This window comes from Chionomys nivalis, chromosome 3, assembly GCF_950005125.1.
Source record: "Chionomys nivalis chromosome 3, mChiNiv1.1, whole genome shotgun sequence".
NCBI classification, from domain to species: Eukaryota; Metazoa; Chordata; class Mammalia; order Rodentia; family Cricetidae; genus Chionomys; species Chionomys nivalis.
In genome coordinates, this window is record NC_080088.1 from 98,541,275 (window position 1) to 98,826,849 (window position 285,575).

General features: G+C 48.0%; 6 protein-coding genes across 10 annotated transcripts; 4 read left to right on the forward strand and 2 right to left on the reverse strand.

Moving 5' to 3' along the window:
* Positions 1 to 8,849: 8,849 nt before the first annotated feature.
* Positions 8,850 to 11,914, forward strand: Ccl26 (C-C motif chemokine ligand 26). The gene is made up of 3 exons (XM_057766188.1): positions 8,850 to 8,922; positions 9,012 to 9,126; positions 11,818 to 11,914. Exons 1-3 carry the CDS (start codon positions 8,850 to 8,852, stop codon positions 11,912 to 11,914), a joined length of 285 nt encoding a protein of 94 aa, XP_057622171.1.
* An 18,087-nt stretch (positions 11,915 to 30,001) lies between these two features.
* On the forward strand, positions 30,002 to 148,332 carry Hip1 (huntingtin interacting protein 1). 4 transcript variants are annotated; one of them, XM_057764122.1, is made up of 32 exons: positions 30,002 to 30,164; positions 98,854 to 98,917; positions 100,903 to 101,045; positions 102,119 to 102,175; positions 104,723 to 104,803; positions 107,109 to 107,185; positions 108,024 to 108,085; positions 111,727 to 111,867; positions 116,660 to 116,717; positions 120,575 to 120,650; positions 120,735 to 120,875; positions 121,724 to 121,821; positions 124,386 to 124,458; positions 125,168 to 125,351; positions 126,593 to 126,681; positions 127,542 to 127,658; positions 128,449 to 128,550; positions 128,738 to 128,881; positions 129,773 to 129,908; positions 130,061 to 130,147; positions 130,467 to 130,574; positions 130,651 to 130,787; positions 132,415 to 132,525; positions 134,490 to 134,548; positions 134,777 to 134,870; positions 136,433 to 136,533; positions 137,364 to 137,469; positions 138,947 to 139,070; positions 141,274 to 141,335; positions 142,522 to 142,630; positions 143,147 to 143,228; positions 143,565 to 148,332. In XM_057764122.1, exons 1-31 carry the CDS (start codon positions 30,045 to 30,047, stop codon positions 143,197 to 143,199), a joined length of 3,114 nt encoding a protein of 1,037 aa, XP_057620105.1. In that variant the 5' UTR covers positions 30,002 to 30,044; the 3' UTR covers positions 143,200 to 143,228; positions 143,565 to 148,332. The 4 variants fall into 4 exon arrangements, with proteins under 4 accessions (XP_057620105.1, XP_057620107.1, XP_057620106.1 ...); XM_057764124.1 differs by lacking the exon at positions 30,002 to 30,164 and adding an exon at positions 78,996 to 79,160; XM_057764123.1 differs by lacking the exon at positions 30,002 to 30,164 and adding an exon at positions 94,683 to 94,753.
* Positions 148,333 to 160,614: 12,282 nt separating this feature from the next.
* On the forward strand, positions 160,615 to 177,836 carry Pom121c (POM121 transmembrane nucleoporin C). Of its 2 annotated transcripts, XM_057763988.1 has the most exons (13): positions 160,615 to 161,197; positions 162,323 to 162,538; positions 163,063 to 163,221; positions 164,449 to 164,529; positions 166,431 to 166,602; positions 167,980 to 168,074; positions 168,763 to 168,836; positions 169,178 to 169,302; positions 169,610 to 169,712; positions 170,282 to 170,455; positions 171,135 to 172,751; positions 175,343 to 175,465; positions 175,844 to 177,836. In XM_057763988.1, the coding sequence occupies exons 1-13, from the start codon at positions 160,629 to 160,631 to the stop codon at positions 175,939 to 175,941; spliced, it is 3,606 nt and encodes a 1,201-aa protein (XP_057619971.1). In that variant the 5' UTR covers positions 160,615 to 160,628; the 3' UTR covers positions 175,942 to 177,836. The 2 variants fall into 2 exon arrangements, with proteins under 2 accessions (XP_057619971.1, XP_057619972.1); XM_057763989.1 differs by lacking the exon at positions 162,323 to 162,538.
* On the reverse strand, positions 177,791 to 183,596 carry Nsun5 (NOP2/Sun RNA methyltransferase 5). Its single transcript, XM_057763990.1, has 10 exons — positions 183,492 to 183,596; positions 183,260 to 183,382; positions 182,261 to 182,435; positions 182,076 to 182,184; positions 180,375 to 180,513; positions 180,167 to 180,282; positions 179,164 to 179,342; positions 178,783 to 178,993; positions 178,273 to 178,416; positions 177,791 to 178,108 (listed from the first exon to the last, which is right to left on the reverse strand). The coding sequence occupies exons 1-10, from the start codon at positions 183,582 to 183,584 to the stop codon at positions 178,000 to 178,002; spliced, it is 1,398 nt and encodes a 465-aa protein (XP_057619973.1). The 5' UTR covers positions 183,585 to 183,596; the 3' UTR covers positions 177,791 to 177,999.
* Positions 183,597 to 188,812: 5,216 nt separating this feature from the next.
* On the reverse strand, positions 188,813 to 201,135 carry LOC130871942 (E3 ubiquitin-protein ligase TRIM50-like). Its single transcript, XM_057765663.1, has 4 exons — positions 200,737 to 201,135; positions 194,994 to 195,089; positions 188,932 to 189,162; positions 188,813 to 188,839 (listed from the first exon to the last, which is right to left on the reverse strand). The coding sequence occupies exons 1-4, from the start codon at positions 201,133 to 201,135 to the stop codon at positions 188,813 to 188,815; spliced, it is 753 nt and encodes a 250-aa protein (XP_057621646.1).
* Positions 201,136 to 204,280: 3,145 nt separating this feature from the next.
* On the forward strand, positions 204,281 to 218,191 carry Fkbp6 (FKBP prolyl isomerase family member 6 (inactive)). Its single transcript, XM_057765803.1, is given in 9 exon segments — positions 204,281 to 204,344; positions 204,543 to 204,660; positions 207,217 to 207,306; positions 209,507 to 209,709; positions 210,832 to 210,951; positions 215,543 to 215,737; positions 216,107 to 216,216; positions 218,102 to 218,163; positions 218,166 to 218,191. Coding segments are annotated over 9 exon segments (981 nt in total). The 5' UTR covers positions 204,281 to 204,287.
* Positions 218,192 to 285,575: the final 67,384 nt, after the last annotated feature.

The following is a 285,575-nucleotide window of genomic DNA, read 5'->3' on the forward strand; positions in this document are numbered from 1 at the left end:
AGGGCTGGCTCAGAGGTCGGCAGCTCTTCCTGCTCTTCCAGAGGACCCGAGCTCTGTTCCCAGTGCCCACGCCAGGCAGCCCTCAGCCTTCTGTCCTCCCAGTTCCGGGCTATCTGATGTCCTCTTCTGGCTTCCACAGGCACACACGTGGTACACAGACATATATGCAGCCAAACACCCATGCACATAAAGTAGTAAAATAAAACTTTAAAAATCACTTAAATATACATTTATATAGAGAGGGTTTCGTTCAGCTTGACTGACATGTGGAGGTCAGAAGACAGCTTGCAGAAGTTGGTTCTCTCCTAATGTGTAGGTCTCAGGGATCAAACTCAGGTCGTCAGGCCTGACAGCAAGTCCCTTTACTTTCTGAGCCATCTCGCTAGCCCCTCAACTATAAAGAATGAAATGATGTCATTTTGGGAAAAATGAATTATCTTAGTTAGGGTGACTATTGCTGGGATGAAACACCATAACCAAAGACCATTGGGGAGGAAAAGGGTCTGCTAGGCTTAAGCTTCATCATCAAAGGAAGTCAGGGCAGGTACTCAAGGCAGGAACCTGGAAGCGGGAGCTGATACAGAGGCCGTGGAGGGGTGCTATTTACTGGCTTGCTCGTCATGGCTTGCTCAGCCTTCTTACTTATAGAAGAACTCAAGACCACCAGCTCAGGGACGGCACAACCCACCATGGACTGGGCCCTCCCCATTGATTAAGAAAATGCCTTACAGGCCAGCAGTGATTGTGCATGCCTTTAATCCCAGCACTCGGGAGGCAGAGGCAGGGTTAGCTCTAAATTCAAGGCCAACCTGGTCTAGAGTGAGTTCCAGGACAGCTAGGACTACACAAAGAGACACGGTCTTTAAAAAAAAAATTTAAAAAAAAGAAAAAAAATGGAAGGGAGGGAGGGAGGGAATGAGGAAGAGAGGGACAGAGGCAGGGAGGAAGGAAGGAAGGAAGGAAGGAAGGAAGGAAGGAAGGAAGGAAGGAAGGAAGGAAGGAAGGAAGGAAGGAAGGAAATGTCCTATGTCTGTATCACATGGAGGCATTTTCTCAGCTGAGGCTCTTTCCTCTCTGATGACTTTAGCTCTGTCAAGTTGACATAAAACTAGCCAGTACATGGTTGGAATTGAAGATCATGAAAAACAAAACCAGGGGGACTCAGATGAAAAGTTTACATGTTTTCTTTTATTCAAAGAAACCTATTTTTAAACATCCATATGCGTATGTTTTAGTTAGGGTTTCTATTGCTGCAACAAAACACCATGAGCAAAAAGTGAGGGGGGAGGAAAGGGCTTATTAGGCTCACACTTCAGCACTGCTGCTCATCCCTGAAGGAAGTCAGGACAGGAACTCAGACAGGGCAGGATCCCGGAGGCAGAGGCCATGGAGGAGGGGGGCTGCTTACTGGCTTGTTTCCCATGGCTTACTCAGCCTGCTTTCTTATAGAAGCCAGGACCAGTAGCCCAGGGATGGCCCCACCTGGGCCCTCCCCCATTGATCACTAAATGAGAAAGCGCCTTACAGCTGGATTTCATGGAGGCATTTCCACAATGTGGTTCCTTCCTCTGGTGACTCTAGCTTGTGTAAATCTGACACACAAAACCAGCCAGCACATACATGTCATGGAAGTACATACACGTATGTCATGGAAATATTTAGGGCTATTTAAGGCGGGGAAGGGGATCAGGATGAGGTAAGAAAGGGTATCGGGGTGAATGTGAGTAAGGTCTCTGACATTCATGTATGAAAATGTCATAAGAAACCCAGCATTTTGAACGCCAATTACAAATAAAATTAGTGCCTATCAAAATCCCAGCAAAATTCTTCAAAGACCTTGAAAGAACAGTACTCAACTTCATCTGGAAAAGCAAAAAACCCAGGATAGCCAAAACAATCCTGGACAATAAAATAACTTCTGGAGGCATCACAATCCCTGACTTCAAACTCTACTACAGAGCTACAGTACTGAAAACAGCCTGGTACTGGCATAAGAACAGACAGGAGGACCAATGGAACCAAAAAAAGACCCAGATATCAATCCACACATCTTCGAATACCTGATATTTGATAAAGAAGCAAAAATATCAAATGGAAAAAAGAAAGCATATTTAACAAGTGGTGCTAACATAACTGAATATCAACATGTAGAAGAATGAAAATAGACCCATAGCTATCACCATGCACAAAACTCAAGTCCAAATAGATCAAAGACCTCAACACAAAGCCAGCCACACTGAACCTTATAGAAGAGAAAGTGGGAAGTACACTTGAATGCATTGGCACAGGGAACCACTTCCTAAATAGAACACCAGCAGCACAGACACTGAGAGAAACAATTAATAAATGGGACCTCCTGAAACTGAAAAGCTTCTGTAAAGCAAAGGACACAGTCAACAAGACAAAACAACAGCCTACAGAATGGGAAAAGATCTTCACTAACCCCACATCAGACAGAGGTCTGGTCTCCAAAATATACAAAGAACTCAAGAAATTGGTCACCAAAAGAACACATAATCCAATAAAAAAAAATGGAGTACAGACCTAAACAGAGAACTCTCAACAGAGGAATCTAAAATGGCTGAAAGACACTTAAGAAAATGTTCAACATCCTTAGTCATCAGAGAAATGCAAATCAAAACAACTCTGAGATTCCATCTTACACCTGTAAGAACGGCCAAGATCAAAAACACTGATGACAACTTATGCTGGAGAGGTTGTGGGGAAAAGGGAACACTCCTGCATTGCTGGTGGGAATGCAAGCTGATACAACCACTTTGGATGTCAGTGTGGCGATTTCTCAGAAAATTAGTAAACAACCTTCCTCAAGACCCAGTAATACTACTTTTGGGTATATATCCAAAGGATGCTCAATCATGCCACAAAGACATGTGCTCAACAATGTTCATAACAGCTTTGTTTGTCATAACTAGAACCTGGAATCAACCTAAATGCCCCTCGATCAAAGAATGGATAAGGAAAATGTGGTACATTTACACAATGGAGTACTACACAGCAGACAAAAATAACGACAGCGTGAATTTGTCAGGAAAATGGATGGAACTAGAAAACATTATTTTGAGTGAGGTAACCCAGACCCAGAAAGATAATTATCACATGTACTCACTCATAGGTGGTTTTTAAACATAAAGCAAAGAAAGCCAGCCTACAAACCACAATCCCGACCCGCCCAGCAGGTCCTAAGTTATTCCAGGGTCTTGAAGAGGCACTATCTGAAAGACATGGAGGGGGGGAGAAACGGACGCCAAGCAGTATTCCTTGTCAAGGTATCCCGTTTACTGAAGCAAGTTTGATGTCTTATATACTCCTCAGTGAGGAGCTCGGGCAGGGGGGAACTGAGGAAGGGGGAAGGGGGGAAGGAAAGGAGTGGCTCGGTAGCTAGGCAGCTAAGCTGGGGCAGTTGCAAGGGCAGTGGCTAGCGCACCTGCTGTTAGTGATAAGCAGCAAACAAAGAAGACACTCCGAGGAGCCCTCTGGAGCTTCAATCTCTAAGGTCAGTATACAGTGTCTCAGTTAACTTTAAGTTTTTCTGTCTCAAGATTTCCACCTCAAGGCCCTGAGAGACATGAGAAAGGAGAAGCCTGAAATGGCTCCTGACACAATCCCAGAGAATTTAGAGAACAATGAGGACACTGAGAGAGACTCACATAGATCTAATCTACATGAGAAGTAGAAAGTAGAAAAAGACAAGATCTCCTGAGTAAATTGGGAGCATGGGGACCTTGTGGGAGGATTGAAATGGGGAGGGGAGAGGCTGGGAGGGAAGCAGAGAAAAATGTAGAGCTCAATAAATATCAATAAAATATATATTAAAAATTAATTTAAAAAATAAAATGAGGTGGGACTGGAGAGATGATGGCTCAGTGATTAAGAGCTCATGGCACTCTTGCAGAGGACCTGAGTTCAGTTCCCAGCATCCACCTCAGGTGGCTCTGTCTTCACCTCCAGCTCCAGGGCATCAGTTGCCTCCTGCTGGCCTCTGTGTGTACTCACACAAATGGGTGCACACACATAAGCAGACACACATACACACTCACACAAATGGGTACACACACATATGCAGACACACATACACACTCACACAAATGGGTGCACACACATGCAGACACACATACACACTCACACAAATGGGTGCACACACATATGCAGACACACATACACACTCACACAAATGGGTGCACACACATATGCAGACACACATACACACTCACACAAATGGGTGCACACACATATGCAGACACACATACACACTCACACAAATGGGTGCACACACATATGCAGACACACATACAGGTAAACAAAATAAGTAATAAATGCTAAAAAATAAATAAGTAAAATTAGGGTTGTCATATTCCACTGTGGGTGGGGTCATTCCTGGGCTGGTAGTCCTAGGTTTTATAAGAAAGCAGGCTGAGGAGGGCTGGAGAGATGGTTCAGTGGTTAAGAGCACTGGTTACTCCTGTACTCTTGCAAAGGACCCAGGTTCAATTCCCAGAATACACATGGCTGCTCACAACTGTCTATAACTCCAGTTTCTAGGGACCCAACACCCTCTCACAGACATACATGCAGACAAAACAATTTACAGAAAAAAATAAGTAATTTTTTCCCTGAGATAAGTTTCTCTGTGTAACAGTCCTGGTTGTCCTGGAACTCACTGTGTAGACCAGGGTGGCCTTGAGAGAACCACCTGCCTCTGCTTCCCAAGTTCTGGGATTAAAGGCATGTGCTACCATGCCCAGCTAATAATCATTTTTTTTTTTTTTAAAGAAAGAAAGCAGTCTGAGTGAGTCACAGTGAGCAAGCCAGTAAGCAGCACTCTCCGTGACCTCTGCATCAGCTCCTGCCTCCAGGTTCCGGCCCTTTCTTCCTTTGATGACGAATATGGAAGTGTAAGCCAAATACCCTTTCCTCCCCAGCTTGCTTTTGGCTACAGTGTTTCACCACAGCAATAGAAACCCTCACTAAGACGCTAGGCAAACACTTTACCAACCGAACCGCATCCTCAGTCCTAACTCCTAAGTAATTTCAAGGCCAGTGGAACACACTCACATACTCAGGAAGCCATGGGAATTGCCAGGCTGCCATATTTGCCTGGGAAATTGTGTCTCAGAACAGGAGTGATCTAATGAAAACAGTTGCATGTCTCCTAGGCAACTGGCAGTGTCCTTTTATGCTGTGGGCGTTGTAATCTCTGGACTTGTGTTTCCCCTTTTGGGCTCCTGAAGGTTTGGACATGGTTTTCTGGTCTTCCACTGTGGCTCGCCTTATTTACTCAGCTGTGATTTGTCCATTGCTCCAGTGTCCTCACTCAGCCACAGAGCCATCGTGGACACAGCCTGGGGGAAACCTACTCAGAAAGCCAGCCTGTGAACTGACCTGCCTTTTCCTCTGCTGTGCTTTGGAAATAAGATGTTCTCCCCCTTCCCCGCACCCTCCCCACCCAGGCGCAAGTGTTTGAATATAGAGTATCTGGCTGATGGTGGTTTGGGGAGATCTGAGAAGCCTTTGGAAGGGAGGGAAAGCCTAACTGGAGGAAGAGGGTTAATGGAGAGTGGAGCCTTCCAGATCACAGTGGGGATCCATTTCCTCTCCTTGATATTCCAAGATATGGTCAAGAACCTATTGTTCAGCCCGGCGGTGGTGGCGCACGCCTTTAATCCCAGCACTCGGGAGGCAGAGGCAGGTGGATCTCTGTGAGTTCGAGACCAGCCTGGTCTACAAGAGCTAGTTCCAGGACAGGCTCCAAAACCACAGAGAAACCCTGTCTCGAAAAAGCAAAAAAAAAAAAAAGAACCTATTGTTCTTCCAGAAGACCCAAGTTCAGCTCCCAGAACCCATCTTACAACTTTCCATAACTCCAGCTCCGGAGGACCTGACTCTCTCTTCTGGCCATAACAGGCAACTACACTCATATGCACACACACAAAGATGTACACATACACATAATTTAAAATAATAAAAATAAAAGTAGCCAGGCATGGTGGGGCACACCTTTAATCCCAGTACTCGGGAGGCAGAGGAGGTGGATAGATCTCTGTGAGTTTGATGCCAACTCGGTCTATGTAGTAAGTTCTAGGCTAGACAGGGCTATATAGTGAGCCCCTCCCTGTCTTAAAGTTCTTATTTCCAAACATAGATACACTGAGGGGTTATTGCTTCAATATTTGAATTTGGGGGATGGAAACACACCAGTCTATGATCCAAGGGACATAAGGAAGGAAGCCTGGACAAGTGAGCCAGTCTGTTCCATCCCTGTGACCATGACAACAGAAGAATTTTAGAAGGGTATCCATGGCAGCAGAAGTTCAAATGGCTGACCAGACCTTCGGGAACATCCCAGATGGAGGGCTCCGGGACATCCATATAAATGTAGCCAGATCCCAGCCAGCAACCTGGAGGGTATGGAGCAGGGAATTTAACCGTAGGGGAGGGGCAACTGGGAATGGAACAGGACCCAGGGAGCTGACGCGATGGATATGCTCAGGCTTGGGGCTGGATCTCCTGGACCAAAACTTAGAATAATGAAAGAGATAAGGACAGCCTCAAAGCCCTGGTCATAGCATTGTGCACAGGGCTGAGAAGATAGATTCCTGCAGAAACCCTTTGATGGACTCGCCCACTACTTGGAGGGATTCTGACTCATAAAAGTAACACAATGATCACTAACCATAGGACAGCCATAGACAGAACCTATACATTAATCAGATTTTTAGAGGTCTTATTTTTTTATGTGCATTGCTATTTTGGCTGTGTGTATATCTGTTTGAGGGTGTCGGATCCCCTGGAACTGGAGTTACAGACAGTTGTGAGATGCCATGTGGTTGCTGGAAATTGAAGCTGGGTCTGCTGCAAGAGCAGTCAGTGCTCTTAACCACTGAGCCATCTCTCCAGCTCCTGGAAGATTATTTTTTTTTTTTAAAGAAGTGTGCCACCATGCCAGGCGTCTATCGGTTTATTTATTTATTATGTATACAATATTCTGTCTGTGTGTATGCCTGCAGGCCAGAAGAGGGCACCAGACCTCATTACAGATGGTTGTGAGCCACCATGTGGTTGCTGGGAATTGAACTCAGGACCTCCTGAAGAGCAGGCAATGCTCTTAACCTCTGAGCCATCTCTCCAGCCCTGGAAGATTATTATTATTTTTTTTTTGGAAGATTATTTTTTAAAGAGCAGACTGGGCTCGGACTCTGAGATCTGCCTACCTCTGCCTCCAGAGTGCTGAGATTAGAGGGGTTTGCCTGAACCTAGCTGAGTTTTTAGAAGAATTTAAGAATATGGTTATGGGGGCTGGAGAGATGGCTCAGCAGTTAAGAGCACTGCCTGCTCTTCCAAAGGTCCTGAGTTCAATTCCCAGCAACCACATGGTGGCTCGCAACCATCTGTAATGAGATCTGGTGCCCTCTTCTGGCCTGCAGGCATACATGCAGACAGAATACTGAGAATGTTGTATACATAATAAATAAATAAATCTTAAAAAAAAATATGGTTACATGTATAGCTATCCGGAGCTGGGTATGGATCAGGTTAATGAGCTCCCTGTTATTGGAAGTCATCAAAATCACCCAGATTACTACAAGGGTTGAATCTGGTTTGAAAAGGGTTGAATCTGGGCATGGAAAGATGGCTCACTGATTTGTTGAAGGAGCTGCGGGCTGCGTTCCTGCCACCCAGCTCCCGGCCGCCTGTCTAGCTTATGTCCCAAAATAACAACACACAAACTGTATTCTTTTAAACACTGCTTGGCCCATTAGCTCTAGCCCTTACTGGCTAATTCTCATATCCCGATCAACCCATCTCTAATAATCTGTGTAGCACCAGTCTTACCAGGAAAGATTCAGCATGTCTGACCTAGCAGCTTGCTTCATCGCATCTGCCCTGGGGAGCAGCTGCATGGCGTCTCAGCTCACTTCCCTTCTTCCCAGCATTCTGTTCTATTTACTCCACCCACCTATGTTCTAACTAACCTACCAGGGCCAAGTAGTTTCTTTATTAATTAACCAATGACTTTCCTCCATCACTGATTAATAGCAAGAACTGCTCTTGCAGAGGACCCAAGTTCAGTTCCCAGCACCCACTTTTGGTGGCTCAGGACTTCAGGAGACCCAGACTTTCTTCTAGTCTCCACAGGCGCCTATGCTCCCAAGCACATACCACCTCTCCACAAATATGTACATAATTACAAGTTTAAAATAAGCCCTTTATTTATTTAAAGAGTTGAATGGTATATAATATCCTTTCCCAAAATATATTTGGTAATGAACACCTGAAGCCCCTCAGGACGCTAAGGCAGGAGGATCACAAATTTGGGCTATATAAATAGACTTTATCTTTAAAAATAAAATACAATAAAGTAAAAACTGGGTGGTAATGGCCTACACCTTTATTTCCAGCACTCGGGAGGCAGAGGTGGATCTCTGTGAGTTTTTGGCTAGCCTGGTCTACAAAGTGGATTCCAGAACATCTAGGGTGTTTACACACAGAAACTCTGTCTCAAAAAACCAAAAAACAACAACAATAACAACAACAAAAAAAAACCAAAAAAGAAACCAGAAAACTAAGATGAGGGGTCAGAAAGATGGGTCAGCAGTTAGGAGCACTTACTCTCTCAGAGGATCCGAATTTGTGTTGCAGGAGCCACGTTGGTGGCTTACAACCATCCGTAATTCTAAGTACTGGGGATCCAATGCCTCTTCTGGCCTCCCTTTCTTTCTGTTTCCAATCATAAAATTCCCTGGAATGTTCTTCAGGTACTACACAGCCTCACAGAAGACAAGACAAGAGGAACTCAGGAGACGTCTATGAAGAGCCCAGGTCAATGGACCATGAAGACCTTCTCTTTGAGCTCCATTGTTCTCCTGGCCTTCTTCCTCAGTGTCCACCTTGGAGCTGCCAGTGGTACGTTGCTGGTACCCCTCCCCCTTTTGTCCCTGGAAGCTCCTCCTGCGAAGGACAGCCTCAAGGTCATCTCTCCTTGTGTCGCTTAGGTGGGAGTGGCTCATCCACGCCCTGCTGCCTTGATTTCAACCACAAGATGCTCCCGTGGAACTGGGTGTACTCTTATGAGCTCGTCAAAGACAGCTGTCTCCAAAAGGTCGTGATGTGAGTGTTAGGCGCTGTTGCATCAGCCGTCAGTGGGCAGGGACTGGGTGGACGTCCACAGTGACAGGCTGGACACCAGGCTGGAGACCTGGACACAAGTATCTCAGTTTTGTTTCTTGTGTCTGGGATAAAATAGCTGGATGAAAGCAACTTAAGGGAGAAATTCCAGGTAAAAGTCTGTTCTAGCTGGCTTTCTGTGGCTATGATAAATACCATGACCAAAAGTAAATACCATGACCAAAAGTAACTTGGGACCAGGAGGTGATGGTGCATGCCTTTGGCAGAAGCAGGGGGACCTCTGTGAGTTCAAGGCCAGCCTGGTGTACAAGGGCTAGTTCCAGGACAGGCTCCAAAGCTACAGAGAAATACTGTCTCAACAACAACAACAACAACAACAACAAAAAAGCAACTTGGGTAGAAGAGGGTTTATTTCGAATCACACCCCATCACAGAGGGAAGTCAGATCTTGAGGCAGAATATGAAAGAACACTGTTTGCTGGGTTTGTTCTGTGGTCATGGTCTCTGCTAGCTTTCTAATAATAGTCCAGGCCCACCTGCCTAATGAAGCTGCTGCCTAGGGAATGACACCACCTATAGTTGGCTGGGTTCTCCCACATCAATCATTAATGAAGACAATTGTTTACAGATGTGGCCATAGACCGATCTTATTGAGATAATTCTTTAGTTGAGGTTTTTCAGATGATCCCAGGCTAGAACAACATTGACAGCTCAGGCTAAGAAACAATGCATCACTGCTGGAAAGACAAGGTAGCGAAATCTTGCAGCAGCGAGTCAGCTAGTCATCATTATATTCACAGTCAAGAGCAGAGAACAGATGCTTGCACGACAGAGCTCAGCTTGATTTCTCCTCTCTTACACAGTTCAGAGTCCTCTGTCTAAAGAATGGTGCCTCCCACAGTGGGCAAGTCTTCCCACTTCAATGGATATACTCAAGATAGCACCAACCCAGACATGTCCACAGGCCAACTTAATCTAGACAATATTTCATTGAGACTCCTTCCTAGATGAGTTTAGATTTTAAGTTTAAAATAAAAACTAACCACCAAGATAGGTTAGAGCCCTCTCTCTGCAGAAACACACGTGTCTCTGAGAGAGTTAGATCCTGACTTCCAGACCATAGAGCAGGCCATGCTTTGAGAGCTGGGTATAAAAGCACAAGGAGAATACGGTGGTGTAATTTTTAGTGCCAGCGCTCAGGAGTCTGGGGTGGAAGGATCGTGAATTTGAAGCCTTTTGGGGCTACATAGTAAGACCTTTTTTTTTTAAAAAAAAAAAAAAAGGAATCATGAATTGGTGGCAACCAAACCTAATCATTTGAGTTTGCTCTCCTAGCTCTCTGTGATGGAGAGAGAAAGCCAACTCCCTGCAAACAGTCCCCTGATGTCCATATATGCACTGTAGTAAATGTGTTTCCCCCTCCACAACAAATAAGTAACATTTCATTTAAAAGTACATATAAAAGAGGAATGAAGTGGCATGCTCATATGGGGTTCCTTTCTGCCCTCTAAAATTCATCAGGCCGGGCTGTAGTGTAACTCAGTGGTAGAGCGTTTATTTCATATTATGAAGCTCTGGATCATACTTCTACACACACACACGAAAGATTAAAACTGTTTGGGCTATAGTTCTCTAGTCTAGGAATATGCTGAAGTCTATTAACCAACAAGTACTCACATTTTAACTTTATTTATTTATTTACCTTACTGGGAATTGAAGTTAGGGCTTTCTATATGGTAGGCAAATATACTACCACTGAGCCACCCTCCACCCAAGCCCCTCACTGGGGGATTCTAAGCAGGAACTCTACCACTGAGCTACACCCCAGCCCCTCACTGGGGGATTCTAGGCAGGGGCTCTACCACTGAGCCACACCCCAGCCCCTCACTGGGGGATTTTAGGCAGGAGCTCTACAGCTAAGCTATATTATCATCATCCCTAATCATACCAAATGTGTGCTTCATAGAGTATGTGAACTATGTCTCAATAAAGTTGTTATGTTTAAAGGAAAGCTAGGGTCACATTATAGATTACTGTCTGGCAACTAGAGTTTCTGAAACATGATTCCTGGGGTCTGCAGGCCTGAGAGCATGTAGATTCCATGGGAAATGGAAAGAGAAGCAGAATCAGCAGAAAATGGGACAGGAACGGAGTGTCGCAGTTGTATTGAGCAGGGGAGACCACTTAGTTATACTAACTCACCCTCCTCTTTCATAACTTCATAAGCCAAGGATGTTGACAATCACTTCTTTTTTTTTTTTTTTTAAAGATTTATTTATTTATTATGCACACAGTGTTCAGCCTCCATGTATGCCTGCAGGCAAGAAGAGGCACCAGATCTCATTACAGATGGTTGTGAGCCATCATGTGGTTGCTGGGAATTGAACTCAGGACCTCCGGAAGAGCAGTCAGTGTTCTTAACCTTTGAGCCATCTCTCCAGCCCTCACTTCTTTTTTTAAAAAAATATTTATTTATTTATTATGTATACAATATTCTGTCTGTGTGTATACCTGCAGGTCAGAAGAGGGCACCAGACTTCCTTACAGATGGTTGTGAGCCACCATGTGGTTGCTGGGAATTGAACTCAGGACTTTTGGAACAGCAGGCAATGCTCTTAACCTCTGAGCCGTCTCTCCAGCCCCTGACAATCACTTCTTATCTCTTTCCTACAGATTCACTACAAAACGAGGTCAGAAAGTCTGTGTCCAACCACAGGCCAAGTGGGTGCAGAGATACATTTCTCTGTTGAAAGCTCAGAAGCATCTGTGACTCTACTGGACTTTTAGCCGAAAGACCCTTGAACACAGCTCTTGGCGCCTTTGCCCTCATGGAACCTGATGAATTCATGTATAGTGTTCGTAGTCCTGGTGGAGGAGGACATGGTTTTTATTGAAGGTTTTTAAAATAAAGATTTGATTTTACTAGGACTGGCAAGGTGGCTCAGTGAGTAAAGACACTTATCACCAAGACTGATGACCTGAGTTCAATCCCTGGGACCCATGTGATGGAAAAAGGGAACCAACTATTGAAAGTTGCCCTCTGACCTCTGTGTGTGCATCATGGTACAGGGAGAGAGAGAGAGAGAGAGAGAGAGAGAGAGAGAGAGAGAGAGAGAGAGAGAGAGAATAAATATAAATTTTTAAAAAAATTGACTGTCAAGGAATAGTAGCATACACCTTTAATGCTGGCACCCAGAAGACAGAGACAGACAGATCTCTTTGAATTTGAGACCAATCTGGTTTATGTAATGAGTTCCAGACCTTCCAGGACTACAAAATAAGACCCTGTCTCAAGATGATGATGATGATGGTGGTTTAGAGAATGAAATAGGAAGATAAATTTTTCTCCTCCAGATGTGCACACACGGGCACAAATACCTGCACACATAGATGCATACAACACAGAGTCTCGCAGTCAAACCTAGAGCTTACCAATAGGGCTTGCTCTGGGGAGCCCCTGTATTCACTTTCTATGCCTGGAATCCTAGGCAGGCCACCGTGCCCACCTGGAATTATGTGAACACAACAACGAACACAGCAATAAAAATGAACCAGCAGCAAACAACATGCGAACACTTAAAAAATACTCTCAGTTCTTTGAATCAGGATCATGCGACAGCTTTCCTTTCGCTTGTGTTTTGTTCAGGGTCCTTTACTACCAGTGAATAATGGCCATTCTCACTAGTCTTTAAGGGAGTACTTACTGGTCAAGATCCCAGTTCTTACCTGACGTATCTGAGTTTCAGGGAAACGGGTATTGAGATAAGAATTTACATATAATATGTTCTGGAATTGATTCAGAAGAAATCAGGATTAGGAGCAAAAGACAAGAAAGGAAAAGTAATAAATGTGTGTGAACAAGCAAGTTATGGGAGGTGGAGGCAGAAGGATCAAAGGTTTAAGGCTATACTACCAATTCAAAGCCAGTCTGGACCACACTAGACCCAGTGTCAAAAACCCAAACCCAAATCAAACCAAAACTTATGCCTGAGTATGGGCTTTACTGGTACAGTGCTTGGCCAGCATGCAGGAAGCCCCGTTCTGTCTCCCAAATCGGATACAATGGATATGGTGACTGGTGCACCTAGGGAGGTAGAGGCAGGAGGATCAAGAGTTCAAGGTCATGGGGGCTGGAGAGGTGGCTTAGTAATTATGAGTGCTTGCTCTTGTTTGGTTTAATCTTAAGAAAAGCCACTCCGCTGATGCAAAAAACTCCAATTAAACCAAATTAAAATGTCCATGTTTAATAAATGCAGCACTCTCAGGTAACAAGACAGCACGACATGGGGAGCCCACACAAACCCTGGAGACCACATGTTCCTAAATAGTCTGTGGGATTGGTCCTGACCCTCCCCAGGGAGGGGTCAGGACTTGGCAAGCTGGGAGTTGCAATCATTCATCCCAGACTCCTTGGATATAGGGGTGTTAGAGGGCTGGGGTCTCACTTTCAATCAAACAGCTCTTGCAGAGGACCCTCTCAGTCCCCTCATGGTGGCTCCCAATCATCTGTAACTCCAGTTCCAGGAGATCTGATGACCTCTGCTGGTACCAGGCATGCATGTGGTGAACGTGCATAGAACACACAAGCAAAACAATCATATACATAATCAAAACAAACTCAAGTGGCAAAAAAGTTCAGCTATGTGGAGAATCTGAGGCCATCCAGAACAATAGGACACCTTGAAAACTTGAATAACTGGAAAACAAACCAGAGGGCCCAGAGATGTGGCTCATCAGTTAAGAGCATGCACTACTCTTCCAGAGGACCTGAGCTCAGATTCCAGAACCCACCAGCAGTGGAGGTGGTGAATGCAGAAATTCACGGCTGGTCAGAGTGCAGAGAATAAACACCAGTGAAGTGACGGGTCACGAATGCACCCTCTGTAATGGTCTGTTCTGTCTCTTTAAGAGACAAGCCACGCCCACACCTCACCCCCCCCCCCATCTGCTGAGACAGGCTGATCTTCAGCTTCCAGCCTGAGTTCTCTCTCTTTTCTGGCTCCCTCTCAGAGAGGCAGCTTTGCTCTTTCTCTCTTTCCCTCTCCCTCTCCCTCTCCCTCTCCCTCTCCCTCTTTCTCTCCCTCTCCCTCTCCCTCTCTCTCCCTCTCCCTCTCTCCCATCTTTACTGAAGTATACCCTGCCTTATCCCCTGGTTTACTTATGTTTTTTTTCTTTCACTAAATTCCTCTTGTTGACTCTGTTGCATGTGTGTTTTGTGCAGTGGCATGCCTTTGGTAGGGCCCACCAAGAGCATCTACTTTTCCCAGTTCCTGTCCACTCTCTATGTGTTCATACAGGTAACTTAAATGCACCTATGCTTATTGCTTATTACATCTCATTTCAGACTACAAAAACAATAAGTCTCATGTTTCAAACTGGTATGTACTCTTAAGTCTCTTACAAAAATACTTTATATTTAATCCAACCCTCATTTAAAATATATTAAGCTGTTCTCTACTATTGTCAGTTCTGCTGTTAACCTTCTATTGCAAGCAGTTTTTTCTTCTTTCTCTTTCTCTCTTTTTTTTGTTTTTTTTTTTTTTGTTTTTTTTTTTTTTGTTTTTGTTTTTGTTTTTTGAGACAGGGTTTCTCTGTAGCTTTGGTACCCGTCCCGGAACTAGCTCTTGTAGACCAGGCTGGCCTCGAACTCCCAGAGATCCGCCTGCCTCTGCCTCCCGAGTGCCTGGATTAAAGGCATGTGCCACCACCGCTCGGATTCTTTCTCTCTTTTTACGAGTGTAAATCTTACCTGTTAAGAGTCAGTACAGTCAAGCTCAGACCCAGCCTTCCAGGCAGATTCTATACTGTAGTTTTACATGATAAACAGCCCTCAACTGCTCAGAGATCTGGGGAATATGGCATTTAAATATTTAAATATTAAAAAAACTTCATAACAAAAAGAGACAGGTTGGCTCCTGCAGCAGCACTCTATTTCCTCCAAAGAAGACAGAAGACAAATGGGCACAGAACAACGTCCTTCGGCAATTCGCTGCAACTGCTAAGTGCTGACCACTGGGAAAAACTGCCTTTCATATAAACTGAAGATCTCCAGACGTGGACAGAATCACTGGAATCGACAGCCTAGCTGCTCAGGTCAAGGTAGGCTTGTCTTCCTACAGATTTCTTAGCCCACAGGATCTTCTGGAGCCTGGCAGGCCCTGCGCTAAACAGCAAAAGTCAAATGAGCCCCTCCGCGACCGTGGAGGACCCCGAAGAATAGCTCTGGGTGCCAACCAAGTAAGTTCTCTGTCATTCTTTAATCAGTAACTCAAGTAAAATTTTATCCTTCTCAAAGATCTTTAATGAAGTTTGACAGCTGAGAGGTTTTGTCAGTTTAAAAGGACAACCTCACCAAACAAATTTCAGTAAAATACAAATACAAGACCTGCAAGTTATAAAGGTGTGAGAACAAATGCAAGTTATCAAATTTCTCTCTCATGGTGCCTTTCATAGTCTTAAAAATACTTTTCATTGTACAAAAATATGTCACAGTCATTCTGACATAAATGTGCTACTGTTTATACAATGTATATGTCTAAAACTTCTGTTTTTACAAACCCAAAGAATTCTTGTGAGTTCCAGGGAGTTGAATTGAAGGATACACCTTAAACAGGTCAGATATACCCCCCTCAATTCCCTGGTCCTAAATTTTTTTTCCCTTAATTTAACTTTGTCCTCTGTTCTGCCAACACCTTAAACAGGTGTAAGAGACACCAGACATTTCCATACCACAAACACCAGAACAGGAGCAAAGAGACCAACTATGCCAAGATGTGGCCAGCACCCAGCCTTCTCAGGTTCCCCCGAAAGACGACACCCACAAATAAGCAGGAAGAAGTCTTGAGAATCCGCTGCCCCAATTCCCTTAACCTGTGGTGCCTAACCTCCCACCTTTTTATTATAAAAAAGAGATGGAAATGTAATGGTCTGTTCTGTCTCTAAGAGACAAGCCACGCCCACTCCCTCCCCTGTCTGCTGAGACAGGCTGATCTTCAGCTTCCAGTCTGATTTCTCTCTCTTTTCTGTCTTCCTCTCAGAGAGGCAGCTTCGGTCTCTCCCTTCTCTCCTCTCTCTCTCTCTCTCTCTCTCTCTCTCTCTCTCTCTCTCTCTCTCTCCCCCCCTCCCTCCATTTCTCCCTCCCTCCCTCTCTGTTCTTCTCCTCTTCTCCCTTCCCTTCTATAACCACTTAATAAATATCCAGCCTCACTCTGCATGGTGTGCCTATCCATCTGTCTCTCACCCGCCCACCACATGGCTCAAAGGTGGGGACCAGCCACCTTCAGAGACCTGCCGCATGGTCTCGTGCACCATCCCTGGGACTGGCTGCTCTCGGAACCCCCTGCCCACTGCCTGCCACCGCTGCCGGGGATCCCGCAGCAACCTACTCGGGGATCCGCAACAATTTTTAATAATACGTTACACCCTCTATAGTATAACCCTGCTCCAAAGGTCAGAGACCATTGTGGGAGAGGAAGCAGAAAGATTCTAAGAGCCAGAGACAGGAAGGTCTGGATTGAAAACAGCATTTTCTAGATAATGGCAGAACCAACGCACACAGGAGCTCACGTCACCATGGCTGCAGTTGGTGGCACCCTGGGAGGACCATTTTATCACAAAGAGGGAAGAGGTCAAAAACCTCCGACCCATAACTGAGGACCTATGAAGAGTTGATGGCTACTTTGGGTCATAATCAGTATTAGTTCTCAAAGAAACCTGGGACAAGTGTCCCTCAGTACCTGTGGCTCCTTCCCAGCACTTCCCACTCCCTCCCCCCATCCTAAACCTCTCCCTTCCCCGGGCTGGGCTTCACTTTCCTATATAAACTCAGCCACTTTGGCTATGTAGTCTCTTGACCTCTTGGTCCCTGTCTGGCTCTGCTGCTGGATCTCTCTTGGTCTGCTTCCCCTCCCCCAGCTCTCCTCTCCTGCTTTCCCCTCTACTCTCTCTCTCTTTCCTCTCATGGCCATGTTCAGTCTGGACTCTTCCAGATGCCTCTGGCTGTTTTCTCCCTCACACCAACAAGAAATTACCTCTTCCACCATACTTTGGAGCCATCAGTCGGGACTGGTGAGTGTATCACATGTGGAATTACAATTCAAAGCTGATGTTGCTGGCACACCCATCAACCCACGTTATAGGATTAATCTGAAATGCCCCCCCCCCCCCCGTGGGCTGTGTGACCAGCAGCCTCACACTCTTACAGTCATGCCTTCCTTGCCATGATGGACTGTCTTGCCTCTGTTGTGGCTGGTTTTTCTTTGTCATGAGCCCAAACCATCCCTCCCCACTCCCTCCAATTCTCCCTCCTCCCCCTTCCTCCCTCCCTTCCTCACTCCTTCCCTTCCGTGGCTTTTGTCAGCTGTTTTGTCAAAGCAAGAAGACAAGTAACTAAGAAGCCTCTCAATGAAATGAGCAAAAGCCAGGCAATGAGGTACCCAGTCAGATGGATGGGCTCAGGCCTCAGTAGACACGCCGATGTCCAGAATACGAAATAGTTGGGGATTTACGAGCCAAGGGTTGGTGCTAGACATACGGGGGGCACCCTTGTCATCCCAGCCTAGGGTGGTGGAAGCAGAGGATCAGAAGCCCAAGGAAATTCTCTGCTCCCTGGTGAACTTGAGACCCTGGCCCCGACCCAAACCCAAGAGTGGGTTGAATGTGGCTAGTTCCCTAGAGAACCGATAGGTCTTTCTTTCTGCCTTCCACCCCCTGCTCCATTTGGTAACGACATTGTCTCCTCCATTAGGAATCCATTAGTTCAGTGGCAGTTGGGCTGAGGACTCCATTAAGGCTCCCTTGGGTGTAGCCAGGCATTTATACAGTGCATTAGAGTGGAGACAGGGCTGGAGGGGAAGCCCTTTGGGCTGGCTTGGCAGCTGCCTTCCCAGGATGCACTGTGTTACTGTCTCTTTCATTTCAACCAGCAGAGCCAGAAGGCTTGAATGGGGGAGTCCCTACATACGCATGCCCCCTTTCTCCTGCCAGTATACTACAAAACAATTGCTTATCTCGTGGATAAGCAGTTTCCTATGACTCTCTTTGGGTTTTGTGTTTTTTATTTTTTGAAGCAACTTCTCACTTTTTAGCTCTGGCTGGCTTAGAATCCACTATACAGAACAGATAGACTAGGCTGGACTCTAACTACCTCCCCAGTCCTGGGATGACAGGTGTATACCACCACACCTATTTTATGTGGTCCTGGAAGTGGAACCCTTTGAGGATGCTAAGCAACCATTGTATCACTGATGCCTCCAGCCGGTTTTTGTTTCTTTTTGGCGTGTATCTGTGTGCTCATGCATGCACACACAAGTAGAGGCCACAGAGGGATGTTGGGTACCCTGCTCCATCACTCTCCTCACTCTCCGTCTTAGTCTTTTGAGGCAGGGTCTCTCATCGACCTTGGAGATCGACTGGCAGCCAGCAAGTCCTAGTGACCTTCCTGCCTTTATCTTCCACAATGCTGGGATTACAGGGGTCCCCAGCACACACATGAAGAAGCTGGGGCAGCCGTGCATGTCTGTAATCATTACCCAGAGGCGGTGGAACCCGGGGTCCTTAAGACTTCCTGGTGAGATAGTCTGGCCCACTCAGCAAGCTCTGTGTTGTGTGGAGATCCGGTCTCAAATAAAAGTAAGGTGGAGATCGACCGAGGAAGAAGTTCCTACATGAACACACACATGTGTGCGTGCACACACACACACACACCCCTCTTAGCATAGTCCCTGAACTATAGTGATTAGCTCAGCATGGAACTACACACCTGTAAGCCGAGGTAGGGTAGTGGGTCCAAGGCCATCTTGGGCTATATAGTAAGACACTTTCTTTAAAAACAAAAATCACCGGGCAGTAGTGGCACACACCTTTAATCCCAGCACTCAGGAGGCAGAGGCAGGCGGATCTCTGTGAGTTCAAGGCCAGCCTGGTCTAAAAGAGCTAATTCCAGGACAGACTCCAAAGTTACAGAGAAACCCTATCTCTAAAACAAAATAATAATAATAAATATATAAAAATAAAAACAAAAACAAAGCTAGGCATGGTGGTGCACACCTTTAATCTCAGCACTTAGGAGGCAGAAGCTGGTAGATCTGTTAGTTAAGGCTGGCCTTGTCTACAGGGTGAGTTCTGGGCCAGATAGAGCTACATAGTGAATCCCCCACTCTGTCTCTGTCTCTCTCTATCACACAACAACAACAACGACAACAATCTAGGTCTGCCCAAGACTGGGCTTGTCAATAGTCATGGGTGGGGAGAGCTTATTGTGGGGGGAGGCTATCCCTCCATGCTAAACTATTGGTTACTGATAAAATCTGGGGAGGTTTAAACAAGATGGCAAGACTCACCCTGAGTGAGCAGCACTATTCTATGGGCTGGGATTCGGGAAAGAATAAAAAGGAGGAAGGAGCAGAGGTGGTGGTGCGCACCTTGAATCCCAGCAGAAGCAGGGATCTTCTTCTACACAAGTTCCAGGCCAGCCAGGGGCCACACATTGAGAGCCTGTTTCCAGATGGGGGAGGGGCTGGATATGATATCTTGTGTCTAAAATGCCAGCACTTGGGAAGTGGAGGCAGAGGACAGGAAGGAATTCAAGATCATTCTTGGCTAGCCTGTTTGAGGCCAGCCTAGGCTACGTGAGACCTACCTCCAAGTATTAAATAAATAAATAAATAAATAAATAAATAAATAAATAAATAAATAAATAAATGAATAAATGAGAAGAGAAAGCGAAGTGAACACTGGCGTTCATCTCTCTCTGCTCCCTGACTTCAGGGTTAATGCCACCGGATGCCTCACGCTCCTGCAGCCACCCCCACCCATGACAGCCTTAGCCCTTCACACTGTGAGCCAAATAAACCTTTCTTCCTTCCTGTGGTGGCTACTCTAGGTTGTCCACCTGACTACATCTGGAATTAATTGAAAACCTGCGTCACTGGGCACACCTGTGAGGGAAGTAGAAAGACCCTCCTGAGATCCAGGTCATTGGAGGTCAGAAGACCAGCCCTAAAGCTGGGTACACCTCCTCGAGGCAGCCTACCTGAAGGACAAGGAAGAACCCCTGGCTATTTGCCTGCTTCTCCTCGGCTCTTGACTCACAGACATCAGAACCTACTGCTTCAGAATTCCAGTGGACACTGAAGACGGGCTGAGAGCCAGCCTCGTGAACTGAGCAACTACTGGATCCCTGGCTTTCCGCCGTGAGACAGCCATTGTTGGATTAGCTGGACCACAGCCTGCAAGCCATGCTAATAAAACATGTGTGTGTGTGCATGTTTGTATGTGCATATGTACATGATGTTATATGTACATGCGTATACATTCTTTCTATCAGTTCGGCTCCTCCAGAGAACCCTGATTAATACACTTCTTTAATTTGCCTTCTGCCTTTGTCAGGTCTTCTGCTACAGCAAGATAAAAAGTTACAAATTCAGGAAGCAATTGAGGGTAGATGAGGTCATAGGGCTGGACTTCACGTCCGGATATGAGTGGTTTTCCAAGAAAAGAGTTTGGTTTGAGTTTGCATGCTGACCCTCAGTGTGGTGCCATGTGCCATCTTGAAATGGATCAAGATGACCCTCATCAGAGCCTGTCCTTTACAGTGGGCTTCTCAGGCTCTGGACCTGGGAGAAATAAACTTTGCTTTCTCTATTTCAGAGCCTCTGGTATTCTGTTCTATAAGCAGAAAACCCACTAAGATAGCTCCATTACGATATCATTTCTTTTTTTTTTAGATTATGTACAGTGTTCTACCTTCATGTATGCCTGTAGGTCAGAAGAGGACACCAGATCTCATCACAGATGGTTGTCAGTCACCATGTGGGTGCTGAGCATTGAACTCAGGTCCTCTGGAAGAGCAGCCAGTGCGCTTCACCTCTGAGCCATCTCTCCAGCCCCACAACATCATTTCTTTTAATCCGCTAGGTGACTGAGGTGGCGAGGGCTTACATACCCATTTTACAGGTGAGAATGTTGAGGGTCAGAGATGCTAAGTACACAGACATGACTCTAAGACTGGGCCTCAGGTTAGCCCATTCCAAAGTCTGTGCTGTCACCACTTGGGCAGCGTCACTCATCTGAGGAACACATGGCCAGCTGCTCTGTGGGCACTCAGCTCTGGGAAGGTTCCAGACGTGATGTCTTCCTCGCCTGCTACCAAGCCCTCGACAGCTGAGTGTATTGAGCTATAAGAGCAGAGGTCCGGCCGGCGCCACCTCGCGTTCCTCAAATGAGTTTCCGAGGCATGGCCCAGCAGATCGATCATGGGAAGCTTGGCTGCACAGCTCTCACCGGGCACGTGGGGAAACTCCACGTCAGTGTGGTCGTCCTTCCGGCACATCCATTGTCTGCCCATTCCGGAATGCAGACCCGGGTCTCCAAGTACTGGACTGTGACCTCTCCAGAGCTTTCCAGACTTCATCTCCACTTTACCTGTTGGTAGAAAGTCCCACAGATCCACCCCTCTCATCCTGCGCTGATTTCAGCCAAGGGCACCCATGTGCTCCTCAGCGGGAAAAAAACGAAAACAAAAGTTGCAAATTCTCCACTAACAAAACGAATGGTACCGTTAAGCATTAAACAGTTTGGTGATGCTATCCATCTATCTCCACACACTAGAACGGGTCTCACTCATACTGAGCAATGCTTTAATTAACTAAAGACAGCATCATACTCATTATGTAACCGAGTCCTTTGAATCCCTGGTCCTCTTGCCTCTTCTTCCCAAGAGTTAGAATTATAGGCATGGACCACTATGCTTGCCTTTTTCGTTTAATGCATGCATTTGTGTGTACCCTGTGTATGTGTGTGGGTGTGTTCATGCTGCACCTGTGGAGGTCAGAAAGCAAATAGGAATCTGTATTCTACCGCACGGGACCCAGGGATCTGACTAGGATGGTCAGGCTTAATAGCAATTTACCCACTGAACGAAACCAATCAAGCAAGGTGGGGCACATTCATTCACATTCCCAGTAATTGGGAAGCTGAGGCCGGAGAGCTGTGAGTTCAAAGACAACTTGGACTAAGAATGAAACCCTGTAGACGCAGAGAAAAAGGCCAGAGGCAGCTAACCACTGCCACCTACTGGCCACTTTTTGTAAGAACACTTGTTAAAATCTGTGTGTGGTGCGGTTGCTTTTGACAGCAATCCCAGCATTGACGAGGCTGAGGCAGGACGATTACCGCCCGGCACTTTTTTTTGTTTTGTTTTGTTTTGTTTGTTTGTTTGTTTTTTCGAGACAGGGTTTCTCTGTGGTTTTGGAGCCTGTCCTGGAACTAGCTCTTGTAGACCAGGCTGATCTCGAACTCACAGAGATCCACCTGCCTCTGCCTCCCAAGTGCTGGGATTAAAGGCGTGCGCCACCACCGCCCGGCCCACCAGACACTTTTATGAACATATTCTCTAGCCCAGTTTTGTGACTCTGCACTCCCCCACCTCAGCTGTACGCGTACTTGTCGTGATGTACCTGGACCACTAAAACCTACTTCCTGAATTTTTTTTTCCTTTTTTAAAATTACACTTATTGGCCAGATATCGGTGCTTATCTTAACTCCCAGCACTAGAAAGGCAGAGGCAGGTGGATCTCTGTGAGTTGGAGGCCAGCCTGGTCTAAACAGCGAGTTCCAGGACATCGAGGGCTACATAGAGTAAACCTACCTCCAGTCCCAGGCACTGGTTAAAAAAACAGAGGATGTCCAAAAATGCCCAGAGATCTGCAGGTGCAGAAGCTGGCGGGGGTGGGGGATGCGGGAGGAAGCTATATAAACAACCCACAAAGAGTTGGCCTCTTTGGGAATGCTTGTGGGGGGGTCCATATAAATATTCATTCACCGGGATGCTGGACCTGTTTCTGTGTGGCACAGTCTGGCTTGTTCCTGGAGACAGAGGCTGGGGAGATGCTCTAGGTTAGCCAATGTTGTTTTAATATTGTTGACAATCTGGTAAAGTTCCTTTTTATGATGATTTCTGTTTAAGCGATTCCACCTTTCGTTTTGAAATTCTTCCCTTTTATGAAGAAAACGTGACGTTGTGAAAATGAGTGTAAGAAAACCCCATCTCTCCTCTTCCCTTCCTTTAAATGACCAATCTAGGTGACTAGGGTTGCACATTTTTATTTTCGCTTTGTTTTTAATGAACGTTTGTCTTTCAGAATATGATTGTGTGATCATGTTTAAATGAAAAAACCCCATGATTTTGTGCAATTAACAAAGCTACTGCAAGAAAAAAGAAAATACGTCTTTTATTGGTAAGGAGGAAGAAAGAAAGAAAGAAAGAAAGAAAGAAAGAAAGAAAGAAAGAAAGAAAGAAAAGAGTTGGCTTCTCATGACCTAGTGCCATTTGACTACTGCCTTCCCCAGCTTTCTGCCTCACTACCATTCTCATGGGTGCCTTTCTTTTTTTGGGGGGGGTGGTGGTGGGTGGGTTTCGGGACAGGGTTTCTCTGTAGCTTTGGAGCCTGTCCTGAAACTCTCTTTGTAGACCAGGCTGGCTTGGAACTCAGAGACCCACCTGTCTCTGCCTCCTGAGTATTGAGATTAAAGGTGTGCACCACCACTGCCGGGTGTGTCTTTCTTTCTTAATAAATGGTCTCTCTTTCTACTGCTCTCCATGTGACCCTGGCTAAATTATTTGTTCTGCCATCAAAGAACCTGGCTATCCCAACAGGTGCTCTGTAGACCCAAATCCACACCTGCAAACACTTGAGCATCCTCAAACCAGATGCTAAATAGATCCAAACTAGTTTGGGACACACTTTGTGCACGAGGTGTGTACACCGGTGCCCTGGGCGGACAGAAAAGGACATAGGATGCCTGGAGCTGGCGTTAATGATGGTTGCAAGCTGCGTGATGTGAGTACTGGGAACCTAACTCGGAACTTCGGAAAGGGCAATAATTGAATTCCCTCTCTAGACTTGTATAATTTTTTTATTGTGTGTGTGTGTGTACCTATGTGGAGGTCAGACGACAGTTTGTAGGAGTCAGTTCTTGCCGTCTCCCACACGGATCCAGGGATTAAACTCACATTGCCAACTGGGTGGCAGGTGCCTTTCCCTGCTGGGCTATCTTACTACCCGTCTTACTTTTGACTGGTCTCATGTAGCTGAGGCTGGAACTTCCTATGTAGCCAAGGATGACATTGAATTTTTGAGCCTCTTGCCTCTGCCTTCGGAGTGCTGGGATTATGGGCACATGCCATCAAGTTGCCCCAGGTTTATGCGGTACTGGGGATGGAAGCCAGGGCTCCCTGCATGCTTAGACAAGCACCATGAGAAATGAGCCGCACCCCCAGCCCTGGTTCCTTCTTTTCAACTTGCTGAGTTTCACAGGAAAACTATCTCACTTGAATTTCCCCCTACCCGGTGCCTCCAAACCACAAATTCCTCATTCCCACTCTGGTTTACTCTAATAAGAAGTAGGCTGATCCCTTAATCCCTGTTTAAAAGGCCGGTGTTTATTGATGCTGTAAAATCCGAAGGGATCCTAAATCTGTCTTTAGCCGAGCCCATGCATAAGACAAGTGTGGAACTCGGAATGGGGACAGCAGGGTCACAGTGTTTGGAGCATTCGCTGTCTGTCTGTCCCCCTGGTGTTTTCCACTGAAATCGTTCCCTTGAATACTGGGGATGGTAGCTCATTTGGTAAAGTACTTGAGTTACAAGCACAAGGATCTAAGTTGATTCCTTGAATCCACATGAAACACACACATACCACCACCACCACCACCACCAACAACAACAACAACAACAAGACAAAACAGATGTTGTGGTTCCTGCTTGTGATCCATGCAGCAGAAGTGGGGGGCATCCCTAGGGGTTTCTGGCATTTGTAATGAGCTCAGGACCAAAGAGAGACCCTGTCTCAAAAAACATAAGGTAGGGGTCGAGGACTGGAGAGATGGCTCAGCAGTTACCAGGGGACCCAAATTTGGTGGTTCCCATGTGGGGTGACTCACAGCCATCTCTAGCTCCAGGGGATCTGACATGTCTTCTGGCTTCTTCAGGCACTTCTCTCTCTCCCTCCCTTCTTCTTCTCTCTCTCTCTCTCTCTTTCGGGTGCACGCATGTGCGCGTGCGCACACACACACACACACACTCATACACACATTTTTTAAGGCAGAACAACAACAAAGATCAAACAAAGAAAACACAAGGCAGAAGCCAGGGATGATGGCCATATCATTAATCCCAGCACTTGGGCGACAGAGGGAAAGGCAGCAGATCTCTGTGAGTTGTAGGCCTTGGAAGAAGGAGTAGGGCCCTGTTTCCCCCACCCTTTACATCTAGCTGAGTTTGGCTGATCAGAGCAAGAAGTTAGAAGGGTGAAGGGTTGGAGTCCCATCCCCAAGCTCCCTTCCCTGACAGCCTGTTGTTCCTGCAGTGACTGACTTTCACCTCAGCTCGGCGGCGAGTGGCAGGTCATGCCTCTTCCCAGACTCAAGTCCTGGCTGGTTCTAGGGCAACCTCCTCCCCTCCCTTGTCTCTTTGGGTCAAAAGATAGAAACAGAAGCCTGGATAAACGGCTCAGTGGTTTGGACCACGGTGTTGTTCATGCAGAGAATCTGGGTTCAATACTCAGCACCCACATGGCAGCTCACAACCATCTGCAACTAATTCCATGGGATCCAATGCCCTCTTCTGGCCTCTGTGGGAACACACATACATTCAAGCAAAACACTCACCCATTTAAAATACTCTAAAGCGAATTTTTACAAAGAGCTAGGACTAGCTTTCGCTACTCCCTGGTTCGTGTGTGTGCGTGTGTGTGTGTGTGTATACGTGGGTGAAGAGCAGAGGACAATCTCAGTGTCCTTCCTCAGGCACAGTCCACATTTTGAGACAGGGCCTTTCATTGGCCTGGAACTCACTAAGCAACTGGGCTAGCTGGCAGACTACCCTGATCCACCTGCCTCTGCATCCTCCAGGCTGGATGACAGCTGCGTTCCACCCCACCTGGGTTTTTACGTGGGTTCAAGGGATTGAACTCTGCTTCTCATGCTTGCGAGGCAAGTCTCCTACCAACTGAGGCCTTTCCCCGGCCCCAGTTTCTTTCCTTCTATGACTCGGACAGATACTTCCCAACACATGGTGCCCGGACACACCTATGCATTCTTTCCCACCAGAGTGCAATTGATAGGCCACCTCCTTCTTATACAAATACAGTCTCAGGCTAATCCTTCCATCTCTCTACTGACATTCCTGCCCCATCACTGCCCTCTTCCCACATTCCCTTGGCACAAGCTTACCCGCAAGACTCTCTAAGAGGTAGAACTTTCTCCTCTTCTAGTCTAGATCCTCGTCAGCCATCCTGCCTTGTTTTATACCAACCTGGCATGGTATAGAGTCATTTGAAACGAGGGAACCGCAACTGAGAAAATGCCCCCATAAGATCCAAGTGTAGGACATTACTTAATTAGCAGTTGATGAGGGAGGACCCAGCTCACCGCGGGTGTTTCCATCCCTGGGTGTTCCCATCCTGGTTTCTATTAGAAAGCAGGCTGAGCAAGCTATGCGGAGCAAGCCAGTAAGCATCATTCCTCCATGGCCTCTGCATCAGCACCTGCCTCCAGGTTCCTGTCTCGGCTTCTTTCAGTGATGGGTTATGGTGTGGAAGTGTGGGCCAAATAAACCCCTTCCTCTCCAGCTTGTTTTTGGACTTGGTGTTTGATCACAGCAGTAGAAACCCTGACTAAGACGTTGGCCTACTGGTGGCATTGCTCCCTTCGTCCTTTCCCTTTCGTCTAGGCTGGGTAACTGGGCGCCCTCAATGCCAGTGTGGCACAGCAGAAGACCTCAGTGGCTCCCTGGCGCTGGTAAACTCTCACTCCCTCTTTTATGCCTCGAATGAATTTGAAAATTTACCCTAATTTTCTAATTTCAAAGAGATCGTTGGCAGTTTCAAATTACTCCTCTTTCAGTGAGGGCACAGTGGCCAAAGCAATTGCTGATCAAGTGTGCGCGTCACCAGAATTGGGATCCTATGCTAGGTAGTGTGGTGGCCTGCCCGCATATCCAGAGCAAACTGGCTAGTGCCCTAGTGTCTCAGGTAGGGTCTCAATTGCTGTGAAGAGACACCGTGACCACAGCAGCTCTTGTAAAGGAAAACATTTATTCATTTATTTAATGTTTTTTGAGACAAGGTTTCTCTGTAGCTTTGGAGACTGTCCTGGATCTAGCCCTTGTAGACCAGGCTGGCTTTGAACTCACAAAGATCCGCCTGCCTCTGCCTCCCGAGTGCTGGGATTAAAGGCATGCACCACCACCACCTAGAAAAGAAAACATTTTAATTGGGGTGGCTCACTTACAGTTCAGAGGTTTAGTCCATTATCATCATGTCAGGAAGCAGGGCAGCCTGCAGGCAGACATGGTGCTGGAGGAGGAGCTGAGAATTCTTACATCTTGACTCACAGACAACAGGAGTGGTCTGAGACACTGGGCCGTATCTTGAGCATATATGAGACCTCAAAGCCCACTTCCACAGTGACACACTTGCTCCAACAAGACCACACCTACTCCAACAAGGCCACACCTCCTAATAGTGCCACCACCGCACATAGCCATAAGCTCTGGGTTTCAGGAGACCCTACCTTGATGGATAAGATGCAAGATCGATAAGAGAATGATTACTGACATGAGGTTCAGGTCTCCATGTGCATGGGTGCACTCATGCACACAAACATACACATGGCCACTTTGGGAGGCTGGGGGATCCGTGGGTCGTGGACCTCAGATCTCCATGTGCACAGGTGCATGCACGTGTACACACACACACATGCACACACATACTGTCATACACACACAGTCTCACACACACACACAGCCACATACCTGCAAACAAACTTCTTTTCACTGTGGGAGGCTGGGGTTCTGTGGGTCATGGGCATACAGGTGTGTATGCTCGTAATCTTTTAATAGGCTGAGACAGGATCGCTGGGAGTTCAAGGCTAGCCTAGACTCTTAGTGAAACTCTGTTTTTGTTTGTTTAAGAATCCGGGCGGTGGTGGCGCATGCCTTTAATCCCAGCACTCGGGAGGCAGAGGCAGGCGGATCTCTGTGAGTTCGAGACCAGCCTGGTCTACAAGAGCTAGTTCCAGGACAGGCTCCAAAACCACAGAGAAACCCTGTCTCAAAAAAAAAAAAAAAAAAAGAATCCCACTGGTAGCCAAGCGGTGGTGGCGCACGCCTTTAATCCCAGCACTCAGGAGGCAGAGGCAGGCGGATCTCTGTGAGCTCGAGGCCAACCTGGTCTACAAGAGCTAGTTCCAGGACAGGTTCTAAAACTACAGTGAAACCCTGTCACAAAATAAATAAATAAATAAAATAAAGAAAGAAAAAAAGAAGTCGGGCGGTGGTGGCGCACGCCTTTAATCCCAGCACTTGGGAGGCAGAGGCAGGCGGATCTCTGTGAGTTCGAGACCAGCCTGGTCTACAAGAGCTAGTTCCAGGACAGGCTCCAAAGCCACAGAGAAACCCTGTCTCGAAAAACCAAAAAAAAAAAAAAAAAAAAGAATCCCACTGGTGAGATAGTTCAGTGGGTAAATTGCTACTAAGCCTGACCACCCTAGTCAGATCCCTGGGTCCCGTGCGGTAGAACACAGATTCCTATTTGCTTTCTGACCTCCACAGGTGCAGCATGAACACACCCACACACATACACAGGGTACACACAAATGCATGCATTAAACAAAAAAGGCAAGCATAGTGGTCCATGCCTATAATTCTAACTCTTGGGAAGAAGAGGCAAGAGGACCAGGGATTCAAAGGACTCGGTTACATAATGAGTATGATGCTGTCTTTAGTTAATTAAAGCATTGCTCAGTATGAGTGAGACCCGTTCTAGTGTGTGGAGATAGATGGATAGCATCACCAAACTGTTTAATGCTTAACGGTACCATTCGTTTTGTTAGTGGAGAACGTGCAACTCTTGTTTTCGTTTTTTTCGCTGAGGAGCACATGTGGGTGCCCTTGGCTGAAATCAGCGCAGGATGAGAGGGGTGGATCTGTGGGACTTTCTACCAACAGGTAAAGTGGAGATGAAGTCTGGAAAGCTCTGGAGAGGTCACAGTCCAGTACTTGGAGACCCGGGTCTGCATTCCGGAATGGGCAGACAATGGATGTGCCGGAAGGACGACCACACTGACGTGGAGTTTCCCCACGTGCCCGGTGAGAGCTGTGCAGCCAAGCTTCCCATGATCGATCTTGCTGGTCCATGCCTCGGAAACTCATTTGAGGAACGCGAGGTGGCGCCGGCCGGACCTCTGCTCTTAAAGCTCAAATACACCCAGCTGTCGAGGGTCCGGGAGGCGGTGCTTCGAAGTAGGGTGGAGTCTGCGAGGGCTGGTCCGGGCAGCCAGGTCCCGCCCCATGAAGATAACGAACAAGCCTTAAAACCAATCACGATGCTTTTGTGGTGCTGAAGAGGATGAGAAGGTGGAGCGACGGATGTAGGGTGGAACTAGAGAGGGAAGATTCGGGCTTGCCAGGTCCAGCCCCGCTGCGATGACAGACAATTCTGCAGACCAATCACAGTGTATCTACAGCTTTCAGGGGCCCGGGAGGTGATGCACCAGGTAGGGGGCGGAGCCTTGGAGGGCAGGTTGGGACAGCCGCCCATCAGGTCCCGCCCACTAATAATAATGGACAAACTTTTAAACCAATCATAACGTGCTAACCGCCCTGAGGCGGGCCAGCCGGGAGAAGTGAGCGGAGCACCTCCCAAGTGGGAGGAGGCGTGTGGGGGAAAGCCTCTTGGAGAGATGGGGTGGGTCCTGAGGGAGATGGACAGCTCTACCAACCAATGGAAGATGAAATCTGTCCCCGTTAGCGCCGGATCCCCGCGGGTAGGGCGGGGCGGGAGGCGCCGCGGGGATCCCGGGGCTGCCGAGGGCCCCTGAGTCTGTTCACCCTGGGAACATGGACCGAATGGCCAGCTCCATGAAGCAGGTACCCAACCCGCTGCCCAAAGTATTGAGCCGGCGTGGGATTGGTGCTGGGATGGAGGCTGCGGAGCGCGAGAGCTTCGAACGGACTCAGGTGAGGCTCGAGAACCCTGGGGCATACCTGGGGCACCCGGAGTGGTGCAGAGTGCTGGAGAAGCTTAGAAGGGAGTGAGGGTCTTGCAGGCCCGGGAGGGGATTAGGTAAGGTGGCCGCAGTCAGAATCTTCTTGGGGTGCAGAACTAGGCGGGTCCCAGGGAGGTCTGGGACCTGGGGCATCCCTACTGGCCTGGGGACCAGGGTGCACTCCGCGGATCTGCAGATCCCTGAGGCTGAGCGGACGGGACTCGGTGAGCATCATCAGGGGTCACAAGGGAGGCCAAAGGGAGACGCGTGGAAAGGGGACGGATGAAAGGAGTGCCCCTGGGTAAGGGTCTTGGCAGACACTTGGAATTTGCAACTGTGGGGACGCCGGTCTGGGGGTGTGAAAGGTACTCTTGATCGCTTCATGTTCCTATGGACTTCTCCCTCCACTCCTCAGCATCCCGTTCAACGGTGCCTCAAACTTGGCTCTGAGCAGCCCCAGCTGTTGGCCTCAGAGGCCGGGCCGAAGGGGTCTGATGAGATGGAATGTAGGAAATTGACCCGGGGGACTGGAGGAATGGGGCGGCGTGCAGTCTGGGACAGGAATTGAGGCGCTTGAACTGTCAGACCCTGGCGTGTCGGGGATAAGCTGTCCAGTGAGACCCAGAATCCTGATTTGAGGTTTTGTTTTCGCCCTCCAAAATATGCCTGACTGCTAATAAGCAGACCGCCTTATTTGTCTGGTTTGACCAGGGCAGATGGCCAAAATTCCACCGTGGTTATCAACAAAACCACTAGACGCTTTTACCTCGAGCTTTTATGCTTGCTGTATTGATTGGACTGAATCAAGCTGGGAGGCACGAAGTGTAGCCGGTTCATCTGTATGTAAAATCCATTTCTGAGAATACAACCCTTAGGATCCCGCTGCCGAAGTTGTGCGGGTAGACAGATTCCCTTGTTCTTCTCTGGCTCTTGGAGTTCTATTTTAAAGGTCCAGATGACTTCTGGCAAAGGCTGGTCCCCTGTCGTGTTCTGCAAGTAGGAAAGATCGAAGAGATAGGGAGGGCCTGTGTGTGCTATAAATGGATTGTGCAAGAAAGAAAGCCAGTTTAGCCCAGGGGACTTCAATCCACCTCCTGTTTCTGAGACCCTTGGATCCACTACGTGTGTCTGAGGGAAGGAAAGTAGGGTAGTTGAGGGGAAAGAGAAGCGGCCATTCACTTGCCTCTCAGGGTTCAACGGGGTTTGGAGTTTTTCCCTCAGATCTTCTGAACTGACCCCTTTTTTTAAAAAAAAGGAAAAGGAAAGAAAAAAATTTGTTTTTAGCCTTGGGTGTTCTTGCAAAAAAAAAAAGTTTTCATATTTTCTCCCTCACCTCCTTTTTTTTTTTTTTAATGAAAGAAGAAAAGAGAGTGGAGCTATTTTATACCATCCGTTCCTTTGAGAACCTCAGATAACTCAAAACTGGAGCGATAAGTAGACTTAGGTTTTCAGCTTAGGACTTGGGGAGCTGGCTCTGTGGGGGTAAAGGCTCCTGCTGACTAGTCTAGCCACCTGAGTTTCATCCCAGGAAGAGAACCAACCTCACACACACACACACACACACATCTAAAATTCATTCGAATTCTTTAAAAAGTTTGAACTTAACATGATAGAAATGTCAGCCTTTGAATGTTTCCAGCCACGACTAACATTTTCCCTAGCTCTCCAGGGAACACCCAACCTGGGGAGTGGGGAGTGGTAGGCCAGCGTCTCATTTTGCCTTCTGCAGAACACTTGTAGTTAGCCAGATTTTATGTGTGTTTGTGTGTGCCCATGGCGGGTCACGCGAGCGTGTGTGTGTTGAGGCAGACTACAGCAAGAGTTGTTGAAACTTTTTTTTTTTTTGAATCAGGATCTTACTATGTAGCTCTGACTGTCCTACAACTCACTAAGCGCTAGGTAGACCAGGCTGGCCTTGAACTTTCGTCAGCCTCCCTGCCTTTGCTTCCTTAGTGCTGGGATTACCGGAGTGAGCTCCCACAATCCAACTCAGTTGTTGAAACTCTTCTGAGCTGGCAGACAGGGTGAGACACTCAGGAGGCAGAAGCAAGAGGATCCTTGCAAGGCTGAACCAGTGTGGTCTAAATAGCAGCTTCCAGACTAACTGTGGCTATATATAGTGAGACCCTATCTCAAAAAGAATTTCAATAACGCAAAACCAAAAACATTGATTGGTATCTTAAGGGACCAAAGACCAAGAAAATCGGCAAAGGTATTATAATAATAATTGTAGCTAATTATTATGTTTGGAGGGCCTCTAAATACAGTACTTTATTTGCTATCTTTAATCTTCACAAGGACTGCTGGCGTGGTTAGCAGCCCCATTTGCTCAGAGGAAATTGAAGCCTGCTGAGGTTAAATAGCTTGCTGGGTACCACAGGTGGAAGTGGTCCCAACTTTTAACCACTGCCTTGCGCGCGCTCTCAGTCCTAGGCAGATTCGGAAGACATCTGAGTTCTGTTCATTTCTTTTTGTTTTGAGACAGGGTTCAGCTAGTCTCAGGCTAGCGATGAGGAATTCCTGATCTTCCTGCCTCCACCTCCGAGTGCTGGCGTTGCAGGAGTGCCCCACCATGGCTGGTTTTATACAGTGCCAGGGATGGAACCCAGAGCTTCAGGCATGCTAGGCAAGCTCTTTCTACCTACTGAGCCACATCCCTGGCCCTAGGAGACGGTTCAGTTTTGTGGCCAAGCATAGGGTGATTTGATGTATGGGACTGTGCGCCCTCAGGTAAGCAGTCTAATTTTCCTAATCCTCAATTCTCTACCTGGAAAATAAAGATAATGCAGGGCTGGGGAGAGGGCTCAGGGAATATGATGCTTGGTGTACAAGCATGAGGACCTGAGTTCACATCCTCGGAACCCACATCCAAACAAAGCAAAACAGGGCAGTGCCCGTTTTAGCCAAGTTAGTGAGATTCAAGTTCAGTGAACTGTCTCAAAAATAAATAAATAAATAAATAAATAAATAAATAAATAAGGTAGCAGGCAATAAATGAAAACACCCAATGTAGACCTCTGACCTCTACATGTGTGCACATACAGGAACATGCATCTGCACACGTAAGTATGCAATACACATATACAAAATAAACATAAGCTTTAACTTTGCAGGTTTATGGTGTGGGATGCATTAAATAATAAGCGTGAAGGTATTTTGTAAATTATGGGGCACTGTCCCAGGAGCAGCCACTTCCAGGAAGTCTGTCCTCCGTAACTGTCAGCACTGTTTCAAAATGTCACACGGCCACTGTCCCTTCCAGTGGCCCAGCCAGTGCTGTACCCCATTGTCACCAACTGTCCATTCAGCTCAGCACAAGTGTCAGTCAGATGTTAGGGACAAGAATAGTAGTTTATTTTTTGACTTTTTAAATTTTAACTTAATTTTTACTTACTGAGTCAATTCTGTATTTACTAGGACTCCATGTGCAAGAGGGAGGAAGCCTGGGAATGTGGCTCCATGGTATCTACACAAGTGTGAGGACCCAAGTTCAGATCCCCAGAACCCATGTAAAGCTGGGCACGCTAACACACATCTGTAGTCCCAGTGACTTTACAGCAATATGGGGGTGGGATCAGGAGACTCCCTGGACACTCACAGGCCAAGTAGTTTGGAGTATGTCGTGACACACAACGAGAAATTATGTCTCAAGTATGCTGGAAATTGACTGGCACCTGAGGTCATTTTTATGGCCTCCACATGTGTAGCATGGCACACACACGCATGCACACACACACACACTTGTAGAGCCAGGCTGGCCTCAGGTTTGTAGTTTTTCTACGTCAGCCTCCCAAGTAACTGGGTTAATGGGCTTCACACCCTGATACTCTAGTATTGTTTTTTCTTCCTTCCTTCTTTCCTTTCTTTCTTTTTGAGGAAGGGTCTTATATAGCCCAGGACAGCCTCGCTTGTGCCCAAGGATGACCTTAGACTCCTGATCCTCCTGCCTCCACCTCCTGTGCTAGCCTCTAGGTGTGCTCTAGTCCACTTAGCTTTAGTGTTACTTTTGTGAACGAGAATGCAAACTATATATAATTATCATGAAATACGTAATTAAAAATTTTTAATTAAAATTATTTGTTTGTGTGTGCGCGCGGGCATACATCCTCTCACGCTCTCCATGCATGCACATGAGGAGAGAGGAGGACGTCGGGCGGTCTCTCACAGAACCCGGAGCCATGCTGCAAGCTCTAGCCTCCTGTCTGTCAACCACCTCCAGCACTGGGCTTACAGTGGGTGTGGCCATACCCAACTTTGTTTTAAACGTGGGTGCTTTGGGATTTGAACTCAGCTCCTTCTACTTGTGCAGGAAGTGTTCTTACCCACTGAGCTGTCTCCCCAGACCTGTGCTTTTTAGAAGAAATTATTCTACGTAGGATCCGAAAAGCAGTTCTTCCCTTCCCAAAAGCTACCATGGCACCGAGGAGGATTCAGCTCCCTAGAAAGCTACAAGTGCAAGGACATGGTTTGGTCCGTGACACTGAGAAGGGGGCAGGACTGCAGTGATGATACCTAGTTTGGGGAGCACTTTACAGTTTATAATGAGTGATAATGAATGACTTCAGCCTTCGGAGAGCGTGTCAGCTTGTTTTGCTCAGCCAGTGCTGATGTGTGAATGAAAGATCGAGCCCGGACTTCAGGCTCCCTGCGTCAGGCCCAGCACACCGCGATGCCCTCCACGCGGATGTTTCTGGAAGGAGTCGGGGGTTACCAGCCGAGTGAAGGAAATAGCTTTACCTGCATTTTTATTTGCCTTTATTTATTCATTCTGTGTGTCTGTGTATGTATAGGTGTGGGGGACGTTGCCCGTGGAGGTCAGAGGACAACTGGCAGGAGTTGTTTCTGGCCTCCCACCGTGGGTCCTGGGGTTCGAACTCAGGTTGTCAAGTTCATCAGCAGGTGCTCCCCAGGTCTAGTTCATGAGACAGGGTCGTCCTATATAGATCTCTTTGAATATGCGATCCTCCAGCCTCAGCCACTGGAGGGATTAAAGCATACCCACCCTGTTTGGCCCCTGCCTGTATTTACTGATCCCAAGCAGGCTTTTCTCTGTGGGCTGTTTATTCTTTTACCATTACTTTGGGGAGCACATACCATGATGTGGACACAGAGACAAGTAAGATCTAGATGGGCCCCGGAGGAGCTCTGAGTCAGCTGGGAGGCAGGGCTCTGTTGTGGTCAGAGGACCAAAGCGGCAGACCTTCAAGGGTGTTAAAACCAAAGGCAGGAAAGCTGAAGGTGTAGCTCAGTCATAGAGTGCTTGCTCAGAATAACCCTGTGAGGGGCTGGGGCGTGGCTCACGGTATCAGGAGGAACGTGGTCCGTCGTGGCAGGGAAGGCGCGGAGCAGGAGGCAATGTGACACCCACAGTCAGGAAGCAGCGAGAGATGGATGCTGGTGCTCAGTTGGATTTCTCTTTTTTATTAAGGACCCCAGTCCATAGGATGGTAATGCCCATATTTAGGGTGGATCTGCCCACTGCCCACTCCCACCTAGACACTCCCTTGTGTGTGTGCTCAGATTTGTCTCCTAGGTGACAGTAGACCCTCTCTGTTAACCATCCTCGTCCCAGCCTGCTTGCTGTCTTCCTCCCCCTAATCTTTGGGGGATGCTGTCCTCACCCCACTTCTCTTTTATAACTGTCTACTTCCTCTCTGGAATCTCTCACCTCCACCTGACAGTTTCTGTCCTCACCACGATATCACCTCTCTACATCTCCTTCCTGACTTCCTGTTCTGTGGGAACGTCTCTCTCGAGTCATCTATACCCATCTCCATGCCCTGTGTCCCGGCCATTGGTCCCTTGTGCCCCTGGCCCAACCTCTTTCCTCCCTCTTGCCTACGCTGAGTGTGTCCTGTTGTCTCTACTCTGTTATGTTTCAGTTCCTGGAGTGCCCGCCCTCCATACCTTTACATTTCTTTCTTTTTCTCCCTTCCCCTCCTCTCTCCCTTTTCTTTCTTTACTGGTCATTTTTCTCAGGAGCCTTTGCTAGGGCCTGAGCTATAGCTTAGTTGATATACTGCTTGCCTAGCGCAAAGCCCTGGATTTCATAGACCAGGCTGTGAGTGTGTGTCTTTAATCCTAGCACTCGGGAAGTGAAGGCAGAAGGATCAGGAGTTCAAGGCTGGGGCTGGAGAGTGGCTAAGAGTGCATGCCGCTCTCGCAGAGGCTCCAAGTTCAGTTCCCGGCACCCCCATTAAACTCCAGCTCCAGAGGACTGGACAACCTCTGAAGTCCTCCACGGGCATCTTCACACACATGCACACACATGCACACACATAATCAAAGTTAGTAAAGCAGGCTGGATGGCTCAGTGATGAAGTGTGCGTGAAGCTACCGAAGAGGGCCCAGGCACACATCCCATCAGTCGCATTTGGTGCCTACAGGCACCTGTAACTCCCAATTTCAGGGAATCCAACACACTCTCTGACTCCCAAAGGCACCTGCATGCACATGGTGGTGCACATATATACGCTCAGAAATGAATCTTTAAAAGAAAAAATTCCAGGGGCTGGAGAGATGGCTCAGTGGTTAAGAGCACTGGCTGCTCTTCCAGACGACCAGGGTTCAATTCCCAGCACCCACAGTCTGGCAGTTCACAACTGTCTGTAACTCCAGTACCAGGGGATCCAACACCCTCATATAGATATACATGTGGGCAAAACAGCAATGCACAAAAAAATACAAATAAATAAATTATAAAAAATTAAAAAAATTTAAAAAGCCAGGTGTGGTGATGTACACCTTTAATCTCATCACTGAGGAAGCAAAGGCAGGTGGATCTCTATGAATTTGACATCAGCCTGGTCTACATATGGAGTTCCAGGCCAGCCGAGGCTACATAGTGAGACTGGGTTTCAAAAAACAAACTAAAAGTTTCATCCCCAGATTCTGTGTGGTATGATACCACCAGGGTATTTGGCCTTGTGTAACTCAAACATACCGGGCTTCTCTTGTGGTCTGGTTGTACATGGGTCATATATTCCGGGGAATCTGGGATGCTGTAGTGAGTAATCACATTTATACAAGTTCACATCCTGGCTTCCTGTGTCCATAGCTCCCTCTTGGACATGGTTGTGAGTCTCATTGTCCATCGGGCGACCCTTGGTGCTGGGTGCCCGTTGGCCAGACGTAAACAAAGAGCCGGAGAAACGAGAAGTGGTGGTCTGTATCTGTACTCCCAGGTACTTAGGAAGTTGAAGCGGGAGGATTGAATGAAGCCAGGAGCTGAGGGCCAACATGGGCAACGTTCTGAGACCCTACCTAAAAACAAAAATGCTAAAACAAAACCAAGTATGATGTTCTCATTGCTGCAATCAAATACTTGAACAAAGCAACTGAAGGGAGGAAGAGCTTGTTTCGGCCCATAGTTCATCATGGTGGGAAGTCATGGCAGCAGAGGCATGGGGCGGCTGGTCACACGGCACCCACCGTCAGGAAGCAGAGAGACGTGGACGCCGGTGCTCAGCTCACTTTCTCATTTTGTATTCAGTCCGGGACCCCAGCCTAGGGAATAGTATTGCCCACATTCAGGCTGGGTCTCTCTTCTGCTCAGATAAACTCTCTGGAAATACAGAGGGGCTGGAGGGATGGCTCAGTGGTTAGGAGCACTGGCTGCTCTTCTAGAGGACCCAATGTAGTTCCCAGCACCCATATGGCAGCTCACAGCTGTCTGTAACTCCAGTTCCAGGGGCGTCTGATACCTTCATGCTCATAAAATAAGATTAGATAAATAAATAAATACATAAAACCCACTCACATAAACACACCCACAGGCATGTCCTGGCTTGTTCTAAAACCTTAAGCTCTACTGACTGAGCCACTTTGCCTAGATGGTTATAAATACCAAGGCGACAGAGATTGCTTTTACGGAGGACCGCAGTTTGGTCACTAGCGCACACAGCCTTCTGTGACTCCAGCTCCAGGGATCTAATGACCTCTCCTGATGTCTTCGGACATTGTACTTACATCTCGCATACAGAGATGCACAAACATACACATACTAAAAGTCTCATATCTCGCACACAGATGCGCACAAGTATACACATACTAAAACTCAAAATCTTAAAAAAAGATTCACTGTTAGACCCGGTGTCATAGCGTAGACTTACGATCCCAGCTGCTCAGGAGACTGAGTTTTGGACTTAAGAGATACAGGCATATATGGTGCTGATCTTATTCATATAGTGTGTGTGTGTGTGTGTGTGTGTGTGTGTGTGTGTGTGTGTGTCAGAGGACAGCTTATGGGAACCAGTTCTTTCCTCCCACCACAGGTGTCCTGAGGGCTGAACTCGGGTTGTCAGGTACGTTCTCCTGATGAGCCGTCTTGCTGGCCCTCCACACTGATACATTTCTAGCAATCTTTAAATTGCTCTGTTGGATGCTTCTCTGGGGAATAGGGAGCAGCGATTAGAGGCGTGGGGCTCTCAGAACCTTGGGATCGCATTTAGGAAACAATGGGAACAATTTTGCAGATTCCCTGGTCCTCTTAGACACCCCCAAAGGTTCCTTACTTGGCCCATCTTCAAGGCAGTGAGTGATCAGGGCTGCATTGTGTACCTGGGTCGTTGGCTTGCATATTCTACTCCCTTAGGTGCAGTGTGGAGGAGATGCGGGTGTGGCAAAGCCAGCCCGGTGCAGTGGGCCCGTGGCCAGTCCCTCTGCCGCTGCTTCCAGAAGCTCTGAGGGCCTGGACTGTTGCCCACCTAGCAAAGGGAATTTGTCAGTCCCACCTCCCGACGGGGTGGAGGCTGCTTCCTGTTTTCCTGCCCGGGAGGCAGGGAGGAACCCTATTCCAAGCCCTGGGCAGTGCAGTCTGATACTGATGCAGGGAGACGGAGGCGGTGCGGTTAAGACGGCTGGAGAGAGAGGCCTGTAGTTCTTGGATGAACTCACAACCGCTACCACAGTTAATGCGATGGTGAGACAGTTCAGGAAGCCAGTGTGCTCCGTTCAGGTTGCCAGCACCGCCTGTGAGCCAATGACGGCTCATTGCATCCCAGGCCGCTTTTACGTAGACCCTCTTTTGGTGCCCCCACGCTCACTAAGGTCGCATCGCATCCTCCATGGTTGTGACCATTTTCCCAGTACAGACACTGAGACTCAGAGAGGTTAAGTGATTTTCCTGAGAGTGTACAGGAAAGCTTCGAGCTTGGCACAGGTCTGATCACAGATGTCTGACACCTCACGCTGCCCAGGTGTGTGTGTGGGGGGGGTGGATATTAACATGGTCAACACCATACCTGTCTTTACTTTTTCCAAAATAATTAATTTACACATTTGAATATGTACATGTGTGTGTTCCTACCTCCTAACAAAGGTTTCAGGATCTAACTGGGGTCATTAGGTGTGCCAGCAATCGCCTTCCACTGAGCCATCTCCCTGCCCCACTCCTAACCCCTTTTAAAATCTCCTTTTAAAGCTGAAGTCTTGTCTGTGGCTAGTAACCAAAAAAAAAAAAAAAAGAAGATACACAGATTAGATTTTCCCAATATTTTCCAAATGACATACTTGGATGTCTTAAATTCCTTCCAGGAAAAAAAGAAGGCACACATGCACCCTCCTAGGATATAAATTCATCTAGAGACCATGGCGTTAACTGTCAAATTGACAGCCTCTAGACACACCTAGGAGAGGGGCCTCCGGGCGTGCCTGTGAGAGAGGAGAGAGAGTATCCAGATTATGGGCAGCCTCTGAGAAGGATTTAATCGCATCAGTGGATCTAGGAAGACCCGTAGTAAGGGAGTCTGGCCGTGTAAAATGGAGACGGTGAACTGAGCGCCAGCATTCGTGCGTGCGTTAGCTCTCTGCCCTTGAGTGGGGTTTAAGTTCTCTCTCCACTGTGCCATCCCTCCCCGATGGCGCTGAGGGCCACAATGAGCCTTCTTCCCTCAGGTCGCTTGGTCAGAGTGTTTTATCCGCGTGGTGTGCGCCTGAGTTCCAGCCACTCAGGACGTGGAGTGGAGGCAGGAAGATGACGGTTCAGACCCCTGCGCTCAAGGCGCTCAAGGCCAACGTCGTCGTGAGGAGGGGAGGGGGCAGAGAGACACTAAGCATGCCAGTGTCAGGGAGGCTAAAACAGGGCGGTGTGAGACGAGGGGTCACAGACCAGCCAGAGCAGCACAGCAGGGTTGCCACATTAATTAAAAAAAGTCAGACACAAGTTAGTATATTTTTATTATCTTATTGTTTTGAGACAGGCATTGCCTCAAACTTGTAATCCTTCCTCTGCCTCCTAATGACTGGGGTTCCAGGCAAAACAAAATCCACTGCTCAGGCGGTCAGCACGCAGGAAATCAGGAAGTGATCACAGCTAAGGGACAGCCGCCCTGTGGGGCAGGTGAGTGAGTGGGAACTCCAGCCAGTGGCCTGTGGTGGCCGTAGTGTTCCACGGAGTCTTCTGTATCTGTACCATTCTGCGTTTCTTTTTTTTTTTTTTTTTTTTTTTTTTTGGTTTTTCGAGACAGGGTTTCTCTGTGGTTTTGGAGCCTGTCCTGGAACTAGCTCTGTAGACCAGGCTGGTCTCGAATTCACAGAGATCTGCCTGCCTCTGCTTCCCGAGTGCTGGGATTAAGGCGTGCACCACCACTGCCCGGCCCATTCTGCATTTCTTTCTTTGTTTTGAGATGCAGACTGTTCTTGAGTTCCTTTTACCTTTTATCTTATGTGTGTGTTTGTGTGTGTGTGTACACGCACGTGTGCAAGTACAGCTGCCTAAATTGTCCAGAAGAGGGTACTGGATCACCCAGAGCTGCAGTTGCAGGCAGATGTGAGACAACCAAAGTGGCCGCTGGGAACTGGATTCAGGTCCTCTGAAAGACTGTTTTCTGCTCTTAACCACTGAGCCATCTCTCCAGCCCCATCTCTTCTTTGTCCATGTATGCACATGCTCCTGTGTATATGGGCATGGTGCTTATAAAAGTTGGACAGCCTTGAGCGTTCTTCCTCAGGCACCATCCGCCTTGTTGATTACATCGTGTGTGTGTGTGTGTGTGTGTGTGTACCATATATATATGTCGTGGCAAGTGTGAAGACGCAGAGGAAAACTTATGGGAGTTGGTTCTCTTTTTTTTCCCCAGATAGGTCCCAGGGACTGACCCTTCTATCATCAGGCTTGGCAGCAAGCACCTTTGCCTCCTGAGCCACTTTGCCTGCCCCTCCCCACCTTGCTTTTGGAGACAGGGTCTCTGACCAGGCCAGTGAGCCCCCGTAAGAGCCCCTCTGCCGGTCTCTGCCTCCCCAGCACTGGGATTACAAGCGTGTGCCACCACTCTTGGCCCTCTGTAACATGGACTCCAAGGGCTGAATTTGAGTCCTCATGCTTGCAAGACAAGCACTTGACTCGTTGAGCTATCTTCCTAACCCCGCCCTTGAATTCTCTGTTAGCCCAGGCTACCCTCAGACACGCTGTGTCCCCATGAACATAGGTCCTTCTTCAGCTGACTCTGACGTGCTGGAATTAAAGGTGTGTGTACCGCCACACACAGCTGTGTTTATGTTATTTTTCAATGTGCAAAAGATTTAAAAAAAGACAACTAAAAAGACAGTTCTTCAGGGAGCAGGCAGCTGTGTGCAGGGACTTGCCTTTTGTCTGTCCACACTTGCTCTACGTTCTGTCTCAAACCCAGCCTCCCCAAAGGCAATTCTCAAAGACAGCCATCCGGGAACAGAGCTGGTGACCTATGAGTCATCTACCTGTCTGCAGCTTCCTGGTACTGCAGTAGCTGGTAGCCAGGAAGTGGAGCCCCTCATTAACTCGCACTTTGCATGTGGTCCTGGGCTTCTGTTCATTCACGTCTTCTGTCTGCCTCCTATCGACATCTTGACGCTGGATGTTTCTCCTTTATCTTTTCAGTGTGGTGGCCCTGAGCTCTTAGCAGAGGGCTTTCACCACTTCAGCGACAGCATCGGGAAACGCGGATCGATCAGGTGGCAGCGTTTTCCAAAGGGGACGAGGGGAACCCAGAAGTGTCTAGAACAGTGGTTCTCGGCCTTCCCCATGCCGTGACCCTTTAATACAGTTCCCCATGTTGTGGTGACCCCCCCAACCATAAAACTATTTTCATTGCTACTTCGTAACTGTAATGTTGCTACTGTTACGAATTGTAATGTGAATACCTGTGTCTTCTAATAGTCTTGGTAGATGCTAGCGGAAGAGTCATTGGACCCCAGGGGTTGTGAGCCCCAGGTTGATAACCGCTGGTCTAAAGACCATGCAAGGCCTGGGGATGGGTTCATTAGCACAGATCTCAGGCGTGGCTCGTGTTCCAAAGAGGAGTACAGGTGGTAAGGACAGAGCTGTGGGTTAACCGTGGGTGAGCTGCTGGGAGCACCTGGGAGATGTCACCTGGGAATGCGCACACAGAATGACCTTGCTATGGGGTGCTTCAGTTTCTGGCTGGGCACCTTCCAGATAAACCCATCGTGGATCTTTCTGTCATTTTCATTATTGCATTTATTTACTTACCCATTTTTTTAAGTTTTATGTTTAGTTTTTAAGTGTGTGTGGGTGTGTGTACGTGCACATGCATGCACGCGTCCATGTACATATCACGCAGGTGCCCAAGGAGTCCAGAAGACGGCAGATTTCCTGGCTAGAGCTGGAGTTACAGGCAGTTTGTGAGTCACTAGATGTGGGAGACCGAGCACACTGTTTTTCCGAGACAGGGTTTCTCTGTGTAGCCCTGGCTGGCCTAGAACTCAGAGATTGGCCTGCCTCTGCCTCCCAGGTGCTGGGATTCTAGGCGTGGCCACCACCACTTTCTTAGCGGTGAGAGAGCTACGGTGCATGTGTAGCCTTCAGGAGACAAGCTTTAGGAGTCGGTGCTCGCCTTTCACCCTGCGGGCCCCACGGACCAAGCTCAGCTCACCATGCTTGGAAGCAAGCACCTTTACCCACTGAGCCATCTTGCCAGCCCACACAGTGTACATTTCTTAGGTGCACTGGCTTGGGCGTGAGCCGTGGTCCAGCTCCACAGTCACGTCTGGCTGAATTTGTGTGCTGTATACATCTGGTATTCTCTGGCTGTGTCATAACTGGGGCCATATTCCTTTTTTCCTTTGACTTTATCTGTTATTGTGCATGTGGGGGCAGGGTATGGTCACGTACATGCCATGGTACACGTGGCGTCTGAGGGCTGTTTTTAGGAACTGGTTCTCCCCTTCTATGGTGGGTCCTGAGGGTTGACTCAGCTTGTCAGGGTTTCACCCTCCAAGTCACCTTGCCAGCCCTGGGGCCGTATTCTTTTTGTCTCTCATCCAGTACCCAATGATGTTTGCATATCAGACAAGTGTTCTACTCTGAGCCATTCTCACTTTCTCAAAACCAAAAGTAAAAAGAGCCCTGAGGGTGTGGCTTGTTGGTAGAGCCCTAGCCCAGAGTCTCCCAGTGATGGGCTTAGGCCCTGAGTTAGTGGCAGAGGCCTTGCCACCTTACCTGGTAAGGAGCTTGTTGTAGAGCCCCTGCTTAGAATCCCCCAGTGAGGGGCTGGGGTGTGGCTCAGTGGTAGAGCCCCTGCCCAGAATCCCCCAGTGAGGGGCTGGGGTGTGGCTCAGTGGTAGAGCCCCTGCCTAGAATCCCCCAGTGAGGGGCTGGGGTGTGGCTCAGTGGTAGAGACCCTGCCTAGAATCCCCCAGTGAGGGGCTGGGGTGTGGCTCAGTGGTAGAGCACCTGTCTAGAATCCCCCAGTGAGGGGCTGGGGTGTGGCTCAGTGGTAGAGCACCTGCCTAGAATCCCCCAGTGAGGGGCTGGGGTATGGCTCAGAGGTAGAGGGTTTTCCTAACATGCATGCTATCCTGGGTCCTGTAACCACCAGCACCACACACACACATACACACACACACACACACACACACACACAGAGAGAGAGAGAGAGAGAGAGAGAGAGAGAGAGAGAGAGAGAGAGAAATATGAATAGTGTCTTATTTTTTTCCCAGTGAACCCAGTGTAACCACCCATCACAGGCAAAGAACCTTTCCTGAGCTTGTTTTGTTGTTGTTTGTTTGTTTTTAATTTGGGTTTTTCAAGACAGGCTTTCTCTGTGTAGCCCTCTCTGTCCAGGAACTCACTCTGTAGAGCAGGCTAGCCTTGAACTCACAGAGATTTGCCCCTTTCTCTGTGCCCTGAGTGCTGGGATTACAACCGCCCAGCCATAGATTCGTACAAGGACTGTAAAAAGGAAAGGAGGAAATGTAACTACATGATGGTTTTGTATACTGTCGAGCCTGTAACCACTTGTTAGTGACGGAAAATGAACAAGGCTGGGCCAGCAAGATGGTGTGAGTTCAGTCCCTGGGGCCCGCATGGTAGAAGGAGGGAACTGACTCCGAATGTTGTCCTCTGACGGCCACATCTGGCTCCACCCATACACAAATAAACGTGCTCTCAGGCAGGCCTCCCACTGACCCCTACCCCAACTTCACAGACAAACCACCTTGCTGGACCCCAGGGGACCCATGCTGTTTGATGTGTGCTTATTGTGGCCATAGATCAGACACTGGAATTCCAGTGCTGGCACCCGTCCCCAGAAGTTTATCCCGAAAGGACATGTTCTTCCCGCTGGCCACCGAGTTCTTTGATACAATTCCAGGTTGGAGGCTCGCAGATCTAATTTGCTTAGCATTTAAAGGGGGAAAAATATCTTTTAATGAAGCTGTGCTATTTTTAGAAAAGCGGGCGGGAAACCCCAGCGTCATGATAGAAATGGGATGGAATGTCTACAGAGAAGAAAGCCGGCGTGGAGACAGGAAGCAGATGAGGCATCAGAGAGAGAGAGAGACACCCCCCCCCCCGCCCAGGCATGTTCTGTTGTGTCCCTACATTTACCCAGGCTTGCTGGGGAGATCTGGAATGTTCTGGTGTTCCCGGGCTTAGCTACAGGGGAAGCAGGCTCTTTCAGAGTACTGAGTGAAGACTCAGGAAGCTGGAACCAGGGAGATGGCTCAGTGTGGTCAGGCACTCAGCTCCAAACCTCCACCTGGTCACCCAGAACCCATGTGGAGAAAAGAGAGTATCATACTCTAGAAGTTGTCCTCCGGCTTACATACATACATACATACATACATACATACATACATACACACATACATACACACATCATACACACACATAACACACAAACATATCATACACACTGCACACACACACATCACACATACACAAACACATACACCACACTCATATACCACACACACAGACATACAAATACCTCCCCACAAAGACATACAGCTACACACACACACCACACATACACACATACACCACACACATATACCACACACACAGACATACAGCCACACACACCACACATACACAAATACATACATCACATATACCACACACATAGAGACAGACAAACACACACAAACATACAGGCATACACACACACACAAACACATGTGCATGCGCCCGTAGAAAACTCCTGACCAGGACTCTTCAGAAGTGCTGAGGTCCTGAAAGACCGAGAGAGGCTAAAGAACTGTCAGGTGGGAGGACACTAATACACGGTGCTACCCGGTTAGCATCCTGGAACAGAAAGAGCACAGTAATGGACAGATGGCTGAATCGAAAGCAGTCAGTGTGCAGCTCACAGCTCAAAGGGCAGCTCGAAGGGCAGGCGCGGTCGGGCTGACTGATTGATCAGCAGTTACATAGGCGAGCTGGGGAGAGGGCGTGCAGGGACTCTTCTGAAGATCTACAGGGGTCTCGAACCCAAGTTTTCAGTGGAATAAACTGAATGGCATGATACTTTACCCAGTCCTCAGCACGGGCTGAGTGGACATGTGGTCCCTTCCCGCCGTGGACAGCGGAGACCCACATGATTAGAGGTGCCAGACAGGGTGGCATCTTCTCTGTCCTCTTCTCTTTTTCCCTGATCCTGCCTTCAGCAATGTTTCGCACTAGTTCACGATGTCTTGGAACTCCTGACCCTTCTGCCTCTCCTTCCCAGATGCTGGGATTAGGATAGAGTACCACTCCATCCATATCACGTGATGCTGAGCGTCAAACCCGAGGCTTTGTGTGCTCTACGGGTGGAGCCACAACCCCAGGCCCTTGCTGTTCTTAACTTCTTTCTTTCTTCTTCTTGAGACAGAGTGTCATTATATATAGTCTAGGTTGGCGCAAACTCAGAGAGTCTCCTGCCTCGGGAGAAGACAAGCAAGCATTACCATGCCCAGCTTACAGGTTTCCTGTCGGCCCCCACAGTGTTTGCTGACGTGTAGGCTCACTGAATGGACCGAATAATGCGAGTAGCCACAGCAAAGCCCGTGCTGACCGTTGTCCCCTGTCCCCAGGTGCTGAAGCCTTCCCGCGCGTCCCCAGTAGAAGTGCCCCCATATCCCATGCCTCCACCTCCTGCCTCTCCCAGGGGCTATGGGCTCCATTAGGTAACAGAGTTGTGCACATAGGACCGCTGAAGAGATGTGTCTTGTCAAGGGCGCAGTGATTGAATGGTGAGAGCTTAGAGTTGGTGAACAGGTGCGTGAAGGATTGAATGGCTGAAGAGATGGGTGAGTGACTCAGTGATGGGGTGAGGCAGGCGCGTCGCTGGGAGTTCAAGGCCAGCCTGGTCTACAGAGCGAGTTCCAGGACAGACAGGGCTACACAGAGAAACCCTGTCTGGGGGCGGGGCGGGAGTAAGTGGGCGAATAAGTGAGTGAGAATGACTGAGTGCATACGTGGCTGACCAAGTAAACTGAAGTGAATGAGTGAATGAGCGGATGAATTAATGAATGAGCAGTGATTGAATGAATAAATGTTAGCACATAAATGAGTGAATGACCAATGAATTAGTGATTGCTGGGATGAATGAATGAATGAATGAATCCATGATGAATGAATGACTAGTGTGTAAATGAGCAAGCGATCTCACGGATGAGCGGTTGTGAGAATGAGCTATCAGGTGAATGAATAGTCAAGAAATGCACAGTTGGCTGAATGACGGAGGGAATGAATGAATGAATGAGTATGTCCACGTCCTCCTCGCCTGCGAGAGGGATGTCTGCCACATGGCTTCTCACCCATGTGGCCCCCCCTGCAGCAAGCTGTTCTCCCGCGCAACTCTGAACATGCTCAGGAGCCCTGCGTCCTTTTCTCCGCGGTCTTGGACAGCAGTCACCTATCTAAGGGTCAGTTACCCTTGTTGGTGTGCCATTCCTGCCTGCCAGGAGTCCTGGCCTCTCTCCTGTCGCTGAGAACTTCTTGCCACAGGAAATCGGGCTTATTTTGAGGGCCAAATAGTCTCTAAATATAGCCTCCCTGCACAGATATTTAAAGAGCGGTGCCGGCAGTGTTATGTCTGCACAGAGAGGGGGAAAGACAGTTTTACAGCCCCTGTGATGGAGAGCGGAGTCCTACCAGGTTTTCTTGGGAGCAGAGCCAGGGCCAGGTGTCAAAGTTTTAATTACAGCACTCCCAGGTGCTCCTCAAAGGCCTGTCACCAGCCCGGGGCTTGAAGTTTAGCTTTCTGTTTCCAGGCAGTCATTTCTTGATTACTCCTACTTGTCTCTGTTTAAAAATACCCCAAGAGCTGGCCACGGGTGTGGACGCGTGCCTGCTGTCCCAGCACTCCAGAGCTTGAGAACTGACTGAGGCAGGAGGATCACAACTTCAAGGCCGATCTGGCCTATATAGCTTACTCCATCTCGAAGCGAAGCCCTAACAGAGCAGAAACTCCCTCCTTTCCTGGAACACGACACAGGCATCCTTCCTGTCACCCTCTTAGGAGGGCTCGCAGGCAGGGGGGAGCCTCCCTTGAACAAGGCCGGTGCCAATCTATCTTCCCTCTTCCCTCCTCCTTCCCCTCTCTCAAGTACTGGTTGACAGCAGCAAGTGATGAGAGACGGGAGCCCTGGAATCTTTCTGGGCCAAAAGCAAACCATCAACTGCAGAAAGCAGGGAACAAACAGCTCATGCCTCAGAGAGAGAGGTCAGCCCTGAAATTCCACTCATGCATGGTATCCAGGGCCGCCTCCCAGCACATGGCCCCCACCTGCTCCTTCTCCTCCAGGCTCCATCTTGGGCTGTTGGGTGGACAGAATGACCTTAAGAAAGTCCGACCCAGCACTCGGGAGGTAGAGGCAGGCGGATCTCTGTGAGTTTGAGACCAGCCTGGTCTACAAGAGCTAGTTCCAGGACAGGCTCCAAAACCACGAGAAACCCTGTCTCGAAAAACCAAAAAAAAAAAAAAAAAAAAAAAGAAAGTCCGACCCTTTTGAGCTAATGTTTTTGTATCTCAAGTGTTTTCTAAGCCAAAAATAGGACTATTGAGAGGGTAGGGTTAAACTTCTTTGGGGGCTGAGTTTATGTCTCTTTTTGGGAAAAAAATAAAAAACAAGTACCTTTTCCTGTACTGAGTGCTAGCTAGCATAGGAACATTCTAGTCTTTTCGTGTTTGTAGCTTACACTGCACCATTTTCCCTCTGTGGTAATCACGAGACTGACAGATGCTACCCTTCCCACTGCTGTGATAGAAATGCCTGGCAAGAGCATTTCCTTAAGAAAGGAAGGGTTTGCTGGATGTGGTGGCGCACGCCTTTAATCCAGTACTCGGGAGGCAGAGACAGGAGGATCTCTGTGAGTTTAGGGCCAACCTGGTCTTCAGAGTAAGTTTTAGCACTGCCAGAGTTACATAATAGAGAAACCCTGTTTTTTTGTTGTTGTTGTTTGTTTGTTTTTGTTTAAAAAAAAAAGACAGAAAGGGAGGGAGGGAGGGAGGGTTTATGTGGCTCACAGTTTGAGGGTACACAGTCCATCATGGTGGGGCAGCATGAGGCAGCTGGTCATATGGCATCCACAGTCAGGAAGCAGAGAGAGTTGGGTGCTGGTGCTCAGCTTTCTTTCTCCTTTCTCATGCAGTCTGGAAACCCAGCCTAGGGAACCAGACGGGTAGGTGCTGCCCACGTTTAGGTGTGTCTTCTCACCTCACTTAACACAGCTAAAGATTTCCTTACAGATGTGCTTCAAGGTTTGCCTCAGGTAGTTCTGGAGCTTGTCAAGTTGATGAGACAAACCATCACAGCACACTAAAGGGAATAGTTTTTCCTTTTCTGTTTCCTTTTCGAGATAAGTTCTCACACTATTAACACACCTTGGCCTGAAACTCGCTGCTGTAACCCAGGCTGACTTCACATTCACAGTGATCCTCCTGCCTCAGCCTCCTGAGTACTAGGATTATAAGTATGTACCACCATACTTGGCTCCAAAAATAATCAAAATAAGTTAATGATAATGAGTTTTTATTTGTTTGTTTGCTGTTGTTTTAATTTTTCAAGACAGGGTTTTTCTGTGTAGCCTTGGCTGTACTGGAACTTACTCTGTAGACCAGGCTGGCCTCAAACTCACAGAGATTTTCCTGCCTCTGCCTCCTCAGTAGTGGATTAAAGGCGCCACTACAACTGCCTGGCGATAGTTGGTATTTTAAAAATATATTAAAGAAAAACCCCAGACATATCAATAATAACAACAAAAACCCATGCTGGGGGCAGCAAGATGGGCACAGTAGAGCACCTGCCTAAAATCCCCCAGTGAGGGGCTAGGGGCGTGGCTCAACAGTGCAGCACTTGCAGGACACATGTGATGCCTTTGGTTTCATCCCCAGCACTGGAAATCAAACTGAAATAGCAGTGTTCTCATTCCCTGGGAAAGGTACAGCGATTGTTCCTTAGGCCTGGAGCATTCATGTCCCCAGTGAGGGATTTCTAGGGCTCTCTTTCCCAGGATACCTGTAGTCCCAGGAGCCCTTCTTGCTGGTTTTCCTGTTGTCTCTCCTCTGTGGCTATGTTCTTGGTGCCCGGATGCTAATCTCCATGTCAGTCAACCAGATAGCGTTTTTTCAGGGTTTGCTGCGCCAGGTGTGCAATGAGAGGCTCCTGTCCCCAGGCTCTGTTTGGTCCCTTGAGCGCAGGGACCTATCATCTTGTCATCTTCTTTGTTTGTTCTACTGAGGTCCACTGGGGTTGGGATGAATGAGTTCTTTGGAATGTCAACACGCCCTCCCTAGCGCCCACCATTCAGCCAGATATGTCTGTGGAGCCAGGGGCTAGGAGTCAAGGATGAATCAGACTTGATTGTGGAGTTCAAGTAGCTTCCAGAACTGAAGGGGGGGTGGCTAAGTGGTCACTGCTCAGCCTTCTGTAACCACAGCAGCAAAGGATGCCAAAAATGGTGGAAAGAGTCTGGGGAGGCAAGATTAATCACCTCCAGCTACTCGTGAGAGTGCTTTGGGCTGTAGAGTGTCTTTTGGGTTAGAGAGGCCACAGGAAGCCAGCAGCAGGGCCAGGTGGGATTGGAGGAGGGTTTGGGAGGACCAGGCTGGAGCCAAGGGGAAGCTAGGGGAAACAGAGACCGTGCCACTGCAGAAGTCCCAGACTGGCGTCCCTGAGGCTGGAATCTTTTGTGGGTTTGTTTTGTTTGGCTCACACAGTGTTTTGGTTTTTTGAGTTTTTTTTTTTTAATTTGTTTTTAAACTAGGACTTAAATGACTTTATATGGAGAACTCAACTATGTCCCTTACCCTAGTTCTTACTCCTCCCATGTGACCCCGGAGTCACAGAGTTCAGTGAAACCCCAGGAGACACAGGAAAAGTCTGCGACTTAGTAAATAAGGTAAGGAATACAAGTGATGGTAACTAGGTGTATAAGGGTCAGTAGAATACAAATGTGGACAGAAAGAGCAGAGCTTGGTGTGATGCTATGCAACTGTGATCCCAGAACTCAAGACCCTGACAGCCTGTGTTCAATCTCCAGACTCCACAGAGCGGAGGGAAAGAACCAATTCCTGGCATATGTATACATACATACATACATACATACATACATACATACATACATACACATGTGTGTATATATGTTTATTTGCTGAAAATTATAAGCCCCCCTTTTTAAGGTACAGGGTCTCATGTAACTCAGGTTAGCCTTGAACTCATGATGTAGCTGAAGCTAACTTGGACCTCCTGATTCTCTACTTCAACCCCGCCCCCGAGCATATTTTAATGATGAAAGCATTGGCTTAATTCATGGCATAAAAATAAACAAACCAACTGACCTCGGTGGCACTGACACACACATACACAATGTAAATACAGAGAACTGAGTTCATTTTTGTGGTTTGTGTGTAAATGGTTTCAAGGCTGACCATTCTGTATTGGACAACCAATGAGGGGCTCATACCTGGGAGGGGCTAATTCTTCTCCCAGCAGTTCTTAGTTGCCTGTAGTTCTTTGTGTGTGTGTGTTGTGTGTGTGTGTGTGTGTAAGAGAGGGGGAGAGAGAGACAGACAGACACACAGAGAGAGACAGACTCTTATTATGTAGCCCAGGCTGGCCTGCTTCAGTTTCCCAGAGTGATATAGGGACTATATTTCAATATTTAACATTTTTTTTCTTTGGTGATGCTGGAGATTGAACCTAGGGCTTCTCAAATGCTGAGCAAGTGTTCTACCACTGAGCTACATCCCCAGCCCTGACATCTATGTTCCGTCTTTTTTTTTTTAATATTTATTTATTTATTACGTATACAATATATTGTGTCTGTATATGCCTGCAGGCCAGAAGAGGGCACCAGATCTCATTACAGATGGTTGTGAGCCACCATGTGGTTGCTGGGAATTGAACTCAGGACCTTTGGAAGAGCAGGCAATGCTCTTAACCACTAAGCCATCTCTCCAGCCCCTATGTTCCGTCTTTTGAAGTGTGACAGAGGACTTCGGGAAGATGGAGTGCACTGGCCACACACATGCCTTTTCCACAATGTGCTTTACCCATGATAGCAAAGGCATGGGAAAGGGGCCACTGAGAGGGCTCAATAGGAAAAGGAGCTTGCTGCACAAGCCTGACAACCTGAGTTCAATCCCTGGAACCCACATGGTAGAAGGAAAGAACTGACTCCACAGAGTTGTCCTCTGACCTCCACACGAGGACCATGGCATGCATACCCCCTTCATAAGTTAGTAAGTAAATTAAAATAAATAAATAAATGAGAATAATAAAGACCTACAAGGACAATGAAAGTGGAAAAAGAGATCCTCACCCAATAAGATATCAACAGGTTCTGGGAAGACAGAGTGGGGGTCCAGGGAGAAGGTATTGGGAGCTTGTCCTATTGGAAGGGACACAGGGCTGAAGTCACGAGAGAGGACAAACGCGTGTCCTCCCTGTTGGTAGCACATACATCTAATCCCTACACTGGGGAGGCTGAGACAGGAGGATTGCAAGTTCCAGGCCAGCCTAAACAACATGGTGAAACTTTTGTCTCAGAACAGAGGGCCAGGGAAATGGCTCAATTAGAAGACCCGAGTTTGATCCCCAGAGCCCACATTGAAACAAACAATTGGGCATGCTGGCCCACATCTTCAATCCTAGCATTTAGAAGACAGAGAGGTTGCCTGTGTGAGGTTGAGCCTTGGTTCTCATAGAGAGTTTCAACGCCAGCTAAGGCTACATAGTGAGACCCCATCTCAAAACAAAATAAAAACCAAGCAGACAAACAGAAGCATACAGGCACAGAGGCGCATACTCATAATCCCCGCACTGGGGAGGCAGAGCCAAGTGGAGGGTCAGCAAATCACAGGTCCCAGTGAGAGGCCCTGTTCCGAAAAGCAAGGTGAATGTCACCTAAGGAATGACAGCTAAGGCCTACACACACACACACACACACACACACACACACGGACACCCGCACACACACAACTCACATAAACACATACCCCCTATACACAAAACAACCACATCCAACCCCAGGCACACTGGCATATCCTGCCCCAGCTGAACGTCAACAGGCAGGCATTTCTTCTGCAGCTGTGGTCTTGGCGGGAGAAACTGACCAGTGCTTGTTCCTAGTCAACCTTGAAGCTCTGTGTAGGCAGAGGGCAGAACACAGCAGGTGCTGAAAACAAGGGATTAACTGGAAGTCTGGAACTTTCTCTCCATCCAGAGGAACCATCTGCCTTCCATCTGCCTCGCAGGCAGATGTTTTTGGGAAAACCGAGTAGGGAGCCTCGGTGGAGAGGGCCAGCTCACTGCCCACTTCCTCGAAAATTAATTTGTCCATAAGCGAGCCCCACCACTGTGCATTCATCTCTAACGAGGTTTTATGTGGATGCGGTTGTCCACGTGGGCGCCATTCTGTAACATGAGGGCTGGCTTGTTGGGGTTTATGATTGGCCAAACAGGAAGTAAAGGTGGGGCAATGAGAACAGACGATCGAAGAAGCAGGATGTGATCTACCCCGCTTAGAAAGGTACCAAGCCATGTGGCTAACATAGATAAGGATAATGGGTTAATATAAGTGATAAGAGCTAATAAGAAGCCTGAGCTAATGGGCCAATCAGTTTATATCTAATGTAGACTTCTGTGTGATTCTCTGGGGCTAAACAGCTGTGGGAACTGGGCAGGAAAGAAACCCCAACGAGCAGGACCTCATGTTACAGCAGCCCTCGCAAACGTCATCATCTCTGTAATGGTGGCACATCCCTTGATGGGGACATTAAGCCTCCTAGCTCCCGTTTTCTTCAAACCTCACAGTGTATTTCTTCCACACTTGCTCATCTCCATTGTAGATGTGTACAAGAACCAGTGCTACTCAGTACTAAGTGTCACAGTGTCTTCAAATTTCCTCTGCCAAAGAAATTAGTGCATTCCTTTTTTTTTTTTTTTTTTTTTTTTGAGGCAGCATCTCACTGTATAGTTCTGACTGGCCTTGAACTCACAGAGATCCACCTGCTTCTGCTTTCCAAGTACTGACATTAGATTCATGTGCCGCCATGCCTGATGAGTTCATTACTTTGAAGTTTAGCCTCAGGCAAGCTCTTAGGACACCCGTAGAAGGAATGGCCTCTAGCCCGGTTGCCAGTATTGCTCCCCTGTAAAACCTCTCGAGCTGCGTGTCCACAGTCCACATGACTCTCATTCCTGCTACCTTCCGGGTTCCTACTAGAATGGCCCATTGGGCTCTACTGACAGCATCCAACCACTTTTCTATTGCAGATTTCCAAAATCTTCCCCATTCCTTTGGGGAAAAAAAAAAAGGCATGGTCATGTTCTTCCCAGCAACACCCCTCTCCACTACCTTGATTTGATCTCTCTTGATGTCATAAAGCATTGACCAGAAACAACTTGGGGGAAGAAGAAGGTTTTTTTGTTTTTGTTTTTTTGTTTGTTTGTTTTTGGCTTACAGATTACAGCCCATCACTGGAGGAATCTAAGACAGGAATTCAAGGCAAGAATTTAGAGGCAGGAGCTGAGGCAGAGGCCATGGAGGAATTCTGCTTTCTGACTTGCATCCCTGCTTTCTCAGCTACCTTTCTCTCACTCTTCTTCCCCTTCTTCATAAGGTTTACTCTTATTATTTTTAGCTATATATGTAGTTTTGTGTGTCTACATGTGCACATGAGTGTTGGTAGCCTTGGAGACCTTGAATCCCTGGAGCTGGAGTTAAGAATGGTGGTGAACCACCTTGTGGGTGCTGGGCATGAAACCCAGGTCCTCTGGAAGAGCATCAAGTGGTCTTAACCACTGAACCATCTCTCCAGACTGCTTAGCTACCTTTTTTATATAGCCCAGGCTCACCTGCACAGGGATGACAGCACCCATAGTGGGCTGGGCCCGCACACATCAATCAGCAGGCAAGAACATATCATACAGACGTGCCCATGGGCCAGTCTGATGAAGGTAGTTCTTCGCCTGGTATGTCTAAGGTGTATTCCTAGATATGTCTAAGCTGTCAAGTTGACAGAATCTACGAGAGTTAACCTTAGATACCTTCCTCTGTCAATCCCCACCCCACCCCCTTTTCTTTGAGATAGGATCTCACTGTGTCTCCCTGGCTGTCCAGAAAATCACTGTGTAAATCAGGCTGGCCTTAAACTCACAGAGATCCTCCTACCTTTTAACAAAATGTTAATCCCAAGTGCTGGCCTTAAAAATGTGTGCCACCATGTGTGGCCTTCCATCCAACTTTTCTGTAACGGGGTCTCTCACTGAACCTGGAGCTCACCGATATAGCTAGGCTGGCTGACCAGCGAGCCACAGGCATCCTCCTGTCTCTGCCTCCCCAGTGCTGGGATTACAGGTGTGCTGCCGTTTCTGGATGTTTCTATCGGTGCTAGGAATACAAATTCCGATCCTCCTGTTTGCGTAGCCACTATTTTACCTGCTGAGCCCTTTTTTTTTTTTTTAATATAAAAGTTGATCATTGTCAGGTGGTGGTGCACCCCTTAATCCTGGCCCTTGGGAGGCAGAAGCAGGCAGATCTCTGAGTTCGAGGCCAGCCTGGTCTAAAGAGCAAATTTCAGGACACCCAGGACCGCACAGAGAGACCCTGTCTTGAAAAAAAAAACCAAAACCAACCAAACAAAAAAAGTTGATCATTAACTATTTTTCAAGGGTGATATTTCTGTACTCTAGCCCAGTCTGGCCCGGAAGTCACCATGTACTCCAAGGTGGCCTCAGACTCAAAACCACTCTTGTATTTTTAGCCTTCCAAGTGCTGGAATGCCACAGGTAGGAGCTGTCACACACACCTGTTTCAGGCATGTGTTGCAGTAGCACCCCTCAGCTCTATTCTCGTGGTTTCTTTGTAGAGTCACGGAGGTATACACTCACTGTGCTCCATGGAAACCAGCTACCCCAGAAGGCCAAGACACCCCAAAATTCCATTTGTGCTATCTATGTATATATAAATGTATATGGTGATTTCTACGAGTGCATAAATACACATGTGATTGTGTGTGTGTTGATGTTGCTTTTACAGTGAGACGAAAGTGTGAATCTGTCTGCATCACTCTTCTGTGTCTGTTTCCCCATCGTCCTACGGAGTCATCTGTAGGCTGCACACAAGAAAGGTGGGGGTTCCCCAGCATGGCACCTACAGGAAAATAAGCCAGGGGACCTCAGGGAGAACAAAAGGAGCCTTGAGGAGAGCCCCGGGGAGTCAGCTGGCGGGCAGGCAGCACCTGTCCTCTGCTTACCATCAGGTACCTCAAGTACCGTGAGGCTGCCCTGCCCTGCCGGTCCCGGACGCACCTGTGATCTGGAGCTTGCTGTTGAGATGGGAGGTGGGGTATGTGGCGATGGATTCTTACCCATTTGAGGACTCGGTGCAGCTGTCCCCGGCTGAGGACCAGAGGCCTCTGAGGGAGGCAGCTGTTGTTGAGGCACAAGGCCAGACTCACGACAGCAGGGTTGATGTCTGTTTGCATGGCAGTTCTGACAGGTGGGGATTTGTGTTCTGGGTCCCCTCTCCAGAGTGGCATCTGCGAGCGGATCTGTCCTAAATTTGGCTTCCTGTTGTCCAGGCTGCCTTTGCCCACCCTCCAGGGACTCAACCCTGCAGAAGCTGAACCTAGGGCGCCCTTCCAGTTCTTAGGCTGTGCATGCAGCTCTGAGGACCCCAAATGAAATCTGCTTGTTGTGGGTAGATTCTGGGGACCAAGGGCTTTCAGGCTGTACAGTACGAGCAGGGTCTCCGTCTCTTTCCACTGTAAGCTCTGCCTTGCCTAAGGATGGCCCCAGAAATGCAGTTTCTGAGTTGTACAAGCCACGGGGCACTTGTGATGTGGGTTCAGAAATTGATAGCGAGTCCAGTCTTTGCTCACTGTTTAGTAGGGAGAGATTCAGGAACAATTAGAGTGGTCCTGTGGAAGTGTGGAGGGGACACAATGGGACCTTAACTGTGTGTGTGTGTGTGTGTGTGTGTGTGAGAGAGAGAGAGAGATTGTGTGTGTGTGTGTGTGTGTGAGAGAGAGAGAGAGAGTATGTGTGTGTGTGAGAGAGAGAGATTGTGTATGTGTGTGTGTGAGAGAGAGAGAGATTGAGAGAGAGAGATTGTGTGTGTGTGTGTGTGTGTGTGTGTGTGTGTGAGAGAGAGAGAGAGAGAGAGAGAGAGAGTATGTGTGTGTGTGAGAGAGATTGTGTGTGTGTGTGTGTGAGAGAGAGAGAGAGTATGTGTGTGTGTGTGTGAGAGAGAGAGATTGTGTATGTGTGTGTGTGTGTGTGTGTGAGAGAGAGAGAGAGAGAGAGAGAGAGAGAGAGAGAGAGAGAGAGAGAGAAATTGTGTATATGCGTGTGTGTCTTGTGTGGAGGTCAGGCCCTAGGATATGAGGACTCCTCATTGAGGAAAATAAGCCCTGGTATCAAAGGATTTTCACAGCCCAGTGCCGAAGAGAGAAGACTGTGAGGCCAACAGCCCCTGCAAAGGCTCAGAGCACAGTGAGAGCGAGGGAATCAAGGTGGAGCTATAGGTAACTGGGCCCTGAAGGAGGGTGCAGGGCCAGACAGAGATTGTTGATTGGTTGGTTGGTTGGTTGTTTGGTTCGTGGGGTCTCACTATGTAGCCTTGCCCTGGAACTCTATGTAGGCCAGACATCCACTTGCCTTTGCTTGCTGAGAGCTGGGATTAACGGTGTGCACCCTAACGCCCAGAGATTTTTTTTTTTTAATAAGATTTATTTATTACGTATACAACATTCTTTCCATGTATGCTTGCAGGCCAGAAGAGGGCACCAGATCTCATTACAGATGGTTGTGAGCCACCATGTGGTTGCTGGGAATTGAACTCAGGACCTCTGGAAGAGCAGTCAGTGCTCTTAACCTCTGAGCCATCTCTCCAGCCCAAACGCCCAGAGATTTTATGGTATGTGGAGAGCCTGGAAATGTCAGCTTTGTGTTTAGGAAACTAAATCTGCTTCCCTACCTCGAGCAGGATAAAGAAGAGGGAGCTAGAGAGATGGCTCAGTGGTTAAAAGTGCTCGCTACTCCTACAGAGGACCTTGGCTTGATTTCCTGTACCATATAGCAACTCGCAACTGTCTGTAACTCCAGTTTGAAAGGATCCTATACCTTCTTCTGACTTCCAAGAGTACTATGTTAATTTGGTGCAGACAAATACTCATACACATAAAAATAAATATATGATATGTTTTTAAACAATAAAGAGATGTGGGCAAGAGAGTTCAAAGAAGTCCATTTGGATATTATTAGTCTGATTATTGTTTTACAAGGCAGGGTTTCTCTGTTTAGTTCTGACCATCCCAGAACTAGTTCTACATGTAGACCAGACTGGCCTAAACCCAGCTCCATTTGGATGTTATTAAAAGTGTGGGACTTGCCAGGTAGTGGTGGTGCACACCTTTAATCCTGGCACTCGGGAGGCAGAGACAGGTGGATCTCTGTGAGTTTGAGGCCAGCCTGGTCTACAGAGTAAAAATGGCTTGATAAATTGGCATAGCAAAAAAATGAAATGGTGGTTTGGATTCTGTCAAGGTGGACGGTTCTGAAGAACCCTGAATGTTCAGTATTCACAGAAAGCAGACAGGGCTGGAGAGATGGCTCAGCGTGTACTGCTTCACCAGAGTTCCAGAATTCAGTACCTGCGGTTGGAGGATCATGAGTTTAGGCCAGTTAGAGCTTCAGATTGAGACCTTGTCTCAAAACACAAAAAGAAACAACAATGAAAATCTCATGTTTCATTGGGGGGGGGTGTTGATGTAACAGCAAGGAATCAGAGGGGACCCACAGATCACTCAGCACTACCAAATGAGACACAGGATGTTAAATCTGGTTTGTTTTTAGATTTTGTTTTATTTTAAATTATGATGCCAGACGGTGGTGGTACACGCCTTTAATCCCAGTACTCAGGAGACAGAGGCAGGCGGATCTCTGTGAGTTTGAGGCCAGCCTGGTCTACAAGAGCTAGTTCCAGGACAGGCTCCAAAAGCCACAGAGAAACCCTGTCTCGAAAAACCAAAAAAAAAAAAAAAAAAAAATTTATGTGACTGTGTTTCTCTGTGTATGCGCACATGAGTGCAGGTACCCATGGAGACCTGAAGAGGGAGCTGGATACCCTGGAGCTGGGGTTACAGGCGGTTGTGAGCTACCTGATAGGGTGTAGGGACCTGAACTCTCTAAACCTCTGAGCCATCTCTCCAGTTCTAGAATATTAAGATTTGATGATACTACCTTGGATTAGAAATATAACTAGCATGCATGAAGCCCAGGATTTTGCCCCAACACCACATAACCACATATGATTAAAGATGTACACCAAGACACCTGGCCGAGACTATCTTAGAAAAAAGTAATAATGAAGGAATCAGAGTAGCTGGAGTGGAGGAGCAGCATGCAGGAAAACTGGAGGATGAAGTTGCAGGGTCTGGGATCTGTAAAAACATTATCATATTTTTATTTAATTTGTGGGGTTTGTGAATGTGGGAGCTCACACATGCCCCTTGTCCCCACCCCACCCCTGCCCACCAGCACTTGGGGGGCAGAGGCAGGTGGCTCTCCAAGTTCAAGACCACCCTGGTCTACAAAACGAATTCCAGGAGAGCCACATCTACACAGAGAAACCCTGGCTGGTGTGTGTGTGTGTGTGTGGGTGGGTGCTCTGACACATGCCAGGTGTAGTGCAGAGGCAGGAGGATCTTTTGAGTTTGAGGCCATCCTGGTCTACATTAGCAAGTTGCAGGATAGCCAGAATTACACAGTAAGACCCAGTCTCAAAACAAAACCGAAAAGACTAAAAAGAAAACACATTCGTGGAATTCAGAGGGCGATGTGTGTGCATGTGCACAATCAGACAATCGCAGGAGTGTGTCTTTCTGGTGTGTGGCACTTGCCTGGGAAAGTCTTGAGGAGGTCTTAGCTCTCAGCTGATTTCCCTCAGAGTCGGCAAACAGCACCCTGCCGGCCGCATGCTGAAGGTTTCTGCCCAACGCACTTGCTGAGCTTCTCTGCAAAGAGCAGGCTGTCTCTAGTTCTAGAAAATTCAGGAAATCCCATTTTAATCATCAGCTGGCTGCTAGGTTAATGGAGCAAAGACTTCAGTAGCTACACGTGCCCTGGAATGCAGGCTTTGCTTAATTACTGGGGAAGTCATTAAGTAAATAGCAGCTGACATGTGAAGAACGTTCCAGAAGGCAGAGCTCGGATTCTGGGGTTGCTAATAAAATGCCCGGTTCTCTCCTCTCCTCTCCTCTCCTCTCCTCTCCTCTCCTCTCCTCTCCTCTCCTCTCCTCTCCTCTCCTCTCCTCTCCCCTCCCCTCCCCTCCCCTCCCCTCCCCTCCCCTGCCTTCCCTTTCCTTCCTTCCCCTCCCCCTCGCTTTCCCTCTCCCTTTTTGTAGCTTTGGAGCCTGTCTTGGAACTAGCTCTATAGACCAGGCTGGACTCGAACTCACAGAGATCCTCCTGCCTCTGCCTCCCAAGTGCTGAGATTAAAGGCGTATGCCACCACCGCCCAGCTGAAATGCCCGGTTTTCAACAAAAAGTATGAACCATGCAGAGAAACCACAGGGAAAGGGATGGAAACTGTCAGGTTGTTGGGATGGCTTGGCAGGTAAAGCAAATGCTTGCTTCGTGGCACGATTCCATCCAAGGAACCCATGTAAAGGTCTGAGTGAGAACTGAGTCCTGAAAGTTGTCCTCTGGCCTCCACGTGTGTACCGTGGCACACACGTGCGTTCACAAGCGCTCTCCATTGCGTACAAAAACACACGAAATTTTTTAAAAAGACGCTGTCCCCGTTGAAGCCTAAAAGTTAGAGTTATTAGACAAATACTTTAAATTAGCTGTTTAACTGATGGATTGATTGGTTTTGAGACGATGTCTCACATAGCCCAGGCTGGCCTTGAGCACGCTGGGTAGCTAAAGATGACTTTGAGCTCCTTCACCTCGCTGCTGGGAATACAGGTGTGTACCATTCCCAGTCTCTGCAGTGCGGGGACAGAGCCCAGGGCATCAGGCATGCTAGGCAAGCACGCTACCTACTGAGTTAGGTCCTCAACCCCCAAGCTGGCATTTGTTTGTTTGTACAGGGTCTCAGTATGTAGCACTGGCAGCCTGGAACTTGCTGTGTAGACCAGGCTGGCCCAGAACTCACAGAAATCTGCCCTCCTCTACTTCCTGAGTGCTGGAGTTAAAAGGCAAGAGTGCTGGGCAGTCGGGGGTACATGGTCTACAGAGTGAGTTCCAGGACAGTCAGGGCCACCCAGAGAATCCCTGTCTTGAAAAACCTAAAAAAAAAGTCAAGGGTGTGCCACTACATCTGATCCCAAATTGGCTATTTTAGATATTTTAAATAGCTAATTTGGGATTTGGCATCTCATGAAATCATGACTGAATAGTCTAGAATTGGCATCGTATTTTATGACCCTGATTTAACTGTGCTTGGGTCAGTGCCAAGGTATTTACCACGTGTAAGACAGACTCAATGCGGTCTAAATGAATCTTAGAGTCTTTGCATTTGTGATCTTACTTGGTCTCTCTGACAATCTTGTAAAGTGAATTTTGTTGTTTTCTTTCTTTAAAAAACTATATGTGTGTAGCCGGGCGGTGGTGGTGCACGCCCCAGAGGCAGGCGGATCTCTGTGAGTTCAAGGCCAGCCTGATCTGCAGAGTGAGTTCCAGGACAAGCATCAAAGCTACATAGAGAAAGCCTGTCTCGAAAAACCAAAAAAAAAGTATATGCATGTGTGTGTGTACTTTTTATGTGTGTATGTATCTATATATATGCCATAATGCTTACGTGGAGGTCAGAGGGCAACTTGTAGGAGTCACTCACTTCTCTTTTTCCACCATGTGGGTGCAGAGGATTGAACCCAGGTCCTTGGGCTTGGTGGCAAGCACTTTTATTGCCTGCTGTCTGGATGGCTCAAATTGTATTGTTTGATTATTTTCATACTGGGGTTTATGCAAGGAGCTGGAGGCGTTTAACCTGCAGGGAGCCCAGGTCTTGGAGATCTCATGTTCCTCCCATCGCTATCTGTGAATTAAGTGGAAAACTTTGGATGTCTCCCAGCCCTCAGAGTAGGTTGGCAAGGCACCATTATTTCCAGAACGTCTATTTTATAGCCTGCCTTTGATACTTGCCCATTCCTGTGCCTATTTAAATAACATTTCCCCATTAACCATATTAATTTTAGAAAAGCTATTTTAAAAACAGTTTCAGGAATTGCCACAGTTACCAGTTTAAAGTCTTTCTTGCCAGTGTCTGCCTATAAATACCCTGCCTATAAATACGTATGCACTTATGCATATGCACGGACATATGTATTTATACCGTCTTATGAGATTGTCCTCACGCTCTATAAATGGGTTCCTATTCAGCTTTCTCACCCCTTGTGGTATTGTGCTGCTCAGAATAGCATTATGGTGAAGGTTAATTGGGCCTTGGAGCCCCAGTGCAACACCCTGTTCCCCTTGCACCTTTAGGAATTATTTAACCCTTTTGTGGCTGGATTTTTTTTCTGATCCTAGCCAATCTCTGCTGTCCGTTTTTCTTTCTTTCTTTTCCTGGCCCGTTTTCCCCCACCTCTGTGTGCGTGGAGCAGAGGTGGGGGTACATGTGCACCACAGCTTGGGTGTAGAATCCGAGGACATCTTTGGGACTGCTGTCTCCCGCCTTCCACCATTTGTTGGTTCCACGTACACAACTTGGGTCCTCAGACTGACTGGCAGGCACTCCTGCTCCCTGCCCCGTCTCACCGGTCCTGTGCCTCTTTCTCCTTCCAGCCAATGGGTCTTTGTTTTCCAACTATCTTTCCTTCCCTTCTTCTCCTTCTTCTCCTTCTTTATAGTAGTTGAGACCACGCCCAAAGTGGGCCGGTATCTTAAAGGCTATTGGCTGAAGGAGTACCCACAACACCCCCCTTTTATCTAAGTAAGAGAGTTCTAAGTCTAATATAAAACTATATACAGTAAGAACAAATATCAAGTATTGTCCAGGGAAAAGAAGAGGCAAAAACATATATAAAAATTAGAAATACAACCAGCATGAACAACATCAAACAAGAAATATATGCTGAATGTTTCAATAGTTATCCTATCCTAAGGCATCTCAGTCTTATATTAAAAATGGCTCGCCGGGCGGTGGTGGCGCATGCCTTTAATCCCAGCACTCAGGAGGCAGAGGCAGGCAGATCTCTGGAAGTTCGAGGCCAGCCTGGTCTACAAGAGCTAGTTCTGGGACGGGCACCAAAGCTACAGAGAAACCCTGTCTGGAAAAACAAAAAAACAAAACAAAAAAAACAAAACAAAAAAAAATGGCTTGGCTAAGTCATGAGAGGAAAGTATCTATGACTATCTAGTCTTCAACCCCATCACAGACCTGAGAAGGGAAATAATATTACCTTAGTAAATAGGAAGTACAATCAAGCAACTTCCAAAAGGTACAAGAAATGACAGCAACAACCAGCTACCTGGGCAATCACCCAAAATCTCATTTGCAACGTTGGGGCAACCAACTTTGGCTAAGGCCTAGAGTAACTGACAGACCATTTTCAGAGGCAGGAACATTTTAAAAACCATCTTACCCTGTTTTGGGCCTCTTGGCTGTTGGATTGGGTTCCAGTTCCCAGCGCACGTAGAGGATTGCATTTATAGTACATGAGACCACACCCAATGTGGGCCGGTTTCTTAAAGGTTATTGACTGAAGGAGTTCCCACAACACCTCCCCTTCTTCTTCAACAGAATCTCACTCTATAGCCCTGCCTGTCACTATGTTAGACCCCGTCTCCAAATAATGATGATGATGATGATCCATCATATGGGGGACTATCAAGATGACTCAGGTAAAATCACTGGCCATCATGAAGGAAGGAGAGAGCCAACTCCACAGATCTGTCCTCTGAGCTTCACTGGAGTGTTGTGGCACATAAGTGTACACACACACACACACCATAAATAAATAAGTATAAGAAATCTTTTTCAAAACCTACCATGCAGCTGAGTGGTGGTGGCACACTAGGGAAGCAGATGCAGTCGGATCTCTGAGTTCAAGGCCAGCCTGGTCTACAGAGTGCATTTCCGGGACAGCCAGGGCTACACAGAGAAACCCTGTCTGTAAAAAACTAGCCAAATAAATACCATACAAGAGCAGGACTAGTGAAGGGTAAGGCAACCTCTGTCCTCAAACTCCTAACTTTGGTACGAAGAATGAACCACACCAGTAGCTTAGGTCCATCTCGTTTTTGTCTTTATACGGTAGAAGTCATTGAATGCCAGTAGACACAAGGGACGTGTGTCTCATCGTCTTCATTTCTCAGGGTTCCACTGGAGTCATGGGGTGCCTCAGTCCATTTCCTCCACGTTTGTCACTTGTTTGTGTCACAGTCCTGGAGACTGAACCCCGAGCTCCGGACCAGCCTATCAACACACCGTGTGCCTCTAATCTGTCCTGAGTCTTTGACTGCTCTTTCCTACCCTGCCCCTTCCTTGGGGCCCCTCCCTCTGTCCTTCTCTTTTGAGATCTTGTTGGACTAGCCTGTGCTCATCCCTCCCCCCATCCCCCATCACTACCTGGCAGTGGGAACTGTGACTCCAGGCTGTGGGCCATGCAGCCTGAGTCCTGTCTGAGATAGCTACTCCTCTGCAGCCAGGGTCTGCAGCTTTATCGCAACGAGTTTCAGTGCCAGCTACAGCAGTGGTTCTCAACCTGAGGGTCTCGACCCCTCCCACAGGTGTCAGCTAAGAGAGATTTACATTACAGTTAAAGACAGGAGCAAAAATGCAGTTTTGGAGTAGAAATTAAAATAATTTTAAGGTTGGAGGTCACTACACTACAAGGAACTATATTAAAGGGTTGCAGCATTAGGAAGGTTGAGAATCTCTCTAATCTATAGGAAACAAAGTCAGGGTTTAAAGAATCAAGAATGGGGCTGGAGGCATGGCTCAGTGTTTAAGAACACACACTGCTTTTGTAGAGGACCAGAGTTCAGTTCCCTGTGCCCCCATGGGGCAACTCACAGCACCGCCACTCAGCACCAGGATATCTGGCACCTTCTTCTGGCCCCCACAGGCACTTGCACTCATGTGAACAACCGTCCTCTGGTACATAAACACATATAATAAGAATATATAAGCCAGACAAGGGTGGCCACATCTTTAATCCCAATACTTGGGAAGCTGAGGTAGATGGAGCTCCAGGTTTGAGGCCAGTGAGTTTCAGGATGAGTTTCACTCATAGTGAGTTTCAGGACAGCCAAGGATACAAAGAGAAACCTTGTCTCAAAATAATAAAAAAAAGTAGTGGGAGCTGCGGGCTGTGTTCCTGCCGCCCCAGCTCCTGGTTGCCTGGCTAGCTTATGCCCTGAAATAACAATACACAAACTGTATTCTTTTAAACACTGCTTGGCCCATTATATCTAGCCTCTTCTCGGCTAACTCTCGTACCTGGACTAGCCCATTTCTAATAATGTGTGTAGCACCCCAAGGTGCGCTTACCGGGAAGATTCTAGCCTATGTCCATCCTGGGTCAGAGCTTCATCGCATCTGCCCTGTAGAGCAGAAGCATGGCGTCTGTCTCTCAGAGGAGCTGCCCTGCGTCTGAGCTCACTTCCTCTTCCTCCCAGCATTCTGTTCTGTTTACTCCACTCACCTATGTTCTAACCTATGAGGGCCAAGCAGTTTCTTTTTTAATTAACCAATGACCTTCCTCCATCAAAAAAATAAATCTTTTTTAAAAAAAAGATGAGGGGGCTGGAGAGATGGCTCAGAGGTTAAGAGCATTGCCTGCTCTTCCAAAGGTTCTGAGTTCAATTCCTGGCAACCACATGGTGGCTCATAACCATCTGTAATGAGGTCTGGTGCCCTCTTCTGGCCTGCAGACATACATGCAGACAGAATACTGTATACATAATAAGCAAATATATATATTATTTTATATATATATAAAAAAAAGATTATGAGTTCAAGGCCAACTTAAGCTATGTGGCAAGACCCTACCTCAGGGTCAAAAAAACCCTTGCATTTCTAGGCGAAAGTGAAGATGCTATCCTTTTTTTCTATATTACATTTATGAGCATGCGTGTGTCAGGATGTGTGCGTGTGCATATGCATGTGTGTGTGCGCGTGTGTGTGTTCTGCCACGTGGGTCCACCATGAATTAATTTGGGTGGTTTGTTTGTTTTTGCAGTACTTGGGGTGGGACTCAGGCCCTACCACATTGATGTCCTACCATAATGAAAGATGGTGACTGGCCCAGCCTGGAGTCATGAAGCCTTTTCCCTCTATGGCAGGGGTTCTCAACCTGTGAGTCTCCACCCCTTTGGGCATTGAATGACCCTTTCACAGGGGTTGCCTCGGACCATTGGAAAACACAGATGTTTGTTTTTATTACGATTCGTAACAGTAGTGAAACTACAGTTATGAAATCACAACAAAATGTTATGGTTGGGGATCACCACAGCACGAGGAACTGTATGAAAGGGTCATAGTATTGGGAGGGTTGAGAGCCCCTGATCTATGGCAACAGAGCTTACCTGTCCTCCTCCATCCATTTACTCCTGACTGTCGGTGATGATTAGTGTTGCTGAATTGGTAGGGCCTGATCTCAGCTGCTACGTGGGTCTCTGAGCATGCCTGCTGATAGCACAGATTGAGCTAGGAAGATAGGCCTACTCGGGGCGTTGCCGTTCCCTACCAGGGGTCCTTGATGGTGTGAACAGAGAAAAGGGGCTGAGGAACGAACGGCCTGCGTTCACCATTCTCTGCTTCCTGGGTGTGGATGGGGTGTGAGCAGCTGCTTCAAGCCCTACCGCCTTCGCTCCGTTCCCACCGTGGGCTGTGCGCTGTAAATCAGAAGAGACCCTTTCTCCCTTATGTTGTGTCTGTCACAGTGTTTTAGCACAGCCACGGGAACAGGAAGTAGGGCACCATCTTAAGGAATCTCTCCCACCTTAGCTTCCTGGGTGCCCTTTTCTCTTAGGTCTCCCTTCCTTCTTCACCCTATCTCCTGCCTCTCTGGAGACATAGAAAGAGGAGACCCTCCATGGACCATGGGCAAACATCCCTGCCATTCCTAGAGTCTCCAAGGACTCATCTGCCAGCTGCCCCGAATATGAATTAGACGTGAAAGAAGAGAGAAGATAGTTGGGGCTGGAGGGATGGCTCAGTGGTTAAGAGCATTGCCTGATCTTCCAAAGGTCCTGAGTTCAATTCCCAGCAACCACATGGTGGCTCACAACCATCTGTAAAGAGGTCTGGCGCCCTCTTCTAGCCGTCAGGCATACAGACAGAATATTGTATACATAATAATAAATAAATATTAAAAAAAAAAAGAAGATAGTCAGTGTGCTCTGGAATGAGGAGTAGCTAGAAGGGGCTGCTGGCCGGCGAGCTCCAGAGATCTGCCTTTCTCCACCCACCCTGCTCAGAGTGCAGGCCTGTGCAGCTTTTATCTGTGTGGTGGTGATCTGACCACAGGTCCTCCTGCCTTCAAAACAAACACTTGGCTGACTGAGCCACCTCTTCAGTCCCAAGCAAGAGCAACTCCTGAGCTCCTGTCGTAATGCATGGCTCCATGACATTATTGCCCCGTCTGCTCCTCATCGCCTCTCCCCGACGCCTGGTTCACTCCCTCACCCTCTCAGGCCCCTTCTCCCTTCAGTACCCTCTTCCTGTCATTCATCCCCACCCCAGTGTCCACTCCTACTTCCTCCACCCACTCCTACCTGCAAATCTTCCCGCCTTTCGATGCCCCACTGCCTTCTGGAATTTTCCAGCTCCTAAGGAGCTTCCTGTGGTTCTCCACCCATCTCCTCCAGCAGTTGTCCAGGGGAGGGGAACAAAACTAGCAGTGTTTTTCCGCCTTCCCTCCCTGACTTCTCATCCTTAGGGGCATGAGTAACGCCTCCTCACCTTAGGGCTGTCTGTTCCTTAAATGCCTTAAATACGTCAGACTCTAGAAGTTGGAACCAAGAACAGCTACCGAGTTGTATTGAACCGGACTTCCTTCTTGCCCCAGGCAGATCGACACTGGTATTTGCCGAGACCCCCACACCCTACCACAAGCTAGAATCCTAACCTTCCCCTCCCTCTGCAATCTACCTTATCCTCTCCTCCATGCCCACACCTTACCTCCCCTGCCTGCCCCACCCTGTATCCACCCCACCCCATATCCTCCTATCCCTTCTCCCAATGCCTAAAGGAGCAAAAGTCATCTGCAAGCCTGTGTACCACGGGATCCCCTGTAAGAATCCAGCATCCCATTCATAAAACTCTCCTGTGTGGGGTTGGAAATAGAAAAGAATCCTCCAGGGAGGGGCTCAGGATGTGACTCAGTGGGGCTGCCATCTTGCCTAGCCTGGGAGAGGCTCTTGATTCTATTCCTAGTACCCTAAATAAATAAAATGCAATAAAAAAATCCTGGGGCAATGAATTGAGCCTAAGGGAGGGCTCTCCCTATGGTGTGGCCACAGGTAAGGTCCAGTGTTCCTGCAGATTCCTGAATTAAAGTCTCGTAGGAGATAGAAGAGGGACTGGTTGAGAAGAGGAAGGGATCAGCGTGAGAGGGGCAGAGAGGGTGCTGGGAATGAATGGTATCCAAATACATCATACAGATATGAGAAAATACAATGACAACTATTATTGCAGGACGTGGTGGTTCACTGGGAGGTGGATCTCTCTGGGTCTGAGGCCAGCCTGGTCTACATGGGGAGTTCCAGGCTAGCCAAGGCTACAAAGTGACACCCTGTCTCATACAAACAAATGAACAGAGCTGGAAAGATGTCTCAGTGGTTAAGAACACTGGCTTCTCCTCTAGAGGACCCAGGTTCCATTCCCAGGACCCACATGGTAGCTCACAACCACCTGTCATCCTAATCTCAAGGGATCCGACGTCCTCTTCTGGCCTCTGAGGGCATGAGGCACAAAGATGGTATACAAACTTGCACACAAAAACTCATATATTATATATATATATATATATATATATATATATATAATGACTGGGCAGTGGTAATCAGAGAAAGAGAGAATAGCAAATAGCAAACAAAATAAACTCCTTATTACATATATATAATATGTGCTAATAAAGAAACCTTAAGAGAAAGAGGCTGAAGATTAGCCATTTTCAGTGAGCAGAAGATACATCGGACATTCAGACCTAAGAGGAAGCCCCCCCGCCCCCCGACTCATCCTTGCTGATTCTAGCTCATTTCATGCGACTTTTACTTTCATTTTGTACCCAACTCCACCGTGCTGTTTACTTATTCACTTCTTTATTGACTTAGATGGAAGTCATGCTATGTAGCCCAGGCTGGCCCAGATTCCTCTGTTGAGGGATCCTCCTGCTTCAGCTTCCCAAGTACTAGGGACTGAAAGATGTGCCGGCTCTGCCTGCTCTATGCACTATTTTCTTTTTTTTTTTTTGGTTTTTCGAGACAGGGTTTCTCTGTGGCTTTGGAGCCTGTCCTGGAACTAGCTCTTGTAGACCAGGCTGGTCTCGAACTCACAGAGATTCACCTGCCTCTGCCTCCCAAGTGCTGGGATTAAAGGCGTGCGCCACCACCGCCCGGCTTATGCACTATTTTCTTTCTTTCTTTCTTTCTTTCTTTCTTTCTTTCTTTCTTTCTTTCTTTCTTTCTTTCTTTCTTGTCTTTCGTTCTCCCTCTCTCTCTCTCTCTCTCTCTCTCTCTCTCTCTCTCTCTCTCTCTCTGACCTGAACCCAGGACCTCATGTGTGCAAGACAAGCACCCTGCCAAGTACGCCATCTGCTGTGGCGTGCACCACCACACCAGACTTTTCTTTTTGCAGCAAGGTCTTACTGTATATAGCCCAGGCTTGGCTCAAACTCAGCCATCCCCCTGCCACAGCCTCTTGAGTGCTAGAATTACAGTCCTGCACCATTGCATGCTGCTGCCTTCCTCCTTTTCCTTCAGGCCTGTGCTTGAAAGCACTCTCTCCGAGGGCTACCTGCAGGAACAGCTGCACCCTGCTACGTGGCTTTTGTGCAAAGTCTGCTCTGCGTTGTGATTCTTAAAAAAGGAAGCCCAGGGATGAACAGAAAGCTAAAAATAACCCCGGATCAATTTAGGGAGGGGGCTTGTCTTCCCCTCTGTTTGCTCTCCCCCCAGGGCCTGTAAACTGCTGCTGTTCAACAGCTGGGCTGGGCTGGCTTCTTGTGAAGCTCTAATAATGTGGAATTACCTTGGCTGCTCGCCTCCCCAGGGCAAGGAAGCCATCTCTGAGCCAGCATTCTTGTCCTCTGCGTGGTCCACTGGGGCCACACTTGTATGCACACATCTCTACCTCAGATGTATCTGAGGCTGGTGTTACGGTGCACGCTTGTTTGCCTAGCATGCGTGAGTCTTAGGCAGGAGGATCGCCAGTTCTAGGCCAGCCTGGGCTAAATACTCAGACCCCATAGCAGATGAGGTAACTCGACAGAGGTATAATTCAGGACTTTGCCTCTTAGGGAAGAGCCCTGGAAATTTCCTTGGCCTCTTAGAGGATGAAGCTAATTGTTTCTGGGCTGGGAAACCAAGGAGCTTCAAAATTGCTGCCTGCCTGGAGGACCCCGCCCAGGCTGATGAGCAGGCATGGCCCAGGAGCGCGCGCAAGCTGGTGCTGACTCAGGGGTTTGGTTGAGCGGCTCCCAGCTGCCTCTGTGAATTGAGTATGGCCCCTCACCACTGCTGGCCACCCACGTCCCACTTTTGGTATCCTGGAACCTGACAGTGTTAGGTAGGATCTGAAGATCCGGCCTCGGTATTCTTCCCTGTGGGGTCACTCTTGCAGAGCTCTTCCGGGATGGAGGGGGCGGTTCTTTCCCAATACCTCAGCTGTTTGGAAATTGTGAGCAAAGGCCTGGGTCACCTATGTTTGAGTGGCATTATAAAGGGAGAAAGAGGTCTCCAAGGGACAAAGGGCTTGGAGATCCCCGCTTATAGCTTACATAGATAGTCTGTGGCTAAGGGATGGAAAGTTCCAGGTAGAAGTTTGGAAATTCCCTGTATAGACCGGAAGGGAAGTCCCACCTTCTTCCTCTCCTGCACCCACCCTATGTTGGCATCAGACAAGACCAGGGTAGGGTTCTTCAGTCCTGACTGTGGTTAGGCATGTTTCTAGTCTTGGCTATAAGGACTGAAGTGTGGCTCAGTGGTAGAGCGCCTGCCTAGAATCCCCCAGTGAGGGGCTGGGGTGTGGCTCAGTGGTAGAGCCCTTGACTTGAATCAACCTAGTGTAGGGCTGGATTTTTAGTCCTAGCACTGGGAGAAAAAAAAATTCCAGAAGGCTTCCTTCCAGCATTAACTGTATGTCACAACGTCCTGGGGTAGCTTTAAAATATTGATGCCTAGTCTGTCTGGAAATAGGTGACATCAGACACCCTAGAATAGGACCAGTGTCTCAGATGATTGCAATGCAGAGGCCAGTACTTATCAGGCCTGGGATCCAGAGTTAACCTGCATGTCCTGTCCCTATGAGCTTTGGAATTGCCTGAGACCTGGAAGCCTATACATCACCATGCCTAAAATATTATTTTAATTTTTTAGAAGTTTATCACTTTCATTAATATTTTTAAAAGTGCATTGGTGTTTGCCATGGGTGTGGGGTCCCCTGTAACTGAGATTACAGACAGTTGTGAGCTGCCATGTGGGTGCTGGGAATTGATCCCATGGTCCTCTGGAAGAGCAGTCAGTTCTCTTAACCACTGAGCCATCTCTCCAGCCCCTAAAATGTTTATTTTAAGAAAACTAGGCACAGTGACACAGGCTTTATGGTCCAAGCACCAGGAGACAAATGGATGCCTGGAAATTATTGGCCAGGCAGACTAGCCTCCAGTGAGCCCCAAGCCAATGAAAAACTACCTAAAATACCAAGGCAGGGGCCTGGCATGGTAGCTCACCCACTTAGATCCCGCACTCAGGAGGCAGAGCAGGCAGGTCTCTGAGTTTCAGGCCAGTTAAGGATATGTAGTGAGACCTGGTCCCTAAATAAATACATACAACATAAACCTTAGTGTTTCTGTTACTGTGATGAAACACCATGAAAGCAACTTGGGGAAGAAAGGGTTATTTGGCTTATACTTACACATCATAGTTCATCATCAAAGAAAGTCAGGACAGGAACTCAAATAGGGCAGGAACCTGGAGACAGGAGCCGATGCAGCGGCCATGGGTGACTGCTGCCTACTGGCTTGCTCGTCGTGGCTTGCTTAACCTACCTTCCTTCTTTCCTTCCTTCCTTCCTTCCTTCCTTCCTTCCTTCCTTCCTTCCTTCCTTCCTTCCTTCCTTCCTTGTTTTGTTTTTTGAGACAGGGTTTCTCTGTATAACAGCCCTGGCTGTCCTGGAACTCACTCTGTAGACCAGGCTGTCCTCGAACTCACAGAGATCCACCTGCCTCTGCCTCCTGAGTGCTGGGATTAAATGTGTGCGCCACCACCGCCCAACTTCAACCTACTTTCTTATAGAACTCAGGATCACCAGTTCAGGGATGGCACCACCCACAACAGGCGGGGCTCTCCCCCATTGATCACTAATTAAGAAAATGCCTTACAGCCAGATCATATAGAGGCATTTTCTCAATTGAGATACCCTCCTCTCTGATGACTCTATCTTGTGTCAAGTTGGCATAAAACCAGCCAGTACGACAATGCTTGATGAACAATACCCAAGGTTCACTTCTGCCCCCGCCCCCCAGACATACATATAGACGAAAAAAAATATCAAGGCTGAGTTCTCTGGGTTTATATCCTTGAGTGGGTACCATGAGATAAGACACTTGGAACTCCTCAGCGGTCCCCCCTAGGAGCCAGCCAGCCCTTAGCGAGACCAGGAGGCCACACTTCCAGACACCTTTTGTCAATGACTGTGCTGCTAAGCTCGTGGGGGTGGTGCCCCAGACTGACCTTGGCTGGGATGACCACAGAGCACTTGACCTTTGCTGGCTCTGAGTGGCACTTCCATCCTCTTCTCATTACTCATTGATGCCAAAGCTCTCAGCCTTCCCCCAGGGACAGCTCTGGCATCCCCAGCTGGTACCCAGAGTGTCCGGGGGCAGATCTCTTCTAAAGGACAGACAGACTGCCAGTGGAAAGTGATTGGAGCCTTTGCTGAGCTGAGCTGACCCAAGTCGAAGTAGACAGTGGCTATAGGAGGAAGCAGACGTTACTACTTGCGGTGGCTTGGGTACCATCTTCAGAGTGGCTCAGCATCCAGGCTATGTGATAGATAGGGCTGCGCAGACACAGCCTGGTGTGCCGCCGGTGAGCGAGCATCCATCCCGCGGCAAAGCGTAGCTACACACCGTTTATTAGGTCGAATGCAGGCCCAGGCAGCAGTAACTAGGCTTCTTTGTTTTATTGTTGTTCTGTGTGTGCACACACAGATGCCATACAGGTGTCTAGAGGTGAGAGGTCAGTGCCAGGCTGTTAATCCCAGCACTCAGGAGGCAGAGGCGGGCAGCACATCTCTGAATTCAAGGCCAGTCTGGGCTTATATTGAGTTCCAGGACAATCAACGCTACATAGTGAGCAAAAATATTTTTTAATAACATTTTTTTAGTGTGTGTGTGCACCTGCGTGTGTGCACACTCGCATGCACCATGTGGGATCTGGGGATCAAATTCAGGTCATCAGGCTTGGCAGATGCCTTTACTCACTTAGCTGTCTCTTGCTTTTCGAGGCAAGGTCTCTCATTGAACCTGGACCTTACTGAGTAGGCTGGACTGACAGCCCATCGAGCCCCAGGCATCCTCCTGTCTCCTCCTTCCCCAGCTCCTGGGATTCCAAGCATGTGCAGCAGTAGTTAGCCTGGCCATTGGCCTCTGAGGATTAAATGGGTCCTCACATTTATGAAGCAAGGACTTTGCCGAGGGAGCCATCTCTTCACCCTGTTGGTGCTGTTTGACACAGGGTCTCATGTAGCCCAGGCTGTTCTCTAACTCATCCAGCTAAGGATGCCTTTGAATTTTTCATCTTCCTGCCTCCAAATCTTGAGTGTTCGGGCAGCAGGTGTATACCACCATGCCCTGTTTATGTGGTGCGAGGGATGGGCCCAGAGCTTCATGTGAGCTAGGCAAGCCCTCTACCCACTGAGCTACGTCCTCAGCCCTGTAACTGGGTCTTTATCCAGTTGCCCTTGCCAGGTTTGGGTGCTGCCACTCCAATGCTCTTGAGGGAGATTTGGGGAGCTTGCAGTCCACCCTCCTGTTTGCTCCATTAGGCAAACACAACACATACGGGGTTATCCTTCCCGCAGATGACTGTCTATGGCAGGTCACCAGGGGACCTGAGGCCCCAGCACCTGCTGTGGGGTTAGCTCAGGACTCTGGCCAGAGCTACTGACATTCAGCTTTTTCAGGACCACAGCAGGTGACAAGACTGGGAACAGCTCTGGGCATTCAGAACGCTAGACTTATCTCTCTGAGGATGAGTCTAAGACATCCAGGGCCATCCAGGACATCCTCCTGGGGACCAGCTGGCCTAAGAGGGTTGCTCAGCTCCACCCTGTTGCTCCTATGTGTAGTGATTAATCTTGATTGTCTACCTGATGAACTTTAGATGAGTCCTGGGTCACCATTCCTTATAACTCCATCAGGAGACCTGGAGGGACGGCTCAGCCGTTAAAGGCTAGGCTAACAATCAAAACTATAACTCCATCAGGAAGTATCCATGTAGTCATGACAGTACATTCTGCCCCAGCCTACCTGGTGGCTCATAGGGACTGAATGAGGTAATAAATCAAAAGGCATTTTGTAAACACCACTGCCCTGCAGAGAGCTTTACAATAGCACAACTAAGACCTCAAAGGCCCTTTGACAAGGACGATTGATTACTAATAAATAGCCTTATTACTTGGGATTACTGAAATTTAACACCTCTACAGCACAATACCCTGTAACAAGGTCCTGCCCTGGCTTGACACTCAAGGCCATTGGTGTGGTGTGTGTACAAATCTGGTCACCAGTAGGTGTCAGCCTCCTCCAGAACACATCCACCAGCCTCTGTTAAGGTTTGTCAAGGACTGGCAGCCTTCTCACGTCCTTTCCCTCAAACCTTCTTTGTGATACTGAGGATTCCATACCTGCTGGGACAGCACTCTTGTCACTGAGCCACACCCCAGCCCCTCACCGGGGGATTCTAGGCAGGGGCTCTACCACTGAGCCACACCCCAGCCCCTCACTGGGGGATTCTAGGCAGGTGCTCTACCACTGAGCCACACCCCAGCCCTCTTTAGGCTTTTTATTTTGAAACAGGGTCTCACTAAATTGTTAGAGATGAGCAGCCTGAGGAAGAAGGAGGGGTGGAAAGCTAGGAGAAGGCAGACTGTAAGGGAGGGAGAGGAGGCTATAGCATTAAGGATCTTGGTACAAAATAAACCAAAATAAGATTTACTTGTTATTTAAGGTATGCTATAATTTATTGTTAATTATTATTATTAATTGTAGCTAATTTACTGTAAGAAGAATGAGAGAAGAGACTGAAGGCATGTGAATCAGTTCAGAGGATGTTTTTGCTTTAAATTTTTATTATATTTATTTACATATGAGGGGATCACACATGTGCCATGGTCCTTATTTGGAGATCAGATGACAATTTATAGGAGCAGGTTAACTCCTTTCATCATGTGGATCCCAGGGTTTGAACTCAGATCCTTAGGTTTGTCAGCAAGCATCTTTACCTGCTGGGCCAGCTTGCCAGTCCCCAGAGGCTGGTTTTTTTAAAGGCACTTTTGCACTGGTCTCACCTGCCCCTGTAAATGGAGGAAGTCATAGCCCTGCCCCTGGTTAGCCTGTCTTTCTTTGTCACAGCTTCAAGGTGAGTTAGCCTTCAAAAAGCATCACAGCCTCTGGGCTGGGCGGCTGAGTGCCAAAGCCGGAGCACCAGCACTTGCTGACCTTTGACCTGTGTGCATCTCCTGTAAATGCTGTAACAAAGCTGACCACAAGCCCAGTAATTAAAACATCAGAATCCTGGGGCCAGCATCATGGCTCGATGGTTCCGGTGCTTGCCACCAAGCCCATCAACCCGAGGACCTGAGTTTGCTGCTCAGGACTCACATGGTGGAGTTGTTCTATGATCTACACACACACACACACACACACACACACACACACACACCAAATAAATGTAATTTAAAAACAGAAACAGAATCCTGTCTTCTCACAGCCATGGAGGCCAGAAGCTAGAAATTTATGTTACTAGGTCACAATCTAAGGGTTAAGACAAGGGTTAAGGACATGTCTCAGTAGATTAAGAGTATGTGTTCCAGCCAGGAGGTGGTAGCACACGCCTTTAATCCCAGCACTCGGGAGGCAGAGGCAGAAGGATCTCTGTGAGTTCAAAGCCAACCTGGTTCACAAAGTGAGTACTAGAACAGCCAGGGCTACACTGAGGAACCATCTCAGGACAAAAACAAAAATAAATAAATAAATAAATAGATAGATAAATAGATAAATAAATAAATAAATAAATAAATAGAAGCCAGTAACACCAGAAGCCCACACTCAAATAAAAAGCATCTGTTGGGACTCCTTGATCTGCCAACCAGTTCCAAGCTTGATGGTTCACAGACTTTTTGACTATTTTTGAGGCAGCATCTTTTTATTGTAGGTCCTGGCTGTGTAGCCCAGGCTACTCAGGAAACCCTATCCCCCGCCTTAGTGCTGGGATTGCCACCACGCCTAGCTCCTGCACACAGTTCTCTGTAGATCACTCCAATTGATTGTCTGCTCACACACACCCACCAGTTCTTATCAATGAAGTCCCACTTTCATTGATAAGAACTCGAATTGCAGCCGGGCGGTGGTGGCGCACGCCTTTAATCCCAGCACTCGGGAGGCAGAGACAGGCGGATCTATGTGAGTTCGAGACCAGCCTGGTCTACAAGAGCTAGTTCCAGGACAGACTCCAAAACCACAGAGAAACCCTGTCTCAAAAAAACCAAAAAAAAAAAAAAAAAAAAAAAAAAAGAACTCGAATTGCAAAGGGAGGGGGCTGCTAGGTTTACTTCCTGGTAGTGGGTGGGACCTATCCCTTCTTCCTTTGAAAGTCTTTATCAAGCTCATCCTCAGCCTGAGCTTTGTGGGACCCTGTCTCAAAAAAGAAAGCCTGTGAAGCCTACTGCAGGCCTTGAGTCCCAGCACTAGGGAGGTAGAGGCAAGCAGATATCTGTGGGTGAGGGGCCAGCCTGGTTTATATAGAGAATTCCAAGTCAGCTATAGGGCTACGCAGTGAGACCATCTTAAACAAAACCAGGGTCCAGAGAGATGGCTCTGAGACTAAGAACACTGGCTGCTCTTGGAGAGAACGTAGGTTCAGTGCCCAGAACCCACATTGTGGTTCACAACCATCTGCAGCTCTAATTCGAGGGAATCCAGTGCCCTCTTCTGACCCCTTACAGGCCCTGAGTGCCATGCACATGGTACACAGACATACATGCTGGCAACACACACACATAAAGTAACACACATAATCCACTTAAAAGGGAGGAGACTCAGGCTTGGTAAGGAGCTTGCCACGGAAGCAAGAGCCCTTGAATTCAGATCCCCAGAACCTGTGTGAAAAGCTAGGCACACTGTCTGTCATCCCAGTGTGGCGAAGGGAAGACTGGTAAATCCCTGGACCTCACTGTCCAATCATCAGCCCAGCCAAATCGGTGAGAGACCCTGTCTCAAAAGATGCGGTGGAGGCCTGGCAAAGGCGCTTGCTGCCGAGCCCCATCACCCAGTTGTTATTCAGGACCCTGCTTGATGGAGAGAATGGACTCTTGAAAGTTGACCACTGACTGCCACACTCGCACAGTGTGACACCTGTGTGTGCTTATGCACAAGCGATCGCTGAAGACCTGTGCCCTCCAGCCTCCATTCCGCCTCCCTCCTCCTATGCACTGCACACATGCAAAATGCAAAGCTTTTTAAAGCTGTGTGCTCCAGCTGGAGGGCATCTCTGGGAGCCCTTTGCGGCTTGGGGGCTACTGTCTGCATTGAGGTTTATTACTAGGTGCCAATTCACTCTCCTCTGGGCCTCAGTTTCCTCCCTGTGTAATGAAGAGTTGGCCTAGTGGACTGTCGGATCCCTGGCGTCTTAACTACACCACGAACCAGATTGCCTCTGATTTAGGAGGAGGAAGACTTGTCTCCTGGGAAACCTTACACCAAAGGAGCCTCTGCTTGGAGTCCTGCTCTAGACACCAGCACACTCCCAAAGCAGAGAGCCGGCCAAGGGATTCTCCAAGAATGGGAAGTTGGCGGGGAAGCAGGGTTGGGCTGTGAAGGTAGGGGTTCTGAGAGGGCGTAGACACTCAATTTAGAAGCCAGGCAGCCAGTCTCTCCTCCAGAAAGGGACAGGCTTGCTGCTACTTGGGAGCGAGGGCCTGCCCCTTGAAGGCTGGAGAGGAAGGATACCTAGCACCGTCATTTCCATTCGCCCATTTGTTGGGAGCCCCCAGCCTCGCATGGGAGGCCCCCGGGGATTAGCTTCAGGAGGCCAACCGCAGCCTCTCAATTACCTCTTTGTCCATGGGGGGAAAGCCAAGTGGAGAAGGGACAAGGGGCTGGACCCCTGCCCTCGCTGGAATGTGCACATTCGTGGTTGAGGGGGTATCTCTCCCGCCCCTTCTGCCACCTCCCCCGCGCACTTCCTGAGTCTCACGGAGCCCTCCACGGAAACACACGCGGCGTACATACACATACATTCACACATGCTTGCATGCATGTATGGGCGCGCGCGCGAGAGCGCACAACACACACACACACACACACACACACTTCCTGGTGGCCCCCAGCTCCTGGCTCGTCGATGATCCCATCCCATCCGCCTGGGCAGCTGCCGAAAGAGACCTTTTGTTATTCAAATCACACCCTCTTCTCTGTGTTCCCCGGGACCTCAGGGTCCCGGAATCCATCGCGCGGTGTCCTCACTTCTTGAGGCGGATCTTGGGGTTCCCCGGGCCCCTCCCCTCAAGAGCACGTTCTCCAGCTACACCGAAGAACCGCGCCTCCCCCGCTGGCGCCCTTCCCCTCCCGTCCCCTCCCCTTCCATCCTCTACCCTCCCCGCCCCGCCCCCGCCGTCCTCCGTCCAGCAGCGGTGCCGCCGGCCACCACCAGGGCCCCCGCTGGCCGCCGTTGCCAGCAAGCAGCATGGCACCCCCGGGGCTGCAGTAGCCGCCACCAGTCTTCAGTGGGGGGTACCCGGGAATCTCCCTGGGTGTGGGGAGGACACCCTACCGCTTCGGTCATGGATGTGAACAAGATGGTAAGTGAGAGCTCCGAGGCTCTGTCCCCGAGCTCCCCACCCCCACCCGCCTCGCATCCCATCTCCCCCTCCCCCTAGTTTGCAGCGTGATCCATTGAAAGTTTTCTGGATTGTTGATTCTCCTGCCTGTTGGCCCCGCTCCGCAGAGCGCTGGGAGAAAGGGAGAACCCGGCCAAGGATCTGGAGGCGGCTGGCCCGCAGGGCTGGGGCTCCCGGTTTCCCGCCTCTCCAGCTGCCAGGGCTGCCCTGAGCCGGGCTCCCTTTCCTAAATTAGTCAACCTGCGAGGCGGAGGAGGGAGGGCAGCGCTGCAGGAAGGGGGCTTCTGCTATCCCTTCGGAGCCCCCTGCTCGCGCAGGGCTGGGGATCTACTTGGAAGGTTTGTGGGCTGGGAGGTACAGGTGTTCTCTGGAGGGCGAATGAGGAGAAATCCTGGCTTTGGCCAAAGTGAGGGGGCGGGAACGAGACCACCCCCACCCCGCGAGCGCGCGCGCCCTCGGAGGGGCTATGTTATAGACTGGTCACTTGTAAACCTCAGCTTCGGTGAGCCTGGGAACAGCGACCCCTTTCTTGGCCCGTTAAAATATCTAATCTCTTTTGGTTCCTTTAGAATGGAGGGGTCCGTTCCCTGCCTCAGAGCAGCCCCACCCCCATTCCAAATACTGCAGGAGATGCCAAAATTGTTGCTCATTGATTGAGACCAAGAATGACTCTCAGTGTATCAGGATGTCATTTGGAGGCTCCTGGAGGGATGGAGGTGGTATCTCAGGAGGGCACTGCAGGTTTTTCCAGGGAAACCAGTGCCACTCTGGCTGCCTTTCCACCTGGGTTCCCCATCTTTGCCTCAGATTGGAGAGGCGCGCTCCCCCAAAGGGTGGGCTATGACTCTTTGAGAGTCCCAGGGAGGCAGGGGAAAGCAAATAGACTTGGGGTCTGACTGTGTGTGTGGCTGTAGGCGACTCGGGGACCTGTGGCTTATAGAGAAGGCTTGTGATCAATTTTCTGCGGAGGGTGCGTTTTCAGGGCGCAAACCTACCCTAGAGAAGGCAAGTTCATGGTCCCCGCAAAACCTCAGGTCCTAGTTCTTGGTTCTGGACCAAAGCGTTGAGACAGGTGTGAATTTTCTTCCCCTGGCAGGAACCTTTTCCAAGAGGCTAAGCCTCAGCACCTGTGGTAAGGGCTGGGTTGGGGAGGGTCCCCTGAGCTCTTGTCTTTCTGTGGTGGGATGGTACCAAACGGCTAGACCCTGCCCCCATCCCCTGTGTTTGTACTCTAGACAACTTGAAACCCTCAAAAAAAAAAAAAGCCCCCCTGAGGGTTGGAGAGATAACGGGGCCGTAAAGTGCAAGTATGAAACCAGAAATTGAGTCCCAGGGCCCTGTGAAAATAGACCAGGTGCACACACTTGCAATCCCAGCTCTGGGAAGGTGGAGATAGGAGGATGTCTCCCGTGCTCGCTGGCCCACCCATTCCAGCTTCATTTGCAAGTTAGTCTTGTGGGTAGCACCTGAGCAGGCAGGAACACCTGAGATTTATATCTGCCCCCCCCCATGTACATGTGCTCACTTGAACCTGCATGCACAAAAGGAAGGGGGGAGGAGCTGATGAGATGGCTCAAAAAGCACTTGCCATGTAAGTCTGATAACCTGAGTTCAAGTCCCATAACCTCTGTGAAGGTGGAAGAGAAAGCCAACTCCATTAAATTGTCCTCTGACCTCTACACACCATTCACATATCACACACTAATAATAATAATAATAATAGTAATAATAATAGCAACTTATATGAAGATGGTTCAGTGGGAAGAGGCATTTGCTGCTGAGCCTAGTGGCTTGAGTTTGATTCCTGGGACCTACATGGTGGAAGGGGAAACCCAACTTCATCAAGTTGTTCTCTCTACAGCATGGAGGGAAACTTGACTGGCTGGTCCTTTTCTGAAGTTGTCATAGCAACATTAAAGGCTTACCTGTCTGAACCGTAGTTTAGGGTCCCATGGCTGCTACTCCAGATGCCCCTTGAGCTTCCATCTGCTTTCATTCAAGTTCCTTCCAACTGCCAGGGTCAGGGACTTCTACCTTTAAAGTCTTTAAAAAATTTTTTAGCTGGTTGGTGGTGCTGCACACTTTAATCTCAGTACTCAGGAGGCAGAGGCAGATTGATTTCTGAGTGTAGGCCATCCTAGCCTACACAAGCTAGTCCAGGACAGCCAGGGCTAAAAAGAAAACAACCTCCCGTTTATGAGTGTGTGTGTGTGTGTGTGTGTGTGTACGTGTACACACATGCATGTATATACCATAGAGCATGTTGGGCAGTTGGAGGACAATTTACGGGAGTTGGTTCTCACCTTCTATCATGTAGAACTCAGGTCTTTAGGCTTGGCAGCAGGCACCTGTATCCAATGAGCCATCTTGCTACCTGGCCTATCCCTGACTTTAGGCACATTACTTCTGGTACTTTCTGATACTTCTACTTCTTCCTATCCCTCCTGAATTCCATGGTATTTCCTATCATTGATGTACCAAGTGCTTGGATGAAGGGCACAAAGAAATAAATCCCCAAGGCCTCCTGCTCCCTGGGACAAATGGGCCAGACAGCAGGCAGCTGTCTGTACAGGCTCTGAGCAGGTTTATGAAGGGCACAAAGAAATAAATCCCCAAGGCCTCCTGCTCCCTGGGACAAATGGGCCAGACAGCAGGCAGCTGTCTGTACAGGCTCTGAGCAGGTTTAGAGGGCCATGGGACTCAAAAGTGGAGTTCAGATGCTGTATGAGAAACAGACGTGGGGGGAAAGTTGGGTGGTGAACAGTTGTCATCCAAGCACTGGGAAGGTGGGGACAAGCAGATCACTGGGGCTTCCTGGCCAGCCTAGCTGAATCAGGGAGCTCCGGACCAGCAAGAGATCCTGTCTCAAGAATGAGTCAGGCTGGGCAGTGGTGGCATATGCCTTTAGTCCCAGTACTCAGAAGGCAGAGGCAGGCGGATCTCTGTGAGTTTGAGGCCAGCCTGGTCTACAGAGCTAGTTCCAGGATAGCCAGGGCTGTTACACAGAGAAACCCTGTCTTGGAAAGAAAAAAAAAAGTTGGAAGCTTGGGTAGCAGCTCAGTGTGTAAAGCTCTAAACTAGCTGGACTCAGGCTTCGATCCCCAGCACTCATGTAAAAGCTACGCAAGGGGGTTTATGTCTATGACCCTTGTGCTCAAGGCGGATAGATTCTAGGAGTTTGCTGGCAGCCAGTCTACTCAATCAATGAGAGATCATGTTTCAAAATATAATGTAGAGCTATGTGTGGTGGTGCACGCCTTTAATCCCAGCCCTGGGGAGGCAGAGGCAGGCGGAGCTCAGTGAGTTCGAGACCAACCAGGGCTACATCGTGAGAGCTTGCTTAAGAAACAAAAAGTGGAAAAGTGATTGAGGAAGATGTCCTGATGTCAATCTCTGACCTCTGCAATGGCTATATGGGTGAGCCACGTATACAAGTGCACACGTGTGTACAACATACACATACCCATACACAAGCAGACTGAATGGCTCCTGAGGACCAGCATCCAAGGTGGCCTTTACACACACACAGAGTGCACATGCATATGCATCCAGTAGTAAAATAAATGACCTGGCTGGCTCTGGAGGACTGGGTGGAGTTGGTTCTGCTTGAACAGCGAAGGGCATTGCTCGTTGGCAGAGGAATGGGCACAGCCCATTGGGTGAGACTGGGCACAGAGATTGGAGATCAGGAAATAGCTGGCTGGTTAGTTGTGACTGGTCCAGGAAGGCCTTAAATGCCAACCCCAGTGCTTAGCCTGTAGGGACTGGCGAAACTCTTGGGATCTGTGAGCACAGAGGCTGCGCATTGATGGCTTCTCTCCCCTTTTAGCTTGGAGTCTAAACAAAAGTGATATTTGATTCTCATTAATCATTGAGCAGCCCAGCGCCCAACCCAGAAGCCATTGTCCCCGGTTCTTTGTGAAGAACACAGACCCTGGGCTGTGTTGCCGAGAGAACCTTCCCAGCCCTGGCCCTCCACGCCTGCTTCTCATTCCCATGGGAGGTCCGGGTTGCTTTCTGCTCTGACCCTTCCTCCCCGGCCATGTTTGGTTTGAAGCCTCACTCTGGTAGCCTAGAGCTTCAGAGTTGACCCCAAGCCCACATTAATCCAGCCACATCGCTATATAGTGAGTTCTAGGATAGCCAGAGTTACATAGCAAGACCCTGTCTCAAACAAAACAAAACAAATAAGAAAAACAAAAATAAAATAAACAGCTAGCTGCCATTGGAAATTGATCTATTGATTTCCTTTTTGAAATGCTAGGGATGGAACCCAGAACCTTGCAAATGTTAAACAAATGTAGCATGGAGCCATGTTCCACGCCCCTCACTGGGGGATTCTAGGCTTGTCTTCTACTGAGTCAGGTCCCTAGCCCTAATTGGGACATTCTAGACAAGAGCCACATCTTCAGTCCCTCATTGGGGGGATTCTAGGCTTGCGTTCTACCACTGAGTCAGGTCCCTAGCACCTCATTAGGGGATTTGGGTGCTCTACTGCTGAGCTACATTTTTTTTTTCTCTCTTTCTTTTAATTCAGATCAATTATCACCTTATAATTGAGACTAACTTGGAGCTCCCAGTTTTCCTTCCTTGGCCTCCCAAGTGCTGGGATTATGGGCAGGTGCCACCATGCCCAGCTACACCTGTAGGAGAAAACATTTTACATAATGGTTATTGTGACAATATGATACCCAAAGCCTCCCTGGATGTTAAGGTGACTGATTCTTCCCATAACCCTTTAGTTCCTTGATTGGCCTGCAGAGCAGAGCCTCACCTGGGTTTCAGCGGACAGCTCTGGGAACAATTTTCCTAGCTCTCATTATTTCTGAACGAGGGTACAAATGACTGGGGACAGTAGATCCACCAGCTGATGCCACTTGTGAATATTTGATGGCATCCGATGTCTGCCCAAGGGGGAGCCATCGAATGCTGAACTTGGGGGTGAAGTACAGATGCCGTTCAGGGGTGGATAGTGCCGCCTGTCTTGATCACGCCCAGAGCAAGCTTCTGGCGTTTGGGGAGCAGGCAACAGTATCCATTCTGGCAGGAGCATGGATGTGTAGAACAGTTTGTGTTTGCACAGTGCCCAACAGGGCATGAAGCATTTTCATACCTACCTTCCCCTCTCCTTCCTTGTACCTCTGCTTTTCTCCCCCACATCTCTCCCTCTTTAGACAGAGTCTCACTCACAGAGATCCACCTACTTCTGCCTCCTAAGTGCAAGGATTAAAGGCGTGCGCCACCATAGCAGGCACACACTTTAAAAACAAAACAAAACAAAAACCAACAAATAAACCTTACTTATTCTTATTGTGATGTTTGTGTGGAGGGTGCTCTTGCCTAGGTGTGCATGTGGAGGTCAGAGGGCAGCTCTGTGGAGTTGGCTCTCTCCCCTTCCACCTTTCTCGTAGGTTCTAGGGATCAACTCAAGTCAGCAGGCTGCACAGCAAACACCTTTGCCTGCTGAGCCATCTTGCTGGCCCTCATTTGATAGTTTGAATATTTGTTTGTTCTTGAGAAAGGGTCTGTTGGGGAACCTCAGGCTGGCCTCCAGCTTACTATGTAGCCAAGGATGACTGTGAACTCTTGATCTCCCACCTGGACTTCTCCAGTGCGGGGCCTTCCCTGCTGTGGTTCTAGAACCTTCCACCGGGGCTGATGAGTGCACCACCGGAGTCTGTAAAGCCATTGAGAGGATTGCCTGACACAAAGCAGGTACTTGGTCAGAAGTCAGCGCCTGCTGTAGAATATCCAGTGGAGCTGATATGATGACATCTTTCTACCCTGAGTCGTCTGTGAACACGTCTCGCCATTGCTCTGAGATCTTCGCGTATATCAAAGACATCATATCCATTTACTGCTTCTCAAGACACGGTTTCACTGGATAGCTCAGGCTAGCATCAAACCGGAGCTCCTCCTGCCTCGGCCTGCTGAGTATTGGATCACGGGTCTGTGCCATCATGCATGGCTAAAATTCATTTCTTCATATTTTAAGGACTCAGGCCATAATAGTGTGCGTGCATGTATGTGTGTGTTTGTGACTGTGATGTGCATTTAGGCCATAATGGTGTGCGTGTGTGTGTTTGTGTGTCTTTGTGCGTGTGCATTCCACTGTGGAGCAGAGACCTCAGAGGTCATCGATTGTTCTGTTCCTTTCTGGTGTGTTACTTAAGACAGGGTCTCTCATTGAATCTGGAGCTCACCTGATCCAGCCAGCAAGCCCCAAACAATCCTCCTGCCTCTGTAACCCATCCTCTCTTCCCATCCCCACCCCTGCCCTGGAGTCGCAGATGGGTGCACAGCTGCACCTGCCTTTCTCTTTTGCTATTTAGGGGCTGGAGAGCTCGGGTCCTCGAGCTTGCACAGCAGGCGGTCTTAGCCACTGAGCCGCCTTCCCAGTGCCTGGTTTCAGCTTCTCAGAATTCTTTTAACTGGGAGCTGGAGAGATGGTGGCTCAACAGCAAACAGCAAATAGCACTGGCTGCTCTTGTTCTTGCAGAGGACCCAGGTTTGATTTCCAGCACCCGCATGGCAACTCACAACCATCTGTAACTTCAGTTCCCTGGGATTCAGTGCCCTTGTCTGGCCTCACATGTAGACATGCTAGCACACACACATGCATACATACATAGGAAGTAAAATAAATACATCTTTTAAAGGGAGTGGGAGGCAGGTATGGTAGTGAGAGCCTGTCTCAAAAAGAAAAAAAAAATTCTTTTCAATGGGCTAGGGAGATGGCTCAGTGGGCAAGACATTTGTCATCAAGCCTGACCACATGAGTTTCATTCTGGGAACCCACATGGTGGAAGGAGAGAACTGACTTCCTTAAGTTGTCCTCTGGCCTCCATAGGTATATTTTTGGCATATGCACACATGCAAACTAAAGGAAGAATTATTTTTATTCATCTCTCTTGAGCTGGGTAGCGAAGGCACAAGATTAGTCTCCTGTGCTTTGCCCTGTAACCTGATAACTTCAGTTTTGTTGTTAGTCTTAGTCCGTTCCTGCTGCCATGACTAAACGCTCAAGATGGGTTGCCTTGTAAGTCACAGAACTTTATCTTTCAAGCCAGCTGGTGGTGGCGCACACCTTTAATCCCAGTACTCAGGAGGCAGAGGCAGGTGGATCTCTTAAGTTCAAGCCTAGCCTGGTCTACAGAGCAAGTTCTGGGATAGCCAGGGCTACACAGAGAAACCCCGTGTCGAACTCCACCCACCCCCTCCTCCACAGAAAAAAAGTTTATCTTCCATGGTTCTGGAGGCTAGTTAAGTCCAGTATCACAGAGGCAGCGTAGAGGGTATCTAGCAGGGGCCTGTTCTATATATGGTTTTTCCTCATGGCATCCTTAACACTGGAAAGGAAAGAAGTGTCTGAAGGGATAGAAGGACCAGGCTGCCCTCTAAGCCTCTTTCATGAGGGCAGAGCTCACATGATTTCATTACTTTCTGGAAGATCTTAACTCTTATTCCTACCACATAGTGAGCTCAAGGCTAGCCTGGGCTACATGAGATGATGTAAAGTAAAGATTTGCAAAAAGTTAAGGAGAGCTGGGTATTCATGGCTCAGTGGTACAGTGCCAATACTGAAAAAGAAATAGTTTCATAGGCTGGGGACCAAACCTTCAATAAGGGCCTGTGAGGGACTCTTACCCGAGCCGTAGCATGGGCCACCGTTGGAAGAGTGCTTCACTTTCTGTAAATTATGCCTTTATTTATGCTGTGCACATGTATGTGGGTGTGCCCAGAGGTTGGAGGAGGACAGCTTGGGGAAGTTGGTTCTCTCCTTCCATCATGTAGGTCCCAGGGATCAAACTCACATCATCAAAACTTGGCAGCAAGCCCCTTCCCCGTTGAGCCCTGGTTCTGAGCTGGACGTGTAGCTCAGGCAGTAGATGGCTTGCTTGGTCAGCACGCATGAAGACATGGACTCAGTCTCTAGCACAGCATGAACTGGGCAATGCTGGTGCATACCTGTATCCGGCACTCACTTGGAGGGTGTTTGGTGAATTCAAGGCCAGCCTGAGCTGTGTGAGAACATCTGTTAGAAATGGAGGTGGGGGATCTGTCTGATGGTATTGGCACCCTGGACTGATAACCAGCAGACCCCCAAGCCTGGAGGTCCAGGTGGGGGTTGCCCTGTCCAGGGGCACTTTGGAAAGTTTCCGCCTGCCTCACCCCTACGCTTTCCCAGGCTCTTCCTCTTACCTCCTCTAGGGAAGAGTTCCCCTTGGTCCTGGAGACACAGAAGTGAGAGTTCTTGGTGGCTTTGCTTTCTGAGGAAGTCAAGCCTCAACCTTGCAGCTGATAATGAGTTGTACCTCCAAATTTAGCAACCCCCCCCCCCAGAAAATTGTAGAACATCCTTCTCAGCTTGCACTAACTCTGTGGTCAGAACAGGGAGGACCCCCTGCCCCTGACTTGGTGTGACATTCCATGGCTGCTGAGGGGAACCATGCTCTTTTCTACTGGTTCACTTTTTCTCTTCTGTGTACACAAGCATGTATGGTGTGTGTGTGTACACAAGAATGTATGTCTGCAGATACACTGGCATGCGTGTGTGTAGCATGCATGCGCATGTGTGTGGCGTGCGTGCGTGTGTGTGTGCGCGTGTGTGCGTGTGTGTGTGTGTGTGTGTGTGTGTACAGCCTCAGGTGACATTCCTCAGGCACTGTCTATCCTGCTTCTTTGAGACATGGTATTTCACTAGGTTCGAGCTCTCCAATTAGTCTACGCTACCTGGCCAGGGAGTCCCAGGGATCCGCCTCCACCGTGTGTCCTCGGTGCTCGGATTACAAATGTCAGCCACACTTCATTTCACGCCACTCTTTTTCTTTTTAATGGGTTCTGAGGATCAAACTTGGGTCCTCATGCTGCACCAACTGAACTATCTTCCCAGCCTTTTTTTTTTCCTATTTTTTCTATTACCCCTATACTCATCCCTCTCTCCCCCCTCCTCTCTCTCTCTCTTTCTCTCTCTCTCTCTCTCTCTCTCTCTCTCTCTCTCTCTCTCTCTCTCTCTCTCTCTCTCAGTTTTTTGAAACAGGGTTTCTCTGTGTAACAGCTCTAGCTGTTCTGTAACTAGCTCTTATAGACCAGGCTGGCCTCGAACTCACAGATTCCGCCTGCCTCTCCCTTCCGAGTGCTGGGATTAAAGGCGTACCATCTCTTGAGATAGGCTTTGAACTCACTGGATAACTGAGGGTAGCCTTGGATTCCCGGTCCCTCTGCAGCCACTTCCCAAGGACTGGGATGACAGGCATGTGTGCTAGTACACCCAGTTACACTTTAGTTTCAGTGAGGCTTGCATTTTTGTTGCCTTGTTATGCTGGTCCCCAAACTGGGGGCTTGGCATCAGGCAGTGTGTTCTCATCTGTGGAAATGACTGCACTGTCCTTCCCAGGTATACTAGTATCTTCTAGGTTATAGTCCATCATAGAGGGAAGCTAAGACTGGAACTTGGAGGCAGGAACTGAAGCAGAGGCCACGGAGGATCACTGCTTACTGCCTTGTTCTCATGGATTTCTTCCTTCCTCCCTCCCTCCCTCCCTCCCTCCCTCCCTCCCTCCCTCCCTTCCTTCCTTCTTTCCTCTTCCCCTCCCTTCCTCCCTCCCTCCCTCCTTTCTTCCTTCCTTCCTTCCCTCTTCTAATTTAATGTCATCTGTGTGGTGTTTTGCCTACATTCATGTATGTGTCCCACATGTCTGCCTGCTGCTCAGAGGGGGCCAAAAGAGCACTAGATTCCTGGGAACTTGAGTTATATACAGTTGTAAATCATTATATGGGTACTGGAATTTGAACTCAGGTCCGCTGGAGAAATCAACCAGTGCTGTTACCCGCTGAGCCATCTCTCCAGCCCCAGCTCCTCTCCAGTTTGCTTTCTTATAAACCCAGGCCCACCTGCCTAGGGGTGACACTCCCAGCAGTGGGCTGGGCCCTCCCGGGCTGGGCCCTCCCACATCCATCATCCATCCAGAAAATGCCCACAGACATGCCCATAGGCCAGTTTGCTGGAGGCAATTTCTTAACTGATGTTCCTCTTTCCAGAATAATTTTGGTTGTGTTAAACTAACAAAGCCAAGTAGCCCACCAGGCCAGGAAGAACGTAACTACAATGGATAGATCTGGCACTCCATAGAGATCTGGGTTCAAATTCTGAGTCTTCTGTTTACAGGCTGGGTCATCAAGGGAGGTATATTGATTACCTTTTCTCGATGCTGTGACAAAAGACCTGACAAAGGAACTTAGAAACGGGTGGTTTATTGGACCTCCCAGTCCATCATGGCGGGGGAGTCATGATTGCGCGATCATGAGTTGGCTGGTCACACTGCATCCTTGATCAGGAGGTGGAGAGAGATGAACGCTGGTGCTCAGTCCACTTTCTCCTTTATGCAGTTGGGAGCCCAGCCCATGGGATGCAGCCAGTCATGTCCAGGGAGGCTCCTACCTTCCTACCTCAAGTTAACCCAATCTAGATATCCCCCACAGACATGCCCAGAGGTGTGTGTCCTAGCGATTTAAAATCCATTCAAGTTGACAGTGACAATCAATCCTCATGCCAGGCATGTTGACCAGCCAGATAGGTTACTGAACCATTCTAAGCCTCAGTTTCCCCATCTGTCCAGCAGAGTTAGACCCAGTGTTGCTATAAAAGAAAAACAAACTAATGTATAAGCTTGAATCTTTTTTTAAAAAATATTTATTTATTATGTATACAATATTCTGTCTGTGTGTGTTTGCAGACCAGAAGAGGGCAGCAGACCTAGTTACAGATGGTTGTGAGCCACCATGTGGTTGCTGGGAATTGAACTCATGATCTTTGGAAGAGCAGGCAATGCTCTTAACCTCTGAGCCATCTCTCCAGCCCCTAAGCTTGAATCTTGAACCCAGGATCTATTACAGGCTAGGAAGAGTTAAGGGATGTGGCTCGGTTAGAGTGTTTGCCTAGCATAGGAAAAGCTCTGGATTCGTTCCTAGCACTGCATAAAGCCAGGTATAGTGATCCCTGCCAGTAATACCAGTCCTCTGGAGGTGGAAGCAGGAAGCTCAGGAATTCAAGGTCACCCTGAACTACTGAACTACATCCTGAATTCAAGGCCAGCCTGGACTAAGTGAGGTCACATCTCAAACAAAACAAAAATTAAAGGAAAGCAAGTCCCAACTGTGTTACCCCTGTGCTCAAAACCTTTGAATAGTCAGGCATGGTGACACATGCCTGTCATTCCAATACTCAGGAGACTGAAGCAGGAGGAACCATCCTTATTTTAGGACTAGCCTGGGCTACATAGTAAGTTCAAGCCAGAGTGTTCTATGTTTCATGATTGTAACTCAAAAAAGCAAAACTCAGCACATGCTAAAGAATTGTGTGGGGTGACAGAGGCAAGTGGGTCTCTGAGTTCAAGGCCAGCCTAGCCTAGACCCAGTTCCAGGACAGCTGAGGCTACAGAGAGTGGCCCTTAAGGACTTAACTAAGGTTGGGGTTAATCTTAGTGTTGGGTGAGGGTGGGGCTGAGTAGCTTCAGGAAGGCAGGTGACTGTCTGCTGGGTTGGCTCTATAGTTAGAGGCTCCATGGGAGAGGAGCTCTTTTTCTGAGCTTTATGTAACAGATGTGGTTTCGTGTAAATCACACTTCTGTAAACGCAGCCCTATTTTAAATGTACTAACGGGGATTGCTATTTAAAGGCCTGTGATGCCAGTCTCTTTTGTAAAGTGAATAATTAATCTCTTAATTTGCGCTCAGTGTCAATTCCTGCTTTCTATGAAGAAAAGTTGTGCTGATTGAAAAAAAAAATTCAAGATATGCTCGTCGGTGCGTCGGTGTCGGGGGAATCTCTGTTCTCCACGTGGCTCTTGTCTTTATGTTTCTCTCTCTTTGCCCAAACTCTTCCTTCTTGCTTCCTGCCATTTTTTTGCCGAGTTCTTTCCTTATGTATGGATTGTTCTCCTGTGGATCCAGTGTGGTGATACATGCCTGTAACCCCAACTAGTCTAGGGGTCTGAGGCAGGAGAATCAAGAATTCCAGAACAGCCTGGTAGTGGTAGCGCACGCCTTTAATCCCAGCACTCGGGAGGCAGAGGCAGGAGAATCTCTCTGAGTTCGAGGCCAGCCTGATCTACAGAGAAAGTTCCAGGACAGTCAGGACTGTTATATAGAGAAACTTTGGCAGGGGTGGGAGTGGAGGAGGTCCAGATCATGGGGCTAGGGGTGTGGTTCAGTTGATAGAGCACTTACCCAGCATGCATAGCTCTTGGCTTGATCTGAAGAGTGCATTAAACCAAGCATGGTGGTACATTTATAATCCCAGTACTCGGGAGGTGGAGACATTTGGAGGATCAAAAGTTTAAGGTCCCTCTTGGTGATGTACCAGGTTATAGGCTAGCCTGGACTACATAGCAAGACTCTGTGTCAAGACGAAGATAAAAGTAAAAGAATGTATGACATGTACAGTGTCCCCTCCTTGGACCAGATGAGGGAGGAGGGGAGCAGAGTTAAGTTCCAGGGGATATTGAGAGCTGACTCTATGGGGCAGAGGTAGAGTTCAGGTCCTACAGTAATACGGTCGTGAGGTAAGGGTGCCTCTTAGGGAATTAGAATAAGAGTTAGGAAGGCATAGGATGTTTGGGAGGGAGAAGCAGTGGGCATTGGCGTTGCTGGGCTTGCAGCAAGTACTTCCTGCCTCAGTCATGGGACAGACGGGTCACTGATGAATCAGCCCCATGGGCGATACAGCTGGATCCCGAGAGCTTCCTGTGCCGCACATCTCAACCCTCTCCCCCACTTTGTGTGGTGAGATTGTGGATGTGAAGCTGCTGTGGGTCCTTACCAGGGGAGCGAGGAGCCGAGCTCCCGCCAGCTGTGGAAATGGGGTGGGCGTGGCATGGAGAGGGGAGGAGAGCAGTTGGGCAACATAGTGGTTTGAGGGCAGACGCAGCCCAGCACGGTCCATCTGGAATGCTTCCCCCACCCCCACCCCCAAGCCCTGGCATGGTATACCACCAGCAGTGTGGAAATCTGCTGTGGGCTGTGCCTTAGTTGTCTGTCACGGTCACCAAATCCCTGACATGGAACCTAAGGGTTGGACTGATTTGTTTCGGTTCACGGTTGGAGAAGACACAGTCCACCTCGTTGGCGAAGGCGTGGCTGAGTTGACAGAGGCAGGAACTTGTGGTCAGGACTCCTCTTGCTGCACGCTGGGAAGCAGAGAGTTCAGGTTGAAATCAGGGCCAGCCGTTACCTCAGGCAGGTCTGACCCCTGATACCCAGTGACCCACTTCCTCCAGGAAGACCTCCTCTTCAGTGTTCCTGCATCTCCCAGTAGAGCCTCATCAGCTGGGGACCAGCGTTCCGACAGATTAGCCTGGGGAAGAGGGCTGTTTGGCATATTGGTTCCTTTTTCTGTTGCTTTTTTTTTTTTTAAAGTACTCTAGCACTTAGGAGGCAGTGGCGGGTAGATCTCAGCAAGTTCAAGGCCAGCCTGGTCTACAAAGTGAGTTCCAGGATAGCCAGGACTGTTACATAGAGAAACCCTGTCTTGAAAACAAACAAGCAAAAAAGTACTCTTAGCAAAAGCAACTTAAAGGAGAAAGGATTTATTCTCACGTATGGAAATACCAGGGCAGCAGGCAGGGAAGGCGTGTTGGGAGCAGAATCCCGGCTGCTCACCCAGGAAGTGGGCCAGAGCAATAGAGGCTCAAAGCCTGCCCCCACTGACCCTCTTCCTCCAGAGAGACTCCACCTCCTAAGGGTTCTGTGACCTTCCCAAACAGTGCCACCAGCTGGGAACAAGAGCTTACACAATAAGCCCTGTAGGGGACATTTCTATAGCACAGCAGGCGACCATGGGCTTTGGCGACAGGCGACCATGGGCTTTGGCAAGGCGGTGAGTGTAAAGATGATGGAGAAATGGCGGTACCTCTTCCAGATGGATGGTACAGTGGCGAATTCTGTCACCTAGAGGTGAGCTTCCGCCTGTCTAGATTAGATTAATTGCATGGGGGAAGAGCCACCCTGAATGTACGTGATACCATCCCACAGGATTATACGGAAGCTTCCTGCTTATGGAGCATCTCACTGCATACCACTACCATGGCTCACACTGACTGCCTCTTCATCTCCAGCTTGGCTCCTGTTTTGCCCTGCTTGGGGTTTACTGAGCAAGCCTGGGAAATGGAAGAACAGGAAGGGGAAGAGGCAGGTGAGTTCAAGGCCAGGCTGGTCTACAGAGTGAGTATCAGGACAGGCTCCAAAGATACACAGAGAAACCCTGTCTCGAAAAAGGAAGGAAGGAAGGAAGGAAGGAAGGAAGGAAGGAAGGAAGGAAGGAAGGAAGGAAATGGAAAAGGAAATAGAAGAAATAGAAAGGAAACACAAAAAATTAAAAGAAGCACGAGCGAGTTTTCTTTTTCTTTTATGTATACGGGTGTTTTGCCTACATGTGTATCTGTGCACCATGTGTGCGCCTGCTGCCTGCAGAGACCAGAGGAGGGAACCAGACAGTTGTGAGCCATCATGTAGGTACTGGGAGTCAGACCTTGGGTCCTCTGGAAGAGCAGCCAGGCTCTTGACCACTGAGCCATCTCTCCAGTCCCTCTTTTATTTTTGTGTAATAAGAATTGAACTGAGGGTCTCTGGTATGCAAAACAGGCACTGTACCACTGAGCCAGCCCCCAGTCCTCTACCAGGTGATTCTAGGCAAGTACTCTATTACTGGGCTATGACTTCCCCCCGCCCCTCACTGGGGGATTTTAGGCAGGGGCTCTACCACTGAGCCACACCCCAGCCCCTCACTGGGGGATTTTAGGCAGGGGCTCTACCACTGAGCCACACCCCAGCCCCTCACTGGGGGATTCTAGGCAGGGGCTCTACCACTGAGCCACACCCAAGCCCCTCACTGGGGGATTCTAGGCAGGGGCTCTACCACTGAGCCACACCCCAGCCCCTCACTGGAAGATTCTAGGCAGGTGCTCTACCAGCTCCTGCTTTTTTCATTTCTTCTATTTTGTTTTCTGCTCTCGCTCTTCCCTGCCCTTTTCTTGGGTGTTCTTTCTGGCCTCAGCAGTTGGTCTTCCTCTGGCCCCCTGCCTGAGGGCTGCATCCCAACCCAAGGCACATCCTCTCTGCTGACCCCTGCTAACCTTTGCAAGCTTGCTTGGCCTTGGTAGCCCAAAGGCTGGGCTGCAGCCCAGAGCTGTGTGCGTGACTGGACAATGCCCTGTCAGTCCCGCAAGCCAGCCCAGGCTCCACTGCCCCCTCTAGTAGCAACACCCAAAAGCTTCCTATTGGCTACATCCAGGCTGGTGTGCCCAGAGGGAGCCTGTAAATAGAGAGACTAGAGAGGGAGGAAGAGAAGTGGAGAAAGCCTCCCTTCCGCAATGCCTGCTGATAATTGGCTCTTGGGGACCAGCTGGGGACACGAGGGCCAGCTGGGCCAGGAAGTGTTGGACAATGCTCTTCTTTCAGGAGAGCCGCTGCTGGCCTTAGGTCCCGTGTGACTCCAGCGGAGTAAAGAGAACAGGGTGTTCTTAGAGGATGTTCTCGAACCTAGACCCCCCTCCAGAGGTGAGACGCAAAGCCCCTGCGAGTCCCCCCTCCCTCCGCTCACACAGGCACCCGCCTGCAGAACCAGATCCGTTCAGACCAAATGATTTCTCTCCGAGTCTGGGCAGCAACTGAGTGGTATGGGGGAACAGGTAGCGTCGAGGCTTGGGGACCCCCATCCTGCCCTGCCTTAGGTGTGGGGGCATATAGAAGGAGAAGCCAGAGTCTCTACTCTGGATCTGTGTTGTGTGTGTGATGTGTTCATGTTCATATGTGTATGTGTAATGTATAGACGTGTTCGTAATGTGTGCATGTGGAAGACAGAAGTCAACTTAAAGTGTCTTGCTTGGTGGTTCCCCGTCTTATTTTTTTCCAGACAGCATCTGCCCTTGAACCCGGAGATCATCTGACCAGTGAATTTTAGGAATCCGCCGTCTCTGCCTCTGTATCACACTCTCCAGATGGGATGATGGAGTTATGAGAATGTGCACCACATCTTTATTTTATGTGGGCGCTGAGGGTTGAATTCGGGGTTCATGCTTGCGTGGCTGTAGCTTGACAAGTGTAAGAAAATGGTAAAAATGTAGCCTTTAGGTCTTTTAAAGTGACATTTACTTATTTATGAGAGGTGGAAGCTTGCCAAGGCGTGCATATGGGGTTCACAGGACAATGTGCAAGAGTCTAGTCTGGGTTCTGGGGATTGAACCCAGGTCGTCAGGTTTAGCGACAAACACTTTTTTCTGCTGAGCCATCTCCACCAGCCCCAAGATGTAGTCTTTGCAATATAGATAGATATAGAAGTTTGTGTGAGATTGGATGGAGTATGAGGGCGTCATCTGGGCAAACTGGTCTTAACAGGAACCTCTGCCCCAGAATTATCAAGGGTTCTGGGTGCCTCTGAGGTGCCCCCCACCCCCTTCTTTTGAGACAGGATGTTAATATTGCCTGGCATGGCCTTAAATCACTCTGTAGCCCAGGTGCACCTAGAACGTAGGAGCCTCGCGCTTGAGCTTCCTCCGCTAGCTGGGATGACAGGCTAGCACCTCCCAGCCTGGCCACAGCCAACTTGCTTCAAAGAGCCTAGCATGAACCAGACATGGTGACACGTATCTGTAATCCTGAGAAGACCTGAGGATTGTGACTTCAAAGCCAGCCTGGACTAGTGAACTTCTGTCTCAAAACTGTAGAGAGGGGAGCTGGGGATACAGCTCAGTTGGTGGCTTACTTGCCTAGTCTGTGTGAGGCCATGCGTTCATCTGAAGCACCAAATAAATGGGGCACGGTGGAGCACACTGGCAATCCTAGTGCTCAGGAGGTAGAGGCAGGAAAATTAGAAGTTCAAGGCCATTCTCTGCTACATAGTGAATTCAAGGCCAGCTTGGAATAAATGAGACTCTGTCTCAGCAAAACCCAAAACTGGAGAATGTTAAAGCTCAGACCCGCTTTGTGTCTCAGAGGCCTGAGAGGCGGTGTGGGCTCAGAAGCCGAGCTATAGCCGAGAGCCATGGTGGGGCCTCCGCACCGGTGAATATTTCTGGAAGTATACCGGGTACACTGGTAACACTGAGTGCGCTCCTGTGAGCACCCCCAGCTCCAGGAGAGGACGTCGGGTAATAGCTAGGTCAGGGGGAACCTATAAGTGCCCCAAATGGCTTTTACGTTTATTTATTGTGCGTGTATGGTGGGAGTGCGGTGCATGCACACACGTGTGACGGTCGGAGAACAGTTGATGGGAGTTACTGCCACAGTGCAGGCCTGGGGCTTGGTGGCAAGCACACCTAACCCACTGAGCCATCTTGCTGACTCGGGAGTTAGTATCTATTACACCTGCCTATGAGGGAGTTTCAGGATTAGGTTAATTTAGATGGGAAAACCCACTCTAAATGTGGGTGGCACCGTCCCATTGACCTGTGTAAAAAGTGAGCTGCCGGGTGGTGGTGGCCGCTGTAGCGACATACACGCCTTTTATCCCAACACTTGGGAGGCAGAGGCAGGTGGATCTCTGTGAGTTCAAGGCCAGCCTGGTCTACAGAGTGAGTTCCAGGATAGCCAGGGCTACACAGAGAAACCCTGTCTGGGGTTGAGGAGGGGAGAGAGCTGAGCGCCAGCATCCATCTCTCTCTGCTTCCTGCCTGTGGATACAGTGTGGCCAGCTGCCCCATGCTCCAGCTGCCATGCCTTCCCCACCATGATGGACTGAACCCTCAGCCTAGGAGCCATAAGCTACCTTTTCTCCTTGGCTTTTGTTAGGAATGAGAAAAGCAACAAAGACCCAGCTTCTTCACCAAACCCAGTGCTAGATCAGGTCTTTCGCAGTTTTGCTGGACCCAGGCTTGGAGGCAGTGACCCCTTAAATACAACACTGAAAAAACCCACCTCATTTATGGCAAGCCCCTGTACTGCTCAAGAACCTTCTGTGGGCCCCCAGCATCAGTGCGTCAGTGGCATTGTCCTTACAGCTACCATCCTCTCCCTCACAGTGGGAACCTCATCTAGTTCTAACTCTTGAGTCTTTCTCATTGGCACTCAGAGAGGTGATTGGCGGGTAAAATGATTTGATCTAGAGTGTGGCAATGATTTGCTTCAGAATAATCCAGGGAATGAGGGCTCAGTGGTTGGTAGTAGCTGTGTCTCAAAATAAACAGACAGACAGCTAAACAGAGCTTGCATTGGGCCCGTGATCGTGGATGCCTGCACCAAGCCTGTGGTCTGTTTGATCCCAGGGTCACACGTGGTGAAAGGAAAGAATCAACTCCCACAAGTTGGCCTCTGACCTACGTGTGCGCATTTTGGCAGGCAGGCATCCTTCCCCATCCCCCCACCCCCCCAGCAACGCACAATATAAATAAACAGGGTTTCTCTGTGGTTTTGGAGCCTGTCCTGGAACTAGCTCTTGTAGACCAGGCTGGTCTCGAACTCACAGAGATCCGCCTGCCTCTGCCTCCCAAGTGCTGGGATTAAAGGCGTGCGCCACCACCGCCCGGCTAATTAAAACCTTTTTAGAAAAGTCAAACAACAGAGGCTTGGATGGTGGCTCAGGGGTTGAGAGCACACATACTGTTCTTGCAGAGTGCCTGAGTTCAGGTCCCAGTGCCCACATCAGGCGGCTCACAGCGCTACCCCCAATACCCCAGCCTCTCCTAGTGTCTGCACTTACATACACATACCTGCAGCCAGCCACACACAAACACATAGTCTTACAAAATAATAAACCTTTTAAAAAATCCTAGCTACAAACTCGCTTCCATGATGTGATGCCATTTGTGCACGTTATTCACGGGTCTGGGAACTCTGTTAAAATTAGCACCAGAATCTTGATTTTGAAAACAACAGGAAAGGAATAATTTCATATTTTTCCATGTAATTAAGGAAGGAAAAAGGATTTGCCCTCGAGTTGGAAGATGACCAAGAGTGGATGGAGGGCCAGGGGAGTTTTGTTTTGTTTATTATTTGGGGGAAAAGTACTTGCTATACAGCTCTTGCGTGAAGGTCGGCGAAAACTTGTGGATTGGGATCTCCCCTTCCATCTTCCTGGAGGTCCTGGGAGGAGCACCCCGATTGCCTGGCTTGCTGTGCAAGCACCTTTACCCACCGATCCCTCTTGCCAGCCCTCAGTGGGAAGGTTTAGAAATGGCAGAGGGATGGCTGGCTGGTCTCAGGCCACAGTGGCTCCCCGACACCAGCATCTCTTCCTCTTGTACTCTGAGGAATAATGTTTCCCTGGGGATGAAAAAGCCTTCCTTTGTGTGGCCCCTTAATTACCAGGCTGTTGTGCCAAGCCAGCGAGTAGCAGGCGGGTGCAGCAGCTGGGCACAGCCAATGCCAGGCAGCAAAGCCTGTTCCCTTGGGACAGCCTGGAACAGCTGGTCTGGGAGCAGTGCCCACCTCTGCCCCCCTCCGGCCCCCAAGCTGGGTACCCGCAACCTCTGCTCCCCCTCCGGCCCCCAAGCTGGGTACCCGCAGAGGATCTAGGGGCCCTGGATGGTCTAAGGGCAATCAGAAACCCCAAGGGTCATTGGAGGAAGGGGGGGAGGGAAGGAGTGGAAGTTGGGAGGGTCTCAGCCACTCTCAGAGGCTTATTTATTTCATCTCCTTTCCCCTCCCTCATCTTGTTTTTGCAGACTGTCAGCGTCAATAAAGCCATTAATACGCAGGAAGTGGCCGTGAAGGAAAAGCATGCCAGGAATATCCTTTTGGATGTGATCCTTGGGAGGCTGATCCTGGAAGGGGGGTGTCAAATATTGGGAACTGAGGTCAGGAGGAGGCTTCTCACCTGCCAACAGGAAGAGTAACCCTTGCCTGGGACAGGAGGCTGCCATTGGAAGCCACTTCCGGTCTAACTACAGACCCAGAGAGCACTGGTCTCAGACACCCAAGCCTGGCAAGGCCCCAGGGACCCAGGAGGCCTTCCAACCTAGACCTTTTCTCTGTATTTAGTTAGTTAAGTCTTCAGCTCAGGACAAATGACTAATTGAGGTGTTCATTAACATACTAAAGCAACCTGGCCACCAGGTTCTCCCAGTATCCCTCAGTCCCTGCCTGTCACACAGTCCTGGCTGGCAAACCTCTAAACTTCTCTAGCCAGCTTCTGGGCTGCCCTTCCCTATACAACCCCACCGTTTTGGTGACCTGGCCTTTTCAGCTCATCTATTCTCCCCTCTCCCCTGACGGGCCAGCTCAGTCTGGTCATGTCCGCTCTGGACTCTCTCGATGTCCCTGCCTATGGCTGTACTCTCTGTGCTGAGCTTCTCTCCAGCCTCCACTTTTTGATGATTTTTGATGGTGGTGGTTGTGAGAAGGGCCTCATTGTGGTCCTACAAGTTGGCCTCAAAATTGGGATACTCCTGCCTCTCGATCCCACTGGGATTGTAGGTGTGTGTCACCATGCCCAGCTTCTCTCCCTCACTTTAATAATGTCTGAGAAAGCCTCCTAAGCTAGCTCAGCTGGCAGAAACTGGTCACGACGGACATCCCTTGTCTGGTTCTCAGAAAGCACAGTGGGCCAAGGAAGCCTGTCTTCACGGCTGCCCTCCAACATCCACACATGTACTGTGGCACACTCCGCTCACGCCCACACACGCATGGCATCCACGTGAACAGTGATCACAGGCACAACAAAAGTCAAAGAGGGAACCCCGTTTAAGGTGGTGGCCATGCGCTGGAGAGATGACTCAGGGGTTAGGAGCACTGGCTGATCTTCCAAAGGACCCAGGTTCAATTCCCAGCACACACACACACGGCAGCTCACAACTGTCTGCAACTCCTATTCCAGGGATCCGACACCGTCACACAGACATAAATGCAGGCAAAACACCGATGGACATAAAATACAAATAAATAAGTTATTATTGTTTTAAATGGTAGCAATGGTCCCAAGAGCCCTACCCAGCCAAGGCCAATCACATGTGCAGATTGGAGGGGCTGTCCCTCTCAACACACTTCCATTCCTGGGGACAGTGGTGACACATACCTCTAATCTCGGCCACTGGGAGGATGAAACGGGGATTGTCATGAGTTGGAGGCCAGCCTGGGCTACCGAGTGAGGGGGCAGGGGGCTGGGAGTGTGGCTCAGCTGGGAGGCTGCTTGCCTAACATGCCCAGGGTCCTCGGTCCTAGCCAGCCCCAGCCTGGCATAAACCAGGTGTGTTCTGTATAGCTGTAATCCCAGAAGTCTGGAGGTGTGGATAGGAGGATCAGAAGTTCAGTCATCCTCTATTAACAAACTAATTCCAGGACAGCTGGGTACTTCAGTGTTGACCCAGTCTCAAAATGACGGGAGGGGGCGGTAAGATGACTCAGCAAATGTGAAGGAACTTGCCGTCAAGCCCGAGGACCTGAGTTCAGTCCTCGAGACCGCCACACGGAACTGGTTCCAACAAGCTGCCCCCCCATTTTCTACACATGTACCTGGGCATAAGAGTTCCCGCACATACACATGCACACACACATAATTATAATACATAAATAAATGAAAATGTAATATTTTTAAAAAGACAGTTCCTTTTTCGGGGAAACTGTTATAAAATAGAGAACAAGATATTTTAGTACCCTCAGCCTCCAAACTGCCAGAGCATACGTGTAGAACTGTGGGGTCTCAGCGGTGAGCGGCGCCCCACCCTCCTTGCCAGCACCACGCACCAGGCCCTTGCTTTCCCTGACTCCCCTCTCACCGTGCATCCTGGGCACCCACCATGAGAAAGGGGCGCAGACATTTTGGTCCGTGGTTAATCGACTGCCTCTGTCCAGCAACGCCATGCTATGCTGGAAGTTCTGCCACGTCTTCCACAAACTCCTCCGCGACGGACATCCAAACGTGAGTCCCTGGGGCAGCAGGAGAGGCCAGCGGCGCATGCGGGGAACGGGGAGGCCAGCGGCTCATGCGGGGAACGGGAAACCCGTGGCCCCGTGCCAGCGAGCAAAGACGGGAACGGAGGTTTAAAGATATATTTTTATTTAAATGCGTGTGTCTATGTGAGTGTATGTCACATGTGTCCAGGTGCCTGACGAGGCCAAAAGGGGGCGTCAGATCCACTGGAGCTGGAATTCCAGGATGTTGTGAGCCACCCAGTGTGGGTGTTGGGAAACAAGCGCTCTCTGCAGGATCTGAGAAACACCCTTAACTGCAGAGTCATCTCTCCTGCTCCAGGAACTGAATCTTTAAAACTATTTTATTCAGAGAGCCAGCAATTAGAGAAGACCGTGTCTCCTAGCTCATCTTAAGCCAGCAGATTATATAGGGAGGAGGGGGTGGAGACAAAGGTTGTCAATCATTTTAGGGTTCAGCCTTGCCCGTTTGCTTGGGTGATCCCCCATATTTCTGATCAAGAAATCCCACTTCTGATATTTGTGCCTCTCATTATCATCCCTTGCACCTTTCTCTCGTTCTGTGGGTGTCTGGGCTCAAATGTTTATTGATGAACTTGGTCAGGTTAGTGTCTGCTGGTGTCAGCCTGTGCCAGAAGCACCTGGGCCAGGAGGCACTGTCACACACAGTGTGTGAAGCCAGCAACATTGTGTATGTACTGATTACACTAAACAGTATGAAGTGTGCGTGTCTTTATAATATAGAACATGGAAGCACCACGTTTATCTCTCCTGTCCCCTATCAAAAGCAATCGACAGGCCAACAAGATAATCCCAGGAGCCCATGGTGGAAGGAGAGAACTGATTTCTGAAAGTTGTCCTCTTATCTGTGGCCCTTTGCACCCATTCACACACACACACACACACACACACACACACACACTGTGGAAAAAGAGACTGCTGTCTGCTGCCACACCCCTGGTCTTTGATTTCCCATAGGAGGTGGGCCCATCCCCCCCTCAGCCCAGGTAGACTCTCCTGGCCACCCATGTCTCCTCTCATGGTACTTCTCTTCTTTTCTAGGTGCTAAAAGACTCTCTGAGATACAAAAATGAATTGAGCGACATGAGCAGGATGTGGGTGAGTGTGGGGGTGCACAGGGGACCCCCTAATCCTCATACCCAGAGCATGGGATGTAACAAGTTACCTCCTGTTCTTGGTTTGGTTTGGTTCAGACAGTGTCTCACAGAATCCAGGCTAGCCCCTATGTCGCTAAGGTTGACCTAGAACTCATGATCCTCCTGTCTCCCCTTCCTGTGTGCTGGGCTTGCAGGCATGCTTGGCCACGTCCAGTTTATACAGTGGTGGGGGAAGCAGGTACCCTGCCAACTAAACCACATCACCAGTGAGGGGTGAGCCGAAGATGTCTCCTACAGGCAAATCCCAAGTCCCCAGAGCTTGTCTTAGGGACATGAATTGCATGTCATGAAATTAGGATCCCTCACAGGGACTTGTCATTGTGCTTGCGCCCTTTGTGGTCACAATACTTTGCACTTTTAATTCTTTATTTTGGGGCTGGAGAGATGGCTTAGCAGTTAAGAGCACTGGCTGCTCTTCCTGAGGACCAGAGTTCAATTCCCAGCATCCACGTGGTGACCCACAACTACTTCTAACTCCAGAGATCCAATGACCTCTTCCGGCCTCCTCAGACACGTGTACATGCATACACAGACCTCTATGCCCACAATGCGCGTACATGCATACACAGACCTCTATGCCCACAATGCACCTATACACCAAATAATATAAGATCAAAAAATTAAAGTTTTATCATTTGTTTGAGGTCTCCATACATAGCCCCGGCTAGCCTAGAACTTTAGCCTCCTGAGTGTTGGGATTGTAGGCATGCAGTGGGAAGGTGGGGTGGGAACACAGGAGGGGTGGAGGTGGTAGGATATGCATTTGTATGTGAACACACACACAGTCAGCCCCGGCATTGCTCTGCAGTAGCTGTTCACCTTATTGGGTTTGTTTTTGTTTGGTCTTTAGGTTTTTGAAGCAGGGTCTCTCTATATAGCCCTGGCTGTCCTCTAACTTACTGTGGAGACCAGGCTGGCCTTGCCTCACTGAGATCCTCACACCTCTGCATCCCTAGTGCTGGGATTAAAGGCTTCTGACATCACCCTACACCAAGCCTTATACCTCATTTTAAAGATGTATTTGTTTATTATGTATACAACATTCTGCCTCCACGTATGCCCGCACGCCAGAGGAGGGCACCAGATCTCATTACAGATGGTTGTGAGCCACCATGTGGTTGCTGGGAATTGAACTCAGGACCTCTGGAAGAGCAGCCAGTGCTCTTAACCACTGAGCCATCTCTCCAGTCCTTATACCTCATTTTTTGATTCAGGAACTTGAATCACTGAACTTGTGGCTCACCGATTAGGTAGAGATGGCTGTCCGGTGAGCCCTGGGGATTCTCCGTCTCTGCCTCCCCAGCACTGGGACTGCACATTCACTCTGAGTGCTGAAGATGCAGCCCCAGCCCTTGTTTTTTTTTTTTTTAATCTCATTCCTTGCTTTCTTATGGATTCATTGGGTCTCACTGCCTCAGCCTCCTTGGTGCTGGGCTTGCAGATGTACAGTCACACCTGACTTCCTTTACAATAGCTTTTTAACGAATATTTTTATTTCTATTTGTCTGTGTGCGCACAGGGTGCTGATGTAGGCCAAAAGAGGGTGTCGCATTCGCTGGGGCTAGAGTTACAGGCAGTTGTGAGCGAGGAACCGAACTCAGGTCCCCAAGCACCGTGAGCAGCAGCTGAGCCGTCGCTCCAGGTCTTTACAAGGTCTTCTGCCTGGAAAATAGTTAGCTATAGTAGTGAGACCCGTGCCATATATTGCTTTCCTAATCCTATCATCTGTCCTTAAAGATCTGCTTGGCCATCTGGTATTTCTAGTGAATTTTAGTTATTCTTCACATTTTCTTTTTGTGCTTCTCCCCCACCCCCTTTGGGAGCTACTCGGTTTTCCTGGGAACACAATTCTTTGAAGTCAGTAACAAAGACAGGTTCCTCCAGAGAGAACCTGTGTTTGCCTCTGCAGAGATTGATCTCAATTAAGCTCTCAGCTGGAGGTTAGGAATTCTGGGAAGGCCCCAGGGGAGTCTGCTGGGTCTCCCTCCCAGCGCTGATTTAACACAGGACTGGGTGGAGGAAACTGAACTTGAATATCCGCGGGAGTGCTGGGGTGCACACCCTTTACATTTTTATATGTGTGTCTGTGTATGTGCATGTGTGTCTGTGTGTGTGTGTGTAGGGGAGGGGTACATGCATGCCACCAAGCATGGCTGCAGGAATCAGGGTCTCTCTTCTACCATGTGGGACCCTGGGGTCGTCAGGCGTGGTGGCAAACTCCTTTATCCTCTGAACATCTTTCTAACCCTAATTATATTTATTACGTGTGTTGGGATGGGGTGGGGGCACGTGTGTGACTTAACGCTCATACTCGCCTGTGGCAGTCAGTCCTCTCCCTTCACCGCGTGGATCCCAGGGGTTGACTCATGACTCAGGTTGTCTGGCCTGGCATCAAGAGCTCTTACCCACTGAGCAACCAGTAGCCAGAGAAAAAGACTGAAGGGTAAACACTGTCTCAGTATTGATGCAGCTTTCTTCTTCCCCCAAGGGCCACCTGAGCGAGGGGTATGGACAGCTGTGCAGCATCTACCTCAAACTACTGAGAACAAGGATGGAGTACCACACCAAAGTGAGCACCTCTCGATGGCGCCTGCTCCTCGCCCCATCCCTCTTCCAAGCCATCCCCCAGTCTTCCCTCCAGACCCTACTTGATCTTTATTATCACTCTAGGGAACAGTCTGGAGCCTCAAGAAGTGGGGGTGCTGTGGCCCAACTCTAAGGGGAAGTCAGCTGATAGAACAGTGGTGATCAGGGACCCCAAGGTGACCTTTTGACCTGTGACCTTTCACGGAGTTATTTGTTCTGCATTTCACAAATAGGATAACAAGTCATCCAGTGGGTGGTGTTTCCTGAGGAAAGTGGCAAACCTTTACTTATGTATATAATTAAGATTTATTTATAGTTTGTATGTATTGTCTACATATATGTATGTGCACCATATGCGTGCAGAAGAGGGCGCAGATCCTCTAGAAGCAGAGTTATAGACAGACAGCTGTGCGCTTCCATGGGGTGCTAGGAACTTAATGAACCTCCTGTGCCAGAAAGACCAGCAAGTGCTGTTAACTGCTGAGCCACCAATCCAGCCTGTCTTGGCTTTTTGTTTTGAATTATATTTTTATTTATTTGGGGGGTTAGTGCGAGAGGACAGCTTAGAAGAGTCGGTTCTTTCAGGGCTGGAAAGACAGGTTTAGAGCGCAGGCTATTTTTTCAAAGGGAGTAGGGTTCAATTCCCAGCACCCACCCCACACTGCAGCTCACAGCCATCTGTCACACCAGTTCTAGGGGCTCCAAGGCTGTTTTTCTACACTCTGTGGGCAGCACGCATACACATGGTATATATACATACTTGCAGGAAAACACTCATATGCATAAAATAAAAATAAATCTTTTTTTAAAAATCATTTGGAAGATAAAAATAATAAATAAAATGTATTCTTTATTAAAGTATTAGGGGAGAAAAATAGTTTACTCTCCCTTTCTATCATGTAGTCCCAGGCATCAAATTCAGGTCAAAACAAGCCAAAAATAAATAAAATAAATAGCATGTGATAAAGCAAAAATAAATGGGTTCTCACCTTGTTCTAGCTCCTTATCCAGGTTTTCAGTCTGGAATTTAGAAGCTCATGATGCATGGCCACCTATCTTTCTATGATCTGTTTCCATGTCCAATAGTGTTTTGACTAACTCCGCAGCTGAGGCAGGAGAATCGCTTGAATCCAGAAGGAGATGTAGCTAAATGAGCAGGCACTCACCTAGCATGCATGAAGCCTTGGTTTTCATGCCAGCACTGCATAAACCTAGTATAGTGTGCATGTCTAATTCCAGCACTCAGGAGGTAGAGGCAGGAGGATCAGAAGTTCAAAGTTGTCCTTAGCTACATGGTGAGTTTCAGGTCAGCCTGTGTACGTGGACTTTTCTTTCCCGCCTGCCAGGTCCTGAATAACCACGATAGAGACTCAATATTAGTTAAAAATGCTCGCCAATAGCTCTTACAACTTAAATTAACCCATACTTCTTATCTAAGTTCTACCAAGTGGCTCATGGCTTGTTAGCTCATTTTGTTCTCTTTCCTGCTTCCTCTGTGTCTGGCTGGCAACTGGGTAGACTCCGCCCTTCTTCCCAGCATCCTCCTAGTCTGACTTCCCACCTAATCTCTTCCTGCCCAACTATAGGCCAGTCAGCTCTTTATTAACCAATTGTACAAAGCTTGCTCCACAGCAACCATGCCTCAAAGCAAACAAACAATAAAAAACAAATAAAACACTCGAGAACGTGGTCCTGTCTCTCCTAGATTCCCATGAGCTCACTGTAGTAGCTTTGGTAAGAGGCCAAGGCTGAGGAGATTGAATGGGAATCAGAAATGACCAGTGATAAGTGAGTGTCTACTGCCCAGGGATCCCAGACGATCGTCTGGGGAACATGCTCACACACTGAGTCTCATTGCACCTTGGGAGGCCATGCTTAGAATGTTCCAGGACTCGTGCAAGAGCAGGACCTTCAGCTCCGATGATGGGTAGTAGACAGTGGGTGGTCTTTCTTGGGAGCCCTTAAGGGGTCTGTGTTTGTGAGGTCATGTAGACTGATCCTGCCTCCCTCAAAAGTGTGTAGTTGACATAGGACCTGCTACATGTATTTAATATAGGCAGCCTGTGTTTGCACTGGTCTCATTGGGCTGTAGGGGGCCTTTTTCCCCCTGAGGTACTAGGATCGAACCCAGGTCTTTGTGCATGCAGGGGAACCACTCCATGTCTAAGTTGTGCCCTCACACAAGCGCTCTGCCCTGAGTGACTTTGTCAACACTCCACCCACTTGTCTGCACCCGCTGCGTCTTGGGCTTCCTTCTATCATCTCCCTTCACCCAAACTTCCTTCCAGAATCCCAGGTTCCCAGGCAACCTCCAGATGAGTGACCGGCAGCTGGATGAGGCCGGAGACAGTGATGTCAACAACTTGTAAGTGGCTCTCGGGCTCCAGACCCCGTAGGGAAGTAAGCCTTTGTGATTTGGTTTTTTGTTCCTGGAAATGGTAAGTGGGCTTGAAGTTACGACACAGGGGCTGGAGTGAGGAATGAGTCCTCCTGGTGACTTGGCCTCAAGGCCACTTACTGCTAGTGCTGTTTCTGTCTGGAATCCTACCCATGTGTATTTCAACATGGTTTCTCTGTCCCAGTCTCCACTAACCCCAGACCAAGCCCTGTCATCTCTCGTTTCCCTGGTGGAAGCTTGAGAGGCTTAGGCTTTAAATAACGTTCATGATAGATGCTTGGAAGGAAGCTGGAGCATATGCCTGTACTGGCAAGATTGCCCCTGAGCTCACATGGGAATCCTAAGGGTGGGGAAGCAGGACAGAGCATGGAGGTGTATGAAAACCTGGCTTTGGTGACTGAGGGTGTGGTTCAGCGTTAGAATTCTTACCTAAACACTTGCCTAAAATACCCCAGTGAGGTGCTAGGGATGCGGATGTGGCTTAGCATTATCAAGCTTGCTTAGCAAATACAAGGTCATGGATTTCATCTTCAGCATTCAGTTGGGCATGGATGGGGGCTCAGGCCTATAGACTTTGATTTCTGTTTCTTCTTTTTTTAAAAAAATATTTATTTATTATGTATATAATATTCTGTCAGTATGTATGCCTGCAGGCCAGAAGAGGGCACCAGACCTCATTACAGATGGTTGTGAGCCACCATGTGGTTGCTGGGAATTGAACTCAGGACCTTTGGAAGAGCAGGCAATGCTCTTAACCACTGAGCCATCTCTCCAGCCCCCTGATTTCTGTTTCTTCTTGTGTCAGTTTTCAGCTTACAGTGGAGATGTTTGATTACCTGGAGTGCGAACTGAACCTCTTCCAAACTGGTGAGTCTCTTCCCTCTTAGCTGACCCAAGCTGTTCTGGGATTCATTCTCCTGATTCCCAGCCTGATCTGTTCTGCTGGCCCAGCCCTTTTGTTGGTCTTTTTGTTTCGTTAAAGACAAAACCTTTGTAGCACATGTTGGCTTCGAACTCGCAGCTATCCTGCCTCTACCATCTGAGCATTGGAATTACAGGCTTGCACTGCCACGTTCAGCAAAATGAACCTTCGTTTGTTACCGATGCTTAGCAGAGGGCTTTGAAGCAGAGCTGTCTCGTCAGCCTTTGCTCTCCTCGCAGCCTTGAAGTCAGTTATTTCACATGAGACAGGGAGACCAGTTGCTCTGCTCGACCCAAGGAGCCTCCCCCTCTCCTGGCTACCAAGCTCTCAGAGGCTTTTTCACCCGTTCTGACAGCCATGGTTCCAGCCAGTCCATGATTGGAGCTGAGCTGCTATACTGGCAATGCTTTCTGCTCAGAAGAGGAGTGCAGTCAGATTTTTCTTTGGGCCACCAACTAGCTCCCAAATATAGACACGGAGACTTATTATTATTATTTTTTTTTTTTTTTTGGTTTTTCGAGACAGGGTTTCTCTGTAGCTTTGGTTTCTGTCCTGGAACTAGCTCTTGTAGACCAGGCTGGCCTCGAACTCCCAGAGATCCGCCTGCCTCTGCCTCCCGAGTGCTGGGATTAAAGGCGTGCACCACCACCGCTCGGCACAGAGACTTATTATTAATTATGAATGCTTGGTCTTAGCTTAGGCTTCTCCCACAGGTCTTTTAACTTAATTTAACCTGTTTCTAGTCATCCACATTTTGCTTTGGGTCTTTTTACCTTACATTCATTCCATATGTCCTACTTTCCTGCTTCCTCGGTGCCTGGCTGGGTGGCCCCTGGTGTCTCTTTCTATCTTCTCCCAAGCCAAATTCCTATCCTACTTACTCTCCCTGCCCAGATGTCTCTTCTATACCAATGGGCTGTTCAGTTCTTTATTAGACCAATCAGGTGCCTTAGGCAGGTAAGGTAAAACAGCAACACATCTTTACATAGGTAAGCAAATAGTTCATAATATGAACAAATGCAGCACATCTTTGCATAGTTAAACAAACACTGCAGTAGGGGAGTCTGCCTTGAACTAAGGATACGATTCATAATGGTAAAGTGCTTGTTAGCATGTACACAGATTCTTTTTTAAATCATGTATGCACACGTGTTTGTGTCAGAGTATGTATACATGAGTGCAGTTGCTTGCAAGGGCCAAAGAAAGCATCAGGTCCCCTGGAGCTAGAGGTACAGACAGTTGTAAGCTACCCTGCCTTATATGGGTGCTGGGAACTGAACTTGGGTCCTCTGAAAGAACAGTATGCACTCTAAACACTGAGCCATTTCTCCAGCCCTGATAACCCTGTTTTAAAACAAAAAAACAAACAAACAAACCAAACAGGCATGGTTGGTGGATCTCCGTGAGTTTGATCTACAGCCTGATCTACAAGTGGGGATAGTCAGAGCTGTTACACAGAAAAACTGTGTCTCAAAAAAAAAATAATAAAATAGAGTGGAAACCCAGCTAAGGATACCTAAGGTTGACCCTCTGACCTCCATATGTGCACATGCGCACACACACATGCTTACCCTTAACAAAGCCAAAGCTGGAAAGCATAGTGTAGATACTCTTGACTCCTCACTGTTCTCGTCAGGCCATGTGCATGGGTTAGCACAGCCATATTGCTTCACAGAAGAGCATCTAGAGGCCCAGTCAGGCTAAGAGACTTGCCCACAGTCACACTGCTGTAGCTGCTACTGGGGGTCAAGTGTCATTCCCCGAAGGAGATGGAGGCGGCTGGGATTTCTTGTCAGACAGCCTGTGGAAGTCAGTTGGCCCTGACGGCTGCCTTGCAATGACAGTTGCTTTTAATTTATGTAAGAAAAACTACCTTTAGTTAGGGTGGTTCAATTTGGGTGGATCTTTTCCTGTCTGTTTCTGTGTGTGTGTGCGCGTACACGTATGTGTGTGTAACTTTATCTCTTTCTCAGCCACCAGACAAACACACTTACAGGGTTTCTGCAGATGTACCCATGGGCAGGTCCACACATGTGGGGACATTAGAGAACTCTTGTGTTGCATGTTACATATCCAGGGACAGTGGGCCGCCAATACAAGGAAGACAGTCAACCCTGGCCAGGGAGTGAGATGATGGCCTATAGCCGGGCATCTAATAGCTGGGTATAGAATGACGAAATGTGGGTAGATACCTGGAATAAGAAATTTAGGGAAAAGCTGTAGCACAACTGGAAGAGTGCTTGCCGGACATGCATGAAGTCCTGGGTTCAAATCCCCGGCACTGTACAAACCACGCATGGTAGTACACACTTCTCCAGCACTCAGGAGATGGAGGCAGGAAGAACGGAAATACAAGATCACCCATTGGCTGCTTATTGAGTTCGGGTCCACCCTGGGCTACATGAGACCTTAATCCAGAAAGGAAGAAAATGTGTTGAGTGTTTCTGCTCAGACTTGGAGCAAATCTCAGGGGTCACCAGTAAATCTTCTTTCCCATGCTTCTCATGGGGTTCAGTACAAAGCAGAGTGTCTCTCTCACCCAGTCATAATACACCAAGCTTTCTGGCCATCAAGAGCAAAGGTGCCTGTTCTACCCATCGATGGCCATGTGGGCTGGGCACAGCTACTTCTTATCTTTCTGATCACCTTCAAGTGACTTAGGATGCATGTCCTTACCTGTCTGGTGGGGATACCCTTTCCTGTCTCGGGGTATCATAGGGTTAAATGAATCACATGAGTTAATGCACCTGTCAATCACAGGCCACACACCTGTCCCCCAGGCCATGGGAGGCTGAGATGAGAGTCCTGTCTGCGCTACATAGCAAGGTCCTAGCTTGACGTGAAATTACAGTAATTGCTAGGGTACAGTTCAGGATCATAGCATTTGCCTAGACTCCTCCAATGAGGAATTGGGGATGTGGCTCAAGGGCAGAGCCCTGGGCTAAAATCCTCCAGTGAGGGGCTGTGGACACATCTAACAGTAGAGAACTTCCTTAGAATATGTCAGCAAGGAACTGGTTCTGTGAGTCAGTGGTAGAGCACCTGCCTAGAGTCCTTCAGTGAGGGGCTGGAGGTATGGCTCAACAGTAGAATGTAGTTGGACTTTTCTATCCTGCCAGCCAGTTCTCAAATAACCACACAAAGATTTATTAATTATAAATGCTCAGCCAATAGCTCAGGCTTGTTACTAAACTAGCTCTTACATTTTAAATTCACCCTTATTTCTCGTCTATGTTCTGCCATGTGGCGGAACCTTTTTTCAACTCTGCAAGTTCATCTTGCTTCTCTCTGTGACTCCTCAGACTCCTTCCCTCTTCTTGCCAGTGTTCTCTTTTTGTTTGCCAGTCCCACCTAACCTCTACCTGTCCAGCTATTGGCCAGTCAACTTCTTTATTAAACCAATCACAGCGACATATATTCAAACACAGTGTAAAGGAATATTCCACAGTAGAATACAAAATCCTGGGTTCCGATCTTAGTAAGACAGAAACATAGAATAAGTCTTGGTATATGTCAGACGGCTGATTCTGCTCTACTGCAGATATTTCTTCCTCACTTCAGCCTCTCTCCCCATCTTCGTCCACAGTGTTCAACTCCTTGGACATGTCCCGCTCTGTGTCCGTGACCACAGCTGGCCAGTGCCGCCTTGCACCGCTGATCCAGGTCATCCTGGACTGCAGCCACCTCTATGACTACACTGTCAAGCTGCTCTTCAAGCTCCACTCCTGTGAGTAGGCCCGCCTCGACCATTTCTTGTGAGCTTCAGGCTGGGAACAGGGTCACAGCCCTGGCCAGTTCCCCGAGTGATGCAGGCTACTCGGTCAGTACTGTTTGTTCTGGTCGGAGGGGCCTGGGGCTTTTGGTCATCCGTGAATGGAAGGGAGTAACCCAAGCTTTAGACTGCCCCAGTCTAGCTCCTGACCTTCCGGTCCTGTGTCTTAAGAGGGTTCTCTCTGTCCACATCCAGCTCTACTGTGTCACTGTTACCAAAAGTATCTTGTGTTGTTAGGTCTACATAGAGGATAACTGACCTGACCCATACCTACATGAGCTAATACAGTGACCTCCAAACATCTAGAAACACAATCCCTGTAACAGATGGAACTCTCTTTGGAGAAATAGAAACAGAAAACAGCTACAGGGCTAGTGTAGCTCAGTTATAGAACACTTGCCAGGAACTCCATAGCTGAGGTTATATTTGTAGCATTTGGCTAGAATCCCCATTGAGGAGCTAGGGGTGTGGCCCAGTGGTAGAGCACCTGCCTAAAATACCCCAGTGAGGGGCTGGGGTGTGGCTCAGTGATAGAGCACCTGCCTAGAGTCCCCCAGTGAGGAACTGAGGGCATGGCTTAATTGTTGAGATCTTAACTAGCAGGCATAATGTCCTGCGTTCCATCCCCTCAGTGCAGAAAATTTAAATATAGCTGGATCTGGTGGCACATGCCCACAGTCCCCGCGGTTTGGAGACAACAGCAGAAGGATCTCTGCCAGTGTGAGACCAGCTTGAGCTACATACTAAGTTCCAGGCAAGCCTTGCTTACATAGTGAGACACTTTCTTAAATAAAACAATAAACTAATCACAGCTGATCCAAGGGCTATAATTTTCTCAGCAGCAGATCCCTGCTGCACCATTAGTCAAAAGCATTACTTGAGGGCTGCTGATTTGCAGAAGTTCTTATCCTTGATGCCCTGGTTAAAAATGTGGAGTGCTTGGCCGGTCTGGTGGGGGGCTATGGGCAGGCTGGCAGGGGTGGTGGGGGAGGTTAAGGAGGCCTAGCAAGGTGGTCAGGGGAAAAGGTACTTGCTCTCAAGTCTGGGGACCTGAGTTCTAGTTCCAGAACCCACATGGTGGAAGGAAAGAACCTACTGCACAAGTTGACCTTTGACCTTCACACATGCACATAAGTACTCACACGCGCATGCACAATCAATCAATTTTATGTATTTTTATTTAAAGCAGGCTACTCCTGAGCCAGCTTGGATAGGTCTCTGGTATAGTTTAGAATCTCCGTCTTTAAATGCAGATTTCCCCAGATAAAGCTAGAGTAAATCCTCACTGGAGAAGTTTAGGAAAGTTCTCTACCACTGAGCCATTTTCCCAGCCCCTCATTGTCATATGCCAAGGTGATCACACATAACTTGGTAGAAAACCTAAAAACTTGGAGCTATGAATGGGTACTGTTCAGGTTTTATAGCCCAGAAAGGACAAGGGTCTGTTTTAGACGCACAGAACAGTGGCTGAGTGTGGGGTGCATGCCTAGAATCCCAGACTTTGGAGGTTCTAGAAGAAGATGAGAAATTTATTGTGAACTGGGCTATGTGGTGAATCCATGGTCCACCCATTTGACGTAATAAATCCCTATCTCAAGGGGGAAAAGGTAAAATTAAACTTAAAGTGTGTGCGCGCACACCCATATGAAATAAGGGACACTTCATAACTGTTGACTTACAAGTAATAACCTTTTTTTATTCCATTTATTTATATGTTTGTGTGTTGCACATGTGTGCTCATACACACTTATGAAGTCACAGGACAATGTGCAGGAATCGGTTCTCTCCTTCTGTCAATGGCCCCAGGGGCAAAACTAAGCTCCTCAGGACTGGCAGCAAGTGCTTCTACCTGGACCTGCCTCACAAAGCCAGGTCTGGTTATCTGAAAGTAGACAAGCGCAGCAACGTCACTCTGATTCAGATGGTGCCGTTTCCCTCGATAGCGACTGCAGTTTGCTGTTCCAGGTTTGGAAAGGCTTGGTGCCACAGGGCGTGCCTACAGGAAGCAGAGAGGGTGGACCAAATCCCTAGAGAAGGAGAGTCTGTTGCTTAGAAACATTATCAATTACAGGCAGGGAGTGTAGCTCTGTTGGCAGAGCAGACTTGCCTAGCACGTGTGAAATCCTGCACTCCCTCCCCAGCACCACACACGTGGGGCGTATGGCCCACACCTGCATGCTTCATCTTGGGGAGGTGGAGGCAGGAGAATCAGGTTTCTGGACTACATGAAACTTTGTCAAAAAATAGATAGAGCTGGGGGCTAGAGAGATGGCTCAGCAGTTAAGAGCACTGTCTGCTCTTCCAGTGGGCGTGGGTTTGATTCTCAACACCCACATGGTGGCTCACACTGTCTGTAACTCCAGTTCCAGGGAATCCAGCATCTTCCCCGGACTCCTGAAGGCACTGCACTCACATGGTACACAGACATACATGCAGGTCCAACACTCATATGCACAAAAATAAATATTTTTTGCAAATACTTAAATAAAAATAAACTTCAAATACAAGTAAACTTACTTTTATTTATATATTTCTTTTTTTCTTTTTTTTTTAAATTTGTTTTTGGTTTTTCCTACAGGGTTTCTCTTTAACTTTGGAGCCTGCCCTGAAACTTGCTCTATAGACCAGGCTGTCCTCGAACTCACAGAGATCCACCTGTCTCTGCCTCCTGAGTGCTGCGATTAAAGGCGTGCATCACCACTGCCCATCTTATTTATGTATTTCTTTTGTTTTATTTATTTGAAAGAATTTCATGTGTACCAGGTTGGCCTTGAACTCAAAATGTTGTCCAGGATAACCTTGAGTTTCTAACCCTCCTACCTTGTGCCTCTCCTAGACAGTGGGATTACAGGCATGTGCCACCAAGCCCAACCCTCACTGTTAATGTATTAGCATGAAGTTTCTTAGTTAGTGAAGCTGTGTTGATACTCTTTGTGTGTGCTGTAAAGAAACTCAGGGTCTTGTGTGTACTAGGCAAGCACGTTACTGCTGAGCCATGCGCTCAGCCCCTCCCTGGGGGATTCTAGGCAGAGTCTCTACCACTGAGCCACACCCCAGCCCCTCACTGGGGGATTCTAGGCAGGGGCTCTACCACTGAGCCACACCCCAGCCCTTTATAACATACTTTCAGCTAAAGCCAGCCCTTCACTCATATGTCCACTGTTCTTACCCTATTTCCTCTTCTAAGCTCCCACCCAGGATCCCGTAACACTTAGTCATTGCTTCTTCTCAGGCTCCCAGTAGCTGTGACAGCTTGTCAGATTTCCTTTTTGATGACCTTAACAGCTTTGAGTTCTGGTCAATTTTTTTTTTTTTTTAAGTGGAATCTTCCTCAATTTGACTTTTTTCCTGGTGTTTTTTTCTCCTAGTAGAACTGAGATCAGGGTTTTGGAATAGAAATTAAATGCCATTTCTATCCTCTGCCTAATTTTATCTTTTTTGGTTTGTGTTTTGAAACAAGGTCTCTATATGTGGTCCTGGCTGACCTTCAGCTCTTCATCTGCCTGGCTCACTTTCATCGCTTTCAGTAATCATAATTTATACACGACCTTTGTGTTTATATCACTCATTCAAAAACAGTTAAAAACAAGGCTTGTTGGCACACATCTGTAATCAGAGGCAGGAGGATTGTCACAAGTTCATGGCCAGCCCAGGCTACATAGTACGTTCCAAAACAGTCAGGGCTACAGTGTGAGACGCTGTCTCAAATAAAGAAAAAAAGAGCACAGCACGGTGGCATGGTTTGTTGTTCCTGGTACAAGAGAGTCTGAGGCTGGAAGATGGCTTGAGTCCAGGAGTTCAAGGTCAGCTTGAGTAACATAGCTAGACTCTGCGCCAGAACGAGAAAGGGGGAGAGATAAGAAGAGAAGGAGGTTGAGTGAGTGGGGGACTTAAAATAAAAGATGCTGCTGTGAGCCAGGTGTTGGTGGCTCATGCCTTTAATCCCAGCACTCAGGAGGCAGACGCAGGCGGATCTCTGTGAGTTCGAGGCCAGCCTGGTCTGCAGAGCAAGTTCCAGGATAGGCTCCAAAGCTTCACAGAGACATTCTGTCTTGAAAATCCAAAAAACAAACAAACAAAAAAAAAGCAAACAAAAACCTGCTGCTGTGGGTCTTCTACATGATGCAAGGAAAAAAGAACCAACTCCCCAGGGCTGTTCTCTGACCTGCACACACCCTGTGGCACAAGAGCATTCACATGTGAAGACAAAGTGCAGTTTAAAAAGTGGTACCAGCTATAATCAAGCCAGGTGTGCCTGTGAGCCCAGCACGAAGCAGTCTGCTCATGAGTTCAAGGCCAGCCTGGGTCATATAGCAAGACCTCCTCCTCTTAAAATAAATTGAAAACTGAGTTTTAACTCATAGTTGAAATATGTAGCCTTCTATGGTCTTAGAGAAGCAACTCCCTAGGAGCTGGCCCTGAGTGGCCTGTGCTGGTGCAGGGTCACAGCGTTCACCACGCCCTAATGGATGAGTCCCTCACCTGAGAGCGAAGCCCGCTCCCACTTGCCCTCAGCAGTCCTGCAGTTTGAGGAAGCCACAGCTTCGCTGGGGCTGAGCCTCCATTCCACCCGAGCCAGAGGCTCGCATCCCATGCTGCTCTTGTGGGGTTCTCTCAGTTACCAAATCTCAGGGCATCTTAGCAGGGAGTGCCAGCGTGGCTAGGCTGGCCCCTCCCTCGGTCTTGATGTGGCTTGCCTGTCCCCTGGTGTCCCTCGTACTCACAGGCTCCTGTCGATTTCCTCCAGGTCTTCCAGCTGACACCCTGCAGGGCCACCGAGACCGCTTCATGGAGCAGTTCACAAAGTAAGTGGCTCTTGAAGGGAATGAAGTCCGATCAGAACCTATGATAGGGGGCTAGAGTAAAGTGTCTGCTGCAAAAGCGCTATAACCTGAGTTCAGATCCCCAGCGCTCGGGTAAAAAAGCCAGGCAGGGCAGAGAGCGCCGTGTGTGTGCGTGCATGCATGCGCATGAATCCCTGGCTGTGTATGAAGATCAGAGAACAGTTTTCAGGAGTCAGTTCTCTCCTTCCACCAGGTGAACCTCCAGGATTTCATTCAGGTCTCAGCTTAGACATATTCCTGTACCCACTGCACCATCTCACCAGCCCTGTAATCCTTCTGTCCACTGAATGAAACATACGTAGACCACACTCTTTATCCGTTCATTTGCTGATGGACACCTAAGCTGCTTCTGAGGTTTGGCTGTTGTGAACGACACCACAGTGCACATGGGTGTGCAGGTATCTCTGTGGTGTGCTGAATTAGATTCCTCCAGGAAGCTGTGTTACAGGCAGACCATATGGCATTGCTTCTGTGGTCCGTTGCGGCTGTACCATTTTACCTACCAACAATGCATTCAAATCTTCTCTCTCCGTGTTCTCAGCCCCATGTTTGTTTCCTTTTCCTTTCATGTTTGTTTTCTTGATGATAGCCATTCACACTTCAGAGGGAAAGCTCTCAATGTAGTTTTCATTTGCATTTTCTTGGTGGGTAGGATATTAAGTCATATGTTCATGTAGACATGTGTGTGTGTGCTATGCGCGCACGTATGTATATATGTATGTATGTGTGTGCATACACTCTTGTCTCAGTTTCATGTCTGTTGCCCTGACATAGAGCAACCTAAGGGTAAAGGGTTTATCTGATGTGGAGTTCCAGGTTTGTCTCTTATTTCAGGGAAGTCAAGTCATCTAGCCATGTCACATCCAAGAGAATCCATAGAATCACATCCATAGAATGTATGTACGCATGCTTGTTGCTCAGCTAGCTTTCTCTATTCTTATACAACCCAAGGCACAAAGCCAGGGAATAGTGCCACCCGCGGTGGGCTGGGTCATCCCACATCAATTAACAATCAAGACAATCTCCCACAGGCCAACTTGATCTAGACAGTCCCTTGTTGAGACTTTTTCCAGATGGTTCTAGATTACGTCAGGTTGACGATACAAGCTAGCTATCATAGTCGTAGGATTAGCAATAGAAACTAACCATCAGGCTGGTTGGGTTGACAAAATACGAGCTAACCGTCATGGTCGTCGGGTTGGCAACACAAGCTAACCATCATGGTTGGCCCTTTGTATTCCTTGTTTTGTGAATTGTTCACTTGTGAGGCAGCCATCTTGACATAGTTTGTTTTCCCTGTTAATGTCTTCATTCTTCACCATAGCTTCCAAATCCCTAGCTGGTACTTTACTTTTCGGTTCCCTCAGGAGCAGTCAAAGGACAAACACAGGGTTGACCTAACACCCCCCCCCCATTTCCTTGCTCCACTAGGGAAGCCTGGTGCATATCCTATGATGAATGACTTACTAAATCCTAGGAGGCAGGCCCTGGGGCTGGTTTCCTGGAATGTGAAATTCCAGTAGCTTGCAAAAGCATTTGCGTCTATTACTGTTGGCGCCAATCCAGAGAGACGGGGACGTGTGGTCAGCTCATTTTATTTCCTTCCATTTTTTTCCCTAGCTTGTGAAAACATCTCCTGTGGTAGCTACTTCATTTTTCTCTCCCGCACAGAGGCGGATGTTCTTGGAGGCTGTAGCGAAGCCGTAGCAGTATCACAGGGACACTCTAATCTCGGGATCTGATAGACTGTGTTGAGACCTGGGGAGGGGTTGGTTGATGGGGCTGAGTAAGCAGACATTTCGTGCTGCAACCAAAGGCTGCTGGAACCTCAGCTCCTCCTTTGTGTTGGTTAGAGGCCTGACCAGGAGGGAAATGCTTTCTGAGGCGTGGTGTTTGGTTCAGATGCACAATGCTTGTGTAATGTGCATGAAGACATGGGTTCCTAGCCCCAAGCACTGCGGCATAGACTGGAAGAATGGAGTGGGGTGGGCTGGGATAAAGTTGGATAGAGAAAAACTAGAATAGAGAAGAAGGGAAGGGAAAGTGGAGTAGGGTAGGATAGATTAGAGTCATAGGGTGTTTCCTTTCCAGTTGCTGTAACAAAATGCATGACAGAAAGCGGCTTGAAGGAATTTGGGGGTACAGTCCAGCACAGTGTGAAAGTAATGGTGGAGAAAATCCCTTCCCTTTCATGTTCCTCCATGCGAACTCATCCTCGGGAGAAATCTGCCAACAGCAGTGTGGAGTCCGCAGCCGCGAGGAAATGAGTTTGGGGTGTTGAAGGGAGAGAGGCCCTGCTTTTCATCCTGGCTGCCCGGCTAGCTTGCACCCGAAATAATCACACAGAAATTGTATTAATTAAATCACTGCCTGGCTCATTAGCTCTAGCCTCTTATTGGCTAACTCTCACATCTTGATTAATCCACTTCTATTAAATCTGTGTTTAATTTCTGTTAAATCACCACGTGACTGTGGCTTACCGGCAAGATTCTAACCTACGTCTGTCTCAGGCAGGAGATTCATGGCGTCTGCCACACTGCCCTTCTTCCCAGCATTCTGTTCAGTCTACCTATCTAAGTTCTGCCCTATCAAAAGGCCAAGGCAGTTTCTTTATTAAACCAATTAAAGCAACACATAGACAGAAGGACCTCCTACACCACTGGGGATCTGGGCAGTTTCCTAGTTTTGTCGTTGTCGTGACAACAGCAGCTTAAAGGAGCTGTGCTGTGGCCACAGTCTGATGGTGCAGTCCATCGTGATGGGGACGGCGTGACGGCAGGAGCCTGGGAAGCTGCCGCTAGCTTCCATTTCTCTCCCCACACGCACGTTTATTTACTCTGTAGGCCTGTGAGGGAATCCGGTCTGTGCCTCCGCCCTGTGGGCCCCAGACCCTGAGCTCAGGTCATCGGTTTTGGCAGCCAATGCCTTGGCGCACTGAGCTTTCTGGAAGGGCCCATGTTCTCCTGATTCAGCCCAGAGGGTTGGTGCTACCCAGACTCATAGGGAAAGGAGGTTCTTCCTACCTCAGTTAAACCTTATGGAAACACCCTCACAACCAACACCCAGAAGTGTGTCCCCATGGTGATTCTGGGTCCCATCCAGTTGTCATCCAGATGGCCCATCTCTGAGACTGTCAGTCTTCAAGAGGATCTGTAGTACTAATTACTCTTCAATATTGCTGGTGACTGAGAACTCACTATAGAAGACTGCAGTCTGTAATGTTGGCTTTGAAATTGATTTTCGTGTGTGTGTGGGGCGGTGCACACTGTGTGTCTGTGTGTGTGTGTCTGTGTGTGTGTGAGGGAGGGTGTGCACTGTGTGTGTGGGGGGGTGTGCGCACCGTGTGTGTGTGTGGGGGGGTGCGCACCGTGTGTGTGTGGGGGGGTGCGCACTGTGTGTGTGTGGGTGCGCACCGTGTGTGTGTGTGTGTGTGTGTGAGGGGGGGTGCTCACCGTGTGTGTGTGGGGGGGTGTGCACTGTGTGTGAGGGGGGGTGCGCACCGTGTGTGTGTGTGTGTGTGTGTGTGTGTGTGTGTAAATCAGGGGCAGCTTTACAGAGTTTGTTTCCTCTATCCACCTTTATGTGGATCCCAGGAATCAAACTCAATCTTGCTTCTTTAGTTGGCAAAGTGCCTGCACCCACTGAGCCGTCCCCCGGTCCTGTAGTATCATAATTGAATCCTGGCCTCATAGAGGGCAGCACAGCAGCGGCTTGTGCCTGTAAGGTGGGCAGAGGGTGGGAATGCTGGGACGGTGTCCTGCGTCTTCCTGGGACTGGCGGCCACATCCAGCAGCCCTGAGGTGCCTGTGTACTCCCAGGTTGAAGGATCTGTTCCAGCGTTCCAGCAATCTACAGTACTTCAAGCGGCTCATTCAGATCCCCCAGTTGCCTGAGGTCAGTGCTCGGACGGGGGGGGGCTCTGCGTGCCTCTGGGGCTGGCAGGTGGGCATCCTTCGAAGGTGTGTCTTCCTCCTCCAGAATCCACCCAACTTCCTCCGCGCCTCAGCCCTGTCAGAGCACATCAGCCCTGTGGTAGTGATCCCAGCTGAGGTGTCGTCTCCAGACAGCGAGCCGGTCCTGGAGAAGGATGACCTCATGGACATGGATGCCTCCCAGCAGGTATAGGGCCCTTAGGAGAGGAACTAGGTCCTTCCTGTTGCCCCCAGAACAGACAATTGAAGAGGCTCTTAGCTTGGGTCTATCTACTCAGATGAGGTCTGTTTGTCTTTAATATTTGAATGCGACATCTCACTATATTGCCCGTGCTGGTCTCAAATGCCTGGGCTCTTGAAATCCTCCTGCCTCTAAGATGGGTGTATCTACGCATGTATGCTGGAGTGCCTAGGTGTGTCCCTCCGTCTCATCAGAAAGTGGGAGATTAGCCTGAGCTCTCTGCACTCGGGTTCCAGAAGTGATCTTAGATAGGTCTCAGCCAAATCAAGAAAACAGATTCTTGAAGCCATGCATAGTGTACATGCCTCTAATCACACAAAGGGGCCGGAGGTTTGGCTCAGCCATTAAGAGTGCTTGTTGCTTTCAAAGAGGACCGGGGTTTGATTCCCAGCACCCACAAGGTAGCTCACATCCCTCTGTAACTCCGGTCCTAAAGGAGCCCACACCCTTTTCTGACCTCTGTGAGTACCAGGGCACACACAGTGCACAGACATACATGCAGGCTAAAAAGTTTTGTTTAAATACAAAGAAAGATAGACAAGAAGGAAGGAAGGAGGCAGGCATGGTAGCATACTCTTTAATTCCAGTCCTCGGGGGGCAGAAGCAGGGGGTTATTTCCAAGAGTTTCAGACCAGGCTGGTCTGTATAGTGAGTTCCACGACAGCCAGGGCTACGCAGTGTGCCCCTGTTGAAAAATAAAATAAGTTTCATGCTAATCTACCCGCCACACGCTCACCCAGACAACTTCCCAGGTCTCTGACTTTGCTCTTCCCCCACCTTCCCAATCACTGCAGAGTTTGTTCGACAACAAGTTTGATGACATCTTCGGCAGCTCATTGAGCAGCGACCCCTTCAATTTCAACAATCAAAATGGCGTGAACAAGGATGAGAAGTGAGCACTTGTGGGGCGGAGACACACAGTCTAGAAATGAAGCTAAGCCATGGTCTGCCTCGCAGCAGCTACTCCAAAAGGAAGGAATTCTGTGTGTGCAGACATACGTGTGTCTGCCAGAAGTCAACCTCTAATGCCATTCCATAGTTGTTCTTCACCTCCTTTGTTGGGTGTCTGATTGTATGTGTGTGTGTTTATATGTGTGTGACTATGTATATGTGTTAGACATGTATGTGTTTATGTATGTGTGGGCTGGTAGATATATATATATATACATATACACGTGTGTGCTGGTGCACTTGCCTATGTATGCCTGTGTGGTAGCTAGAGGTCAATATTGGGTACCTTCCCTATTGGTCACCACATTGGGTGTGTCTGTCTGTCTGTCTGTCTGTCTGTCTGTCTGTCTGTGTATCCATGGAGGCCTGAGGTAGGTATTTGATCTCCTGGAGCTATAATTGTAGGCAGTTCTGAGTCGCCCAATGTAGGTACTGGGACGTGAACTTAGGTCCTCTGCAAGAACACGTGCTTTTAACTACTGAGCACAGCACTTTTTTAAGAAAAAAAAATTGTTGTTGTTGTTGTATTTGTTTTGTGTGGTTATATGTATGTGTTGTGGGTCAACAGGGATGTGTCAAGATGTACTTGTGGAAGTCCGAGAGCATTATGGAGTCATTTTTGTCCTCCCACAAACTCAGGCTGTTGGGCTTGGGAGCATTCGTCTTCACTTAAAGAGCCTCCTCAGCCACACCCAGAATCCTTACTTCCTGGGCTTTCGGGACCCTGGGATCAGTCTCCCTATGAAAGGGGCCGGGAGTCGGGCAGTGGTGGCGCATGCCTTTAATCCCAGCACTTGGGAGGCAGAGGCAGGCGGATCTCTGTGAGTTCGAGACCAGCCTGGTCTACAGAGCTAGTTCCAGGACAGGCTCCAAAACCACAGAGAAACCCTGTCTCAAAAAACCAAAAAAAAAAAAGAAAGAAAGAAAGAAAGAAAGAAAGAAAGAAAGAAAGAAAGAAAGAAAGAAAGAAAGAAAGAAAGAAAGAAAGGGGCCGGGGCTGGAGAAATGGTCAGTGGTCAAGAGCCCTTTCTACATAGTTCATTTCCCAGCACCCAGGTTAAGTGTCGCATTAAACTATCGGTAATTCCCGGAGATCCAGCACCCTCTTCCGGCCTCCAAGAGCACATGTGTATAAAACAACAGGCAGAGACACACATATAAGATTAAGAAATTGTTTTAGTCTTTGCACCCCTGTATCCCAGATCAGGAACTGAATCTGTGGGTATCAATAAGAGACCTCACACTTAGGGTCTGATCACCCTAGGTATCCAAGGGTTATTGGTTTCAGAATCACCCCCACAGACATGCACAGACACAAAGTTCAGCCACTGCGCCAGACGCTGTTGTGAGAATGGATGCTATTTGCATAGAACCTACATCCCTCCCTTTCTGTTCCCTTTAAATCACCTCTACATGATTCATAGCTCCTGATATAAACACTGATACAAGGTTTGTTTCTGTGAGCTTTTCTTTTTATATACCTTTAAGTTTTGAGTGTTTGTTTGTTTTTAAGACAGGGTTTCTCTGTGTTACAGCCCTGGCTATCCTGGAACTTGCTCAGTAGCCCAGGCTGGCCTTGAATTCACAGAGATCCTCCTGCCTCTGCTTCCTGAGTGCTGGGATTAAAGACGTGGGTGTGCTGCCACACCTGGCTACACAGTTAAGTTTTGGCCTGGGAGGGAATGGCTTTGCCTGTGCACTGTGGCGTTCGTGTGTAAGTCAGAGGACAGCTTGCGGGAATCAGTTCCCTCTTTTCACCATCTGGGTCCCAAGGACCTAACGAAGATTGCCAGGCTTGGCGGCAAGCATCTTTTCCCTCTGAGCCGTCTCACCAGCCCGTTTGTCTGTATTGTTTAGGGAATAATGGTAAGAACAAAAGTCTATATATAGTCAATATAGCTGCCATGTTCCCCCCCCCCCCCCAAATGTTTTCCATCCCTAGTCAGTTGAATGCACGGATATAGAACCCTCAGGTGAGAAAAGTTGACTGTAAGATTCATACCACAAAGAATTATTCTCTGTGGGGCTAGAGATGTGGCTTCACTTGCAGGGTACCTGCGTAGCCTGCAGAGACACCCCGCCCCAGTATAGTCACACATGTTTTTTTTGTTTTTTTTTTTTTTTTTTTTTTTTTTTTTTGGTTTTTTTCGAGACAGGGTTTCTCTGTGGTTTCTTGGAGCCTGTCCTGGAACTAGCTCTTGTAGACCAGGCTGGTCTCGAACTCACAGAGATCCGCCTGCCTCTGCCTCCCAAGTGCTGGGATTAAAGGCGTGCGCCACCACCGCCCAGCTAGTCACACATGTTTGTAATTCTAGCACGCCAGGGGAAGGGAGGAGAAAAGGAAGAGCGAATCGTCCTCCAATAGCTGTCTGGTAACAACAAACCAAAAAAGTTGTCTGTCTGTTTGTTTTAAGAGAATGACTCCAAATTAGCACCAGCTTTTCCCCCCTTTTCCAGTCTGTCAACTTACATGGAGGTGACACCAGGCCTGTTCTTTTCTTCCAGGGACCACTTGATTGAACGCCTGTACAGAGAGATCAGTGTGCTGACAGGGCAGCTGGACAGCATGAAGGCTGAGGTACATGCTGGGCTTCGTCTGCACTGGGCTGCACCAGCGCCGGCACTTGCCGTCTCGTGTCTCGTGATAGCCCTCGGATCCCGTCCTAAGACGGGCTAGTTAATAGGCGTGATTCAGGATAACTCTTCTAAATCCATCAGTGCTGGGCTTGGTGTGTGATGGAGCTCCCTGCCTAGAATTCCTCAGTAAGGGTCCCCCCGATATGCCTCAGCCATAGAGTGCCTGCTTAGAATTCACCAGGGATGGCCTCGCAGTGTGGCTCGGTTGTAAAGAACTGGGCTAACATGCCCCAGGAAGGGACAAGAAGCATGGCTCATTGGTGGAGGTTTGCCTAGACTCCCTTAGTCAAAGACTAGGAACGTGGAGAGGGTGGGTGGCTGAGCAGTACTGTCTGCCTAGAATCCCCCAGTGAGGGGCTGGGGTGTGGCTCAGTGGTGGAGCCCCTGCCTAGAATCCCCCAGTGAGGGGCTGGGGTGTGACTCAACAGTACTTGCCTAACAAGTACTCTCTGCCCAGAGCACCAAAGCAAAAGTAAAAAGTAAAAAAAAAAATAAAAAATAAAATGTTCTGTGGGTCAGGAATTTGAAGATATAGAATCAAGCGTAATCCGTCAATGCCAGCAAGGAGATAAGTCATTCCTGCCCTGCGTGGTGCCCCCTTTGGGGCAGCCTTACGATAGCAGGCTCCTCACCACGGGTGCCCCTCACAGAGCCAGCGGGCCATGCTGCAGCTGAAGGGCCGCGTGAGCGAGCTGGAGGCAGAGCTGGCGGAGCAGCAGCACCTGGGGCGGCAGGCTACAGATGACTGTGAGTTCCTGCGCACCGAGCTGGACGAGCTGAAGAGGCAGCGTGAGGACACGGAGAAAGCCCAGCGCAGCCTGACTGAGATAGAAAGTGAGGGGCTGGGGCTGAGGGTGTGGGCGGGGGCAAGAGGGGTGGGGCTGTTCCCCAGAAGTAAAGCCGGAGGTGCCGGCTCTTGTCCTCAAATGCAGAGACAGGTTTGGCACAGCTGAGCCCTTAGCAACCAAGGGCACACAGATGATGGGAGTTCCTATCCTGTCTCTGCCTCCCAAGTGCTGAAATTAAAGGTGTGAGCTACCAGCACCCAGCAAGGAAAACATTTTTTTTGCTTTACAGTTCAGAGATTCAGTCCATTATCATCATGGTGTGGGACATGGCAGTATGCAGGCAGACACAGTGCTGGAGCTGAGAGTTAATACATTATCTTGCTTGCAAAAGGAAATTGTTTCACTCAGTAACTTGAGCATAGGAGACTTCAGCCCGCCCCCTCAGTGACACACCTCCTAATAGTACCATTCTCTTTTAAATTACCACTCTGTGTTTGTAAGCTTCGGTCTGCAGAAGACTTTGAATCAGGGGAGTGTTTATGTAAAGAAGAAACCTTTATTTATGTCCAGTGTAGTACAGGTGTGTTTACCTGTGATTCCTGAATTTTGGAGGCTGAGGCAGGAGGATGACCATAATGCTAGCTTGGGCTGTGTAGCAAGACCCTGTCTCAAAAAAAAAGAAAAGAAAAAAGAAAAGAAATTAATTAATAAATTAGATAACTTCCAGCTGAGTGTGGTGGTGGACACCTGTAGTCCCAGAGTTCAGACGGTTCAGGGGTTCAAAGTCATGTTGGCTGTGTAGCCAGTTTGAGGCCAGTCTGGGCTACGTGAGAGCGTGTCTTTTTTTTTTTTTTGGTTTTTCGAGACAGGGTTTCTCTGTGGTTTTGGAGCCTGTCCTGGAACTAGCTCTTGTAGACCAGGCTGGCCTCGAACTCACAGAGATCCGCCTGCCTCTGCCTCCCGAGTGCTGGGATTAAAGGCGTGCGCCACCACCGCCCGGCGAGAGCATGTCTTTAAAAAAAGAAAAAATAAAATAAAACAGCACTCGGGAGGCAGAGGCAGGCGGATGTCTGTGAGTTCGAGGCCAGCCTGGTCTACAGAGTGAGTGCCAGGACAGCCTGAGCGATCACACCGAGAAACCCTGTCTCAAAAAGCAAATAAATAAATAAATAAATAAATAAATAAATAAATAAGGATAAAAACATCTTTAAAGGCCCCAGCTTACTGGAGGGAGGATGGGGGATCCCTGCCAGGGCAGTGGCCTCACCTTGGTCTTTCCCAATGCAGGAAAGGCCCAGGCCAATGAACAGCGGTACAGCAAGCTAAAAGAGAAGTATAGTGAGCTGGTTCAGAATCACGCTGACCTGCTACGGAAGGTAGGAACTTTGACTCCTCTATTCCTCCTATATACCCCGCATTACAGGAGAAAAGGTGCAAACCTTGGGTTTCTCCAAGATGCCCTTCTGTTTATTCTTCCTCTGCATGTGTATGTGCATGTGTAGGCCCATGTGTATGTAGTTGCTCGAGGAGGCCAGAAGAGGGCATTAGATCCTCTGAAGCGGAAATGACAGGAATTGTGAGCCAGCCAGCATGAGTGCTGGGAACCAAACCTGGTTCCTTTGGAAGAGCTGCATGTGCTCTTAACGGCTTAGCGCTCCCATTTCTTAGCCCCAGCTTGGTAAGTCTTCCTAAGTTCTGTCTTGTGTGCCAGGCACAGTTAGAATTACCCCTCATTTGAGATGGGCATAGTAGAACATACCTGTAATTCTATCAGAAAGCAGAGGCAAGATCCTCAAAAAAAAAAAAAAAAAAAAAGCCATGTGTAGTGACACATGACTTTAAAACCAGCACTCCAGGGCAGCTAGGACTAAATTGTAGTCGCAAAAAATGACTAAGTAGGTGTAATGTCTCTTGCAATCCCCAAACTTAAGAAGCAGAGGCAAGAGGATTGCTATGAATCTGAGGCTGGCCTGGGATGCATAGTGAATTCCAGGCCAGCCCGGAAAAACACTACACCAGACAACCCCACCTTACCCCATCTGTGTATTTTTACAAATACCTAAAAATCTAGCATCTGCAGGTCATGACTCCATTCTGGCTTCCCTCTGGGTAGAAAAGAACTTCTGTGTGTGTGCCTCCTTGATCCTCACAGTCTGATAGAAATCATTGGTACTAGAAGGAAGATTGGAGTTGGGCCTGAGAGATGCCTGCTCAAGACACTCCTCTCCCCTTTCAGAATGCAGAGGTTACCAAAAAGGTGTCTGTGGCAAGGCAAGCCCAGGTGGATTTGGAAAGAGAGAAGAAAGAACTAGAAGATTCCTTTGCCCGTGTAAGTGAGCAGGCCCAGCGGAAGGTGAGCAGGAGAGGCACTTGGGGTGTAGGAGGGAGGTGTCTACTGGAAGTGGGTTTTTAATAGTGTTATTGTTGCATATGTGTGTGTATGTGTAGTATGTGTGTGTGCACGTGTACTTGTACGCATAACAGCGTGCATGTTGACGTCTTAGGGCAACTTGTGAGTTTAAGTTCTCTCCTTGCACCGCGTGGGTCTGGGGGTTTCAACTGAGATCATCTAGATCAGCAGCAACTGAGCCACTCAGTCATCCCCTCGACCCCTGCAAACGGGCTTTGAGGCAGACATGGATCAAGGATGTCATCATGTTCCAGGAGTGGCTTCCAGAGGACCTTTGGACCACTCTGAGGAGCAGATGCTGGGGACTGGGCGTGTCACTCAGTTGGCAGAGCTTATCAAGCATGCTCACCTAGGAGGCCCTTGGTCCATCTCCAGCACCACCAGGCATGGTGGTGCATGCCTAGAATCCCAGCACTTGGAAGGTGGAGGCAATAGGGCAGGGTCATCCTCGGATATGTAGCAAGTTCAAGGCCCACCTTGAAATCTTGTCTCAAGAAAGGAAAAGGGAGGGTGTGTTGTGTGTGTGTGTGTGTGTGTGTGTGTGTGTATAATCTTAGTCATGAGTTCTTACTATTGGGTCTGGGTGGTCACCTTCTAGGCTGCGTGACACACACGCTTCTGACTTAGACCCGCCGAGTGCACAGTCTCAGTCAATATCTTGGGACGTGTATACCTGTGTGTATTCCTTCTCATGACTCCCAGCTACAGTGCTCCTGTTTTACCTCCGTTTCAGACTCAGGAGCAACAGGATGTTCTGGAAAACCTGAAGCATGAACTAGCCACCAGCAGACAAGAGCTCCAGGTCCTCCACAGCAGCCTGGAAACCTCTGCCCAGGTGAGCCACTCCCCGTCCCCTTCCCTCTGGTGCCTCAGTCCCTCCCGTGTGTCCTCTGGCAGATAGGCGTGTGGACAAGCTATTGCCGCCTGCCGTGTGGAGCCTGGTGGTGGGGTCTGGAGTCCCAGTGAAGGAGACCATTTAATGTCCTCAGTTTCTCCCTGTTTCCGCATGGTGACCTCCGCAGTCAGAAGCAAAGTGGCTGACGCAGATCGCCGAACTGGAGAAGGAACAGGGCAGCTTGACGACGGCCGCAGCTCAGAGAGAGGGAGAGTTCTCAGCCCTCCGAGAGCAGCTGGAAAGCACCCAGATCAAACTGGCCAGTGCCCAGGCAAGTGACAGACATCCGCTGGGGCACTGTGGACGCCAGAGACGGATGGGCAGTGACGGATTCAAGGCCGTCGGGCCTGGTGGCCAAGGCTTTCTGTGGACACAGTTCCTAAAGCCAAATGCCCCTTTTTGTTTAAGAAGAAAACTGTGTGGGTCAGGGATATACCTGAGTGGGCAGAGTGCTTGTCTTGCATGCACTGGGTCCTGAGTTTGGTCTGCAGACCACGTCAACAGAGTATGCAGGCTCACACCTGTAATCCCAGCACTCAGGAGGTAGAGACAGGAGGATCAGAAGTTCCAGCTACTGCAGGGCGGTGGTGGTGCACGCCTTTAATCCCAGCAGAGGCAGGCGGATCTCTGTGAGTTTGAGACCAGCATGGTCTACAAGAGCTAGTTCCAGGACAGGCTCCAAAACCACAGAGAAACCCTGTCTTGAAAAACCAAAAAAAAAAAAAAGAAGTTCCAGCTATCCTCAGCCAGCTTGAGATACATGAGTCCCTGCCTTAATATAATACGGGCTGGAGAGATGGCTCAGAGGCTCGATGCTTGTACTCTTCCAGAGAACCCATGTTGGGTTTTAGTTATCTTTAGAAATCCTCTAAGACACAGCCAGAGGTGTGCTTTATTAATAATCCGGGTTTATCTTAATCGAGATGACGATGTTAGCAGTCCTCAGCTACCCTGGGAGTGGGTCACCAGGTGGGTCACTGGTCCTTGCGCACACCTGTGGACCAAGGTCAGATGTTGTTTTCCCCGCATGGAGCTGACCAGCTTGGATCTCACTAGCACCACCATGAGAGGCTAGGCATCCCAAGTGTGGTCCCAGGTGGATGCTGCTTGGGGTTCATTGTGGTGTGCCTGGCCAACTCCCACCTTTCTGGCCTTTTTCTAGGAATCCGTGTGCCAGCAGATAAAGGACCAGAGGAAAAAACTCTTGGCTGGGACCAGGAAGGCTGCGGAGCGTGAGATACAGGAGGCCCTGAGCCAGCTTGAGGAGCCCACCCTCATCAGCTGTGCAGGGTCCACAGGTAGTTTTCTGATGCCCACCTGCTGGGCCCAGCTGCCTGGGGTTCGATCTCACAGGAAGCCCACCCAGCTCAAGGTCCTCATCCCGCCCACCTAGCTGCTTCTGTAGAGCAAATGTGAGAACTCCTTTCTGATGCGGCCTGTCTCCCCTCAGATCACCTTCTCTCCAAAGTCAAGGCTGTGTCTAGCTGCCTCGAGCAACTGGAGAAGAGCCACAGCCAGTATCTGGCCTGCCCAGAAGGTACGGAACACAGGACATGGGCTGTGTCGCGAGGGGCAACCAGAGGGGAGCTGGAGAGATGGCCGGGGGTTCAGAGCACTCATCCTTGCGGAGGACCCAGGTTCGGTTCTCCACATCCACCTGACCTCAGGCTGCTCACAGCTGCCTGAAACCCCAGTTCCTGGGGATTTGATGCCCTCTGCTGGCCTCTGGTGGTATCTGTATTCAGGAATACATATCCCTGCACAGACACATGTATTAAGTAAAAATAAATCTAAAAGGAATAGAAAGACAGCAGCGCCACCACTGGGCCTGAAACTTTACCTCCTTCTCCCTGCAGATGTCAGTGAGCTTCTGCACTCAATGACCCTGCTTGCCCACTTGACTAGCGACACAATCATTCAGGGAAGTGCCACCAGCCTCCGGGCCCCGTCCGAGCCAGCTGACTGTGAGTATCAGCGTGGAGGGGAGGCTCCTGAGAACAAGGAAAACAGGTGCTAAATACCTGTCTCTCTTGTCTCCAGCTCTGACAGAGGCCTGTAGGCAATATGGCAGGGAAACCCTGGCGTTTCTGTCCTCCCTAGAGGAAGATGAAGCCATGAAGAAGGCCAACAGCACAGCCATCAGGAATTTCCTCAGCAAGATCAAGGCCATTGGCGAGGTACCGTTAATGATGTGATTTGCTTTTTGTTGTTGTTTGGTTGTCAAGGTCTCTTGTAGCCCAGGCTGGCCTTGAACTCTCTATGTAGCCAAGGATGACCCTGAATGCCTTTCTTCTTGTCTCCACCTCCTGGGATTACAGGCCTAGACCACCATACCTCGTTTATGTGGTTTAATTCACTGGCCTGCTGGTGGCACCATGGTGCATCACTGCCAGGGAAGAGGATAAATTGTTACCCATCTCTAAATATTGTTGTTGGCTTGGCAAGTGACACCTGAAATGGGCACAGATCCAAAACTATCGTGAGAATTCACACCCTGAGGAGATATAAACAATGCCTGCTCCCTCCCACTGAGATCCCAGTGACAAACCAGAATTCCATTCCACTGAAGTTCATCCTGGGCGAGGGATGACTGACAGGGATATGGGGTCCCCAAAGCAGCCTCTCTGTAAAGTCTTCACCCAGCATGGGTGATGGCTTCTCTATGGTCACACAGGTGGATCCCCATGTCTCCTGCCCTTCCCTGAAACCCTGAGGATGGTGTACAATTAAAGCCGAATTGCATACAGTGACTGGGAGCAATAACTGGACCCTTAGGTATAGGCCACTGCACCACCGCTTGTGAACTAATATCGGAAGTCAACAAGCCCAGCTGTGGCGGGCTCTCAAAAGTCGGCACAGCCATCTCGGGAAGGTGGTGGCAGTGTCGCTCAGAGGGTGGCATCTTACCACAGGGCAGGCATTCATTCCATGAAGCTGGAGTGTATGTGTTGGGTATCCACAAAATGACTTTCAGAGAGGCTGGAGAGGTGGCTCGCTGGACAAAGTGCTCGCCTAAAATGCATGAGATCATGAGTTCAATCTGCAGAACTTGTATTAAAAAGAGAAAAGAAAAACGGCTGAGCATGGTGGCACAGACTTGAATCCACAGGGCTGGGCAGACTCGGGGCTCTCCAGCCAGGCAGCATGGCCTACCTGGTGAATCACCAGCCAGGGAAGAGACTGTGCCTTGGAGAAAAGGTGGATGGTTCCTCAGGAATGACACCTCAGGTTGTCTTCTGGGCTCCCTACATACATGGATGTTCACATCTGTACATGCGTGTGGCCTTCTACACGCGTGACCATGCACACACAAAAAGATTTCACTAGGTATTTATGAAAGTACAGAAATGCATGAGCAGCTGTTTCTGTTTGGTGCCCTAGAGCTGAGACAGAGACCTATTTCACAGCTTTGGAGGCACCCACCTGTAATCCCAGCTCTTGGAAGGCTGAGGCAGGAGGATCAGGGGTTCGAGGACAGTCGGGGCTATGTGGAGAGTTTAAGGCTAACCTGGGCTTCATAAGACCTTGTTTAAAAAAATTAATACCAGACATGGTAGCCCACACCTTTGATCCCAGCACTTGGAAGGCAGAAGCAGGGGGATCTCTGAGTTCAAGGTCAGGCTGGTCTACAAAGTGAGTTCCAGGACAGCCTGGGATACACAGAGAAACCCTGTCTTAGGGAAAATAAAGGGGTGGGGGTCAGAGCAGGTGTGGTAGCTCACACTCTTAGTCCCAACACTCTGACATCCATCAGAGGCAGGGGTTGACTTCGCGTCCTTTTAACCTCTATGGTACTGCTCACAGGAACTGCTGCCCAGGGGCCTGGACATCAAACAGGAAGAGCTGGGTGACCTCGTCGACAAGGAGATGGCCGCCACTTCAGCTGCCATTGAGGCTGCCACCACCCGGATAGAGGTGAGAGGACTCTGTAGGATTTCCCACAGCAACACTCCCGCCAGTTCCCTCGGGCAGCACTGCACCTCAGGAGTGTCTTAGACTCCTGCCAGAGAAGCCATTGGTGCAGACCTGTGATCTCAGCCCTGGGGATAGAGCAGGTGAATTCAAGGTCGTCCTCAGCTGTACAGTAAGTTTGAAGCCAGCCTGGGCTATGTGAGATATTGTCTCATAAAGAAGAAGAAAAGAAAGAGAAAACAAAATCAAAGGCCAAGGTCACTGCACCAATGAGGGGATGAAAACGAGGCCCTTACAAAGAAAGAGGAGCGGTTTCCTCCCTGGTAGGATAGTTTGCTGCCAGCTGGGGTTCGATTTCCAGGCTGGCTGATAATCACATGACTTACATGAGTTCCACCACCTGGCTGGGCTTTAAATCCTGTTTCTCTAGGGCAGCCATTGATGTAGCTTCATTTCTGTTGCTGTGATAAAACATCTTAACAGGGGCTGGAGAGATGGCTCAGAGGTTAAGAGCATTGCCTGCTCTTCCAAAGGTCCTAAGTTCAATTCCCAGCAACCACACGGTGGCTGACAACCATTTGATGTCCTCTTCTGGCCGGCAGGCATACACACAGACAGAATATTGTATACATAATAAATAAATAAATATTAAAAAAATCTTAACAAATAACAACTTAGGGGCTGGAGAGATGGCTCAGAGGTTAAGAGCACTGGCTGCTCTACTAGAGGTCCTGAGTTCAATTCCCACATGGCGGCTCACAACCATCTAAAATGAGATCTGGTGCCTTCTTTCTGACCTGCAGGCAAAACACTGTATATACAATAAATAATTAAAAAAAAAAAAAAAAGTAATGCCGGGCGGTGGTGGCGCACGCCTTTAATCCCAGCACTTGGGAGGCAGAGGCAGGCGGATCTCTGTGAGTTCGAGACCAGCCTGGTCTACAAGAGCTAGTTCCAGGACAGGCTCCAAAACCACAGAGAAACCCTGTCTCGAAAAACCAAAAAAAAAAAAAAAAAAAAAGTAACTTAGGGGAGAAGAGTCTGTTTTTGCTTACAGTTTGAGGGCACTGCAGGGAAGTCACGGTGGCAGGAACAAGGAAGTCACCAAGACAGTTGTAAGTGCACATCACATCCCATCTACAGTCAAGAGCAGAGCATTTGTGCATACGTGTTCGCTTGCTTGCTTGCTTCCTTGCGTTCAACTTGATTTCTCTCCTCTTACGCAGTTCAGTACTCCCTGTCTAGGGAATGGTCCTGCCCATGGTGTGCTGGGTCGTCCCACATCAGTTAACTTAAGACATCCCTCCTGCAGACATACCCACAAGCCAACCCCAAGTCTCTCATTGAAACTCTCTTGCAGAGTGAGTCTCGGCTGTCAGGTTGACAGCTAGAGCCAGCCTTCACTGTCATAATAATAAAATGCCCGAGGAAGCCTGATGGGTGTTCAAGAACTCCTCAGGAGCAGCTGAATGGGCCCCCATTGGAAAGGTCTCACGTGGCTCCTTTTGTAGAAAACTCACTCCCTGCTGTGGTGTGAGCACCCGCCTAGTGGATCTGGTAGCAGCTGCCCCTGGGGACAGGTACTGCAGCTCTTAGTGTGTTTCGCAGACATCAGCCCAAGGGCCAAGGTCAAGACTTGCCAGGGCTAGAGCCGTCAGCTCCAGCTGTCTACCACCCGATCGATGCGAGGTGGGGTCTGGGGTTTTTCTGACTCACAAAGACAGAGGTGAAGATACGGAGATTCGGCCTTCTGGCTACCACACCTTGTTGGATCCAGAGGGTATCAATGTGGTGGTGGTGGACCGGGTTCATGATACATTTAGGAGCCATGCTTCTTGGGGTGGAGATGTAGCTGGACAGTGAGGACCTGAGGTCGTTGTTTATCAGAGTATGAAGGAAGCCCGGGCTCAGTTCCCAGTAATACACACACACAGAGAAAAGAAACCAGACATGCTTCTTTTTAACAGGAAATACTCAGTAAATCTCGAGCAGGAGACACGGGAGTCAAGTTGGAGGTGAACGAAAGGTCAGTGAGAGCACTATGGTCGCAGTAGGTAAGCAAGGTCCTTGAAAGAGGCCCACAGGGAACTGTCACTCACCAGCTTGCCTCCAAGGCGACGCCTCAGAGTCCTCCAGCAACCCCAACACCTTTCCTGCCCCTCATTGCTACTCGAGGTTTTCCAGGCTTGGGGATGAGAGATCAAGTTGTTCTTTTTCTCCTTAGTGTTCCGTCACCAGCCCTTTCTTTTCCTAGGATCCTTGGTTCCTGTACCAGTCTGATGCAAGCCATCAAGGTCCTCGTCGTGGCCTCCAAGGACCTCCAGAAGGAGATCGTGGAAAGTGGCAGGGTAGGCAGGGCTGTGGTGTCAGCTCTCTCTCCCTCTGCATGTGCTAGAATCTGGTTTCGCTGTGGGCTCCAACGGTATTCCACCGCGGGCAGATCTGCCATTCTGAGGGACATTTCCCGGACACTGTGGGCAGTTGAGGGGTCCTGGTGGCTGCCTCTAGGGAGCAATCAGCCGGTAAATTCTAGCTCCAGCTCCCAGAGGCCATACAGCCCTACTGTGGAAACCCCACTGACGCTGCAAATCTAGGTCTTTGGGGGACAGCTGAGGACTTTGGGAAACTGGGCCGATCCAAGCCATAGACCTGGTACTGTCCATCCTCAGACATAGGAGACGGGTCCTATAGATTTCCAGACCTGTAGATACTTAACCCTTTTAACAGTCCAAATGCTCATAAAGCTGAGGCAGGAGGATCTCAAGTTTGACCTCAGTATGGGCTGCATAGCTGGACCTTCTCTCAAAACTCATGAGTTGGGGATGTAGCTCAATCAGTAGAGTCCTAGCCTGTCATCTATAAAAACCATGGCTTCTGTCCCAGACTCTGCATAAAACCATGCATGGTTTATTTCCAGTATTGGGAGGCAGAGGCAGGCAGATCTCTGTGAGTTCAAGGCCAGCCTGGTCTATACATAGAGACCAAATTATGGGCTGGAAAAATGGCTGAGTACTTCCTGGTCGTCTGAGCCATCTGGGTTCAGCTCCCAGCATCCACATCAGTGGCTCACAACTGCCAGCAGCTCCAGCTCCAGGGTATCAGATGCCTCTGGCATCACTGGACACCTACATTTTCTTACACACACACACACACACACACACACACACACAATTAAAAGTTAAAAATAAATCCTTTGTAAAAGCTGGAGATTTACTTTAATTCATTACCTCCAAGTAATTAGGGATGTTGTTTTGCCTCATTGCATCTTAGTTTTCTTATACCTAACGTGAGAATAAAGGCACTTAGCGCTTGAGAGGCATTCTGTAAAATTAGCTGTTAATAGCTGGGTAGTGAGCCTGCAAGATGGCTCAGCAAGTAAAGGAGCTTGCTGCAACACCTAACAATGTGAGTTCAAGCTCCAGGTCATGCGTGATAGAAAGATAGAGCCGTTCCTACAAGCTCTCCTCTGATCTCCATACCTGCACTGTGGCATGAACATGTCCATCCATGTACACACAAAATATGCAAATAAATGTAATTTAAAAGAAAAACCCCTGAGTATGGCAGTACATGCCAATAGTGTTAGCACTTGGCTGAGGCAGGAAGAACAAGAATTGGGTGATAGCTTAGGCCATGTAGTAAAGCTTGTCTAAAAACAACCCAGGCTGGAGAGATGGCCCAACGGTTAAGAGCACTTGCTGCTCTTGCAGAGGACCAAGGTTTGAGTCCCAGCACCCAGCATGGCAGCTCACTACCCTCTAACTCCAAATCCAAGGCATTTGAACCCTCTCTGACCTGCACACTCACGTGGCGCATGTCCATGCAAGCTAGGCATTTATGTGTGAAATCTGTTTAAGGATGAAATAAAATAAAAACAACTAACCAAACTATTCTATTTTTGCTTCTATAGGGTACTGCATCCCCTAAAGAATTTTATGCCAAGAACTCTCGGTGGACAGAAGGACTTATATCTGCCTCCAAAGCTGTTGGTTGGGGAGCTACCATCATGGTGTAAGTGTCTTCCTCCAAGGCTCCTATATCCCCTTCCCCATTCCACTGATCCACCCCGGACAGTTGCTAAGAGAGAAAAAAGTATCCATTTCATAGCATAGAGTCTCTCTAGGTAACCCTGGCCAGCCTAGAACTCACTATGTAGACCAGGTTGGCCTTGAACTCATAGAGATCCACCTGCCTTTGCCTCCCAAGTGGTGGGATCAAAGACGTGCAACATCATACCTGGCCCCAAAAGTTGTTAAAATCTGGGGCTGGAGAGATGGCTCAGTGGTCAAGGGCACTGACTGCTCTTCGAGAGGAGCCTGGTTCAATTCCCAGCACCTACATGGCTGCTCACGACTGTCCATAACTCCTGTTCCCTCACACATACATACATGAAGGCAAAACACCATACAAATAGATAAATTTAAAAACAAAACAGAGAGTATATCTAAAGAATAAGCTGGAGACAGACATGGCTATATATATATGCCTTCAATCCTAGCACTTGGGAGGCAAAGCAGATGGAACTCTGTGAGTCTGAGGCAACTAGAGCTGTATAGTGAGACTCTATCCCAAAAAACTACACCCGAGGAAAGATATCTGAGGTGGCCCTCTGGCTTCCACATGCGCTCTCGCCCCCCACATACACACATATACACACACACACACACCTTTGTGTACATACACAAATAAATACAAAAGTACAAAAAGAAGTGGCTACCACTGGAAGTTTGAGAGAGGATAACCTGGGGTAGGGCAAGCAGGCTGCCTTTCCTGTTGAGGTGGGATCATGATGGTTTCTGCTCTCTGTAACCTAACCCCCCATGGCTCTTCTGGGTTCTCAGGGATGCTGCTGATCTCGTGGTCCAAGGCAAAGGGAAGTTCGAGGAACTGATGGTGTGTTCACACGAGATTGCTGCTAGCACAGCCCAGCTTGTGGCTGCATCCAAGGTAGGTACGATCACGGTGAGGCTGGCTGAGTTAGAGAGGACTTGAGCCTTGACACCGAACTCTAGGACAGGTGATAATCCATAGCCCTGCTTGGTTGGGTCCTGAGTAAAAGTTCAGCCTTTTTTTTTTAAAGACAAGTTTCCCTGTGTAGCCCCGGTTGTCCTGGAACTCGTTCTGTAGACCAGGCTGGCCTCGAACTCACAGAGATCTGCCTGCCTCCCGAATGCTGGAATTAAAGGTTTGTGCCATCACTGTGTGATGCCATAGCAACCTCTTTTAAAGCCTGATATATGACGACAGCAAGAAACCCCTCTACCCGTCTCATCACTTGCGTGCCTTGCTGTTCTTGTCTTTATCATTAGGCAGCTTTTGAGGGTCCCAGGCATGCCAGCTTCCAAGTAGCAATGCCGTCCTTCAAGGAGCATTTGGGTGGACCAGGTGACATAGGCCTGTCATCCTGCCTATTTGGGAAGATGAGGCAGGAGAATTAAAAGTGAAAGACTAGCCTGGGCTCAAAGTGAATTTAGTGACAATCTGAGCAAGACTTTGGCTCAAAATAAAAAATTTAAACAGGAGCCAGGGAGATGGCATTTGCTGCCAAACCTGATAATGTGAGTTTGATCTCTGGTACCTACATAGGAGGATGAGAGAAATGAATGCCACCGTTAGTCTTTCATACATGTTGTTCTCTGACTTCCACATGCACACCTACACATAAATACTGCATAAATAAAACAATAAAAGGTCATTTCAAATGGGCTGAGGGTAGAGTTTACTGGCAAAGCACTTACCCTGGTAAGAGGCAGGGGCCATAAGAGCACCTGCCTAGAATCCCCCAGTGAGGGGCTAGGGTGTGACTCAGTGGTAGAGCACCTGTGTAGCAAGCACATGGCCCTGGGTTCCATTCCTAGTACCCAGAATCAAAACAGTATCTGTTCACCGAGCATGGTATCTGTTAGCCTGGCATGCTGGCACACACCTTTGATCCCTGTACTCAGGAAACAAAGGCAGGTAGTCTAGTCTTCTGTATTCGAGGCCAGCCTGGTCTACATGGTGAGCTCTAGGCCAGCCAAGGGTGATGAAGCTTGATACAGACTACAGGTCACCTGACTGGTCCCTTACAGTCCATGTAACCCATGTCTGCCCCTCCGTTGTCTCTGAATCACTGCCCCTTTTCATCCTCACACAGAGCTGCTGACCAAGGTCTCCTCACCAGTGAAGCAGAACTTCATCCCATGAATGTTCTTTGTTCCTCCCGCATCTCTTAGGATCACAGGTTTTCCCACACACAGAAGAGTTTCTGCAGACAGTTGTGCAAGCTAGAGTGTAGGGTAACCCAACCTATATGCCAGAGTCACTTTCCCCTCCCACAGGGGTGACGACAGTTGGTGGTGGCTGAGTGCCACCAGGTGAGCTGCTTGGTACCGGCCTCGCTGCCTCTGATGGAGCTGAACATTAATGTCCTTTGTCCCGGCAGGTGAAAGCTAACAAGGGCAGCCTCAATCTGACCCAGCTTCAGCAGGCCTCGCGGGGAGTGAACCAGGCCACGGCCGCTGTGGTGGCCTCAACCATTTCCGGCAAATCTCAAATTGAGGAGACAGGTAACTTTTCAGACGCTCTGAATCTCTTTCACCATGATCTCAATTTAATTCTCTCTTTTAATTCTTTTTTCTCCTTTCTTTTTTGCATGTGATGTGCATGTAGGTATGCATACAAATATGTATGGGGCCAGAGGTTGGGTCTCTTCTGTTGCTGATTCTCCCCCTCCTTCTTTCTTTTTCTCTCTCTGACATGGGACCTCACTAAGTAGTCCTGGCCTTAAACTCAGAGATCCACCTGCCTCTGCCTTCTGAGTGCAGGGATTAAAGATGTGCGCCACCTCACCCAGCTCTTCCTAGACACACTCTTACGAAGGATGTATTTGGCTAGGGATATAGCTCAGTCAGCACCATGCTTCCCTGGCACGTATGAAGTCAGGTTGTTCTTTTGGTCTTTTTATAGACATGCTGACCTCCTGAGGCAGGACCTCACATAAGCATGATTTTTTTTTCTAGGTTTTTGAGACAGGGCTCAATATGTCACCCTGGCTGTCCTCTAACTCGCTCTGTAGACCAGGCTGGCTTTGAACTCGACAGAGATCTGCCTGCCTCTGCCTCCCTAGTGCAAGGATTAAACACGTGAACCACCACCGCCTTGCTATAATGGCAGGCTATTAAGTAGATTTTTTTTTTTTTTTTTTTTTTTTTTTTTTTTTAGTTTTTCGAGACAGGGTTTCTCTGTAGCTTTGGAGCCTGTCCTGGAACTAGCTCTTGTAGACCAGGCTGGCCTCGAACTCACAGAGATCCGCCTGCCTCTGCCTCCCGAGTGCTGGGATTAAAGGCATGTGCCACCACCACCCGGCTATTAAATAGATTTTTATGGCTGGATGGTAGTGGCACTTTAATCCCAGCACTTGGGAGGCAGAGGCAGGCAGATCTGTAGGTGTTCGAGGCCAGCCTGGTCTACAGAGCGAGTTCCAGGACAGGCTCCAAAACGTAGAGAAACCCCCCCCCCCAAAAAAAAGAACGGAAGAAAGAGAAAAAAGGAAAAAAAGTATTTTTTTTTCGTCTGCTACTTTCCTGAGGTCAGAGAAAAGTCACTAGAGGTCTAGTTGTTCCCAGAGAATCAGACCCTTGTTAACCATGAATTAGTTAATTTTCTCATTGTTGTGAGCAGACCAAAGACCTTGGTAAAAGCAACTTTTAAAAAAGAAGGATTTGGGCTCAGAGGTGACTGCTGCCAAGTCTGACAACCTGAGTTCAATGCCCAGGACCCACATGATAGGAGAACTGGCTCTCTTTGGCCTCCACTCTCACAGCATGGCACGTGAGATGTGCACACACACTAATAAATATGTAAAAAAAATTAAGAAGGTAGGATTTATTTCAGCTCACAGTGTGAGGGTACAGTCCACAGTGGTGGGAAGGCGTGAGTGTGGGTGGCGGGAACGTGGGGCAGCTGGTAGCATTGCATCCACGGTCAGGAAGCAGAGGCGGGCAAATGCGGTGCTCACCCCATCTCCACCCCCACCTTGCTTAATTGCTTTTTTTTTGTCTGTCTGTCTGTCTGTTGCTGTTTTGAAACTGGGTCTCACTGGGTACCGCTGGCTGACCTGGAACTCGCTATGTGATCAGGCTGTCCTCAAACTCCCGGAGATCCTCCTGCCTCTGCCCCCATAGTGCTGGGGTTACAGGAGACCTCACCCAGTTTCCACTTTCTCCCTTTAATTCAGACCAGGACCCAACGCATGGATTATCACTGCCCACATCTACAGGGCTTTTCCCACTTCACTTAACCTAGTTTAGAAACTCCCCTAGAAACGTGCCCCCCCCCCCCCCCGTGCACGTTTCCATAGTGATTATCTGTCCAGGGACTGGTGAGATGCCTCACTAGGAAAGAGAGTTTGTCACTGCAGCTGACAACCAAGTTCAATCTCCTGGACCCACGCGGTCAATGCACCCTCACACACATGAACATCCATGCCATACCCCTATCCACACTAATAAACACACAAAGAAAGGCATGCTTCCGGAGACCTGCTTCTGACAGCCAGGCCCAGCCTTCTAAACATTCCACAGCCTCCCAAAAATAGCACCAACAGCTAGGGAATAAGTATTCCAAACTGAGCCTGTGGGGACAGTTCAGCTTGTAACCATCATGATGGCAAAGTGCAGGCCAAGCTCTGCAGTGGGGGATCGACATTGTCCTTGCAATTGTCAGCTCTGGACATCCTTTGATGGGATCTTCCTGTGTCCATCCTTGCAGACAGTATGGACTTCTCAAGCATGACACTCACCCAGATCAAGCGCCAGGAGATGGATTCTCAGGTAAGAAAACCGAGGCCACGATTACAGTCGGGCTGTCTCCTTTCCCTGCACTTCAACCCCCAGTATCATTCCCCCAGGGAGAAGCCAGAGAGAAAGAAGAAGGGGAAAATGAAGCCAGGTGTGGGCATGCATGTAAAAATCCCAGCACTTGGAGGACTGAGGCAGGAGGACTGCCATGCGTTTGAGGCCCGTATGTGCTATAGAGCAAGAATCTATAAAAAAAAAAAACAAGGGGCTGGAGAGATGGCTCAGAGGTTAAGAGCGCTGACTATTCTGACTGTTCTTCCAAAGGTCCCGAGTTCAATTCCCAGAAACCACATGGTGGCTCACACAAACATCTGTAATGAGATCTGGTGCCCTCTAACACTGTATACATAATTAATAAATAAATCTTTAAAAAACAACAACAGCAACAAAAACCAGGAGAGGTGGCTTAGCAGTTCAGAGCATTTGCTCACAATGATCTGTAACTCCAGTTCTCAGGGATCCAACACCTTCTGGCCTCTGTAGGCACCTATATACTCACTTGAATATGCACCCACACACACACGTGCACATAATTAAAAATGGGAACAAAGAGGAGAGAAGACTAAATATTATGTTGTATACCTGTAATCCTGGCTCTAGGGAGGTGAAGAAACAGTGTGGTTTAAGGCCAGTCTATACTACCTGTAATCCTGTCTCAAAAAAGAATTATACTGGGGGCTGCGCTATAACCTTAGCAGGCTCCTCTCGGGCTAGGAAGATAGCTCCATCCATCAAGTGGATTCGAGTGAACTGTGGAGATGGGATGGGTATGATAGAAGAAGGGATCTGAGCCACAGAGAGACCAGATTAAGTCTAGGGAAGACAAGTCCCAAGGAGTGACCAAAGGAGCTTTACAGGGGCTAGGTGTCGCTAGGTCTTAGAGCGCCTGCCTAGAATCCCCCAGTGAGGGGCTGGGGTGTGGCTCAGTGGTAGAGCCCCTGCCTAGAATCCCCCAGTGAGGGGCTGGGGTGTGGCTCAGTGGTAGAATACTTCCCTATCATACATGAGTCCCTGGACCCAATCTCTCCTACTTCAAAAGAGACAGAGACTGAGAGATGCAAGGGAAAGATACGTTGGTGGGAACATAGCTCACCAGTAGGGTAAGGTCTTTAAACTGAATTAAACCAATGGCAGACCCACTCACACCCTTTTCCCACAGGTTAGGGTTCTGGAGCTGGAAAATGACCTGCAGAAGGAGCGTCAAAAGCTAGGAGAGCTTCGGAAGAAACACTACGAGCTGGCTGGTGTTGCCGAGGGCTGGGAAGAAGGTGGGCACACTTTGGGTACTTCCTGTTGGTGCCACAGAAGAGACAGGCCTTCCCCTAGTAGAACAGGACCTTCTGGCCTGTCACTTCCTGGTCTTCCTCTCCCCTTTCCATTCCTAAATAACCCTTAAACCTAAATATGGGTACATCGTAGAGACTTAAGAAGCTTCAAAGCTTCAGCTTTAACCTGGGTGGCACACATCTGTAAACCTAACACTTAGGAGACAGAGGCAGGAAGATTGGAAATTTGAAGCAAAGCGTCATGACCTGAGCCCACTTCTTGGAACCCACAGGAGGATAAAACCAATTCCCGAAAACTTGTCCTCTGATCCCTGGCATGTGTGCATCAACACATCACACGCATGCACACACACACACACTTTTTAAAGGGTTCTTTTTTAAAAAACAAGTATGGCCGTCATGAGCTTGAAGGTCTCTTACATGGGGTCAGCCTGGCATGAAGAGTTGATGTATGCACGCGGTTCCGTTGTGAAATGTTTTTGTTGTTTTTGTTTTTAGGGACAGAAGCATCGCCGGCTACTGTTCAAGAAGCAATACCCGAAAAAGAGTAGAGCCACGCCAGCGCCCCACACGTCAGAATGTAAATCCCTGTTCCCCTTCTGTTTGTGACAGTCCCCACCCTGGCACACCAGGTCCTTGCAGACCTCTCCATTGACAAAAGCTGAAGCCCATCGTGTCCCCGCATGACTCCTCCTCTATCTGGGTGCATGAGTCCTTCCTTATGGCCCTGACGTATAGGCAGGCCAGTGTTGGCCATGAGCAAGCTCAGGTTCACAGAAAAACAGCGACACGGCCAACCTCTCCCGCCTGCTCTCTACTTCCTCACTGGTCATGTCCTGCGTAGAGAGGGTTCTTGTCACTGGGAGCGTGGAGAGGGGAGATCTGACACCTCTTCTTTTTCTCCCCCACCCCTCAGTCTTTGCATTTTGTCATTCGCACAAACTTGTGAGCATCAGAACTCCGCTGGATTGCAAACCGGACTGCCACCCGAATCCACAGGCAGAGGGACAGGATCGAGTGTCCTGGCGGAGAGCGCCAGGGCCGCGGCTCCGCTCTACACTCCACTTTTCGCAGTCGGCGGCTCCCGACTTACTATTAGGTGGTCGTTTGGTTTTTTTGGTTTTATATTTTGAAAGTTTCACACGGCCAACTCTCCCAAAAAGGGTTCCAGCCCCCACCCCCACCCTGAGCTCTGAGCCTTCTGAGAGGAAGCCCTCCACACACACACACACCATGGTGCGGCTCAGGCTATGCCTTGGTGCGCCATCTCAGCTCTTCTGTCAGTCAAGACCACTCCCCAGAGTGACAGCTCTCCTCTGAAGTCTGAAGCAGAGCTAGTGCCTTCATTGTCTGACCCCGGGTGCCATCTTGGGGCCTCTGTCCACCTTCACAAGCCGGGGAACACCAGAGGTTTAAAAAAAAGAAAGAAAAAAAATAGGTGCCAGGGGCCCAGGATTGCAGGGGACATTTTCTTAGGAGCTCATGTGACCAGGTTCACCACCCCATCACATGCCGGTATAGAGCTGGTGTGAGCAGCAACACTACATCCCCCAGAGCCGACTTCCTGTGCCATGGACCACCTCCCATCAAACCTAGGCAAGGCCCTAAGAGGGACAAAAGGGAACCAGAAGTGGTTCCTTTTCCAGCTGCCTGCTTCTGCATCCTACTGAACCAGATAAAAGATGGTTCCGTGTGCTACTTCTTCCCCAGACCCACTTGCTCCCATCAGGAAGGGAACTCGGCTCAGGGTAGGACTCTTCATATTTATTACTAATGATCTTCGTGCAACACCTGCCCAGAGATGCTTGGGGCAGTCAGGCCCGAGGGTGACTGACTAGGTTTGCCCTCTGCCGTCAGTCTTCACAGACCACAGAGTAGACTACAGAGCCATCTCTGGTCATTTCTGATCTCGGATTCTAAAGCAGGCAGGTTCCTCGAAGAATAGAGAAGCAGGGAAGAGGAAGAAGGGGACCACCGGCTATGACACTGTCTCCGCCACTCCCCACTCTTGCTCCCCTGAAGACAGAAGGCGTCCCGCCTAGATACGAGCATCCGGACAGCAATTTGCCACTCTCAACTGGAACTGCTGAATGAAGTGGCCTTCTGATCTGTAGGGTGGAGCAGGGAGGTGGTGTCTTCCTTCTTGATCTGTGCTGCTTAGGTGGCAGCCAGCGAGCACGTCCTTAAACCTGTTCCCTGTGGGACACGGCTCGGCTTTGCTGGGCAATGGGTTGTGAGACTAATGTTTGATCACTGTGAATCAACCCCCTTCTTGTTCCACCCGCCCCCACTCTGTCCCCGAGTATTTTCTAAGCTGGCACTCCAGGAACTCCCAGCAACGCAGAAGGCTGCTGAGACACGTGACCTGCAGTAGAAACAGCCCAGTCTGGTGCCAGAAGAATGTTTCTCTGCTTAGCATTTCCTGCATCCGAGGACCAGAACAAGCAATGTGTGGCATTGTTGGCCCATTTCTGCCCATCAAGCCAATCCATGTGCTCACCGCAGGTCAGCTTTTCCAAAGGTGACCACTAGCATAGAACCACGCACACACACGTGTCCCAGCAAGAGGAAATCAAACAGCAATAGAGCAGGGCTCATTTCTAAAATCCTAATAATTAATCTCTTCCTGAGTAGCGAAACAGTCAAGTGCCCCAACACAAGGTGAGTCAATAGCGCAAGGGTCCTACCTGCTCAGCGTCACATCAGAACTGTTTAGTGTAATTCAAGTCGGGAATTGCCTTTCTTTAGCCAGGCTTGGTAGTGCAGACCTGTAATCTTGGCATTCAGGAGACTGAGGCAGGATGATCCTGAATTTAAGGACAGCCTGGGCTACATTCTGAGACCTTGTCTCAAAAAAAGAATTTAATAAAAATTGGATTATTTATGTGTGTGTATAAACTATACCTTTTTTTTTTTTTTTTTTTTTTTTTTAAGACAGGGTCTTACTAAATAGCCCTGGCTGGCCTTAAAGTATCTACATACATCTCATTGTCCTTAAACTCACATAGATACCCTTTCCTCTGCCTCCCAAGTGTTGGGGTGAAAGGTGTGAACCATCTCACTCAGCCTAGACCATAATTTGTTGGCTCTGCTGCTACCTAAACATGAGTCTTTAACCCAATGGCCGGACCTACCAAACACTGAAAATTCTTGCAGCCCAGAAGGAACTTCTCAGCTTTTTAAAGCCCTCCTGAGGCTCCGTGGACTAAAGACTGCTGGGCAGATCCTCGGCGCAGGGACCTGGAGGGCTAAAGGGATAGCTCAGCAGTTCCCTTCCAGGGGACCCCAGTTCTGAACCCAGCCCCCACATCATGTGCTCCAGAACCACCTCTAGCTCCAAATCCGAGGGATGTGATGCCCTCTACTGGTGGTGTGCACATATGTTTGAGTAAAAGTATTTTTCAAGATAGAAATTGGATAAAATAATGGCTTAGATGGGTTGATAAGAAACTCCAGTCCAGCTGTGTCTTATGGTTATCTTGGTGTTTTCTACTGCCTCAAGATAAAGGATATGTCTGTGCAAGGAAGACCTGCCTTTGTGGGGTTAGTTCATCTCTGAGCAGGGAATTTAAATGACCATACCAGGCTTGTCAGTACATGACTGCAATCCCAGCACTTGGGAATCTGAGGCAGGAGGATCATCAGTTCAGGTCTAGCCTGGGCTAAATGCTGAGACCTTATCTCAAAAAAAAAACAAAACTGAAGAATAAGTTAGACTATAACCTAAATGACTTGTTGACTGTCCTGCCCACAATGCTGTTCCTAGAATCCAGCCTATGTATGTGCCCTTATCCCAGTATCTGGGAGAACCAAACACCTCCAGGGTGTCCTGTCTCAGAACGGGTGTGGCCGATGAGTCGGACACCAGGCTTTATACCAGGTAACTTGAGGTCACAAGCACTCATCACCTTAGGCTGCTGTGACTTCTCTCACCTTAGGAGTTGCTTCTCATCTTGTGTCTAGGGAAGCTTTTACTTCTTTGTCAGCGACTTGGTTGTAGGAGGGTCTCCTGCACTATTTAACTCTCATTTGAGGGGTGGGGGGTCGAGACAGGGTTTCTCTGTGTAGCCCTGGCTGTCCTGGAACTCATTGTGTAGACTAGACTAGCCTCGAACTTACAGAGATCCTTGCCACCACCGCCCGGCATAACCCTAATTTTTGAAAGCTGGCAAAAGTCAAGCTACACTATTTCCTTTCCAGATCTCTGAGAACCTTGCTATAAAATCAAGCCTCTGGGCCCAACACTGGCCTGCCAATAAGAGTGGCCTTGCCATCTCTGCATGATCTTGGATCATCCTCCCACCAGAGCAGCTTTGCCATCTCTCTGCCATCTTGGATCCTCAATATTGGCTTTCCACACAGAGTGGCTTTGCCCTGCCTCCACCTTTCGGGTTCTCAGAGACCACACTGTTTGATGGAAGCCATCAGCCGTGATCCAGAACAGCTGTTGGCCACCCTTGTCCCGCAGGTCCAGCCCAGCACGGGACTGGCCACCACAATGGTAGAGAGCCTCCTCTCCCAGTAGCCAAAGCCAGAAACGGCTGGTTAGATGGGACTGGATCCAGTTCCGAACATATAGATCCTTAGACATATTTTTCAGGTGACCCTCAACTACCTCAGGTTTGAAGACCCTAAGTTAAACTGATTAGCATTCTAGGGACAAACCGAGGAATCCCACTAAATCTTGGTGATAACCTAAATGTCTCAAGCTTATAACAGACTCTCAAACTTGCAGGGATGGGGTTGTTTTTTGTTAGTTTATGCCCCCCTTCTGTTTTTAACCTTTTCCACAGTTTTCCATTAGAACAGTTCCTATCAGTGAATCGCTTTTCACTGCGTGCCTACCTTCCCAGGGCAGGTGGCCACCAGCTCCTGTTTCCTCCTAACAGTGCTTTTGTTATGGAATGAAAACCTTTCTTTGTATAATACATTGCATCTGTGTTTTCAATTTTTCCAATAAAGATGTCAGCCTGGCCATGGAGAACAGAGATTAGCAAGGGGCAACAGAGTGGCCCTGAGGATTGGGCTCTATTGTCTTGTTTGTCTTCTGAGATACATGGGCTTCACACGACAGCTCACTGCCACCTTAACTCCAGTTCCCGGGTATCCAAATACCAACCATTGACCTCAGGCTCCTACACATATGTAGTACACATACATATACTCGAGCACACACACATACCCATAAGACACACCATTTTTTGTGTGTTGTTTTTCAGGACCGGGTTTCTCTGTGTAGCCTTGACTATCCTGGAACTAGTTCTGTAGACCAGGCTGGCCTTGAATTGGAGATCCTCCTCCTGCCTTCTGAATGTCAGGATTAAGGGCATGAACTACCACACCCGACTTGCTTCCTTTTTAAAATTAAAAAAAAAAATTAAATACACAGAGTGACTGGAGAGATGGCATAGTGCTTAAGAATACTTGCTGCTCTTCCAGAGGATCTGGGTTCATCTCCCAGCACCTGCACCAGGTAGCTCACAACTCCTTGTAAGTCCAGCTCCAGGAGATCCTACATTCTTAGTTTCTGCGGCTACCTGTATGCACAGAAAAGCATATGCACATAAACTTTAAAATTACGATTAAAGAAACATTGGTTTGTGTCTTAGGGGGGTTTCTATTGTTGTGAAGAGACACCATGACCACAGCAACTCTTATAAAGAAAGACATTTTATTGGGGCTGGCTTACAGTTCAGATTAGTCCATGATTGTGGCAGGAGGTATAGCGGTATGAATGCAGAGGGGCGCTGGAGGGGTGGCTGAGAGTTCCACATCTGGATCTGTGTGCAGCAGAAAACTTGAACTTCTGAGACCTCAAAGGCCACCCCTAGTGGCACACTTCCACCAACAAAGTCACACCTCCTAATATTGACACTCCCCATGGGCCAATTGGGGGCCATTTATAGTCAAACCACCACAGTTTGTAAGGAGGTGTAGTTCAAAGGCTGAGTGCTTGCCTGCCAAGCACAGGGCTGTAGGTTCTCTCTGCAGCATTGCAGAAGATGGGGGTGGTGCAGAAGATGGGGGTGGCATATGGCTGCAACCTCAGCCCTGTCCTTAGGAGATAGAGGCAGGAAGATCAGAAGTTCAAGACCAGCCTGGGCTAAGTGAAGCTACTTCAAAAATCACTTAAAAAAAAAAAAAGAAACATTGCTTTGTACTTATTAAAAACCATAAGAGGGTTGGAGAGATGGTTCGGTGGTTAAGAGCACTGGCTGCTTTTCCAGAGGTCCTGAGTTCAGTTCCCAGGAACCACATGGTGGCTCACAACCATCTGTAATGAGATCTGGTGCCCTCTTTCTGGCCTGTAGACATACATGGAGATAGAACACTGGATACATAATAAATAAATCTTTAAAAAAATAAATCCTGGGACTGGAGAAATGGCTCAGAGGTTGAGAGCACTGCCTGCTCTTCCAAAGGTCCTGAGTTCAATTCCCAGCAACCACATGGTGGCTCACAACCATCTATAATGAGTTCTGGTGCCCTCTTCTGACCTGCAGGCATGCAAGCAGACAGAATACTGTATACATAATAAATATTTAAAAAAAAAAAATCCTAAGAGGAACGGATGATCCAGCCACAGTCAGTCTGGAGAAGTTAGGGTCTAATGCCCAAGGCTTCAGCTGCATCAAGAGACACACTCGCTGGGGTAGATGGAGGGGCACATGCTAGCTGGCTTCTTCCTACCTTTACTCTGTTTCATTGGCCAATCAGCATGCCTGAAGGGTAGGAAAGGGGATCGGGAAAGGACAGGAAGGAGAAAGGAGGTGGAATAAGGGAAAGGGACTTTATGGGAAAGAAAAGGAAGAGGAAGGAAACGAGAAGAAAATAAGAGTAAAGAAAACAGCTGTACTTAGAAAACTCAAACCACATGCATCTCCTCACCCCCCCCCCCCCAGCCAAAAGCTGACAGTTGATTGGGAGCTGGGAGCTGCTGCCTTGTTGCCTGGCAACCGATTGCCTTTGGCGCCTCTCCTGCAGGAGCTGGTCCGTAGTGACGTAAGAGGCGCGTGGTACGTGTTGGGACCACGAGGTCTCTGCTCTCTTGGACCTCCGTGTTGATTAGCGCTCCGGGCTGCGCTGGCCCAGGGCGGCTGGCACAAGTCTACTGTCCATGTGAACCCGCCTGGACATGGTGTGGTCCGGTAAGTCCCTGCTGCAACCCTCGGGCCATCTAAGGCTTCCCTGCCAGTCAAGTTCAGCAACAGTCCACATAGATGTCTTGATGGGTAGCAAGCGTCGTTTTTGTAAGGAACACATCACAATAAAAAGGCAGATTCCAGGCCCAGGTACTGGTGCCTGCCTTTAATCCCAGCACTGGGGAGACCGAGACACTGAACCCAAAGTTCAAGGCCGCGAGGGACACCTAGAACCCTGTCAGGATTTGGCCTGGGAGTCAAACATGCTTATGATCTTAGCACTTTGAAGTGGAGGCAGCTTCAGCTATATAGACAGTTTGCGACCTGCCTAAACTACATGAGACCCTGTCTCAAAAGAAAGGGGGGGGAGGAGAGACGCTGAAGAGATGGCTTGACTATTTCCCATTGCAGAGGACCTAAATTTGGTTCCCAGCACCCAAGTCAGGACGCTCACATCCTCCATATCCAGGGAATTGGACACCTGCTTTTGGATGTCTTCAGGCACTTCTACTCAAACACATATATCTACACACATACACCACTAAAAAATAAAGGCTGGAGAGATGGCTCAGCAGTTAAGAGCACTGCCTGCTCTTTCAAAGGTCCTGAGTTCAGTTCCCGGCAACCACATGATGACTCAACCATTTGTAATGAGATCGGATGTCCTCTTCTGTCAGAATACTGTATACTTAATAAATAAATCTAAAAATTAAAATAAAAGAAATCTTTTTTGGAGAGGACAAGCAAAAACAAAAGCAAACAAAATAAAAACATGTAGGCATGGTGGTAAAGAAGGCATATAATCTTAGCACTGAGGAGGCTGAGGCAGAGGTTCTGAAGTTCAATGCAGACCTGGGCTAAATAGTAAAGCAATCTGAAAAAAAATTCAAAACAAACAAAAAATGATTGCAGGAGTCATGGTGGCAAACGCCTTTAATCCCAGCACTCAGAGACAAAAGCAGTTTTCTGTGAGTTCGAGGCCAGCCTGGTCTACAGAGCAAGTTCCAGGATAGGCTTCAAAGCTAACCAGGGAAACCCTGTCTCAAAAAAAGCAAAAAAAAAATAAAATTTGTTTGATTTTGTTTTCTTTAAGATGGTGATCAGGCTGAGCATGGTTGGCACACACCTTTATTCCCAGCATTCAGAAGGCAGAGGCAGGAGAATCTTTGTGAGTTCAAGGTCAAACTAGTCTACACAGCAAGTTCTAGGACAGCCAAGATTACATATAGTAAGACCTTGTCTCAAAAAATAATAATTCAAGGTAATATCCTCAGAGGTGAAGAATTGGCTCAGCCATTTAGGGAATGGAATTGCTCTTGCAGCAGATTTGATTCCCAACACCCACATGACAGCTCACAACCAGTGTCTGTAACCAGTCCCAGGGGATCTGAGGCACTCTCCTGACCTTCACGAGCACCAGGCATGTGTGTGTACACATACATACATGCAGGCAAAAAAAGCCACTTACATGTAAAGTATTAAAATAAGCCTTTAAAATGTACTATACTGAGAGAAAAATGAAAAGGTATAAAATTTCTTTAAAAAGACTAACCATGGGGCTGGAGAGATGGCTCAGAGGTTAAGAGCATTGCCTGCTCTTCCAAAGGTCCTGAGTTCAGTTCCCAGCAACCACATGGTGGCTCACAACCATCTGTAATGGGGTTTTCTGCCCTCTTCTGGCCTGAAGGCATACACACAGACAGAATATTGTATACATAATAAATAAATAAATGTTTAAAAAAAAAAAGACTAATCATTCCTGGCATTGTAAAGTGCTGGGAATAAAACTAAATAACTTAATAGTTTCCATGTAGCAGTGCTGAACACTAAAAGACGAACCAGGGGCTGCAGAGATGTCTCAGTGTTCATGAGCACTTGCTGCTCTTTCAGAGGACCTGGGTTCAGTTCTCAGCACCCACGTGGTGCCTCACAACCATCTGTAGCTCCAGTTCCAGGACCTCTTTGGGCACCAGGCATGTACATGCATGTAAGCAAAACACTAGAAATAAATCTAAAATAAATACATAAGTAGATGACTCATCAAATCTTATTGTAAACAGAGATGGAGCTTTTCTTTTGTCCAGACCGCCCCATCTCAAACAAACACACAGAAGCTTATATTAATACAGAATGTTCTGCCTATAGCTCAGGCTTATTACCAGCTAACTGTTACATTTAAATGAACCCATTTCTATTCATCCCTATATTGCCACATGGCCGTGGCTTTACTGGTACTCTGGAATTTTGCTTCTTGGGTGACTGACTTGCCTGTTCCCCATTCTGCCCCTCTTCATCCAAGTCCTCAGTCTGCTTGTTCCATCTAACCTTATCTGCCTTGCCATAGGCCAAATAGCCCTTTATTATTAACCAATGGGAGTAATATACATTCCCAACATACAGAAGGATCATCTCACAGCCACAGCACCTTAAAGTTACTGTGGAGGAGGGGAGAATGCCGGGCATTCCAGGAAGGAGTCTGAGCTCTGAGGAATTCCAACCTACTCTAGGAGACTGCATGGAAGAGTAGCTCTGATCTCCCAGGAACAGAATTCACACAGCCCATGCCGGGCAGTGGTGGCGCACGCCTTTAATCCCAGCACTCGGGAGGCAGAGGCAGGCGGATCTCTGTGAGTTCGAGACCAGCCTGGTCTACAAGAGCTAGTTCCAGGACAGGCTCCAAAACCACAGAGAAACCCTGTCTCGAAAAAACAAAAACAAAAAAAGAATTCACACAGCCCTGGCAGCTCGTCAAGTGACAATACCGCGGAGCTGAAGACAATGATGGTCGGGACCACACTTGGAATCTGTTTACATCTGAACCTGGGCATGTGGTGCACACCTTCCATCCCAGCATTCAAGAGGCAGAAGCAGGAGGATCTCTGTGAGTTCCAGGTCAGCCAGGGGAATAGGGTGAGGCCCTGTCTTTTAAAAAAATAAACAATATATCGTTCAGTGGTGGCACACGCCTTTTATCCCTGCACTCAGGAGGCAGAAGCATGCAGATCTCTGAGGACAGCCAGTGCTGCACAGAAAAAAACCTGTCTTAAAAAACCACTCATTTGAATGTATGCATGCATAATAAACAAATCTATTTATTTACTTTAAAATATGTTAAAACGGGGTACAGTGACCCCTTGTCCATGTCTGGGGACTTGAGCTGTAGGTTTTGAAGGGGCCAGGGGTAGAGAGCCATGTGTAATTAAGCAGGGGGGGGGGTCCAGTTGATCTCTGAGTTCTGCTTCTGCAAAGTGGCCCCCAAAAGTCCTTATTGCCTAGCTGGGCAGTGGTAGCACATGCCTTTAATCCCAGTACTCGGGAGGCAGATCTCTGTGAGTTCAAGGCCAGCCTGGTCTACAAGAGCTAGTTCCAGAACAGGCTCCAAAGTTAGAGAAACCCTGTTTTGAAAAACAAAAAACAAAACAAAAAAAGAAGTCCTTACTGCTTGAGGGGACAAGCAGGTTCTCAGAAGGGTCCTGCGCCTGCTTTGAGCACCTTCTCAATGATGAACCAGTGCCCTCTGGTGGTGATCCTTGGAAGCTCAGCTCCATGGAGTACAAGGTGGTTCCAAGTTTTTCAGCGGTCTGGGACACTATAAAAACTTGACATGTAGATGCCCCAGTTCAGCCTCTGAGGGGAGTGGTACAAACATCACCTTGAATTATTGACAACGTATGTGCAGAGGAAGTAAGAGAAACAGGCTCAAAATGAGGGCAGGGATACAGGGGTATCTGGTTTTCAGCCTGATTTGTTTGTTTGTTTTTGTTTTTCAAGGCAGGATTTCTCTATGTAGCCCTGACTGTCCTGGTATCAAACACAGAGATCCTCCTGCCTCTGCCTTGCAAAGGCTCGGATTAAAGGCATGTGCCACCATATTGCCTGCTTCTATTTTTTTTAAAATATATTTTGTGTGTGTGTGTGAGAGAGAGAGAGAGGTGTGCTTTGTAGCAAAAGCAGTTTCTAAGGCTTGTTACACTATCAAAACATTTCCTTTACTTGTTTATCTGAGAGTATCTTAGATACTTTTTTTTTTTTTTTTTTTTTTTTTGATTTTCGAGACAGGGTTTCTCCATAGCTTTTGGTTCCTGTCCTGGAACTAGCTCTTGTAGACCAGGCTGGACTCGAACTCACAGAGATCTGCCTGCCTCTGCCTCCCGAGTGCTGGGATTAAAGGCGTGCGCCACCACCGCCCGGCTCTTAGTTACTTCTTCACGTTTGAGTTTTCAGACAGGGTCCTTCTGTTCCTGAATCGAAGTCTGGCCTCAAACTCTACTAGGTAACCGAGGATGACCTTGAACTTCTGACCTTCCTGGCCTCCACCTCCCGAGTGTTGGGATTATAAGTGTGGATCACTGCAGATTGGCCAATGGATGGGAATTTCATCTTCAAACTTCGGGCGACAGGAATCTGACCCACCTACCTGTGTGGGAGCCCACAGCCAACCAAGTTTACCTTTTAAAGAAGCCAGAGGCGACATCACAATTGAAGGCCATCATAGCCACCCCTGGGCTGGAGTAGCCAATGGCTCAGAACAGGAGGCTGGAGAACACAGGAGCAGCCGTCCTTGTACCTTTCAAACCTTTCTCTGTGACAAAGTTGCAAGCAAATTTGGTGCCTGTCCCCAGAAGATAAAATCAAATTGAAGTCAGGGTATGGTGGCCTGCATACCTGTGACTTGGGAGGTAGCAGCAGCAGGTCAGAAAGTCAAGGTAACCTCAGCTACACACTGAAGCTAGCCCGAGCTACACTGAACCCTGTCTCAAAAAAACTAAAAACACTGGTCGGTGGTGGCGCATGCCTTTAATCCCAGCACTCAGGAGGCAGAGGCAGGCAGATCTCTGTGAGTATGAAGCCAGCCTGGTCTACAGAGTGACTTTCATGACAGCCGGAACTGTTACACAGAGAAACCCTGTCTTGAAAAGCAAAAATCAAACAAACACCCTAAAAACGGGGCTGAAGAGATGGCTCAGCAGTTAAGAGCACTTGTTCTTGCAGAGGGCCCGGGAGTGATTCTCAGCATCCACATGGCAGACAATTTGCAGCCACCCATAACTTCAGTTCTAGGCGGTCCAATGCCCTCTCCTCTGGCACCAGGCAGGCACACGGTGCAATACATACAGGCAGGCAAAGCACCCACATACACACAATAAATAAAACTAACAGGGGCTGGAGAGATGGCTCAGAGGGTAAGAGCACTGGTTGCTCTTCCAGAGGTCCCGAGTTCGATTCCCAGCAACCACATGGTGGCTCACAACCATCTGTAATGAGATCTGGTGCCTTCCTTGCCAGCAGTACATTGTATGCTTAATAAATAAATCTTTAAAAAATAAAAAATAAAGAAAATAAAACTAACATTCAAAAAATTGGAAAAAATTCAAAAACAAACCTGCCCACTCATCACCAAAGTAAGAGAAGCCTGGGGAGAACCACGGTGCCATGGGTCCCTGAACCACGGTGCCATGGGTCCCCCCACCTCTGCCTGCTCCCTTCAGCTTCCCCAGGAAATCCTGCATGGAGGGAGGCTGGACAAGGCCTAGCAACCACACAAGGCAAGTGGGAAGAGCCAACAAGTCCACAGCAAAAAGGCATCACACAACTGCCTTCCTTTTAAAAGATGTACACTGGGCACAGGTGCCCACACCTTTAACTCCAGCACTCGGGAGGCAGAGGCAGATGGAGCTCTAAATTCGAGGCCAGCCTGATCTACATAGGGAGGATTGTTACACAGAGAAACCCTGTCTCAAAAAATGCAAACATTATCATTGTGTGTGTGTGTGTATACATGCGTGTGCACGTGACATAGGTATGGGGGTATACGTTCCACGGTGTGTGTGTAGTTAGGTCAGAGGACAACTTTGTGGAGTTGGTTCTCTCCTTCTACCTTTGTGTGGGTCCTAGGAAATCCAAGCAAGGTCCATCAGATTTGCATGGTAGACACCGTTACCACTTAAGCCATATATCGGGCCCCTACCCTGCAATCTTGCCTTCAACTCAGACAGTGACTGACAGCACCACTTCTCTGTGCTGCCTGGGATTCAGGAGTCTGTTTTCATGTCAAGAGTAGAAGTCAGAACTGGGGCACAACTTAGCGTTACACACACATACACACACACACACACACACACACAGTCCAAAAAGGGTTACTTTAAAACCAGTACTGTCGTCAAACATTTATTAACAATTATCAGATACAGTTGGGCAGTGGTTGCACATGCCTATAATCCCAGCACTTGGGAGGCAGAGACAGGCAGATCTCTGTGAATTCAAGACCAGCCTGGTATACAAGAGTTAGTTCTAGCACAGCTAGGAATGTTAGAGAAACCCTGTCTCGAAAAACCAGAAAAACAAAAATTTTTTTGTCTCCCATCTCACCATCACTGGGGTTACAAGGACACACAACTGGATTTTTCTTTTGTATTTTGAGACAGAGTTGCCATAGTTCCAGCTGTCCTGGAGCTCACTATGGAGAACAGATTGCCCTCGAACTCAGAGGTCCTTCTGCCTCTGCTTCTGGAGTACCAGGATCAAAGGTATGTGCCACCATGCCCAGCTGCCCCTGGCTTTCCCCCCACACACACACAGGGCTTCTGTAACATGAGGGCCGGTTTGTTGGGGTTTCTGTCCCTCTCAGTACCCCACAGCCAGCAAGTCCCAAAGAAAATCACACAGAGATCTCCATAAGTTATAAAACTGATTGGCCCATTAGCTCAGGCTACTTATTAGCTCTTGTAACTTATATTAACCCATTATTCTTATCTATGTTAGCCACATGGCTTAGTATCTTTCACAGCGGGGCAGGTCACATGTTGCTTCTTCAGTGGTCTGGGTTGGTCTGGCAGGAATGGGCTTCTTCCTTCCTAGCATTCTCCTGTTCTCATCACCCCACCTCTACTTCCTGTCTGTTTGACCTGCCTATACTTCCTGCCTGGCCAATCAGTGTTTATTTAAAATATGATTGACAGAATACAGACAATTCTCCCGCACCAGGTTTCTCGGTAGCTTTGAAGCCTATTCTGGAACTAGCTCTTGTAGACCAGGCTGGCCTCCAACTCAGAGATCCGCCTGCCTCTGCCTCCTGAGTGCTGGGATTAAAGGCATGTGCCACCACCACCTGGCTGCCCCTGGCTTTTAATGTGGGTGCTAGAGATTTAAGTGAAGCAAGCGATTTACCTATTAGGCTGGGTTTCTGCTGCAGTGATAGAAACAAAAGCAAAACATGACCAAAAGCAGCTTGGGGAGGAAGGGTGGATTTGGCTTGCCCTTCTACATCATAGGCCATCAAGGAAGGGAGTCAGGGCAAGAACCTGGAGGCAGGAACTGAAGCAGAGACCATGAAAGACTACGGAAGCTGTTTCTTGGCTTGCTCCTCAATGGCTTATTTAGCTATTTATCCATGCTTGGGACCACCTACCCAGACATGGCACCACCCACAGGGTCTGGTCCCCTGCCACATCCATCATTAACCAAAAAATGCTCTAAGAGTTGCCTACAGGTGCTGGGCAGTGGTGGCGCACGCCTTTAATCCCAGCACTTGGGAGGCAGAGGCAGGTGGATCTCAGTGCATTTGCAGGCCAGCCTGGTCGTCAGAGTTAAGTTCCAGGACAGGCTCCAAAGCTACAGAGAGAAACCTGGTCTCGGGGGAGAAAAAAAAAAGGAGGAATTTTTCCAGTTGAGGTTTCTCTTCCTAGATATTTCGTTTATGTCAAATTGACACAAACCAACCAGCATACCTACTGAGCCATCTCCTCAACCTCTCCCCTTTTTGGGGTAGGACAGGGTCTCCTGTAATCCAGGCTGTAATGGAACACTCAATAGGTAAGGATGACCTTGCACTGTTCAGCCTCCTGGCTCTAACTCTTGAATAGGTACAGTGGGTTCGGCTCACCCCACCCCCTGAAACGACTGAAGGAGTAGGTTGCAAGTTCCAAGCACAAACTTGATCCATTTTGCTATTTTGTTAACCACATTTTTCAAAGGACAAATACAAGCCTCAGGTAGCTTGGTCTTGTGTCCTTTAGACAGTGCTTTAGCGACTCCCTAAGACCTAGGTAAAGCTTGATAGGTAAGGCTGGGTGTGCCTTTACAGAAAAGCCCGGGGCCGCCCTCTAGTGGCAGCTACACAATAAAGCTCCCCTGGATTCCACCTGAGAAACTAAGAAAACTCCTGTTGAGGAGGACCAGTCTGTCTCTCGACTTTACTCGCTGGCATTTACCAGTTCAGCTAGTATTCATTAAAAACTAAACAATGTGCATTGTCTCTGAACTCCAGCTCCTGCCTCTCTCTCCCAACCCCCTTCTCTCTTGTCCATCTTGTCCTCTCTCCCCATGCCTGGCTTTACCTTGCTCTTGATTGTGGAGAATCAGCAGCTTTCTTTCTTTCTTTCTTTCTTTCTTTCTTTCTTTCTTTCTTTCTTTTTTTTTTTTTTTTTTTGATTTTCGAGACAGGGTTTCTCTGTAGCTTTTTGGTTCCTGTCCTGGAACTAGCTCTTGTAGACCAGGCTGGCCTCGAACTCACAGAGATCCGCCTGCCTCTGCCTCCTGAGTGCTGGGATTAAAGGCGTGTGCCACCACCGCCCGGCCAAGAATCAGCAGCTTTCAATCGTCCCCACGACCCCCAAAAGAAAAATATGGGCTGGGAAGACGGCTCCACTGGCACAGTGTTTCCTGTGCGAGCTCAGGACCTAATCCTAGATCTCCAATGTGAATATAAAACACAGGACCTAATCCTAGATCTCCAATGTGAATATAAAACCCGAGCACAGAGGCCTGGTGTGGTGGAGCACACTTTAATCCCAGCACTCAGGAGGCTGAGGCAGGTGGATCTCTGTGAGTTCAAGGCCAACTTGGCCGACAAATCAAGTTCCAGGTTAGCAAGGACTGTCACGCGGAGAAACCCTATCTTGAAACCAAAAAACAAAAACCAAAACAAACAAACAAACAAACAAAACCCAAACAAACCTGGGCACAGCAGCAAGTCCCTATCATCCCAGTACTGAAGTAGACACAAACAGAGCTTGAGTCTTTTTGACCAGCCAAGCCAAATTGGTAAGCTCTGGGTGAAGCACGATTAATAAAAACAGATATTGAGGTTCAACCTGAAGACCAGAAAAAGCAAAGCAGCCAGCCACCGGCTCTTACCTCGACCTAGTCCAAAAATGGTGATCCTGCCTCCAGGAAACCTCAGGATGAGACTGAGTCTGAGAGCTGTCTCCTCCTGTTTTATAATCCTCTCTACGGCTGGAATTGAAGGCAGACACCCGGTTTCTATGGCAAACTCGTGTGGCTACTGGGATTAAAAGTGTGTGTTACCACTGCCTGGTCTATAAGGCTGACCAGTGGGGCTGTTTTACTTTCTAATATTCAGGCAAGTTTATTTATTAAAATACAAATGAAATATCATTACATTTCCCCTTTTTGTCTAAAATTTTAAAAGGGCTGTAACTAATATAAGAAAAACTATACACAATAAGTACAATAACTATATACAATATATACAGGCAATAAATACATCAACAATGTCTAGTCCATTTGCATTTGACAAATTCAGAGAAAATACTTCATATCTATCCTATCTTGGTGAGTCCAAAGTCTTGTACCTAATTTACTTTCCATCATACCCTGCTTTCTGCACCAGGTAAGAAAGAAAACTATAACTGTCTAGTCTTCGACTCCCTCAGAGACCCAAGAAGGAAATAACATTAACTGAGTAAGCAGGAAGTACAAGCAAGCGACTTCCGAAAAATGTAATGACAGAAACAGCTGGCTGCCTGGACAGTCACCCAAAGTTCCTCTGCAACATTGGGGCATCCATCTGCCCAATCTGCCCCATCCATCTGATTGACTTTTTCCACACAGGATTTCACTATGCACCCTGGCTAGCCTTTGATTGATGGGGTTTTGTTTTGTTTGAGACAGGGGTCTAACTAGCCCAGATTGGACTAGAACTCACAATCCAACTTCTGCCTTCACCTCCCAAATGCCAGGATTACAGGCAAATGCCAACAGGCTCACTGCCTTGATTTCTTTTCTTTCTTTCCTCTTTTTTTCTTTTTCTTTTTTTTTTGTTTTTTTGTTTTTTGTTTGTTTTTGTTTTGTTGTTTTGTTTTTCGAGACAGGGTTTCTCTGTAGCTTTGGAGCTTGTCCTGGAACTAGCTCTTGTAGACCAGGCTGGCTTCGAACTCAGAGATCCGCCTGCCTCTGCCTCCCAAATGCTGGGGTTAAAGGCGTGCACCACCAATGCCCGGCCACTGCCTTGATTTCTAATGCGGCTCTTCCTCAACCTCAAGTGTCAGAACAGTATGTCAGATGGTTTTGTTTTGGTTTCTTTTGTTGTGCTTTAGTTCTTGGTTGGGTTTTTTTTTTTTTTGTTTGTTTGTTTGTTTTGTTTTGTTGAGAAAGGGTTTCTCTGTGTATGCCTGGCTGTCCTGGAACTCATCGTGTAGTTCAGGCTGGCCTCAAATTCAGAAATTCTCCTGCCTCTGTCTCCCACATACTGGGACTGAAGGTGTGCACTGCCCACCGCCCTGGATTTTCGTTACATTTTGAGCCAGGCTTTAAGTCTCTACGTAGCCCTGGCTATCCTGGAACTCTCTTTGTGAACCAGGCTGGCCTCGAGTTCACAGACATCCTCCTGCTTCTGCCTCCTGGGTGCTGGGATTAAAGGTCAACAACGTCTACCCAAACCGTAATTTTTCAAAACAAACCTCTCGCGCCTCGTTAGCCACGCCGCCGCGTTTCCCCTTTTCACCCGGCGCGCCGCGTCGGGGAGAGTGACGTAAGCGGCGGCGCACGGCGCGGTGTACCCTGGGATATTTAAGTCCGCTCCGCGGCGCGGAGCCGCGATGTCTCCGGCGGCAGCCGCGGCTGACGGAGTCGAGCGGTCGCGGCCCCCATTGGGTTTACGGGAGGGTCGGGGCCGCGCCCGCGGCTGCGGAGGACCGGCGGGCGCCGCGGCACTCGGCCTAGCGCTGCTCGGCCTGGCGCTCTACCTAGTGCCAGCGGCGGCCGCGTTGGCCTGGCTGGCCGTGGGGGCGAGCGCGGCCTGGTGGGGCCTGAGTCGCGAGCCCCGCGGCCCACGGGGCCTATCGTCGTTCGTGCGCGTCTCGCGCCGCCACCCGCGGCCCGCGCTCACTGCTTCGCCGCCTCCGGCTAAGTCGGCGGTCAACGGCAGCCTCTGTGAGCCCCGCAGCCCGCTTGGAGGCCCCGACCCCGCTGAGCTCTTACTTATGGGCAGCTACCTGGGCAAGCCCGGCCCTCCCCAGCCTGCCGTGGCGCAGGACCCTCGGGACAGGCCGGGCCGCCGCCCACCCTCACGTTCCCCGCCGCCCGCGTCGGCGGCCCAGCGAGTCCACCACGTCTATCCCGCGCTCCCCACCCCGCTTTTACGACCCTCCCGGCGGCTACCCCACCGGTAAGTCATGGCCATCTTTTTTAGGGTCGCTGCGGCTTTAACCTAGGGCTCCACCTGGAAATCCGACTTTCCCTTACTTTTTTCTTTGATGTAACCTTTTCTTTTCTTTCTATCACTCCTCTTTCTCTTTACTACTCTCCTGTCTTTTCACTATTTTTTTTTTTAAGGTAGGGTGCTTGGTGGTCCAAATCGGCTGATCTCGAACCCTTTCTTTGGTTGAGGCTGTCCCTGAACTCCTCATCCTCCTGCCTCCACCTCCTGGATGAGGAGGAGTTCAAGGACAGGATTACAGTGATGTGGTGGGATCGGATCCTCAGCTTCATTCACGGCAGCAAGCAGTCTGCCCATTCATTGCCCAGCCTTTGGTTTTAGTTTTTTCTGAGATACTGATCTCTTGTAGCTCACGTTGTTCCATGAACACCATCTGTAAGTGAGGATGACTTTGGCCTGCTGACCCTTCTGCTCGCACCTCCACGGTGCTGGGGTTACAGGTGTGCTGCACCGCAGTCAGCCTAGATTCTGGATGAAGCTTGTGTGTTTGTTTGTTGAGGGGTTTTTGTGTGTTTGTTTGTTTTTCTCCTTTCACCGTGTGGGCCCCTGAGATTGATCTCACGTCATCAGGCTTTTGGCAGCAAGCACCTCTACCCACTCAGCCATGTCACTGGCCCTGATACATGTGTTCGGTTGCGGTGTTGAATACCTGCTCCTGTTTGGCTCCGGCTATGTCGTGCAGACAAATTGGACAGAATTATCCCTACACAGCCCATCTGCATGTGCTTCTGACGTACCTGTGTGGGCTTCTGAAGTACTTAGTTTGTTGAAGACCATGGTAGAGACAGCCGTTAAGCAGCTGATCTTCTCTGCCCTCGGATGGAATGGGAGAAGTTTGCCGTCCAAATGCCGTGTTCCCTGTTGCTTAGAAAAATTGGAGATCTGCCTTGTCAGTGGCAGAGTGCTTTGTCTAGCATGCATACACCCCTGAGTTTTGTCACTGTTAAAAATAAATAAGAGAGAGAGGTTGATATTCTCTGGAAAGGAAGTATTAATGCCTCTGTTTCTGCAGTCAGTTGAATTAGGTGTTCCTTTAAGACTCTGGTTCCAGCATGTGTCTCCTATTCCCTACAGAGAGTGTGGGTCTTTATCTAGTCGGTTCGTTATAACACCCCGAAGACGCTATCCCATTCAGCAGGCCCAATACTCCTTGCTTGGGGCACTGCCAACGGTGTGCTGGAATGGTGGTCACAAGAAGGCTGTGCTGTCTGCACGGAACTCAAGAATGGTGTGTAGCCCAGTGACCGTGAGGATTGCCCCTCCGGACAGCAAGTTACTTCGTTCATCCATGTAAGTGTGTGTGTGTGTGTGTGTATACAAACGTGTATATACAGGTAAGCACCTTTGTGGAGACCAGAAGAAAGCCTCAGATTTCCTTTATTGCTCTCACTTCCTTACTTGAGTCCAGGGTATCTCCCTAACCTGAAGCTCACAAGGGGTTACAGGGTTATGCCAGATGCCTTAGTTGTGTGGGTGCTGGGATCTGAACACCAGTCCTCGTGATTGTGCAGCTCCTCATCACTGAGCCATTTCTACACGCACACACACGTGTGTGCTCAGTCACACTCTATTCATAGAACAGGTTGACCTGAAATTGACTGTTTCTCAGGCTGGCCCCAAACTCGGGATGATCCTCCTGCTTCTGACTTCTCACTGTTAGGATTGCAGGCTAAGCTACCAGGCCTGATTTACTAATCATGATAGCTTCTACACATATATGAGTTAAGGTCTCAATTGTCAGTTAGCTTCTGGTCTCTCTTCTGTCCGTGATAGATAAAAATATTCTGTTTCTAGAATTTTATCTTTCGTTATAGGCCAGAGCAGACACTCAACACAACATTGTCTTCACCATCAAGTAATGTCCCGGATCCTTGTGCGAAGGAGACCGTGCTGAATGCCCTCAGAGAAAAGAAGAAAAGGACAGTGGAGGAAGAAGACCAGCTACCCCTCGATGGCCAGGAAAACAAGAGAAGGTACTGATCAGGAGAGTACTAAAGCTGCTTGCCAGGTGAACTCCAGAGAATTTGTGGAAACATAGTTGATTTCCACGAAGGTATAGAGGCCAGCTCCAATGTGAGCCTTGGGACAGCTTCGTAGTAAGGACTTTAATACAGTTCGCTTCTTTTTTTTTTTTTTTTTTTTTTTTAATTTGGTTTTTCGAGACAGGGTTTCTCTGTAGTTTTGGAGCCTGTCCTGGAACTAGCTCTTGTAGACCAGGCTGGCCTCGAACTCACAGAGATCCACCTGCCTCTGCTTCCCGAGTGCTGGGATTAAAGGTATGTGCCACCACTACCAGGCTCTTCCATTTTTTTCAAGGATTTAATGTACATTGCGGTTTTGACTGTATATATCGCTATGTGAGGGTGCCAGATCCTGTGGAACTGGAGTTACAGACAGTTGTGAACTGCTGTGTGGGTGCTAGGAATTGAACCCAGGTCCAGCTGCTGATCCTTCTTAATACCTGAGGCATCTTAACCACTGAGCCATTTCTCCAACCCCATGAGTATACTCTAGTGTGTAATGTATAGAGCTTTCTGGCACACTGAGGGTATGTTGACTGTTACCTATATTGCAGCTGAATTTACAATATTTTGATACAAAATCAGCCACTAAAAACTGATAAATCTGCCAGGAATGGTAGCTGGCACCTGTAATCCCCAGCACTGTGCCAGGAGGACTGGAAGTCCAAAGATAGCCTGGGGCTACATAATGAGTTCTGGTATAGTTTGGACAGGATAACAAGAACCTGATTCAGACTGTGTTTCCTTCTTGTGATGTACCTGAGTTGCTGAGGTTTATTACAGGGTCCTTCTTGCTCTGCTTCTTAGTTAACCAGGATAGTTTTAGAGTAATGGACCTTCTAGAACCCAGTGGTTTGAAATAAACTTTTTCTTGTTTAGCATGAAATGTATACTCTACAGAGGTAGTGCTGGGCCCCAGGAATATGAAGAAATACTTTCAATTTTCTTTACACTGTTTATTGTGTTTGTGTGTGAGTTGGTTCATACATGGAGGGCAGAGCATAGCTTATGAGGGTCTCTTTTTCTACCTGTGGGGTGCAAGGATTCCCAGAGTTAAATGAAGGTCGGCAGGCTTGCAGCAAGTGCCTTTACCTGCTGAGCTATATGGCTGGTTTGGGAAATGCTTACAAGGGTTGGGAAGACAGGCGCAGTAATGAGGGACTTTTTGGTTTATCACAGGCGCCACGATAGCAGTGGGAGTGGGCATTCAGCATTCGAGCCCCTTGTTGCCAACGGAGTCCCTGCTGCATTTGTGCCCAAGTAAGTTAAACCCTTGGTGATGCTTGGAAAAGTGCACTTTGGCAGCTGTAGCTGTCGGCTTTCCTCTTCGCTTTCTGCGTCCTGTCCAGTTCACACTCTTCTTGACTAATTTGCCATGCTTAGGTATTTTCTCTGCAGTCTCTTGCCATGTTTTTCCACTAACCGGAGTGAGATGCATAGGGAGGGTCTGTGTTTAATGACATTCTATCTGTTGTGCTAATGTTGTGGTGATCTTTCTGGAATAAGCACTCTGACACCAGTGGGAGTGGAGGAGAGGAGATGTATTCACTAGTGGACCAAAGCCAGGACAGCTCCCAAAAGGCCTTCCTTGCTCCTAGGTCCAGTTTGTGTTCTTTTTTTTTTTTGTTTTTTTTTTGGTTTTTTCGAGACAGGGTTTCTCTGTGGGTTTGAAGCCTGTCCTGGAACTAGCTCTTGTAGACCAGGCTGGTCTCGAACTCACAGAGATCCGGCTGCCTCTGCCTCCCGAGTGCTGGGATTAAAGGCGTGCGCCACCACCACCCGGCCCAGTTTGTGTTCTTATTTTATACTCTAAAACCATAAGGGGGTGGGTGAAAAAGCAGGTGAGATTTTACAGAAGCATATGTGGTAGTCGGGTGGTTTTAAAGGCATATATTACAGTGACAGGCGTAAGCGTTTGTGTTCAGATTGTTAAGGGCAACAACCTTGTGTTTCTCTAGGTCATTCTATTCCAAGTAGCAAGTGAAATCTTATAGTGCTTTAAGTAAACTACTAAATAAATGAATAAGTCCATGTCCAATGATTGGTCTTTTCTGTCTTACTTTATCTACTTCACTAACATGTTATAGTTGACCCTTCACAGGAGGTCACAAGATCATAAGGCTTCTGCAGTTCAAGAAATGTTATAACATGGAATTTAAGATAAATACTAAATATCTCTACATTTGAATTTTAAAATTTTAAAAAAAGTTTGGGCGCAAAGGACATAGGTTCCCCTATAGTAAAAAGGCTGTCTATGAAGCCTTGTATTCAGCTCACTGTACTGCACTTCAGGAGACATGATCTTGTAGATCACTGAGATGTAAAAGGGCCTGAAATGGGTAAACATTGGTGATCAGGTGGTTTTGGAGGCTCTAACCTAGGGACAGTCTCAGGGGAAACCCAGAGATCCGGGAGCCAGCTAAGATAATGGTCCTCTAAAACTAAAGCACTATTGCGTGAAAGGATGGAACTGCTGGCTGGCTGTGGCTGCAGACGGGTTGCACAGGTGAAAATGGAAACACATCTTGCTGAAGTATCATCTGGTTTGTGGTTGATGCGGGTGGCCCTGGGACCATAGTGTAGCAAAGCTAGAAACACAGGCCTACAAAGAGGATTATGGGGGAGATTCCTTTTGGGGTTGGAGGCTCGGGAGAGTGGTTGGTTTTTTTGTTGTTGTTGTTTGGTTTGGTTTGGTTTTTTGAGACTGGGTTTCTCTGTGTAACAGTCCTGACTGTCCTGGAACTCACTCTGTAGAGCAGGCTGGCCTTGAACTCAACTGAGATTGCCTGCCTCTGCCTCTCAAGTGCTGGGATTAAAGGTGTGTGCCACCACTGCCTGGCTGACTGTGGTTGGTCCTTAACTCTGATTTTTCTCTGAACAGCTTTATTGAAGGGCATTAAAGTTCCCCAGAAGCCACAGTCAAGATGTCATCCTTCCCTCCAACCCCACACGTGTGCTCTGCTCTCTACGTTCCTGTGTGCGTTGACCATGCTGTGCTTTACCCATTCACTGTGTCAGATATGGGTCGCCTTGTCATTTGCTGATAGTGCCGTGAGAATATTATGGCTTTCTTCAGGTTTATTCAAAAAGCTATGTTGCAGCCATGGAGGAAATACTAGAAGAACATATCTTCAGTAGCATGTCTTCTTCCTTTCTGTTAGGCCTGGCTCCCTGAAGAGAAGTCTGGCTTCCCAGAGCTCAGATGACCACTTGAACAAACGGTCTCGCACCTCCTCTGTTAGCTCCCTGACTAGTACATGCACAGGAGGCATCCCCAGCTCCAGCCGCAATGCCATCACCAGCTCCTACAGCTCCACCCGTGGTATCTCTCAGGTATCTCTCAGGGCCGCGAACAAAGATGCAGACCACTCTCTTTTGCCTGGCATTGGATCTGTCTCTAGGCTAACCAATACAAAGCCTTAACTAGCAAATAAGATAAAACATTGATCTGTGGGACTGGTATAAGTGGAGCTGTTGCTGCAGATGGACCATGGGAAAACAACAGTGCAGTAGGTGGTGCTGATGTGGTTGAAAAGGTTCATTCAGGGGCTGGAGAGATGGCTCAGAGGTTAAGAGCACTGACTGCTTGCTCTTCCAGAGGTCCTGAGTTCAATTCCCAGCAACCACATGGTGACTCAAAACCACCTATAATGAGATCTGGTGCCCTTGTCTGTCCTACAGGCCGGATACTGTATGTATGCATAAATCAATCAATCAATCAATCAATCAATAAATCTTTTTAAAAAAAGATTCGTTCAGTTTGACGTGTAGATGAGATCTGTAAACAGTTGGAATTTAGTACATGTTTTTAAAACATGAAGTAGTTATTCTTGTTTAGAGCTAGTTAATATCTGTGGGTAGGGAAGCCAGGCAGCTTTGCTTTCAGGCAGACTTGATATTAATATTGACATTGACACTAGTAGCTGTATGGGCTTGCACAGGTAGATCAGTTATCTTTTTTGTTTGGTTTTGTTTTTTGAGAAAAGGTGTTATGGATCCCTGGCTATCCTGAAGTTTGCTATGTTCTCAGTCTGGGCTTGAACTTGCAGTGGCTATCCTGCTTCTGCTTCCCAAGTACTGGGGTTTCAGGCTTGCACCACCACACCCAGTTTGTAGTTTTTAATATGCATAAGCTTACTCTGATAGAATGTCAGAATCTGCAAAATAAAGGGTATACCCGTAGATCATCATTGTTGGAATATGTAATGGGTACACGCATTCTTTTAAGATTTATTATTTTGTCAGGTGCAGTGGCATACTCTAAGCTTTCAGCTAGCCTGGTCTACATAAAGAATTGCAACCAGGACTATTCAGTGAGACTTGGACTCAAAAAAGGAAAAAAAAAAACTTACTTATTTGAGTCTGTGTGAATTTAGGTGCACCATATGCATGCAGGTACCTGCAGAAGCCAGAAAGCATCCGATCTCCTGGCACTAGAGTTACAGTACTTATGAGCAGCCTGATGTGGGTGCTGAGAACCAAACCTGGACCCTCTACAAGTGCAGCATGTGTTTCTTAACTGCTGAGCCATATCTCCAGCCCCTCAAAAAAGTTGTTTTTTATTTTGGTTTGGTTTTGGCTGTCCTATAACTCACTATATAGACCAGGCTGGCCTCAAAATCAGAGCTCCACCATGCCCGGCCTATTCAGAATGTCTCTAGTCATGTTCTCAGTGGTAGTCTCAAATGTGCCACTCTGCTTGACTTGCAGCTGTGGAAGAGGAGTGGTGGCCCCACCTCATCCCCCTTTTCTAGCCCAGCTTCCTCTCGCTCCCAGACACCAGAGAGGCCAGCCAAGAAAACAAGGTAATCACCATTCACTTCTGATCACTTTGTATGGATGGGGGGAATGGGGCTTCACAGGGATTGGCTTTTGGGCTTTTATTGACTCTGACTGAGCAAATCAGAGTCAAAGCCCTAGAAGAGCAGCTAGTGCCTGCTACAGATGTTCCCCTGTCGTGCAGTCTGAGCACACTGATGGTTGGGGTCCCTTCTCTGTCTCGTACTCCAGTGGGAGTGGTGCAGAGGCCACTGGGAGTGGAGTGCAGAGTGGATCGGGTCAGCAGGGAGCCTGGGTCCCTGGCCCCAGCTCACTCTTCACTGGCGCTCGGCTCCCTCAGGGATCAGGTCTGTCGTGTCTGACCCTCCATGCCACCCAGCCTTTTTATTTTCACCCTGTCTGTCACGGGCCTGCCTTCTCACCAGCTTCACTCCAGCTCCATCACTAACCCACTGTTAGAGCCTGAAAATGCAGTCTGGGGCCCTGGACTTGACAGGCTCTGAGTAAAGCTTCGCAGTTCTGTGTTTAAAGACCAGATGCTTGTGGCCACTTGTCAACTGCTCACCTCCACTTCTACAAGAAGTGTGACATGGTGACGTGCTGAGACCGGGAGCCATGATCTTTCTAGACGTTGGCCATGTGTGAGCGAGTGAGGTGCTGTGCATTCCTGGTAGTCTTCCCAAACAAAATCTAGCCTTTTCACCATCCCCACAGAGAGGAGGAGCCGTGTCACCCTTCCAGTTCTTCAGCTCCCTTGGTAACAGACAAGGAGTCCCCAAGAGAAAAGGGTAAGTAGAGAAGCCATGTGGGCTGAGGGTGGCGTATGCAGTGGAAGTTAACACCATTGAAGTTAACAGAGCATTGCTCTATCTGGGGCATGGAAGATAATCTGGCCCTTAGTGTGAGAAGAGAGAAAAGCAGACACAGCCCAGTGCTGAGTGCAAGGACTGGTAGGTGATGAGCTCATGTGGGGCTCGGGGTCACTCCCATCCCCCAAGCAGTTGTGTGTACCTTTTGAATAACATTGCAGATACTTGCAGGCCACTCACACACAGAAAACATGATGTCTTCCAACAAAACCATTCTGTCCTGGAGGAGCAGGGAGGCCAGCAAACCTGTTTGTCTGTAGTTGCAGATTCAGCCACTGGGAAGCAGCAGAACTCTTGGACTTCCCCACCCACATCTGGCAGCTCTGGGCAACGCAAACGCAAAGTTCAGTTGCTGCCCTCCCGGCGAGGGGACCAGCTCACCCTGGTATGTCTTGTCCCTCCCTCTCAGCTCTTTTTTTTTTTTTTTTTTTTTAAATATTTATTTATTATGTATACAATATTCTGTCTGTGTGTATGTCTGCAGGCCAGAAGAGGGCACCAGACCTCATTACAGATGGTTGTAAGCCACCATGTGGTTGCTGGGAATTGAACTCAGGACCTTTGGAAGAGCAGGCAATGCTCTTAACTGCTGAGCCATCTCTCCAGCCCTCAGCTCTTTTTAGACTCGGGCTGGGAACAGGTTTCTTCCTCTTCTGGGGGTCAGCCTAACCTGTCTTTGTTCTCTTGGGTAGCCTCCACCCCCTGAGCTTGGCTATTCCATCACTGCCGAAGACCTGGACATGGAGAGGAAAGCTTCACTGCAGTGGTTTAACAAGGTTTTGGAGGACAAGACAGGTAAGGCCGCAGAGTGCAGTGTGATCGGGGCTGAGCACCTTGCTGTGTTGAGGTTTGTTTCCACAGCTCTCCTTGGAAGAGTAGTAGTAGAGCGCTTGATTCCCCTTTGCTCCAGTTTTGAGTCTAGATTCATCTACCCAAGGCTGTCTTCAGATTCATAACCCTGCTTCAGCCTTCCAAATGCTGGGCTACAGATGGATGCCACCATAGTCAGCTCTTGAATTTTTTGTCCCCTGATTTCACCAGTTTTATTTCCAGTAGCTGTTACTAACACTTTTCCACGGAACCTGAAAGTTTTGTTTTCTTAGTGAAAATGGTGTTACTGTCTAATCCAGGTTGGCATCACCCTCGCAGTCCTTCCACCTCCACTCCAGCACAGGCCAAGTGCCACTCCCACCCTCCAGCTTCCTTTGTTTGTTCTTCTCGGGGAAACCTGCTTGGGTCTTCATTGAGACCTGCAGTCTAGCGTCCCATCTGTGAGAATAGGGACACATTTCTGAACAAGCATTTTGGGCTCTGAGCTTCCTGTACCTTTGCTCTGGAACTTGAAGATTGTCTCTCCTCCTTAGATGATGCCCCCACCTCGGCCACTGAAACCCCACCTGCCACCAATCCTCCTTTCATGTTCACCCTGCCTGCTGTGGGGCCTGCCGCCTCACCAGCCGCCCTCCCAGCTCCTAGCTCTAACCCACTGTTGGAGAGCTTGAAGAAGATGCAGGACTCTCCAGCCCCACCATCCTCAGGTAAGAAGAGCATTCTGTCCTGTAATGACAGGCTTTTGACATGACGCAGGTATAGAGCCTGTTGGTTCTGGGCTTCAGAAAGCCCTGGTCTGGAAATATACAGGAAGGCAGACTGTCATACTGGGTTCATGATTCAAAGGCATCCGCCCTAACTGCCCTGAGTCTGTGTCATCTATGAGAATTATGTTATATCTTCCCTGAGAAGAATCTGCAATATGACATGATCCTTCCCATAAGGTGTCCTAGCTTTCTGGATCCCAAACCTAGAATAACTAAAATCCCTTTCTGTGTGGGCAAGACTGGTAAACCTTGCCAGCTGGTACATCCATGCTACTGCACATGGACACAGCAGCGTAGCTGTGCTTCTCACATTGGAGCGCAGGCGTGGTGATGCAGCTCTTGGGACTCACAGGCACTGCCTTGCTGGGCTGGTAAACAGGATGGGTCTTTGTTAGATGAGTAGGCGCACGTAGGTAAGTAGACATCAGAGTTGAGCATTTTCCTTCATGACCTCACATGCAGCCCCAGGTGGGCTCCCCTGCTTTCTTCCTTCTGTCTTTCCTGGAATCTGGGAGTGGAAATAATGCCTTCTTGAGTCCCTGTACGTTGGTGGTGCTGAGCATGCCAAGTGCCGCCTGCAGAGGACCTCAGAACTCATCTTACTTCCTTTTCCTCACAGAACCTGCTGCAGCAGCAACTACTGCAGCCCCTTCACCTCCGAAGACACCCAGCCTCCTGACCCCTGTTGTCTCACCACTGACAGAGCCAGTGGCCAGCACCTCCTCGGACTCCAAACCTACAGCCACCTTCCTGGGGCTGACTCCTGCTTCATCTGCCACACCACTCACTGACACCAAGTCCTCTGGGGTCCCTCAGGCTGAGCAGTCTGCCAGCACCCCAGCCTCCACGGCTCCCTCCCCGACCCCAAAGCCCAGCATGCTGTTCGGGATGCTGAGCCCACCTGCCAACTCTTCCTCCCTTGCCATGCCTGGCCCAGCTTCTGCTTCACCCATGTTTAAGCCCATTTTTATGGCCACACCTAAAAGTGAGAATGACAGTCCCTTGCCATCTAGCTCCTCAGCCACCACTACAGCCTCGCCCACCACCACCCTCTCCACCACAGCCAGCACTACAGCTCACACTTTCAAGCCTATTTTTGACAGTGTGGAGCCATTTACAACCATGCCCCTGGCAGCCCCCTTCTCCCTGAAGCAGACAACTGCTACAGCCACCGCTACAGCCACACCAGCCCCTCTCTTCGCTGGCCTGGCTACTGCCACCTCCACAGTGGCCTCTGGCACCACAACTTCTGCCTCAAAGCTTGTGTTTGGCTTTGGAGTGACCTCTGTGGCCAGCACTGCCAACAATACCATGACTTCCACCTCCCAGCCACTTCTGTTCGGGGGAGGTCCCTCTGTCACTGCTGCCAGTTCTGCCCCAGCCCTGCCTTCCATCTTCCAGTTTGGCAAGCCCCCTGCCACAGCAGCATCTACAGCAGGCACCTCTTTTAGCCAGCCCCTTGGCAGTTCTGCTCAGACAGCAGCCAGCAGTAGCAGTGGCGCTAGCGGCTTCAGTGGCTTTGGCAGCACCCTCACCACCTCCACCTCAGCCCCTGCCACCACCAGCCAGCCTACGCTTACCTTCAGCAACACCGTCACCCCTACCTTCAACATTCCCTTTAGCTCTGGTGCCAAGCCTGCACTCCCAGCCTACCCCGGAGCCAACCCACAGCCCACGTTTGGAGCCACTGAGGGGGCCACCAAGCCAGCACTTGCCCCAAGTTTTGGCAGCTCTTTCACGTTTGGCAACTCTGTGGCCTCAACCCCATCTGCAGCCCCAGCACCGGCCACCTTTGGTAGTGCTGCACAAGCGGCTTTTGGCGGGTTGAAAGCCACGGCCTCCACCTTTGGCACCCCTGCCAGCACACAGCCAGCTTTTGGTAGCACCACATCTGTATTTTCCTTTGGTTCAGCCACCACTTCTGGCTTTGGTGCCACCACACAGACCACCAACAGTGGGAGCAGCAGCTCTTTATTTGGCAGCTCTGCTCCATCCCCGTTCACATTTGGTGGCTCAGCAGCTTCTTCTGGTAGTGGAGGCTTTGGGCTTAGTGCTACTCCAGGCACTGGCTCCACCTCTGGAACTTTCAGCTTTGGCTCTGGACAGAGCGGGACCACAGGCACCACCACCTCCTTTGGGGGAAGCCTGAGTCAGAACACCCTGGGCACAACCAGTCAGAGTTCACCTTTCGCCTTCAATGTGGGCAGTACGCCTGAAAGCAAGCCTGTGTTTGGAGGTAAGATTAGGAACTGTTAATAAGGCTTAGTGTATAACAGCCTACAAGTAAGTTGTAGACAGTCCAAGCTAATTAATGATGGAGGGGCCCTGTGTAGGCCGTAAAGGTTTCTGGAGGGCTGGAGGGGATAAGACCTGTTCTTAGAGAGTGCCCACATCTAGTGACTCTCAGCTGCTTATATCTGTAGCTCCAAGGGATCTGGTGCTGCTGTCCAACCTCCACAGACATTGCACTTGTGCACACACGCACACACAATTTTTAAAATAATCTTAGGTAGATGTATTTTGATATATGTGTTTTGATACATGTATGTCTGAACCATATGTGTGCTGGTGCTCCAGCAGCCGGAAGACGGTGGTAGATCCTCTGGGACCTGAGCTGCTTTTTTTGGGCTGGGATTGAACCTGGGTTCTCTGGAACTATTAAGCTCTCTCTCCAGCCCCATTTAAAAACAAAAATCATAATGCCTTTGAGGAAGTAGTGAATGGAAGGGAAAATGTTTGTGGTTTGTGTTTGGTATATACATGTGTGTACAGCCACATTCAGCTTTATTTTATAGTTACTCATGCTTACACAGCAAGTACTTTTACTCACCAAGCCATCTCCCCAACCCATTTTAACTTACTAGTGTGTGTGTGTGTGTGTGTGTGTGTGGGTAGGCTCTCACTCTCTCATGTGTATGCATTGCCATCATGTACAGGTAGAGATCAGAGTACAGCTTCGTGGAGTTGGTTCTCCCCTTCCCCCTTTCTTAAATTCTAGGAATATACCACAGATCACTGGGCTTTTGCTACAAGTGCCTTTACTCACTGAGCCATCTCACTGACTTCTTGGTTTGGTTGTGTGTGTATGTGTGTGTGTGTTTTTCCAAGTATAACTCAGGCTGCCCTCAAACTCAAGATCTTCATACTCCAGCTTCCCAACTGCTGTGGTAGTGGACATCCATGTTGGCAGCCGGGGAAGGTAGTTAGTGTCAGGGCACAGCAACAGAAGCAGGGATGGTGGGTTCATTAGCAGAGACAGGCAAGGTTGACTGGTTAGAGTAGAAGGCCAGGGTTTCTTGTTGGGATTTTAAATATCTAGGGAAGTGACAGAATTTCAGGTTGAAGGGTGAAGAGATCTTGTTTGCTGTGTGCAGGGTGAATTTTGGCCCTAAAAGCTACTGACCTTTTTGGTAAATAAGGGAGAAAGAAGCTCTTGAGGAAAGTGGGGAGGTGAGAGGTGGACCTGTGAATGAGTCTTCCAGGACAGTGAGAAAAGGGATATAGTCAGAGAAAGTGTATGGTTTGCCAAGTGGTTGGTTGTAGGTTTTGGAAACATGGTAAGTTCATACGCAGTGTTCAGAGGCTCAAGCAACCTCTAGATTGAGCAGGTGGATGAGACTGGGGAGATGGCTCAACGGACGAAGTGCTTGCCACTTAGTGTGAGGATTTGGGTTCAGTTCCCAGTACTCAGTAGCTGGGTGAGGCAATGTATATCTGTAATCCCAGTGCTGGGTGTGTGGAGGTAGGCAGATCTCGTGGACTTGTTGGCCAGTCTAACCAAAATAGCCAGGTCCAAACTTGTGAGAGACTCTGGAAGACACCCACTGTCAACCTCTACACTCCATGAATGAGTATTGCCCTGGTGCAAATACACAAACCAGACAGATAACACTTAGGGAGAGTGTGTGAGTGGTGTTGACACCGAAGGATCAGGAGTCTTTCTCACTAATGGTCAAGTCACTTAAGAATGGTGATGGGAGGCTGATGAGAAGCCAAGGACAATGGCACTAGGTTTCGATCCTAATATATGAACTGGTTTTGTGGGAGCATAGCCTGTTTGGATGCTCACCTTCCTGGACCTAGATAGAAGTGGGAGGACCTTGGTCTTCCTGTAGAGCAGGGAATTTGGACTGCTCTTCAGTATCGAGAGGGAGGGGGAGTGGACTAGGGGGAGGAGAAGAGGAGTGGGGATAGGGAGAGGGGGGAGGGGGCAATATGTGGGAGGAGGGGGAGGGAAATGGGAAACGGGGAGCAGTTGGAAATTTTAAGTAAAAAAGAATTAAAAAAAAAAAAGAATGGTGATGGGGAGGGGTGACGGTTCAGAGTCCTTTTTGGGGAAGAAAGGAATGATTGACAGGTGGCACTATAGGTGACCAGGACTGATGATCTGAACCAGGAATTGGGCTGGGAGTTGTGTGCATCCCTGTTATCCCAGCACTTAGGTTTGGGCAGGAGGTTGGAGAGTTCCAGGCCAACCTGGGCTTCATAACAGACTGGATCTCGAAATTAGCAAAACAAAAGAATTGGGTGAAAAGTGGTCTTGGAAACAATGTCAGAACAAAGCAGCCCTGACATAATCACACAGGCTGAGCAGGAGCCATTTCCAGAGGGCATCCTGGGAGGATTGGGGGCCCTACAAGGTGAGTGTGAGAGGGAAGGCAGGGAACCAAGGAAACTAGGCAGATCAGGATTAACCTGTCAGCCCCACACCTCCTGCTGCAGTTACACGTGGAGGGGTGGCGGAGACCATCTTCCTCAGCACTAGGTGCAGGGGGATAGGTCTGACACCTGCCCAGTCTCTGCAGCTCTTCTGTCTGTTCCTGCTAGGTACATCCACACCCACCTTTGGGCAGAGTACCCCTGCCCCTGGAATAGGCACCGCTGGCAGCAGCCTCTCATTTGGGGCCTCCTCGGCACCTGCCCAAGGCTTTGTTGGAGTCGGAGCTTTCGGTAAGGAGACAGTCTGTTGCCAGCATGACACCCTGTCCCTTGGACCAGGAATAATCAGGATAGCAGGTTGCTGGTCCTCAGGGTCTAGGGTAGTTGAACAGTAGAGTGGAGCCTTCTCTGGAAACTCAGGCATTTGGGAAGCAAGTGCTGGTGGGTTTTTTGTTTTGTGTTGTTTTGTACAGGTTTATTTTATTTGCTTTGGTGTTCCTGCATGTTTCTGATGGGTTCCTGCCAAGGCCTGGGAGGACTGCCAATAGGTTCGGAAGCCCTGGTGGAACACCTATGCTTCTGCTGTTGAACTAACTTCCCAGAGCAAGGCACCAGGTACATTTTCTGTGGCAGCAGCTGCCCTGATGAGGTCTTGTTAACTCTTTCCAGGATCAGCGGCCCCTTCGTTTTCCATTGGCGCGGGATCCAAGACCCCAGGGGCTCGTCAGCGACTTCAGGCCCGAAGGCAGCATACCCGCAAGAAGTAACCTGCCTCTTGTCTCCACTCTCCCATCCCTTGCCCAGATATGGACCTCAGCACCTGCTAGGAAGAGCCTCTGACCCTTCGAATTCCATAGCAAACCCAGTCCATCACCAGGGCAGAAGTGGCAGCCTGGCCCTTTCTGTTCTAGAGAAAGTGGGTGCCCCGGGGAGGGCAGAAGCCCAATACTTTACTTGAACAGTCCCACTGATGAGGCTGGAGAACTGAAGAAACATCTGTACATACTGTCCTCTCGCTGCCCCAGCGCTTGTTTAGTGTGTAGCCTAGGCGGCCTCCCCTTTCCTTGAGCACCGTCTCTGCTAGAGGGTGCGTGGAACCCACCTGGGTCCCTAATATACATCAGGTGGGATTGGGGGAGACAATGTCCCTGAGCTTTGCCTGCTTGGCTTGGCCATAAGAAGTGGTTCTCTTCCTCTGGTTCCTTCAGGGTCTCTCATTTCTTGCTGCTTTGTCCCTCACCTGTCCTGTAAGATTCATTCCTTTTAAATGGCAGTGAATCTTGCTTTGCCTTGGAGACCCTAGTGGGCACTGCTCGCCTCTTCTGCCAAGTCTGTTTCATCTCCAGCCTTCTGCCAGTCCAGCCTCCAAAAGGTTGGCAGTTCAAGACTTAGCCTGGCAGAGCCAGGGGAGAAGTTTGCTCCAGAAAGTTCTGGGGCAGGCAGACTGCCCACCACTGCTTCTAGCTGCCTCTTCACCTGCCCGCCACCCCACGGGCCACTTTGCCTCTTCGGGATTGTATTTTCCAAGCCTTGTATTGTGTTTGTCTGATGTTAATGTGTGTTGCTCCTTGAATCGAGTTTGGAGGAAGAATTGAATTGTATGCGTGGCGGCATGTTGATAATGCCGGACTCAATGTCGCCTGGGCCCTCCTGGGCCTAGCTAATTGAATGCTGAAAGTGGCACCGCGTGACAGCCACAGTACTGACTCCTGAATTCTCAATAGTGTTTTGAATTAAGGGCTGGCAGCCCAGGGGATGGAGCCTGTAGGAGCAGACTTCCCTGTTGGTCCTCCCCCACGTAACACACCCCAGGCAAGGGCATCTTCTGCCTGAGTTTGGAGTTGTAGATTAATGAACTACACTTTTAGGTTCCTAATAGTTGTATCCCGAAAAGGGTCCTTCCCGCCTGTCTTTCCTTCTAAAAACCACACCCTTAGGCCCCAGAGCCTGGCTGCCATGCCCATCCTCTTTGGGAGAAGTATGAATGCGTGTGTCTAAATTAAAAGAAAAAAATATTTAAACGTTTTTTAACAAAATAAAAATTTATTTTTATATTTAAGCTAAATTGCCTTTTAAATTCCTTCAAGCTTGGTTCACTGAGGTGGTTAAATATAAATGCTATTGAATAGTAGGAATTAGCTGTATAGTATGCCTGTGTGAAGGAGGAGCTCGTGGCTGTCCCCAGCAGCTCTCCTGAGGGGGCGGAGCTCCTTCTGGACATGTCGTATAAGTGTAATTCTTACTTTATAAACAATGTGATGTAGCTGTAACTGGTCCCTTCCCTTTGTGACTGGCAGGGTTTAGGCTGGGTTGTGTGGAGCTGGGAAAGAGCTGGACCTCGTCCCAATGCCTTTGGGGATGGGGATAGGTGGGGGGTCTGCACAGGAAGCCTCTACCTGTGCCTCAGGTAAGGAAGGGGCCTCCCTGCAATTCAGTCTGAGCTAATTACCTCAGCTCCACAGCAGGCCTGCTTCTAGGGCCCCTGAAGAGGCGTCCTGGCATAGCCTCGGTGTGTGAGTACATTTGTCCGTGCTCACGCTGGACAGGGAGGCTGGGGCTTCCCACCACAGACTGAGTTCCTGTGAGCGTAGCTAAGATTTTTAGTATGAATGTGAGATTGTTCTTGCTTATGTCATTAAAAATAAAACTGTGATCTGTCATAGACCTGAATCTGCTCTTTATTTGTAAAGCAAAGACTTTACTGGTAGAACTATAGCTGCCCAGTGAGGGACCTACAGGGCCAGGACATCATCTGCCCTTCCTTGAGGAGTCGGGTTCCCACACAGTGAGGGTGGTTTTACTGGTTGTAGGGCTCACAGTGGCCACTATGTGCTTGGCTGGATGCTGGCACCAGCTGCTGCTTTGCGTCTTTTCTTTCTCTTTGGAGCTTTGCTGAGAGGTTCTGGAGCCAGTGCTTTGTCCTGTGGGGCTGGGCTGGAAGAATAGGCCAGAGGTTAGCAGGTATGATGGCCCACACCTTTAATTCTAACACTCAGGAGGCACAGGCTCAAACTCTTCATCTACCTACATACCGAGTTGTAAACCAATCAGTTACACAGACCCTGCCTTAAACAAAAACTTGGCTCCTCTTCACTCACCTAGATACCACTTCTGCCCGTTCAAACACAGCAATGAAGAAGCCTCCAGTGAGTGTAGTCTCAGGGGAAGCCCGGAGACAGTGTTCAGACCCTGGGAAGGTATTCAGACCTCGGTGAGGCCACGTGGGTAGGACAGGAGCTAGTCTGTGGAGAAGGAGAGGACTCAGACCCTGATGAGAAGTAGCCATTGTTATTCCCCAGAAGGCCCCTGAGCGTGGCTCGCCTGGGGAACTACATTTCCCAGGAGCCCCTAGCGTTCCACGCAAAGGCTGCGCAGGCGCAGAACGTGGCGCTTGACGCACGCACGTGGGGGGACCCTTTAAAAAGGCTGAAACGCCGTTCCTTATCTCTTTTTCCCTTCTCTCCTGCACGCCGCAATAAACCTCGCGCGCGGTAGCGGCGAAGAAGACGAACACGAAGAAGACTAAGAAGAGACTAAGACGAACAGACGAAGAGAACAGAAGGAGAGAAGAACAGCCATGACCTCTCAGGTCCTAGGATCACCATTACCTGAAGACCCCCGAGTTCTGCTGTAGAGCCTCTTGGACCACATCTTCATTCTCTTCTTGGCAAAGGGAACATGTGGAGTAGACTAGGCGTTGCAGAGAGGGGAAGGCGAGCGCATGGCACAGAGCCCGCTGCTGGAACCCTGCCAAGGCCTGCAAGCGCTCCTTGCTAGGTGTGCCTCCCCCATGTTCCTCCAGCTGCCGGCTCAGCATACCTATGGAAAAGGCACTGCAATTATGAAGCCATTTCCCACCAAAATCCCCATTTTATAAACAAGAGCATTTGCCTATAGTACAAGTCAGAAGTAATACCAAGATTAACTGGTAGCCTTTTGTGTCCAAGTTGCTGTGGGGCTAGACCACAGCTACATTATCCCCATCTCACCAGAGCCACTACAAGAAGGATCCAGCAAGATGTACTGGACCTGGCCATAGCGCTGGTCAGTGGGAGAAACTGTCAGGAAGTCCTTCTCTGCTAACTCGCAGCAAGAGACCCCAGCTCGAGCCAGCAATGTAGCCATGGCTGCCAGCCGCTTAGCATCCTGGTCGAAAGCAAAGATCTTCCTAGGGAAGAGAGCAGAGGCAGACTGAACTAAGAAGCTGTTTTAAACTAAGACTTTTAGGGGACTTTTAGGGGCTAGAGAGAGGGCTCTGCGGTTAAGAGCACTGTCAGCTCTTCCAGAGGTCCTGAGTTCAATTCCTAGCAACCACATGGTGGTTCATGGCCATCCATACTGGGATCTGATGCCCTCTTTTGGCAAGCAGGTATATATGTAGATAGAACACCATATACATAAAATAAATCTTTAACTTCTATGTGTCTGTATGCCACGTGTGCAGATGCCTGTGGAGGCCAGAAATTGTGATGGAACCCAGGGAGATAGAGTTAAAGAACTTGTGTGCCACCTGATATGAGTGCTGGGTACCAAACTCAGGTCCTCTGGAAGAGCAGCAAGTGCTCACTGAGTCATTTTGCCAGCCCCCGAACTAAGAATTTATAGAGCATGGAGCCCCAAAAGAACATCAAACTGTAACATACTAAGCCAGGACATAGGTCTGGGGCTGTGGCTCAGTAATAGAGGGCTTACTTAGAATCCCCAGTGAGGGGCTGGGGGCGTGGCTCAGTGGTAGAGTGCTTACCTGGCACATATAAGGCTTTGGGGATTCAATCCCCAATACACTATCACCCAAAATAAAACAAATGGCTTATAGGGGTTCCAACCACAGATAACCAGCCTGGGAAGAACCCCAAGGGCTGAGGGAGCCTTGTCCCAAGCTGTCCAGAGCCACGCTCTCAATCTGTATCATCCGGTGAGAATTTTTACCCACAAAGCACATGATTTGACCACACCTGTCCCCCTGCCTCAAAGCTCATTGCCAGCACTCACCCCTGGTTCTTCAGGAGAGCAGCAATGTAACTGGTCTTGTTGCCAGGGGCAGCGCAGGCATCAATGACATGGGAGCCTGGTGGGGGAGACAGCAGCATGGCTGGGAGGCAGCTGGCCTAGCAGGGCAGCAGATGTGGACAGCTGAGTGAACACAGAGCCACGAAGGCACTCCCCCCACATCCTCCCTTTCTCCATCTGCCCCCCCAACCTTATCCTGCAGGATGAGATGGCCAGCGCGGTAGAGCGGATGCTCATGCAGATCTGTCTGTGCAGGGAACACAAGCAGCTCAGGCAACAAAGGATCCAAAAGAAAATGTTGCCCCTTGAGGGTCCGCAAGTCCTCCAGGCTGGCAGGGAACAACCACTGGTTAGGTTTTGTTTTTAGCCTCTATGTGTCTAGGTGTTTTGTCTGCATCAGCGTGCAGGCAGTGCCTGTGGAGACCAAAAGAGGGCATCGGCATCCCTAGGATTGCAGGTGCAGATGGTTGTGACTTATGGTGAAACTCAAGTTAGCAAATCAAACACCAGTTTTTAAGATGAGACATTCTAATGCAATATAATCCAGACAGACTAGTCTGATATTTCCAGGCTAAGGGATAGCAGTATGACTGAAGGGCAATACTGAAGCCTTTGTTTTCCGTATTTAGACCACTATGTTTCTAAAAGAGCAGAAACTGTATGTGCAGCAAAACACTGTAGTCCCTAATATATAGTAGTCTCAAATATGAGCCAAGATGCTCCGTGTAGTGTCTGTGGACTGGGCCGGAGTGTGCAGTGTAAAGTGCATTGCTGTGGGTTCAGAGCCCAGGGCAGACGATGCCACATAATGACACACAGACACATGCTGCTAAAAGCACCCTGGATTTATGGATCTTTGATTATGAATGGATTGTGCTCATGGTGTCTTCGGAAACCTTCTACTGTTTCCAAATAGTGCAAACTGTAGATTGTTCTTGCAGCCTGTGGGGTCTTGACCTACAGCTGAAGAGACTGTCATCTAGACAAGAGACTGGAAAGGGGACAGGGAGCTGCAGTTAGGCTGAAGAACAAATGGAGAGGTCACCAGAACGTAGACAAAGAATTGCAGGAGTAGCAGTTTAGGGTTAAAAAAAAGAAAAAAAAAAAAAAAAAACAGGTCTCAGAAGACAATGAGGAAAAAACTGCTGGGGGGGGGGGCTGAAGACACAGCTCAGCAGCTATGGGCTGGAGAAACGGCTCAGCAGTTAGGAGCACACTGGGGGGGCTGGAGACATGGCTCAGTAGTTAGGAACACACTGCTGGGGGGCTGGAGATGTGGCTCAGCAGTTAGGAACACACTGCTGGGGGGCTGGAGACACAGCTTAGCAGTTAGGAACACACTGGGGGGGCTGGAGACACAGCTCAGCAGTTAGGAACACACTGAGGGGGAGGGGGTTGGAGACACGGCTCAGCAGTTAGGAACATACTGCTCTTGCAGAGGACCTAAGTTTGGTTCCCAACACCGTGTCCAGCAGGTCACCAGCCTATAGCACCATCTCCACAGGGTCCAATGCCCTCTTCGGGCACATGCACACACCCACACAAAGATATACATACTTATATATCATTTATTTATTTATTTATTGTTTTTGTTTTTCGAGACAGGGTTTCTCTGTGGTTTTGGAGCCTGTCCTGGAACTAGCTCTTGTAGACCAGGCTGGTCTCGAACTCACAGAGATCCGCCTGCCTCTGCCTCCCAAGTGCTGGGATTAAAGGCTTATATATCATTTAAAGCAAAAGAAGAAAAGAAACTTTTGTTGAGAAAATAGGAAAAAAAACCATCTAGAGAAAGCAGGTACTGCCCCAGTCCCTCTTCCCACAGGGTCCTGCTTCCCCAGGAATCTGGACATCCAGGAAAATGTAGGTACCCAGGTAGGTGCTAAGTTCTCACCTGGAAGCCCGACCCTGATAGGAGAAACCTTGTCTCTTGAAATAATCGATCGCGTCCTCGGGGCAGGTCTTGAGCGTGTTCACACGCACAAACCGAGGTACCTGGAAGGCTAGAAGGCACAGCAGTGAGTGGGTAGAAGGCAAGCCCCTCCTGAGGGCCATCATCCTCCCCTCAGCCTAATTCACCTTGGCCAGGCCTGGATCTCTCTTGCAACAGGTCCTCATTTCTGCTCACACCCCGTTGAACCTTGAGCCGGGCCAACTCAGCCTTGAGCCTTGCCTGGTGCCGGCCCAGCAGAGCCTTCCATCGGCCTCCACCCCCTCGAAAGCCTTTCCCCAGCAACAAGTCATACACTAGCACCTGGAGAGAGGAAAACAGAAAAACTATAAACACCATGAAACCCTTCAGTGAGAGGACTACGCCCTGTCCAGGTGGTCACGTCAAGGGGATTCTCTTGCCCAAGATACCCAAGAAATAATGGCCCGATATGGGAGCAAACGCCTATAATCCCAGCAACCTCATATACTTAAGCAAGAAGACTCCACCCTGGAAATCAACCTGAGTTACCAATTTAAGACTTGCCGGCGCAACTTAGCAAGACTCGGTCTCAAAAGACAAGGTCTGGGGACACAACACAGTTCAGCAGAACCTGCCTAGAATCTCCAGGTGAAGGGTTGTGGGCTCAATGAGGACTGCCTGGCACCCCCCACTGAAGAGACTGGGAGCGCGGCTCAGCAGTAGGGTAGACAGCTTGTCTAGGATCGGCCAGAGAATTTGGGGTACAGTTCAGCAATAAGTACCTGCCTAGATTGCCCTAGTGAGGGGCTGGGGGCGTGGCTCAGGGATAGAGCTCTTTCCTGGCATGCCAATCTCCAGTGTCACAAAAAGGCAGACAGGCAGCAGAAGAAGGCAGATTCAGTATTGAATCCCGGTGTCCTGCTTGCCTCACATGCCTATCCCCCTCCCCCAGAAAGCCACCTGTTCAGCAGAGCTCTGGACCCCCACCCTTCCTTGCCATCGTCACCCTTCCCGCTAGGTAGCATCTGCCACCGCGAGCTTGTGTCTCCGCCTATTTAACTCTTCACGTAATGCTCCAGGTGAAGTCACATCCGTTCCAGCTCAGTTCGGATCCCAGAAAGAGCTGCAAAGCCAGGCGTGGGCGACAGGCCCCGGCCGCTGCTCACCTTGGCCAGGTGTGGCCGCAGCTTCTTCTCGGCGCGCAGGAGCCCGGCGCTGGCGATCACGGCGTCCAGCACGGCCGAGTAGCGCTGCGTCTCGCACACCAGCGCGTACAACTGCTTCACGTTCTGCGAGGGACAGGGGCGACATGCTGCACCCAAAGCGGGCCTCGCCTCCCACTCCCGCCCCGCCAGACCCCGCTCCCCAAGCCCTCCTCCCCGCACCCCGCCCCACTACCTGGAAGCTGCTGGAATACACCAGGCTCTTCAGGGAGCCCTGGCGACTCTCCACGCCAGCCAACACCGCCGCCGCCGCCGCGTACAGCCCCATGCTGTCGCTTCGGCAAGGTCTTTACGACACTGTCGCAAAGCTCGGTCCGGCTTTGCGGCCGCTGCAACCTCCCTCACAGCCGGGCTTCCGGAGTCCAAAGGCACAGTCCTTGTTTAGGCTCCCAAGAAGCTGGTTTGTGTTTTCAGCATCCAGAAATTAATTCTAAAGCCAGGCATGGTGGTTTACGCCTTTAATCCCAGCGCTCGGGAGACAGAGGCTGGGGGAGTTTCTGTGAGTTGGAGACATAGTTACAGGACAGCCAGAGCTACGTACATACCCTGTCTCAAAAGACCAAACCAAGGGGTGGAAGGGAGTAATTTTACTTAACTCCGTGTAGTTACTTTGTAGTTTGTTTTTGTTTTGTTTTGTATTTTGGTTTTTCGAAACAGAGTTTCTCTGTAGCTTTGGAGCCTGTCCTGGAACTAACTCTTGTAGACCAGGCTGACCTCGAACTCACAGAGATCCGCCTGCCTCTGCCTCCCGAGTGCTGGGATTAAAGGCGTGCGCCACCACGGCCCGGCCAACTTTGTAGTTTTTTTAAGACCGTGACTTACTCTGGAACTTAGAATGTACCCTGCCTAATCCTCCTCCAGTGATGAAAGACTCCGTGAGAAAGCACTGCCTAGATGCCTCCACTGAAAGGCTGGGGTGTGGCTCAGTGGTAGAGCCCCTGCCTAGAATCCCCAGTGAGGGGCTGGGGTGTGGGTCAGTGGTAGAGCACCTGCCTAGAATCCCCAGTGAGGGGCTGGGGTGTGGCTCAGTGGTAGATGACCGACTTTAAATCCACTAATGGGGTGCTGGAGACATGTTTCAGTGGTTGAGCGCCTACCTTAGCACTGCAAAGTAGAGACTATTAAGCAGTATGTGTTTGAGAGCAGAGATTGTTGCTAGAAGTGGAGCACTTGCCTAGTATGTAGAGATCCCTGGGGTCAGTCCTCAACACTGAGGAGGAGGAGGCTGGTGATGTAGCTCAGTCAACAGAGTGCTTGCCCAACAGGCAGAAAGCACTTGGTTCCAGTTCCTCCACTGAATAAACCAGGCATAATGGTGCCTTCCTGTACCCCCACACTCAGAAAGTGAAGGCAGAAGGATCAAGAGTTCAAGGTAATCTTTGGCTAGCCAGTTCAGGCCAGTCTGGGCAACATGAGTCTCTGTCTCAAAATAATAGCACTAGCTGGGCTAAGCGAGATGGTTCAGCCATCAAGAGCACATACTGTTCCCAGAACCTGTTAGGCAGCTCACAACCTTTTGTAACTCCAGCTCCAAGGGATCCCATAACTGCTGGCCTCTGTGGGCACAGCACCCCCCAAACATACATGTAACTAAAACTAAAATATTAAAAATAGTAATAATAATTGAGAAAATGTCAAATTTATTGTTTTTAATAGATGTTTGACGGTCCCAATGATAAGGATTAAGTATGTGTGGGAACATTTCTGCCCTCTCCTGGAAAGAGTTGGGAGGGACAGGGTTACTCAGGTTGAGTGGATACAAGACCTGGAAAGGTGACGGTAACACGGAAACCCTTAGGTGGTAGGGAGGGGGCTATATTCCCTGCTATAAACGTCCCAGAGACATGCATTTATGAAGAAACTTCTCAAGCAGTCCAAGCTTTAAGACCAGCAGAACCCCTTAAATTCTTGTAACTAGCAGGATGGGCCAATGGGGAGACAGTACCAGGGCAGTCTATCGCCGTGCAGGTGTGAGGTGGCCAGGCCCACTGGCTGGGGGCAGTACCATGGGCAGTGAATTGCTGCCCCTCTCGTGCCAACATGTGTCCAGGATAGGGTACAGTTTGCCCTGGAAGTCAGCCTGAAAGGTGTAGAGTGTCCGCAGATCATCAGGGCGGTCGGCGTCGAAGAATGTGAGTTCCCCCTGTTCATAGTGTAGGTAGACGCCAATGCGATGGGGGTGGCCAGCCACAGGCAGTGGCAGACGTGGGCAGCCAAAAGCCTCATACACCCGGCCCTCTTTCAGACCAATCAGCCATACGCCGTGCTCCGGGGACTTGCTCAGCTTGCCCTTGCGGCTGGCTGTGCCCTTGATGACTCCCAGGCGCCAGTCGCTCTTGCTACCCACCACCACCTCCCAGTAATGGCGACCCCACGAGAAGCCCTTGCTGGCCAGAACACAAGTGCTGTAGTCGAAGCGCTCGGGCTGGCTAGCCCGTCTCTGGGCAAGGAGGCCACAGTGTACCACCGTGTTGCCCTTGGAGAGCTCCAGGAGAGGGTGGGCAGTAGCTGGGTCAAGCTTGAGAGATTCTGGAGCTGGAAGAAAAAGAGACCTGCGGTTGGGACATAGAGACCTGCAGACCCTGCCCAGGAGGTGACGGCAAGCCTAAGCCCTCGGGGAGGGGACAAGTGTGCCGCCTGTGTCTCCAGGACTGGAAGGGGCAGGCACAGCGCTGATGGACAGAATGGATGAATGAAGGCTGGATGGCAGAGGTGGGTAAGTGGTGAGATGGGCGAGTGGATGGATGCTGGCCACCGTGGAAGAGTTCTACTAAGGAGGAGGTGTGTGCACCTGCCTGACTTTCGCAAGTGTATGTGCCTATGCGCCCATTCGCACACGCTCTTCACTACCCCGTGCAGGCTCCCTTAAAGTTCTCTGTATGCCTCTGGGTGCCATCAATCGATTGAAAGGATAACAAGTTGAAGCCTCACCTGGCAGAACTTTCCGGAAGAGTCTCTTCCACACAGTCAGTTTGATGTCGGCCTGGTGGAGACCTGGCTTAAAGGATATTGGGCTGAAGGCGCCTTCCAAAGGCCGGGCCTGCTGGACCTCTACCCTGTGGGCAGGAGTTCCATTGACCGGGGAGCTCTATGCCAAGGCCGTCCCCCACCCTCCTTCCAACGTGGGAGCCCACAGAGGCAAATCCAGCACCCAGGCCACACACTCATGCTACCAGCGTTCCCTCCCCTCACACCTCCTTCCTGGAGGATATTCCTGCTTCCTAGAATTGGGATTCTGGGGAGCTGAGGAAGCCCTGAGCGAATGCGCAAAGTACCGATGAAGTCTTGGGTGACTGAGATCGTTGACCCGGGCATGACGAGGTCAAGGACCTCAACGCCTCAGACTCACGGGATGGCAAAGCCTTGCTCTTGTCCCAGTACAAATGCTGACCATGTGTAAGAGTCCAAGTGATCACAAGATTGACTAGTGTGTGGGAAAATGCAGCTTCCTCCTCCTAGAGATTAATGGTTTGCGACTGCTGACCCACAGACACTGCCTGTCAACAGTATGCAACCCCACCCCCACCCCATGCTGCATATTATAAACATGCTGAGCCTCCAGGTTGCTGCACAGTGGCCGCCGCCGCCTCAGGGTGTGCCCATCCCAGCTGACACCAGCTTTTCTGTGTGTCTATGTACTTGCTCTTTCTTCATTCCCTCGCTGCCCATGCAGGTTTCCAGGACCGCGCCACGCTGGACACAGCGTGAGATGCTGCATAGCTGCTGCTATGGATGGTCTTGGAAGGGTCCTCCACAGGCTCATGCTCCCAAGCTTGCTCCCCAGACGGCAGTACTATTAGAAAGTGGTGGAGCCTGGCCGGTGGAATAGGTCACTGTAGCAGGGCTTTGAAAGTCATACCCACCTCTGGCTTCAGCCTTATCTCTCAACTCCCTATCTGCCACCACGCGAACAAGCCCTCACTCCCACTGTCATGAATACTGTCACGCCTTCCTGGCTGCAAAGGACTAAAATTCCTCTGAAACCAAAATGACTCTTTGCTCCCTAAGTCATTTGCATCAGGGAATGTGTTCTTAGTGAGACAAGGCGGAGCATGGTCTGGGAAGAGGAGTCTAACTTTCCTGGGGACCTGTTAGAGATACTGATCGACTAATCAGAAACCGATCACCCTGGGAAAATTGTGTAATGTTTTAGCTAGCCTTCCAGGTGTTGCTGATGTGTGCCGACACCTGAGACCCTCGTCGACATCAAGTGACCTGGTTGCTCACTATAGCCGGGGAGGATTCTGCCCCCATCTGAGCTAGGCAAATTATCCGTCTATTCTTTTCCATACATGCCTTCTAGGTATATGGCCCCAAAGACTAAAGGAAACCAAAAAGACAGTTTCCCCATGGCAGATGACAGCTGTCTACAACTCCAGTGCCAGGTGATCCAGCTCCTTCTTCTGACCTCTTCAGGCACCAAGCACACAATCAGTGCACAGACATGCATGCAGGCAAAGCATTCATCACATTAAATAAAAGAATAAATCTGAAAAAGCCGAGCATGATGGTGCAGTAAATGCTGGGAAAGAGGCAGAAACAGAAAAATCCCTGGGGCTCTCTAGCTGGCCAGCCTAGACTGCTTGGTGAGCCCAGGCCAGTGAGAAATCTTGTCTCAAAAAACAAGGTAGAAGGTGTGTGAAAACACCAGCCAAAGCTGTCCTCTGGCCTCCACATCTATAAATGCACATGCACAACACACATAGAGACAACTGGGAGGGGCTGGAGGGATGGCTCATCAGTGAGGAGCACTGGCTACTCCTCAGGAAGACCCGGCACCCACATGGCAGCTCACAACTGTCTGTACCTCCAGTTCTAGGGGCTCCAATGCTCCCTTATGGCTGTTGTGGGCACTTCATACAGACACACATGCATGCAAAACACCCGCACATCTAAGATAAGAATTTAAGAGAAAACAAGCTGTACGTCAGCAGGGGCTGAGGAAGGTTCAGAAATTGTTGAGATTTCCAGCACTCACATGGGCTCAACTCCCTTCCCAAGTACAAAGAGCACACACCTCAAGGGCCCTCATTCTGGTTTTGCCTGCCTGGTACATCTCCTCATCTCTGTCCCCTTCCTCACACATAACAGTTGACTTCAAAGCAGTGCTGAACTTTGTGGTCTGCACACCCGCTTACCCCTATTTCTCAACATGGCTTCCACTCTGCCTGTCTGCACACTATGGGCTCGTCAGCTGTCACACCTATATGCCTCTGCCAGTCCCTGGTCATCACCTCTCCACAGCGTGTCTATAGCTTGAGGCCGTATCTGTTACCATAGCTACCACAGGGATGGGACCAATTTTTCCTGTATACCACTACTCTGTGAGAACCCCGATGGCAAGAACTTGACTTCTGCTCTTTTCCTTGGACTCAGTGACAGAGCCCCATGTGGGGAGCAGCTTAGGGTTAGAGCACAGGGAGGAACCATGGCGACGAGAGGCCTGTGCCCACAGACACTGGCTGACCTCTCTCCCAGCAGCTTCAGTTGAGGTTGTTACCTGGAGGCCATGGAGTGGAACTTCTGGAAGAAAAGAGAACAGGGGTGAGGGTTACTGCTGTGTCGAACCTGCGTTGCTAAGGAGAGAGCTGGGAACCACACCCTTAGCCACTTACCCGGATGAACTCATGGTGACTCTCGTTACCGAACTGCTCCAGCACCTGCTCGGCCTGGGTCAGTCGCTCCTGGGCACCCTGAGCCTGCTCCAGCTGCATGTCCAGGGAGGCCACCAGGCCACGCGTGTGACCCTCTACCCCCTCCAGGCAGCGGGCTTTCTCTTCATCCACCAGGTGATGCAACTCCTGGAACTCTCTGCGGATCACCCAGCTGAAGACATCGGACTCGTTCTAAGACAAGGAGGGCCAGTCACTGGGCAGCCACAGCTGGGCTGCTGGGATGGGGGTGGCCTCATTGTTTTTCTGACCCATCCTGAAGGGGGCTCAGCCTAAATGCCAAGTGGGTTGATGACAGCTGCAAGTTCACGTTGTGACTGGGAGCCCTAGAAATGACCCGCTCCTACTTTATAGGTTTTTGTTTTTTCTACTTTTTGCAGTACTGGGGATTGAACCTAGTGCTGCATGCATGCTAGGCAACTACCTTACCCTATTCCCTTTTTTTTTTTTTTTTTTTTTTTTGATTTTTTGAGACAGGGTTTCTCTGTAGCTTTGGAGCCTGTCCTGGAATTAGCTCTTGTATACCAGGCTGGCCTCGAACTCACAGAAATCTGCCTGCCTCTGCCTCTGGATTGCAGGAATTAAAGGCGTGTGCCACCACCGTCCGGCTCCTTACTCTATTCCTAATTCTGATTCTAACCCTATAAAACCTAAAGGAACCAGTGTGCAGTATGGTTGGTTATTCAATTGAGTCATTGTTTATAATTTTGCCAAGTCTCAGTTTGGAGCTTTACTGAATTATGTTTGACTGCTTTTACTGAGTCATAGTTTGAATTTCTGGCTGAGTCATGGCTTGATCTTTTTGTCAAGTCATGGTGTGCTTTTTGTTGAGTCATGGTTTGCCTTGGCTGAGTTATGTTTGGCTGTATTTATTTATTTATTTATTTATTTAGGTTTTTTAAGACAGGTTTTCCCTGTGTAGCTCTGGCTGACCTAGAACTTGCTCTATAGACCAGGCTGGCCTCAAAATTGAGAGATCTTCCTGCCTCTGCCTCCAAAGTGCTGGGATTAAAGATGTGTGCCACTATGCCCAATTTATTATTTTTTTGTGCTTGGTCATAGTTTGCCATTTTACTGAGTACCAGTTGGATTTTTGCTGAATCATCACTGGATCATTGCACATTTTGCTGTGTCAGAAATAAGCACTGAGGGTGGGCGTGGTGACGCGCGCCTTTAATCCCAGCACTTGGAAGGCAGAGCCAGGTGGATCTCTGTGAGTTCAAGGCTAGCCTGATCTACGTAGGGAGTTCTAGGGCTACATAAAGAGACTCTGTCTCAAAAAGAAAAAAGAAAAGAAATGGGCCTTGGCATTGGTTTCTAGATCTTTTTTAAAATTCATTTATGTGGGCTGAAAAGATGAATCACAAGTTAAAAGCATTTGTTGCTCTTGCAGAGGACCTGGACTCAATTCCTAGCTCCTACTGGCAGCTCACAACTGTTTGAAATTCTAGTCCCAGGGGATCTGACACCCTCTCCTGGCCTCCCTGGGCATGAGAAATACACACAGTATACATACATGCATACAGGCAAAACACTCATGCATATCAAAATAATCTATTTTTAGATCTATTTTATTATTTTATGAGTGTTTTGCCTGTATGCATGCATATACACCACGTGACTTTCTAGTGCTCCTGCAGGCCAGAAGGAGGGTGTCAGATCCCTTAGGACTGGAGTTACTGATTATTGTGAGGTGCCGTGTTGGTTATAAAAATTTAACCCAAGTCCTCTATAAGAGCAGGAAGCATTCTTCACTGTTGAACCATTTTCCCAGCCTCTATTCATGATTTTCAAATACTGTTTATATAGCGCCTGTTGGTGTAGGAGGCCCTTCTCTCTCCATCAACAGCTGTAATAGTTTAGATAAAATGGTTCAGTTCCCCCAGAAGCAGCAGCGGGCCACAAGAGGAAGCCGGGTCCCACCACCTGAGGCCTCTGTGGGTCCCAGGCAGATGGGAGGTGGCAGGTGAGAGACCTCATCGGCAGGGCAGCCAGTCCCACAAGGAGCTATGGCAGATGGGAGACGGATAGGCACACCATGCAGGGAGAGGGTTTGGGTATAGTTTATTCAATAGGTTATGGAAGGAAAGGGAAGGGGGAAAGGAGGGGAGAGAGAGAGGCAGGGGAGCCACCTCTTCCGAAGAGAGAAGGGGCAGAGAGGGAAGAGGCTGAAAGCTGAAGGAAGATCTGCTTACCTCGGCAGAAGAGGGGGAGTGGGCAGGACTTGTCTCTTAAAGGGACAGGACAGACCATTACAGCACCTGTTTGGTTTATGAATGAGAATGGCCCCCCATAGGTTCATATATTTGAATGCTTAGTCACCAATTAGTGGAAGTGTTTGGGAAGGATTAGGAGGTGTGGCCTTGTCGGGGAGGTGTGTCACTGAGAGTATGCATAAGAGAGTATGCATTTCAAAAGCCCAGGCCAGACTCAATGTCTGTCTCTCTCCCCCTCTCCCTCTGCACCCACCCTCTTCTGCCACTTGTGGATCAGGATGTGAAGCTCTCATCTACTGCTCCAGAGCCATCTGCTTCCTGCCATGATGATCACAGACTAACCCTCTAAAACTGTCATCAAGGCTCCAATTAAATGCTTTCTTTTATAAGAGTTGCCTTGGTCATGACATCCTCTCACAGCAATAGAACAGCAACCAAGACAAGGTCATATAAAAATTCAAACTGCCAAGTTAGGCTAAATTCGTTTTAGTCAACAGTGTAACTGAAACTCTAAAGCAGAAGACAAAATGTGCACGCCATTAAGCGTTCCTACAGTGTTGTTCGCTGGGTCATTGTCTGGTTCCCAGAAGTCCCTATGGCTTGGGGACAATAAACTGCCCCTCAGGACATAGTGACTTTTGTTCCAGCCTCTATCCTCACGCGAATGGAGAAATAGCCTCACTTGGGGGTTGATCTTCCTAGACTCTACTATTCCTGGAACTCAAAAATTAAGATGGTCACTTGTCTCTGTGCTTTAAGATTAAGCAACTAATATGCTTACATGCAAAAGTAAGCAAGGAAAAGTAAGACTAGCAAGAGCCCAGGCACAAAGAGTAAAGAGATGCTGGAGACTTTATGCTGCTTTGGCTACCTTAGGAACTCAAAATGAAAAGTAAACACTTTGTTGTTGTTTTGGTTTGGTTTTTCGGGACAGGGTTTCTCTACAGCTTTGGAGCCCGTCCTGGAACTCGCTCTGTAGACCAAGCTGGCCTCCCCCTCACAGAGATCCGCCACCTGCCTCTGCCTCCTGAGTGCCACTACTACCCAGCGGAAAGTAAATACTTTGAACCAAAATTAGTTTCTAAACGCTTGTTGTATTAAGATTTATTTATTATTTAACTAATATTTAACAAATTGGTTAATTTAGATGTTATTTTATTTAGATTTTTTTTTATGTATACAGTGTCTGTCTGCATACATGCCTCTATGCCAGAAGAGGGCATCAGATCTCATTACAGATGGTTGTGAACCACAATGAGGGGAAATGAACTCAGGACCTCTGGAAGAGTAGTCAGTGCTCTTAACCTTTGAGCCATTTCTCTAGCCTTGTTATTTTATTTTTTAATTTAATTTTCTTTTTTTTCTTTTCTCTCTCTCTCTCTCTCTCTCTCTCTCTCTCACACACACACACACACACACACACACACTCTTTATCTCTCTTTTGAGACAGGATCTCTACTAACTCAAATAGAGTGTCCAGGAACTTATACAGATCCTCCTGCCTCTGCCTCCCAAGTGCTGGGATTGAAGGACCACCGCTCATGGCTACATGCTATTTTAAAATATTTAAGACATGCTCTTATATAATGCACATGTTCTCTGTGTTTAAGCTACAAAGTTTCCTAAGTTTTCCCTGAAATATAAAGCTGTTTTATTAGGAAAATGTGCTTAGAGAACACAGGTTTAATGTTTTGTCAGATAACGCTCAGGTTTCCACTGAGCGCGTCAGCCTTCCCTTACGAACTGAGCCCTGACAGAGGTAGGGTGTTTTTAGAAACATGTCTGTTAAACTTTATCTACGTGTTATCAACAGCTAAGTTTGAAAAGCACTGTTCGTTCTTAAATACTGGTGTAAGTGACCTTCTGGATATTGGAGGCCAAAACCAATAACAATACAGGGTCTAAGACAACAGCCCACACTTTGGTCCATGCCCTCAGGACAGCTACTTTCCAGGAAATCACAGGATGCTTCTCAAGGGGTCCTGCAGCTCTGGCAAGTCACCCATCCTCATCCTCTTGACCAGAGAGAGCTGTGGAGGTCCAGGGTTTACACTCTCAAGAGTGTACATTCTGAAAGTAGGGTAGCCCCAGACTCAAATGTTCTCAACACTTCTGCGGGAAGCCACCTAGTCAGCAAGACCCTGAATATATCCCACAGTGTGACTGGCAGAGAACAGATTAAAGGAACCCAGGGCTCCTCCCCAGGCCCTAGAAGTGATCTTCAATTGACCTTGAGAGTAAAAATACGTAGGTAACTTTTTGGTCACATACATGGTCTTAAACACTCAGTTTTAGAAAAACAGAACAGCTGAAGAGTAAAATGATTTGTAATAATACAGAAGAATAAGAACTAGGGCCGGGTGTGCTGGCTCACGCCTTTAGTTCCAGCAGTCAGGAGGCAGGCAGATCTCTATGAGTTCAAAGCCAGTCAGGGATATATAGTGAGATCCAATGTCACAAACTAAACAAACAAAAAAACTAAACAGAAAAAGAGCAGGGGGGAGGGGAGGATTATACTGTAGAAAGGGACAGCCAGGTATTACATGCTTCCCCACCAACCCTAAGTGTGGCTTACAAACATGACACGTAGATCAAAGACAGTCACTCAGCTGTAATCAGATTAAAGAACCCTCATGCTTTTCCTAGCCGGGAGGTGGTGGCACATGCCTTTAATCCCAGCATTTGGGAGGCAGAGGCCAGCCAGGTCTACATAGTGAGATCCAGAACAGCCAGGGTCACACAGAGAAACCTTGTCTCAGAAAACCAAACCAAACCAAAATCTCCATTATCTTCCTCCTAAGGCTCAGTGCTGAGTGAGAGCATGCGTAGCATTGCTGTCCCTCCTCTGCCACTCCTAGCCCCCAAAGCCGACAACTTTCTGTCCAGACTTTTGTCCTAAGGCAAGCAGACACGGGTAACACCGGAGAGTAGGGGAGACCTGGGCCCAAGCCTTGGGACTTTATCTCCGGGACTCCAGTCCTACCTTATCACAGCCTCAAAGGGCACTGAACAAAAGTCAACTTGGAACCAGTTCTGACAACTGGGTCCAATTCCCTTATAAGGAATGGGACTTCCCCACAGCCACCAGGGAATTCTTTGAACTTGGCTTTGTACAGAAGGCGCCCTTTTCTGTAAAGGGCAAACTAGAAAAGGGCTTGTGGGCGGTTGGGACTGGGGGTGGCTCAGTGCTTAGAATCCTGTTCTCACCTCAATTGTCCAGGGCTCCGGGTTGATTTACAGCATGACAAAAATAAAGACAAACTAAAAGCTCAGAAAATTCGGGTCAGGGGCAGAGTTTAACAGTAGAACAATTGTCTAAAATCCCCTAGTGAGGGACTGGGGTGGGGCTCAGTGGTAGAGCCCCTGCCTAGAATCCCCACTGAGGGGCTGGGGGTAGCTCAGTGGTAGAGCCCTTGCCTTGAATCTCCCATGAGGGGCTGGGGGGTAGAGCTTAGTGCTAGAGCTCTTAACTAGAATCTCCCAGGGATGTGGTTCAGCAGGAGGGCACCTGCCTAGCATGCATGAAGCGCTGGGTCCCATCCCCAGCACTGTATAAACCAGGCATGGTAGGACACGCCTATGATCCCAGCACTCTGCAAGAGGAGGTAGAGGAGTGAGAAGGTCAAGGTAATTCTCAGCTACATCAAGAGGTCAAGATCAGCCTGGGCTACACAAGACCCTGTCAGAAAGAGGGAATGGTGGTCGGGGAGGAGAAGGGAGTGGGAACCTGAGATCTGTAGGAAATGGGGTGGCTGGATCTAGGGCCCCAGGCGGAGGGAAGGGACTTACGATAATCCGGGTCCTGTTGTTCACCAATTTGCCAATGTGCTCCTCCACTTTCCTCCGTTCCTCCTTCAGCTCAGATAAGCGGCCTGCAAGTTCTTCCTGGAGGTGACATGCCACCGTCCTGTGAGCAGCCGGCCTACAGCTCTTCCCTCTCGTGCAGCACAAACCATTTCTCTTCTCGGGAGTTTCCCAGTGACCGTGACAGTGGGGCCAGAGCAGGAAGCAGAGCATCCCAGTGCCCTCCACACACAGTGAAGAGCACTTAAGGAAGAGGGGCGTAATGGCGTACACCTATCAGCCAGTACTCAGGAGGCTGAGGCAGCTCGGGGCCAGCCGACACTGTATGTAACCAGACTATGTCCCGGAGGGAAAGAGAAAGGGAACGGCGAGGGAGGGAAGGGGTGGGAAAGGGAGAAGGAGAAGGGAGGGAGGAAGAAGAGGGGAGAGAGATGGAGGAAGAAGGAGACGGGAGGCAGAGGGAAGGAAGGAAAGCAGGGAAAGCGAAGGGCCAGGCAAAGAAGACCAGGAGAACAAGGGGCTGGCGAAATTGCTCAGTGGTTTGATTTGAAGCATCCATGTGGCAGCTCACAACCATCTCTAACTCCAGTCCCAGGGGATCTGGCACCCTTTCCTGACCTCCTTTCCAGGTATACACATGATACACACATACATGCAGGCAAAATACTCATGCAGATAAAATAATAAAACAAATCTAAAAATTATCAAAAAAAAGAAGCAAGCAAGCCCAGGTATGCAGGGGCAACTGATGCCATGTTCTCGCCCTAGACAGGTAGACCCAAGAGCATTTCCAACAGCCTCAGGACGGAACCCTGATGGTCACCCCTTAAACAGAGCACACTGCGATCAGGTCAGTGAATTGGACCCCAGGGAGAGGAAGATAAACAAGCAAATCACACATTTGTGTTCCCAAATCTCAGGAGACTGAAGCCGGAAAATCATGAGTTCCAGGCCAGCCTGTGCTCCCTAGTGAGTTCCAGGCCAGCCTGTGCTCCCTAGTGAGTTCCAGGCCAGAAGGATAATGTCTAAAAAAATAAAAAATCAATCAGCATATCTTTATAAAAAATTGTGTGTGTGTACATGTACATGCCAAGGCACGTGTGAAGGTCAGGAGGAGACAGCTTTAAGGAATTGGTTCTCTCCTTCTACCATATGCAGGGATTGAACTCAGGTCCTTACACTTGCACAGCAGATGCTTTTATGTACTGAGCTGTCTTACTGACCCAGCTGCCAACTCAGATCTTCCTACTTCCCAAGTGCTGTTTGCTTTTTTTGCTGTCGTTGGCTTTCGTTGTTTGATTGGTTGGTTTTTGGTTTTTCGAGACAGGGTTTCTCTGTATAGCTTTGGAGCCTATCCTGCAACTCGCTCTATAGACCAGGCTGGCCTTGAACTCACATAGATCCATCCACCTGCTTCTGCTCCCTGAGTGCTGGGACTCACGTGCGCCACCACCACTCAGTTCCTTGTTTGTTTTTGAGACCGACTCCCCTGTAAGTACTCTAGGATAGCCTCTAACTTTTGATCCTACCGCCTCAGAACTCCAGAACGCTGGAATTACAGGCGTGGGGCACCACATCCTACATTCAATGCTCCCTTCCAGGCCTCATAGACACAGACAGCTGATCTTAAAGTGCTGTGCTCTCTGATTCCCAGAATGCCACAGTCCACTACTCTTCTCTCTCTCCCCATATCCTGTGTGCATGCATGTCTATGTATGTGCAGATGCACATGTGTGTGGAGGCCAAAGGTCAACCTAAGGTGTTACTCCTCATGTACTCTCCAACTTGTGTTTTGAGACAAGCCCTGTCACTGTCTTGGGGCTCCCCTAATTCAGCTAGGCAGGATGGCTGGTCAGGAAGCCCTAAGTGTTGCTTTGCCAGCATATACTACCGCACCCCAACTTTTGATGTGGGTCTAGGGAATCTAACTCAATTCCTCATGCTTGCACAGCAAGCACCATACTGGCTAAGCTGTCTCCACAGCCCTTGCCTCATGAAAGGATTTTATTTTATTTTTTTTATTTTTATTTATTTATTTATTTATTTATTTATTTATTTATTTATTTGGTTTTTCGAGACAGGGTTTCTCTGTGGTTTTGGAGCCTGTCCTGGAACTAGCTCTTGTAGACCAGGCTGGCCTCGAACTCACAGAGATCCGCCTGCCTCTGCCTCCCGAGTGCTGGGATTAAAGGCGTGCGCCACCACCGCCCGGCCATGCAAGGATTTTAAAACAGATTTAATTATGTGAGTGTTCGTGTGTGTAACTGGGTGGGGGTGTGCACATAAGTGTCGGTGCCCAAGGAGACCCGAGGCATGAAATTCCCCTGCAGCTGGAGGCACAAGTGGCTGTGAGCCACCTGACATGGGAGCTGGGAACCAAACACGGATCCTCTGCAAGAGCAGTGTATGCTCACAAGGCTGCTGAGCCAGCCTTCCAGCCCTCGCTCCATATCCTAAGCTCTGCTGCTCCTGGCTTCATCTGTGTCTTCCTTCTCTCTGCCTGGCCCCTATTAACGGCATCCCCTAGGTGGGGACTACTGCATCCCTGTCACGGCAGTCCCCCTGCCTGTTATGCTGTGGCTCCTCACACGCTGCCTCCTTCCCACCTTCCAGCCTCAGGTTTTCCCTCATCTTCCTCCCAAGCATCCCAGCCTATCAGAACTTCCTTCCTTACCTCTTTCTCTTGTTGGTTCCTGGTCTCTGCAAACCTGAATGCAGCCTTCAGCCTCACTCCAGTCCACTCTCCAGCCAGGGAGATCTGACTACACCACTGTCAGGCTACAAACCCCAGAGACCACCATCTGCCCATGGTTTCTAAATCAACTCTAGGTCCCTTCCTGGCTCATCCAGGCTTCCATGATTTGGGTCCTGCTTACTTGCCTGTCCCATCTGGCTCCAACCTCTCCTTCCCTCCCTCTCTCTCTTTTTTTTTTCTTTCATTTCTCCTTTATTTTATGTTCGTCTGTTAGAGACAGGCCTCACTATATAGCCTTGGCTGGCCTAGAACTCACTATGTAGACCAGGTTGGCCCTGAACTCACAGAGATCTGCTTGCCTCTGCCTCCCATGTGCCACCATGCCTGGCTCTTCTTTTCTTCCTTCTTAACTCCCCACTCTCCCTCTCTCCATCCTCCCTCTTCTCCCTCTCCTCCTTCGCTCTCTTTCTCTTTTAAAAGGGGACTTTATGTAACTCCATTTGTTCTCAAACTTGTTTTATAACCAAGGTTGACTTTGAACTTCTGACTCTCCTGCATCTACATTTCCAGGCCTGGGGTATTTACCACTAGGTCTGGCTCTCCAGCTCCCTTTCCCTTCTGAACTGTGGGACAGCACACGTGCGTGTATGTGTGTGTGCCCATTTGCACGCCTGTGGAGGATGTCAGGTGTCCTGCTCTATCACTGCCAGCCTTGGTCCTCGAGACAGGGTCTCTCCATGATGTTGAAGGTAGGGGGGCAGCCAGCAACCCCAGCTATCCTCCTGTCTCTTTCTTCCAGTCCACTGGCTTTTTACACAGGTGCTGGAGATTAAAATTCAGGCCCTCGTGCAGCAAGTGCCCTCACCATCGTGCTGTCTCTCCAGTGCTGGAATGGCCTCCCACATGCCTCCGGCTCCTTTGCGGGTGCTGCTTTCTCTTCCTCCTCCTCTCCTCATCTCCTCCTCCTTTTTCCCCTTATCGTCCTTGTGATTCGGATCTCAGGTTGGAAGCCCACTGATTGACTAGATTGACTAGATTTAGAAAGAGCGTGGGTATGGATCTCTGGAATGGCTGTGAAGGTGTATCTACAGTGGTTTAGTCCAGGAAGACAAACCTAACCTGAGAGTGGGAGGCATCAGGCCATGGGTCCAGGACTGAGAGAAAAGGAGAAAGTGAACTGAGCACCTGCATCCATCTCTCTCTGCTTTCCTACTGTGGGTGTGGCCAGGGCCCCCTGCTCCTGCCGCCATGCCTTCTCCACCATGATGGACTGTACCCTCAAATCATGAGCCACAATAAACCCTTCCTTCCTTAAGTTGCTTCTTGTCAGAAGTATCTAAGCTCGGCATCCAACACATAGAACTCTCAGATCCCGAGAGATGCAGTTTCCAGGCCTCTGGGACTTCTGCCCCACTGTTTGCTGTAGCAGACACAGGCACAGGGCCACACATATCAGACGCCCAGTGTGTACATGTCAGTCAAAGGCATGGGCACTGCCCAGCCCTGGTGTCCTACCTGTCTTTCCAGGTCAAAAAAGAACAATAAAACTAACCTCTTTCAGCCCCACTTACAAATTTATACATATAATATTCTGTCTTTCCTTCTGGTGCTGGGGAAATCCAGGGCCTTGCACCTGTTAGGCAAGCTCTCTGCCTCTAAGCCACACCCCAGCCCCTCACTGGGGGATTCTAGGCAGAGGCTCCACCACTGAACCACACCCCAGGCCCTCACTGGGGGATTCTAGGCAGGTGCTCTACCACTGAGCCACGCCCCAGCCTTATACATGTGACTCTTAAGCGTTACATATATTACATTTGAATTTTTTTTAAAGAATAGATGTTGATCTGTTCACCTGAGGTCCATGAACTGAGGGATTCAATTTAACATATTTATTTTGAATACTCACCACTTGCCAGCTCTAGCTGTAGATCAATGGTTCTCAGCCTTCCTAATGCTGTGGCCCTTTAATACAGTTCCTCATGCTGTGGTGACCCCCAACCACAAGACATTTTTTGCTCCTTCATAACTGTAATTTTGCTACTCTTAGAATCATAATGAAAATATCTGCTATGCAGGATATCTAATAGGCAAGGCCTGTGAAAGGGCAGGTTAACCCTAAGGGATCGTGACCCACAGTGGTTGAGCGCCGCTGCTGTAGCCCCTGAAACACAGCAGGTAACAAAGGTCCCACCCTCGTGCTGGTGCTCTCAAGAAGCCAGGCCAATGGTAGGCCTCAGCAGATGCAGCCTGACGTTTGGATCCTGGGACCTACATGGTAGGAGAAGAGAACTGATTCCTGGAAGTTGCCCCCTGACCTCCACACACATGCACACGTGTGTCCACACAGAAATGAATAAAAACTGTAAAAAGAAAAAAATCAATGGCGGGACATGCCTGTGAAGAATGAGACAAGAAGATTTAGAGCCAAAGGCCAATCTGGGCTGCACAGTGAGTTCAAGGCCAGCCTGAGCTGCCATACTAAAACCCTGCCTCAGATGAACCACTGAACCACAAACATCCCACTGAAGCGAAGGAGACCTGGCGATGTCGCTTCGGGGTTGAGTGCTGCTTAAGCTATACACTGAGCCTTGAGTTCCGTCTCTAGCACAGACAGCAAAACAAAATAAAATAAGCCAGAGATGCAAAGAAAAAGAAGGTGAAAGGTCTGGCGGAGGGACTCCCCTTTATTCCTGCAGCCGTGATTCCCCAGCACCTGGCATAAGCCGCTGCTCCAAATCAATGAATGAGGCCCCGCATGGAAGGAGAGAACTGACTTCCACAAGTTGTCTTCTGATTCTGCATGCCATGGTACTCGGTGCACACAGTCAATAAATAAATCAACCTTAAAACCCAATGAATGAATGAATGCATGCTTGTATTTGTTGGGCATAGGCTCCCAAGGTGGAGTCGGGTGTGTGTGATGGAGCCTTGGTACAGTAGACTTCTTCCACCGAGTGGCGGCGCAAGAGAGCTCAGGAGAGCTGCCCCTTGCTCCGCTCCTCCCCCTCCTAGCGGCCCGCCCTCCCCTCGCACCTTCATGCGACTGTAGACAGTGGAGACAGGTGTGACTCGGTGGTGTTGGTGGGAGCCCAGCAAGCCGCAGAGACCACAGATGAACTCCTGGTCTTTCTCGCAAAAGAGGCTGAGAGGGTTTCGGTGATGTACGCAGACGGTGGGTTCCGTGTCTCCCGGGAGCCTCAGGGCATCGATCACCCGCGCCAAGGAAACATTAGGCGGGGAACTGCTGCAGTCTACCCACTGACGACACACGGGACAGCGCAGCTCGGAGTCCAGGTGTTGGGACAAGGAATCCAGGCAGTCTTTGCAGTAGGAATGACCGCATTGTAGCATCAGGGGCTCCTTGAAGACCTCCAGGCAAATGGGACACTGCAGCTGGTCCTGTAGCTCGGGCACAGTCACTCGCCACGCCATGCACACAGTTCAGCTGCAACACAGGTGGCGGCCACTTCTATCCTGCCACTCCCTCCCCTTGTCTTTTTTTTGCCCCCAATCCAAGAGATGCTGGAAGCTTAGGGAGGATGCCAGCCCTGGATTGCGACCTCGACCCACTATGACCTTCAGCCTCAGTTTCCCCATCCAGAAAATAAAAAGGACTTAAATAGAAAAAATGGTCACTATGGGTCTGGATACACTCAACTGGGAGGGTAACTCAGAGAGGCGCAGCCGCTTTCCCAGCGCACACGAGGTCCTGGGTTCCATCCCCAGCACCACAAAAGTCACATGGAGATATGACTTCTCCACCCTCCCCCAGCATTGGGGATTGAACACAGGGTCCAGCACACACCAGGCAAGCACTCTACTGATAAAGCCTCACTCAGCCTTCTCTTTACCTTCTCCTTTTTTAGTGCCCCTCCCCTTTTTATTTTGAGACAGGGTTTCACTAAACTGTCATAGAGATTCCATAGTCCCAGCTTAGGGATTCTACTTTAAGAAGGAGTTTCCTCTCTCTCCTCTCTCTCTCTCTCTCTCTCTCTCTCTCTCTCTCTCTCTCTCTCTCTCTCTCTCTCTCTCTCTCTCTCTCATTTTTCAAGACGGCATCTCTCTGTGTAGACCTGACTATTCTGGAACTCACTGTAGACCCAGCTGGTCTTGAGTTAATAGAAATCCACCTGCCCATCCCTACCAGGTGCAGGGATTAAAGGTTTGTGCCATCACCACCCGGCCCACCCAGGCAATCTTAAAGCAAGATTGTTAATTTTTATTTTATTTTTTTTGAGACAAGGTTCATGTAAGTGGTGACAGAATTGAACACTATGTAGCCATGGATGACACTGAACCCGTGACCCTCCTCCTTCACCTGAGACTGGAGGATTAGGAATAATGGGATCATAGCTATGCCCCCACTACACTCGGTTTATACAGTGCTGGGTGGAGAACCCGGGGCCTCAAGCATATTTGGCAAGCCAGTACATCCCCAGCACTAAGGGCCAAGTCCACCGATAGTCTGGGATGGGGAGGCTTTGGCACTCATCTCCCACCTGCTCCCTATGGAAACAGAAATGAAGTCTCCACTGACCACAATAGCAACCCTGTCTCCACTGCCACTGTTGCATTACCTGATCTCGTGTGGCCCACTAGGCCTCCCACGGGGTCTCAAACCAGCAGCTCTGTCTGCTCACGGAAGCCTTTTCTTCCTCCCAGGACGGGACAGCTGACACAGACCTGGGGCCCCCAGCTGGACACAGCTTCCACTGCCTAGTGTCCGCCCCTTCTCCTCTCCCCTCTCCTTTCCCAGCAACACCTGTGTCGCCAAGGTCATCCAGAATCAGGTGGAAAGTGGGTCACACCACGAGACTGAGGCGGCAGCCTCTGCTGGGTCCTTGCTGATAACCTAGACAGGCAGATAGTGGCCTTGCCCAGGATGGGGGAGGGGCGAGCAAGCATGCCTTGTGTACTTAAGAACTCCAAATCAGAGCAGGTATGTGCTATGACAGGCATGTTTCTGAATTACCCCCCTACACACACACACACAGAATTTTAAAAGTATTTTATTTATTAGATTTTCTCGTTTTGTAGGTTAGGATGAGATATGTGTGTGTGTGTCTACGAAACATTGAAAAACACACTGCTTATTCTGATTTTTTTCATTTGATGTGTAATATAAACAGTTTTGTTTATTAATACAGTGTTCCGCATGCCAGAAGAAGGCACCATATCTCATTGTAGATGGTGGTGAGCCACCATGTGGTTGCTGGGAACTGAACTCAGGTCCTTTAAAGAGCAGCAGATTTAACCTCAAAGTGTGATGTAGTGATGTATATCTTACCTGCGTATGTTCACTCTCAAGTGTGTAAACTGAACAGGGTAGTGAATACCTGTAATCCCTGAATTTAGGAAGTGCTGACAGTAGGCCAGAGGTTCAAATTCATCCTCAGGTACACAAGTTCAAAGCCATCCTGGACCTCCTGAGACTGTCTCAAAAGCAAAACAAAACAGATCAAATTGTAGAGCATTTCCAGTGTCAGTCCCTTGTCCTCTGCCAGTCCAGGCTCCCAATCAAGATGGTGACTGTCCTGGAAGGGGACGAAATCCTGGGCCAGGTGAGCATGGGACACTAGCTGCCTTTATTTATTTAACATCTGCTGTGTGTGCTTGCAGGCGCAGGCCCCCTTATACACGCGGAGGGCAGAGGACAACCTGCAATAGTCTGTTCTCTCCTTCCACCTGCGGGTCCTGGTTGTCAGGGTTGGTGGCAAGCACCTTGCCCACTTGGCCATCTTGCCTGGCCTCATTTGTTTCTTGTCTTGTTGGGAGCTAGAACCAGGGTCATGAGCATGCTGCAAAAGCTCTCTATCACCAAATTACACCCCTAACTCAGTCCACTGTTTGAGAATTTGAGGCGTTGTACTCTTTGACATAAGGCTCCTTTCCATAAATGTCATTAAATTACGAACTTTCAAAGTCTGACATCTTGGAGCCAATTGTGGTGGCGCACACACCTTGAATCCTAGCATTCGGGTGGTGGAGGCAGCCGGACAAGGCCAGCCTGGTCTACAGTGAGTTCCAGGACAGCCAGGGCTACACAGAAAAACCCTGTCCTGAAAAACCAAATGAATAAATACATTTTTAAAGAAAAGGTGAAGTTTTGGGTCGAGGACATAGCTCAGCAGCTAAGAACCTGCCTAGATCCCTCAGTGAAGGGCTGGACGCGTTGTTCAGACGGGCATCTACGTGGATGCTGTCCAGCATTGGGACACTTGTTATTACTGACCACATGCAATCCTCAGTATCACACAAAAATAAGTTATTGACAGCTAACTATTCGCCCCTGAGGCTAAAAGGCAGGCGTCGCTGTAAGTCACTAATGTGGCGACCTGTTCCACCTGTGAGAGGACGCCAACCCGCAAGGCAGAGACCTAAAGATAGGCTCTGAGCCTAGCCTTCGAGCCCCCATCAGGCCTTGCGCCCACCGCTCTGCTCCGTGTGTGGTGCATGCTGGGAGACGCCTCGGCGCACGCCCGCGCGCGGGGTCAATCACGTGTGTTTCTCGTGCGCAGCACGCGCCCGCGCCTCACTTCCGGGCTTGTTTCCGTCGAGGTGTCTGGTGACCGTTGAGCGGCAAGATGAGCGTCTTCTCGCGCCTCAGGAACGGAATCCCGCCGTCGCGCGACTACTGCCAAGTACGGAGCGAGGGGTCTGGGACCTGGGGGCACGAGCCGGGGAACAGTCGGAGCGCGGCCATGGGTGGCAGCACCCGCGGCCCGGGAGCCCCCGAAGGAGGCGAAGTCCCGGGCCAGGTGAGGGCGGGAGCCCGACGCCGGCGGGGGAGGCGAGCCCGTGGCTCCCGCGCCTGAGGCCTGTGGCTTTCTCTCTTCCAGTCTCCCTACGAGCGGCTGAGCCAGCGGATGCTGGACATTTCTGGGGACCGAGGTGTGCTGAAGGACATCATCCGCGAGGGCTCCGGAGATCCCGTGACGCCTGATGCTTCCGTGCTGGGTACGGAGGCCACTAGGCCGCGTTTCGTCCTTGGGAAACTACGGTTTATGCAACCCCGACCGGCCTCCTACGGGTCTTGTGTAGGCTGAGGATGACCTTAAACGCCTCACACCATTTGTCTGTCTGTCTGTCTGTCTGTCTGTCTGTCTGTCTGTCTGTCTATCTATCTATCTATCATCTCTATCTATCTATCATCTATCTATCTATCTATCTATCTATCTATCTATCTATCTATCTATCTATCTATATCTATCATCTCTATCATCTCTCTATCTATCTATCTATCTGTCTATCTATCTATCATCTATCTATCATCTCTCTATCTATCTATCTATCTATCTATCTATCATCTATCTATCTATCATCTCTCTATCATCTATCTATCTATCTATCTATCATCTATCTATCATCTATCTATCTGTCTATCTATCTATCTATCTATCTATCTATCTATCTATCTATCTATCTATCATCTATCTATCTTGGGGGGGGAGCCTGTCCTGGAACTCAGTCTGTCACCGGGCTGGTCTCGATCTCACTGAGATCCGCCTGCCTCTGCCTCCCGAGTGCTGGGATTAAAGACGTGCACCACCACCGCCCGGCATTCCTGACACTTGATTCTGTGTTGAAATTACGGGTGGGCAGGACTTCATTTTATGTGGCACCGTAGACAGAGCCCAGGGTCTTGCGCATGCTAGGCAAACCACCGCCAGCTGAGTTCCGTCCCCAGCCCTGCTGTTTACCTATGTTGTTTTGTTTCTGAAACACGAGCACAAAAATAGCGCAGACCGAATTCCAACCTCCTATGTATCAGAGGATGACCCTGAAGTCCCGATCCTTCCCCTACATCCCAGGTGTTGGCATCACAACCGTGTACACCAATCTTCCTGGTTGGTTTAGAGCATTCGTTTGTAACAAGGAACCAAACTGAAGCCATTGTGGATCGAACTTCCGTTTTGAGTAAGGGTTAAATAAAATTTAAGTTCCAAGATCTCTCCAGACCTGGCTGGGTAACTGACGTCCTGGTTGGCAAGGTGAGACATGAATGGTGGGCAGGCCACCCCGCTGCACTTGAGTAAACCCGCCAATGAGAATACGGTCAGTGTGCCACAGAACAGATGTTCCTAGGACAGACCCCATCCCTGGATCCTGATTGGTGGACAAACGCAGCTGTAATTTGGCACAGATGTTTGTGCTCTTCAGGCTTAAAAGCTCTAACATTCTGGCTGGGGGCCGCGGGTCAGCTGCAGTCTGTTCTACGGCCCTGACTGCTCGGTAGTGGCTTGATTACAATACATTTCTGTTTTCTGCATTGACTTGGCGTGTGAGTTGTGTTGGTTCCAAATGGACTCCATGACACCTTGTTTCAAGGTGCTGGGGATTGAACCTAAGACCTAGGTGTCTTCAGGTAATTGGTTGCATCTTTCCAAAATACCGCTTTTTAAAGGACTGGATGTGCTTCTCTTGAATGGAGAAGGTTTGCTTTTTGAGAAACAGTCTCAAAATCCTGGATTTGAGGCTGGCCTCAAATCCTGTGTAGCCAAAGATGACTAGAACTTCTGATCCTCCTGCCTCTACCCCCCAACTGTTGAGATTGCTCATTTATGCCACCATGCCTGGTCTGTATGGTGCTGGGGATGGAACTCTGGGCCTCATACATGCTAGTCAAGCATTCTACCAACTGAGCTACACCCCCAGCCTTTGTTTTATTTATTTGTTTGTTTTTGGTTTGTGGAGACAGGGTTTCTCTAAGTAGCTTTGGAACCTGTACTAGAACTCACTCTGTAGACCGGACTGGCTTTGAACTCACAGAGATCCACCTGCCTCTGCCTCCCGAGTGCTTGGATTATTAGGCCTGTGCCACTATCACCTGGCCTTTGTTTTGTTTTTTGTTAGTTTGTTTTTGAGACAGGGTCTCACTCTGTAGCCCTGGCTGGCCTGTAGCTCCATATGTAGACCAGGACATATATAGACCAGGCTAAGTTTAAACTCAGAAATCCACCTGTCTCTGCCTCATCGCTGGGGTTAAAGGCATGTGCCACCAAGCCCAGTCTTTCTTTTTTTTATTTTTTTTCAAATATAGGATCTATATTCCAGGCCAGCCTTAAACTGGCACTCTGCCTGCCTTAGCTTCTGCAGATCTGGGATGACAAATGGCTGCTACCCTTGCCTGCCTCAGGGTTTTAAGAAGTAAAGCATGTTCCTGATCTCCCCTTTATGCCACTGTGAACAGTGAGCTGAGGTTCATCAGGAGAGCCCTTGAACCTCAGGACTGAGAGAGATTCAGAATCCCGCAAGAGCTTTCCTGTGGATCTGGGCGCCAGGCAGTTGAAACTCATTTAATTCTTCTTTTTTCCTAGACAGGGACTCCTGTGTCTGGTGCTAGCAAAGAATTTGCTGTGCGACTGAGACTGCTCCTATCTCTGCTTCCCAAGTGCTGGGGTTATAGACATAACCCTGCTAATTGCTGTGTTTCCCTGTGATATTGATGTGATGGTTCTGGGGGTGTCTTTGTAATGTTTTCCTCACATTTGTGCTTTTCTCCCTCTGCCCTAGTGAAATATTCTGGGTACCTGGAGCACATGGACAAGCCTTTCGATTCTAACTACTTTAGGAAAGCACCTCGACTGATGAAACTCGGGGAAGGTAAGGTCGTCTGGGGCCTCTAGGCAAACGAAGACATGACGTGTTTTAGGATTGTCACAATATTTAGGGTTTTTTATTTTATTTTTTACATACCAATCCAGTTCCCCCTCTGTTCCCACTCTGCTCCTCCCATCTTCCCCCACCCCACCCTCTCCTCAGAGGGTAAGGTCTCCCCTGAGAAGTCAACTAAGTTTGTCCCATCACCTCACTGGGGCAGGATCAAGGCCCTCCCCCCATCCGCTATGCCTAGGCTGAGTTAGGTATCTCTCTATAGAGAATGGGCTCCACAGTCAGTTCATGCATTATGGTTAGATCCTGGTCCCACTGCCAGTGGCTCTTCATACTGCCCAAGCCACACCATTGTCACCTGCATTCAGAGAGCCTAGCTCAGTCCTATGCAGGTTCCCCAGTTGTCAGTCCAGAGTCAGTGAGCTCCTACTAGCTCAGCTCAGGTCAGCTGATTCTGTGGGTTTCTCCATCATGGTCTTGACTCCTTTGAGAACAGGTTCTTACAGTTGGTAGCTGATGTTAGTTTTCAGGGAGGCACCCAGGTTATATGTCACTTCTTCTTGGGACTTTATTTTTGAGTGATAGCCTACATGGCAAAGTTATCTATGTGGGCATCTAAGTTACCCATTGGGAATTTTTTTCTAGTCTTGATTTTTTAAATTTTATGCGTATATTGTCCACATGTGTGTATGTACCCAGTGCCTGCAGAGGCCAGAAGAGGGTGCCAAGTCTGCTAGAACTGGAACTGGAGTTAGGTTGGTTTTGAGCCACCATGTAGTTACTTGGAACCAAACCCAATAAGTAAGTGCTCTAACTGCTTAGGCATCTCTCCAGCTACAGGGCATCTTTTAAGACAGAATCTCACTGTGCAGCCCACACTGACCTTGAATTCAAAAGCCCCCTGCCCCAGCGCTGAGTGAGGAAATGATAAACATGCACCTGGATCCATTGGGCACTTTTCCTTGTGCATTATCAAATAAATGCAGTGAATACTTAACTCCCCAGCATGTGTGGTGAAATTGTAGGATCTGGGAAGATGGCTCAGTCAGTAAAGTGCTTGCCGTACAAGCATGAGGACCTGTTTTCCATCACACAGAACCCACATTTAAAAAAACAAAACAAAAAGGCCAAATGTGGTAGTGTATGCTTATAATCTCAGTGTAGAGAGGCAGAAACAGATGGATCCTTGGGGCTCTCTGGCCAATCAGCCTAGCCTACTTACCAGACTCCAGGACAATGAGAGATTCTGGCAAGGTGGATGCCACCTGAGGAGCGTGATCTAGGATTGTCCTCTAGCATCCACATGCACGTGTAATACACAACACACACAGATCTCAGGCTATGCCCAGATGATGAGAACCCTGTTCTTGTGCATGTTACTAGGGTGGGGGAGGTTGGCCTTTAATCCAGAAACTAACTTCATAGAATTGAATGAAATATGGAGCTTTGGGGAATGTTCTGGGTCTGTTTAATGAAATTATAATTACTTTCTTTCTGGCAGGGTCACATGCACTACATAGAAAAGAAGGCTTGAGATGAGAGTCCTGAGGTTTGAATAAGATCTCAACTAGGGGAGTGGAGAGATAGATGCCTCTAAAGTCTAGAGTACTTGGGAGGCAGAGGCAGGCGGATCTCTGTGAGTTCGAGGCCAGCCTGGTCTACAAGAGCTAGTTCCAGAACAGGAACCAAAAGCTATGGAGAAACCCTGTCTTGAAAAATCAAAAAAAAAAAAAAAAAAAAAAAAAAAAAAAAAAAAAAGAGTACTGACTGCTTTTCCAGCCGACTAGGTTCAATTTACAGCACCCACATGATGGCTTACAACCATCTGTAACTCCAGTTCTTAGAGATCTGATGCCCTCTTCTGGTCTCTGAGGGCATTACATGAATGTGGTACATATAGGCAAAACATACATAAACATAAAGGAAAAAATCTTGAAGAATTTCAGTTAGAGCAGACCACAGACGTTGAAGGAAGAGAGCTTTGAAGAAAGAACAGAGTATGTGATAGAGATGGAGCCTGTGAAAGATGGCATTTGGAGAAAGCAGGACAGCAGAAACAAGACCGGGCATTGAGTTGGGGCACCTGTGCAAAAGACTTGGATTGGCACATACACTTGGAGTAGGGAGAAACTGGTGACTTTGAATGGGATGCTGGGTGAGCGTCATTTGAGTTCTCTGTCCTTTCTTCCAGATATTACACTCTGGGGCATGGAGCTGGGCCTTCTAAGCATGCGCAGAGGGGAGCTGGCCAGGTTCCTGTTCAAGCCAACCTATGCTTATGGCACCCTGGGGTGCCCGCCCCTCATCCCTCCAAATGCCACTGTCCTGTTTGAGATTGAGCTGATTGACTTCCTTGATTCTGCTGAGTCAGACAAGTTTTGTGCACTCTCAGCTGTAAGTTCAATACCTCAGATTTTCCAGTACTTTCTAAAGGGGGAGGGATTGGGTTGTATTTGGATGTTTCTGTCAGATTGCCTGTCCCAGGTTCCACCCATACCTCCCACACAGTGGTATCTTCTCAAGTCTGTTCAAGGTAAAACATACACTGTAAGGTATAGATTGGTTCTGTATTAGCTGTTTGCTATTTTAGTGGCCCTTTGCTTAGTTCTCACTATAAGGTGGTAACTGCTTTTCAGGAAGTTAGGCCCTGGTAGCTTTAATGAAGGTGATTGAGGCTTGGAGATATAATTCAGTGATAGAGTTCTTGCCTAGAGTGACAACATTAACAAACCCTAGGTTTCATCGCCAGGACCATAAAAACAAGCTAGAGAATTGGTGCCTCCTTGAGAACTGAAAGAGGCTTTTACTAGATAATTACAACATGAGGTGCAAGCTAAGACAATCTCAGGATACTGGGTATAGAGTCACAGTCCTTACAACCCAAGTCTTGGTACCTATGCAGTCCTTCACTCTCCCAGCCCATAGAAGCACAGTGTATAATCCCATCACCAATCACATGCATGCCTCTATGATGTTGTCATCTACCGACTGCATGTGTGGTGGTATCTGTGCATTCATTCCAGATTTTGCTTCTCCATATGATTGGGTCTTCTACACTACATTAAAGCTGTCAGTACCTCAGTTGAGTGTCTCACCTTGCCCACATCTTTCCACAGAGTAAATGGTCCTGTACTTACCTGGGTTCTAATTTGGAACTCTGGATAGAATTTTGCAGGAGGTTCTGACAGGAAGCCAGGATAGCAGCATGAGCATATAGAACCCCAGGGACCTGAACCAACCAGGAAGTGCCAAAGTTTTCTGAGCTTGGCAGACTCCCTCAGGTTTTATGGATGCTTCTGCTTCTGGGGGAATCTGAGGAAGATCACAGCGGTCGCTGACACCTGCACTGCTCTGTAGGTGGACCTGTTCCAGCATCCACATGTGTGGCCTCTGCACACACAGGGGACTAAACAGAGTTTATGGTCCTAGAGGGAAATTTTGATGAATGTAGCATGACTGCCGTTGTGCCACTGGGGCTTCTTGCTCCGTGTCACTGCTCTTGTCTTTGGTCTTCAGGAACAGCAAGAACAGTTTCCACTTCAGAAGGTCCTCAAGGTAGCAGCAACTGAGAGGGAGTTTGGCAACTATCTTTTCCGCCAGAACCGCTTCTGTGATGCCAAAGTGAGATACAAGCGGGTAAGAATGCTCTGGAAGTGTATGATCCGGAAAACTTTAATCTTTAAAAATTTTACGTGGATGGGTGTGCAATCTGCATGTCTGTCTGTCTGTCCACTACATGCATGCCTGGTGACTACAGGGCCAGAAGAGGACATCTGATCCCTAAGAATTGATTTTAGGAACTGGAGTTGCAGACAGTTTGAGCCACCATGTGGTGCTGGGAATCGAACCTAAATCTTCTGGAAGAGCAGCCAATATTCCTAACGTCTGAGCCATCTCTCCAGCTCCAGGAAACTTAAGAGCATAATCTTCATCTCTTTGCTATTCTTCATGGGCATCTGCTAATAAAATCACAGTAAGCCAGGCAGTGTTGGTGCATGCCTTTAATCCGAGCACTCAGGAGACAAAGGCAGGCAGATCTCTGAGTGTGAGACCTGTAGTATGAGCAGTGGGTTGGTGTTCCTGCCACCCAGCTCCCGGCTGCCTGGCTAGCTTATGCCCCGAAATAACAACACACAAACTGTATTCATTTAAGCACTGCCTGGCCCATTATATCTAGCCTCTTCTTGGCTAACTCTCATATCTTGACTAACCCATTTCTAATAATCTGTATAGCACCACAAGGTGGTGTTACTTACCGGGAAAGATTCTAGTGTACATCCATCTTGGGCTGGAACTTCATTGCATCTGTCTGAGGCGTCTTACCTCACTTCCTTCTACCCAGCATTCTGTTCTGTCTACTCCACCCACCTAAGGCTGACCTATCAAATGGGCCAAGGCAGTTTCTTTATTAACCAATGAAATTAATTCCTCCGTCAGAGACCAGCCTGGTCTACAGAGTGAGTTCCAGGACAGCCAGGGCTACACAGAGAAACTCTGTCTCAGTAAAACAATAAAATAAAATCACATTAAGATGGGCCTGGTTGTTCATTCCTGTAATTCCAGCACCCAAAAGCTAAGGCAAGAGGATTATAAATTCCAGGCCAGCCTGTCTTCTTACCTAAACCCTATCTCAACAAACTAAAAAAGGGGCTTGGGAGATAGTTCAATGAGTAAGAGTGTTTGTTTTATAAGCATGAAGATCTGTGTTGAAATCCCAGTAGCTTTATAAAATGCTGGGCATGGATGCTGGAAAGATGGTGTAACAGAGAAGAGTATTTACTGCTCTTACAGAAGACCAGAGTTTGGTTCCCAGCATCCATATGGCTCACAGCTGCCTGTAACTCTAGTTCTCATGCCCCCTTCTGACCTCCGTGGGTTTCTTCACCCACATGATATATGTAAGTTTACATGGGTTTGCATACTTACACATAAAGGATTTTTTTTAAAGCCAAGTATGGCCACCTGTGTACTGCAATCCCAGTATTGTGGGAGGCAGAGACAAGAAGATTACTGAGACTTGAAACCTAGCTCCAATTTCAGTGAGAGATCTTGTCTAAAGGAATAAGGTAGAGTAGTGGTTCTCCATATGCCTAATGCTATGACCCCTTAATACAGTTCTTTATGTTGTGGTGACCCCCCCCAACCATAAAATTATTTTTGTTGCTACTTCATAACTGCAATTTTGTACTGTTATGAATCATAATGTAAATATCTGTGCTTTCCAATGGTCTTTGGCGACTGCTGTCAAAGGGTCCTTTGACCCCCGCCTCCCAAAGGGGTCTCAACCCACAGGTTGAGAACTGTTGAGGTAGAGTGTTATAGCAGGACACTTGACATTGTCCTGTGGCCTCCTAATGGCCACACCAACATACCCACACATGTACATACACCATATACATTATACACAGAGAAAATTCTTGTGCTAGAAGGAAATGACTGAGGGGGAGTAGGGACTGGGTGATGTGAAGTGATGTTCTCTATGTTGATCTTTTTTCCTTTTGTTTTCCAAGACAAGGTCATTGTCTAGCCCAGACTGACCTCAAGTTTATGGTAATCCTAACTCAGCCTCCCAAGTACTGGAGTTATAGGTATAAGATACAAACTTGGCTCTGTATGCTGATTCATTTTGTTTGTATGTCTGTTTGAGAAAGAGTCTCACTGTGTACTCTTGGCTGGACAGAACTTGTTTTGTAGACTAGGTTGTCCTTGAACTCATAGAGATACACCTGCCTCTGCCTTCCAAGTACTGGGATGAAAGGTGTGCACACCATGTCTGGCCTGTGTGTTGATCATGATGTTTTCCCGGGTATATTTGAATTATGAAAGTTCATTAAGCTGTGAACTTTTTTCTTATCCATGTGTTTATGTATTTTAATTTGGTATTTCAAGAAGTACCTTCCTGGGGAGGTGGGAAAATAGCTCAGTAAAGTGCTGAAAGCAAGCATTACAATCTTTGTCCTGAGAACCCATACTTAAAAATAAAGAAAAAAGCCAGGTTTGGTAGTGCCTACTTGTAATCCCAGAGTGGGGAAGACAGAGGCAGCAGATTCCTGGGACTCCCTGGCCAACTAATCTGATCCACTAGGCAAGGTTCAGGCCAGTGAGAGACTGAAAACACAAGGTGAATGGCTCCTGAGGCGTGTACCTGAGGTCATCTTCCAGTCTCCACATGCACTTGCATGTACACACGCCCATAGGTATGTGTGCACTTGTGCACATAAACATGCATACATATAAGTATAAAAAATCCCTATTACTGCTCAAAAAAAGTTTATTTTAAAAAATCCTCATCCCAGCACCACCACCACCCCCAGTTGTAGCTGATTTTTTCCATCATGTTTGCCATCTACAGGATTTTCTGTCCCTCTTACCTTAGAGACTGGTGTCACTCTGTGGCTGTTCAGGTTTCAAGCTACCTTGCAAGCTGTGGGATAAGCAGAAGTAGGACAGAGGCCTGGCTCTCTGCTGTGGAAACAGTACTAGTCCACACACCCATTAGCAGCACTCCCATTTGCCCATTCCAGAATCAGTAGTCTTTGTTGTTCCATTTCTCCAGAAAACAGACCTCCTAGGCTGAGGATTCAGCTCAGTGAATCGATATTCATGAAACCCTGGGTTTCTTCTTCAGAATTGCATAAAGCAGGTGTAATCCCTGGTTGGAGACAGGAGGATGAGAAGTTGAAGCTAGGTCTGGAGACATGGCTCAGCAGTTAAGAGTGCAGAAGACTTGAATTCTGTTCCCAGCATTCCCATTTGGCAGGTCCAAAGGATATGTTATCTGTCTTCACTTCCACCTGCATCCATGTGCATATACCCACAGACAACACACAGATACACATGCATACACATAATTAAAAACAAGAAATTGAAGGTCATCCTTTGCTATGTAGTGCGTTTGAGACCCAGCGTGGACTATATGAGACCTTTATCTCAAAAATTAAAAAAAAAGGGGGGGCTAGCATGGTGGTACATACTTTAACCCCAGTATTTAGAAGACAGAAGCAGGCAGATTTCTGTGAGGTCAAGGCAAGCCTGGTCTACATGTTGACTTCCATGACTACCAGGGCTATATATATAAAAAAAAAAACTCGGTCTCAAGCTGGGCAGTGGTGGCACATGTCTTTAATCCCAGCATTCAAGAGGCAGAGAGAGACAGGCAGATCTCTGTGAGTTCAAGGCCAGCCTGGTCTACAAGAGCTAGTTCCAGAGACAGGCTCCAAAGCCACAGAGAAACCCTGTCCTTAAAAAAAACATACAACAACAACAAAAAAAAACCCTGTCTCAAAAAGCAAGGATGGGGTGCTGAAGGATGGTTCAGCAAATTAGAGCACTTCTGCTCTTACAGAGGATGCAAGTCATGGCACCTATATAGTGACTCACTACCATCTGTAACTCATAAATAAAACTCCAGGGAATATGATGCCTTCTCCTGATCTCTGGGTACCAGGCACACGTGTAATGCACATACATACATACAGCAAAATATCCATACATAAAAAAAATTGCATAAAAAAGAAGCCAGGTGTGGTGGCGCACACCTTTAACCCAGTAGACAGAAGGCAGAATCAGGTGGATTTCTATGAATTTGAGGCCAGCCTGGTCTACAGAGTGAGTCCAAGACAACCAGGACTATAGAGAGAGATACTTTCTCAAAACCATATGTCTGTTTTTTAACTGTGTTTATGTTTCTGTGTGGGGAATGTGTGCATGTGTAAGTGCTGTGGCTAATGGAGCTGGGCTTACACACAGTTGTGAGTCACCTGATGTGGGTGCCGGGAATCTAGCTAGTCCTTGGCTCATGTTGGATATACTGTCCTTATAACTTTTGAGGCAAAAGAATAGAGGACACATGTTGTCTGCCTCACTCGGGTTTACATGCCCTTAGTTAGAAACCTTCAAACTGGACTAGAGAGCTGGTTCAGTGGTCAGGAGCTGTATTGCTCTTGTAGAGGACCTGAGTTCAGTTCCCAGCATCCACATTAGGAAGCACAGGATTACATGTAACTCCAGCTCTAGGAAGATCTAACACCCTCTTCTGACCTCCACAGGCACTGTATTCACATGCACACATCCTATCCCACACATATAAAAAGAAGCCTCCTGACTTTAATATATAACCTTGTTTCCTGACGGCTAGATGAATTTCTTCCTTAGGTCATAGTTCTGTGTGATTTGTAAGGACATAGGATGGTCCCTCCTTACCCTTTGCCTTCCCTCCTCTCCTCAGGCCTTGCTGCTGCTTCACCGACGCTTGGCAATCTGTGAGGAGCAGCACCTAGTGGAGCCTGCTGAGCTTCTGGTCCTCCTTAACCTGTCCTTTGTGTATCTGAAGCTAGACCGACCTGCCATGGCCCTGCGCTATGGGGAGCAGGCTCTGCTCATTGACCAAAGGAACGCCAAGGCTCTCTTCCGGTGTGGACAGGTGAGTTGAGGGTAAGTGCCCGAGAGAAGGAAGCGGGGAGAGGAGCTGGGGTAATAACTCAGTCAATAAAGGACTTGCCAGGCATGCCAGCCTGGGAGGCTGAGTTCATTCTTCAGAGCCCAGGGGGCTAGATCCCCTCACTGGAGAGGCAGAGATAGGTAGGTCCCTAGATGAATTGGGAGTCCTAGATCCCAGAGGAAGACCTTATCTTGAAAATAACGTGTGCTGCTCCCTAGAAGGAAGCCAGGTCGACCTGTGGTCTCCATCCACATGTGCACTGATGCACTCCTACACAGAGCAGTCGGTCTCACTTGGGCCACTACCACAAATGCTAATCTCTTAATCTAATGCCCTGTTCCTTCCTCACAGGCTTGCCTCCTCCTAACTGAGTACGAGCAGGCCCGGGATTTTCTAGTGCGAGCTCAGAAGGAGCAGCCCTACAACCATGACATCAATAATGAGCTGAAGAAGCTGTCCAGGTGAGAGCCGGGGGCAGGAGTGTGACCAGAGGTACAGTGAGAGGTAGCTGTAAGAATTCTAGTCCAACCATCTGGATAGAGGACAGGCTAAGAATGTTGTCCCATACTGGCTCAGAGGCAGCCACCCCACCTGCATGCTCATTGATCTGTACTGGCTGTTCCTTAGCGGGGAAGAAGCTTCACTTCTGAGCATTTCCCTCCTTCCTGTTGTACCACCCTGCAGATAAGTCCTTCCTAGAGAAGTGAGGCTTCGCAACCCCTTTGTGTATATTTATATGTGTAGGCCAGAAAGCAACCTTGAGTGTTGTGCTCAGGGTCCAGCAGTTAGACTGGACTGGTGGCTAGTCTCAAAGATCCTCCTGTCTGACCCTGCCCCCAACCCCACTGACACCCCATGCTGGAATTACAGACACACTCTACTCACTGGGTCTGGTTTCTTAACATGGTGCTAAGCACTTTACCAACTGAGCTATTTCTGTAGTCCCCCATGTGACCTTAAAAGGGTATTGTACAAACCAAGTATGGTGGTCCACTCTAGTAGTCCTAGAACTTGAGATCCTGAGGCAAGAAGATCACAAATGCAGACTTTCTAGGATATAAAGTAAGTCACTCTCTCAAAAACCAAAGGGCTGGTGAGGAGACTGAGCAGTTAAGAGTTCTTGGCATTCTGATCCTAGGACCTACATAGTAGAAGGAAAGAATTGACTACAAGTTATCCTCTGGCCTCCATACATGGTTTGTACATGTACACACTAAATAAATGTATAAAAAGATCCCCCACGATAAAGTCTTGAAATCAGCACTCGGGAACCAGACAGGTGGGTCTCTGAGTTTAAGACTACCCTGTCTACAGAGTGAGTTCCAGGACAGCTAGAGCTTTACAAACTTTGCCACAAAAAAAAAAAAAAATATTTTAAAAACTATACTTAAGGCCAAGTGGTGGTGGCGCACACCTTTAATCCCAGCCCTTGGGAGACAAGCAGGTGGATCTCTTCAAGTTCAAGGCCAGTCTGTATGACTGGCCTCCCACGTGCTGCAGTTAAAGGCATGCGCCACCTTGCCCAGCAGACAGCCACTATTTTTAACATGTATTTTCTGCCTTGGTGAGGGTCTCTCCTTAACCTTAAACATTTGATCACCATTGCTGAAGTTTTTAAGGTGTATGCATCATTTCTTTTTTTTTCTTCTTAAGATATATTTATTATGTATATAGTGTTCTTCCTGCATATATCCCTGCAGGCCTGAAGAGGGCATCAGATCGCATTACAGATGGTTGTGAGCCACCATGTGGTTGCTGGGAATTGAACTCACGACCTCTGGAAGAGCAACCAGTGCTCATAACCTCTGACCTATCTCTCCAGCTCCGTGTGTATCATTTTTATTTGAATGCAGCCATTATGCTGCTGGTCTCTTTGGATTTCCCAGGAGCTCCTGTCTGGTATGGAAAAGACTTCTCTCAGGTTAGATACTGAATTATGGGGGGAAGCTGACCTTTCCTTAGCAAGAACATCTCAGAATGACTCAGAAGTCACTTAGTGCAAGGAGTAATTTGGCAAGACTTGACTTGAGCCCACTGACAGTGACTTCTGCCTTCCCAGCTGTTGTATTTCCAAATGAGAGCCTTGTGTCTAGGACCATCCTTAGTGAGCTTAGCCTTGCCTGTCCCTGCCTGTCCACAGTGTCATCCCCATTGACTGCTGTCCAAAGTTGACTTTTTAAAAAAAATTTTTTTGAGACAGGGTTTCTCTGTAGCTTTGGGATTAAAGGCATGCACCACTACCACCTGGCCTCCAATGCAGACTTTTAAGTGTCTCTGTTACCAGAGAATTCCAGCCACCAGATGCCACCTCCTGCAAACCTATAAAGCTTGCCTTTCTTTCCACAGCCACTACAGGGACTACGTGGACAGAGAGAAAGAGATGTGTCACCGGATGTTTGCTCCCTGTGGGGCGGCTCCTCAGCAGGAGGAAACTGAAGGTACAGGGCTGAGCATGCATGAGAGAATTCAGGGTTCTGACCATGGGGAAGATGTCCTCCTCAGCTAGTCTTGGTGACCAGTGGTTATCTCCACTGAGGACAGCATATCACAAAATAACACTGTTGGGGCCTTCCCACAGAGTGGGTCACTGAGGGAGGAAGACTTGGAGGTTGCATTCATCTTTGACATGTCCTGAAAAATTAAACTCTCTTTAAAGTTCCTTAGAACTGAAACAATGGATAAGGTCATTAGTGTGACAGTTTAGCTGGACTTAAAAGAGAAGAACTGAGTTTCTCTTTTTGTTACTGTGTTTTAGAGATGATTTCATATAGGCCAGACTGGTCTGAAACTCATTCTATAGCTGAGAATGACCTTGGACTCCTCCTGACCCTCCTGCCTCTACTAACTGCTAAAATTACAGGACTGTGCCACCACAGTCTGATTAGTGTAGTACTGGGGATGGGACCCTGGACCTTTTGTTTGCTAGTGCATACAAACTAGGCGAGCACTGTACCAACCAAGCCAAAGTCCCAGCCTGCTGTAGATGTGTTTGTATGTTTGAATTATACGTTTGTGTTCGTGTATCTATTGGTGTATTCACATGAACGCAGATGCCTGTGAAATCTGAAGAGGATGTCACATCCTCTAGAGCTGGAGTTATAGGCAGCTGTGAGCCTTCTGGTGTAGGGCAGGAACCTGAACTCTGGTTCTCTGCATGAGCAATATGTGCTTTTACAGACTGAGCCAGATATCCAGTCCTCCTTTTTGTTTTTGGAGATAGGATTTTCTTGTGTAACCCAGGTTGACCTGGAACTCACAATTCTCCTGTTTCAGCCTCAGGAGTAGTAGGATTAATTTGGGCAGTGGTAAACTAGGCATGGACACACAACTTTAGTCCTAGCATGCAGGAGGCAGAAGCAGGCAGATCTCTGAGATCAAGGCCAGCTTGGTCTATAGAGTGAGTTCCAGGACAGCCAGAGTTACATAGTGTGAAACCTTGTCTCCAAAAACAAAAACAAGAAAACAAAACAAACAAATAAAGGAGTATTAGAATTACAGGGGTACACCATTATGCCTGGCTGTAGGCTGTATTTGTGGTGCTGAGGTTTTTCAGTTCACTAACTACCAGAATTCAAAATTTGAAGATGCCGAAACCTGAAAAAAGCAGAACTTGGCATTGCTGTCAGGCAGTGTCAGCTTGTGATTGAGTATGCACAGGACAGAGTGTCCCCTCAAGTACACAAGATAACCTTCCAGTCTGCTCTGCTATTACTTAAGACAATTAATGGGAACAAAATTACCTGCCTTAAACACCTGTTCAGCCAGGTCCAGAGCCCTGCTCTCCTGAGAGAAGTTAAACAAGGAAGAAGAAGGAAGCAGCTGCTGAGCAGGCTCCTGCAGTAAATCTGCCCTTTGATGCCCCTCTGTCTACAAAAGTGGCTTCAGAGGAGGGGCCATGAAAGGCTCATTCATCCATGCGCTCATACCATCTCTGAAGCACTGCTGTCTGCTTGGCAGATGCTACCAGTCAGTTCCTTTGTGGGCATGACTTTTTGACCCCATCCTCTGGGTCTCTAGAGAACTGGGGAACTAAGCTGAGAGTCAGGGATCTCTCCTCTTTGGCTCTTGTCACATTCAGTAGAGACATAGGACATCTGTTTTCCCAGACCTGTGGGTGTGTGCATCTGTGTGGCTGCCTGTGTATGCACCGCTGTTCTCTCTCTCCCTTCCTCTCTTTCTTTGCCTTCCTTTCTCCCTCCCCCCTTCTCTGTTTCTCCCTGTGTGTGTTTTGTGTGCATTGACCTAGCTTTGCCAAGTAGGATAGGCTAGCAGGCCACCAAGCTTCTAGAGGTCTACTTGTTTCCTCCACCCATCTTGTCGTGACCGGGATTATAAGTGTGCACCACCATGCCTGGATTTTAATGTGAGTTCTGGGCATTAAACTTGAGTCTTACGTAGCACTTTACTTCTAGACTGTTTCCCGGGTGCTTTCCTAGACTCTCTGTAGAACTTTGATCTGACATGCTCAGCTTGGAACCAGTCTTGGGAATCCCAGCTAGGCCATTGGATTGCCTTCCATTTTCTGTGGCTGCTGTGTTCCCTGAACAGCCCCAGCTCTTGAGTGTTCATCCTTTAGCCATCAGTGACAGTGTTTGAATCTCACATGACAGTGGCATATTCCCACTCCTGTTAGCATCGCAGCCTGCTTAGTTCTTGTCATGTTCCTCTGGCCCTGTTCTTCCATAAGTGTGGCCTGGCCAGTTACTCACATACTGATTATTTTCATGTGTGAGAGAGTACAGAGTCATGTGCAGAGGTCAAAGGACAACTTTTGGGGCTTGTAACTCTCCTTCCACTGCCTGAACTCTGTGGCTAACGAGTGTGGCTGCTGAGATTAAAGGTGTGTACAACCACTGCTTGGCCTGTATGACTGACTAGTGTGGTTACTTTGCACTGGTCTTCAAAACCCAAATAATATATACCACTATATTTCTCCTTTTTGTCTAAAATAAAAGGTTATATCTAATATAAGAAAAACTATACAATAAGTACAGTAACTATATATAATAAATACAAACAATAAATATATTAATATCTAATCCATTTGCATTTGACAAATTCAGAGAAAATACTCCATGATCTGTCCTTTCTTGGTGAGTCCAAAGTCTTGTACCTAATTTACTTTCTACCATAACCTGCTTTCTGCATCTGGTAAACAAGGAAAACTATAACTATCTAATCTTCAACACCCTCAGAGACCCAAGAAGGAAATAATATTAACTAAGTAAGTAGTAAGTGTAAGTAAGCGACTTCCAAAAAATGTGAGAAATGACAGAAACAGTCACCCATAGTCGTCTGCAACATTGGGACATCCATCTTCAGCCTACAGGCCTAGCTTATCTGACAGACTTTTCTGTAAAGCAGAATATCTTGAAGGGCTGCCCCTTCTTGTCTTGACAATGTCTCTCAGTCACTTTCTTTTGTTCCTGCTTGTCCAATTAGGACACCATACTGTCAGTAGTCAGGCAAGGGCATTTTCTTGCCCAGTGGCTTACTTTTGCCACAAAGTAAACTCCATTGTGGAGTTTTCTTCTATGCCCATTATGTTCTCTGAAGTAGATTGGTGCAGCCAGGAGCACAAGTGTCTCATTGTCATTTAAAAAAAATCTATGTTATTAAAACATCTTAAAGGCCATATTCTGTAGATCTCTGAAGTGCTTGAAGATGACCTGTCTATCTAAAATATATTTTTGATTGACCCTAAAAACATCCCTAATGTGACTACAAGTTTGATTATAATAAGTGATTAACTGCTAACCTGTATCCTTATCCTCAATGTTAGTAATAATAATTTTCAAGGACTAGAAATTTGCATTACATTGTTAAATGAGTTGTATAGGTACAATACCTTGAACAAGAGTAGAAATGTATGTACAGAATGTTCTAACAAAATTAATCTCAAATTTGTATCAATATACAAAATTTGCATACAGTATACAAAAATCCAATCCAGTGTAAAACATATAAAACTAGTAGTTGCTTTTTAAAAGTAGATTCAATAATCTACCTTTTTATCTTATATCTATATCCTTCCTTTTTTCTTTCCAGAGTAGAATCAATAATCTACCCTTTTATCCTGTCATCTATATCCCCCTTTTTTTCTTTTCAAAACAAGAACTCTGAATCTATTCTTCCTTGTTCAACTTTCCTCCTGACCATAACCAATAACAACTTATAACCAGACCTTCTAAACAATGACAAATATCCATAACCCATTGAACAACCAAAACCATCCACCTTACCTCTTGGGAATGTGGGCATCGTATTCTTAAATTTACTTTCTGCTGTCTGGGGGCAACAGTATCTTTAGGGAACCCTAAGGAAAATTTTATATTAATTGTCAAGTCCTGGGAGAGGTAGCTAGCTGTACCATTTGTTGTCCAGTCTCTGTAATTGGAAAGTGCAGGGCTCATCTCAGGTCCTGGCTAGGGTAGGATGTTAGGACAGATCATCTCAGTTAGCCAACTTGAAATTGTTCTGAGTAGTTTGTAGTTCAAAGGCTGATATTTAGGTGGTGTTTTTCAGCTTAGCAGTGTTATCATAGTCCTGGAGGAGTCACTGAGGGCCCATTCTCCTTTTGGAGACTGCAAAGGTCGCTGTTAGGCATGCTCATGGTTCACTGCAGAAAACTAATAGAGACTCAAACCAGAAATCATGTGCAGAAAGGTAGAGGAAACCATTTTCTAGAATTAAATAGTACTCTATATGACCACTGATATTGTGACAAAAAGTTTTAAATATATATATTAATCTTATACTTTGAAATGCTGTTTAAAGAGTTAATGTAAAATCAAAGGATTGTGAGATTAGTAACAATAAAATAGTCCTTAAATTTTTGTTTTTCTTCTGTCATATCAGTTGACTCTTCTGACATGAGACAGAGATTTTGGATTTCACTTTAAAGTAAGCATGCTTGGGTTGAGAGAAGGAGAGAGCCACACTCCACCTTCAAATCCAGTTTAATCTTTAACTGGACTGGGACTACAAAAGATCATTTGCATTATATGTCTGTAGAGTGTAGCAAAAACAAACATTCGGGAAGATTTATGAAATTTTATCCTATTGTGACATTTTTTCTAGATGATTTGTCCTTTTTCTTCAGATTTATGAAATTTTATCCTATTGTGACATTTTTTCTAGATGATTTGTCCTTTTTCTTCAGATGGTCTCATTTGTCTGGTGGTCTTCAGATTCCTTAGCTGAATGGATAGCTTTATTCTCTTGAAAAGACAGAAACAAAACCCTTCCCCAACCCTAATTTTGGGGAGATTTTCTTTTGGCAAGTTACGTCTGATCAAATGAAAAGCATTGGTTAGTTTTATGGGTTAGTTCAGATTAAATGGCCACGCTGTTTGATGAACTATCATCATCTCTTCTAATTAAAAGATGTCTCTTGTTCAAATTGAATCTTTGTCAATTTTGATGGAATCCATAGCTTTTCTTCTGTGAAAACAAAAAAGCAAAACCCCTTCCCCAGTGTAACACATGTCCTGGTTTCCATTCTGAGGTCAGTATATCTTTAAAGTATATCTGCTTATTTAATTCTATAGCTTTCTACTATCCAATGTCTTTTTACAACTGTTATTCCTTTCTCATTAGCATTTAGAAAAGTCAAAGCTAGCCAGGCAGTGGTGGTGCACGCCTTTAATCCCAGCACTCGGGAGGCAGAGGCAGGCGGATCTCTGTGAGTTCGAGACCAGCCTGGTCTACAAAGGGAGTTCCAGGACAGGCTCCAAAGCTACAGAGAAACCCTGTCTCGAAAAACCAAAAAAAAAAAAAAAAAAAAAAAAAAAAAAAAAGGAAAAGTCAAAGCTAATAAAGCATTATGCAATCTGTTTCTGGGGGTATTTATCATCCATATCTGTTTATTTAAAATATCCTTTAGAGTTTGATTTGATCTTTCTATAACAGATATGGAATACATCATCTGGCAGATTTCATTCCTTAGAGTACCCTTTGGGTTACTTCCTGTAGGTAGTGGTGTTTGGTTGTATAAAGAATAAGCAGCACATTTCCTTATACTTTCCTTAGCTTGTTGTCATGTGATAAGTGGTTTTTTTTTTAACCTTTGCCATTGACATGATGTTTTCTATAAAATTCTGAGGCCATCAGCACATTTCCAATCAATAATTGATCGATTTCTGCATTACCTTGTGCTAGAGGACCTGGCAGACCTGTAGGGGATCATATGTGTGTGTATGTATATGGGATGATTACTATTCCTGATTGATCTTGTAACTGAATAAATAATTAAGCCAATTCTGGTATAAATTCAGTGGTTTCAATATGCAAAACAACTCTGCATATTGTAAATTGGTAACTATGTTGAGAAGTTCTTTAAAATCCATTAGTACCATAAGAATAGAATATAATTCTGACTTTTGAACAGAATTATAAGGGCTTTTTCCACTTAAATTTTATGGTTTGTAACCTACCTTTCCTAACTTATTTGCATCAGGATAGAATGTTGGGGTTCCAGTTATTGGTGTATCCCATACAATGTGAGGAAGGATCCAGTTAGTTCTCTTTATAAGTTGAATTCTCTTACTTTTGGGATAGTTGTTGTTAATCTCTCCCCCCAAAAGTACTACAAGCTCTTTGCCAGGGTTCACTTTTTTCCCATTTCTTAATCAAATTTCATCATTATTAAAAGATACTATAATTTCTGCTGGGTATATTCCTACTAATTGACAAAGTCTCAACTTTCCTTTTAGAATTAACTTAGAGATCTTTTCCATATACATATTTAATTTTTTAACCTGGTTTACCTGGTAAAAAGATTCATTCTAAGATAATATCTTCCTTCTGCATTAAAATTCCTGTAGTGGAATATTTGGAGGGTAATATGACCAAAATGCAGTTGAGATTTGGATCCACATGATCCATCCATCTGTGCCTCTGTAATTTCTCTTCAATTAAAGTCAGTTCTCTCTCAGCTGATAATTCCTGGGACTATTTAAGTCCTTGTCACTTATCTAAGGTTTTGTTTAAATTAATCAGGTCAGCAGGACCTATCCCAATAGTGCACTGTAGATGAGAAATGTCTCCTACCAATCTTTGTAAGTCATTAAGAGTCTGCAATCAGTCTTTCCTAATGTGTACCTTTTGGGGTCTAATTTTTTTATAAACCTATTTTATAATCTAAATAATAGAATTTTCTCGGGAGCAATTTGTAATTCTCAACAAGGCAAATTTTTTTTTAATTCTTCAAACATTCTTCCTAAAGTATCTACATTTGAATCAGTAAAATGCCATCCATTTAATTGTGAAATAGAGATTCAGAAAATTGCTTAGATATCATTTCCAATCGCTGACTTCACAAAATATTGGCACAGGGAGGGGCTATTTAATGTTCCCTGTGGGATAATCTTCCATTAACATCTCTTAGCATGCTGAGTATTATTATAAGTAGGCACTGTGAAGGCAAATTTTTCTGTCTTTTTCTTGTAAAGGAATAATGAAGAGACAGTCTTTTAAATCAATAACTATAAGAAGCTATCCTTTAGGGGCTGGAGAGATGGCTCAGTGGTTAAGAGCATTGCCTGCTCTTCCAAAGGTCCTGAGTTCAATTCCCAGCAACCACATGGTGGCTCACAACTATCTGTAAAGAGGTCTGGCACCCTCTTCTGGCCTTCAGGCATACACACAGACAGAATATTGTATACATAATAAATAAATTAATTAAAAAAATATTTAAAAAAAAAAGAAGCTATCCTTTAGGCAGTAGGGACGGCAAAGGCATTCCAAACTGTAGAGAGACTATTGGCTGAATCACCTTATTAACAGCTCTTAGAATATTACCATTCTTCATTTTTGAGATTTCTTTTTCACAACAAATTCAGGAGAATTCCAAGGGCTGGTTGATTCTTCAATATGCTGAGCATTTAGTTGCTCCTATACCAACTGTTCTAAATCCTGCAGTTTCTCTGTTGTTAAAGGCTATTGTACAACCCATACAGGTCTGTTTATCAATCATTTTATAGGTAGGGCTGTTGGTGCCTTTGGAAGATCAGCAGCTGTTGTGCCCTGTTCTTGTACAACCTGAATGGTCAGTGACTGTTCTTTATAAAACTTTATAATATTTTTCCTGGAAACATATGCTAATTTATGGTTTGTTTCTAAGATTGGGGGAATGTTAGTCTGAGTATTCCATTACTGTAATGATTGTAATTCCATTCCAATCATGTTCCCACAAATCCATTGCTGTATTATCCAATAAAGTTTTATATTCCTCTCTGTCCTTCTGTTCCTATACATTCCATCCATCTCATGCTCTGCTTTACCTGAGATAAAGTTCTGGTCCCTAAAAATTGAACGTTTGCCAATTTGGATGCCAAGATTCTGATGAAATTATTGTTACATTCACACCTGTGTCTACTAGACCTTCAATGACATCATTTATTCATATTTTTAATTTTGTTCTTTGTTTGTTTATAGAAGTTTGCCAAAATACTTGCTTTATGGTTTCTCCTGAATTTTTTGTTCTCTCTTTTATAACTGTTCTATTATCCAGAACAGTATTGTTCTTACAATAGGCATTAGTTTCTTTAATTGCTCTGGGAAGGAGTTTCCTCTACAATGGCAGGAAATGGCTGATCCAAATTTGGCATTGTAGCCTGCAAGAGGCCCCTCACAGAGTTTCTCCCAACAGCAAAGGACTACCTTGAATATCCCTTGTTGACCTACATTCATTAGTCCAATGTCTGCTTTGCCACACTTTCTTTTTTTTTTTTTTTTTTTTTTTTTTCTTTTTTCGAGACAGGGTTTCTCTGTGGCTTTGGAGCCTGTCCTGGAACTAGCTCTGTAGACCAGGCTGGTCTCGAACTCACAGAGATCCACCTGCCTCTGCCTCCCGAGCGCTGGGATTAAAGGCGTGCGCCACCATCGCCCGGCTTTGCCACACTTTCTGCATATCTAGAAGGGAGGGGCATTATGAATGGATTATTTTTAGAAAATAACCTTATGTCTGGAACATCTTGTTGACAATCCCTTTTAAGGTGACCTTGTTTGCCACAGTTATAACATTTGACATTTCAATTTTTCCTTAAACCTCTGGAAATCACCTCTCCTATTCATACACCATCATGGTCATGAGATTCATTATTAATTGTATCTTGAATCCCCTTCTCCAAAGGTGCTGGCCTTATCTTTAAAGGCCTAATTATCCTTTTGCATAGAGAATTTGTATTTTCAAAAGCCAGAGATTTAATTATTATTTTTCTAGCATCTGAATTTGGTATCTATGATTCTATTTACTGCCGATGTCAATCTTTATTAGAAATCTGTGAATGTTTCTTTTGGACCATGTATGACTTTAGTAAATTATACAACCTTCTTTCCTACTTCATCAGTTCTGTCCCAAGCATTCAAAGCAGCTGCTCAGCATAAAACCAGGATGTGGCCATCATATAAAGATTGCCTTCCTGTAGTTGCACAATTTCCTTTTCCAAGAATTTGATCTTGGGAGATTTCCCTACCTCTAACTTTACTCCATTGTTCAATAGTCTTAGCCTCTTCTCTGAACCAGATGCTCCATTGTAATTGTGGACCAGGCTCTAAAACAGCTTTAACCAATTCTATTCAGTTAGTGATAATTCTATCACAAACTGACAGTTTTTAACATTTGCTTCACAAAAGGTGAGTGCAAGCCATATGAGACTATTGCTTTCCTGAATCTCCTTAAATCTAACACTGGTACAGGAGTCCAATCAGCTCTTACTCTGTCATTTGACAATTCCTGTATGGTTACTGATACAGTTGGTTGTTTGAAAACCTTAAGCTGTTCCTCTCTATTCTTAAAATGCAACACTGAAATTGGTTCTCCATTAAATTCTTCTGTCTGGATTTGAGTGTCTCTGTGATCTGTTTTATTAGGTTTTTCTAAGGTCTGTATCTTAGCACTCAGATTAACCAATTTTTAGTGATAAGACAAAAATGATAATCTGATAACACTTATAATTGACATTACATAAATCCCATCTAAATTGGTTATCCTCTCATTTAACCCTTCTAATTTCAAACTGTCAAGCATATTTTCATACAGAGACCCAAATCCCTCCATTGTAATGGTTTTCTCATTTTTTAATGTGGGAAAAAGTCTTTTAAATAATTCCTCCCTTTAAGAATTCCCAATTGTCTTTCCAAATCTGCTGCTGCTGAAGATGTGAGGCTTTTTGCTGCTGCGTAGAACAGTAAAGGCCTGGCTTAATTTCAAGACAGCTACTTAATTTGGCAGTAACCCAAGAAAGGGGCTCAGGGAGAGCCCTGCTAGGAGAGAAGGAAAACCTAGCTGGTAGGGCAGTGACCTCAATCATGTGTAGTTCCGGCCTATGCCAGTGCCTGTAAAGCCACAGACTAACAGCTTTTTCTTACCCTGTACCCACCCAGCAGGTCCAGTTATTCCAGAGTCCTGAAGAGGCACTATCTGAAAGAATATGGCGTGAGAGAGAAACGGAGACCAAGCAAAATTCTTGTCAAGGTCTCAGTTTATTAGCGTAATGGTAGCGGCTTATATAGCCCTTGAATGAGGAATTTGGGTTGGGGTGGGGGATTTTGCCGGAGTAGCAAAGGTCACTAGTCAGCACACCTGGTCAAACAGCTCTCAAGGTGATTGGGATGTGGGAGCTCCCTGCAAACATTCTTAGGACAATGGTCCCTGCTATCATAGTTGGGATGTGAGGCAGGTTCCGTTAGCAAACAGCTCTCAAGGTAGTGGGGCTTTCTGCAAACATCCTTAGGACCATGGTCCCTGCTATCATCTTTAGGACAAGGGTCCCTGACATTACCCCAAATGTTGGGCACCAATTGTAGCACAAATAATAAAAACCCAGAGACAGATACTGGGGTTCAACCTGAAGATCAGAAAAGCAAAACAGTCAGCTCTTACCTCTACCTCAGACTGAAAATGGGTGATCCTGCCTCCACAAACCCTCAGATTGAGACTGAGAATGAGACATGTCTCCTCCTGTCTTATATTCTTCTCTAGTACTAGGATTAAAGGTTTGCACCACCACTACCCCGACTCTGTGATTAACTAGTGTGGCTCCTGGGATTAAAGGTGTGTGAAACCACTGCCTGGCCTCTATGGCTGACTAGTGTGGCTGCTTTGCACTAATCTTCAGGCAAGCTTTTTGTAAAACACAAATAATATACCACTATAACTTCCTTCCTGGAAACTTTAGATCTTCTAACCGTCTGTACAGATGGTTGGTTCTATAAACTGAGGCCCAGCTGGCATCACGGTGTCTTTTATCCCCTGGGCCAAATCCACTATTTCCTGAATCCCTTTTCTTATTTGTTTGTCTAGTACCTTGGGCAACTTGAAACAGGATGTTATCTGTTCACCTTCCTGTAATTGGTCCTGCAAGAGATGACCCTTTGTCTCAGGAGTCCTTCTGAGCAGTTCATTCAGTCCCAAGGGAAAAGACTCTGCTGTGACTCACTCTGTTGTCCTTGGTCAGCATGACCCTGTGTAAGCCAATAACATCCTCCAGTCCAAAGGCCTGGAGGTGGGATGGGTATATCCAAACTGCACATAGGAATTTGGGGATGGAGTGGAGTAAAGGCAGAGGTTATTGTATGGTGGACACAGTTGGTCATTCATACAATATTCATTCTGCCTCACAACTAGGACAGAACATGAAGTGAAGAATTAGCCAAAGAAAGACCCTACTCACTGGCTGCAGAATAACTGGGAAGGTGGTAACATGGTACCATTCTGCGAATTCCCAGGATTTCCAATCCTTTTTGTTGACCCAGTTTTTGCTAGCTCAACTGTACCTCCGTTCTAACCTACTTTTCCGTGCAACTAATGAAATCAGAAAAAGGGCAAAGAAAATGACTTCCCAGCAGCACCTCACAAACAGGCTTTGTGTGCTTAAAAGTGCAGTTGGTCAGAGATAACACCAGGAAGCGAACACACTCATGTTTCCTCACACCTTGCAATACAGGCAAACAGATAGGAATATGGGAGAACCACGTGGATACTGACATCACTGAAGGAATGACACACTTCAGACCTCTGCAAATAGCAAATGTAAAACAAGGCACCCAACAGACAATCTACTCCTGTGTTCTCACACAGTAATTCCTCCAGCTGACTGACTAGTTCTTTTAGGTTACTTAGCAAGGCCATATCTTCACTCTGACCCTGCATCTGCTCCTTCCTTCCTTCCTTCCTTCCTTCCTTCCTTCCTTCCTTCCTTCCTTCCTTCCTTCCTTCCTTTCGTGCTGGGATGTCCTCACACCTGCCTAGCATGCTCTCCACTACTGAGCTACACCCCAGCCACATGGCTTTTTCTTCATTAATTCTGTAGTTTCATATGGCATGGCTCACATATAACTATTATTTTAAGTAAAGAAATATTTCTGAGTCAAGCGGTGGTGGCACACGCTCTTAATCCTAGCACTCGGGAGGCAGAGGCTGGTGGATCTCTGTGCTGCTTTCCCATGACTTTGGGTGCTGGGGATCAACTTCCTGTCTTTATGCTTGTACAGCGTGTATTTTGTTGACTGAGCCATCTCTCTGGCCTAGACATACATATTATTTTTTCATATTTTATTTATTTGTGTGTGTGAGGATATGTGGCTATCATGGCATGTGTGTGGAGGTCAGCTCTCTCTTTGACTGTGTGGGTTTGGGGGATAGAACTCAGGTCATAAGGCTTGGTGGCAAGTGCCTTTACCCACTGAACCATATTGCGCCCCCCTCCCCCAGTTTATGTGTGTGGATATTTTGCCTTAATGTATGTCTGTACCATGTGCATACAGTATCCTCAGAAGGCAGAAGAGGGGGTCGGATCCTCTGGGATTGCAGTTATACACAGTTGTGACCTGCCCTGTTATATCTGCTTTATACAAATTGCCTACCAGTGCCCTTTGCCCTCCTAGGGTTGTTTTGTTTGTTGATATCTGAAGTAGTTCCTTTGTGAACTACCTCAGCTAAATACCAATTAGGAAAGGTCAGATAATTTCTCCTACTTTAAGTGTGGTTCCAGGGGCTGAGGCTGTGCTGATGGTTAAGAGAGAGCAGAGGTCTGTGGTTGTGGCAGGAGTAAAGAATAAAGGTCTCTGCCACAGCTCTTCCTGGATCCAGGCATCATTCCATGTCTGCAGACCTCCATGGTGTCTGGAGACCCACATAACTTACCCAGCATTGGTATGGGAAAGAGATGAGCATTTCTGTTTCATAGGCTGGGTAAGGATGGAACTCCCACATCCAGACCCTTCCCTTGTGGGAGTCTTGGTGTGAGCACTGTGACTGTTTTTGTTGGGCTTAACGTAAGTTGGAATCAGGCCATGGTGGCCCCTCTTAAATGTGAAGGAATTTCTCTTCTCTGCTTTCCATTCTTTTTGTTTTAAGCTATATTATGTATACAGTCTTCTGTCTGTATGTATGCCTGCAGGCCAGAAGAGGGTACCAGATCTCATTACAGATGTTTGTGAGCCACCATGTGGTTGCTGGGAATTGAACTCTGGACTTCTGGAAGAGCAGCCAGTGCTCTTAACCACTGAGCCATCTCTCCAGCCCTCTTTCCATTCTTACAGAAAGTCAAAGCCTTTGGGCCATAGAATTAAGAGGATTGAGCCAGGGACTGACAAGGTGATTTAGTGGGTAAAGACCCTTGCACATCAATCCTAATGACCTGAGTTCAGTCCCCAGATGGCACATGGTGGAAGGAGAGAACTGACACCTATGGGTTGTCCTCTGACTAACACATGTACAGTGACACACATGCCTACACACACTCCATATATAAACAAAAACGGTTTTTTTAAGGATTGAGCTATGTGGCCTGCTGGTCCTGATAAGAGAGTATCTTGTCTGTATATACACACGAGATAGGGGTCACTATCAAGTGTCGTCCTCGAACATGTCCCTTCACCTTCTTTGAATAAGATCTTCCTGAACTTGGAATTTGCCAATTCAGTTAGGCTGGCTACTCAGCAAGCCTCAGGGATCTTTCTGGCTTCACATCTCCAGCACTGAGATCATAGCACACTTTGCCCTCTATGAATGGATTAGCATTTTGCTGTTCTGTTTCGGGGGGGGGGGTTGTTTTGTTGTTGTTGTTTGTTTGTTTGTGTTTTTTCCAAGACAGGCCTTACTGTGTAGCCCTGGCCAGCCTGGAACTCACAGAGATCCTTCTGAGTGCTGGGATTAAGGTGTGTACCACCATGCCCAGTCCTGTGCCTGGCTTTGACGTGAAGACTGGGTACTTTGAGCTATCTCTACAACTCCAGGGAAAAGAATATCTTAATGGGATTTTTAAAAAGCACATTTTTAAAAAGTCACAGGAGGCCTCTGTGGAAATGTGCAGGCTGTGGAGAAGGCATTGGAAGCCAAGATGGAGGAATTTGGTCCTGGTTCAGGAGTTAGCTGAAGTAGCACAGGAGCAGTGGGCCTGTAGAAACTGGCCCCAGTAGTCTTGGGAATGTGTTGTTTCAGAACAGTGTCCTAGTGCCCAGGCTCCAGTCCCATTGCCAAGAAAGCCCTGAGGTGATTAGCATTGTTTGTTGCTTATAGTGTGTGATCAAATCTGTCTTGGAAATCTGTTTGATCCTCTATCCTCTCTTCCTCTCTTTCCTGAAGAGATAAAGTGGAAGCCCTCAAACCCAGCTTGCAGTCTATGAAGATGATCTGTGCATCCAATTAAACACTGGCATCCCGGACAGATACCTTGTTTAAATGTGCTTTTGAAACTTAATATGAGATTCATTCTTCTGACTTCCTCTCTCCACATTGTGTTTTTTGATGACTGTGGAGTCTCATTTCCCCAGGGTGTCAAGCTATCCTGTCCTCCTCCTGTTGCTGGGTGAGAACTGTTCAGCTTAGGCCTTTAAACACAGCTCTTGATCTTCTGGACCGCTGTGAGATGCCTTTCTGCCTGCTCAGGAGGTGCTACTGAAGTCACCCCTTTGTTGTTTGACTATAAATACCTCTGCTCAGGTAGCTCCTGTTTCATGATAACCCCTTCCTGGGAAGGCATTTTCCCTGTAGGGTGTCTTTGGCCCTTCACCTCTTCCACATCCTCTCTTGGCAGTGGTCATGGGCCAACAGCTTGCTTCCCGCTGAGATGTGCTTTAGTGGATTCCATGCTCTTTGTGGATGAGGGATCAATTAGGCTATTATTATCTTGGGAGCTAGTCAGGCTCCCTTTCTGATCTATAGAGTGAGCAAGCGCAGAGATGCCCTCCGTTCATTCCAGGGTCAAGAAATGAAAAGCAGATTGTCAATTGTAGTGCTCTGGCTGTGAGGTTAGCCAAGTTATTTCAGCCCTTCTAGGCTTCAGTGGGATTGTCTTGTATGTGTGTCATTAGGTTGTACTTCATTGAGGTCTTTATATGTTTGCTTACCCTGCTTTTATTAGCTCAGGTTGGCTTCATACTTGTTTAGCCAGGAATGACCTTGAACTCCTGATCCTCCTGCTCCCAAATTCTGAGATTACAGGTGTGCCTGGCTTGTGTGGTGCTGAGGATGGGACCCAGGGCTTTGTGCATGCTAGGCAAACAGTCAACTGAGCAACACCCTCAGCTTCGCCTGTTTTTAATATCTTGGGTTTGTTTGTAATTGCATATGCCCTGCCATTGAGCACATGTGATCCAGAACACCTGGTTGGATTAAAAAAAAAAAAAGCATCTAGGAAAACGAAAGACTGGGCCAAGCAAAGAGAATTACTATCTTGCCGTCTGAGTGGGATGATGAGAAGCCCCTCCCCGTTCCCAGAGTTTGCCTGCTACTCTGTGGCCGTGGGCAGTGCCCATATGACTTCAGGTTACAGTATATTGATTTTTCTCAAAGGGGGGCAGGTGGCAATGAGATAGCTTAGCCAGTAAAGCCACTTGCCACCAAACCTGATGACCTGACTTTGATCCCTGGGAGGAACCTACATGGTGGAAGGAGAGAACCAACTCTGGTTCTTTGACATCATATACATGTACCAAGTAGTATGTGTATATCATATTCATACAACAAAGAAATAAATGTGATAAAATCATTTAAAATATTTGGCAGTAGGAACTGGAATGATAACTCAGTGGTTAAAAGCACTTGTCCTTGTAGAAGTTCTGGGTTCAATTCACAGCACCCACATGGTATCTCACAACTGTCTGTAATGCCAGTTCAAAGGAATCTAACACCCTCTTCTGGTGTCTGTCTTTACAGTGTGCAGACATATGTGCAGATAAAACATTCACATATAAAATAAATCCTTTTTTTAAAAAACGGCTGTACTGAAGATAAAACTCAGGGCCTCCCATATGCTAAGCAAGTGCTTTACCACTGAGCTACCTGATATCCTCGAGTTTGACTTCTTTGTGTATGTGGGTGTTGGGTATTTTGCTGTTGTTTTGGAAAAAAAAAAAAAAGGTCCTGTGTAGTCCTAGGTTGACCTTAAACTTACTGTGTAGCTGAGGATGACCTCAAGTTTCTGGGAGCTCCAATTGTGCTTCTGATGCGTCTGTCTCTACCTCCTGAGTGCTAGCATTACAGGAGTACACCACTAAACCAGTTTATGTGATGCTGGGGTTGGAACCTGCATGCTAGACCAGTATTCTACCTACTGAGCACATCCAAGCTCTGATTTTGTTGTTGCTTGTTTATCCTTTGAGACGGGGTTCTCTGTGTAGTCCTGCCTATGCTGGAACTCCGTAGACCAGGTTGTCCTTGAACTCAGAGATCCTCCTGCCTCTGCCTTCTGGGTGCATCCCCAGCTCCAACCCCTGATTTTGATCTTTGTTGCTTTCCTTAACCCCAGAGCTGCCATGGACTCAGGAAGAAGATGAGGTGAACTGGAAGCGAGCCTAAGGGTTTCAGACCTGATAGGTAGGTAGGTAGGTAGGTAGGTAGGTAGGTAGATAGATAGATAGATAGATAGATAGATAGATAGATAGATAGATAGATAGATAGATAGATGGATGTAGCAGAAAGCTGGGAGCAGAAGGGTGACAGCACTCAATAGTTGTGGCCAGTGTTGCGGCCTTAACAGGAGATGCTGGTGTCCTAACACTGGCACTCATCTCTTTGGGGAACTCCTGTGACTATGTGAATGGAAGAAGTTCCATGTAGGCTTCCAGCCACTCCTGCTAGCCCCAGCCTCCACACCACCACCAGGACTCTGAACTCCTGGTATTCTTCTAGCTTCAGACACAAACAGGATAGCCTCTTGAATCTCTGTCTGAGCTGTCAGCCTCTCTCCTGCTCTCCCTGCTCCTCTCTGCTCCTGTACACCTGCCTTTTCTCTGATATATCTCCCTCTGCAATGAGAAGGATTGCAGTATAGAAAGTGTAGACATGGCACTGTAAAGAAACTTTCCCCCATTGTTAGGGGGAAGGTTTTTATTGTATATAAGAGAAAGAAAATATCCAGAGGCAGCTGGAGTCCAGAGCAGAGAGAAAAAGAAGTAGACTAGACATGGCCAGGGCTATCTGAAAGAAGAGAAACTATCAGGGGCAGGGGAAGAAACCTTGCCATTATAAAAAGAAGAACAAATGGGTATCTGGGAGGAGGGAAGCCTGGGGAGGCTAGCATGGACTTTGAAATGTATATCAAGTACGTGTGAGTAGGGACTAAGGGAACCTGGAGGCTAGCATGGACTTTGATGTGCAACTACAGGTATATGTCAGTAGAGCCATATGTCACTTCTGCCAGAGGTAAGGGAAATGACTCCTTTTGGCAGACCCAAAGGAGTGCTTGGCAGTTCATCTTGGACTGCCTGAGATCTAACATCCCAGCCTTTTGTTGGTAAGGAGCAATATAATGTAATCTGACTGCTTCAACGCTGGGAAGGTTGTCATGGACCCAGAAAGGCTGGAATGCAAGTTAAAAGTAGGGATGGGGAGGAGTGGAAATTTTGTCAGAAGCATCTGGTTCTCCAAAGAAGCCTGAAGAGACAGGGAGCAATCATTGGGCAGACTGGTTCAGCTTTCCGCAAGTCCAGAGCTGGCCTGTGGCTGTCAAAGTGCAGGCTATTTTGGAGCAGTTTACAAGGGCTGTAGTTGGTTCCTGGATGGTGTCTATCAGTGGAGTGGAAATCTCCTGGGATAGATACAGACAAGGAAAAATGTTGACCAAGATTTCTGTCCTGCCCAGTCCCACAGCCGTTTAGCCTCCAAAGAATCACACAGAGGTCTACATTAATTATAAACTGGTTGGCCTATTAGCTCAGGCTCCTTATAACTTATATTAGCCCATAATTCTTGTCTGTATTAGCTATGTGGCTGGGTATCTTTCATCAGCGAGGCATTCTCATCTTGCTTCCTCTGTGTCTGGGTGATGACTGCAGACTGTGTCTTTCCTGTTCTCATCACCCTGCTTCTACTTCCTGCCTGGTTCCCCTGCCTATACTTCCTGCCTGGCTACTGGCCAATGAACGTTTTGTTAAAAGTAATACAAGTGATAGGATAAAAGACCATTGTCCCACAGCAGGACAAGGTAAAATTACGGAGCCTAGGGGAAATCTTTATCATGGGTATACACTCAGAACTTGAACTGGTGCTTGGTAGCAGAAAGGAGTCCCAAAGCCAAGGGGAAGGAAGGAGCCCACCCTCAGGATAGGCAGTGTATGTGTGTGTGGGGGGGGGGTGCTTAAACTGTTGACTGGCAGAAGTGCTTGTGTGACCTGTAACAGATAGATCCAAGTCTCAACTCACTGAAGCTTACATGAATTTTTTGAATTTACAGTGATGAAAGTTTTAGCACAATCTATTGTATTAGCACAACCTGTGTCTGTAGTGTGCCCTGAAAACCTCATTGTAGAAATCACAGTTAACAAGTGTCTGTAGACATCTGGAATAGACCCATACCTTTGAGCCATAGCAAACATAAAGCAACAAAAATAAAGCCTAAAAGGTTATCTGTAATAAGACAGAAATGCCATGGCAGGAAAGATAACCAAGGGGAAGTAGGGACCCTAAAGTTGGTTTTCAGATAAAAGCATGAACACTTTCCTCTGTCCAGAGGCCTGAATATAAATAGATTGGACAGAGATGTTTTCAGAACAATGAGAACCATTCAAGTCTTATTCAGAAAACTACCAAAGGAAATTTAAAATTTTGAGCCTGTGACTATGGCAGTAGTAGCCATTGCTTTACCAAGGTTAGATTAACATCTCACCAGAACTCCTTTGATTAATGTGTTAAACTTTGAAATTTGAAATCTTAACATTATGTATCATCATTAAGTTTTATTTTTAAACGTCTTAAGCAAGTTCTTTTAAATAAAGAAATGGTAAAATCAAATTTTGTTAGTAACAGCAGTATGGTAGTTTGTGTTTGTCTTTCAGTGAAACCTGTCTGCGAGTTTGCCTTTAAATTTAAAGCAAAGTATGAAAGGTTTTACATATGAAATGGATTGACGAGTAGCCTAAGGTCAGCACCAACAGGTGCTTAGCTGTATAAAAATAAAGCCAAAGCAGTGCCATATCAGAGATCTGAGGATAAATTTGAGTAGGCTCTGTATCAATTAAAATGATACTTACCTGGGCAGCCATCCTAGGATCCTCCATGGTGATCTATTGTGGGGAGCCGTGGGCTGCGTTCCTGCCACCCAGCTCCCGGCCGCCTGGCTAGCTTATGCCCCGAAATAACAACACACAAACTGTATTCTTTTAAACACTGCCTAGCCCATTATATCTAGCCTCTTCTAGGCTAATTCTCACGTATTAATTTAGCCCATTTCTAATAATCTGCATACCACCACTAGGTGCGCTTACCGGGAAAGATTCAGCATGTCTGACCTGGCGGCTGGCTACATCGTGTCTGCCCTGGAGAGGAGAGCTATCGAGTCTGAGCTCACTTCCTCTTCCTCCCAGCATTCTGTTCTGTTTACTCCACCCACCTATGTTTTAACCTATCAGGGCCAAGCAGTTTCTTTATTAATTAACCAATAACCTTCCTCCATCATTTCCCCTTTTTCTGTTTAAAGGAAAAAAAGGGAAGGCTTTAACTTTAACATAGCAAAATTACATATAACAAAACAGTTATAAAGCAAGAATTACAGTTACAATATTTACATCTACTTTATCTTTTATCATAACAAAGGAAAACTATAACTAACTATTCTTCAACTCCATCAAAGACTCCAGAAGGATATAATATTACCTAAGTAAATGGGAAGTAAGAAACTTAAAAACTCTAGAAATCACAGAGACATCTCGCTGCCTGGACAGTCACCCAAAGTTCCTCTGTATTGTTGGGGCATCCATCTTCGGCCTACAGGCCCATAGTTTCCAGAGATATTTCCATGAAGCAGGAAATTTCAAAGGCAGTTCAGTCACTATCTGTTGTGTCCTGCAGAATGTCTCGCAGACTCCTTCATGAATCAGGAACCCCAAAAGATCATCTCACCTTTAGGCAAGTTCAGTAGTCCTCTCTCTGAGAGTTCTCTGTGTCCAGTTTATACAATAGTCCAGGCAAGAACAGTTTCTTGCCCAAATGGCTATCAAACTCCATAAGGTGCCTCTTAGATGCCCATCTTCTTTCTTCTTGAAGTAGATTGGTGCTGCCAGGAGCAGATGTGTCTCATTATCATGAAAAACCCCAAGTTATTAAAACATTTAAAATGCCATATTCTATAATCTTTGAAAGATATTAAGAATGCCTATCAAAATATATCTATGTACATCTAGAAAATCTAACTAACATGACTACAAACTTGACTATTATTAATGATTATCCATTAACAACCTATACATATTACATTTTTAAATGAACTACACAATCACAATACCTTAATCAATATCAGAAATACATATACATATAACAGAATTTACCTTAAATTTATATCAATAAAGTCAAATCCATACCGATGCAAATTATTCATATCTATATCATAGCCCCCTTTAAATGTAAAAGAACATTTATAAACAATATTTGGGAACATGGGCGCAGTTTTTTCTCTCCAAACTGCTTCCTGCTGAATGGGGGCGCTGTTATTCAGGTCTTTCATGGTATAACTTGTCTGCTAGGTTCATCTCAGTTGGCAGTTGAGCAAAGTAATTTTTTGAGGGTGTTCACAGCAACCTTTCGGGAGGGTGTGGTCTATCATACCATATTGGGATAGAAGTAATCCACAGTGTCTCATCCTCTGTGAAAACAAAAGAAGAAACTCTTTTCCAAAGTATCATATCATTAGATCCAGATTCTGAAGTCAAGGTATTTTCAAAATATCAATGTTGGATTAGTTTAGCAGCATTTATAAACAAATATCTTTTAGCATCTGTTGCTCCTTCCTCAGCATTCAAACAATTCAAACAAAGCATAATAGCATAAAGTATCAAGATTCTCATTGTATTTTCCATCTTTGTGCAGCTTTATTTTAACCTCTATTTTGTTTATTTTTACTTTTATTTTTTGCTTTTTGAGACAGGTTCTCTGTATATCTTTGGCCTGGAATAACTCTGTTGACCAGGCTGTCCTTGAACTCTCAGAGATCCTTCTGTCTCTGCCTCCCAGGCATTGGGATTAAAGGCATGTGCTACCACACCTTGAAGTCACAGAGGTCAATCTCCCTCTGCCTCCCAAGTGTTGGGATTAAAGGTGTGTACTACCACACCCAACTACTTTCTTCCTTTTTTTACTTTTAAGAACGTTAACTTTTAGCCTGCATATATTTTTAACACACTGTAAATTATTTAAAGGTTTTCTTTGTCTTTGAATCTCTCTTTACTGTATATCTCTCTTTTTCTGACCACACGAGCCTTTAAATTACTGACCTATATGGGTAGGATTAAAGCCTTGGCTTTGCCAGCTAGATCCAGCCCATTCCTTAGCTTTCCAGCCTCATGGCGGAGGTACTGCTGGAGCCATTTTTATCACCACAACTCTGTGGCATTTCAAAGTCCCTTCCAGCAAGCAAGTTGCAGCATTCTGCTCACAGATCACACTCATTCGGACTGACTGCCTGAAAGAGTCAGAGTTTGCCCTGGCAGGACAGACCAGAAAGCCAGCATTTTAAATAAAACAGTACAACTTTTTTCCTGCTACGGCTGAAAACAAACAAGCATGCAGCCAGCTTTTATCAATACTATTTAAGTGTTTCGTGGCAGGACCTCTTAATGAGCTGCAGGGTTTTGCAGCTAAAGCTGAGTCAGGAAGCCTCTCTTAGATGAGAGCGCTTACTTGCCTCTAGCAAGCAGAGCAGACCCGAGAAATTGCTGCTACCAAGAAAACATGCTTTACTCTATTCTTTCCCAAGCTTTCTCAGGGCTTTCTGTGGATGCAGTTGTCCACACGCTGGGGGCCATTCTGTAGTGGGAGCTGCGGGCTGTGTTCCTGCCGCCCCAGCTCCTGGTCGCCTGGCTAGGTTATGCCCTGAAATAACAACACACAAACTGTATTCTTTTAAACACTTCCTAGCCCATTATATCTAGCCTCTTCTAGGCTAATTCTCACGTATTAATTTAGCCCATTTCTAATAATCTGCATACCACCACTAGGTGCGCTTACCAGGAAAGATTCAGCATGTCTGACCTGGTGGCTGGCTGCATCGCATCTGCCCTAGAGAGGAGAGCTATCGAGTCTGAGCTCACTTCCTCTTCCTCCCAGCATTCTGTTCTGTTTACTCCACCCACCTATGTTTTAACCTATCAGGGCCAAGCAGTTTCTTTATTAATTAACCAATGACCTTCCTCCATCAGTGATCTCAGTGACTTTGTTGTGTGCAGAGGTCATTAGTCTTCATCTGTCACAAGACAGTGTTAAATGTCTGGCTGCTACACAGCGCAGCTTCAGCCTTGGACTGTCAGATCCAGAAGATCTGAGAAAGTTTTCTGTGGAGGAGGAACTTTGGGGAACTGACCTACCTTTCAGAGGCAGAGTGGGGCAGTAAACCCAACAATATCTACAGTTTAGGCAGGATTCTGCCAGTGGGTGAGGCATGGGTCAGTTCCTTGCCCAGTGGTCAGCATTACTACACTCAAAGCCAGTTCATTGCTGCCCATCTTTAGAGAAAGCCTCAGCTGCTACTACCAGAAGTTGATACTTCAATCAATCAGAGGAAAGCTCTTTCAGTAAGCATTTTAGGTTTTTTGGGTTTTGGCTTTGTTTGGGTTTTTTGTTTGGTTTGGTTTTGCAAGACAGGTTTTCTCTGTATAGCCCTAGCTGTCCTGGAACTAACTCCGTAGAACTCAGAGATCCACCTGCTTCTGCCTCCTGAGTGGCTTGGATTAAAGGCGTGTACCACCACTGCCTGAGTATACCTGATTTTAAACATACTTTACTTTTTTTTTTTTTTTGGTTACTTGCTTTAGGCCTAACCTTGACACCATATACAAAAGGCTAAAGCGTGTGCCTATAAATGAATTATATTTGTACTTAGTATGACTATGAGCATAGTTATGAGCACATTAAAAATATTATCATTTATAAGTTGACTGACCGTTAACTTTCATGCCTTAATTATCTGTAACAGTTTACAAGAAGTAGCTTTTATAAGAATAGGATTTTACAGTTTTATCCCTGTTAAATTTAAACCTTAAAAATTTGAATTTAGGATTTATTTGAAGATGTTTTAACATCAAAATAAAACTTTAAGCCCTAAATACAGCTCATAGAGAGTCTGGGAACCTTAATTTTTGGATCCCTTCATAGTGTACCTTTACAGAATCTTACAGTTTCTTGTACAACTCAGTTTATCTGAATAGCTAAAACTTAACAAAGTTAGCAAAGACAGAAGAGACTAGACATGCATTTTCACATCCGTTTCTGCTAGCCTGAAGAGACCTTTACACTGTAGGAATTTACAAACCTTAATCATCAAGAATACGTTGTTAGTAAGCCCTAGGTTTTATAAACAAGAATTGGATTCAAGTTACATCCAAGTTACAGTATTCTGTAGCAAATCTATCCACTCTTTTTATTACATAATTTTTGTTATTGGAAACAGTTTTCTGTGTAACCCTGGCTGTCTTGGAACTCACTCTATAGACCAGGCTGGCCTCAAACTCACAGAGATTCACCTGCCTCTGCCTCCCGAGTGCTGGAATTAAAGCTGTGCCTCCACACCCAGCTTGTTACAAGATTTTTACATACCAACCACAGTTTCCCCTCCCTCTTCTCCTCTCATTCTCTCTCCCTTTTACCCATTATTGTAAGTTTTAAGCTAACTTTTTGTTACAGATTTTACAGATTATTTTTTAACCACACCCAATAAGTTTACAAATTTTGATACTGAGAATTTATTTAAACAACAGTCTTAAGGGATTTTATTTTTTGAGAATGCAAAGATAGCATAGAGACTAAGAGATTTAGGGGATCATTTACTTGTGCAGTGGAAGAAGTTGTTACAATCTTTGATAGTTTGAAAATTGAGTGTGCCATTTTTTGGTCAAGCCATTTGCAGTAAGACAGCGAAGGTTTAATGAAATCCCTGAGTCTGAGGAAGAAAAGAGATTAGAGAAGACAGGTGAGGGGTCTAATTCTGAATGGGAAGAGCTGGTAGTTAGAGACAGGTGAGAGCTGAGAAAGAGAGCAAGCAGAAAAGAAGTCACCCTTGAGAAGCAGAACAAAGAGGAGATGAGAGGCTTAGGGGTCCACCAGAGGGAGTGTTGAGTAGAGGGGAGGGGTAAGTGTCTTAGCAGATAGGTGCCCTGAGTCACAGCAGAAGCCTACAGCAGACATAGAGCCTTTCCATGGGATGGGCGCCCAGGAGGGCATGACAGACTCCAGGAGCCAGAGAGATGGAGAGGGCTCTTATGAGTGGGTGAGGAGAGATGAATGGTTAGGGGAAGAAAGCACTTGAAGAGGCAGACTCTAGAATTTGAAGTCAAATATGGTGGGTGGCAGAAGCCAGCAGAAACAAATGGTCTGTGTTTTAGAAAAGTCAAATCAGCAGCTTGATTCCATTAAGAGAGGGCAGACCCCTTGGGAAGGGTCCATTGTGCACTTCCCATGCTTTAGCGCCAGACACACGTGAGGGAGCACAGTAAGAGCTGTTGACATGGCTGCCCCGTTGTTAAGGGGAAAGTTTTATTGTGCATAAGAGAAAAAGAGAGAAAATATCTAGAGGCGCCTGGAGGACTGTCTGTTTGTTTTTTGTTTTTGTTTTGTTTTGTTGGTTTTTCGAGACAGGGTTTTTCTGTCCTGGAACTAGCTCTTGTAGACCGGGCTGGTCTTGAACTCACAAAGATCCACCTGCCTCTGCCTCCCGAGTGCTGGGATTAAAGGCGTGTGCCCGGCTCTGGAGGACTGTTTTACATGTCTTCATCTACTGAGAACTCCCCAGCCTAATATAGTAGTAGCTCAGAGCCAGGCACCTGACACCTTAAGCTTCATCCTTGCTCTCCTGCATGAGAACATAGCACTCTTCTCTAGAACATTCTCTTCTAATGTATAGACTCTTCCTGGTGACTGAAAGGAGGGATGGGGAAGAGATAGACTGGAACCAGGAATCCGTGCCATTCACAAAAAGGAAAAGAGAGCCTGAGCATAGGAAGTGGTATAGTGAGGAGGGATGGATAGCCAGACACCGAATCTCACCATTGCTGTTGGGCAGAGCCAGTTGAGGGAAGGAACAGAGGAGGATCCCAGACCCCAGCTTTGCAGCTGGTCCCTCCCAGCTCAGGACTACTGTACTTAGTTTGTAGCTTTAGAATTTGAGATACCGCAGCAGGATATGAAGGTAGAAGTGACCAGCAGAGAATTGGAGAAGAGTCAGAGAGGAAGCCGGATTGGAGAGAAAAGGAGGGCCAGAGCTCATGCAGGTGCAGGACTGGGGAGAACGGAGAGGAGCTGTTATCCAAACCAGGAAACTCAGGCGCATAACCTGAGGTCAATCACCAGGATACACATAGTAGACAGAACCAGCTCCTGAAAGTTGTCCTCTGACCTCCAGATGTACACTGTGACACATACATACCCACCCACATAATACATACCTACACAAAATAAGTAAATGTAGAAATGAAACTTTTATCAGAAAACCTGGAAAAGAGAGCTAGACTTGCATGGGCTCTTGCAGAGTGGGCCCCAGAACATTCAAAGGCTTCAGAAACAAGTCTAGATGCACCACCACTTCCACAGTGGGCATCAGCCTCCAGTGAGCTCTCACTAGGAACAGGGAGCAGCGTCTGTAGGGCTGGCAGACTTTCTACATTATAATGCAGCATTGCCAGCAGAGTTCATGATGAGAACTGCACTGAATGACAATATTTTAGAGTTCAGTGTTATAGGTAACTTCACAAGCCATATCCATAGCGGTCCTCAATTAAATGCTGTACCCTGAGGTTGGACATCCTTGAGGGAGGATTGAATTCAAATTTACTATAAAGGACCAAGGTGATAATGGCAGCATGATGGGAACAAAGGCCAGACTGCCTGGCATGGAGAGACAATGCAGGATGCTTGAGCTGGCACTGCTGGGACCTTAACCTGGTGGCAAAGCACAGTCCAATGCCCCTCCCAGAGATGTTGACCCAGAGGTCTAACAGATTTGGGATTGTTGTTTCTTTTTTTTTTTCCTTTATTTATTTATTAAAGATTTCTGCCTTCTCCCTGCCACTGCCTCCCATTTCCCTCCCCCTCCCTCGATCAAGTCCCCCTCCCTCGTCATCCCTAAGAGCAATCAGGGTTCCCTACTCTGTGGGAAGTCCAAGGACCACCCACCTCCATCCAGGTCTAGTAAGGTGAGCATCCAAACTGCCTAGGCTCCCACAAAGCCAGTACGTGCAGTAGGATCAAAAACCCATTGCCATTGTTCTTGAGTTCTCAGTAGTCCTCATTGTCCGTTATGTTCAGCGAGTCCATTTTTATCCCATGCCTTTTCAGACCCAGGCCAGCTGGCCTTGGTGAGTTCCTGATAGAACATCCCCATTGTCTCAGTGTGTGGGTGCACCCCTCGCGGTCCTGAGTTCCTTCTCGTACTCTCTCTCCTTCTGCTCCTGATTTGGACCTTGAGATTTCAGTCGTGTGCTCCAATGTGGGTCTCTGTCTCTGTCTCCTTTCATCTCCTGATGAAGGTTATTATTCCAGGAGGATGCCTATATGTTTTTCTTTGGGTTTACCTTCTTATTTAGCTTCTCTAGGATCACGTATTATAGGCTCAATGTCCTTTATTTATGACTAGAAACCAAATATGAGTGAGTACATCCCCTGTTCCTGTTTTTGGGTCTGGCTCACCTCACTCAGGATAGTGTTTTCTATTTCCATCCATTTGCCTGCAAAATTCAGGAAGTCATTGTTTTTTACTGCTGAGTATACTCTAATATGTATATATTCCATACTTTCTTCATCCATTCTTCCATTGAAGGGCATCTAGGTTGTTTCCAGGTTCTGGCTATTACAAACAATGCTGCTATGAACATAGTTGAGCATGTACTTTTGTTGTATGATAGGGCATTTCTTGGGTATATTCCCAAGAGTGGTATTGCTGGGTCCAGGGGTAGGTTGATCCCAAAATTCCTGAGAAACCGCCACACTGTTTTCCAAAGTGGTTGCACAAGTTTGCATTCCTACCAGCAATGGATGAGTGTACCCCTTTCTCCACAACCTCTCCAACAAAGGCTATCATTGGTGTTTTTTATTTTAGCCATTCTGACAGGTGTAAGATGGTATCTTAAAGTTGTCTTGATTTGCATTTCCCTGATTGCTAGGGAAGTTGAGCATGACCTTAAATGTCTTTTGGCCATTTGAACTTCTGTTGAGAATTCTCTGTTCAGCTCAGTGCCCCATTTTTTAATTGGGTTGATTAACCCTTTACGGTCTAGTTTCTTGAGTTCTTTATATATTTTGGAGATCAGACCTTTGTCAGTTGCGGGGTTGGTGAAGATCTTCTCCCAGTCAGTGGGTTGCCTTTTTGTCTTAGTGACAGTGTCCTTTGCTTTACAGAAGCTTCTCAGTCTCAGGAGGTCCCATTTATTCAATGATGCCCTTAATGTCTGTGCTGTTGGGGTTATACGTAGGAAGTGTTCTCCTGTGCCCATGTGTTGTAGAGTACTTCCCACTTTCTCTTCTATCAGGTTCAGTGTGTTTGGACTGATATTGAGGTCTTTAATCCATTTGGACTTGAGCATGGTGATAGATATGGATCTATTTTCATTCTTCTACAGGCTGACATCCAGTTTTGCCAGCACCATTTGTTGAAGATGCTCTCTTTTTTCCATTGTATACTTTTAGCTCCTTTATCAAAAATCAGGTGTTCATAGGTTTGTGGGTTAAAGCCAGGGTCTTCTATTCGATTCCATTGGTCGACTTCTCTGTTTCTATGCCAATACCAAGCTGTTTTCAATACTGTAGCTCTGTAATAGAGTTTGAAGTCAGAGATGGTAATGCCTCCAGACAATCCTTTATTGTATAAGATTGTTTTGGCTATCCTGGGTTTTTTGTTTTTCCATATAAAGTTGATTATTGTCTTTTCCAGATCTGTGAAGAATTTTGATGGGGATTGCATTGAATCTATAGATTGCTTTTGGTAGAATTGCCATTTTTACTATGTTGATCCTCCCAATCCAAGAGCAAGGGAGATCCTTCCATTTTCTGGTGTCCTCATCGATTTCTTTCTTCAAAGACTTAAAGTTCTTGTTAAATAGATCTTTCACTTCCTTGGTCAGAGTTACCCCAAGATATTTTATGCTATTTGTGGCTATCGTGAAAGGTGATGTTTCTCTGATTCCCCTCTCTGCTTCCTTATCCTTAGTGTATAGGAAGGCAACTGATTTTTTGGAGTTCTATGGTAGAGTTTTTGGGGTCGCTTATGTATACTATCATATCATCTGCAAATAACGAAAGCTTAACTTCTTCCTTTCCAATACGAATCCCCTTGATCCCCTTATGTTGTCTTATCGCTATTGCTAGAACTTCAAGCACTATATTGAAGAGGAATGGAGAGAGTGGACATCCTTGTCGTGTTCCTGATTTTAGTGGGATGACTTTGAGTTTTTCTCCATTTAGTTTGTTGGCTGTCGGCTTGCTGTAAATAGCTTTTATTATATTTAGGTATGATCCTTTTATCCCTAATCTCTCCAAGACCTTCAAGGGGTGTTGAATTTTGTCGAATGTTTTTTCTGCATCTAGTGAAATGATTATATGGTTTTTTTCTTTCAGTTTATTTATATGGTGGATTACATTGATAGATTTGCGTATATTGAACCAGCCCTGCATCTCTGGGATGAAGCCTACTTGATCATAATGGATAATTTTTCTGATGTGTTCTTGGATTCGGTTTGCCAGTATTTTATTGAGAATTTTTGCATCGATGTTCATGAGTGAGATAGGCCTGTAATTCTCTTTCTTGGTTGGGTCTTTGTGTGGTTTTGGTATCAGGGTAACTGTAGCTTCATAAAAGGAATTTGGCAATGACTCTTCTGTTTCTATATTGTGAAATACATTAAGAAGTATAGGTATTATCTCTTCTTGGAAGTTCTGGTAGAATTCTGCATTGAAACCAACTGGTCCTGGGCTTTTTTTGGAAGGGAGATTTTTGATAACCGTTTCTAATTCTTCGCGACTAACCGGTCTATTTAGATCGTTTATCTGTTCTTGGTTTAACTTTGGTATATGGTACTTATCCAAAAAAATGTCCATTTCTTTTGCATTTTCCAGTTTTGTGGCATACAGGCTTTTGTAGTAAGATCTAATGATTCTCTGAATTTCCTCTGTGTCTGTGGTTATGTCCCCCTTTTCATTTCTGATCTTATTTATTTGCGTGTTCTCTCTCTGTCGTTTAATTAGTTTGGATAGGGGTTTGTCGATCTTGTTGATTTTCTCCAAGAACCAACTTTTTGTTTCATTGATTCTTTGGACTGTTTTCTGTGTTTCTATTTTGTTGATTTCCGCCCTCAGTTTGATTATTTCCAGTCTTCTACTCCTCCTGGGTGCTTCTGCTTCTTTTTTTTCTAGAGTTTTCAGGTGTGCTGTTAAGTCCCCAGTGTATGCTTTCTCCGTTTTCTTTAAGTGGGCACTTAGTGCTATGAACTTTCCTCTGAGCACTGCTTTCATCGTGTCCCATAGGTTTGAGTATGTTGTCTCTTTATTTTCATTAAATTCAAGGAAGACTTTAATTTCTTTCTTAATTTCTTCCTTGACCCAGGTGTGGTTCAGTAGTTGACTGCTCAGTTTCCATGAGTTTGTCGGCTTTTTGGGGGTAGCATTGTTGTTGCCTTCTAACTTTAATCCGTGGTGATCTAATAAGACACAGGTGGACACTGATATTTTTTTGTATCTGTGGAGGTTTCCTTTGTTTCTGAGTGTGTGGTCAATTTTCGAGAAGGTTCCATGAGCTGCAAAGAAGAAGGTATATTCTTTCCTATTTGGGTGGAGTGTTCTATAGATGTCGGTTAAGTCCATTTGCTTCATTACCTCCAACAATTCTCTTAAGTCTCTATTAGGTTTCTGTCTGATTGACCTGTCCATTGGTGAGAGAGGTGTGTTGAAGTCTCCAACTACTAGTGTGTGTGGTTTGATGTCTGCCTTGCATTTTAGTAATATTTCTTTTACATAAGTGGGTGCTTTTATATTAGGGGCGTAGATATTCAGGATTGAGACTTCAACCTGATGAATTGTTCCTGTTATGAGTATAAAGTGTCCATCTCGATCTCTTCTGATTGATTTTAGTTTGAAGTCCGTTTTGTTAGAAATTAGTATGGCCACACCTGCTTTTTTCTTAGGACCATTTACTTGAAAAACCTTTTCCCAACCCTTTATTCTGAGTAGATGCCTGTCTTTGTGGTTGAGATGTGTTTCTTGCAAACAGCAGACTGTTGGATCCTGTTTTCATATCCAATCTTTTAGTCTGTGCCTTTTTATAGGTGAATTGAGACCATTAATATTAAGTGATATTAATGACCAGTGGTTGTTTACTCCGGTTATTCCTATTGTTTTTAGTAGTAGAGTTTGTCTCCCTTCTTTGAGTCGTGCTGGTGAAGGGTCGTTAGATGCCTGAGTTATTGTAGGCAGTGTTGGCTATGTTGGATTCCTTGTGTTGTGATTTTCCTTCTGTTACTTTCTGTAGGGCTGGATTTGTGGCTACGTATTGTTTAAATTTGTTCTTATCCTGGCATGTCTTGTTTTCTCCATTGATAGTGAACGATAGCTTGGCTGGGTATAGAAGTTTGGGTTTGCATCCATGGTCTCTTAGTTTCTGCAGTACCTCTATCCAGGACCTTCTGGCTTTCATGGTTTCCATAGAGAAGTCAGGTGTAAGTCTGATCAGTTTACCTTTATAAGTAACTTGCCCTTTTTCCTTTGCAGCTCTTAATATTCTTTCTTTAATCTGTATATTTTGTGTTTTGATTATAATATGGCAAGGGGATTTTTTTTTGATCCAGTATGTTTGGTGTTCTGTATGCTTCTTGAATATTCAAAGGAATATCTTTCTTTATGTTGGGAAAGTTTTCTTCTATAATTTTGTTAAAAATATTTTCTGGGCCTTTGAGTTGTGACTCTTCTCCTTCTTGTATCCCTATTATTCTTAGATTTGGTCTTTTTATTGTGTCCCATATTTCCTGAATGTTTTGGGATGAAAATTTGTTGGCTTTGCTGTTTTCTTTGATCAGTGCGTTTATTTTCTCTATGTTGTCTTCAGAATCTGAGATTCTTTCTTCTATCTCTTGTAGTCTGTTGATTATGCTTGTTTCTGTAGCCTCTGCTCGTTGCCCTAGATTTTCCATATCCAGCTGGTCCTCATTTTGTGTTTTCTTCCTTGCTTCGATTTCCGTTTTCAATTCTTGAACTGTTTCTATTACCTGTTTGATCGTTTTTTTCTTGGTTTCCCAGGGTATCATTTACGTATTTACTCATTTCATCAAACTTTTTGTTATATTTGTCATCGATTTCTATAAGGGTGTTTTTTACATGTTGTTTAAGGGACTCTATTGCTTTCATAAAGTCAATTTCTTCCACTTCTTCTGTGTTAGGGTGTTCAAGTCCTTCTGTTGTAAGATCATTGGGTTCTGGTGTTTTCATGTTGTTTTTCATATTGTTGGGTGAATTCTTGCCTTGGCGCCTGCCCATCTCCTCCTGTCAGTGCTATCTAATGGGTCTTTTAAGTCAGGAACAGGTTTCCCTGCTGGCCAAGGGCCCTGCTTACAAAGTGCCCTTGCTCCATTTCTTGGCTTCTGCCATGGGCCAAGATCTCTCTCACCACTCAGAAGGATCTTCAGGACCAGGACCAGGCTCCCTGTTCGCCAGGGACCTTGTCCACAAAAGGCCTACCCTTCTACAGAAGGTAGAAGCCACCAAAACAGAGAAACTCCCGCTGCCCTCTGCCCCAGCTCCGGACCCAGTGCCCAAACAGGCTATACTGGGTGATCCCACGGCCCTGCAAAAGGGAGGGGGAGTGAAGGAGGGCCCTGGGCACAAGCTGGGATGTGCCAGGAAGAGAGAGGTTGCAGCAGAGGAGGAGCAGCCCCAGCAGATGGTATCAACTCTCACAGGCTAACGGGGGGGGGGGGTGAAGGGGGTCTGGGAATGCTCCCGCTCCGTTTCCTGTGTCCTGGCGCGGGCCTAGAACCCTCTCCCCACTCAGGAGGGTCTTCAGGGACAGGACCAGGCTCCCTGTTCGCCCCTGGACCTTGCCAGTAAAAGGCCTTCCTCTCTACAGGCCAGGCCCCAAAAAACCTACTTGATTTAATTGTAGTGGGGCGATCTGCTCTCAGTGTGGGCTTCACTATTTCATGCCTGGACTATCCCCCATCCGCCGCTTCAGTCTGCACGTGCTGGGGGTCCACCGCTTCCGTCTGTGCGGGTCGGGGGGTCGGGATTGTTGTTTCTGACCCCAGGGTAGGTCACCTTATGATTACAGCTATCTGGGTCCCAGCATTCGTTATCTTTCTCAAGATATAACCATGAGAACATCAAGATGATAGCTAGCAACACAATTAGATGATGTGACCCTTGTTTTGAAATGTGTGGTAGCTGGGCCTTAAGCTTCTGCTGTTGGGGGAAGTGTTGTAAGACAGTGCTGTGAGAAGGGACTAGGAAGTAGCTGCTTGTGAGGTTGAACTGTTCCACCCAACTGAAAGGAAGAGACTGAGGTCTTGGCACCCCTTGCTATGACCTCCCTTGGTGCTGAGGTCATAGCACCAAGGGAAGAGAGAGGGCTGACCCAGAGGGTCAGCAAGGTTTCAGGAACTTCAACAGGAAAGGAGGTGCAGAAGTGACACCAGAGAACCCCAGACTATGCTGAAGAAGCAAGTAGAGGAGACCTGGCAAGGTAGGGGAGTCAGCTTCAGTCAGGTCAGGGACACAGCTGCCCAGAGAGGCCAGAGCACAGCATCAGTGATGGGTTCCATCTCCTTCAGTGGGGAAGGTCTGGATCTCCACCGCGTGTGTGTGTGCACCTGCATGCATCCACACATGCGTCCATCCATATTTGTCAGTCAGAGATTGAGATGCAGTATTTTTCTCAGTGACCCTCCACCTTATTTTTTGAGACACTGTTTCTCAAACTGGAGCTCACTGACTGACTAAACTGGCTGACTTTGAGCCCCAGGGATCTGCCTATTTCTGGACTCCAGTACTGAGGTTATAGATGTCTCTCACCATGCCTAAAGTTTTTTATTTTTTTATTTATTTATTTTTTTGTTTTGTTTTTCGAGACAGGGTTTCGCCTAAAGTTTTTTAAATTTTTTTATTGATATTTATTGAGCTCTACATTTTTCTCTGCTTCCCTCCCTGCCTCTCCCCTCCTCTTTCAACCCTCCCCCAAGGTCCCCATGCTCCCAATTTACTCAGGAGATCTTGTCTTTTTCTACTTTCTACTTCCCATGTAGATTAGATCCATGCCTAAATTTTTATGTGGTTGCTTGGGAGTCAAACTAAGATGTCAGAAGCTTAATGGCAGATGCTTTCCCACCTAGCCACCCCACACCCTGTATCTCCACGAGGGCTTTGGAGTGGGAGCCATTGATTCATCTGTGGAGTTTGGTTTTTGAAAGTGTCTTGCCATATAGTCCAGGTTGGCTATAAACTTGAGATCCTCCTGCTTTAGCCTGCATCCAGCATCACTCACATTCTCAAAAGACTGTGACCCCCTAATAGTTCCAGAGGTTTCTCACTAGTGTTGTTCACATCTGCCTGGCTGAGGACTGAGAGGCTGATACAGAACCACAGGGAAGTCTTGGAGGTCCTACCTCCGTGGGAACTAAATGCCACTTCCCAGCCCAGATCCCTAGCTCTTTGTCCTCAGATTCCATGTGCTGAAAACATCCTGGATCTGCAACCTGCAGCTGGAGGTGACAGGATTACATGGCTTCTCCATCCTGTCTCTGTTACATGTTCACACTCTTCTTTGATTACTGCTCATTGTGTTGGGTGACAACTGTGGACACCGATGGTATCACCCCTGAGTTTCTATTTCATGCTAGCCTGTGTGCCTTTTCCTGAGGCCGTGGGAAACAGCCTACTTCGTATTCATAGCTTCAGCTGGAGTCTGCCCTTGGACCAGGCTGTGTCACTCCCATTGTCTTTATGGTCTCTGGTGTCACTGTCCTTAGTTTTTTCTCTCACACTCACCTCTGTGCTGTGCACACTGAGTTTTCACAGTGAAACAGGAGAGCAGTTCTCTTCTGACTCCTTCTCAGGCTAAGATGTTCATTTTTATTTGTTCCAATTTGTAAATTTAACTCATTGAGCCACACAAAAGGCCTGGTGTCTACAGGGACCTTGCCACCTCCGTGCTCAGAGCACACTGAATCTCTGGCATCTGACACAGAGCAGTTTCCCTCCTCTTGGTGATCACTAGACCTTTCTCCATGCCTTCTACCCAAAGATAAAGGGCTGGCATGGCTACACAGTACACCCATGAGGGTCTGACAGCGGCTGGCTGCCTGTTGCACTCACTTTTTGGTTTCTGGGAAAACAGTCCATGCTTAATATTTTAAACCAACTATCTAAAAAGGGACAGTAAGTCTCCCCAGACCCTAAGACTGCTCTGTAGAGGCAACTAGCACTGATATTCCCTGTGTCTTTTGTTGAAACTTTTGTCGAAAAAAATTTTTAATAGCCTCTATTTTTTTAATTGCATGTACATTGGTGATTTGCCTGCATGTATGTCTGTGTGAGGGTGTCAGATCCTTGAAACTGGGGTACAGACAATTGTGAGCTGTCATATGGGTGCTGGGATTTGAACCCAGGTCCTCTGGAAGAGCAGTCAGTGCTCTTAACCACTGAGCCATCTCTCTAGGCCCCTTGTTTAAAATTTTTAAATATGCCAGGCAGTGGCGGTGTACACCTTTAATCCCAGCACTTGGGAGGCAGAGGCAAAGGGAGTTTGAGGCCAGTCTGGTCTACAGAGTGAGTTCTAAGACAGGCACCAAAGCTACACAGAGAAACCCTGTCTTGAAAAACAAAAAATAATTTTTTTAAATGTTAGGTATGTATTTATTTGTAGGTAGAGTTTTCTTTCCCACCAAGTTCCCAAATAACCAACAGGGAGACTTAATTTAGATATTCAGCCAATAGTTCAGGCTTATTACTAACTAGCTCTTACAACTTAAATTAACCCATTTCTATTAATCTATGTATTACTATCCTCCCTATGTCTCCTGGTGACTCCTAGACTCCTCCCTTCTTCCCAGTGTCCTTAGTGTGGTTTTCCTTCCTAACCTTATCCCATCCAGCTATTTTCAAGTCAGCTTCCTTGTTAACTCAATCACAGCAACATGTATTCACACAGTGTAAAGGAATGTTCTGCATTTATTTTTTCCACAGATAGAGTTATATATCACATACTAGAATATTTGTAAAATGTGTTTTGGGTATTTCTAAGTCAACACATGAAGAACTACCTCATATTTTATGCTTTGAGTATTTATAATATTCTTTTGTGGGGTTTTAAATATTTAATTATTGTTGAAAAAGGAAAACAACAAAAAAGATGCTTACATGAGTAAGCAGAAGGTATGGGGAGCTAGAGTCCTTCTCCATCTTTCTCTGCCCATTGGCTTCAAGGCATAGTCTTTCCCTGAGCCCAGGGCTCTCGTTTTTGTCAGTGAACCTGGAAACTAGCAAGCCCTAGGGACCCTCCTATCTCCACCCCACTCAGAGCTGGGGTCCTAGGTATGCACAGGTCACCCAGCTTGTTACATGGGTACTATGTAGGAATGGTTTTCAGGGTTTTATTTTGTTTTGTTTTCCAGACTCAGTGTTCCCAAGGATACATTGAGTTGCATTGCTTGGGGTGTGATGTCTCCCCAAGTTGGATGGTGGTTGGAGGTTGAAGGTGTTGGTAGTATTTGCTGGTTCTTGCTCATCCATCATGTTAATACACAAGCTGAAAAATGATTCCTTTTTGTCTTCTGGTACCAGCTCCTATGCCTTTACCAGTTGTGCTGGGATCAAGAGAGGGCCTGTAGAAGAAAGCACATATGCAGGCCTCAGCTCTGATTAATAGGTAGAACAGAGCCCATCCACTGGTTGGGCCCTTGAGGGAGTTTACATAAAATCATTGGTTTTGGTTAAGCTTTCTATTTATTATGTTTTTATGCAGACGGTAGGGAAACTGGGAGGAACAATATGTAAAAAATTTTAAGTTGGTTTAGCAAGTTACTCCTGAGCAGTTGATCCCTTATTTTTCCTTGTTTATGTATTTGATTTTTGAGTAATAAATGGGGCACTAATTATGGCTTGCGCTGAGGGCTGTAGGAATGCCATGAGAGACATGAATTTTCCAAAGTTGGCAAAAGGAGATAAAAGTTTTAGATATGTAAGCAGGACCACTGTTGATTTCCATCCATTTTAGGACTCCCCATTACAGAGAAAGCAGTGTCTGCAAACAGCTGAAGCAGACGTGTGTGTCTGAGCCATAGAAGAGATAAAGTCTGAAGAGGCACAAAACAGAAACAGATGTAAAACAACCAAAGGAATATATGTGGGTTAGATCCATTTGCCAGAGGTCATCAGAATGAAGACCACAGGAGTTGACAGTGGTTGAGCTTGTATCTGTGCTAATTGGAATTGTTTGATAGAGCTTCGACTTCTTGATAAAAGGAGTGAGAAGCAGCAACTGCTGAAAAAGACACGGCTCCCACCATGTCTGATGTATGTGTTACATATAGGTTGTGTACTGACTGGAGAAAAGATACATGGGAAGTATTTGGGTTTTGATTATTTTTTTAATCTATACTGGAACCCATACTCTTGTCATCATGATTGCACAGCAAGGAATGGCACTAATCCCTGAGCCATCTCTCCTGCTCTCCCATTTGGCCTTCCTAGTCTCTTTGTCACTGTCAAGAGAGTCTGTTCTATGGCTGTCTTCTGAAGTGTTTACCCCTGCAACCTTTGCCACTTGTTTATTAGTTTGTATTCTGTTGCTGTGATAAAAACCATGCTCAAGGCAATTTACAGAAGGAAGGGTTTATTTGGGCTTACATCTCCTGAGGGGTAAGAGTCCTTCACCATCGCAGTGGGGAATGTGCTAGCTAGCGAGTGGTGACAGGAACAGCTGAGAGCTCACCTCTGGAACTGCAAGCAAGAAACAGAGAGAGTGAGCTGGAATGGCACACGGCTTTGAAACCTCAAGGCTCACCCCCAGTAGCATACTTTCTCCAGCAACACCACACCTCCTAAACTTGCCAAATAGTGCTGCCAACTAGGGACCAAATATTCCATTCTCTGAGCCTAGTGGGGACATTTTCATTCAAACATCACAGTTTCAGTTTTGAAACAGTGTTTGATTAGTTAGCCCAGACTAGCTTAGAGCTCAGAGATCCACCCGTCTCTGTCTCCCAAATCTTAGCTTTAAAGGTATGTGCCGCCATACCTCACATCTACCTTACTATTTTTGAGACAAGTCACTGACCCTAGAGTTGCCAGTCTGAGTAGGCTGACCAGTGAGCCTTAGGGAACCCACCCATCTCCACCTCCCAGCTCTGGGATTACAGATGTATATGTACCACTGTACTGTAGTAGTTGGGTTTTTTGTTTTTGTTTTTGTCTAACAGGGCCTTATGTTTATGAGGCAAGGACTATCCACTAATCCATCTCTCTGCTTTAGCTACCTGAGAGTTGTCAGCCAGCTGTGTTATGCCAGCAACTTTGTAGGATGCACTGGGCATTTGCATGCTGATCTGAGATCACTTCCACCTTTGGCCGTGGTGCTGGCTTTGAGTTTAGACATTCTTTTGCAATATCAGTTTAAATAATTGATTTTCCTAAGGACATTTATCAAAAGGATTACCAAAATGTCTAGCACATAGACCCATTTCTTCCCTCCTCCCCACTGGACTGATTATGGTTTATGTAGTTGATTCTTGTGTGGCAGGAATAATGTGTGGTCCCTCTGAAGCTGGCAGCAGCCTCCCTGAGTACAGTCCTGCTTTCCCTGAGCAAATGCTTGATGGGACACTTGTTAATGAAAGGCTTCAGATTCAACTCAGGCCCCAGTGTGCAGCAGCTTGCACGTGTGTCTGTCTGCCAGCTCCATTCTCTCCACACTATGTAGAGGAAGATAGTAAACACAGAGAGGTTGTCCCGTACCTCTAGTGTGGATGTTGACATCGTCAGGTGCCCAGACCATGCCAGTGGGTTGCAGTGTCCACTGAGAAACAGCTCCCATGGGTGGTTTAATGGTTATCATCCCATCTTGGGGTGGTTTAAAGATTAAGTGCTCTTTGGAAAAATAGTTGGGGCCTGGAAAGGTGGCTCAGCTGTTAAGAACACTGGCTGCTCTTCCAAAGGACCAGCACCCATATGGCAGCTTACAACTGTCTGTAACTCCAATTCCAGAGATTCTGCAGGCGCTGCATGCATGTGAAACACCTTATACCTAAAATAAAAATAATTTTAAAAAAAAAGAAAGGAAGAAAAACTTAACCTCTGAGAGCCTCATCTGGAAAATGAAGCTTGGTCCTTTTTTGACCTGACAGTCTGAGGTTGAGGCCTCTATATTTTGTTGTTTTTTTGTTTTGTTTTGTTTTGTTTTGTTTTTTTAAAGCAACCATGTTCATTGGTTCTGGTTTCCTGACGCCATAAAGGAGGCCATACTTAACATTGGCTTCTGCACCCACTAGGGAACTAGGCCTGTTTCCTGGACCACAGACTCACCTGGGACCTAACTTCCTCTGTCCTTGTGTGTGACACCACACTCTGGCGTTCTGTGGTAGCTGCTTTCTACTGGGACTGCAGGTCCTGGCATGTGCCTCATACTCTGTTCCATTCCTACGTTTGTCAGCCACTGCAAGAACAGGGCCAGTGGACTCCTCCATCATACTGCAGCGGGAATGGACGGAGCTCCCTAGTGCACACTGCTCCAGCCGCCCCCTGGAAGACAGCAGCACCCCTGCCAGCCCTGCCAGAGTCTGTCCAGGTTCATGCATAGTAACACAGACTGATCTGTAGTGTGTGTCTCCTTTCCAGCTGCTGATGTCAGGGGGTCAGTACAGATAGAAATGGCTTTGTGTATTCTGTTGGGGTTATTTTGAAGAAAATTATGTTACAATTGTTTTTTGTTATAAATAAAACACATTGTTGTCCTAGCAGTATGAAGTGCAGATTCATTGTGTGAATTACACTCAACTCCTAAGTCTGTGATGAGGCAAAGGGAAGCCATTTGGAGGGAGTAGTGAGAAGGAATTAGATCTGTTGACTAGAGCCACAGGTTCTCCAGTCACCTTACCGAGGAGCTCTTGGTACCTCTCTGTGGGGAGTGTGGGCGGACAAGTTCATTGGAAACTGGAAGCCAGTTTTAGTCTTCAGCTGGACCCCTAGAGTCTTCCCCCATGTCCTGTGCTTCTTCCTGGGGCTGAAATGTAAGTGTCCCTCCCTCTCAGAGGCCTTGCTGCTGCCGCCACTGCCGTTCCTTTCCCAGCAGCATGTAGACTGCACTCACTCATTTTTTTTAAAATATTTATTTATTTATTATGTATACAATATTCTGTTTGTGTGTATGCCTGCAGGCCAGAAGAGGGCACCAGACCCCGTTACAGATGGTTGTGAGCCACCATGTGGTTGCTGGGAATTGAACTCAGAACCTTTGGAAGAGCAGGCAATGCTCTTAACCTCTGAGCCATCTCTCCAGCCCCGACTGCACTCACTCTTAACCTGAGTGAACGGCCTCCACTTTGCAGCTTGGAAGCAAACTTTGATGCCTCTACTCAGCTATATTTCTGAGACCGGTCACCTAGATAGGTCTCCCTGGGTTCTCAGGAAGAGTCTCCCTTTCGCCCTCTCCTAACCTCCGACCACTGGAAAGCCACTCAAGGGCATTCCTGTCCTGAAGACACTCCAAGGTAAGGACCCGTGGAGGCCACATACCCACTGGAGGGCTAGTATCCCCCCTGATGCAAACAAAGGCCCTGGCTATGCCCCCCATCTGCCAGCAGCTCATTCTCTGAAACCAGGCTGGCCTCTGCCTGGAGAAGACGGTACATGCTGAGAACTGGGACAAGAGAACTTCTCAGCAGTTCATTCTTAGATATTCCTGATGCTGCATCAGCCTCAGGACAGAGCTACAAGAGGCCCTGGAGAACCTGGCCAACACCCCAAACCTCTGTCTTCCTATCCTGATTGGTAATTTGCCTGTATTTACAATCACCTAGGAGCCTACATGTACACACAAAATAAATAAATGTTTAAAATGGGGGATGCAGCTATGGCGGTACACACCTTCAAAAGCAGAGGCAGGAAGGTCTCTGGGTTTGAGGCCAGCCTGGTCTACATAGTGAGTTCCAGACCAGCCAGGGTTATACCATGAGACCCTGTTTCCAAAGGAGTTGGGGCTGGAGCAATGGCTCAGTTAAGAGGGAGTACTGCTCTTGCAGAGGACCCCAAGTTCCCTTCCCATCACCCATGTCAAGTACCTCACAGCCACCTGTGACTCCATCTAGCTCCCAGGGATCCACCACCCTCTTCAGGCATCTGCAGGCACCTTGCACTCACATGCACACACATACATATAAAGTAAGGTTTAAAAATAGTAAGAATACACACTCTGCAGCCCAGCATTGCTGTTTCTAGGGTTCCCTAAAACAGTGACACGGACTAAAAGGGTGTTCATGCTATAGTGTTGTTACTGGTGTCTTTTTGGTGAAAAGGCCTCTGTGTTGAGGTCTTGGTCCCCAGCTTACGCACCGCTGAGAGGGAATTGATCATGAAGGCACCGATTCATCCATGCTAGCACACTGATGCCCTCAGATAGTGAGCTACAGGAGATGGGGCTCTGGAAGAGGTCACTGCAGGAATATCTTGCCCTGCCCCTTCCTCCTCTTCTCTCTGGTCACCAGTGATACCAGCTTTGTTGTATCCTGCCATCCAGCTGCCATGACGTTTTGCCTCCCCCAGGCCCACCGGACCATGCAGAGACCTCTGGGACCTGAGCAGAGGTCGCCCTTTCGTCTTTGTTTCTGTCGGGCATTTTGTCACAGTGATGAAAGGCCAGCTTAGCCATGCCTGATGGAGCGATAAAACAGAAAAGAACTGAAGTCCTTCAGAGGAACTGGGAAAAGAAATCACAGCAGGGCCACCCCCGAGAGCATTTTCTGTTAAAGAAGCGTGTGTAGCACCTGCTATAGGTGACCTCGTGACTTTCTTCCTGAATTCAGCAGGGTGGTCCACAACAGACACCCCCAGAGAAGCACTTCAGTAAGCCCTGCGAGGCCCCGCGTGTCATGCTACCCTGACATGAGCTACCCCTCTGATGTCTGAACAGCGGAGCATCAAGGCTGTCCAGCACAATCAAGGTAGTTTTGTTACAGTTCATGAACTAATAGTGTTTTCTCTCTTTTATTTCCTTGTTTTGTTGGCTATTTATTATTTGAGACAGGATCTTGCTATGCAATAGGCCTTGAACTCCTGGATTCTAGGCAGGGGCTCTACCACTGAGCCACACCCTGGCCCCTCACCGGGAGATTCTAGGTAACTTTTCTATGACTAAGTTCTATCTTAGCCCTCTTTATACTTCCTGTTGTTAGGTAGGGTCTCACTGAGTTGCCCAGGCTGGCCTAGAACTCACTCTGTAGCCAAGATGGGCCTTAAGAGCCTCCTGTCTCAGGCATCCAGGAGCAGGGTTAACAGGTGTGCCCACCATGTCCTGCTGTGCTCCTCGGTTCAGGTGGGTTGCAGGGCTTTGCTCTCTCCTTTCTAACTCCCAGCACTGATGACCGAGATACTTCACCCATCTGTCTCAGCATGCTTTCTCTGGTCACCTGTCCCTTCCTGTGGGCAGCTGGCTCCATGCCTCACGTGTTCTTTGTGTTCTTACAAGTCGTGCCCATGTGAATGCCACATAGCCGGACTTCCTGATGGGTAGTGTGGGAACAAATGATGGCTCTTGCCACTTGTGGGCAGCCTGAGACCTGGGCTCAGCGGTGCTCCTTCAGCTCAGCCCGCCACCGCTGTGGGGCCACTGGCAGGATCCACAGTCACTAGGATGGAAAAGCCCAGCTTAGAGATAACCAGGCACTTCCAGAACCATCTTCCTAGTCAGACACAGTGGCATGATCCCCTCTCGGAGCCTGCTCTACCCACAATGGAATGAATCCTCACGGTTTCTTCAAAATTAGTCCCTGCATGCTGGAGAGATGGCTCAGACATTAAGGGCTAGACTCACAAGCGAAATTAGTCTGAGTCCCAGAGAAGGAAGGACTGTGTCAGGTGACACCGGGCCTGAGGTAAGTGCCAGGGGTTGATTTTGAACACACACTCTCCCAACATTTTATACTGAATCAGATCCCAGCTTCTAATTGAACAAGGATCCTAAACTCCATATATAAAGCCAGTTGCTGGGTTTTGTTCAGTGCTGGGCACTGAAGCCAGGGCCTTTGCATGTTAGGAAATACCTACAGGTAAGCTCCATGTCCAGTCTTCTTCCCTTTTTGTAAGTCTCACGTGCTCAGATTAGCCTCAGACTTTCTGCCTCCCACCCCAGTCTCAATCATCTCTTTCAAAAACAGAATTTGAGGGGCTATGAGCCTGCTCACCCGAGTTCCAGCTGCAGGATCAGCGTGGGGAAGGAGCAACTCCTGTGAGTTGTCCTCTGCCCCCCAACATGGAAAACAAGGCATGCAGGCACACACAGAGGGAGGGAGGGAGGGAGGGAGGGAGGGAGGGAGGGAGGGAGGGAGGGAGGGAGGGAGGGAGGGAGGGAGGGAGGGAAAGGACTTGAGTTCTCTGGACCTAATTGACACATGCTGAGCGCATCAGGCGATAGGGGGCGACATAGCCCACTTCGTGCTATCTGGTCTAGCCAGTGGCCCCTGGGATATTACATCACAGGAGGTAAATTGCTGACATTAGAGCGCTGCAGTCAGCGGGACAGGTCCTCAGCACACAGCTACAGGGGCAGGGAGGGGATCTGAGGAGTGGTGTAATCCAGGGGACCTGAAGATGGCAACAGAGGCTAGTGGGACACAAGGCACAGTGAAACCTGACTCCAGTGGACCCCTCCCTTCACAGACTTAGCGGATCTCCCTTCTCCAGCCAAAACCTCAGCACTCTATTTCTGATACAGGGTCTCATGACATAACCCTGGCTGTCCTGGAACTCACTCTGTAGACCAGGCTGGCCTCGAACTCAGAGATCCACCTGCCTCTGCCTGCAGAATTCCGGCACTAAAGGTGTCTGCCACCACACCTGGCTCCATCTTATTCTTGAGACAGAGTCTCTCACTGAGCCTAAAATTCATGGCTCTGGGTAGATTGGCTGGCCAGTACACTCCTGGGATTTACCTCTCTCTGCCTCCCCAGTGCTGGGGTTACAGGCACAACAAGCCACTGTGGCCAGCATTTTTGCATAGGTTCTGGGAATCAAACTTAGGTCCTCACGATTGTGTGACAAAAAGCACTGTGCAAACTGAGCCTCTTTCTAGGAAAAGCCCCTTGTCGCTCATAAGACCTGTGTTAAAACTCTGGCTTGAAAAGTCCCAGCAAATGAGCCTTGGCCTCCTTCCCAGCACAATTGAAGGGAAGAAGGATGGGGACAGCAGAGATTTAACCAGTGTTTATGTCTGTGAGAGAGACAGAGAAAGGGCCTCTCTGTGTCTTCATGACCCCAGACCGTCCTTAGGGTACTGACATGAACTTTAGGTTTAAGCAGAGAAAGAATTGGGGTGGGGGGGTAACACGTGTGTGATTACACAGACCTGGTCCAAGCACAATCTGGTTGATGGCTACCTCAGGTCTACAAGGTGAGGTGATCCAGAGAAACCTTTAGTGCTTGAGGAACACACTGGTTCAGGTGGCTGCCTCTGCTTCGAAGGTGATCTCATCTTTAAAGCTCTGCTTTCCCTGGAATCCAAGGAGATGGCAGACTTGGAGGACCTCAGATGTCTTTGGGGGTTCTGGAATGGCATTGTGAAAGTCCTTACCCCATACCTTCCGCCTTGAAGGGCAGTATCCTCAGTCTTCAGAGGGACACACTGGAGTGATTGACACACCTGTCTGCAGAACCGGCGGCTACCTCACAGTCAAGGAAACAGGCGGAGTGGAGATGGATGGAGATGCCAGGCTGACCTCAGTCTTTGTCACCTTCCGGGCCTAGGTGAGGAGTCGGTACCTTTTAACAGAGCAATCCTTTAAGAAATAGAAGTTTTTTAAAAAAAAAATAGAAGTTTTGTGTTTTTTTTTACTTACGTGTGTGCATCTGTATGTTGTGTGCAGTTTCCCATATGTTGTAGGAGCTGTGGGCTGCATTCCTGCTACCCAGCTCCTGGCCGCCTGGCTAGCTTATGCCCTGAAATAACAACACACAAACTGTATTATTTTAAATACTGCCTGACCCATTATATATAGCCTCTTCTAGGCTAATTCTCACGTATTAATTTAGCCCATTTCTAATAATCTGTGTAGCACCCCAAGGTGCACTTACAGGGAAGATTCTAGCCTACGTCCATACTGGGTCGGAGCTTCATCGCGTCTGCCTCAGAGAGCAGAGCTATGGAGTCTGAGCTCACTTCCCTTCTTCCCAGCATTCTGTTCTGTTTACTCCACCCGCCTATGTTCTAACCTATGAGGCCAAGCAGTTTCTTTATTAATTAACCAATGACCTTCCTCGGTCACCCATAGATGAGGGAACCAGAACTCTGCACAGGGTCGTGAGCCTCTGGGTACTGTGAGGCACCCTTAGGCCTAGCAAGCACTCTCAACCAAGGAACCATCTCTCCAACTCACTGCAAAAGCAGTTGCTCGTCTTATTTTTTGAGACCGGGTCTTATGTAGCACATATCAGCTACTAACTCACTCTTGAACTACTCATCTTCCTGCCTCTGTCTACCTCCCAAGAGTTAGGATTAACCGGGTGATGGTGGCGCACGCCTTTAATCCCAGCACTTGGGAGGCAGAGGCAGGTGAATCTCTGTGAGTTCAAGACCAGCCTGGTCTACAAGAGCTAGTTCCAGGATAGGCTCCAAAGCCACAGAGAAACCCTGTCTTGAAAAACCAAAAAAAAAAAAAAAAAAAAGAGAGGATTACAGGCCTATGCCACCACTCTTGGCTTTTCGGCACAGGCAGTAGCTAAGTGTCTGATAGTAGGGACTAGAGCCCAGCCTTGTCTTCCATGCTTGTCCCTGCCCATAGCCTTGGGAGAGCTATATGGTCCCCATCCCCTGCCTGGGCTGCTCCATGCAATCACTGTCATCCTCGCTGTACCCCGCCTCCCTCCCTACTGCACGCCTGTCTCACCCCAGCTGCACAGTCTTCAGTCATTCCAGAGCTCTGCATGATTGAGCTTAGACATCCTAATCAAGCTCAAAACAGCCACATGAGCCATGATGCTCCCCGAATGTCCTCTCAGATACCTAACTCCCTCGTTCTCATCCCTCGCTGGATTCAGCATGGTCCCTTGGAGGCTTGACTTTGAATTTCTACCCTCAGCCTGGGCCTCAGAAAAGCTTCTGTCCACTGTGAACCCTCTGTGGGATTGGCCTGGTGGTGTGGGCCTGTAAGCATAGCTGTTAGGGAGGCTGAAACAGGAGGGCTTCAAGTTCAAGACCTGCCTGAGCATGAGAGCAAGCTCAAGGCTAGCCCGAGTAACGCATGAAGACCCTGTCTCAGAGAAAAGAGAGAGGTGGCAGTTGCACAGCTCGGTGGCAGAGTGCTGGCTCGGAATCCAGGCATTCCCCGTGAAGAGCTGGGGGCATGCGCAGTGGCAGAGTCTAGCATATGGGAGGCCCTGGGCTCAATCTTCGGTACCACCAAAGCAGCAATAACAATGAGACAAGGTCTCCCTATGTAGCCTTGGCTGGCCTGGAACTCACTCTGTAGACCAACTTGGCCTTGAAGTCAGAGCTCCATCTGCCTATGCCTCCCAAGTGCTGCTATTAAAGGCCACCACATCTGCTTCGATGATATTTTCTTTCTTTTTTATTTTTAGTGGGTTTTGTTGTTGTTGTTTGTTTGTTTTTTCAAGACAGGGCTTCTCTGTGTAACTTGGCTATACTGGAACTCACTCTTTAGACCAGGCTGGCCTCGAACTCAAAGAGTTCCTAAATCCTGGGATTAAGGGTGTGCGCCACCACCACCTGGCCCTTTGACGATACTTTTAAAAAAGATTTAATTTTTTATGTCTATGAGTGTTTTGTGTACGTGTGTGTGTGTGCCCCATGTGTGTGAGCACAGAGGGCTGACGAGGGTACTGCATCTACAGGAACAGGAATTACAGATCTCATGTGAGTGCTGGGAACTGAACCTAGATCCCCTGGGAGAGCAGGTGGTGCTGCTCACTGCTGAGACACCTCTCCAGCCCCTCCAGTGATAATTATTAAAGGAATTAATAATATTAATAATAATCTGCCACCAGAGCAGGTGGCCTGGACTGAGGTCTGCACTGGTGTGGCCTGTGGAGGAAACCTAAGTGACGAGCCCTTGAAAAGGCAAATGACATCAATATGGGAGAGAGATGAGGTCCACACAGGGAGGAGAGAGGTTAGGTCCTCCACACAGGGAGGAGAGAGGTGAGGTCCTCCACACAGGGAGGAGAGAGATGAGGTCCTCCATACAGGGAGGAGAGAGATGAGGTCCTCCATACAGGGAGGAGAGAGATGAGGTCCTCCATACAGGGAGGAGAGAGATGAAGTCTACACAGGGAGGAGAGAGGTGAGGTCCTCCACACAGGGAGGAGAGAGATGAGGTCCTCCATACAGGGAGGAGAGAGATGAAGTCTACACAGGGAGGAGAGAGGTGAGGTCCTCCACACAGGGAGGAGAGAGATGAGGTCCTCCATACAGGAAGGAGAGAGATGAGGTCCTCCATACAGGAAGGAGAGAGATGAGGTCCTCCATACAGGGAGGAGAGAGATGAGGTCCTCCATACAGGGAGGAGAGAGATGAGGTCCTCCATACAGGGAGGAGAGAGATGAGGTCCACACAGGGAGGAGAGAGATGAGGTCCTCCATACAGGGAGGAGACTGAAGGGCAGCATGGACAGGAGGCAGGATCCCACCCAGGTCTTGTGAATTCTGGATTCTGGCAAAGTCACTTCCCTCCCATAAGCCATTTCCTGGTCAGCTCTACCTGCCCACTTGACACAGCCTAGAGTCTCACCTGAGAAGGGAGTCTCGGTTGAGGAATCACCCAGATCCGATTGGCCCGTGGGTGTGCCTGGGGGGGTTGTCAAGATTATTAATTGATGCAGGAGGGCCCAGCCCACTGTGGATAGCACCATACCCTAGACAGGTAGTCCCGGGCTGGCTGTGTGAGAAAGCCAGCTAAGCACAAACCTGCATGAACCAGCCAACTAACAAGCAGCCTCCGTCCACAGTTCCTGCTGGCTGTGTGTGTTGGAGGTAACGCAGCTTAGAACACCAAGCCAGCCTTCAGGTTCCTGCCTTAAATTCCTGCCCTGACTTCGCTCGATGATGGATTGTGACCTGTAAGTGTGACCCAAATAAGCCCTTTCCTCCCTCAGTTGCTTTTGGCTAGAGTGTTTAATCTCAGCAACAGGAAGGAAACTGGACCAGAAGCCTGGGCAGGTCTGTAAGCTGCAATTCTTGAGCTCAGCCCCCATCCAGGAAGTGCTCAGAGAGCAGCCCAGTTCAATAACTCTTGACTATGACACGTGGGAACCTCCCTCCCCTCTGGCTGTGAACATCAAACCTGGTGACATTCTCAGGTCCCGCCTGTACCTTGCCAGACACTGTCAGGGAGCCGGCTGTGGGGAGGCAGAGTAAGTATGGGGTTGGCTGGAAATACAGGCATTGTGGACCCTTCTACAGCCCCAGCCAACGGATGTTCTCACTCCCAGATGGCGAGACTCCCACAGCCTGGTTTGAGGAAGGGACCCACTGGCTCTCTGTGTCTCCTAGGCTATGTACTCCCATCCTGGCCTCACATACACACAAACCCACATGGCCTGCTGCTCAGCGGAGTCTACCCTACCCAGCTAAGCATTTAGAGAGAAAAGCTGGCGCCTGGAGGGGCCTGACCCCATCCGGGCACAGAAATCAATGCCACAGTGTTCGTCAGCCTTCTGCACAAAGAGCCTCACTCAGGAACCATGGAATTGATGTAAAAATCACCAAGGTGCGTTTTCCAACCTCAGGATTCCTCGGCCACCCTTTCCTGCGTCACCAGCTCCCTTTTGATTTCATGAGAAAGCCTTTCCTCACTGTGCCTGTGACCTCAGGCCTCTCTTCCATTCCAGGTGTGCCTTCCAGTCCTCTCTCAGGCCCAGGGGCTGTTTCTCCTCCCCAAGAAAGAGCAAGACTATCACAACAGAGGCTGGGCTGCTGCCTGCCAGTAACACTCTCCCTCTCACTTTCTGCTTCTTCCGGATCTTTTTGTTGAGCTGTGGAAGGAATCCCTGGCTGTGGATATGCTGGAAGAGTGCTCTCCCACTGAGCCACACCCAGCCGCTCACTGGGGGAGTCTAGGCAGGTGTTCTACCACTGAGTCATGCCCCAGCTCCCCACTGGGGGATTCTAGGCAGGTGCTTTCTTGCTGAGGCTACAGCCCCAGCCAAAAAAAGAATTTTAAAAAATATTATTAATATGTAGTGTGGGGTGTGTTGTGGCATGCATGTGGCTGTCAGAAGACGACTTTGAAGAATCGGTTCTCTCTTCCCCACTTTATGTGAGTTCCAAGTATCAAAGTCAGGTCACCAGGCTGGCACAGAAGTGACCTGTGGTAGCTGAGCCATAGCCCCAGAGAAGGAAGTCTAGGAAAGGAGTATTCGGATGTGTGGGAGGTCTTCTTAGAAGATGCCCACTGTATAGTTGGGTCAGCCGAGGTGCCCCTGGAGACTGAAGTCCAGAGAGTATTCATGGGAGGTGGTGCTGAAGCCCAACAGTGGGGAGCCCCTGCATCTGATGGAGCAGGAGCAGTGAGCTGAAACAGTTCAGCTAAACGCCTGGCCCTGGAGCGTGTGGGCCCACGCAGAAGACAGAAGAGGACTAGCGGTATAGTTTCAGGGTGTGTGCTTGTCTGATATGCACAAAGCCCTGGGTTCTATACCCAGTGCTCCACGAAAGCAATCAGAAAGGAAACACAGTGAAAATGCCAGTCCCTGAAGGGGACTGCAGAAGAGGCACACCGAGGGGTTAGACTCAAATCATAGGTGACATTAACAAACGGTGACACTCTGGACATGGTAAGATGGTGCCCACCTGTCATTGGAGCACCCATGGAGGTGAAGCAAGAGAGACATGAATCTAAGGCTAGCCTAGGCTCTGTAGTAAGATGGTATCGAAGTGTCAGGAGCAGGGAGTGTGGCTCAGTGGTCATTTGCTTCAAGCCCCCTAGTGAGGGCTAGAAGTTGGCTCAATCATGGATCACTTGCCCAGCATCAACAAACTCAGCACAAAACAAAACAGCAATTCCTGCTGGGCTTGGAGGTGCATACTCGTGATCCCAGCACTTGGACAGCTGAGGCAAGAAGATTGAGGGATCAAGCCCCCCTCAGAACACACAGTTAAGTGTTGTAAGGAGACCGCTTGTTCATCTCCTGGCTGCCTAGACTCCCAAAATAATCACACAGAAACTATATTGTTTAAATCACTGCTTGGCCCCTTAGCTCTAGCTTCTTATTGGCTAGCTTTTACATCTTAATTTAACCCATCTCCATTAACCTGTGTATCACCACAAGGTCGTGGCCTACCAGCAAAGTTTCAGCATGTCTGTCTCTAGTAAGCAGCTCCATGGCTTCTCCCCAACTTGGCCCTTCTTTTTCCCAGCATTCAGTTTAGTTTTCCCCTCCTAGCTCTGTTCTACCCTATTAGGCCAAGCCAGTTTCTTTATTAACCAATGGTATTTACAGCATACAGAAAAGAATCCCACATCAAGTTAGACCATGTATCCAAAAATATGGTGATACAGACACTCCTGTAATACTAGAACTGGTGACTGAGGTAGGAGGGTGGCCTTTCGAATGCATGGCCAGCCTGGGCTCAAGAGTGAGTTCCAGGCCAGGCTGGGTTAGAGTGAGACCCTGCCTCAAATGAAATTTTCTTCTCTTGTGACTTCCCTAGCTCTATGATGTGGGATTTCCCTCTGTATGCTGTGAATATCATTGGTTAATAAAGGAACTGCTTTGGGCCTATAGCAGAGCTATAAGGGAACAGAGCTAGGTGGGGAAAACTAAACTGAATGCTGGGAGAAAGGAGGTGGAGTCAGAGAGAAGCCATGGAGCTGCCTCCGGAGACAGACACACTGAAACTTTGCTGGTAGGCCACGACCTCGTGGCGATGCACAGATTAATGGAGATGGGTTAAATTAAGATGTAAGAGTTAGCCAATAAGAAGCTAGAACTAATGGGCCAAGCAGTGATTTAATTAATAGAGTTTCTATGTGGTTATTTCGGGGCTGAGCAGCTGGGAACCAACAAGTAGCCTCCTCCAATGACTATTGTCTCCTGACTCCTCCATGTCACCCTATCAATCTTCATGTCCCTCCATCATCAGGATACTACCCTTGGTTGTCCCTCCCAAGCACTGTGAGAGTTCATCTAAGCCAGTGGCTCTCACCCTTCCTAATGCAGACACCCTTTAGTATAGTTCCTCATGCTGTGACCACCCCCAACCATAAAATTTTTTCATTGCTACTTCATAACTTATGAATCATTATGTAAATAACTTTTCTGATGGTCTTGATGCCCTGAGAAAGGGGTGTTCATCCTCAGAGGGGTCGTGACCCACGTGTTGAGAATTGCTCTTCCTCCAGCCGTCTCTGTGCATCCTGTCCACTATATTGCTAAGGTGCCCTGTGTGCGTCATTAGTTGAAAGGGAACTCTGGTAGTGAGTGAGCCCTCTCTCTCTCTCTCTCCCCCCCCCCCCCCCCCCCCCCCGAACACCCTGTCCTGGGACAGCCAGGTCCCCTGGCGCTGTAACAGAGTGAAAACAGCCAGGAGCTAAGAGTGTTACATTGTGTCCTTGAGAACAGCTGGAAACATTTCCAGCAGGGCCATCGTTGGTTTCAACGCAAGAGCCCGAGGAAGGAATGGGAACAGGAAGCCTGGTGTGGTGGCCCACCTTCAATCGCAGCACTTGGGAGCCAGAGGCAGCCAGATCTGAGTCCCATGCCAGTCAAAGTGAGACCCTGGTTGAAGAAAGATTGAGGTCTGTCTCCGGAACAGCTCAAGTGTGACTTTGATTGACTCTGTTCAGTGCTCATCCTGAACTAATTAGGAAGTAGGGAGGTGGTCTCTGATTGGCCATCTGGGTTTGTGCCCTCCTCTGATTTGGGGGTGAGAGTTTAGAAATCTGGTTCTGAAAGCAGGGAGCCAGGAAGCTGCCAAGCAACCAAACCTCTTCTGCAGAGGGAGTCTTGGGGGTTCCCTTATGAGGGGGTGGGAGGCATGACCGCAGGGGGATGAGGAGGAAGATGTGAACAGTGCCCAGAGGGAACGCCCGGGCCAGGATTAAATCCCTAGGGAAAGAATTGCTCACCTGGTGGTTCTGAGCAGTCCATCTTGCTGTGGTTTGTATGGTTCACCCTATTGCATCCATGTGTCAAAACCTTGATCTCCAATGGAGGCTAGTACGAGGGAATGGAACTTTTGACCTTAGAAAGATGAAGGGGTGAGAGGTTCTGTCCTAGGAAGAAGTTCATGTTTCTTATGGGATTCTGGTTTGTTCTGCTATCTGTGAATTGGGTTTTTTGTTTGTTTGGTTGGTTTTTATTTTGTTTTGTTTTGTTTATTTTGAGACTTAGACTCATTATGTAGACTTGGCTGACCTGGAACATGGTATAGAGACCAGGCTCACTTTGAACTCCTGGAGATCTGCCTGCCTGCATCTCTGGAGTGCTGAAATTAAGGGCGTCCACCACTATGTCCAACTATAATGGATCACTTTTATGTGCATTGGTGTTTTACCTGCATGTATGTCTGTGTGAGGGTGTCATATCTTGAAGTAACAGACAGTTGTGAGCTGCCATGTGGGTGCTGGGAATTGAACCTGGGTTCTCTGGAAGAGCAGTCAATGCTCTTAACCACTGAGCCATCTCTTCAGCTCCCTAGAATGGGTTGCTTTTAATCCCAACACTGGGAGTTGGGGAGCAGAGGCAAGTAGATTGGTATGAATTTGAAGCCAGCTCGGTCTGTATAACAAGATCCAGCTCAGGCATAGTTGCGTGGTGAGACACTATCTCAAAAAATAAAGCCGGGCGGTGGTGGCACACACCTTTAATCCCAGCACTTTAATCCCAGCACTTTAATCTCAGAGCCAGATGGAGCCCTGAGTTCAAGGCCAGCCTGGTCTACAAGAGCTAGTTCCAGGACAGACTCCAAAGCCGGAGATAAACCCTGTCTCAAAAAACCAAAAAAGGAAAAAAGAAAAGAAAAAAGAACAAAAGAGTGTTCCAGGACAGCCAGGGCTATTGACAGAGAAACCCTGTCTTACACAAACAAATCAAACACAAACAAAATAATAATAATCAACTAATTAAGTAATAAACAAATAACACAACATCACAGAATTAGCAGGACAAGATGGCTCACATCTGAATCTCAGCACTTGGAAAATGGAGACCGGAGGTCAAGGTCATCTTTGGGTACATATCCAATTGAAACCAAACTTGGGCACATGGGTCCTTACTCCAAATAATAAATAAACAGATAAACAAGACTGGCCTTTCGCTGGTCGCTAGTTTCCTTCTTACTGTGTGAGACCTCTGCCTCAGGCTGCCTCTAACCCAAAGCTCCTGGGTGGGGCCTGAACAGATAGTCGGCCTGGTCCCAGACGCCCCACCTCCAAACCCGAGTGCTGGATCAACAGAGGTGGCTCAGTGGGTAAGGGTGGCCAGAGTTCGGTTCCCCAGGGCCCACACGGTGGAAGAAGAGAGTCTTCTACATGCCCTCCCACAGACACACACAATAAATAAATAAATACATTTCTCTGCGTAGGGTTTGCGTGTAGAGGCTTATCCAGCAAGCACAAGGTTCTGAGCTGCATCCCGGCTAACTCCGAGGACCCAGTTCCAGGTAGTCTGATACAACAACACAAAAGAGACCAGCGTAGCGCTCACCTGCACTGGAGTGCTGAGTTAGAGGAGGGAACTTGACCGTCATCACCCTGCATGTGAGATCTTGTAGCTCATGCTGCACAGGGCACCGTAGCAGAGACCTTGAATCCTAGCACTGGGGAAGATGAAGCAGGAGTAAGTCTGGGGCCAGCCTGGGCTACAGAGTGAGTTTGAGACTAGTCTGGACTACATAGCTAGCCCCCCTCAAAGGAAGCAGGCCTGTAGAGATGGCTCAGGGGTCAGGGATAAAATTCTGGTCATCTGGCTTGGTGACCCAGGGAGCCATCTCATTGGCCTAAGTTCACCCTTTCTTTTCTCTCATTATTACAGGGTGCACATGTGTATGTATGACCGCTATTACAGAGTGCACATGTATGTGCCTGTCCATTATTACAAGGTGCACATGTGTATGTATGTCCGCTATTACAGAGTGCACACGTATGTGCCTGTCTGTTATTACAGGGTGCACATGTGGATGCATGTCCATTATTACAGGGAATGTGGTGTGTGTGATGTGTATGTGTGGTGTGTGTGTAGTGGGTGTGATGTGTGTATGTTTGGTGTATGTGTAGTGTGTTATGTGTGTATTGTGTGTGTGGTGTGTGTAATGTGTGTGGGGTATGTGTGTGATGTATGTGTGGAGTATGTGTAGTGTGTGTGGTGTGTGTAGTGTGTGTGTGTGTTCATGAGTGAGGGTCAAAGGACAACCCGAGGGAGTATTTTTCCTTTCCCTGTGTGAGCCTCAGGACTCGAACTCAGGCTGTTGTTAGGCTGGCCAGCAAGCCCCATCATCCACTGGGCCATCTTTCTGGCCACTCCACTTACTTTTCAGATTGGGTCTCTTAATGAACTTGGCTCACCCGTGATCTTCCTGTCTCGGTCTAGTGCTGGGAACCTGACTAACTCAGGTCCTCCGGCTTATTCAGCAATCACTTCACTCCCTGAGCCATCTCGCCAGCCCACAAGAGCCCTTTCCTGTCCCCTCAGCGTTGCAGAGGGTAAGGTGTTTGCAGCAGGAGGGACACAGCTGGGTGGGGGGGCCTTGGTTAGCTACTGGGAGCCCAGAGGGCTTCATGGAAGAGGTGGCTCTCGCTTGCTAGCTGGCCCAGCAGCCTGGTGCAGCGCCATGATGCACGGCCGCCTGCTGACGCCGCGCCGGGTGCTTGCTCCGTGGCCCCGCGGGGTCTCCGTGTGCCTATGATTCCAGCGCATCAGCAGAAAGGCCGCGTGGCGCCAGCGTGGGGCGGCGGGACCGCGGGCTGGAGCGTGGCTGGCGGTGCGCGGGTTCGGATCCGCCCGCATTTGTGTTGGCAGCTGCCCGGGGCGCCCAGCCCGAGCAATGAAAGGGGCCTCTGTCTGCGCTCGCCTTACCCTCCTCACTTCACTCTGTTTAACAGAGTTTGGATGCTTTTTCCTCCTCCTTCCCAACATACACGTGCGTGCGTGCATGGAGTGTTGTTTGAAGAAGGGGAAAAAAACAAAACCACTCACAGTGAAGGTTATATCCTGGCCGGGGCACAGGAAATGAAAACCCCGGGGCAGAGGAGACAAATGCCTCCTTCCTGGGCAGGGTAACTGCTGCCTCTCAGCTCTGGGGAGAGGTGAAGAGACCTTTCTCCATTACCCCACTACCACTACCCCGGGAGAAACGGGCTGCCAACCCAACGGCATGGCGAGGTGGGTGCTGCCTCGTGGCCAGAGGGGCCCTGCTAGCAGGCTAGGGGTTGAGACAGGTGTGTCCCTGTAATCACTGACCAGCCGGCCTGGCTGGTTAGTGAGTTCCAGGTTCAGTGAGGAAGATGGTCTCAAAATCTAAGGTGGAGGGACCCGCAAGGTGGCTTAGTGGGTTAAAGCGTCTGGGGCCAAATGGAGTTCGATCCTGGGACCCACGTGGAGGAAGCAGAGACCACTCAGGCCTCCTGTTCCACCAGAGGAGACCACACTGTGCAAGGACACCCTGTATAGCCTTAAAACAGTATGGACGATGGGCTGGGGAGCCGCGGGCAAAGGTAAGAATCTGTGTTCCGTCCCCAGGACCCAACACTCGCGAGACAGAGACAGAAAGGAGCAGACATTTAAGGTTAGCCTGGGCTACACAAGACCCTGTCTTTTAAAAAACTTAAGACTGGAGATGTAGCTCAGCCGACAGGAAGCCCTGGGTTCGAGTCCCGGCACTACACGACACTGGGCTGGGTTTGTGCACGCCTGTCACCTCACCACTCAGGAAGTAGAGGCAGGAGGATCAGACATTCGTGGTCATCCCTGGATACATAGTGACGTGGAGACCAGCTGGGGGCTACATGAGACTCTGGAGAAAGAGGGAGAGAGACAGACAGACTGCAGAGACAGATATCAGGACCAGAAGAAAATTAATCACATTGTGTGTGTGCATTGAGTCTGGAGGCCAGAGATCAGTATCAGCGTCTTCCTCCATTCTTCTCTGCCTTGTTTTTAGTTATTTTTAAATTATACTCATTTGTATCAGTGGGGGGGGAGTGTGGAGGTCAAAGGTCAACTTGCACTTCTCTCCTTCCCCCACCGGGTCCCAGGATCTAAGTCCCATTGTCACACTTGGCAGCAGACGCTTTCACTAATCCATCCTGCCAGTCCCTCTATCTTGGATTTTGAGATCGTCTTTCTCACGGAACCTGGAACTCACTAACTAGCTAGGCGGCTGGTCAGCGAGTTCCAGATAGACACCAACCTCACCTCACAGTGTTGGGCTCACAGAGCGAAGCTGCCTTGTGGCACAAGTCAACTCAAAGAGTTCAAGGCCGCTCTCCACTACCTCGCCAGTTTAAGGCCAGCCTGGTCTCCACGAGACCCTCTTTCAAGAACGCCAGACGAACAGTGGATCCTTTGTCTTTCAAGTCAGAGGAAGATGCAGGAACCCAGTACCCCCACTCCCTCCTGGGGAAAAGCTTTCCAAGCCGGAGCCTGTGCTAGCCAGGGAGAGGGCCCGCGGTGTTCTTGGCTGTGGAATTTCCATCCAGTCCTGCATGGGAAGCAGGGAATGGATCTTAGCTCAAAAACCACAGGCTCTCGCTGTACTTCCCACGTGTCCGTAGACTCTCTAGAATAAATGTTTATTCATCTTTTTATATGCCTTTCGGAACCATTCCAAAGGGGGCTGCGGTGAGCAGCGTCCCTCCCCCGCCCCGTCTGTACCCCAGAAGACCAGAAAGACTCATTCCTCTGCTGCCAAAAGGAGGGAAGTTCTGCTGACATCACGGATCCAGGCCTGGAATTCCCAAAATGGAGCCAGAAATAGTCAGAAGGGCAGCGGTGGGGGTGGGGTCCAAACCTGTGATCCCGGCACTCCAGAGACTGAGGCAGGAAGAGAGCAAACTCAAGGATAACCTGGGCTACACAGACAGTTCTAGACCAGCCCGGGTATAGAGGGAGAGGCTGGGAAAGAAAGAGGGAAGTGTGTGGGGGGGGTGGGGGGGGGGTGGGAGAGGAAGAGGGGAAGTGGCTCAGCGGGGAAAGGTTCCTGCCACCAAGCCGCTAACCTCAGGTCCATACACAGGGCCCACGTGCAACAGTAGGAACTGTTAAGTTGGGAGCCTAGGCCCCAGCCCCTTGCATCTATTCTAGCCCCCTGACCCTGAGGGTTAGCACTCTGGACTCCAAATCCCAGCAGGCCAGGTCCTAACCCGTCCCTGGGGGTGGGGGGGAGGTGGGGGGGCTCAGGACCACTCCCACAGAGGCAGTTCAAGGCTAGCCTGGTCAACATAATTAGTTTTGGGCTTGGCAGAATTACAAAGTGAGATCCCGTCTCAAAACAGAACAAAAATCAAATGAAGAGGGAGGAAGGGGGAGAGAGGGAGGAGGAGGAGTAAAAGGAGAGAGAGAGAGAGAGAGAGAGAGAAGGGAGATGGCTCAGTAAAGCACTTCCCTTGAAGGCCTGAGAACCTGAGTTCTAAACCCCAGAATTCACCTAAGAGACAGGCATGGTGGTGCACACACGATCCCAGCCAAGCTGCTGAGTCAGCTAGCCAGGCTGATATGGCAAAGTGCCAGGCCAATATGAGACTGTATCCAACAAAAGGGGGACAGACAGTATCTGAAGAGAGACACTGACAGTGGTGTCCCAACCTACATGTCACATCATGCTCTCCCATGTGCATGTGTGCACACACACATACCTGCACAAACTTGTGTGCATACACACAGAGAAAGAAAGAGAAATGAAGAGAAGGATGAGGGGGAGAGGAAAGAAAGGGGAGAGTGGGGAGAAAGAAAGGAAGAAGGGAGGAAGGGAGGAGGAGGAGGAAGAGGAGGAGGAGGGAAGGGAGGGAGGGAGGGAGGGAGGGAGGGAGGGAGGGAGGGAGGGAGGAAGGAAGGAGGAAGAGATTCAAGTCTTGCTACAATAGGGATTGCAGGTCCCACCCATGGGGCCCAGCCTGAGAAATCAGATTCTAGCATGGTCCCAGGGAAGTCCCTGTTGCAGGCCAGGAGCACATGGCAAAGGGCCGCTCCAGTCCAGCCTGCCGTGGCAGAGGACAGATAGCAAAGTAATGGCATTAACTCCCTAAGAGGTATTAAAAATCAGAATAACCCTTGAAACTGAAGCAGCCTCAGTATTATTGATGTATCCTGTGAGGGTCGATATTGATTGATTACTAACTCCACAGAAAGCAGAATCGCTGAGGAGGTCCTTCTCTAGGCACACCTGTGAGGGAACATTTAGATGCCACAGCCTGTGAGATTATCACGGTTAGGTCAGTGGGGAGACCCGCCCTAAGGGAGGGCTGCACGGTCCCCTGGTCTTGGGCTGTGTATAAATGAGAAATCTAGCTGAGTATTCATTTTTTTAAATTATTTTAAATTTCTTTTCTTTTATGTGTATGAGTGTTTAACCTGAATGCATGTTTGTGCCTGGTACCCTCAGAGGTCAGAAAAGGGTGTCAGGCCAGGTGGTGGTGATGCACGCCTTTAATCCCAACATTTGGGAGGCAGAGGCAGGTGGATGTCTGTGAGTTCGAGGCCAGCCTGGACTACTTAGAGTGAGTTCCAGGACAGGCTCCAAAGCTACACAGAGAAACCCTGTCTCAAAAAAACAAAAATTAAATAAAATTAAATTAAAAAAAAATGAAAATAAAGAGAGTGTTGGATCCCCTGGAACTGGAGTTATGGATGGTTGTGAGCTACCATGGGTGCTGGGAACTGAACCCTGAACTGAGATCCCCCACAAGAGCAATAAGTATGTTTAACCACTGAGATGTCTGTCCAGACACATCCCAGCCTTTTTTCCCCTGTATGTATCTCTGTATGAGGGTGTCAGATCCCTTGGAACTTGTGTTACAGACAGTGTGAGCTACCGTGTCGGTGCTGCGAATTGAACCTATGTCCTTTGAAAGAGCAGCCAGTGTTCTTAATCCCTGAGTCATCTCTCCACCAGCCTTTTTGGTTTTTTTTTAAATGTGTTTTATGATCAAACTCAGAAATCTTCATTCTTCTTTTTTCTTTTTTTTTAAATTTTAGTTTACTTTTGAGATAGAGTCTTTCTGTGTACCCCTGACTGTCCTGGAATTCACTATGTAGACCAGGCTGGCATCGAACTCACAGAAATCCACCTGCCTCTGGCTCCCAAGTGCTGGGATTGAGGGTGTGCACCACTACACCAGCCTTAGAGATCTTTATTCTTCAAAGGAAAACATTTAATTAGCCGGTGTGTCTCCCCATCCCATAGTGCGCACATGCATGTGTGTATGTGGGGGGGTGAGAGAGAGAGAGAGCGAGAGCGAGAGAGAGCGCGAGAGAGAGAGAGAGAGAGAGAGAGAGAGAGAGAGAGAGAGAGAGAGAGAGAAGCTAGAATTTTTGGCCCTCCTGGCTTCACCCCTGCAGCCAGGGATTACAAGCATAGTCTACCATGCCTGGTTTCTGTCTTAAACAATGTATCGAACTTTTAAAAACCCTGTAAGAGGCCAGCAGTGGTGGTACACTTACGTTTTGAGACAGGGTCTCTCACGGAAGCTGAATCTCATCAGTCAATCATAACTGCCTGGTTTGCGACAAGTTCCTAAGATCCACCCGTCTCTGCTCCTTCCTGGGGTGCACACTGGACTTTACAGGACAGCTGGGGATCGAACTCATGCTTGCATGGTGAGTACTTGGTTGACTGATTCTCCCTGATTCCTAGAATCCTGCTTTGTTTGTTGGTTTGTTTGTTTTTCAAGACAGGGTTTCTCTGTGTACCTCTGGCTGTCCTAGAACCAGCTCTTGTAGGTCAGGCTGGCCTTGAACTCACAGAGATCCACCTGTCTCTACCTCCCAAGTATTGGAATTAAAGAGGCGTGTGCCACCACGCCCAGCTGAATCTCTGCTTTTAGTGTATATATATGTATATATATTTTATATATATATATTTAATATACATAATATATTATATGATGTTACTTAAAAGTGCCGTATATGAACAAAAAAATAAAAAGGAAAGGAAATGTCTGGTCCTGGCTTTCAGCACCAGATGAAAGAGGAAGAGAAATAAAAAGGAAAGAACATGACCACTCTGAGCAAGATGGAGGAGGAAGGTTATTATGGACGTGTGGGAAAGTGTAGCCAGAGACAGGGACATCTGTGAGAATCCAGACTGAGCTGGGCCACGTGAGGAGACAAGGAAGGACAAGGAAGAGGGGAGGAGAGGGGATCCAGGTGCAGCAGCCAAGAGGCCCAGGTACAAAGAGGACAGGTAACCAAAATGATAGGATTATATAGGGAAGATCTGGGCTGGAAGGTCCAGGGTAGGGGGCGGGGCATGCCAGCCAGAAGAACTGAGGGATGCAGGGAAGAGCCGGCAGCCTGTGGCCACTTTGATATGTTGAATACGCACCTCAGCTCTCTGTCTGTGGTCTGGAACCTAACAGTGTGGACAGGGAACACTCTTGTCTTACCCTCACCCAGCCAGGGCATATATAGGGTACAAGAAAACATCCCAGGTTGGAGCCGGACACCAGCAGGCTGTCAACTGGATTGGAATTCGTCAGACTTGGGAGAGAATGAACTCCCCGAGATCTCCCAGGGCTCGGTGTGGCCGGAACCACTGCTCAAGTCTAACTGGATGAATTAAGCACCCGAAGGCACTGGCAGAACTTCTGCACCAGGGGCACAGTGAGGCTGTGCCTGGCAGAGGCTGAAGCCCAGGGAAGGTGGAGGGAGGGCAGGGCACCGTGCCATCTCTGGCTTGAGTTCAACTGCATCCCGAACATCACAGCAGGGAGACGCTGTGGCCAGGCTGGTGGCAAAGCGGAGCCTGAACACAAGAATGAAATTGCGGCTTTTTTTTTCCATTTTGACTCAGACCATGTGGATTTTTATCAAAGAGACCCTGACTGAGACCCCTCTATGAGAGTTGGGGGGGGGGTGACAGAGCCAGGTGTGGTGGTGCAAGCATAACCCAGCCCTAGCGGCTCAGAGTCAGTCTGGGTTACACAATGAGAGCCTGTCTTAAAAAGCAAATGAACAGAACAGAGCAAACAAGACCAAAACAACAACAACAAAGTAACAAGGAAGCTTGGGGTATGGCAGAGTGCGTGCCTGCCTGCACGGAGCCCTGGGGTTCAGGCCGAGCTGGGCACAAACTGGGCGTGGTGGCACAAGCCTGTAATCCCAACATGTAGGAGGTGGAGGCCAGAGGACCAGAAGTTCTACGTCATCCTTGGCTACGTAGTGAGTTGGATGTAGCATGGGCTACGTGAAATTCTGTCTCAAAAAAATGCATATATTAATAAACAAAGAAGAGCCTGCTGTTGGAGACCCCAGGTCTCTCCCAGTGACTCCTCCCAGATGTGACCCAGGCCTTGCAACAAGGCCCCCTCTCCTGACCTCCAAGAGAGGACTGGAACAGCTGGGACTAGGGTAGGGTGTGATCGTGCCCCAAATAGGTCACTTTTCCAGCGGGTCATTCTTTTCCACAGTAGCTGACCCACAGACAGCTGGAAAACTGGCTGCCTCAAGCAGGAGGGACCACAGGACCGGGGAAGAGTGGGAGAGGTGGCCTTGACCCTGTCCTGCACGTCAGTGGGGTGGCGGGAAGTTTGGTCGTGAGGCAGGGACAGTGCCTCGAGGATCCGCAGGGAGAAGACTACAAATATAACTTGGGAAGATGGATTAAGTACTCAGAGACTACACACACACACACACACACACACACACACACCGAGTCCCCACACCCTATCCCTACCTGTGTCTCAATCTCTTCTGCCCAACGCTTGAGTTCCCTCATTCAGGTCTCAGATGCACAGGGAAGTCAGGCACTGTGGGTGTGGCCTCTAATCCCAGCATTCTGGAGACTGAGGTAGGATGATGGAGAAACTAAAGCCAGCCTGGGTTAGAAAGAGAGACCTTATCTTAGAACAAGCAGGGCCGGGGAGTGCTTGCCCAACATGCCTGAAGCCCTGGGGTTCATCCCTCGCACTTCATAAACGGGTGTGGTGACACACACGTGTAAGACGTGTGACCCCCATGCTCAGAAAGTAGAAGCAGGAGGATCGGAAGTTCAGTGTGACCCCTAGTGAGTTCAAGAACAGCCTGGGCTGTGTAAGACAATCTTGTTTTTATTTTACTTACCTATTTTAGTTTTTTGTTTTGTTTTTCTTTTTTTTAATTGCTTTTATTGAGCTATAATTTATATATTTATCTCCACTCCCCTCTCTTCGTCCCCCACTTGTTTTGTTTTTCGAGACAGGGTTTCTCTGTGTAGCCCTGAAAGTCGCTCTGTAGTAGACCAGGCTGGCCTCAAACTCACAAAGATCCACCTGTCTCTGACTCCTGAGTGCTGGGATTAAAGGAGCATGCCGCCACCACCTGACTCAAGATCCAATTTTATTTTTTTTAAAAAAAAATTTATTTATTATGTACACAGTCTTCTGTTTGCATGCCTGCAGGCCAGAAGAGGGCACCAGACCCCATTACAGATGGTTGTGAGCCACCATGTGGGTGCCAGGAATTGAACTCGGGACCTCGGGAGGAGCAGCCTGTGCTCTTAACCTCTGAGCCATCTCTCCAGTCCCAAGACCCAGTTTTAAAAACAAACAAAAAGTAGCCTAGCATGGCATGAAGCCCTTAGGTCGAAACTCAGCACCACCATTTCCCCAGATTAAACCAAACCCTGTCCTAGCCACACCCCCAGAGAGTCCATGTTGTAAGGGTCCTGAGGACCTAGCGGTGTCCGTGGTAAATCGTCCCCAGATGACCTTGCAACGAAACTCAGGTTCCTCCCCAGGAACTAAGGGGAGGAATCTTGATTTGGGTTCTGCTAAGATCCCTTCTCTTCTGCCTCAGTTTCCCCAGCTGTCAGAAGATAAAGGTCTCACACGCATTGGGGTGCTTATTTAGGGTTCTTCAGCATCTGCCAGCCCTATTGTCCCCTTGCTGTCGTGCTTCCTTCAAGGGACAGGATAGGACAATGGCAGTTTGGAAAGATTCGGGCCGGGGTAGGAGTCACAGACCAGGCAAGCTACCTGGCTCTGACCTTCCTCAGTCAGAAGGATTTGTGCTCCTATTTGTCCCTCTCCGAGCAGGCAGGAGCCAGCCCGAATTACCAGTCTCTTAGCCAGCTTCCCCTAGCCCCACCTTCCTCAAGTGAGCCTTCCAGCCCTGTTGGGGGGCACTCTGGTGTTGGGAGATGGACGGAGTCAGCAAGCTGGTGCCAGGAGAGGAACGGAAACCTGGCCCTGACTGTCAAAGCAGGCGTGACCGGGGTTGAGTCTAGGGGATGCAGGCTGGCTAGGCCGACTCCATCCCAAGAGCGGGCCGGCCTAAGCAGCCTGCCACAGGCTATTTTTACTCACACTAGGAAACAGTGTGATTTATGTGCGGCCTGGTCCCCTTCAAGGCCAGATTATAAATACACCCAGCCCCACACTCCTGTTCACTTGAAGAGAATGCCCAGGCCCTGTCCCGTATGGCCTGGTTCCCACCTCAAATGCTCACCTCGGTCCCTCAGGCTTTAGTATAAGTGTGTTTATCAGCCAAGGCCAGGAAACCCCGTTGTTGGGGGGTGGGGGCCGGGACAGGAATAAACTCTGCTCACAGAGGGGTTAGAGACAGGCTTTGGATTAGGATGTACAGACTAGTTAGGACAACAGAAGGGATCCAGGAGCCAGGAAGGGGTAGGAGTGGCCTACTGAGCCAGAATTGAGTCTTTTTCAAACTCCTCCCAGAAACTCTCTCAAAGGGTTTTTGGACCCCAGAATTGGTTTTACCCAGACTCTGTTCCTTCCTTTAGTCTGACCTTAGGCACCCTAACATCTGCCAGCTGTGGAGGCTCAGGCCCATCCTATTTGTTCCTCTGATCCTAGGGGCTGGCAAGATGGCTCGGAGGGTTAGCACACTTGCCACCAAGCCTGATGACCTGAGTTCAGTCCCCAGAACCTACATGATGGATGGACAGAACCAACCCAGTGCTTCGAGTTACCCTCTGACCTCCACCCCCATCTCAGGTGACTGCCTACACAAACACAAAATAAACAGAGGTGACAGAATTTAAAAACTTAAAATTCACCTTCTCCTCAATAGTTCCTTCTGAAAATGGACATTAAGATGCCTCCTGGGGGAGGTGGCCTGGAGAAATGCCACAGCTGGCAAAGGCGCAGGCTGCTGAGCCTAAAGACCGGGGTTTAATCACAAAAGCCCCATAGTAGAAGGAGAGAACTGACTCCTCCCCACTTTGTCCTCTGACCTCCACACATGTGGAGATGGCCGTTCCACCCCCTGCATGAGCACACAAAATAAATGAATAGAATACTATTTTTTTAAAGCTGTATTTCTTTTTTTTTTCTTTTTTCTTTTCTTTTTTTTTTTTTTTTTTTTTTTTTGATTTTTCGAGACAGGGTTTCTCTGTGGCTTTGGAACCTGTCCTGGAACTAGCTCTGTAGACCAGGCTGGTCTCAAACTCACAGAGATCCGCCTCCTCTGCCTCCCAAGTGCTGGGATTAAAGGCGTGCACCACCATCGCCCGGCTAAAGCTGTATTTCTTGTGGGTTGATATGCACTACATTCAGGGAGGTATGGATTGAACTAGGATATTTCCAGGGCCAATGGCCCTGGCTGACGTTGGTTCCTTTTGATCCTTCCTTCCTGAAGTGGAGACAGCTGCCCTCACATCTCTCCACTTCCCTGCTCTGCCCCCAGGAAGGCAGGCCCGGCTGCTTGTACATCAGTTCAAGGGCCGTTGTGAAACATTACGTTAACTAGGCAAAGATGTGCTACATTTGTTTCTGCGAAGAATGTTACTATGTAGAGGTTTGTTACATTGTTTATGCTACATTTGTTTAAGGACGTAAGGATGTGTGTTTACTTATGTAAAGATGTATTGCATCTGTTGTTCCTTGCCTGCCTAAGGCACCTGACTGGTCTAATAAAGAGCTGAACCGCCAACAGCTAGGCAGAGAAAGGCTAGGTGGGGCTGGCGGGCAGCAAGAATAAGTGGGAGAGAACAGAGGAAGAAGAAGAGAGGAGGGAATGAGAGACAAAAGACTAAGCAGCAGCAGCCAGTCAGACTCAGGAAGTAGCGAAAGGAAGATATACGGAAGGAAAGAAAAGTAAAAAACCCTGAGGCAAAATGTACATAGAGAGAAAGAAGTTAATTTAAGTTAAAAGAGCTAGCCAGAAGTGAGCCTAAGGTAGGCAGAGCACTAACACTAGTAAGAGGTCTCCGTGTCGTGATTTGGGAGCCGGTTGGTGACCCAAAAGAAAAAGCCTGGTACAAAGGGCCACTGGCAAGACAGAACTCATTTTATCCCTACTTGGTGTGAAGCCGTGGCTATTCAAGCCCTAGTGGTCATGAATTAGTTCTTCGGGGCTGGGGAGATGATTCAGTCCATACGATGTTTTCCTGTGCAAGCACAAGGACTGAAAAGTCTCCAGAATCCATGTTCAATGCTGGGTTGTGGAGATCGAGAAGATGGCTTAGTAAGTAAGAGCATATCCTTTGCAGGTATGAGGACCCAAGTTCAAATCCCCTAGTACTCACATAAGAAGCTGGGTATAACCACACATGCCCAGAGAGAGACAGATCCTGAGAGCTCATTGGCCAGCCAACCCTGCCGAAACGGTGAGTGACACCCCACGACCTCCCACCATCCCCACTCTCCCACCCCACCCTACCCCCATCTAAGGCAATAAGACTGAGAAGGGTAGGACAGAGAAGGTTGGGGACTGACCCTGACCCAGCCTCCATGTAGGCACACCATGGACACCAGCACCCGCACACTCACAGGCATCCATCACTAAATATATAATGAAAAAAAAGCAGAAACTGGACATGCTGCAGACGCCTGGGGACCAGAATTTGGTCCCCAGGGCCCACAAAAAGGTGGAAGGGGAAATCAACTTTACAAAGTTGTCCTCAGACCTCCACACGCATGCTGTGGTACACTTGCCTACACCCCCCCCCCACAATAACAAATTCAAAACAAACCAAATCCTTGCAACTGGCGGATGGCACACGCCTGTCACCCCAGCACTACAGAGGCTGCTGCGGGATTGAGAATTTGAAGCCAGCTTAGATGACACAGCAAGGCCCTGTCTCAAAGGCTAGAGTGTGGTTTGTCTAATAAGGAACCTCAATAGAGAAAATGCCCCCATCAGATGGGCCTCTAGGTAGGTCTGTGAATTTTCTCGATTGATGGGTTGATGTAGGAGGGCTCAGCCCACTGTGGGTGGCACCACCCCTGGGCAGGAGGTTCTAGTTGCTAAACAAAGCAGGTTGAGCTGGGTGGTAGTAGCACACACCTTTAATCCTAGCACTCGGGAGGCAGAGGGAGATGGATCTCTGAGTGTGAGGCCAGCCTGGGGTGGGGGGAAAAAGCAGACTGAAGAGCTGGAGAGATGGACGGCTCAGTGGTTGAGCACTGGCTGCTTTTGCCGAAGACCAGAGTCTGAATCCCAGCACTCACAGAGTGGCTCACAGTTGCCTGCAACTCCTGTTCTATAGGATCTGATGCCCTCTGCTGACCTCCACAGGTACAATCACATAATGAACAGACATACATGCAAGACAGAACATTCATCCGCTTAAATTGAATTAAGATCAAATTACAGATGGTTGTGAGCCACCATATGGTTGCTGGGAATTGAACTCAGGACCTCTGGAAGAGCAGCCAGTGCTCTTAACCTCTGAGCCATCTCTCCAGCTTGAATTAAGATAAAAAATTAGATAAAAAGAAAGAAAGCAGGCTGAGCAAGTCATGGGGAACAGGCCTGTCAGCAGCTCCATGGTTGCTTCCTCAAGTCCCTGATTCAGCTTCCCCTGATGGTGACTGTAAATTGCAAGCCAAGTAAGCCCTTTCCTCCCCAAGTTGCTTCTGGGCATGGTCTTTATCCCAGAAATAGAAAGTAAGCTGAGATTGGAGTGGTGGTGGCTCACGCCTTTAATCCCAGCACCTGGGAGTCAGAGGCAGGCGGATCTCTGTGAGTTCGAGGCCAGTCTTGTCTACAGATTGACTTCCAGGACAGGCTCCAAAGCTACAGAGAAATCCTGTCTCAAAAAACAAAACAAACAGAAGAAGAAGAAGAAGAAGAAGAAGAAGAAGAAGAAGAAGAAGAAGAAGAAGAAGAAGAAGAAGAGGAAGAAGAAGAAGAAAGAGAAAAAAGAAAAAGAAAAAAAGCTGAGACAGATCCCCAGCACCAATCAAACTGAACACATAAATTCTAAAAGAATATAGAGTCTTCAAAGACTTCCTCGAGCCTCTATTCTGTCATCTACACATACTGAGACCTCCCCACCAGGAGGTCTGTGTACAGAGCTCAGTACTGAGTGAGCACTTTGCAAACACTGGCAGAGAGAAGAAAGATTGGAGAGCATGGAGGGGTGAAGGCGAATATGGAATGTTGGTGCAGAGGAGCCTGTTTCTGAGTGTGGGAGGTAGCCACAGGCGGGCTGGGGCAGACGAGTGGGTGGGGGATGGGCAATGGGGGAGCAGTGGTGACCAAGAGAAAGGCTGGTAAACAGTAATCTACGGAAAGACGAGAGGTGGATGATGGTCTACAGAAGAACGATGGATGGGTGATGACTATGGGAGGATGGAGGATGGACAGTGGGGCGATGGATGATGGACAGTGGGATGATGGAGGATGATGATGGACCGTGGGAGGATGATGGACCGTGGGAGGAGGGTGGAGGGAGGATGGACTGTGGGAGGATGGATGATGGACTGTGGGAGGATGGATGATGGATGGATGATGGACTGTGGGAGGATGGATGATGGATGGATGATGGACTGTGGGAGGATGGATGATGGACTGTGGGATGATGGAGGATGATGATGGACCGTGGGAGGATGATGGATGGATGATGGACTGTGGGAGGATGGAGGATGATGATGGACCGTGGGAGGATGATGGACCGTGGGAGGAGGGTGGAGGGAGGATGGACTGTGGGAGGATGGATGATGGACTGTGGGAGGATGGATGATGGATGGATGATGGACTGTGGGAGGATGGATGATGGATGGATGATGGACTGTGGGAGGATGGATGATGGACTGTGGGATGA

Bases quoted from the DNA above. Each gene is read 5' to 3' on its own strand.
- Ccl26 (XM_057766188.1), top strand. From the start codon at position 8,850: ATGAAGACCTTCTCTTTGAGCTCCATTGTTCTCCTGGCCTTCTTCCTC. The intron at 8,923-9,011 runs GTACGTTGCTGG...TGTGTCGCTTAG, and splicing joins CCACCTTGGAGCTGCCAGTG to GTGGGAGTGGCTCATCCACG. The intron at 9,127-11,817 runs GTGAGTGTTAGG...TCTTTCCTACAG, and splicing joins TGTCTCCAAAAGGTCGTGAT to ATTCACTACAAAACGAGGTC.
- Nsun5 (XM_057763990.1), bottom strand. From the start codon at position 183,584: ATGGGGCTGTACGCGGCGGCGGCGGCGGTGTTGGCTGGCGTGGAGAGT. The intron at 182,185-182,260 runs GTGAATTAGGCT...TGTGCCTTCTAG, and splicing joins GAGATCCAGGCCTGGCCAAG to CCTTCCAGGTACCTCGGTTT. The intron at 180,283-180,374 runs GTTGGGGGGGCA...CTGCCCTGCTAG, and splicing joins ATCTCATCCTGCAGGATAAG to GCCAGCTGCCTCCCAGCCAT.
- Pom121c (XM_057763988.1), top strand. From the start codon at position 160,629: ATGTCTCCGGCGGCAGCCGCGGCTGACGGAGTCGAGCGGTCGCGGCCC. The intron at 161,198-162,322 runs GTAAGTCATGGC...TATTCCCTACAG, and splicing joins TCCCGGCGGCTACCCCACCG to AGAGTGTGGGTCTTTATCTA. The intron at 163,222-164,448 runs GTACTGATCAGG...GGTTTATCACAG, and splicing joins GGCCAGGAAAACAAGAGAAG to GCGCCACGATAGCAGTGGGA.
- Hip1 (XM_057764122.1), top strand. From the start codon at position 30,045: ATGGACCGAATGGCCAGCTCCATGAAGCAGGTACCCAACCCGCTGCCC. The intron at 98,918-100,902 runs ATATCCTTTTGG...CTCCCCTCTCAC, and splicing joins GAAGGAAAAGCATGCCAGGA to CGTGCATCCTGGGCACCCAC. The intron at 108,086-111,726 runs GTGAGTCTCTTC...CTTCGTCCACAG, and splicing joins ACTGAACCTCTTCCAAACTG to TGTTCAACTCCTTGGACATG.
- LOC130871942 (XM_057765663.1), bottom strand. From the start codon at position 201,135: ATGGCGTGGCGAGTGACTGTGCCCGAGCTACAGGACCAGCTGCAGTGT. The intron at 195,090-200,736 runs GTGCGAGGGGAG...TGTCACCTCCAG, and splicing joins CTGTCTACAGTCGCATGAAG to GAAGAACTTGCAGGCCGCTT. The intron at 189,163-194,993 runs GTAAGTCCCTTC...TCCTTGTCTTAG, and splicing joins ACAACAGGACCCGGATTATC to AACGAGTCCGATGTCTTCAG.